Raw genomic sequence first — 257846 nt, forward strand, 5'->3', positions numbered from 1 at the left:
TAAAACTCTGTCGGAATATTCAAGTTCAAAGAGAGAAAATAGTTATTCGAAATTCTCTCTAATTTGGTATTTAATATTTTTTATTAAAAATAATTGAAAAAAATTATTTGGTATAATAATTTTATAGTACTTGACATTATTTTCAATTAAAATATTTGGTTTAATAATCTCGCGCATTGCACAGGCTGGCGTCTAGTTTATTACTAAAAAAGGCAAATTACTTGCATAATGATTTGTGAGCAAAAATATTTTTTACTTCTTTTTTGTGTAGGATCCACATTATTCTTATCATTCTATTTGTAATTTATAGTCCTATCCCAATGAACACATCACAAAAGATAATGATTTTTGTATATCAAACAAATAATTCACTAATAATATATATATATATATCTCCTAATTTTTAATAGTTATTATTTTAGGGTTTTAGGATTACATAGACTATTTTTTTTTATGCTTTAATTTGTAGACAAATATTCCCTCCCATAAAAGGTACTCCTCATTGCATAATAATAAAAGCAATAATGCCATATGTTTTTGGGTCTATTGATTGAATGTGAAGGTGACTTATCATAGTGTAACAGTTGCCTTATCAATCAAGAGCTCTTGTTGCTAACCATGAGATCCAATTGGCCACTACTACCACATCAAATCAAATCAAATCAAATCAAAAGGAATAATACAAAACATTGTTTTGGTGGTTGGTGATGAGTTGTTGTGTGTGTCTTAACCAATTTGAAAACCAAAAATTATAAAACGTAGAAGAAAAATATCAAGAAGAAACAACAAAACTGGAAAGCAAGCAATAATAGCATGCAACCAACAATGGAGGTGCATATATAAATTGACATCTCAACGGCCTCTATATATCATCCGACTTTCTTAATTTAAACTGGATTGTAAATTAATAGAGGTTGGTATGGTTGAGCCTTTTTTTTTTAATTTTATTAATTTTTTTTATGGAGTGGAGCCAATTATTTTTTCTTATGTCCGGTGGGACCTACATTCACTAAACATAACCGAGGAGGCTTTGAAGTAAATAAATGGGCTAAAAATATTTGATCGGAGTCATGCTAAGAAGCAATAAAATTTCTAGATGCAATGTCTGTATTTGACGTTGGGTGATTTTGAATTTCTCTTCTTCTTCTTCTTCTTATAGTTTTCAGTGGTGACCATTATCTCCTGTTTCCTTGGCACGATTTTGACATATTCTATCATGGTAAATCATGGGAAACCATCTTCTTAATTGTTACTTGAGTTGCTAAATCAAGACTCTTCATAACCGGAACATCTGCAGAGTAATGAAAATCATGGTGAAAGTCTCAAGTCATGTCTCTTCTTCAAGATGGATATGGGAGCACTAGGAACATGTAGCTTGCGCCACTCTCCTAGAAAACAGGTCTCATGCTGGCTGTTGAGGGAAAGATGTTGGTATTGCTGCTCGTGTTTGTTTGAACGTGGGAAGGTACCTTCTTGCTCAAAGTGCAGGATGAATGTGGTTATGATCTCTGCTTGTCTTACAATTGCTGGAAACATGTCTTAGACATTTTAAGAACGTGTAGGATGCAAACTCCAAAATCTCCTGAGCTTTCTCGACGCTTATACAGGTGAAATCTCGATTTTCGTCTAACAAATTGTTTTAAAATAGAATATAACAATTATGACAATAAATCCCTTGATTATAACCTTTCGAACATAACTCTTCCGACCGTCTTGATTTTCAACTCATATAACATCAATATATAATTAATTTCATCTCAAATAACATCATAACATCTGCAAATGAATAAACATTAATATAAAATCTCCTTACCCTTACCACGTGTGCGTTGATGATTGGATTTTCTTAGCTATTAATGGGCCTCACATTGATACGTGTCATCAGGTGATTGAAGATCATTTTTGATACAAACACATCGACACCCACATCAATTATTTTCTAATTATGAGCTGGGCAAAACTATGAGCTCGTGTAATATTCCACAAACTACAAGTGCGAGGCAAACAAATATAAATTTTATGTACGGATTCGGTAAAAGTTAAATTCACCACCTTCAAGAGAATTAACCGTTAGATTGCAAGATGAATCCGACTTGTCAAAATATTCAAAGAGATTAAAGCGATGCGACCATTATTTTGACTTATTGATAAGTTAAATATCATAATTACATTTTTATGAAAAAACTAGCAAGATATGGTGAGGATGTGGACGAATCATATATCCTATGAAATATGAATAGTTTTTTTTTATACACAGGGCGGACCCAATCTGTAAGTATATGGGGTCGGGTTTATTAAGAAAGTGGAAAAAATTATATAGCAAAAAATATTTGCGGAGTCTAGTGCCCTCGAAATTTTATTTTGGGTTAGGTTTTAAAAAGTATGAAAAATAATACTAAAAATCAAACTATTATAAGATAAATGTAAGTGATAATTGAAAATTTATTTACAAATGTTATCGACAATTTTTTATATTTTAAAAGTGAATTATCGGATTTTTTTTATAAGAACTCTATTATCAACTATCAATCTATGAATTGTAGATCAATATTCATCTTACATACCAAATGTAACTTTTGCTGCATGTCAGCATATATAATAGAAGAACCAGTTGGTGCACACACACACATACATATATACTAGAAGAACCAAATCTATTATATTATGTATATTAGTTCCTAATTATCCCTACCTAACAATTCTCTAATCACTCAATCCCTTCTGATAACCCAAGGTTAAACAAACTTAATTAAGACAACTTACCTATTTAATTAATCCCTCTTGGATTAAGATCCCAATAAATAAATAATCAGCTTTAGTTTTTATTCTTCTCTGCTTCTTTCCTCACCCATATAGACTAGCCCCTCTCTCTCTCTCTTGTCTCTCTCTCACAATTAAACACACAAGGGGTGACGGCGTGAAGGGTTTCTGTTGCCTCAAATGCAAGAAGCAGGAGGGTTGGGTATCATGGGTGGTGGTGGTGGTGGTGGTGGTGACGTGTCAGATGAGCAGAACCACCTACTGAAGGCGGAGATAGCCGCACACCCACTATATGAGCAGCTCCTCGCCGCACACGTCTCGTGTCTCCGAGTAGCGACTCCGATCGATCAGTTGCCGCTTGTTGACGACCAATTGGCGCAGTCTCACCACATACTTCGGTCTTATGCTTCTTCACACCATGACCACCCTCTCTCCCCACATGAGAGGCAAGACCTTGACAATTTCTTGGTATGTTTTTGTTTTTCCTTTGAATAACAATCAATTAATTAATTTGTTTATTTAAATTTAATTTTAATTTTAATTTGGGGTTTGTTTGTTTGTTGGGCAGTCACAGTACTATATGGTGCTGTGTAATTTCAAAGAAGAGCTGCAGCAACATGTGAGAGTCCATGCCCTTGAAGCTGTGATGGCCTGCAGGGAAATGGAGAACACTTTACATGCCCTCACAGGTTTTATTTCCATTTTCCCACTCTATATATAATTAGCTTAATTGTCTGGATATGAAATGCATTATGCATCCTTTTAACTATAATATATTGTTTGATGATTATTGTAAGTTGGTCTTTAGGAGTGGGTGGGTTTTGGTGTGGAGGGTATACCAAGCACAACCACCCATAATTATGAACAGCTAAATATCCTGGTTAAACCTTTGATTCTCATGATATTATTTAAGTTATTGGGAGAATCTATAGATATATGTGTATATATATATATTATCTCATAAATTTAGAGAGGAGTAGTCGTGTGTTAATTAACTCGTAGTCATTTGATAAGGTGAAAAATTCTAATTGAGAGAGAGTGGATTGGACACTTGATTAATTCGTTGTCTCTATCTTGAAAGTCTTGAAAATGACATTATATGGACAAAAAATTTACCTCCTATATTACAGGCTTACAGCTACGTAAATTTTTTTTCCTTATTGAAATATCGCTCAAAAATTTGTTTCTTATTGGGATCGAACTTTGAGCATATATATGTATAAATCAATCAATTGTCAACTGAGCCACCCCTCGTTGGTCCATAAAATTTATTCTTTAAACAAAGAGAGATATACTTTGTTATATATTTCCACCACTCGTTTGAAAAATTTAATTATAATTCAGGTTTTTTCCTTGAATTTTTGTCTGTATTATATCTCCTTTGTTTGGCTATTGTACTGAACCCTATTATGCAAGTGGAATTAAGACGGTTTCATTTCATTTTTTTGTATTTACCCTTCACATAGTATACATTAAAAGAAAAATAGGTTTTTTGCGACTGAATTTATTTTGTCACAAAATTAGTCAGTGACTGATTAATAGTTTTTTTCCTTAATCCCTTAATTACTACCTCTTAATTGACAATCGGTCTCCCTATCTTTTTCAATGCTTCATTCCTGGTTACACCGAAAATGTTTCTATCTCTAATCCCTGTTATTCCTAACATTTGGGTTCAAGAGACAAACACTCATTAAGATTTGTGGATTAACCGTAGCGATTGCATAGGTCATGCCCCTATATTCCTATGGTTCATGCAACCTATGATGTCTATGGTAAGAGGCAAATCCTAAATATCTCATTTCGGTCTCAATCTAGGCAACAAATTAATTAGATGATGGTCAAACACCCAAAAGCATTAAGTATACCCATAGGCAATCAATAAGAGATAGAAATCAAGAAATAAGGAAACCAAGTTTATTGAATCATCAAAGTTAGGTTACATTAAAACCCTAGCAAGAGAATCTAGCCACTCAAGGAGTCAAGATACATCATCAAGCGATGAAAATCGACCATAAAAGCAAAGATAAAGGAGGAGAGAAGAAACCTCCTTGTGACCCCTCTTCTTCTCCAAGTTCCAATGGTAGCCTCCAAGGTAGAGAATGAATCTTGGCTCCCTCCAAAACCCTATTTTATGCCCTTCTATACTTCGCGAAACTCTTATATCGTTTCCCTAATAAGTTGGGATCGTTTTGGCTCAAAGACGAGTGAATTCGAAAATTTTTTCACGAAACTACGCGTGCAGGTGAATAGTAATTAAGACGGTTTCATTTCATTTTTTTGTATTTACCCTTCACATAGTATACATTAAAAGAAAAATAGGTTTTTTGCGACTGAATTTATTTTGTCACAAAATTAGTCAGTGACTGATTAATAGTTTTTTCCTTAATCCCTTAATTACTACCTCTTAATTGACAATCGGTCTCCCTATCTTTTTCAATGCTCCATTCCTGGTTACACAGAAAGTGTCTCTATCTCTAACCCCTGTTATTCCTAACATTCGGATTCAAGAGACAAAGACCCATTAAGATTTGTGGATTAACCGTGTAACGATTGCATAGGTCATGCCCCTATATTCCTATGGTTCATGCAACCTATGATGTCTATGGTAAGAGGCAAATCCTAGATATTCCTTCCGGTCTCAATCTAGGCAACAAATCAATTAGATGATGGACAAACACCCAAAAGCATTAAGTATACCCATAGACAATCAATAAGAGATAGAAATCAAGAAATAAGGAAACCAAGTTTATTGAATCATCAAAGTTAGGTTACATTAAGACCCTAGCAAGAGAATCTAGCCACTCATGGAGTCAAGAAACATCATCAAGTAATGAAAATTGACCATAAAAGCAAAGATAAAGAGGAGAGAAGAAACCCCCTTGTGACCCCTTTTCTTCTCCAAACTCCAATGGTAGCCTCCAAGGCAGAGAATGAATCTCAGCTCCAAGAATACCTCCAAAACCCTATTTTATACATTTATATACTTTCCCAAACTCTTATGTCGTTTTCCTAACAAGTTGGGGTAGTTTTGGCTCAAAGACAAGTGAATAGTAATCCGATCTATCGGAAATCGATTGTGATCAATCGAAAAAGTCTTTGGAAGGACAAATGTCCATTTTTGCCTTTTTTTGGATCCCTTCTTTTCGGTTCATATCTTCACACCTGAAATGTGTAAATATCGAATACTTATGCAACATCAATCTCTAATTCACTCAAAAAAGCAAGAAAACACAAGTAAAAGAGTGCTCAATTGTATGTGTATAATGAGCACAACACATATCCAACCCTATATTCCATTTTGGGATACAATTTCTCTTATTTTAAAGAACAATCTATTTTAAATGATCCATATTCTAACACCACTCCAAGGGGTGGAACCATGCCCATCCAAGGATGAGCAGCCGCCCCCTTCTCCCCTCCCTTAAAATTTTTTTATAGTAAATTATGTATATATATATAATTAAATTAAGTGGATAACTCAATCCATGCCTCCTAGCCTAATAAAAGATTAGTTACATGATATGGGTCTAGGATAATACAATAATAAATTACAGGCCCAACTAAATAAGTTAGCACAAAAGATGAATGACCCAACTAATTAATGATAATGATACATGTCCCTCTTAGTTCAATAAACTATTAATCACAAAAAGAGGTAGTCATTTGATAAGGTGAAAAAGTGATAAATATAATCCAAAAAAATGTTAACAAGTGATATACATAGAACCTAAAAAAAATTTCAATGGCGCTGCCTCTATACCCCTGCATAAAATGATACGTCGTGGTTCTATGCCAGGTCTTGCTATAATTCATCGTGGTCGAACTGAAGGTCATGAAAAATTTTATAGTGACTATTTAGCTAAAAAGCCTATATATCTTCCCCACCTATTTCGAAAGAGGTTTCGAAAGAATCGTTCTTTATTTCTCCAAATTTTATCTTTCATCGAAGGGTTTGATCCATATTTTGTGCAAAAAAAAGAAACGTTCTCGTCGTGTCTGGTTTGTCTCCTCTCTAAAAGGTAATATATACACTTATGACGCCTTTTTATGGAGCATCAATAGATTCTTTAGATGATTACATACGAATTGGCAAAAGCATTGCCATTGAAAGCCTCAAAATTTTTGTTCGGACAATTATTGGTTAATTTCAAGAAGAGTATTTAAGATTGCCAAACAATGATAATATCATCAAGTTATTGGCTATGAATGAAAGACGTGGTTTTCTGAAACGTTGGGTAGTATTAATTGTATGCACAAAATTCTCGAGACATGTAGATGATTTCTCAGAAAAATTTGTCACAATAAGAGGACAGAAGATATAACACAAAATCAAATAGAAATTATCGAACTTTGTACATCATATGAATCACAAGTATTTGATCAAGGAATTGGCAGCTAAGCATGCAGCCCATAATTCATACACATTTCATAAATTTAAAACATTGATAAAAATCATTAAACAGACCAAATCCACAAATACAAAAATCCTAAACCAGTAAAAATTCGATTGACCTCTAGGTAAGACTATTGGTAAGGACTTGTCGGTGTGGAAAGGAACAGGGAGTGGAAGATGGTGTCGGTGAACTTATTTGATGGAGCAATCGGAGGAGACGAGAGGCGTGGAGATTTCGGTCGAAGTTAGCAAACAGCCGAAAATTAATAGTGGAGAAGCTTGCAATATTGGAGAAGAGTTTTGGTGTTGATCGGGTAATCGAGAGCAACTCTCGTAGGATGTGCGAGTTTAGCGAGGAGTTCGGAAGGAGAACCACAAGAATAATAAAAAACTTTATTTATGGTATTTAGGTTTATGAGCACTATATGCAACTCAAAAATAACTAAGTACACCTCAATTATACTACACCCCATGTAAAAACATAACATTCAGTAGTGCATCCCTTATTCTGTTTTTTTTAAGATAAACCAATTGCACCCCTCTTCTTCCTCCCCTCCCCTGCCTAGGGTTTCTTCTTGCCACATGAATCTCGGGAGCAGCAACACCAAAGATGGCATATCCACTCCTCAAATCACTTCATTCCTCACTCGAACATTTGCACTACAAACTCACCCACAAAGATGGTTGTCACCAAATCAAGTCTTGAAAATCCTAGATGGCATATCCACTCCTCCATTGTCAAGTCTATGCAGACGGTAGATCCACTCCTCCGTTGCTCCTGAGCCGAGAAAGACTAAACCCGGTGTTAGGGGAAGCCTCCAGAAGTGAACTTTTAAGACTGTATGGCTATAATCTTGTGTGCTTCTGGACATTTGAGTATCTTTTTTGTGTTTTTTTTTGGGTGGTTTTGGATTTTATTATTTGGTGGTGTTTTTGGTTTCGATTTTGGTGGATAATGATGAATTTATTGGAATATGATGATACGTATGAAGGTGGTCAGGGTTAGGGATTGGACTTGTGATTGTGAGGATGGAGGTTGAGAGAAAGACGAAGATGAACAATACATGATAATGGGGTGTGCTAAGATTGAACATTTTCACGAGAAATTAGGGTGTACTTAAGTAAACCGTGGAATGCAAATAGTCCTCATCATTTAGGTTACACCAGCCATACCCCAGAATTCGGGTATCAAAAATGAAATGCCTATAATAATGGGTAAGGGTTTAGAAGAAGTGAAGAACGATTAGGAGGGGTGAAAATGAAAACTGAAAAGGTGCAATCCAAAATGGGTTTTTACCTCACCTCTTAGACTTCACCGTGCCCTCTCACTGTGCGAGCAATGGCGAGAAAGCGTCTGTTGGAGAACCCTCCATCAGCGTCGTCTTCTTCTTCATCCGGAGAAGAAGACGAGGAGCTACCGCGAGAAAACAATACCGTCGATTCCGATTCCGAGACGGAATCTGACAACAACGTGTCTGGCTTCGAAGTCATGCCCATCATCCCCAAATCCGCCGTGCGTAGCGACCCTAAACCTGACAGATCCGGTGACGCCAAAGTGATCGCCGCTGCCGCCGATGAAACTCCAAAGAAGAAGAAGAAGAAATTGAAGGCGGAGAAGGGGAAACACCACCCAGTTCTTTCCAAGAAACCTGACCAGGAGTCCTCGGATCTGTCAAAGAACGTAAACAATGTTTTTGCTAATACTGATGTTGCAGATGTTGAAATGGCGGAACCCAACGACGACCCGCCTTTTCATATAACCTTAGCGTTACCGTGTAAGCGTGCTCTTCAGAAGAAGCCGAAAGTGAACAAATCGGGCAAAGAGAAGGGTAAAGTGGTGGAGGATGAGAAGGAGGATCCAGTGGGTGACAAAGTTGTGGCGGTAAGTGAAAGATTGAAGGGCAAAACGAAGGTTACAGCGAAGTGGGCCGAGAATGAGGAGTGTCCGGAGGGTGACAAAGTTGTGGCTATAAGTGAAAGAACGAAGGGCAAAAAGAAGGTTGCAGCGAAGGGGGCTGAGAAAAAGAATTTATTGGATAACAAAATTGAGTCTTTGAGTGAAGAATTGAAGGGTGAAGTGATGGGGGATGAGAATGAGGAGGATTATTTGTCATTGATTGGGGATGGAACGGGGGTTTGGTGGGAAGATTTGAGTAAGATTGAGAGTGACAAGGCTGAGGAATTGAAGAAGAAATGGAAGGAATTGAAGGTAGAGGAATTGGAACTCCTTATCCTGAAAAAGGAACTGCTGAAGGAAATTGCTATTGCTGTGACTGATGCCATGAAGGCCTCCCGTTCTTAGCAGTCTTTTGGTCTTTTGGATGGTTGTTTTGTAGGGATGAACTAGTTTTTGATGCCATGAAAGCCTCCCCTCCTTAGCAGTCTTTTGGTCTTTTGTAGGGATGAACTAGTTTTTGTTTATCACTTTGGGGAGGATATATCCATGTAAATGACTTTGCCACTGCCGTGATGGATCCCATTTCTTAGTAGTCTTAGTATTTTGATTGATTTGTTGGTTAGGGTTTTGTTGAATTAGATTGTCTGGTAATTGGGATTGCAGGGACAAGGGCTGGAGCCTAAAATTCAGGAACTGGTTGGTTAGTTGATTTAGGATTTTGTTGAGGGTGAATTAGCATCTGGTACTTTTTTTGTTGCTCCTCTGTTCACAAAATTTGTTCTTCTGGTGAGGAGGTTCTATACATGTTAATGATTTTGCTTAGTGAAACTACATCAATTGGACTATTTCCTTCTCCATATTATTAGTTCAGTGTACTTCACTCCTGATTGTATTAGTTTTGAATATATCTCTGATTTTGGATCACATCTAAGCAAACACCCTTCCAGATTGCCTTGCCAAAACTATTATTTTTCCTGCTCTGTCTAAAATGTGATAAAAAGGCTTTGTCATGTGTTATATGATCTGGTATGTCTACATATATATGTTAAGACGGCTAAACCAGTTGTCACTACATGTGTAACTTGATATAAGTCCAACTTAAAGCTTCATTGGCCATCTTTCTAAAATGTGATAGAAAAGCTTTGTCAATACAAAAATACATGAGTATGTTATGTGTTATATTATCTGGGATATATATATATATATATATATATAGTTTAAGATAGCTAAACCTTTTGTCAATACATGTGCTAGGGCCATTTAGCCTAATATTCTCCAATCTCATATTTGTTGGCCAAGTTTCTAACTTGATATAAGTCTAACTTATAGCTTCATTGGCCATCTTTCAAAGTTGTGAGCCTTCCACTAATTTCTCAATTAGTTAGCCGTTTAATTATGTTTCAGGGGCAACTCTAGGTGAAGGTAGTGGTGCAACAATGCCAGATGATGAGGATGACCTGCAAATGGACTTCTCTTTTGATCAATCTGCAGGTGTAGAAGGCCAAGACATGATGGGATCATTTGGTCCCCTCATACTGACTGAATCTGAAAGGTCTTTAATGGAGAGGGTTCGCCACGAACTCAAGATCGAACTCAAGCAGGTACATGATACATACATCATAATACATATATTAGCAGTTTCAGATTTTTGGTCTTGAATTTCATGGCTTAGTTACGTTGATTATCAGGGATTCAAATCAAGAATTGAAGATGTAAGGGAGGAGATAATGAGAAAAAGAAGGGCAGGTAAACTCCCTGGTGACACTACTACTGTCCTAAAAACTTGGTGGCAGCAGCACTCAAAGTGGCCATATCCAACTGTAAGCAAACTAACTATAAGTACTTGTCCATGATCTAAATTTCAATGAATGTTATGTTGTATAAAATTTAGAACATATTTTTCAGGAGGATGACAAGGCAAAGCTGGTGGAGGAGACAGGGTTGCAGCTAAAGCAAATCAACAACTGGTTCATTAACCAAAGGAAACGAAATTGGCACAGCACCTCTCAATCTGTCACATCTTTGAAGTCCAAGCGCAAAAGGTTGTAATTGTATATATGAATGAAGCCCTGTCATACATTAGGAGAGTATTTGGAGGTGAATTTCCATATGATTCTGTCACTCCTACTAGGGCATAAAATGTAGGCTGATATATGTTGTTTTAGATCATCCACTCAACATCACCTTTTTGTTTTTTTTTTTTTTAAGAATATCTATGAGAAATATGTTTTTCATTGGAATCAAATCTTGGACACACATATGCTTAACCTAGTTGATTGTCAATTGAGCCACCTCTCGTTGGTCACTATCACTTTTTATTTTTTTTGAAAGGTCCACAGATAACACGCACGTTAAGCGATGCCCGTGGGACAACATCACTATCAGTGGAATGTTGAGTTATCTACTATTTTCTTGTTCCACATGCCGGGATAACATATTATGTTTCATACATATCTAGAAATTAAAAAAAAAAAATAGTGTATAATAAGCATCCGATGTGATGTATTAATATTAGACCATCCAATATAAGATTTAAGCATAAATGCTTGATAAAGTATAATTTGGAAATAACCTTGCAAAGATTGCAAAATCATGAGGTGTAATGGACCAGAAAACCTCAGTTCTTCGAATGGACATATATGATTAAAAATAATGAAAAAATACATACCATAATAATATTATATCATCATCCAAACAAAATCTAAGAAATTAAAAAATGAAATTGACATGACATATTTAATAGAGAAAAATACACCCAATATATATAGAAATCAAGTTTCAATTCATAAATTAACAATATATAATAAATAAAATTCAAAATATATTTTGAAAAAAACAGCACGATTCAACGGCTTTTATGAAAATCCGTCCAGTTTGATCGATTTTTTCTAGGTCACTTGTATAACTGATATTTAAACAAAATCGTGTTGGCTTGGTGATCGATTCACCGATTTTACGGTCTAGCTAGCCGACACTGTCCGATTTTAATAACATTTCCCAGCCATTGATCGTTACATTCCCCGCCTCCAAGGTTTTCAGTCAGTTGAAGGGTTTGTGTTTACGCGAACTAAACGATCCATTTGAGCAGTGATGTTGGTCGGAATTCTGTCGAGATATATAATAACACCACATTTATCTTCTTCTCCATCCAAAAAAAACCCTAAAAACTATAAAAAAAAATCGAAACCCCAACACCTAAATCAAAATCTAGATTTCACCATCCTTATCGGATCCTAACAGCATCTTGGGCTTTGCCGGTTTGCCCAGGTATCCGTCTCCCATGCCGGACATCATTCCTCCGTTTTTTGTACTCAAAGAGCTAGTTAGTACAACTGAGAATCACGAGGAGACGAGGGTTGGAAACATCGTGCGATACGTCATACGGTGTTGTTTTGATAGAAAGTTCTTGGTGGATCTGGAGTCAAAAGGGAACCAGTGAGTAATTGAGGATTTCATCAACGCGGGTTTTACTCTGGATATGAGAGGCGAGTTGGATGACACTACTGCTTTCAAGAACTTCAAGAAGTATATTTCATTTCCTTAAGTGATTATTATATCCTGTTATGACTCGTTTAATGTACTTCATGCATGATTTTTTATTTGGTTTTTGAAGAAGAACCCTAACTTCACGAATTAGGGTTTTGTTTTTTTAGAGTTTTTTTTTTCTTGTAATGGGGATGAAGATAAAATGATTTGTCTTTATTTTTAATTTCGAAAAAAAAAAGAAATATACAATCACAAGTTTGTCAGCCCACATAATCTAAAATAACGCTTTTATATGCCACATCAATGAGTTGGCTGCCCAAAATATAAGAAATCTGTCGAGTGACCAATATGGAACAAATTTTTTTTTAGATTATTGACTTAAAACGTTTGATTTTTTGGTGTTCAAAGTGAAATTTTAGGTATCTTTAAATGATCAAAAATTTAATTAACCCTCGATAAAGTAGGGGATCAACTGTCGTACCTGGATCTGGACATGGGCCTCAATTTTTGGATAGTATTCCTGTAAATCGGGCCATGGGCCTCAATTTTTGGATAGTATTCCTGTAAATGAACATGACCATGGGTCTGCTTAGTCGAAACAAGTTGATGGGCTTTGGACGTACTTGAGATTGAGCCTATACGATTTTTGGCCACTACAACTACCATCTCACTTTGTAATTTTATTTTGCAATATGGCACCATTTTATCGTGCCGCGTTGAAAATCAAAGTGGATAGGGTCGGTGCTGAGTACAGGCTCGAACTGAATTAGGCTTAGGTTTAGGCTCTATTTAACAAATTCGAATCTTAGTAGCGAGCCCGAACTCGAGGAGAACATAGTTCAGTTCGAAAGTTCCCGAGCTTGAAGACCTTTGTAATGAAGAGAATCAAGACAACCAAGCCAAATCTGTTAGGCCCAAGTCCAAGATAGACAAGATTCAAATTAACTCTAAAGCCCAAGCCCAATAACATGTTACTATGTCTCTAACGGATACCTGTACACAATCGTGTCACTCTGCAAATCAGACCGTTGTACATCTTGTACTGTCAGTCTTAGCTTGTTCTATTTAGTTTGCAATTCAGGTTGTAATTATCACGGTCAATAATATTCATCATTTCTCTTTATGGTATCGAAGCCCAGAAAAACTCCGACGAGTTGATTCTGTTTCTCCAATGACTACTTCTTCCACTGCCGTGGTTCTCTCCGGTGCTGGTTCTTCTGCTGTTACCGTTTACGCTATCTCTCCTATTTCTTCCAAACTTCTTACAACAAATTTCACATCATGGCGTATGCAGTTTGTTTCGCTGCTACGAGCTTATGACTTGTTAGGTTATGTTGATGGCACTTTTTCTTGCCCATCAGAGGGTTCTATTGCCGCAGAACAGGATGTGGAAAAATTAGTCTCTGTTACTCCGCGTCAAAAATGGCTGAGGCAAGATCAGTTTATTCACCATGCTCTTGTGTCCTCTATTGATGGCACAGTTCTCCCTCTAGTTGGAGAAGTCAGCACAAGTGCTGCTATCTGGACCAAAGTCCATACTTTATTTGCAAATAGCTCTCGCTCTAGAGTTATTCAATTGAAATCTCTTCTCTCTCGCTGTCAGAAAGGAGATAAGAACATGTCTGACTATTTACAATCTGTTAGAGGCCTTGCTGATGAACTTGCCTTGATAGATCACCCTGTCTCATCAGATGATCTTACATTATACATACTTGATGGACTTACACAAGACTACACTGGGATTGTAGGCTCAATTCGTACTCGTGAGAACAGTTTTACTTTTGAGGAGCTCAAAGATGTTTTAGTAGCTCAAGAAGGCTTCATCAATAGACTCACTACAGCTAGCTCTACAGCTGTAGCTACTGCAAACTTTCACCAACGACAATCTGGTGGAAATGCTAACACTGTCGGGCACAAAACTACACAATCTTGGACTAACTCTAGATCCAATAACAACAATTCCTGGCGTGGTGGCAGAGGCAGAGGTCGTGGACAATCCAGAATCATTTGTCAACTTTGTGACAAACCAGGGCATCCAGCCCAAAGATGCTTTAAATTCAAGATATTTGCCAATAATGCTCATCCCCATTCGTCTGCACCTGCTGCCCATTATGCTTCTACCACTGTCTCAAACTCTACCTCCTACCACTACTGCCATTTCCAATGCTTTAGCTCCTTCCCCCTTACCTTCCTCTACCACTAGTGACACATCCATCTCTACTCCTCCTCCTCCTCCTCCTCCTCCTCTCACCTCCACATCCAGAATTACCACACGCTCAATGAATCAAATCTTTAAGCCTAAGCAACTTCATTTAAGCACCCTTCATCCATTACCACCTTCTCCTGAACCTAAGTCTGTAAAAACAGCTCTCTCCAATCCTCTCTGGAAGCAAGCCATGCAAACTGAGTTTAATGCCTTACTCTCTCACAACACCTGGACCTTAGTTCCCTTCTGTGACACTTATAAACCCATAGGATCTAAGTGGATTTTTCGCCTTAAGTATCACCCTGATGGCTCTATAGCACGCTACAAGGCTCGTCTTGTGGCTCAAGGCTATGCCCAGAGGCCCGGACTTGACTACAATCATACTTTTAGTCCTGTGGTTCGCCCTGCCACAGTTCGTGCCGTTCTAACCATTGCCGTCTCAAAATGTTGGCATATTCAACATTTAGATATTAACAATGCTTTTCTCAATGGCTCATTGCATGAAACTGTCTATATGAGGCAGCCTAAAGGTTTTGAAGACGTTGATAATCCTCATCATCTTTGTAAACTCAACAAGTCCATATATGGCCTTAAACAAGCACCTCGTGCTTGGTATATAGCTCTTAGCAGCTGTCTTATTCAGTTAGGATTTGTCAAATCTTTATCTGATCCATCTCTCTTTATTCTGCAGGCACATCAACATCTTATGTATATTCTTGTGTACGTTGATGATTTAGTGCTCACTAGCTCAAATACTGCTATTCTTCAACGAGTTACCGCTGCCTTGGCTTCCTCCTTTTCACTTAAAGATCTGGGAGACCTTTCCTATTTTCTAGGAGTTGAGGTTCTCCCAACTAAAGCTGGCCTGTTCCTGTCTCAACAAAAGTATCTTCGCGATCTTCTTGACCGTGCCGATATGTCAGGAGCTAAATCGGTTCATACTCCCCTGCCTTCTCATTTTTACACCAGTGCTATGCAAGGTGATCCTCTCACTGATCCTACACCATATCGTCAAATTCTGGGGGGTCTTCAATACCTCAGCCTCACTCGACCGGACATTAGTTTTGCAGTCAATCGCCTTGCTCAGTTCATGAGTCAACCCACTACAGCTCACTGGACTCTCCTCAAAAGGGTCCTTCGCTATCTCAAAGGTACAATTCATCAGGGTATCACTATCAATAAATCTACATCTCTTCAACTTCATGCCTACAGTGACTCTGACTGGGCTGGGGATCAAGATGACAGCTCTTCCACCTCTGCTTATATAGTCTTTCTTGGTCACACGCCCATTTCTTGGAAATCTCACAAGCAACGAGCTGTGGCTCGATCGTCTACAGAGGCTGAATATCGCTCTCTTGCCTCCACTGCGTCTGAAGTAGTTTGGCTCCATCACCTCCTTCAAGAATTACACCTACCTGTTTCCACATCTCCCATTGTCTATTGCGACAATCAAGGGGCTACAAATTTGAGCCTCAATCCAGTTCTACACTCTCGCATGAAGCATATCAAAATTGATTTACACTTTGTTCGTGACCTGGTCAATAAAGGTATCATACGAGTTCACAAGATATCTACTCATGATCAACTTGCGGATCTCTTAACTAAATCTCTGCTTCGGGATAGGTTTCTTGATCTCTGCTCCAAGATTGGCATGTCTTCTTCGACCTCCATCTTGCGGGTGGGTAATGAAGAGAATCAAGACAACCAAGCCAAATCTGTTAGGCCCAAGTCCAAGATAGACAAGATTCAAATTAACTCTAAAGCCCAAGCCCAATAACATGTTACTATGTCTCTAACGGATACCTGTACACAATCGTGTCACTCTGCAAATCAGACCGTTGTACATCTTGTACTGTCAGTCTTAGCTTGTTCTATTTAGTTTGCAATTCAGGTTGTAATTATCACGGTCAATAATATTCATCATTTCTCTTTACTTTGGTGACGAGCTGAACTCCAATTAGACATGTTTGTTCTAGTCTAGAATCGAGCTCGAACTTACTTATCAAGCTTGAATCGAGCTTGAAATTGAAGTCAAGCCATCTCCATGACAGCTCTACTCGACCAGACTAGAGAATAGAGGCTACAATGGTAAATGGTCGATTGCCTTCTAGAAAGAAAGACTTCAATTCAATGGCGGCGATGGCAAGGTAGCTGTTAGACAAAGGTATGGGCTCCACACACCCGTCTGGTGTCCGTGGGTCATCGGGGGTTCAGTTTTGTTCCTACTGGCGGCCTTAGTTCATTCGCTGCTTCCACGAAGATGGCAAATAAAAAATTATTGCAAAAGGAAACGCATTCACAACATAGTAAACAAATGATACTTCCGAGAAATGAAACAGGGAGTCTCCGTCGTCCGCCTGTAGACGGCTCTCGACATTATTTTAAAATAGAAAACTGCAATGCATCTTCTTCCATTGCATCCAGTCAACAATATTATTCAATTTGTTGGCGTACTGTATTCGCATCTACTTCTGATTTTCAAGCCATTCAGTCTCCATCATTTTACCTATTCAACTCTTACTATGCTTTGATGTTATCGTCTTGTATAATTGTATTTGCTCCCTCACAACACCCATTTTTCCACAACCCCATTTCTTTCTTGTTGTTTCTCTCAATCCTATAGGGCCAAATTTCGACCACCAGGTTACTGATTCATTGTCTAGCTGAACTGGGTCTTTGCCAAGAGTAAAGAATTTGTAGTACCACTTTTTCCTTTCTTGTGAATATCGCATGAATCTTCTTGGTTTCACCGTGTTCAAGTTTCCATCTTTGTAAACATTCAAATTTATTGGTTCTTATAATAGGCACCTAGGCAGGTTTTTCCGGTAGCCGCCGTGTTGGTCTGCAATTCCGTATATTAAGGTATCACAGATCCATCTGCTGATGAGATTGATCTCCTTGTACATTGGATTTCAGTAAGTATATAGAAGCACGTTATAAGGTTAACTGTATTCGTTTCTTAGTCCATTAGTCTCTTACCAGGCCCTCTTTTAGCTGCTGTGGTTGTACCTCTTTTTGGAGATCGACAAAATTTAATTCAGCGGACTAGCTGAGACTTGAGAGGAGTCTTATAAATGGCTAAGCCTGGATTTTTTCACTTGCACTCGTTTGAAGGCTCACATCATACTCAGAGCCAACAGATTGTGCCAATCCCTACCAATAAAGGGTCTTCGAAGGTTTTGCTGTTGCATGGGAATTTAGATGTTTGGGTAAAGGAGGCTAATAACCTCCCTAACATGGATATGTTTCATAAGTCTTTAGGGGACATGTTCTCAAAAATTTCTGTTAAGGTTAGCAACAAAATTGAAGGGCATTCCAGTACCAAGATAACCAGCGATCCATATGTCACGTTTTCAGTATCAGGTGCTGTCATTGGGAGGACTTTTGTGATACCTAATAGTGAGAACCCAATTTGGATGCAGCATTTCAATGTTCCTGTTGCTCATTATGCAGCAGAAGTGCAGTTTGTTGTTAAAGACAGTGATGTGGTAGGGTCACAGATAATAGGTGCTGTGGGGATCCCGGTAGAGCAATTATGCTCCGGCATTATAGTGGAGGGAAAGTTCCCCATCCTCAATACAGCGGGGAAGCCCTGTAAGGCTGGAGCTGTATTGAGTCTATCAATTCAGTACACCCCAATTGAGGCAATGACACTTTATCAACATGGTGTAGGAGCAGGTCCTGATTACCAAGGGGTTCCTGGTACATATTTCCCCCTTAGGAGAGGTGGTAAAGTGACTCTATATCAAGATGCCCATGTTCCTGATGGCTGCCTTCCCAGTATTAAGCTCAGTGGTGGTGTTCAGTATGAACATGGAAGTTGTTGGCAGGACATTTTTGATGCCATAAGTCAGGCTCGTCGTTTGATTTACATTACAGGGTGGTCGGTTTACCATACAGTTAGACTGGTTCGTGGACTTAAGGAAGGAAAGGATTCTACTTTAGGGGATCTTCTTAAAATCAAGTCACAGGAAGGTGTGAGAGTGCTGCTTCTTGTATGGGATGACCCAACCTCCAGGAGTCTTCTGGGATATAAAACGGTGAAGCTCCCTTCTTATATCTTGTTGCTTTTTGTTCCACAGCCGTACTTGACTTCATGTTGCTTCCCTTTTGCTGGTTCTGATTTTGGTTAAATTTGCAAAAATATGTGATGAGAGAATACAAGTCCTTCAAAAGGTTCATTTTCTCTTGTTGTGCTTGCCAAATAACCCTCATTGCTAGATCTTTGCAGCAGTCATGTCAATGTAGCTTGCTAAAGGTGCAATAGATATAGTCAATGTGAAAGTAAAATAGACTCGTTCAATTCCGGGAAATAGCCTTTCCACATATTATGTGTGGGGTAAGATTTATGTACATCTTGTATGTCCTGGATCTTGCATTCTCGCTTACAACGGGAGGCTTGTGCTTGAATTTTTTATTATCCAGTATGTATTGTCTGCATACTAAGTAGCATGTAGGTATGTCTGCATACTAAGTAGCATGTACTGATGCGCCTACTCAATTAGATATGATATGATTTTGTCGGATGATCTTTGTAATTTTTAACTACAGATATGAATAGTGTATTCCCCCAATTTTTGCCCATTTATTGAAATGTCATTCCAGTATTTTTAATTCAATAACACATCTTTACCCACTTAATATATTTTGAAGGCATTGAATGAGTTATTTTGCTCTGTAGAATGGGGTCATGAATACAAGTGATGAGGAGACTCGTCGTTTCTTCAAGCACTCTTCGGTACAAGTGCTTCTTTGCCCTCGATCAGCTGGAGAAGGACATAGCTGGGTCAAAAAGCAGGTTTGATATGATTATATTTGTATATGTTTGTTCATATAGAAATGCTATCTTTACCTAAGCCACAACTGAGATTCTGTATCTCATGCCCCTCACTTAGGCTGCTTTATTGTAAGAACTGATGGAGTCAAGTAGTGCAAAATCTGAATGGGAAGGCCGTCTCTTCTGTTAGTGTGGTTGTGGAATTCCTAAATTTCTCTATCATTTCATCCAAAACCAGGAACAAAATAAACGCTTGAAGTTAAAATAAATATCTGATGATAATTTGGTAGCCACACTCTGTATGTACCTCTTGGTCACTTATGTTGCATCTATATTATAGTATAGACTATATTTGAAATGAGGTATGGGAAATTTGAAAAACCAGCAAGAGACGAGTGGCTTCATTATGTTTTCACTGACAAAATCCATTATACCCTGGAATATTGTGGATAGGTAATTATATTTTGAAACACCTTGACTATTATCGGCTATGGCTTGTCACAATGTCTGTAAGCAGTGAACTGCGACACAGAGCTGCTGACTGTTCTTTAGTTAATGTCAACCTAGCATGTGTCTTGTTCTTCCCGGCCTTAATATCCCATTCTAGTTAAAACTTGACTGAGAATAATATTTAATATTTTCTTTTTCTTTTTCTCGAACTTAGAAGCTATGGGCAATTTAGTTGCCGGTTAATTGTAATCTTCGCTAGAGATGAAAAGGATTCGTGTTAAATGCTATATTACTTCATGCAATGCCAAGGTCACATTACGTGGCCTTTGAACCGTTAGAGAGGCTTTGGCTTCTCCCTTTTGTCGGAAGCCATTAAATTGTATCAATAATTCAATATCATTTTTGTTGTTGGAGGTCTTCACACATGTTATGTAATATTTCTATTTATGCATGTTTGTCATCAACTGATGCACTATTCTAAACAAATAATTGTTGAACTTCTTCATTTTTGATTCTTTGGGTTTCAGGAAGTTGGAACAATCTATACCCATCACCAGAAGACGGTAATAGTAGATGCTGATGCAGGGAACTACAAAAGAAAGATCATAGCATTTGTTGGAGGTCTTGATTTATGCTTGGGCCGATATGATACTCCAGAACATCCTATTTTTAGGACCTTGAACTCAGTTCACAAAGATGACTTCCACAATCCTAATTTCACAGTAAGTACTTATCTAGTGTTTTCCTGTTGTTGTCCAATTTAAAATATTTAGCTGCTTTAGACTGGGAACCTCCTCTTCTCCTTAAGTCACCGTGCCCATGATTTGACACTGCTTTTACTTTTACTTGCTGTGAATAAGTGCAAGGGGTGCAAATACCATAGTAATTGTAACTTTTAGAGTTTAGGTGGCTGCTTGATGTTTTCAACCATAGCACATAATATGTGTAATGAATAGCATAATGATTTTTCAATTGACCCGAGAGTAATTAAAATGAACCTATTCATATCATCAGGTGGTTTGCACTAACAGACACTAATTTGGGCAGTTTAAAGTAGTCTTCTTTCTTTAACAGAATTACCTCCAATGGATGCCTCCTTTTTTTTCCCTTCTCTTTTACCAGTTCTCTGCTTGGACTTTTTCTTGTTTTGGAAAGTACTGATGCTATCCTGTTTAATTCATGTGAAGTGTGGTTTTAGTAGCTCCCATGAAAATTAGAGATAAAGACTGTAAATTCGAATCAACTCATAAATTTATTGCAATCATAATAGCTCTTAATATTTTGTGTTGTAAACAAAAGGAGCCTATTATTGCTGGTGGCCCAAGAGAAGCATGGCATGATTTGCACTGCCAAATTGATGGCCCTGCAGCATATGACATCCTCACTAATTTCGAGGAGCGTTGGGAAAAGGCTTCAAAACCTCGTGGGCTTCAAAAATTAAAGACATCACGTGATGATGCATTGCTCAAGATTGATAGAATTCCTGAAATTCTTGGGATAGCAGAAGTTCCTAGTGCAAATGACAATCATCCTGAGTCTTGGCATATTCAGGTATACTGGAGGTCAATCAGCTGTTATTAATCTTTCTTTCAACACTTTTTTGACTTGGAAGATTTATAACTATTTTTCCCAAAAATTAAAGGTTTTCCGTTCCATTGATTCTGGTTCTGTCAAAGGTTTTCCAGATGACCCAAAAGATGCTACAAGCTGGGTGAGAATACAGAAACTTTTATGCTAGCTTCTTGTTTTATGAATGTCATTGAAGTTGTTTAACGTCAATTACAGTTTCTAACTCAATACGCCGATTACATTGAAACAGAACCTGGTATGTGGGAAGAACTTGCTCATTGACATGAGTATACATACAGCTTATGTGAAGGCAATCCGTGCTGCCCATCACTTCATCTATATTGAGAACCAGTACTTTTTGGGGTCGTCTTACAATTGGGAGTCTCACAAAGACTTAGGTGAGGAATTCTAAGCTCTAAGCTGAAAAGGGAATATATTAAGTTCTTACAATTCTAATAAACATCGCGCCCTTCTGATTTTAATGATTACTTCAAGTGTTACTTTTGGTACTAAAATGTCCGTCAATTACCATTTTCGGATTTATGGGAATATTGTAATTTTTTTGGAAAGTTGTTAGTTAGGGTGTTTGGTCTCACTTATATTCTGCACCAAACTCGCTCATTTAAGCAATATGAGATGTGCGTAACAAACCCCCGGGCTTCCGAGCTGATGCCCACGGCGACTACACTCTGCAGACACCATGCTAGGGTCCTCAACTCAACTACCCCTCCTGGATCCATAGGTAGCCCTGCCCAGCCAAGGTGTGAGAAGGGGTCACATAGGCCCACATATGCGAAGGTGGTTCGCTTCGATACCAAATGATAGGAAAGGCCACCCTTCTTCGCCAACAACACTTTATCCGTTTTGGGCCATAGACTCACACAAATTTGTCTTTCCCATACCCACACAAGAGCCAAGACCAAACTTGTTTGGCCCGGAAAACCGGTCCAACAACCGTCCCCTTCCAAGCCCAGACCTGGCCATTCTAGCTCATAGGCCAAGGTCCAGGAAAATCGGTTTTGTTAGTTAGGAGTTTGGCCTCACTTATATTATGCACCAAACTCCCATGTCTAAGCAAAATGGGATGTGCGTAACAGTGTCCCAAAGTTTTCTGTCTTACAGACTTCTCTCTTCAGAGGGACATTAGTAAATAAGTCATGATAAGCATGCTTTCTTATCTGCAGGTGCGAACAATTTAATACCAATGGAAATTGCTCTTAAAATTGCCAGTAAGATCAAAGCAAATGAGAGGTTTTCCGCATATATTGCTATTCCGATGTGGCCTGAAGGCGCTCCAACGGGTGCTCCAATTCAGAGGATTTTATTTTGGCAGGTATATGTCGATTCTATTTTTGCATACCTATTCCTTTCTCCCCCTACTTTTAATGTATGTGTTAAGTTACATAGCTATTTGCCAGATACCTTGTTACCCTCACACAATCTTTTATTTCATATTGCAACTAAATTGAATACTTAAGGTCAATAGCTTTGACTTTTGAGTCCATTGCTTTTTTTGCTGTGCTTACAAGGTCAGTTTGCCCTGCACACATCTCTTTGTTAGAAACTTACAAGAGATAATATGCTTTTAACAAAGCAGCACTATCTCTTTGGAAGAAAAATTAACACCTTATCTAGGCAATATCTTAGATATTATATAAATAATTTTAGACATTGTTACCTGAGAATTTCATGAACTCAACTATAAATAGTTCTTATCCGCTTCTTAACCAACTGAAGAACAATGGAAAAAGGAAATTTGAACTTGTGTGAATGGGGGAGATACAATGCCCAATTTTTTTTTTTAATTCATTAGTCATGTGGTGGTCTTATTAATTTTCTGAGGAAGGGGGGTATCGAACCTTGCACCTCATGCAAGTGATGAGGAGCAGCAGGACATTACTAGACCACAGGAGGTCCTGATCCCAAATTACTGAAATAATGCATGTCTATTGAGCACTGGCTCAAAGCTGCATTTTCTTACCATGGGTTGCATTATTTGCTGCAGCGAAAGACAATGCAAATGATGTATGATACTATATACAAGGCTTTGGTGGAGGTTGGACTTGAAAATGAATATGAGCCTCAAGATTTTTTGAATTTTTTCTGTCTTGGCAATCGTGAAGTAGAAGTAGATGGGGAAGAAAGGTTAAATTCTGCAGCACGAAATACCCCTCAGGTAGCCTCCCATCCTGTCACCATTTCAGCTTCTCTTTCATATATGTTGCACTAAACAACAATTATCTTTCTTCTGTTAATTGAAAGTATTGTAAATTGGCACTACAGGCACATGCTCAGAAAAGTCGGCGCTTCATGATTTATATCCATTCTAAAGGAATGATAGTGGATGATGAGTATGTGATACTGGGATCTGCAAATATCAATCAGCGCTCAATGGAAGGTACACGAGACACCGAAATAGCGATGGGTGCGTACCAGCCTGACCATACCTGGGCAAGAAAACGTTCTCGTCCACATGGACAGGTAATCAAAGATCAGATAAACTTTCATACTTAATCTTGCTGCAATACTGATGTATCTTTATGTCCAGTCTATATTAACACACACACACACACATTCTTTGTTGTGTCCCTTAGCTTTAAGGACACAATAATTGTAGTAAGGATATAAAATTGAGATCCTGCGAATTGCAGCAGCAGCAACAATAGTAAAGCCTGGGATCCTGATTCAAATGTGATCATAATTAAAGGTGATCAGGGAAACTATTCAAGCACGATGAAGCCATATAATTCTTGATCATTAAACTGCCAATTTGGTCTATTTACAACGCAAGTTCTTGGTAGTGTGTTGACATCAAAATAAAAAATTTATGTTTCTCGTGCAACTGAGTCATAAGATTTGATTATTTACTATTATGATTGGTTGCTAAATTTGTTTGCATGACTAGCTATAATTTGCTTGGAAATGCAGATTTTTGGATATCGGATGTCATTGTGGGCAGAGCACTTCGGAACCATTGAAAAATGTTTTGGAGAACCAGAGAGTCTCGAATGCGTGAGACGAGTGAGGTCCCTGAGTGAGAACAACTGGAAACAGTATGTGGCCGAAGAAGCAACCGAAATGAAGGGTCACCTACTAAAGTACCCAGTCCAAGTTGACAGAACTGGCAAGGTAAAGGCACTCCCAGGCCATGAAACATTTCCAGATATAGGTGGGAACATATTGGGATCTTTCATAGCCATTCAAGAAAATCTCACCATCTGAACTACTGGTCCTCGGCATCTTGTGTGTTGTGTTGTGCATACTTGTACTTCTTGTGTTCTCATTGAGAAATTATGCTTTTGATCTGTACTTGATGATGCCACTGTTAGGAATTATATATATATATATATATATCCCAGTTTGGGAATTTATGTTTGCTGAAAAAACCATGAGTCTATATTTTGTCTCACATCAAAAGGGGGGGGGACCTTTTTATCTTCTTGTAACACGTTTAGCGACCATTTTTTTGTTTTAATTTCTGCATTTGTGTTATGATTTATGACATTCAAGTGACACATGCCATAGCAACTTTTCAAATATAATACCTAAGATGACAATGTTGTATTGAAAGTCATCACCAAGGAGTTTTTAATATTTCAAATTCTTACTTTTATTGTTCACGACATGTGGTAGTACTGTGATAGACAGGAGATGTGCTTGTTCTGGCCGGGCTCGCGAGAGCAGGAGTTTTTCTTGAGATTTTTGGGACTTCATCTTTGCGAGTGAGGTTTTTATTCGTAGGATTATTACTCAAGCCGGACCAAAATGAGGGTACTGCAACCAGTTAAGAGTCTTGATATGCAAAGTTGACATAATTGTCATCTCGAATAATGACAACTTTTTCAGTGACTGTTGCGATGTAGATTTTCAGGTTTTAGCTTCCTATTTTCTGGATCATTCTGCTTTCAATTTTCAGCATTTAGGAATGAAGTGTCTAGGCTTGGCACAGTAGTGACATGTTAAGTTCCATCTTTGACCGTCCTCTTTGTTGGCTCTGGCCGCGGGGATTTAGATTGTGGCTTATGTCCCGAGAATCTTGCTTGTCTTGTCTTTTTGAAACAAGCGATTCAAACTCGGGAGTATCTCCCTTGTCTTTTCATCGAGACTCTTCATTCAGCATCCTGTCTTTTACCATATCTAAGGTGTTTGGAGTAGAGTTACTGTCTAACACAACTAATGTGTGAAGGACCTAGGCTACATAAGAGGGGGGTGAATTGTGTCCCCAAATTCCTGTTAGGAATCCTCTAATACAAAATCGTCACATAAAAACACAACACACACAAATACTTGGTCTTTAGTAGGATATCCTAAGTCAATTCAAGCAAATTTCAATGAGGCCTTTAATCAAGTCAACCAAATCACTTGTAATACAAGTGTGACAAAAACAACTTCCAACAATATATAAAACAAAGTCAAGACAATGTATATAATATTAGATTTAAGATAATGAGCAAATATTCAAGTTTTAATCAATGCATAATTTGTATGATAAGCGGAAGCAATTTCATCAATTAATAAAATAATTTTAAATCAATGCAAGCTTAACTTTCTCCAACTAGACCCGTATGTATCAATCAAACAAATATATTAGTTTCTAATCATATAAAACAATCACATATAATTACACAATATATATTAAACAGTGAACAATATAGAACATATAAAATCATATTAAAGCAATAAAACAAAACTATAAAAGAGTAGGGTTGAAAAGCCCTCAAAAGTCTCCTCACGATTTGACAACTTTTTCCTCTTGAATTTCACCAATTAAGCTTTGTAAATTGTAATATTGTCTCCATAAATTCAGCAATTTCGTCCCATAAACTTGACTCCATTTTAGTTTGCATAAGATGGAAAACAAATCAGCTTTGACTTTGATGTAGACTAGCTAGGGATTTCTCTTTCATGAATATGGAAAGTATCTTCAGATTGCCTTGAATTTAATCTTCATGAAATAGGAAATAAAATCATCTCCTTTTGACTTGATATGATCGGCTGAATTCAAATCCCTTTTTTTAGTTAATTGGCTTCTCTTTGATAGATATGGAATGTAGCTTTAAACTTCCTCACTTGTCGTGTACTCATTTGTCTCAATGTAGAAAAGGAAAGTCTCATGATTTGATTCATTGCTTGGCTGGTCCTGACTTGCATCATCTTATTTGTTTCCTTCTTAGCCGACTTCATTCTTGCATCATATGAGAAGATCCCCTTTAAATGCTTCAGTGATTTATGCTTTCTTGAATATTTGACTGAGCTCTCCATGAATTACTCTTCGAAATGGCTTCCTTGATTTCAGATTTTAAGTATGGAAAGTGGAACTTTCACTTAATCACAAAATATTCTCCACGTCAAGTACGCATAAGGATGGATATTGAATTTTCTTCATATGCTTGGTTCCCATACCTAGCATGAATAAGGAAGTAACCTTATTTCTTGCTCGTTTGTTTTCACATAAAATTTCCTTCTTCACTTTGTCTTCAAATGGCAACCTTGAACAATAATTTAAACGTGTCATGTCATCTACACAAATATAGCATGCTTCGCCACCTCACTTGCTAATATGGCATTTTCCAAATTTACTTCAATTTTCATCTAGTGGATTGCCAAGGGTACTTAGGAATTTCTTAGCAAGCCCTAGGTCTTCTGAGATCATTCTTGGACCGCCGAATAGCTCACATATTCATTGGAGTGCTTAGACTTAACCTGAAATATTCTCAAAAATGCTTGTAAGCTCGTTTGAGCTTCATGCTTGAAACATAGGTTAGTTATGATCAAATAATTAAACTTCTAGCATATATAGCATTATAAGCATAAACAAGATCACGTATTCAACATGTATTTTGGTGAACCATCAAAACATGTTTTTTCACATTTTAAGACATATTCAAGTCCATTATGCTCACACACATTTTGGCACATAATCATAAAAAACGCAATGTTGACCTAGACACTAAGTCTTAGTCCAACAATGTGTCCCAACTTATTGGCAAAGAACTAAGCATCAGCAACGCTTGCAATTCATCATCTATAGTTATTTGCGTAGAATTGAGTTGATCAATGTAACCTTGGAATTTACTCATGCGCTCTGAAATACTGCTCTCGTCTTTATACTTCAAATTTACTAGTCGTCGCATCAGAGTAGCTTTATTTTGTGTGGTTGATCTTGCATACATTTTCTCCCATTTTTTTCATAGGACATAAGTATCGTGTTCAATAGCAAAAAATCGGGTAAAATACGGATAGATCACTAAAAGATATCGGTGTTTGTAATTGGGTCACTAAAGGAAAAAACATTTCAAATTCGGTCACTCAATGTTCCCAATTTTAGAAATTGAATCACTCCAGTCGATTCCGATGAACACATGGCCCGTAGGTAGATCACGCACACAATACAACAATTGTATAACTTCAATTTGTAGATAAATCTCCCACAAAATTAGTTCTCACCTTTTCCTTCTCAGACTCACTCCTTTTGAAGTTTTCTTATGTTTTTATCTCAAGGTTCCCTCTCACTCCCTTGAGGTTTTCTTTTTATCTTTCTATCTCAAAGGTTAACTGCTTTGAGACTCTATATTTTCTTTCACAGGTACTAACTACTACATCTCTCTTACAACCACATAACTAACTAAGGAGATACTTTTCTTTCTTCGTACAACATGTAATAATCAATTTTCTTTCTTGTATGCGTGTGGACCCGTGAGGAATGCAATGAAATATATTGAATGCCTTGCGGACTATTCAAATGGAAAATTGAGGCATGAAGACTCTGTTGCCTCATCTCTTGTGGAATATTCATCTACAATTGGAGTGAAGATTGGAGGGAAGACCAATAAGAGAAGACCGAGACAAAGTTTCCATCTTTATAAACATTGCAATGTATTCGTTCTTCTAATAGGCAGGTATTTCCGGTAGCCGCTGTGTTAGTCTGCAATCCCGTAGATTAAGGTATCATAGATATATCTGCTGATGAGATTGATGTCTCTGTAATCAATGGACCTTGTACGTACATTTGATTGCTGAAGCAGTAAGTGTATAGAAGCACGTACGTCAGAGGAAGGTGTGAGAGTGCTGCTTCTTGTATGGGATGACCCAACCTCTATCAGTCTTCTGGGACATACAAGATATAAGGTTCCTTCTTATATCTTGTTGCTCTTTGTTCCATAGCCGTACTTGAACTCATGTTGCTTCCCCTTTCGCTGGTTCTGTTTTGGTTAAATTTGCAAAATATGTGACGAGAGAATGCAAGTCCTTCAAAAGGTTACTTTTCTCTTGTTGTGCTTGCTAAATAACACTCACTGCTAGATCTTTGCAGCAGTCATGTTGATCTAGCTTGCTAAAAATGCAATAGATATAGTCAATGTGAAAGTAAAATAGACTCACGTATATGATTCATGGCAGCTTGAACTTTAATTTTGCTTTGTCTGCATGTCCCCGACCCCGTCCCCTATGGGAGGCTTGAGCACGGAATTTTTTTTATCCATTATGTATTGTCTGCATTGTAAGTAACATGTACTGATGCACCTTCTAAAGTAGAAACAATATGATTTCACATACCAGCATTTTTAAATCAATAACACATCTTTACCCACTTAATGTATTCCCAAGGCATTGAATGAGTTATTTTGCTCTGTAGAATGGGGTCATGAAAACAAGTGATGAGGAGACTCGTCGTTTCTTCAAGCACTCTTCGGTACAAGTGATTCTTTGCCCTCGATCCGCTGGAGAAGGACATAACTGGTTCAAAAAGCAGGTTTGATGTGATTATATTTGTATATGTGTGTTCATATAGAAATGCTCTCTTTACGCAAGCGACAACTAAGATTCTGTATCTCATATGCCGCTCACTTCGGCTGCTTTATTGTATGAACTGATGGAGTCAAGTAGTGCAAAATCTGAATGGGAAGGTTGTCTATTCTGTTGGTGTGGATGTGGAATTCCTAAAGTTCTCTTATCATTTCATCCAAACCCAGGAACAAAATAAACGCTTCAAGTTAAAATAAATCGATTATACGCTGGAATATTGTGGATTTGGAATTATATTTTGAAACACCTTGATGGGTTTGTGAACTCCATAGATTATAGGCCACGGCTCGAGTAAACTCTGAACTGCGACACAGAGTTGCTGACTGTTGTTTAGTTAATATCTGCCAAGCGTGTATCTTGTTCTAGTTAAAACTTGGGAAATTTCTCCAAATGACTTCATCTACTAACAAAACTACAGAAATGACTTAGTTTGTTAAAATCAGCAAAAATGACCTCTTTTTAATTTTCAAAGTCAAAAATACCCTTGCCCTTATAAAACAAATACAGATATGAATATCATTCTCTCATCCTTCTCTCCCGAAGCACAAAATAACAATCTTTCTACCCTGCGACGCAGCTGCTCCACCTCAATCTGCACTTGAAAACATTAAAACTTTGATCGATCGAAAAGCACAGATCGGAAATACCCATTGTATCAACAATATTCGTTGTTATTTAGCACAACTCTCATTGCAAGTAAGTACATATATATACAATGATCGTCTTCAGTTTCATTACCTTGTCCTGCTATAGTTGAGCAAATTGCTCTAGCATTTTATATAGTCGATCAATATATTTTTAGTCGAGTATTCGGTCGAGCAACAGTGAACTTATTTGGTCGAGCAACGGTGAATTATCTGGTCGAGCATTATTTTGTTTGGTCGAGTATAGTGAACTTATTTGGTCAAGCAATATCTTTGGTCGAGCATCGGTGAATTTTCTGGTCGAGCAATATCTTTGGTCGAGCAACAGTGAATTATATGGTCGAGCATTATTTTTTTGGTCGAGTATAACGAAATTATTTTGTCGAGCAATATCTTTTATATGCTCTAGCATTATATTTATACTTGTTTGTGTATTTTTGTTGGTCGAGAAAATGTTTTTAGTGGTCGATCGATCAACCTTTTTTGTCTGGTCGTGAATCATTTATCATGTACCTTTTTTTTTTGCAGGGATGACATTAATTGATCTATGAGTTGTTTGGAGTTGATAGTAATACACATGTTTTGGAGTGGAAGTTTGCATATAATATACACTTTGACATGGAACCAATGATCTTAAGTAATGACCATGACCTCAAATTCTTCTTAATACAAAGATACATGTCAAAGCATGATCTACTAAAGGTCTCCAATTGATCCTCATTTAACTTATTTCTGATATTACAAATAACTGCATCTGGTTGGGAAAATTTTGACACTTTTACAGGAAAATGATGACCCTCTGGAATAATGTAAGCCATAGTAACCCTAAGATAAAAAAATAAGTGAAATAAATATAAGTTAACAATGCTCAACCAGTCAATATGAATGCTCGACCGTTAAATATGAATGTTCGACTAGTAAATATGAATGCTCAACCACATAATAGATATGCTCGACCAGTCAATATGAATGCTCGACCATTAAATATGAATGCTCGAGCACATAATAGATATGCTCGACCCCCATAATCAATCTAAGATAAAAAAAATAAGTGAAATAAATATAAGTTAACAATGCTCGACCAATCAATATGAATGTTCGACTAATAAATATGAATGCTCGACCATTAAATATGATTGCTCGACCACATAATAGATAAGCTTGACCCCCATAACAAATAAATCTCGACCAGAAAAACCCTAAACTCGACCACAGACCCTCAAAATGCCCGACGAAATCTCAAACACTTGACTACGTCGAAAACTTCGTTTTTAACTGTGCGAAATTGTTTTGAACAAAGTCATGCAGTAATATGGAACCCAGAAAAATGGGTGAAACCTCACGAAACTTGTAATGGCATGTAAACGTAAACAAATTAACCAGAATCATTTTTGAATAAATGGTAAACTTACCTTGGAGTATTCAGAATAGTTGATGGAATGCAAACCATTGTAGTTGATAGAACACAAACCATTGTAGTTGTTGTAGTTGAGAATGAGAATGAGAATGGAACTGTGTTTAAAGGAGAAACTAAAAGTGAAAGGGATTTCAAGAAACGAAAAGGAAGGAGTAATGTAATGAAAGAAAAGTTAAGGTTATTTTGGTCTTTATCAGTATAAATTAGGTCATTTTACCTCTTTTTTATAAACCAAGTCATTTCTACAGTTTTGTTAGTAAACTGAGTCATTTTTGACAATTTCCCTTAAAACTTTAACTTAGAAGTTTGGGGAATTTTAGTTGCAGATTAATTATTCAATTGTAATCTTCTCCCCATTTTATTGGTAGCCACTAAGTTGTATCAATATCATTTTTGTTACACGAGGTCTTCACACATGTTATGTTTGGCAGGGTGTTTATGCGAGCTTAAATGCTAGCGAGACCGCTAAGGTACAAGCTCTACCAAATGGGTTGGATAAGCTGGCGGTATCGCCCTACTACCGCCAGCTTTACCGCCCAAAAAAACCTCTTAATTGAAGCGGTTTATTACGGGTCAGAGCTTGGTTTGTTTCGTTACAAAGAGCTTCGTCGTTCAGATGGGTCTGAGTCCGAAGAGGGTCGCGATGATTTCCAAGAGCTAGATCTCTCATCAACCACCACCACACCAGTCAGGTACGTCTTCGATCTGGTTTTGCTCTCCATCAATGCTTGTTCGATTTTTTTTTTTGCTGATAATTGTTTTTTATTCACTATATCTCATATCACTCGCGGTGATTTTCTTTCCTTTGCAGTATATAAATCAGATTTGGTCATTCTGCCTCCTCCACAACATTCCATACGCACAGCAGTGCCCGAAGGCTCTCATCTCTCCAGGTATGATTTTCTTTTATTTTGTGTTTTTCTCAATCATATTTCTATTGCATTCATCGATTCGTTCCCTGGTTGCTTTTTTGTGATGTGTGTTCTTTGCTTTCGTTGAGAATTTTGATTGTGTCTTCGATCTGATACTGAATCTCTATTTTTTGATCGATATAAGATTATTTTCGGCCAGGTTTTGTTTTCTTGTATGAATATGATTACTGATTAGTCTTTGGATTCAGAGAACTTGATGGTTAAAGTCATAATAGCTGGTCTAGGTTGGATTGTGGTTAAGAGTTTTGTTTAAATAGATGGATTTGGAGGTTGTATATTGTAGTTATTTCTTATTAAGGTTGTAAGGAAGGCTTTTGGTTTTCCGGTAAGGATCCATCTCTTCCCTACTCAGTTTGAATTTTAGCAAATCGAATTTCTTTCTTCTGGGTTTTGAGTCATCTATGTTTACAATTAAAGTCAGTATGTTCACTTGGGTTTTGAACATTCATCTTGAATTAGGGATTAATCTTCCTACTCTATGTGAACTTCTTTGAAGAAAACAGTTGTTGCTGATATAACTGGCTGAAAACCATGCTTCGGCTTTAGGTAGAACCATTGTCACTATTATTGCTCTGTTTGGGTTCTGTAACCTCAGCTGCATTTGGGTTTGTGAAATTTTTTCTTTTGGTGATACATATATAGAAAAGCTATTGTTTATCATGAGCCTGCTATAACTTTGAATCATAAGTTTATAATTCTTGATTAAACTGCAATTGTCCTAAATCTGGTTAAGCCTTTTCATTTTGAGTCTTTCTGAAATATTCAATCATCGATCATTTGTACTTGGCTTTGAAATCTTGTTTAAAATCTTCAAGCATGCTCAGAGTTAAAGGATGTTCAAATATGCAGAAAGTTCCCACTAACTTCCATCTTTTGTTGCTGAAGGCAATCTAATATTGGTGTTCCTGTTTTTGCATTGCAAGGTTAAAATAATGTCTAAAAATGTTTGTGTTTTACATGTACATCTCATGTTTAGATATGTCATGGAAAGGGAAAGATAAAATGGCTACATATGAGGGTAGTCAGAATGAGAGAATCAAATGGGATGACACGACTACTCGTGTATTGGTGGAGATATGTGTTGCTGTTATGAAAGCTACTAAGCAAGTCCCTGGCACTAGTATCCCAAAACTAGAATGGGAAGAACTTGTTGTCCAATTCAATGCTAAAACGGGACTTAGCTACCCAAAGCAATCGTTAAAAAATAAATGGGATTTGCTTAGAAAGGACTGGACATTATGGACCAAAATGACTGCTAGGGACACAGGTATTGGGTGGAATGGGAGCAAGCAAACAATATATGCAAGCGATGAATGGTGGGAAGAGAAAATTAAGGTACATATTTATTCTTTTTGATAAGTACATTTGTCTACTACTATACTGGTAACAAAATACATGCATTTATAATTAAGTGCACATATTCTATACATTGCAGGAGAACAAAGAATATGCCAAGTTCCGCAAACATGCGTTCAAACATAAGGCAGACCTTGAATTCTGTTTTACAGGTACATATGCCACTGGATCAGCCCGATTAGCACCTTCTAGTGGATACATACCACCTCCAAAATACCCTGTGAGTGAAGGTACTCAGTATACCCAACATGAGAATGGTTTGGAGACTTGGTTTGGAGGAGGATATGTGCCAGAGCCACCTAACCCTTGCACTGATCCACCCAATGTTTTCAACCTTGGGGAATCTCCACAAAGAGTCATAGAAGATGATGATATTTCTTCTGCAAGTTCGCGTAATAAGGGTGTTCCAGTGACACTGTCGCACACATCCGAATCATTGGGAAAGAGATCATTTGAAGGATCAGTTAACAGGAGTTCAAGTAAGAAGCAATCGGTCACCAGAGCTGATGAACATGACACAATGCTGAGATTGGTAAAGGCTGTGGAGACCCATGTGTCTGTTAGTAATTCTGTGGCACCAACTAGGTCTGGGAATGTCAACAACACCACTGTGGCTATGGAAATACTTAGCCAGATGAGGAGGGAGCAACCAATTTCTAATGATATCATTCTCTTCGCAGCTGACTTATTCGCGGATAATCGTGCCAAAGCAGACATGTTCTGCAGCTTGGACCCCGACTTGAGACTGCCATATCTGGAGAAGAAATACCAACAGAGCACAAATATGGGTGGTGTGTGATGACACTAACTTTGGCAACAAACTACTCTTTTATTATGGCTTTTGGACTTTAGTTTAATGACAGTATGCATGTTTATAATTTTTTGGAACCTTAGTTTAATCTTAAACTGAAGCTATTTCTTTCTTTCCTGTTCGCAATATAGCTCTCTAATTTCAGTGCAAAAGTATTTCTTATTTCTTCAGTTTTGATCCTTTGTTGTTTGGAACATCTAGCCAGGTTGACCATTGAAGTGAAAAGCTTAGAGTAGTATTGAATTGGCCAAGACAATTTTTGGAACCTTAGTTTAATCTTATGCGATCGTATTTGACATGGATGCTATGTTTATAACTATTTCTTATGAAAATTTTCTTATTTTAGATATGAATTTGTTTATAAGACTCTGAGCAAGACTTATATGGATTTTCTTCTACTTCAGGCAATAGGAAAACTGATATGGTTGATGATGACTATGATGATGAATGGGATGATGACTATGATGATGAATGGGAAGTCAACCGTAAAAGGAATGATGATTTTATACTCATTACGTCTGTAACTGCAGCTGCAATTTGGTATCAAAATAGACGTGCGGCCTAGTTTGATAAGGTCCCGTGTAGGACATCTATTTTACAGGGTGCTGAATGGGTCGCCGAAATCTTACATGGACACCCAGATAGATGCTACCAGAATTTTAGGATGAAGAAAGAAATTTTCATGGGTCATGTGGTGCTATTATTAATTCTGAGGAAGGGGAAAATCGAACCTTGTACCTCGTGCAAGTGATGAGGAGCAGGCGACCACTAGACCACAAGAGGTCCTGATCCCAAATTACTGAAATAAGGCATTTCTATTGAGCACTAGCTCAAAGCTGCATTTTCTTACCATGGGTTGCATTATTTGCTGCAGCAAAAGACAATGCAAATGATGTATGATACTATATACAAGGCTTTGGTGGAGGTTGGACTTGAAAATGAATATGAGCCTCAAGAGTTTTTGAATTTTTTCTGTCTTGGCAATCGTGAAGTAGATGGGGAAGAAAGGTTAAATTCTGCAGCAGTAAATACCCCTCAGGTATCATCAGCTTCTCTTTCATTTATGTCACACTAAACAACAATTATTTTTCTTCTGTTAATTGAAAGTATTGTAAATTGGCACTGCAGGCACATGCTCAGAAAAGTTGGCGCTTGATGATTTATATCCATTCTAAAGGAATGATAGTGGATGATCAGTATGTGATACTGGGATCTGCAAATATCAATCGGTGCTCAATGGAAGATACACGAGACACCGAAATAGAGATGGGTGCGTATCAGCCTCACCATACCTGGGCAAGCAAACGTTCTCGTCCACATGGACAGGTAATCAAAGATCGGATAAACTTTCATACTTAATCTTGCTGCAATACTGGTGTATCTCTATGTCCAGTTTATATTAACACACACACACACATATTCTTTGTTGTGTCCCTTAGCTTTGAGGCCACAATAATTGTAGGAAGGATATAAAATTGAAATCCTGAGAATTGCAGCAGCAGCAACATAGTAAAGCCTGGGATCTTGATTCAAATGTGATCATAAATGAAGGTTATCAGGGAAACTATTCAAGCATGATGAAGCCATATAATTCTTGATCGTTAAACTTCCAATTTGGTCTATTACAATTTAAGTTCTTGGTAGTGTGTTGACATCAAAATAAAAAATTTATGTTTCTCATGCAACTGAGTCATAAGATTTGATTACTTACTATTATGATTGGTTGCTAAATTTGTTTGCATGACTAACTATAATTTGCTTGGAACTGCAGATTTTTGGATATCGGATGTCATTGTGGGCAGAGCACTTGGGAACCATTGAAAAATGTTTTGGAGAACCAGAGAGTCTCGAATGCGTGAGACGAGTGAGGTCCCTGAGTGAGAACAACTGGAAACAGTATGTAGCCGATGAAGTAGGACCCATTATTTTGGATTTCATATATTCCAAATCAATGGTTCAAAAATTGTACTTATCTTATGTCCTGAGATAATTTCCTATTGTGTATATATGTTTAAAATGACATGAATTTTAATTAAAATAAAATAAAATAAAAGGTCAAACCTAGGGATGAAAATGGGTCAGACTACCCACGGGCGGCTCTAGGGAGGCCCATTATAGGCCGGCTCAGGTTCGGCTCAATTCTTACGAAAAAGGAGTCGAGCTCGAGTCTATTTTGAAGGTCATTTTGTTAAATAAGCCGAGCTCGAATTTGAAGACGCCGGGCTCATAGGCCCTAAGGACTACATCATACATAAGTACATATATATGAAAAAATGTTCAATTAAAACACGAAAGACAGAATAAGGCCCAGACTATCACCTGCTGTCCTATTCAAGTATTCAGTATTCACAATTTACATTCCAAATAGCTCATTCTTTGGTGCGTGTGAAAATAAAACAGGTTTCGGGGTGATCTTTCGAAACGAAAGGGGATGTTCATGCTACAAGTTCTATGATGCGACCAACAACATTTGAGCCCACTTTGGCCGAGGCTTTGGCAACTCTGCATGCACTTGGGCTTGCAACAGAATTGGGGTTCACAAAGATCCTCTTAGAAGGTGATTCTGCGATCATTGTATCTGTCATAGACAGAAGGGAAGTGATTTTAGAGATTCATCGTTTGCTGCTTTTCTTCTCGTCTTGGTCTATGCAACATGTCCGCATAAACATCAATAAAGTTGCCTATAGTTTGGCGCAGTTAGCATTGCATGATCAGAAATATTGATTTTGGATTGAGGAAGCACCTCTACAAATAATGTTGCTAGTTGAATCTAATCGAGTGTTCCTCCAGAGCGAGCTCTGCTAGAGTCTTTGGATTTCTAGTTTTCAATTTGGTATTTTATTCGCTTCCTTTATCCTATTTTGGAGCTGTATTCCACCTTCATGGTGACCCAATGCCTTCTTTAGCCTCTTCTTGTCAAGCCCATTCTTTGGTGCTCGATTAATTTATCCAGGTCACTAACCTTTTTCAACAAAAAAAAATCAAGACGAGGATCTGTCACGGTTTAGCTCAACCTAACCCACTTTCATCCCTAGTCAAACCCAAATCAAATGCCTTCTAAAAAATTAGGTTCTTGCTAACCCAAATCAAATATCTTGCTCGATTCGCTATCCATTGTCTCGATCTCCTTGTCCAATACCATCATCAATGGTTATCTCTATGACATCATCGACAGAGGTGGATGCAGCCTCTCTCACTGGGGGGCTCTAGTGAAATAATGTATGTTTTGTTATATGTATAGGAAAAATGTACTAGGCTCCAAAAAAAATGTAACTGGCCCCCCCATGAAAAATCTGATGCCCCAATGAAAAATTTTATCAGGCCCCCAATGAAAAGTTTTATCAAGCTCAACAGCTTTACACGAAATTAAAGGTAAACCTGTCAGCCTAACTCACACGAAACCTTCCACTACCGAACCTACCGTGACTCAGGCATCAAAGGTCAGGACTGAGGACATGTCCATTGAGTATGATGCTCTTGTTCGGAATGGGACATGGACACTTGTTCTTCTACATCCGTCTCAAAATTTGGTTGGTTGCAAATGGATTTTCCGCATCAAATACTTACTATATGGCTCTATTGACGATACAAAGCATGATTAGTAGCTAAGGGTTCCACTAATGCCCGGACATTGATTATCATGATACCTTCAGTCCCGTAGTCAAGCCAACCACCATCCGCCTAGTTTTGAGCATTGCCGTCAGTCGTGGGTGGATTCTACGCCAACTTGACGTCAACAATGCATTCCTCTAAAGTACATTGTCTGAAAATGTGTTCATGGCTTAACCACCAGGTTTCATTGATCATGATCATCCCCAACATGTATGCAAACTCAACAAAGCTATTTATGAGCTTAAGCAAGCACCAAGAGCCTAGTATCATGAATTACGCCAGTTCGTTCTTCACTAGGGCTTCTCCAACTCTTATGCAGATCCCTCATTGTTTGTTCTCAGCACGGGTCAAATCATATTGTATCTGTTGGTCAACATAGATGACATTATTATTACAGGAGCTCATGATGCTACGGTCCAACCCTTCATCACTCTTCTTGCCAAACGGTTTTCCCTCAAGGATCTAGGACCCTTGACATATTTTATGAGCATCGAAGTGGTTTCACATCCTCAAGGACTTCTTCTGTCCCAACGTCGGTACATCTTTGACTTGCTGGCGTGAACTCATATGGCTACATCAAAGCTCGTGGCCACTGAACCTCTTCTCACACTGCACTCCAATACGACACTCTCGGATCCTACAAAACCCCTCCCCAGGACACGGTTTCAACTACTCAGAACCAAGATTGGACTCTCCTCCCAGAGCTCCATCTTGAGGGGGCATGCTAGAGATAAAGCTTAATTTCATAATTATCGTCATATCAATGGTCAACTAATTAGTTATTTTGTTACTCGATTCTCTCCTCAGTTTAAGGATTGTTTATTGCCTTAATTTAAGGATTGATCAACATACAATTAGGGTTGATATCTTGTAGACATACACTGTCAATATTTCTATCTCTTCTTCGCACTTACATTCGATACTCAACATTAACTCTTCTCGCCCACTTATCTTCTCCCGTCCCTTAATTTACTGGTTCTGTTTATGATATATTGATAGTAATGAATTAATATATGCGTAGAGCATTAATGCCTTATCTTTCTTAATTTTGTAGTGTTTTCCTAACTTTGCAATATAATAGAACAATCCAATTCTATTTCATCGAAATACGAATTTAGTGACAATGGATAACGTTGTCAAGATGATCATGAAAAAATTGGTCACTCATTTGAATGCCCAAATTCACTTGGGAAATCCATTAATATTATTAAGAAAGATTTTCAAGGTACATGCAAAAAGGGGGAGAAGGAAAAAACAAAGAAGGTAGGTACCATGAAACCTTCCATTGCCTTCATATCATGCTCAAGGTGTGTTCCTACTCACCACCCATTTTTAGGGAACGTGTCGAAGCCAACTATCACATATACTATGAAATCCAAAATCCAATGGAGTTTTTTTTTATTTTTTATTTTTAATACTACAACGGATTACGCTTGTGGTTGAAATCGAACCGACTATCATATATACTATGAAATCCAAAATCCAATAGAGTTACATCATTAACATTTGAACCAATTATAAACTTTATGAGGAATTGATTTTTTTTTCACAACATTATTATTATAGCACACATACTACGACCTACCACTTTAAGACGGTGCAATAAAAAAAACACTCCATTAAAACGAGTATCAATTAATTAATTAAAAATTATCATACCCCACTCCCTCTAATTAACAAGAATAATCTTTTTTTTTAAAGAAATGTCAAAAGACTTAAATGATTGCATTAGGTAAAAACCAATATAAAATAACACATGATGTGATTTTTTTCTCCACCACCTAATGAGTAGACGAAACACATCAAGACAATATCAATTAACAAACATAAATAAATTAAATTTTATCGGTATCAATGGATACCGAAGGAACTATATCAGGTAGAACACCCGATTCTAGACAAAAAAGACAACACAATCTCTTCCTTCTCCATACACATTTTATAGTATGTCAATTTAGTGTTTTTTTTCTCTAATTTGTTGTTGGTTTGTAGATCTAGTCTACAATCTATGTTCTGTTCAATGAGAAATACACAAGATTTTTTCACCACACCATTTTTCAAGAAGATGACATATGATTCTTCTCATTCATCTGTCGTTGATTCTTCACCACACCGATTCTACTGGTGTGTTATAAATTATTAGGGAGCTAACGTTAAGTGTAATGTTTCCTATGATTGAATGTTGGGTTTGAATCCTTTTAAAAAAAATTTACTTGCCGAGTCAAGCCACTAACGAATAATTCGCAGATCAGATCTAGGCTTCTAGCACAGTAAAAAAAAAAAGAATTTTAAATCTCAGACACAATCTGTACATTATATCTCCCATAAACACTCCTTCCGCCAGATCCAATTCAAACCAAACCTCCATTTCTCTCTCATTCTTCTCTGAAAAATGGGATTCCCAGCTAACGGAGCTGCATCCGACAAGCCACTCAAGTTCCTAATCTACGGTCGAACTGGCTGGATCGGGGGCTTGCTTGGTAAACTCTGCGACTCACAAGGCATTGAGTACGCCTACGGCTCCGGTCGCCTCGAGGACCGTTCCTCGCTTGAGGCCGACATCGCTGGTGTCAATCCCTCACACGTGTTCAATGCCGCCGGTGTCACTGGCCGTCCTAATGTCGACTGGTGCGAGTCTCACAAGGTCGAGACCATCCGTACAAATGTTGTCGGCACTCTTACCCTCGCTGACGTCTGCAGAGAGAAGGGCTTGGTCTTGATTAACTACGCCACTGGTTGTATCTTTGAGTATGATGCGGGTCACCCACTCGGGTCGGGTGTCGGGTTCAAGGAGGAGGATACACCGAATTTCACCGGATCTTTCTATTCAAAGACTAAAGCTATGGTAACTGTCTATTACTATTTTTTTTCCTTCATATTTTCCTGAGATCTGATAATGTTATGTGTTAGATTTTAGAATTTGTTTCTTTCGATCTGACTAGCCATTGAAACTGATTTACTTTACTCGAGCTTTCTTAGTTTTGAAATTTTGAATCAGTCAGGATGGTCCTGCTAGTTTTTGTAGAAGCTCTTGATTGGGGAAACTGCATTTGTTTAAATTGCCGTGGTGGGGAGGCTACTGTTTTATCTTGTTAGGCAGCATAGGATTCAGTTTTTTTTTTTTTTTTTTTTTCCTATCTGCATGATCAACTGCTGGGACCTTCTTGAATCGTAATTTCCACATGACAATGAACTTGATTTGAGACAAGGAATCTCTCGCATAATCCAAGTAGACGAATCCGAGAGCATCATCTTGATTCTTTTGGAATTTGATATGCATATATTTTGTGTTTGGTGGGTTTTTTTAATTTATTTGACATTAATTATATGAACAATTGCATTGATTAATGTTAGAATCTCTGATTCTATTATTAATATAAAGTAAGATTTTTTTGATTCAGTGCATCTGATAAAATTTTCTTTTTTGTTTTGGGGACTTGGAAGGTTGAGGAATTGTTGAAGAACTATGAGAATGTTTGCACATTGCGTGTGAGAATGCCCATCTCATCTGATTTATCTAACCCTCGCAACTTCATCACTAAGATTACTCGATACGAGAAGGTAGTCGACATTCCAAACTCAATGACTATCCTGGATGAACTCCTTCCCATTTCCATTGAGATGGCAAAGAGAAACCTCACTGGTATCTGGAACTTTACAAATCCTGGTGTGGTTAGTCACAATGAGATTCTAGAGATGTATCGAGACTATATCGACCCTAACTTCACATGGAAGAACTTCAACCTAGAAGAGCAGGCGAAGGTGATTGTTGCCCCAAGGAGCAACAATGAACTCGATTCTAGTAAGTTAAACCAGGAGTTCCCTGAAATGTTGCCTATCAAGGAGTCCCTCATCAAGAATGTGTTCAAGCCAAATCAAAAGACAGCCAAAACTTGACGTCACACAAATGAAGCAGGGATTCCTACAGAATGAAGTCTTCTCCATAAGTATTTATTCAATCCAAAATCATAAGTCCTCTGGGTTGAAGAAGTTCTTAGGTTTGAAGTTTTTATTTTTTTATTTATCTTCAATTTCTTTAGTTCTATTCTATCTATTAAATTTTGTTCGTATGGGTTGTTGTGGACTCTCTAGCGTGCTGTACGAGTTCCTCCTTCCATACAATTGCTGTTTCTATTTTTGTATTCGGGTGTTGTATTCATAACTTGATCACAAATAAATAGTTGGATGTGATTTATCAACGAATATACATAGAATTGTTAAAATTTCTTAATATTGCCTGCCTTGGGCTGCTTATTTCTTTCGAGCCTAGTTGGTTTTCTTGTCTTTGTAGTTTAAAAATTTTCTGCTAATTGTGAAAGATGGTATACTCACCAAGTGCAAGTTGCTGGTTTGCTGCTAGGGAGGAAAAATGTAGTGACAGAAAGTTATCGGGTGAGCTTTGCCTGATGCTCGTGCGCCATGGAATGTGTCGTAGCCTCGTAGATCATACACATAGGGCAATTAGTTTTGGATTGGATTAGTGGGGGATACCAGTTATTCAGTTAAGCATCCAGATGAATATTTGATGTATCTAACCATATGCATCAAGTTAGATTCGCAGAGTTCATTTTTTGCAAGGCCATGTCATTGGAATAGATCAATAGATGATTTGCAGCGCAAGAGGAATACCAAACAATGGCAAGTTATGGGATTGCGCTTGCAGGTTTGCTTAGGTTATGAAATGGCTGGAACTTAGTACTGGTGTTCATCTAACAATAACAATGGAGGTGCACGCAAACTGGTCCAGCCGGTTGGACCGGTACCCGAGAGCAAATATGTGATCGAATGTTCTAGAACTTGAATTTGCGGTCCATCCGTGTTGGACCATCATTCAGACCTGTCCGTTAAACCTGACGACTAGATCGGCTTGATAAAAAACAAACAAATATTATTTGGTAGATTTAATTAGATTAGTAAATAAATAGTATAATTATTCCTTAAATTTAGGTTTTTCATATATGGTATGGAATGTATAATTAAATCTCTATTACCACATTAGTTACGAAAATAAATTAAGAAAATTCACTTAAAATATGGACTACTTAATTGGAAAAGTTATTTATATGTTAGCTTAAAATTTGCCTTATATTCAAATCTCATATACAATATATTATTTTTAAAGTTTAGATTTGTTAAGACTCTCTATTACCACAATAGTTACAAAATCAAATTAAGAAAACTAGTCGTTAACCCGTGGGATGCAAGAGATGAAATTTAATGTTTTTGTTATCAAATATTATTATATTAAGATAATACTTTTGCAATTTAAATCTAAGTGTGAAGGTTATTTTCCTAGTATGATTTATTCTATTGAATTTGTATATTAACTCAAATAAAATTGTACTCGACATTAGACATTATCTAAATTTGTAGGTCATATTTCTCTCTCTCTCTCTTTCTTTTTACATCCATATCGAGTTAAATTTGTAGTTTCCATTTTTCTGCTTTTACTATTTTATTAAATATTTTTATAAATAACTAACAAATAAAACTCATGTATAAACGAATAAAGTTATAATTTTTACAATAAATGAACAAATTTTCTTCTAAAAAACGTATTTACATACTATTAATTTTATGGACAATGCTAGACTCCCAAAATATAACCCCCAAAAATTCTTCAAATCTATGTGACATTAAAATATTCATTGATTAAGCATTTTAGAACGTAAATCCTAACAGCTTAAGTATTTATTAAAAAGAGGAGAAAACAAGCACATCTGCTGACTCCTGGTACTAAAGGCAGAGCAACAAGGATGATTGGCGAACTATTTTATTGTTTCAGGCCCAATTTGAGGGCTTATAAAAAGAATGTGCCATTTACAAGGCCTCCAAAGACTCTGCCCTATCATTGTATAAATTATACCTTTAGGAACTTGCTGCTCTACAATCAAAATCTTAAATAACAGTATTACAGCCACAAAGCTGTGCGAGAACTTACTCCTAAGGCATTGGCGTTGCAGCAACTTGCTGCTCTTGCAGCGCAAGGGGAACAGCGGGTTTCCAACTTGTGCCATCTGGACTGTCCATAAGAGCAATACCTACAGCAGCTAAATCTTTCCTAATTGCATCTGACTTTTCATAATCCTTGTTCTTTCTTGCCGTTGTCCTTTCTTCGATTTTGCGCAAAATATCGTCTTCTGTTAATTTTGCACGCGTCAATGCCTTTTCCCTCAGTTGCTGCAGAACCTGCAGCACAGAGAAGGTAGCGGTAAGCTAAAAATAGGGGGAAAAAAATTTATAATGGTATATACAACACAGATTAGTGAATCCCAAGCAAAATATCCAGAGAGAACTGTGGATAGACAATCGGAAATGTTGCTAAAATCAACAGTTAACAAAACTACTGGGAGTAATTCGGGAAAACTACAAATGCATATTTGAGGGGCTAAAAAATGCACACTTTAAAAGCCAAGGCATATGCATTGCTTTCTCATGCTTCACGCAGTTAAGAATTTCATTGACCCTAGCTGTGATGTAATGAAAGTAAACCACAAAATTTAGGTAAATCATACTGTCTAACAGACAAATACAAAATCTAGTGAGATTCTTACATACAGCAATATTTCTGCATAATAAAAGGCACAACATTTCAGCAATAATTTTACCTCCGCATAACTTGTTGGCATTAATCCTAAGATTGTCAGGATGCTCCTGATGATATTTTCCATAGCTGCAAGTGCTTCTATCCGCTTGGTTTGCTTCTTTCCCTGCATTTAACAGATATCCAGTTATAATATAATAATAAGTATCAACCAGATCTTTGGTAAGAAATATTATGCAAAACCTAAGCATCAGAAGAATACCCTTCCGTTGATTGCATTCAATTCAATTATGTCAATATGCACTGACTTCTATTAATTTGAATTCTTGCGTAGCCAATAAAGCCATTGCACCCCCACATTCAAACAAAATTAAAATACAATTGCAAAAGACATACATTCATAGCCATAAAGCATGCAGTATCAAAAATCCTTTACCTTACGAGTATGCAGCATATCATTGATGGTTTTTAATGGGTCTGATAATGAAGCCAAAACAACTGATGTATGAAGATCATCTGACATTGAGGCGTTGAAATCATTATCAAACTTCTTGATGGCATCAAGAATGTCAGGAGGGATGAAATCCTCAGATGCCGGATCATGCCCGCGCAGAACATTTTCGCAATCATGTAATGTCTGCAATCAATTCAACCAATCAAGGAAAAATAAAAGGACTTCAACAGAATGAAAGCTAAAATAAAATAAGTAAAATATCTAAGCTGAGAAAAACGTAACACAAGTAATATCCGTGTATGAAAAAAAATTCGGATTTCTTGTATGTATTAATCAATTATCAAACAATTTTGTTTTGTTAAATTTATATTCAGGTTTCTTGTGTGTCTTAAAAGAATCTCAAATGTAAGCATCTATAAAGTGTAAACTTTTTCCATCAAGAACTCAATGTCAAAAGATTGCTCAGACCATTCACCCTGGTAAAGTGGCCCATGAGTGGAAGGATACAAAATGATCCACAACGGCTGGTTGGTTCACACAAATAAAAGGGAGAGTTTGAATGGCTGTGCTACCTGATAGATGTAGAAAATACGTTCAGAAGCACCTTCAAGCTGTACATCAGAATAGTTTATTGGAGATCGATAGTGTGTCCCCATCAAGAAAAGTCTTAAAGCTAGTGGATGGTAAAGGTCTATAACCTGAGGAAAGATACAAATCATACAATGGTTGTAGCATAAGGAATAAAGCAAAAAATTGTCATTGATGCAATATCTGCAAGGACCCAAAGTAAAGAAATAAACATATCATAAATAAATAACAGAAACAAAAAAGAAAGGCCAACGAAGTTTACAAAAAATAAATCTCACCTGCCTAATTGTGAAGAAGTTTCCAAGGGATTTAGACATTTTCTCTGAATCAACGGTGACAAAACCATTGTGCATCCAGTAACTTACATCGCTCTGTTTACATGCAGCACAACTCTGAGCAATTTCATTTTCATGATGGGGAAACACAAGATCCATTCCTCCACCATGAATGTCGAAAGTGTAGCCAAGATAAGCAGCACTCATGGCGCTGCACTCAATATGCCATCCAGGTCTTCCAGGCCCCCATGGACTCTCCCAAAAGGGTTCCCCCTCCTTGGCTGACTGAAAAGAGTACAAACTTAAATGACAAAAATAAATAAATAATAAACTAAAGAAGAAGAGTATGAAATTTGGACTCAGAGAATAGGCTGAAGCCAGTTTTGATATCACATATAGCAACCTTAGAAACTTGAATGCAAAAACCACTAATGCTATTATCATGAAAATGATTTATAGATGAAACTTAGCAGCTAAAAAAGAAGAAGCATGCAGCTCCCATAGATATACCAATGCCATACAGAGTAATGAAAATATCTTAGTGATATATCTAGCCTACCAAATTCAATCAATTACAAAAAAATAAATTAAATAGTTTTGGATGCATGATTTAGTCCCTTAATGACCTGCTATCTTCAACCTAAATGTCCAAGAAAGAAGTGAGACCAAACACCTTTTCACTGGGCAAAAAGTGAAACTAAGACCTTGACAGCCAGCCTCACTCCATCATTCCAAGAGAAAAAATAAGGGGCCAAAACCTACATACGGCATGCCAAATCCTACAAAAGCATCAAATTGAATGGACTAGATTCTATTTCAAATTAAATTTTCCTGTACTAAGAGAGAGACCGGTTGACCGATGAACATATATGGTCATAGCTTGCCAGAGGTAGTGATTTGAAGTCAGAATGCAACACAGGAGACAATGATAATTGCAAGATCACCTTACCTTCCATAAAGCAAAATCAGCAGGGTTTCTCTTTCTCGAGTCCACAGCAACTCGTTCACCAGCTCGGTTATCTTCTAATCTTCGCCCAGATAATCTTCCATAGTCTGGGAATTTATCTACAGAGAAGTACACATCTCCATCAACCCTATAGGCATACCCATTGTCAAGAATCTGCCAAGATAGCACATTTAAATTCAATACTTGTGAGTACAGTATCTTTCTAGTTGATCACCCTACCCCAAAGAAGCGAAAGAGAGAGATTTGGCAACCTAACAAGATAAAACCATGTACAGAACAGTCAATAATGAATACAGCATACATGAAAGGCAGGGAACTAATGTAGGATTCATAGGCAAACCAGCCCTGTATTTATTCATACCACATTCAATTTCAGTTTACAGAGCCACAACTCTGGTTAGCAGGCAAGAAAAACAAACTGGCATAGCAACTCTCAAGCCTACGTAAGTTCTAGGCTTCTCCATAATCTAAAATATAGCAAGCGTAATAAGCTTTATGATCAGAGACATAATTTATATGATAAATATGTGTTCCATACAAAACACTCATCAATTGCACTGCTTCGGTGCTTTAATAAATTCCTTTTTGAATAGAAAAAAACAAAACAGTTAACCGTATCAAAGACATTCTTCTTTCATGTCCTGCTGTGTTACATTCAATGTTCAAGAAAGTACCTGCTTGATCATATCAAAAATTTGGGGCATGTGATCAGAGACACGTGGTTCAAAAGAAGGGGACAGGCAATGAAGGTGCACCATATCTTGATGGAACTCTTCACAGTAACGCCTGCTCAAACTGATTGGATCTTCTCCGACTTCATTTGCTCGAGCGATTATCTACAGAATTGGAAAAGTTGAGACTCAGCAATCCTGCCATACCAATATGAAAGGCAGCTGGCATTCAACACTTGTACAAAATAATAACCAAAGAAAACCATATAGGCCAACTTAGGAGCTACAACACCAGAATCATAAGATTGATAATCAGGATCACAACAAACAAAGCTTATCAAATAAGTTACACGCAGAAACAGGTGATGATGTTCAATGTGAACAGATGAGTCGCAGATGCAATAAACACTGATGAAACTTAAAATCGTCAATCCCTCTTCTTTTTTTTACAAATCTCGACCATAGAAATTATATCGTGGTACAAAAGCATAGTGAAAGAACGTTTTTAACGAAAAAGAACAAAGTGAAAGAGGTTAAAACTACAAAAATAAAATTATCTAGCCACTTCACTTGTTAAGATTCCAAGTGTGCAAATAAAATTTATTCATATACAGTCAAACTTCCCTCAATATCAACCATGGTAGACTGAGCATCTAGTATTTCAAATTCTAAAGACCGGCATGCAATTTCTCAGACCCACATTGTACAATGATGTCATGGTATGCTTGCATTAACAAATACTGCAAAATTCACAAACCTTGTCATCAACATCAGTGAAGTTTCGAACATAGCATACTTCATATCCCAAATGCCTTAGATATCTGCCAATCAAACCAACAAAATTCAATCAACAACTAGGCATCAAGTAACCAAACATCCACAAATATACAATAGAGTAACAAAAAAAAGGAGGACCTGTAGAGGACGTCGAAAGTGACATAGACGCGAGCATGGCCAATATGACTAAGATCATACGCTGTGACGCCACACACATACATTCCGACCTTACTGTCCACTTTGGGCTTGAAAAGATCCTTCTTTCTGGTCATTGTGTTGTAGAGCCATAGCTCTGAAAACGGACTAGCAAACCCATCGCTGCTACTGGATTTTCTAAGATTCTCATTGTTGATTGACGGCAGAGATGATGAATTTAGAGAGCTGAAACAACGAAATACAGCAGGCCTCTTGTTCTTGTTCCTTCCACAGAAGGCGCGTGTGGCGCGGGGCTTGAGTTGAAGTGAACATAGTGAGCGAGTAAAAGGAGGGAAACGGATCGTGGCCAAAGGATTGTAACACTTGAGGAGAGTACCCATTCCCTGTACTCTGCTTCTCTTCGCACTTCTTTACACACAATAAAAGACTTCAGTCGGTCAATGTGGATTACAAAACTTTCCCTTTCTCTTATCTTGCTAGCCTCTGAAGCATCTAGCTGATGTGAAGTTGTGAACTTGCAATTGCCACATATGAAAAAGAAAATTAAAAATCAGACCTGCAAATCATAGCCAAAATCAAAGTTCATTAACCTAGAGCCTAATTTTTGCATTATCAACATTAATAAAAAAAATTCAGATATTTAAAATAATTAATTAATGACAAATTGGCACATAGAGATAGAGGTACCAGAGGGTGGCCTCCGAGGAGAGGCGATAGTGCGTGAACCGAAGTGCTTCGTCCAAGGGAGATGGTGAGATGCGGCGGTCGTGCTGCGTGCAAGGTCGTCCAAATGAGTTTTGAAATGAAATTCGTTCGCGAAGTGATCAAAAGTTCAATCAACTCCCTTCCACAGAATGCCTGACCGGCACACAAGTTTCCGGCACACAAGTTTCGATTCTAAAATAAGGTTATTCAACTTTTCAAAGAGACACAGAGGGATTGGGCATTGAAGGTTGAGAATGGGAGGAGTGAATTTGCTCAAAAATTAACTTTCAGCGGATTGAATCCGCAAGACCCATGGGTCCGAAAGTGCCAGGGTTGGAAACGTTGGGTAATGGGTTGAGTGATGCTCCTAAGAACAAAAGCCCATTAATTCCCAAGGTCCTCACACGACCCATCTTTTCTTAGAGCAATCGGGTTAATACAAATCATCGAAAAGTTATCAATGTTTCAATTTAATCACTAAATATTTAATTATTTTAAATTGATCACTGAAAATTCAATTTGTATTAATTAACAGAATTGGACAATTTTCATCAAAAAAACTTGCTGAGGTCTAGTCATCCAGACAATCCAGGCCTGGGCCATAACTCTATACCTCTCCACTTTCTACTTTTTTTTTTCTTGTCTTTTCAGTGACTGATTAGTGATTAGACACAAATTTCAAGCCAAGCTGAGCTGCCCCGGGCCCTGAAAATGCTTCAATTCAATTCTGAGAGCCATGACTAGATGAAAAGAGCCCAACTAAAGACTAATACTTGGGCTGGAAACCCAAGTCATGTCAATGTTTTTCACTGTTTTGATTTGATAAGAGGGTTTTTTTACGGGCATGCGTTTTCTTCGAATCGGGAGGAGTTACTTTTGATTTTAATCCAATTGGGACTCACAATGCATTGCTATCAATTCTCCAGTGTTTGATTTTTCTGCTTTCAGGTTGTTTTAGAGCCCGAAAATGTTGTACTACTGTGGAAGTGGAACCTTGAAAAGGATGAACAACCGGATCACCGTTCTTGGGTTATGGGTATGTCCAACTGTAATCTTGTTAGCTATGAATCCAAGTATCTTTGCTGCTGTGATTTTTTTTTCTGGGTTCCTTATCTTGAAGTGATTCCCACCATTGGGTATTTTTAATGTCTAGGCTGATCATGAATTGGCATTGCATTTTTTGAATTTTTTTTATATACGATTTGATTATCTTTCAGCTTAAAAGTTCATGGGGAGACTGTGTTTTGAGTCAAGGTCTTTAAGGGAGCACAGAGCACTGATGTCATTGGCTGTAAATTAGGTACACTTCCAATTATGAGCTCCTTATTTGGTTTCTTAAGAGAGTTTGTGGGGAAGAATTTAACTTATCTTGTACACTGCAAATTATTTTAGCCATTGAACTACCTTAATTTTTATGAATTGATGGGTGGTGTGATAGTTCATAGGCAAGATAAGAAAAGACAGACTTATGAAAGAATACATTCTTCTTTTGAGAAATTATGGACAGCATTGATAAGAAGCCAGATTGCATTGGTAAGACAGGTATGGCATTGTTCTTGTAGAGTGAGCTAAAAAGAAAGGGAATATTGAAAAATTATTGAAATTGTTGGAGAGATTCAAACCCATGACCATGGCCCTTGGCTTAGGAGATTATTACCATCCCAACTAGGGGCTGATTGATTGCTTTTCAGTGTTCATTCACCATTCAAATAGGCTTACTAAAGCGAGCACAGTTCCAACGGGAATCATTCAAGCCCTTGTCAACCAGATCCCACTTTCTTCACATGTTTCTGCATGTAGTTTTTTTCCTGCATAAAATCTGATATGCTGTGGTGCCATCTTTTCTTGGTTACTGTGATCACCTTAAGGCTTTGATCCTCGTATTCACGAGAATTCGATTCTTATGATGTGAAGGGAGGAAGCCATATGTTGAATAGTTAGATAGCACTGGCTGGCAAGTAAATAGATAAATAAGGGTCAGTTATATAATTTCAATTTTTGTACAGAGGGGCACCGCAAAGAATTCTTGCATTTCACTCTGCACAACTGTTTCATGTATGATTGTTCTACTATATAGTGATCGTTTTAAGTAATCTAATATAATTGCTTCTAAATTCATTGTTAATTGTAGTGGAGTTATATATTTTTATTATCTTTTTGTTTGCCTAAGAATGAAAGTGCTAGTAACTCATTAATTTCAGATGACTAAGCTAAATTTCTTGCCAATCTAGGGAGGAAATAAAATGATACAAGCTCCTTGAGCAAAACAAAAATGAAGAACTGTAAGTAACTGAATATCCAGTGAAAAGAATCTGATATTTTGACTGTCAGTGCTACACTTGATTATGTGTTAATGTGCTAGCAGGATATAATGATGCTAAAAGCATATGGGTACTCAAATTCTCAAAATGTGAATGAATGAAAGAATAGGTTTAGTTTAAACTTCAATTGTCTTCTGATTAAGAGCCGTGTATCTCCATCTCTCTTTTTCTACAAAGTCTGCATCCAAAAATCTGGAAACAAATTCCCAAAGCCTGTAAGTGTCTTCAAAATTTGTTAACAATCCCAGTGCAACTGTGACTACAGATATCCCGGAGCAGGATTTGTTTCTTTTCTTGTATGGAACTGCTTTGGCACTTTCAGTTGTTTTTTCTTCAAAAATCTGCTCTTTCTCTTCTAGATATTTGTCTGAGAACCAGATATGGCATAGAAACCCACAGCTTAAAGAAATGTTGTTTCGATCAGCAAGTTTCTGCACAAGTGCAGGATCAATTTTTTCTCCTTTCCAATCATATATGTTGAATGCTAGGGATGGTCCTCTGTCAAACTTTACCTTTGGTCCATATATCCTGACTGGAATGAGTCCATTCTCTGAATTTGGGTGCTGAAGATTCATCAACGCATTTATCAACCAGTTTATCAGGTACCTTGCTCTGCTACTGATAAGTATCAGCCCCAGTGAATCTGCATGATCCAATCCCCTGCATTCTAGTTCTGTATTCTCACCAGTGGTAGTTTCGATGGTCTTGGACTGGACAGATGCGAAGGGTGTATCATCTAATTCCTCAATTTCTGATGAAGTAACTGCCTTCTTTTTTGCATTTCTCTCGTCACTTTCAGGCACTTCAGGTTGAAACATGGTGTCCTTATCCAAATCTAATTTTTCAGAAGTGACCGACTCCTCAGGATATTGAGATGGCTTTGAGACTGGAAGAAGAGTGGCAAGTCCTACACTGGTAGCAACAGTTGAATCCATTAAAACTGAAGAACTTGATTTCTTGACAAACAGACACCCATGCCCACATGGATTATCACCAAAAACCTTATAAAACGAGCAAATGAGAAAGTCAGGCTGAAAAAGAGAGAGTCCCAAAGTGTCCATGTCCTTAGGTCCCAATGCACTTGCATCAAGCAAGACATGCCATCCCTTCTCTTGAGCCATGCTCAGCCACTGATAGGAGTACCGGGCTCCGGTCATCCTCGACTGAAGTGGGAAAACAAAGAGCCCTTTCTTCCTTTTCTTCGTCTTACTCTCTAGTTTCCTTCTTAGCTTTTCTGATTGGATTCCCAGATTAGGCCATGAGAACTCAGCTGACATAACTCGCACTCCTCTCTTCTTGGAGCTTTTGACCATCTCTTCCACTGCATCATTCTCATAGTCATAGACAGTCAGAAGATTACTATTAGATTCAAAAGGATAAAAATCAGCCAAAAGTTTAAAAGCAGATGAATGGTTGGCAGTGAAAACCATGGAGTAATCATCTCTGGAGATATTCATAAAAGCCATAATCCTTTTTTGGATCTTGGATTCTAGTTCTGTTTCGTGGCCACCATACTTTACTTGAGCATTCAGGTTCACAGACTTGTAGGATATATCAAAGAAAGGTGATTGTAATGTAATGGAATGCAATGATGGGGGAGAAATTGATGAGGAGGCAATATGAGCTGAATTACCATGACTTTGTAATTGGGAGTAGGAGAACAAACCATGGCCAATGTAGTCAAGACAGACATGTTTGGACAAGGAGAGATGGTAATACTCTTGGGCTCGAATTCTGTCAGTCTCATCGGTCTGGCAATACCGCGGAAAGGCTCTTCTGAAATTAGAAAATGATTCTTGTAGTGAAGGGAGGGATTCATGGTTGGTGAATCTGATGTGCGGATAGAGAGAAGAAGCTAAAGCAACAAGAAACTCATATTGAGAAGCCGTAGAACCTGCAGACTTTAGAGAATTGGAGTCTAGAAAATTAATAGCTGGACAACAACCATGAAAGCAGGCTTGTGAAGCCTCTCTTAGACAAGGTGAATGCATTCCCTCTCCTTTTCTCCCTCACCCTCATATATCTCTTCCTCTCTTATTGAATCTTGGTTGGATATTTTAAATTAATGCATAAATGTGAAAAGTCATACTTGATTGCTTGTGGCAGAGCTGGTGTTGACCCTTTCTCTCAAGATTTGAAAATTACAAAGCTGGTGTGGTTCTTGTTACTTGCTATGTTAGTACTAATAAAGAAATAATAAGACATCAAATTCCATTGCTTTTGTCCTACGTTTACTTGCTGCCTCAGAACTTTTTGGTTCTTTTATGACCCTTTTGAAGGGTTCATGTGTGGCTATCTGGACTCAATGACTAGCAATCTCAATGGTCTTTAACCTCTCATGCATTATTTGGTTTCACTTTCTTGACGTGGAAAACCAAGTCTTGTCCTGTCCTGTCCTTGCTGCGAAATGAAATGGTTGTGAAATTTCGTTAATTTTGTTGCAGATGCGAAGAATGGGAAAGAAACAAAAAGAAAAGTGCCAAGGGAAGGGATTGTAGTGGCCGGCATTGTCAATGCAGGCCAACAATGCCGGCCGGAAAAATTCTTTGGAAGGACCTTCACTTATCATTCCCTAATGTTGATGACAGCTCTTGAAGTTTCCACCACTGTATGTTGGGACGACAAGTCAATGTCAACTGCTTGTCTTAAGCCATCTCACGCGGTTACGTTGTAGACTCTGTAAAACAAGTCGTCTTCCAACATATTGGGACTAGTTATAAGTTCTAACTTATATGTGAGAAATCTCCATGACATTTGTCATAACATAAATCAGGCAGAAGCTGATTCCTTTCATATTTTTAGTTTTCAGAAATGAAAACTAATTTTATTTTTACGTGGAACCCGTCCAACTGTCCACTGAATAGGGGTATAAATGGATGGTTTTTTCAGTTTTTGACATGAATTTAACTGAACTGACAATTGATTATTGATGATTATTTCGATTATCGGTCGGTTCTATTAAAGAAATATGTAAAAAAAAAAAAATTTCAAATATCATATCAATCGACTCGATTATCGGTCGGTTACGATTATTCGATTGTTTTCTTATAGCTCTACCATCGGACAACTAGCTGCCCACTAGACAACTAGTAAGGATTATGACTTGATTGCTTTAATTGATGGTATTTTTTCCAATTTGGCAAGGCAAAGGAGATCACAAAAGAAGTGGATAAGGCAAGGTTTGTTTAAGAGATTCATAGATTTGGGGTAGGTGATGTTTTAAATATAGTTGCGTTGTATGAAGGGCACTTTTTTATTGGCTGATTAAGCATGAAAATGATTTGCAGTTGAAATTGAACAACTCGTGAATCAACCTCGTCTCACATGGTATGTCTTATTTGGATTTAAATCTATAACCAATTAACAGCTTCATTAAACAGAACGCAAATTTACATATACATGGAATAATTCCATATTTAATTAAATGTATTTTTTCTTTTCCTTTTTTTTTATATATTTTCACAAAATAAAATTTATCTAAAATAAAAATTTAATATCAATTCACTTTTGATAAAATGTATTTTTGTAAAAATATAAATAAAATAATAAAATTTTCAATTTTGATGTCGAAAATACGATCAATTGCATTGCTTCGGGAGTGGAATAAGCTCCCTGCAACTTCATCTACGCATTCACTATGATGCAGTGATACTGTAATGCATCACTTGGCCAAACACTTTTTTGTCCAAACATAGTGCGTGCAAATCAAAAATGGTGCATTTGACGAGTGCAAACACACGGCCAAACGCACCCTATATTTTTACTCGAGTTTGGTTTGCTAAGAAATATTAAAACCCGTTTAAGCTCATTTATATCATTTTTAAAAAAAAAACCCCAAAGTCTCTATTTCCGCCGCTACCTTGTGACATTTTATACCCTAAACATATGCACTACTTGGCCCTTGCAATTGAGAATAGGGTTTATATTTTGTATCATAAGCTATCAAAACATTTTGTTTACTTTTTCTCTTTTGAAATACCGATGAAAAAATATGTTTCTCATTAAAATCGAACCTTGAACACACATTTACCTAACCCAATCGATTGTCAATCGAGCCACCTCTCTATCGTAACATTTCATATACTAGAACAAGGCCGATTAATTATTTGGAGTATTCAAGGTACCCATATAATTTCTTCATTCAAACCTTCATAAATACAAACATGTTCAAACTTCAAACATAATTTTCAACACCCCAAATCATCAAACAAAATTACTCTGAGTCTTGATCCCTTGCTGCTAGTCTCTCCCTCAATATCTTAACTCCCATGTATCTGTAAAAAAGTAAATTCAGAACCCAGTTAGTCTTACTTACATAATTCCATCTATATAAAAAAGTCTCATGAAAATTATAACTAAAAAAACTAATTTACCTTCCAAGCATCATGACAGTTGCTTGAGGATTAGTACCAGGAGAGAAATTAAAAGTTGAACCATCAACAACCCTTAATCCATCAACACCAACAACCTTATAATCACCATCAACTACACTCCCAACTTGACAACCTCCATGATAATGCCAGATTGTCATGACAGTGTCCTTACAATATTGTTCCAAGGAGATCGACACGTTCCGATGTTTCGGTAACAAGTTTATTGGGGAATTTGCAGTCATGTTCATCAATGTTGATACTGATAAATTATTGTACCTGAATGTGGAGAATGCATTTGATTCAATTACTTTCTCCACTGTTGACATGCCCTGTACACATCTTTGTAAGTCTTCTGGTTCTTTGAAGTAATTGAATGTGACTGATGGGTTATGGTCCGGGTCGCGGGTTCGGAGCTCCAATTGGCCTGTTGAGATTGGGCCCATAATCTTTTCTAGTATAAATCCTCCCACGAATGCTGCTTGGTCCAGATTGTTCATCAGTTCAATAGCTTTGGATAGGGCCTCCGGGGTCCTCTGTTTTGGAGGCACTGTGGAGAGCTGCCCAATCTGCATATATGAACTGAACAATTAATCATACCCCCATGCACCCAAATTAAAGCCTCTGGGCACAAATGGGGTTCTGGGCCTGATATGACTAAACTTGGCCCAAAAGAACCCAAATTTTATGGTATTAGGGGTGTTAAAAAACTGTATAAACCAAACCCATCGTTAAACCGGCTGAATGGTCGGTTATTTTTTTAAAACAAATTTACTTAGAACTGATCGAAATAATCATCGATAATTGATTGATTGGACAATTAAATTCACGTCAAAAAGCCTATCGTTGACACCTCTATATAGTACCTTGGGGGAGAACATTCCGTAGTCTTTGACGGCTGAACTGCTGCCGAAGTTAGAGCCGCTGGCAGCTTCAATGTAGCTTCCGAATTCAGTGATTCCCACGACTTGAATGAGCGAGACTTCCGTTTGGGCCGGAGAAGGGACGAAGACAGCATTCATTGGGTTATCGGACATGCGTTGACCCACCATGGGCTGGTCCAACACAACTGTGATATTATGGGCTTGAAGGTGTTTTTCTGGGCCGACTCCGCTCAACATCAACAATTGTGGGCTTCCCAGAGCGCCAGCAGAGACAATGATTTCGTTGTTGGATCCTTGGTTGAGATAGGCTCTGTGTTGGGCCCCCGTTGCATCTACAAATATCACTCCATGGGCCCTGGGCCTTTGTTGTCCTGAGACGTATAAATAGGAATGTCAAAAATACCCAAATCCAACATATACCCTCATGATCCGCTACAAATTAGACAGATACATCCTGTTAATTAACGGGTCGAAAATGGGTATAGATATTTTTATAGACTATAACAGAGTATTATTGTATCTAATGGTACTAGAAAGAAAATGGAAAATCCATAGCGGTTACATACCTTCATCTGCAAACAAAATTTTAGGCACAGTAGCATGTAAGAAGACAGTAATACCACTGGGATTTGCGTACTCCAAGAGATCAGCAGCAGTGTGTCTATGGCCATTTTGGTCAAAAATGGTTCCACCAACCTTAGTTCCATTAATATGGTCATATGTAAATCCATTGAATGGCACCACACCTGCCTCTATCAGTCCATCCCTAAATGCGGACTGCCATGACTTCATACTGGGCTCAAACGCCACCTTGTTCTCAACCCACCTGTACGACTCGTTCACTAGCCGTCCATCCCATCCGGCCTCTCTAATCAACCCAAACAAAGAAGACATTTATTTATTTATTTTGGTAATGGAAACTCGGAAAGACCCCGGCCCAACGATCACTTTATGATCCCTAGGTTAGTTTTAAATCTGGGCTTAACTATCACAGCCCTTACCACGCAACATGTGCTTTAGACTGGCCGAAACCCGTGCGGGTAAATGAGCCGAAATTCAGAAGTGGGTCTCACGGAACCATTGTAGTCCCTGAAAACATTTAATGCTATTGGGCCGGACCGAAAAATCATTGGGCCTTAATTTGAGACCAATTAGTGATACGTACCTGACGTAATCTAGTGGCGCGCGCGTGTAGAAACCGGCGTTAAGGCAGGTTCCACCGCCCAACACGCGGGCTCGCGCGTTAATGACACCGTCTTCGGAGATGAAGCGTTGGGAGGGGGACGTGGGGGAGAGGTCGGAGAGTGAGGCGCCAAAGGAGGATAAGTTGGTGATGTTGGGGTTGCCATAGGGAGAGCAGCCGCGTTCGAGGAGCAAAACGGTTGCGTTCTGGGAGAGAGTGGCGGCCAATGGACAACCAGCAGTGCCTCCTCCAATGATGATGTAGTCGTAGGATGACACTGCAGGGGCTGACGTGGCGTTGTGCATGAAAGAGTAGTTTGGACCTAAGATGCAAAAAAGACAAAGACCGGTTACGTTCCCAGGTTGACTATTTAATGCAAATTAAAAGGTGGCAAGGAAAATGTTTTCTGCCAATATTTATTTATTTTTTTTGTATGTCTTTATTATGATTGTTCTAGTTAGGTTAATTTTCTATTTCACAACCACAAAAGCGGCATTAATTAGATAAAGAAAGCATGAAAAATTAGGTCGATGTTGTATTTTATGTCATATATCATATATCATATATCAAGGTAGTCCTAAAAGCATATAAAAAAAAAGTAGTCCAATTACTGGAATATTTATCATTTTCGTTATAAACCTAACAAACAATGAACAATATGTTACATTAAAAAAAGAGATGTTCATATATTCAAAAACAAAGAGGGAAACAAATAATGACATTCGCGGGTGAGTTTTTCAATTCAGTTCTAGTTTTAGTAGAGAAATGTGTAATTTTTATTATAAAAGATCGATCTTTGATTACGATCGGTTTCAATTTTGACGGTTTTTTTGAACAGCGCTAGAAAAAAAGGGGAAGAAAGAAACATATAGCAGTAGTGGAGAAAAGCATGTATGTTAGTGAATGATATATATACCTTTGTCAGAGTGGCAAAATCCATGAAAGAGAAGAAATCCGAGTAAAGCAGCACCAACAAATCTCCAACAGCCAAGATGACCCATTCCCATTTGTCCCAAAGTGACCAAAAATGAGCGAGCTAGCTAGAAAGGCCTGGCAAATAATAATGGGTTTGGCTTACAACCAAAGAATATATATATATATATATATATATATATATATATATATATATAAACATGCATGCAAGGTCACCCAACAATGTAGACGGCTATAATTGCTGTTGGCATAAAGAGTTCTTGCTGGTTTTCTCGGCGGAAAGTACAGAGCCTTACCAAGAGAGAGCTAATAATGGACGTTTATGCAAGAAGAGTAGAGGATGCATGTGCTACCTATAAAGCCCCCCCTGGATACACTCCAACCACAGAATAATTAAACCATCACCTTATCTTTTTCCTCTCCTACAAAAGAGTACTGTTTTTATAAATACACAGTGCAACCAACATTTTCGTCTGTTGCAAGAGAGAGAGAGAGAGAGAGAGAGAGAGAGAGAGAGAGAGAGAGAGAGAGAGAGATTAATTAGCTAGCTAGGTATACTTAAATGCTCTTAGGGGAGATGCAAACTGTCTTGATTTTGATAGTTCATGTAGTGTAACAAGTGTAAGCAAGAACCTTTACATATTTGTGGGGGGCACAAATTTATTTATTGGTTCAAACTTCAAATCACGAAGTGTATCACAGTATCAGGTTATAAAGATGTCCACGTACCTAAACATGTTAATTGATTCTTCCAGCCGATCAAGGGGTACAACTACCGATGTGAAGAAGTCGCTCGCATCACTTAATTCTCCTTGAAAACATCGAATGCTCAACATATTCCATTTTAAATTTAATTAATACTCCAATAGCACGTTTGTTACATTGCCCTTTCACCAAGGAATGGTAATGAGAGGGGCAGAACTAGCATCGGATATTAAGGATTAGAATTTTGTGCGAGGTCAGAAGATAATGTGATTGTAAGGTCCCAATATGTTTTTAATTAGGATGTTTGAACACTTAGTTAATGCATTTATGGATATTTTAATTGGTTTTACTCTTATGGACGTTTCTCATTAGTTTTGTAGAAAACGGGATTAATTCATCTAAGTTGGAGACTTTTGGAGCTAAAGAAAATGCACTTAGATGAATATTTGTCCGGACACCTTCTTTGGTTGTCCGGACAATTCATTTGAGGGGCAAAAATGTCAAAAATATTGAAACTGTAGCGCAAAACGCAAATTGATGAAAAGGTGTCCAGACACCTCATCTCGTCGTCCAGACAGTTGGTCGATAGAAGGAGTGAGATAGTCAGAGGCACATACGTCTGGACAGATGCGTATGGCGTTCGAACAGCTGCCCAAGATATGTAATCCGAGAACACTTTTAAAGTTGGATTTTTGAATATTTTCCAAATATAACCAATGGGGGACGACTTTATAAGAGTAGTTAATTAATTTTAGATATATGAAAGAGACTAAAACCCTAATTGAAGGGTTTTTCTCATAACTTTCATGATAATCTCTTTCTAGTTTTAGGTTTTCTCTCATTCTCTCTTGCTCTTTCTTATTTTCTCATTAATTTTGTGTAAACATTGATTTAGATGACAATAAATTTGATATTTATCACCGATATCATGAGTGACTAGTTCTATAATCTTATTTCTAATCCCAAAGAATCAACATGATTTTCGATTGCTGAGTTTGAGTGTTTCGGATATTAAAAAATGACATATCCAAAGAAATGCAAGTAACAAAAATGTGAATGATTTATTGAATGTCCGGTCACACAAAGAAAGATATGATAATAAATGAAATTATTAGATCTAAGAGTATCACCAATTGAAGATAAATTATGAGAAAACCATTTCCAATGGATGGACACATACAATATAGAGATACTAGTGCGACGGTGAGAAGAATCGAGATAATTTGAAAAAAATAATATCTAAAGAGACATGACTTGAAGTAGTAAAAAAAAATATAGATTCAACAATAATTGATGAAAGTATGATCCTAAATAAAATGAATGATGAAAAGGAATACACGTACTGGATTTTTGTTGATTTTCTCATAAATTCATGTAATTGAGTCCAAACGTTTGGGATAATGCTTGTATGATGAGAATGATGAATAAACTTTAATATTGTATTTCAAATATAACTTTCCGGGCAAGACCCGGACCCGGACCTGGACCCGGACCCATTTAGCTTTATTTAGAGACTGTGAAGACTCTCAGAGAGGACCTTTCATCTGACTAGGTTTAACGCTGTTCCCGCTCTCAACATTCGTCGCACAGGGAGAAACTCTAGAGATTAACAGCCATGGCTAGCACCAAAGTTCAGAGGATTATGACCCAACCCATTGTCAGTTTTCTCTCATGCGTTCCCCTTTTTTTTAATTTTTATTTTAAACCCTCATGTTCTATGCTCACTGATTTTTTCTGTGTTTGTTCACTGCCATTCGTGCGGCACAAGAACCTGATTTTCAGGTTTCTCCAAAGTGTAAGCCACTATTGTTCCTGTTTCTCTGCGCCTTTGCTTCAATTTGCGTGATATTTATTGGGTGTTTGAGGTTTCTTTTGGCTGATTTTGCTTTTATAATTGGTGTCAATTGTCTCAGAAAGCTCGAATCCAGATTTGGCTCTTTGAGCAGAAAGATTTGAGGATCGAAGGCCGAATCATCGTAAGTTTCTTACACTGTACATTTGTTTATTTAACTTTCTGCTTTATATTTCATGCTTGGTGTAAAAAAAATTCTTCTCTCTGATAATACTGGCTACGGAAGACATTTCATGGGTTTCAAGGATTTTATTATCTTCAAACCCTTCATGTATAGGCAGCAACCAATTTTCCTGTGCGTTTTACTTCTTTATTACAGAATTTGTTGTTGTTCTTCTTCTATGTGCAAAGAACCATAATGCTTATGAGCATCACAACCTAGAAAGTATATGATTTGTGCAGCTGAATAAGAAAAGCACTTGGCAGTCTCTGATCCTTAGGCTGCAGAACTAGTTGCTGTTGCATAGTGGTTATCACGTTAGTCTTACATACTAAAAAAATCCAATCCTTAGCCTGCCGTTGGATTGCTCAATTACGACGAGGAAAACCAAGCCTGAACTACTTGAGCTTTAAGCCTCTGATGGAAAGCCTGATGCTGTCAAGGGCAATCTTTTTCTCTTTCGTTAACCACTCCAAAATGTTGAGACTAAACTAAATTCTTAATTGCCAAGCTTGTATTTCTGCAGTTCTACTTGGTTTCAGCCTTGCCATGTTAAACTGTTTTACTGTCTTATCAACTGAGCTCCAAAATATGGAAACCTCAAGTATGATTGCATGTTTATCTTCAATTGCATGTCTTTCACTCAGCCTTTAGTTTGATTCCTGATTTTGAGGTTAGGATCCAGAGTGATTGCTGGTTTTTTTTTTAATTTTGTTTTATTTACGTTAAAGTCCTGTGTCAGTGTCGGTGTGATATGCATGTGTAAACTGCATACCCGTTCACTTCATGTAACCTTGAAAATATAGCCCTGAAATGGCATGTATCCTCCATCAAAATGTTGACACCATTTTTTGTTTAAGCAAATATGAAATTAATGAAATTCTTGATCTTCTTCATTTTAACAGACAGTTTTTTATTTGGGTGGCACCTCCCTGGTGCCTTTTAAATGTGTTTTTTTTTTCTTTCTTTCTGTTCTGTTTAAAAAAAATAGAGAAATTCTTTTGTCCAAGTTATCAATTCACTAATGATTAACATCACTACATTCTTCGCATTAGATCAAGACAACAAAATAAGTGAATGAGATGGTAGTTACTTTGTTAATGTCTTCTCAGTTTGCAATTTGGTTTACATGCAACTGCATGCCAAGTAGTTGGCATAGTTGGACAGTTTGTGTACACTGCAGCACTGCTCTTGTTAAAATGCTTGACAAGCTAAAACTCTGTATCATCCTTTATTTACATAATCATCAGATTTCTTGTATTCTGATTACAAAAGGAAATTTCGCCTAGACTGAGTTTTGACATTCGTACTACAATTCCATGCTGCCTTCCTTCTTTTGTGTTTTGCATGCTTTGTTTCTGTAGCAAATTGACTATTTAATTGTCAAGTACCGAGTTGAAATATGCGGCCATGTCTCGTTGTAAAGCGTGGGTGTGAAAGCATAAGCAATTCACTCCACTTTACATTGGAATAACTTGGACCTCATAGTTTGCATGTCAAATGTATTTTTGCTGTCATCAAGTGCAGATGGCCTATTGGCTTCTCTACTTTAATGATGGATGATAAAACATCAAAAAAAACTTTTCGTAAGATTTGTTAAACTCATTTTTTGGTTGATCAATATGATATATGTGCTTGAGGACGACTCTTGGTGTAATGCTAAAGTTGCTTCATTACAGCTTTGCCTGTCATAGGTTCAAACCACAGAATTAGTATATCCTCAATGTGAGAGTCAGGTTGTGCAACCTCACCATGCCTTATAGTGGCAGTGAAAGCCTTTCACATTGGCTTTGAAAATTTTCAGAAAAAAGAAAAAGAGGAGGAAGATGAAAATTGTGCTTAAGGTCATAACTATTGGTACCAAGATCCCATGTTATGAATATGAAGTTGTCCACATTACTCCGTCCTTTCATGCTATGATGCTGATTAATCCTTCTGAATTTGACATCACTTCCAAAATGTCTTTGTTTCCTCATATTTGCAATCTCGTGTTGCCATAGCAACCCCAACACATGCACTTGCTCTCAGTGATGCATACATACAGCAAAACACACATACACAGCAACGGGAACAAAATATAGAATAAGAAAACCTCTCCCTGTCTGCTTTCATGAAAATTGATTGCTTCAATATATTAGAATGATGCTAAGGTTGTATGTAAACGTGGAAAGGGGGATGAGCCTTGTACGAACAAATGTTGGCTATTGAATTCGCCATAAGGATTAGTGTCGAGATATATGGATCCCTCCCTTTTGATAGATACTCCTTTATCTAATTTACTCGTAATTAAGAGGCTTGTGATAGAAGGTCCTAATGGCAAATATTTTGGAATATCAAAATTTGTGGTGCTGAGGTGGTAAAGATGATAAAAAAAATATTTCACAGTTTGCATGACTTTGTAAATGATATGGATACATGATTAAGGACATATCTGCCCCTCTAAAAAGATTTCGACTCGTAATACCTGATTTTGGGGTTTATGCAGGGTTTTGACGAGTACATGAATATTGTCCTGGATGATGCTGAAGAAGTTAGCATTAAGAAGAAGAGCAGGAAGCCTTTAGGTGAAAAACTTTCTTTATCTCCATGACCTTTTTAAGGACCCAAAACCTTCTTTCTTCTCGTTTTATGCGTTCACTAATTTTTTATGTTCTTTCGTTCAGGAAGGATTCTTCTCAAAGGAGACAACATAACTCTGATGATGAACACGTAAGTGCACTAAAATGCTTCTCTCTCTCTTTCTTGTTCTCCGTCTTTTTTTCATCATTAATGGCATTCCCTTTCTTCATCACGCAGGGGAACATAAATTCTCATACTAGCAGTAGCTGTTTAGCAAAGCTGAGAATACTTTACCATTCCAATCACTTGGATGTTGATGAATGTTAAACTTGATTTACTTCCTGGATGCAATGTACTATTTTCCATTGAAGATTTTTTTTGTTCCATCTATTACATATCAGCTTCTGCTTTCTGATGTACTTAAAAGTGTTTCTGGCATCAGCTTCTCAAGAAAGTATCTTGTATTCCACATTAGCCGTGGTTTTGGCAGTTGAGTGCGTAAAATCATGAAAAATCTAAATCTAGCTTCATCTTCCCCTCTGTTACTTTGAAACATTTCCTTTATTATTGACTGACTAGGGACATTAATGCAGCAATTGCCAACAGACAGACCACTGATAATGTATCTATCCACTTTGCAAAAACAAGAAATGGATCCTCCCATCCCTTTGATATCTTCAATACTTAAAAAGTTTAGCATAATTCAGCGTAGTGGATCATTAAGTGAGATGACTTAGAAAAATAAAGTCGTGTGAGTCATTAACTCATGATATATTCAAAGTGAATTGGTAAATTTAAAACGAACAATATTATTGGTGTGTGCCCATACTAGTGGGGCTGTTTCAATGTGCCAGCTGATACTTTTAGTTCTTTTTGCCACATTAACCTGTAAATTTTAGCACCAAGAACCCACTTGCAATACCGGAAGTCAGCCCTAGAGACTCCTGCAGTCTAACCATGATAAAGCTATAATCAGCAACCAAACCATCAAACATGATGCTGCCTTGCCCTTATCACAATATGACCTATCAGACAGATGAACACCCTTTCTAAGACAAAAACTGACTGTAGAAGAATTTCACTATCATTTTCATATCATCAAATATATTGTTACCCCCAGACATAAAACATAGTATCGTATGACAATCATCATAAGCACATAGGGAAAGTTAGATTTATTGACACGAGTAACTCCGGATAATAATACATCACATATGATGCCCATTACAAGCTTTTCTTTGCTGCTTCCACTAGACCTTCTTTGCCTAACCTTAATAAGGCAAACGAAGTTAAAGTGGAAGGAGCAAAAAAAAGCTTTGGTATATAAACTGAGATGTAAAAAGTAAAGACTACATAAGTTTGTCCGCAGTCCAATTATAGAAGTCAAGACAACCGTCAACTAATGCAAAAATCAGAAGTCGTATCCTCCGGTCCACTGATATCTTCTGTGCAGGCTAGGACTTCTGGGTCTGGCTTATATTTGTCATCTTTTAGCCACATCGACTTGTAGCCTTTAGCCCTTTGAGGGGCAATAATCTCGTAAGCGCCAAGAACACACTTGCGATACGAGAAGTCTTCTAAGGTACCATCTGCTCTTTCTAGCAAAAAGCATCGTGAATTTTCATATTTTGGGTGATTACCAACCTGAAAAGAATGTTTAAGAAGAACAAAGATGGTTATAATAATCCCCTTCCGTCTAAGAAAATAAATAAGTCAAGGTACAAAAATAATAAAACAAGACTGCATGGTTTCAAAATAAGTAATCCCCATCCCCCGAGATCCCTACGAATATTTAATCTATCCAGTATCCTTCAGAGTTGTCTTAACAAGTTAACTAGCCAAAGTACGAACAAAGAAGTATCTTTCTACCATTAGTACCGTGTTAATTTATTCACCATTATACTACTCAAGACTGATATGTGAATTTGCTGAGCTTAAGGCACTATCCAAGGCCCTGTCAATGAGCTGCAACAAGCAATTTTTTTTTCCGGATATTTCACTCCTGCCTAAGAATAGGTAAGGTTTGATGAAACTGGGTATTTAATACAATCATGTGCAGGTGAGCGTGTCTGTGTGACTGTGGAGATGGATGAAATAGAGAAATGGGGAGAGACAGAGAGAGAGAGAGGCTGATTGAGGGCATCAAGACAGTCTTCTTACAATCTTTAGCCCCACTAAAATTGCACTTCTTTTTTTCCGATATGGACTTCATGCCCCACAAGATGGAACTAATATAATTTGCATTTTTAAGTCGTAAAAAGTAAAGCAAAAAGCATGGAAAAAATGAAGTTTAACTATACAATACTCTTCTACGACAAAAAGTTGATTTTTCGAGATACCTTACCTTTATCTCGTGAACTCCACTGCTGAACTTGTCTTCTTTCCGAGGATGAAAACTTAAAGCTTCCATTAGGACAGATTTGTCCCTTGCATTTATCCGATGATTGATCGGATAACTGCATCCATAAAAGCTTAAATAAATTCCAAAATCGCATGAAGGATAGCAAACTAGCGTCAAAAGGTGAAACATTAAAAAGAAACTAGTGACATGAATTTGGTGAAACCTTACAACATGTAGCAGCAGGGGTATGGAATGCCAACTTCTTTTAAAAGGATTAATGATGGAATAAAAATGATTCTATAGATAATATGGCCCAGAAGAAAAAGGAGGGATGCAGAAACAAGACTTCCCTTCAAGATCATAATACATATAGCTCCAATAAGAACACATTACATCAAGCACAAAAATGGCTCCCATAAAAGCAACATAAAAAAAAGGTGAACAACTTTCCGCAAAGGGCGGAGCCTGGGTCATGCAGAATTTACGCAGACCTGACCCCACATAATATGTGGAGAGGCTGTTCCAAGAATTAAACCTATGACCTCTAAGTTGTACCTCTGCAACTCTACCATGCCTGAATTGTAAAACCAACATAATTAACTAAATTAATGAGGCGGGCAAAGCTTGTAAGGTTCAACAGAGGATTAAGATACCTGTGTAAAATTTTACTCAATGTACGAGAGAGGTTTTGAATATCTTCTTGTGAATAATGACTTCTAAGCATAAGTTCATTGAAGCCTTTAACAGCAGAATGAGGCAGATTGAAAGACTTGACCCTACATTCAGCAGTGTATCTCCATGTATCAGGTTCTTGAAACTTCACATTAAGCTTGTCGGAACTGTTCAGGCTGCCCAGCAGATCATAGACATCTAAAGGCTCAGACAGCTCACAACCCTGACAAAATGATGATGAAATATTAAGTAGAAGAGATTTTCCAGGTTTATTAAAGAAAATCGCTCAATTCCACAGCTTTTACTAAGACAGCATAAAAAATATAAAAGCAGACCGTATGATCAAATATACTTCCAAGAAGCGCTAAGTAGGCCTGTAAAATCAAATATACTAATAGCAATCCACAGAAATGGATCGGCAATACTTTATATTTGTAAGCTAACAAAGCTTCAAATAAGTAGCGCTAAGTAGGCCTGTAAAATAAAATTGAGTACGTATGTATACATGAAGCAAAGAGAATAAAGACAGCATACCAACACTAGTGGAATAAGACAAACAGATTTATTTAGGTAAAACATCAAAGAGAACTCAATATTTTGACAAACTATAGAGCTTATAGATTTATTTGAACAAACAAAAATACAAGGCAGCAACAAGTTTAAAATACACAAACCAATAATCAAACTAGTATTACCACAATGAGGTTATCCCTATTCACATAATGGCACATATTTTTATGACTTCTATGGATAGGGGATTTCAGCTACATAGATTTCCCTACAATCCTAGATTCACTTCTAAAGTTCTAATCCTTCAACTCTCGAATTGAATTTCCCAAATCCTTAACTTCTTCAACTCAATATACACTTAATTTACTTGGATCCTCAAGTCAACATGTTATTGGCAAGGACAACTACCTTTCCAGAATACATGATATCAAACTGCCCTCCAGTACCAATGGGTGGAACTTTTCCCCACGCCAAAGCATCTAGGCTACCCTGAAGATTATCGACAACTCCTGCCTTAGCCGCTTTAATAAAACACTGACCAGGGGCCTGCAACAAATTTCCAGAAGTTAAGACAATGTATATTTGAGTTCACCACAAAAAATGAAGAATTATACTAAAGTTGAACATGTTAAGGGAACTAACAGAAAAGCAAGCCTTCACAAAGGGTGATGAGACAGATGCATGTTCTCTTTGCAGTGCCAAGCCTTTTGCATTTAAGCTGACGAACTCCCCCGTAGCAGATAGACAATTTGTGACAAGAACCAAATGTTCAGGGAGTATAGTCTTTCCAATATCAGCTATTGCGCACTCCAAATTCTGCATTTGAAACTCACATTAGTTGCAAAGAAGTGTAATAGTAGTCATGAATTCATATTTGCCACCAATAAGCACAAAGGCTGAGTGACAAGAACGCACAGTGAGAAAGAATTTCCACCCAGCATCTATCCCATTGGCCAAACAGAAATCATGAATGTTGTCCGGATGACTGCGTGTCCAGTCGATCATATCCATTATCTGGAGACAAGCATTCAATAGCACATTCCATAATCTTGTTTTGCTGCAATTTCCTTCCATTAAAACCCTCAAATATAATTCACCAGAGGAAGGTGAATTTGATTTGGGTACTTTCGGCTTATCATTCCATATAATATCGACCTTCTTGACCTCCAAAACCCCTAATCAGCAAGCAGAGAAAAATATAATTATAAATCATATTGTCCTTGTATACAAGCCACACTATCTATGTTGATGAACTTTAGCGATATAGTAACATCTTATTATGTGGAGGTAAGTTTTGCGTCCATCTTGCTTGTCCTGATCATGCACACTGTGGAAGTCTTGTGCACGAATTTTTTTTTAATAACATTAAGTTAAATAGAAAGTAATTAACATTTCTATTGCAAATTGCAGAACAAAATAGCAATAAAAACATAATCTAGTATTTCCACTTTTTAAAATCATTTACTGGATTTGGTAACAAAAGAAATAATTGTAATAACAGTTTCATATACAAGATACTCACTGAACTGCCAAATAGGAGAAGGATGAAATTCAGGAGTATCGGAACTGTCAAATGCGTATACTTCAAAAAACAGGGCAATTAGTTGTAGTCCAGAAAATATTTTCTAGCTTTACAGGGCAGGAGCAAATCGCTCGTAGTGAACAAAAGCTGGATAGATTCAGAACGAGTAACCATAGGTTTAGACAGATCTTTCAAAAGGCATTAAAAAAGATGAGCTGGCCGAAACGACCAATTCTCCTTATCTTAGATGATGACTATTTGCACCCCTTACTTAACTAAGCACACACCCCATTCTAAATAAATCCCAACCAAAAACATAACATTTATGAGTACACCCCAATTTGTGTTTTTTCACAAAAATACCATCTTCACCCCTTAAACCCTAATTCCCAATCCCTTTCCTACACCTGCATACTTCTTCTCCCTTATACTCCTGCATACTTCTTCTCCAAATTTCCCTTCGAATCTAAGCTCAATCAAAAAGCACCCATTCAATCTCTACACCTCCACCACTACCCAAAAACAGATCAAAATGAGAGAGTGCATTTCAATCCACATATGTCACGCCGGAATCCAAGTCGGCAATGCTTGTTGGGAGTTTTACTGCCTTGAACATGGAATCCAGGTGAGTACCTCCTGCTGCACAGAAACTCCTCTCAAGGGTAATGATAACAAGGTAGATGCATAACGCCATAACCTGCCACCGTGGGACAGGTACTGACACATTCCAACAAAAAGTACATAAAAAATATATTGATTATCACATATATGAAATCTCATAGTCAAATCACAATGAGAACAAGTATTTCTTACATACTAACCTTTTACAACTGTTCCAAGAAGGAAAGGGATCACCAAGTCTCGAATGGCATCCAATTGTATGGATGAATTTTTGGAATTTTCAACGACTGTGACAGTAATACAAAATGTATCATTATCTTCCTTCTCGTCATGAGCTACAGAACAGTCCCTGCCATTTATTCAACCAAGTTCGAAAAAGAATAGTAAAGCTCCAGAAAAGAACATTAGTGATCAGTTTTGTTGGAATGCTTCCTTGCTTGAGAAAAGATTCACACATAATACATGCTTTAACACTAGATTACCCACAGATTTTGTTGTTGCATTACATTTAGATATTTCAGGAAACTAGGATATTCTAAACTAAAACAATAAGTTATGTGGTTCTATGCCATGGTCAGTTCAATCACAAAAAAATCATAGAGCTACCATAGCAGCCACAGCGGATTCTCTATCACGACAATTTTGAAAACAAACTTTGTGGAGAAACTGAACAACCATCATTGCTGAAAGTGGAGAAGCTTACTTGCTCGCAATTTTCACAATCGGAAAATTGGGTACAGAATTGCACCGCTTGTGGAGCAAATCAATAACTGAATGCACTTTAAGTCTTCGACGCTTCACAATTTCCTGAAAGGACACAAGTTCATATAAGAAATTGAAATTACGCAGAGCATAAAAACATATGCACATATCAAGATTATACCTTGGATACATGAAAATGGCAGACCCAAGGACTGAAATGCATGTGGCCACAAGTCTGTGGTGAGAAGCTAATATCCAAAGAAAGTAAATGATATATGCAATGTCATAAACGGAAAAAAATTACTAGAGATATTAGAAATAACCAAAAACTTACATTATCATCGATATAGAAACAACATCCGAAAAGATAAGTTTCTCCAAATGGTTCTTAACTTCCAAGGCTCCGTACTCAAAACCATGCCTTTGTCTTCCAAGTTTCTCAGACAAAAACAGTGACATACTTTGATGTCTGTTACTTTTTTTGGAACCACACTCCAGAACATTCTACAAAAAGTGATTACAGCAGCCCCAGGTTGAAGCTCCCATGAAAATTATAAATGTATATCGAGAGACAAAGGGGGAGAGAGAGAGCGAGCAAGAGAGAGAGAGAGAGAGAGAGAGAGAGAGAGAGATCACCTTCAAATTTAGCAAAGGTGACGTTTCAAGAAGACTAACTGGTTGATCCAAAGCACTGTACGCTGCTTCAGAAATGGCACAGGCGGCCAATGAACCCACAGGTTCACCATCCATGACTTTGCAAGCATTAATTCTCCCACAGTCGTTGCTAATTAAACAAGACATATCCTCATCAGCATTATAAGAGAACTGAACTAGCTGATTCCCATATGCATTTCTCACTGTTCCATCATATGCAGCGTGCAAATCACGCAGAAAATACATGAGCCTTCTAGACAATGTGCCTGGGAGATCTGCATTGTCACTGAAAGAACTACCTCGACTTGTAACGGAATGAACGAAAGATTCAATTGGATTCAATCCCGAAAGAAAAGAATTTTCAACCACGGCGTATGGGATATAAGACTTGGGACATGCAGCAGATTTATCAGCCTTCTGAATTAAAGAGATACCCTTTTGCTTATTCCAACCAGCGCATGAGAGTCGATGGGGAAATTCAAACGACAACGGAACTGCAGAATATTGTAGGCCAAGACACAAGCTATTTTGGACCAATTTATGCAGATTACCCTTGCTCCCAGCCTTGCACATAGCCAGCATTGAATTATCCTTACTTGCATATCTATAGAACAAATTTTGTATATCCCGAAATACTTGCTTAAAGGCATTAACAGAAACTTGATTGAGGGAGGCTGATATTTGCCTCTCATAGCTCAAGTACTCTGCATCAAAGCCCATGACATACTCATCTTCTTCAAAACATTCAACAAGAAGACCTTGATTAGAATCCACCATCAACTGTTTGAAGTTGCATGTCTGCTCTGCTTCTTGTAGACCAGAAAAGATTTCATCCATCAAGTTTTTCCTCAAGTCAGAAGTTAGGTACAAATCTGACAGTGAAACACTCAAGCCCCTCGTCGACAACCATTCACAAAGTGTCTCCTGAGCATCATAGAGAAAGTCAAGCACATTACTAGGAAAACTTTTTATAAGACTTTGGAAAAAATTGCTGCCAGTCTCACGTAGCCAAGTGGATCCTTCAGAAGAAATAAGCTCCCCATTACAAATGCAGACACTATTGGAAGGAGAAGCATAATTAAATTCTCTAGGTAGAAGCATACTAAATAACTGCTTTCCGGTCCAACCAAAACCATTAAGTGAAGGAGCTTCAATAATTGCTGGAGGCACCAATTGATGAGGACAAAACATTTTTAGCTGCTGCATCTGAAAGAGGTCCAAGAGGGCCCCATGCTCCAACAACAAATGAGCAGCAGTCAAGCTATCATGGCCAAGTGAAAGAAGATTTCTACCACTCTGCCTGTTAATTAACTGTCTATCTAAAGCAACAAGCTCATTCAGCTCTACTCTTGTTTCAACGGATTGAGGGACATATCCATGAAGGCAATCTCCATCAAAATCCCCTCGTAGTGGGGAACAACATAATGGATTAATACAAAGAACATAAGTTACTGGAAGCACTTTAACGGAGAGAGCAATGATGGAGTGTTGATGAATAGAAGGAGGCCTATTTATTAACACAATGTCTCCATCACTTAGAGGCCTAGACACAACATCTCCGATTTGTAGATCCTTAACACTAGCACAACGAATCAGACTATCTTTTCGACGAACAAAAAACATACCCTTGTCATGACAACATAGTTCACAATAAGCACGCAACTTCTCCCAGTTCAAGGCATTCAGATGCTCAGGAATTTGCAACCTCTCTGCAATATGTCTGGGTATACCAATTTCATTGGTTTTGATATTTGGATCACCAATAACAACCATACGAAATGAATGGTCATTTCGCTTTGCAAGAACAACGTCTTTGACCCATCTCAGACCGTAAGGATCGGATGCTGGATCTTTGCTCTTTCTAAGTACCACTGTCACAGGATCATCATTTAAAGACTTGCCTGCATTTAACTGTGCATCATCAGAAGTACAAGTGTAAGAAAAAGAACAAGTCCAGAAAAATAAAATTAAACGAATAAAAAACAAAGCAATGAAACTTGCCTTGGAAATTTTCAGGCAGTCCATAAGGCGCAAACTCAACTCACTAGCCGTTCCTCTAAAATCAACCAGTTTCCTGTAAGCACTGGTCCTTTCATCCTAAAACCATGAACAAGGACACACACCAATGAGGAGAAGAAAGAAAAACCCATGCATTATGTGATTCAACATTATCAGCTAAGACAAGGAAAGCACTGAAGATTGGCCAATAACTGAAACCCTTTTGGTGTTTCATCTTTTATCCTTATTTTGCCATCGTATGGTTTAGTATATATTACTTTACCTCCCTGTGTACTTCTCATCCAAAGAATGTAGGGAATTGAATAGAAATTATATACCTCCGTCAATTTAAACAAAAAAGAGAAGCTGGTCCTATTTTCTAAGTTCTAACTTAGAATACTAATCAGACCTATATGAGTTCCATTTCATTGATCTCATGACAAAAATGTGAGATCTAATACATATAATGGCTTTAAAATAAAATACAAATAAAAGGAAAAATAATGAATTTGTAGTTAACATTACATCTCTTTCAATAAATGATTGTCGTGACATGAAAAATCAATAAATTGTAACTAAATAACCCACAAGATAGTTTCTGGAGCTCCTAACTGAGATTTCTAGCATTTAAATGTGTTAGTTACTTTGTTATTCAACCCAATAAGTTAACCTGTAGGTTTGGAGCGTTCCACACCTTTTATATATACACTCCCCTCACGTGTGGGCTGGACAACCCTAACGGTCCAAGTGCCCAACAAATGCACAACAAACGAGGCCTAACACTAAGGCAATAATAAATTGGGGTTTAAATTGCAGAAGCTAAGGTTTGAACTCAAGGCCTCCTACTTCGACACCATGTTAATATTAGTTACTTTGTCATTCAACGCAATAACTTAACTTGTTGGTTTGGTTTTATATATATTCTAACAAAATGTAATTTCCACTAAATTCTACGTTTTACACAAGGTTTTGTCAAGTTAAACTGATTTTTGAATAGATGTTACGTAACATGGTGGCGTACTACCCATGCTTGGAAAAATAAAATTCTTTCAAACAATACATGGACTTTAGGAAGCTGAGTAGTTGACCACAAAAATTACTTACATAAATTAATCTTTCCCCTTTAGAAAATCCATGCATAACTTGTGTCACACGATGGCAATTTGGTGTTATTGGGAAAGAGTTGAGAAAGATAGTCTCTATTCTTGAAACAAACTGCTTTATGAACTTTGGGTCAACATCATTCAGCAAGTGTCGAACCTGAAACAAAAAAGAGGCATTACCGAAAGCTGCAGAAAGAAACTATGTCCCAATAGTGAGAACCATGAAAGAAAAGTCAACATCAAAACTAGAAATATGTTTGTAACCTGAAGGAAAATGGCAGTTATTCAAAGGAACTTCTAAAACAGAAATATAAGACTTTGATTCCATAAACCTTACAGAAAATGTCAATGAACCACATCATGATCGATGGATTTAGCTTTCAGAGTGTAGATTCCTGACATGCACAAATCAGCTTTCATGGTAATCCAGAAGAGGCAAAAGCAAAGTTATACACCTTGTTTATTGTTAAGATTAGTTACTTGTCATTCGACCCAATAAGTTAACTTGTTGGGTCGGGGCATTTCATATCATTTAAATATATTCTGACATTTATTAATAAGAAATGTTGTGCTATTAAATATGTTTGCATGAGACTGCAATGGTACCTGTGCATGTGTCAAAACCCTTTTGTTTGGCTTCGAACAAATTTCTCCTTGCTGTGCATCTTCTGGGATAAAATCCCAATAATCAGCAGGCAATACTTTCTTCAATCCTTTCTTTGGAAACTTTTCATTGACTTCAACTATAATCGAAGTTCTTTTGAAAGGATCTTGTGCAGAGAATCTAAATTTCATTTTTGGATACCAATCTTTTGAATTTCCCTGTATCCAGAATAAGTAATTAGTTTGAAATCATAAAACCGCAAAAGCAAAAACATTAAAACATGAGATTTAAACACACCACACAATATCTGCAAAATGTCGGCCAATTTTCTTGAGAGGTTGAGTCAACTCCCTGCTACATATGTCCAACAAAAATAGAAGAAATATCACCGGCAAGAAGATAACTAAAACATGCATTTAGCTTAAAGAGAACCATTTAACATAATTATGATACTTATAGATATAAATGGAGCACGACAAAGAACAACTTATAAAATACAAACCAGTTAATCATGAACCATTAAATAAAAATTATGATGTATAACTGAAAAATCCAATTAATGCAATATGACTGTTGAATCAAAAACATGATTCTCTACAAGTTATTTATCAACCTAAATGTTTATTCATTCTAGAAGATTAAGGGCCCTAATTCATGGAAAGCTGTGTCAATATGTTCCCCTGGTTATTGTTACATTCTCAAGAATTTGGGATTATTTAACTGCCACCATCTCAAGGTTAAACCATTCCATACACAAGGCTCCTGATACGTGATCTGGGAAAGACAACCCATATGCAGTCTTCCCTCCTAATTAATTGCGGAGTTTCTATTTCCAGGATTTGAAACTATGACCCATAGGTTGGGCAGAGACAACTTTACAACAGGGCCACAGGTTCACCCCTTAAACTATTGCTATCTTACTTTCCTAAATTTTTTAAAAATCACTAATGCACAAGTATAGATGCACATACATGCATGCACATATAAATTTATCATTCCAATGTACTATACTCTCATAGGATCACAAGTAATTCCTTTACCTTGACATGTAATTTTTTCCGAACAGATTTACATACTGGACAAACTTTATTCAAAATTTGTGCGACTTCTGATAAATAGTATGGATGTAATATGGTGAATGGAAACTTAATAGCACCAAAATGACCTGGAAGAAAGAAAAAGAGGTCAACTTTTAGCACAGAAACAACAAAAGGAAGAAAAGTCTCATCCCATGAACACATAAATTTCCATCTACACCTTCACAGTGTTTTCGATCTGTGGCTCCACAGGTGGAGCATACTGAAGACCAATTTGGGAGCCCCAGCTTAGGATCAGTAACCTCACTTGCAGCATCAATTGGCACAGCAGAAATTCTTTCCTGTAACAGTATCACAATGTAAATATTGTATAATGAGACAAACACATAACGACATTTATTAACCTAAGCAACTTATCACCACCTCAAACTTTAGAAGAGACTGGTCACCATCATGAAGGAACACGAGGGAATATTAAGTGAACAGAGCTCGCAATGAACTACGATCACTCAACTCATGTAAAGTCTGATTGGCTTGTTTGCTATTGTTAAATTAGTTAATTTGTCATTCAATCCAATAAGTTAACTTGTTGGGTTGGGCCATTTCACGTCATATATACATATTCTAACACTCCCCTCACGTATGGGTTGGGCAATCCGACGGCCCAACACGTGCACAACAAACAGGCTCAATTCGTGCACAACAAACAAGGCCCAACACTAGAGCTACTCTCACAAAGGCCCACACTTGGGGCAACAACAAATAAATTGCGGAAGCTAAGGTTTGAACCCAAGACCTACTCCTCCGAAACCATGTTAAGATTAGTTACTTTGCCATTCAACCCAATAAGTTAACTTGTTGGGTTGGAGCATTTCACATCATTTATACATATACTAACGATTACTTTTAGTAAGAAAAAACTCTTTTTTTTTTCCAAACAAGGATAAACCCAGACTTGGTGGACTCGACTCATTTGATTTGTCACCTTTTAAGACTGTGAACATTCAAGTCCACAAAACTCCACCAAGATAAAAGCTTATACGCGAGTGGTCTTCTAAAATTTGGGCAAATGTTCTGAGGCTGCTGGGCATTTCTTGGGTCACTAATTCTTCAGTGGACAAGGAATTATTGGCTTGGAAGGGCGTAAGCAGGGACAAAAGGCTAGGAAGTTTTATCCAATTAATTCCAATTTCTGTGATGTGGATGCTATGGCTGGAAAGGAATAACAGAGTGTTCAAAAGCAAAGAATCCTCCATAGACACTTTCTTAGTCACCTGGTTTGATTGCCTTAGGTTCTGGGGCACTTCCTTTTCTGGGAACATTTTTGATCATATGTTTATCCCCCCCTTCTAATTTGTTTGGGTTGCACCCCCTTGGTGCTTGAATAAAACTTTTTTTCATTCAAAAAAAAAGATAAAAGCTTATACGCTGTTAGTCAAAGAACTTTTTTATGTGCATACGATTAAAGATGGAGATTTGAGATCAAACTCAAGCTTCAAAAAGTTTTATCATTCTGAACACAATCCTAGAGGAAGAAAAAGCCACAAAGATTAAAAATTTTGTAATTGAACCATTAACTTAAGATATGTGTTTTACCAGTAGGAAGACTAACAGTGTAAACTGTATATTGACAGCTGAAAGGGAGGAAACAAAGAAATGAATTTAATACCCTGTATATGCGTAGCAACACCTGAGAAAATGGAATACGTCAACCAATTATCAACTTCAGGGAAGCCATGACATAGACAAAGTACCAATACTCATTGAATACATCAACTGAGTATGTTGACTAACAAAACAGAGGCCTATGACATAACTGCCCATGCATAAAGGCAGGCGCTAACAAGGGGACCAAACCCAACAGATGCCCACTGCATGAGAATCTGATAGACTGCTACTAATTTCATGCCATACTACACTAATGAGTTCCATGCAAAATCACCTACCGAAAAAAAGAGTTCCATGCAAAATCCATTCACTGTAGCAAGAAGGAAATAATAACAACACACTACGAATTATAGAGTGGTACCAGACTGTCTACAGATCTCAATCTTTAGTCTTAATATTTTTTTATGATTTTAGAGCTATTTTATACATTATCATTCACTTGTAAACTGATTAAAAGATCTTAGACACAATATACTAACATTCACTGAAGCAGTTGGACTGAGGGAGTTTATAATAAAATCCGATTCCCACATTGCCGCCCCTGTGTCGGAGGTTTAACTGATTTCAATTTCGTCTAACAATTATTAGCAAGGAAATCAATTGTCAGTTTGTCACTACCCCATTGGCAGAAAGAAGATCTTGCCCTAACAAACAGTAGACACATCAATTTAACAGCAAGATGAAGTAACATAAAGGATTTTCAAAACTAATTTGACATAGTTAATTGGTTCCCAATTGTAACGTAATTAAAAACATATTTTTTATTTTGTAGAGGGGAGGGGGTCCATTTCTCATGTCAAGCCATTCTCATTGAGTTTTTTATTCATTGCAAAACTTTAGGATTGAGGTAATTCCTCTATAAACAGAAATCTTACACAAGAAGAATCACATTAAAGAGTGAATTAAAATACAGTTTCTTTACAAATTTGCAAACATCACGATGCAGATGTAAAGAAGAAAAATCAGAGCAGAGAGTTATTTAGAGTAATGGGTCATCCTAGAGTTTATAAACTATTTTCTAGTTAGGTTCACGTCTTATTTATCGTTTATTGGAGATAATCTTATTGTTGGACAACATTATAGGGTTTTTTCTAAGTTTTAGAAGCAAGACCATTTTCATAATTTCCAAGTTAGTTAGATTTTCAAAATTAATTATTTATTAGTAGTTTAGTATGTTATTATGGTATTTTAAGACGTCTATATCTTGTTAATTAATTAGTATTTTTTAGGAGTCAAGTATCTATTTTTATTAGGAAAGTTGCTGTTTAATTAGGGTGATCAAGGGGTCTGGAAATCTAATATGAATGGGTTGTCAAGACTCTTTGTTTGAGACAGCTTTTATTCAATCATAATGAGGCTTTTATTCAATCATAACGCAGAATTTCTGTGGGTTTAAGCAATAGAGACTCCATCGACTCGATTCTATCATCCATTCCTCTAATCAATGCGTTCAAATTCCTATTTCATTTTAAATTCTAAAATTAAGAATTTCAATGGCACCAACTGGAGTTCACCCTCGTCTGTGGAATGGGGAAGATCATGGACAGTCAAGACAGTCACAGGTGCCCACCATCTCTTAACAGTTCTAGAGTTCTAAGAATTTCAAAGGCACCAACGGGAGTCCACCTTCATCCGTGAAACAGGGAAGGTCACGGACAGTCACAACCTTGGTACTGCCACCTTTTTCAAATATGAAATATAAAATATAGCATGAACTCGCGATCCTCTGGTAGTTTTAGACGATGCCACTACCCTAATTTTTTTTTTTAAAACTTGATATGGACCAAAATAAAGAGGGGGAGCTAGCTTCATGTTCGCATGCCTAGCTATAGTGGTTTGGCGGTATGGCTGCAATTTCAAGAATCAAAATCACCTTCCTTAAAGACCCGCTCAGTTCGACGCCCATCTGCTAATTGTCTCATGCGGTTTTGTTCTTCAGTCAGATTTGCCTTCAATTGTATTAGGACCTCATCTCTAGTTCTCAGCTTCGTTTCTACAGCTGCAACCTTAGTGGTGCCCGTTTCGAAGCACAAAAGGTGGGGAGTGTTGTACATGTGTGACTCCTGGTTCCACTTGGTGGGCTTGAGCCCGACTCACAAGTGAGGGGATATTGTTGAGAAAAGTCTTACATCGCTAAAATAAAGATCTAATGGACAAGTTATAAGCCTAAAAGTTTTCTTCATCCCCTTAGTTTAGCTCCAAAATTACAATAAAACAAACAAGTGGATTTATCTAGCTTTAAGCTTACTCATTTATTTGAAGTTTAGCCACTTTTAAGTTTGTATAGTCCTATATCATAGGGATCTATATGCTTTTAGAATCAGAAGACATTCATACAGAAAAAGAGAGATTTGAATAGTGTCAAAAACTGGTATCTACTTACTCGATCGGTTTCATTCAAGACAGTGAAACCTATGCTGGTTAAGATAGCAGTTTTCACTTGTTGCTCCTCGTGCAAGTTACTGTCCATCAGTCTGCTGCATAAATCCACATGAGAAATTAGTGAGATCAACAAGTCTGAAAAAAATCCATTTAAAATCTGCAAAGTGCTCGAGACAAATTCAAATACGTTATCTAATAGATCTTTTCTAATTGTCATATTTCTTTCTTTTAGACAAGCTTATAGAAAACATGAAAAAATAGAAACTAAAGCACTTCTTATGGAAGGCAATTTAAAACAATAGATTCTACAAAAATATCTTGGATCATCTGATAAAACTAAGAATCAGCATATCAAGATGTCTAGAAGCTAACAAAGCTGACATGTATTCATAGAGGCATAAAAAAAGCATCTAACAGTCTTTTCTGAAAGAATTCAAGGTCACGAAGCAGGTTTCCTCAAACGACCTTGGAGTTTGATTGTTACTAAAGGTCAATCTACTGCATTGTCACAGAAATGAGTAGAGATTTAAGTCGCGAAAAAATTATTACCATTCCAAAACATAATATCTGAATGCATGACTCATAAAAATTATTACCATTCCAAAACATATATTTGTACAACGATGAATGCATGCTTACGTAACCATAATAAGGATCTCAAAACCCCAGAAATCCCTTCACAACCCCCCCCCCCCCCCAAAACCCCACCCTAAGTAGTGACTAACTTTGAATGACAGCTATACACTGCAGAAATATTTTAAGAACCTGTAAAAAAAACAAAGCCAAGAAAGGAAAAATTAAAAAGATAAGCTATCACAGGACAATTACCCATAAATTATGTCCAATGGAGATAACAATGCTTTTCAGGCACAATTGCCAGCTGCCAAAAGGGTATAAATACTTCATTTTTTGTGAGATATATACTGATGTGCGCTTCTAATATCTAGACCATATTCGATGAAAATTAAAGTCTAAAGAAAATAAAAACAACTGATTCTAGTATGGAAACTTGTTCAACGCATTAATAACATTACACGCAGTAGTCACTAATTGACATATGCAGTAGTATAAGATATACCTTTAATAAAATAAAGCATATGATAACCATGCCCATCATCCTTTCTTTTTTACTACTAAATATGCATTATATTACACGGGATTGCATTTTGTTCGCTACTTTGCCAACATCAATTTGGCAAATTCAAAAAGAGATGGCCATTTGCACGGGAGGAGGTAGGGGAAGTGCAAGAAGCATTTCCATTCAAGAGTTCTTATCTGTTTCCATGCCCCTTCGAGACCCCAAAAAATGGAAAAAGTTCCTTTTCATCTATAGAATTTCTGATCTAATTAGATGAATACATGTGGCATCTGCCAAACAATGGCGCATGAGGAATCAAAATTACGAGCTCAGCATACAAGTAATCAACAATAATTTATTGGCCGTTATACCATACCACTAACGAGATTCCTACATAACGAATTGAAACGTTAAATACAAATGGCATCGTCAATCATTGACAAGCCAGTAACAACAAACAGAGTTTTTCACCTTCATCAACGTAAAAATTTCATAAGGATGTACCTAAATTCTCCATAAATGAGGCATATCATACGACAACATTAAACGAAAAGAAAAATGTTTAACTTGAACACCATTGACACTTTGCGACCAATCGAGGATATCAAAGCCATAATTCTCCTGTTTAAATTGGCTCAGAATTTCATGTTTCAGTCAAAAGAATAAACCCTAAACCGTCATTGTTACTTGATGGTCAATCTCTTCCAACAGAAAACCAAATCTCCATGGTCTTATCAGCCAAAGAGTTGTGTACTGAAAGAAAACACCAATATAGGAACAGTAACAGCACCATTATTGAAATTCAACCGAAAAAACACAAAATCAACATGCACATTGTCCTAAAGATTCAACCTTTTTAAACCCTTCAGAAACTCTCAGCACAAAATAGAATCCCAAACAAACAGCACCTCTCATCTCCCATGCATCCATTGAAAACCCAAAAATCATAACCCACAAGCAAACAAACAGAACCATCAGAATCACCCAAAACAACAAGAAGCAAGGCCAATAAGGCCTAAGATAAGAAGAAGAAGAGTAACAGATACACACGGCGCACAAGCAAAAAAAAAGGGGAGACAAAAACGTGATCAAAAGTTCAAAGACACTAACATTGATAAAATAAAACCCAGAACGAGAACAAAAAATTGAAAAAGATATGTAATGATACTGTGATCGAGAAAAAGAATGTACCTTTAAAGAGTCTTTTGTCAGACAGCCCTCTAGAGTGTGGACTGTGAGGGGGGGGGGTGGTTCTGTTTTTTGTGGCTTTTGGGTTCAGGAAGATAAAAAAGCGGGGATATGGCAGCACCGTAAATAGAGATGGAATTGGTGGGCAAGACAGGGAGAGGAAATAGTACGGCACCTGGTTCAAGAGTTAGGTTGACGGAAACCGAGGAGACAGAGAAAAGGGTATACTTGTAAAAATATCTCTGTTTTGGACGCTGTCACAGAAATAGGTCTTCTTTTTTTTACTTAATTACGTCCGCGACCATCCCACAAAGCACGTATAAAGCGTGGCTTCTTTGTACTTTCTTTATGTTATTTTCAAAAGGCCTCTCCATTTTGTAGATTGATATCTACTTCCTATCTTTTTTTTTTTTGAAACATAGATTTGGAGAGGGGTAGAATTCAAATCCACGACCTAATGAATGGGTAATCCCTTACATGTAATGTGATTGTCGTTCAACTAACGGTTCTCTTGCATATCTACTTCCTATCTCTGTCTTAAAGCCTCTCCATTTTGTAGAGGGTATATAATATGTCAAGAAAATGTGGATAATTTTTTCATGTGTCTCTTAATAGTGCAACATTTAGAAGTCATATGGGGTAATGATAGAGATCCAAATAACTAGTATCTCATTTATCTCAGTTGTTGAGTTGTACGCGAAGAATTTCATGTCATATACATCATGTAAGACATGTGCAGTCCACAATAACTGGGATAACTGGATAACGAAGTGCTGAAATCTTTGTCATTTTCGAATCATATAGCGTTGTAGATCACATTCTTCATTTACTCATAAAGAGCATAAAATTTCAGATGCATTCATATATATTCATTAATATCTCTGTTATCTTAAAAACTCGAGATCAAACATTTTTTTAAAAAATTACTTTCTATATTCTTCTTGTGGCTTATAAAAAAGGGAAAAGTATGTTTGAAACCCCTGTGCTTTGTTTTGGCTCTTTCAAACCCTCCTACTTGGAATAATGGGCTAACCGAGCCCCTGAGATGAATTCTGTTATATCGATGTATGTGTGTCCATTAACTGTCCATGTGTAATTTTTTTTTTAATTCTGACATGGCAGACAAGTGTCTAAAGCCAATAATAAGGCGACATGTGTCATATCTTAAATTAAAATTTAAAAACCCTAATATTCTCTCTCCCCTCTTTCTTCTCCCTCCTCCTCCTCCTCTCACCGTCTCTTTTACTCAAACTAAATCGTGGATTCATGTTCACCATTGCTCCTATTGCAACTACTCCACCACACTCAGATGTGGAGAAATTATATAATTTTTTTGGTCTCAGGTTTGTGGGTTTTGCTTTTCATGATGAACGAAGGCGAATGTCGATAAACAAGGCGAAGTTTATGTCAACGACTGGGAACTCATTGTCGTCGAGCCAGCAGCCGGAGCGGAGCAAATCGTCTGGGTTTCTAATTCAACGTTAATTTTGTGATTTTTTAAAAATAATGATAAAAAATTTTAAGATATGTAAATTAATGTATAATATTAAAACATGTGTAGTAATTTAATTAGTGATTGCCACATGTTTATCAGAAAAGAATATTAAAAATTTCTGAAATTCCATGTCACACGTTTAATAGCCATTTCACCGGTGTTATGATGGAAGGGTTTGATTAGACCATTTCTCAAAATTGAAGGGTTTGTTTACACCAAAAAAATACAAAGACTTAATCAACCCAAAATACAAAGTACAGTGGCTTCATGCATGCTTTTCCTTATAAAAAAAAATATATCAAAACTAAGAATGCTTCTGAGTGAGAGAACAAAGAGGATGGCAGTTTAGTATTTAATGGGAAAAGTGAAGGGCATTTTAGTAGTGAACAGGGTCTTTTGTAAGGAAAACAAAATAAAAGAGCAGTCAAAGGTCAAATCTTGAAAATCAGCCGTAACGTAACGCCGGGTTTAGTGACGAGGCATCTCTCTGGGGGTCGTCAGGTGAGTGTAGGCCCCACAACCTTGTAACTGAACTCTGTTCCATTTTAAGATTCCTGAATCACTGAACCCTGCATATACCTATATATATATACATACACACATGCGTGTGTATATACATACATACATATATATATGTGTGTGTACTCGCATTCGTTGTTTCCACACCACACGTTAAAGCTCACTTGTTTGTTCATCACTTGTGTGGGTGTGTGGAAACAGAGAGAGATAGATATTTAGAAAGTGAACTGGAAAGTGGAACGAAAAGAAAGATAAACAAAATTAGAGACTTGGAAAAGCGTGAAGCCCGTGAAATCAAAAAGGATTTTGACAGGCAATCATGCAATGGACAAACCTTTCATGTCTCGTCTCGCGTTTTCAATCTTTCGCTCAATAATTAGCATTCTTTCCTTGACTTGGGGCAGCGGCTCAAAGCTAGGGCCCTAATTACTTCTTATACGCTTAACAATTGTTAATACGACTCAAAATAACTAAAAATTTACATACTTATTAACCTACTATCTAAGTTATCCCAAAAGAACTCTCAAGTTGTGCGCACTCATTCATAATTGTCAGGCCAGTAACTTGTCTTTCAATTTTTTTTTCCATCTTTCATTAACGATTACCAAAACAACAGGCATTTTCTTTACATTTATGATACGTAGCTTTAGTTGCTACACATAAGCTATCGTTACATGACAGGCATACCTAACAAGTAACATCTTCAAAGTTGGATAACAAATTTGACCATTATAACAAGTAACATCTTCTTTGCTCTTTTTCTCATCCACGGCTAGGCATCTTCTCTAGCTCCTTCTCTAGGTTTTTTCAAGAATTTTTCACATACGAACTTGACCGCGCGTGTATTCTTCTCTTAGCTTAAACTCCAAGGCAAAAGCTTCAAGGCGCTAACAACAACCATGTTCTATTGCTTCATTTTTGTTATTTTCTTGATTTATATTATTTTCCTATTATTTGCTATTTTCGTATTAGTTAATTTTCTATTTTAATTATGTCAATAAGAAAATATGAATATGGATATGAAAAACGTAAAAAGAAAATAAAATTAGAAGAATTAGTATCATCTCGAAATGAGAATCTTGATAAATTTATTATTAATACTAAAAAAAAGGAACATATTAATAATACAAACCACTTATAAAAATATTTATGATCCCGCATATTGACAAAATGTAGATACTAAATTACTAGATTCGTTAGTTGAAAGAGGTCCAATTAAAGATAATAATTTAAGTTTTTTCAAAAGATGAAAAAAAAAATTGTTAGAGAAACTTGAATATAAATTTTATTTGGTGATTTTACATATCAAAAAGTAAGAAAAGTAAATTCTAAATAAAAACATAAAAATTGCATTAAATTTCGAAGGGCCTTGGTTCAAATATTTGCCTACAACCACTAACTATGTTCGGTACATAGTTTGAGATATGACAAAGATATGCTTGTAAAAATTTTGGTCGTAAAATGATGTTCTAAATGTTAGTATATTGTTTACTATCTTCCATGTTTGACAGAAAATATCCAAATTTCGATTGTTGGGGATAGAAGTGTTGAGAACGCGAGACTACTAACTTAAGGTTTCGAATATTTTCAGCTCCACTTTAAGAGTGTGTTCGGATTGAGGGATTTGGAGGGAAGGGAAAGGAATGGAAATAGAGTTTCCTTCCAATTCCCTTGTTTGGATAGTTTATTAAAAATTAAGGGGAGGGATTTAGAGGGATTTGGGAGGAAGATTTCATTAAATTTTGTTAAAATTCTTTCTCTCCAAAATGGAGTCATTTGGAGGGAATGGATTACTAATTAAGTCATTTGTAAGTTAAATATCTATTTTACCCTTGTACATAATATTTCAACATAAAAATAAGGATAAATTAGTAAATTAAATAAATTTTTTTTTTTTTTATCTATCCAAACATAGGAGAGGGAAAAATAGTCCCCCTTCCCCTCCCCTCCCTTCTCTCCCCCTCCCCTCTCTTCTCTTCCCTTCTCCCAAAATCTCTCAATCCAAACACACTCTAAATGAGCTATCAAATCACTTTACAAAATAATTTGCGCAGTTGGTGCAATACCAGCCCATCTACAAGGGCTTTCACGGTGTCCTAATTACTAAATTTTATTATTGGGCTTACGAGGCCCCAGCTCAATTGGTTTTGGCCTTTAACTATAGAACATACACAAAGAAATGTATAAACATATGATATAAGTAATTAAGTATAAATAATTAAGCAGATTATATAATTGATTTTTTTTTTGTGGTTGGAAGAACTGAACTAACTAGAACTTTCAAAGACTGGGTGAGCAACCCCTACAAAATTAGCTCGAAGAAAAGGAATACAATCATGAGGTGTCTCGTGGAAGACATGAGTCCCTATGTTCAAATTAAAAGCATAATTGGTGAACCAATGCAGGTATTTACCTCCCTATAAATATGCTTTATAAGAACATATCAGTCACTTGCAAGCCATGCACGAATAATGAATATAAATTGATGACTCGGGTTCATTATAATTGATATATATATATATATAATCAGTCGATTTTTAGGAGTTGTTGAATATGAAATCAACACGGTCGTTTTTGTACAAACCATAACCAAAATCTACCAATGATACATACGATATTAGTAAAAAATCGATGAATCGATCGGTTTGGTTTTTGCGATTATTTTGAGCAAAATCGAATAAAAGTATTGGGCATGAGACCATGTTTTAAGGTTGGTGGGCTCACACGATTTTTCAATACAGTAGCCAAAATAATTTTGATAAGAATATTGTCATTTTGATTATTAAGGAAAATGATTCGATATCTATTCTAAGTTTTCATTTGGAGATCATGAATTGGATCATCTCTCTCAATGGGCAATCCACGCGAGTGCAACGCAAAGCGGACATAGTTAAACTAGTGGACGGAGGGTCCTATATATGTAGTCCATTTGGTAGAGTGATTGGATTGATTTTAAATTCTAGAGGAAAAATTGTAAAAAAAAACTGAGTTTAAAGCTGTGAAATATGTTGTGAGGTGTTTTGTGAACTAAAAGCTGACGCTAGCGAAAGTATTGTTGAATAAAAGTATTATTTAAAATTTATAATACTATATTTTATGGTTTTATAATTTTTTAATATATTTTGTTATTAAATTTAATTAATGTATTGTTACTATAATTATTTTGTACCTATGAATTTATTATAAATCTTATTATAAATATTTTACTTATTTTATTATAAATATTTTCGTAATATTTTATGAAATAAATTTTTTGTTTTTATAAATAAAAATTGAATATATATTATTTTATGATATGATATATGATTCACTTTGTTTTTTATAAAATAAATATTTTATTGAATATATATTATCAAAAACATGGGGTCCACTTAAGTTTTTTAGAAAAAAATAGACATAATCATTCACGTGGGACCCATATAAATGATTAAAAAAAAGTGTTGGCGGAAAAAGCAACCGGAGCTTCTGGGATAACAACATCAAACACCGTGTTTGGTGCGTTTGGTGCAGTGGAGCCGCAAACTAAACAGGCAGATGTACTATTGCTCTTGAATTGTTCTCACAATTAATATCCTTATGACCTTATTCCATATATATTATTAGTCAAGTTAATTTGACTTTCTATCTATAAATGGGAAGAAAGCAAAAGTACAGTACCCCACTATATATATATATATATATATATATATGAAAATTCTCAAGTGAGGGATACCTCACTTTATTTAAAATGAGGGATCCATCTAACACCATTCATTTGGTGTAAGTGTGGTCCCCATCTGTAATGGGGCCCGTGCATAAATGGTGTTAGATGGATCCCGCACGTTAAATAAAGTGCGGGATCCCTCACCTGAGAAGTCATCTATATATATATATATATGTTTCTTTGAACCTTGAAGTGGTTTATGTTCCTAAACTTGATGCCACTAAAGAAAAGTCAAACATGTCTTAAAAGGTCAATTCCATGATAAAAGGCTTCTAGGTGGTCAGTTGGGAATTTACCTTCCTTCATGCATGTCGTTGAGAGATTGAGGTCACTCGACATGTTGTGTTAAGAGTTTTTCTGTGTGCTGATATGCTTCCAGCAGAAAATCAAGATTAAAGCACGTTTCTTTTCATCGGATTTATAGTCCTTACTTATTTTTTTTTTAAATTCTGTTTGCACTTTGCTTGAATATTTTCTACGAAAGCAATGACACAACTAACTTCTATTATGTATCATTCTTTCTTGCCTAGAAGATGCTTATCATTCTTCATGAATAGTATACACTATTTAATTAGCTAATATTTCATAAGTCTTTTGCGTCAGTGAGGATTCACACACTTGCGTTGTTTAAAAAAAATAGAAACTAGTGATCTATCCCAGTTCGCATACACATATACATAAATTCTCTCATGTGAATTAAAAGTGTGAATCAACTTTGTAAACACGAAATCCAATGGTCATAATAAAACATAACAAAAGTGGGGGCCACACATTTGATGTGGGACCGGTTGCATCTATGGTTGAAAAATAAGTACACAAATTTGTTTCACATAGGAGAATTTCTGTCTATATATATATATAACAATCACTCGGTGATATAACAATCTATTGAATATTTATTTTGTTGATATAACAATCTATTGAATATATGTTTTGTTGATGTTTTTAGTATATTTAAAAGAAATTTTTATGTGTTCTATGTACAAAGATTGAAGGGTAGCAGAATGACAAAGGTTTTGGACTACCCTAAGGACCACTCAAGTTCAAGCCCTACTACTTACAATAAATCATACATAGGTCAAAGATGGGCCTTGAGTTCTTTGATATAGTCTCCTAACTTGTGTTAATTTTTTCCATATTTATTTTTTCTAATTTGATTTTGTCAATAACTGAAACATGTTTTTCCTTGATTTATTGAAAAATATCCCAACGTCATTTTTTTTGGATATATAATAATGGTGAAAGCTCTGGTTTATATAAATATATTTTTTTTGAGAAAGAAAATAGAGAGAAACATCGCAAAATTCGAACAGTGTTCTGAGTGTGTAAAAATCACTGATACAGAGATTCTAAGCTTGTTTTATCCTAGGGACGACGTAGCTGATTTACTGTTTGCACACAAGAGACAGAACCACAAATCGTCTTAAAGAGAATGACCTAGTTCGTGACTCAAGCCATTGGTTTCAATTTGCTGGTCAATCTCCTCATTTTACAGATTCTGAGGTAATATCTTTAACATGTTTTCGCTTAATACCGCAGAGAATCGTTGAAAAAGTAGTGGGTCTCGCCATTGAGTTGGAGCTTCACCTTAGACGAGAGCAAGAGCAGGCTGAGCTTGCAAAGAAGGTTGAGGAGGCAAAGAAGCATCAGGTCCAGACTGTCACCGAGGAGGAGTATGAGAGGATGGTGCTAGATTATTGTAGATCTAGTGGATTTCAAAAAGAAATCACAAGGAAGAACACAAAGAAAAGAGGAAGGTTTGCCTGGAGAAAAACAAAGCATCAGAGAAGATGAAATTAGAGTTTAAGGTCTTTTATAAAAGTTTAGGACATTTTAAATATAGAAGAAAATGAGGTGATATTTTTAATTTTAAAAAAATTTAAAAAATTATTTTTTACGTTGGCAACTTGCAGTTTGCACCAGCATAAAGTTGATTTTTTTGTATGTTGTAAGAGCCAAAAATCTTTTACCCGAAATACTTAAGCCCACGACGAAATGCCCACGAAGGTCTGGGTCAAGTAGGACTAGACATCCGTCCGAAGATAAGTTCAAGATGGGTGAACTCAAGGCCAAGTGGGGCAAAGGCCGATGATTGGGCTTAGGAATATGCACATAAGGCCCAGAGCCCATGATGCTAAATAAGTCTCATTTTAGGCCGGACGCCCAACCAAAGCCCAAGGGTCGAAGCCTGTCCTTACGGTTAGCACATGTTAGTCATGTGAGTTGGAAAACTATAAATAGAGGATGAATCCCTCCTCATTCGGCCCTCCAGAACTTGGTATCTCTCTCTTCCTATCTCTTAAAGCTATTCATTTCTCTCACTCTAATATTTCTCATCGTTGACTGACTTGACTGTCGAAGCTTCCCCGGCCGCACCAAACCTGTGCCCAAGCTTCATGGTCGACACTCTCTTTGATCTTGCAGGGTTGTCATAGCCTCGATCGACGATAACAAATTGATTGCAGATTTTTGGATCTACATATGCTATATATGTAAGCGGGTTCATTGTTTGAAAAATTAGAAAATCTGTCTGAATTTCCAGTTCGCACAAATTCAAACTTTTGATTACTAAGTTGTAATGTTTAAATTTCAGTGACTAAATTGGATTTTGGAAAATCTTTCAATGAAGAAAAAAATAATTAATTTGAAAATAGTAAGAAGGTAGGAGGTAAGAGAGAGTCAATAAGAATGAGTTATTTTGTCTTAAAGCTATTTCTTTAGGTGGAGATGAATTACTTTGTCCTGAAGATTGTCTAGAGATGAAATAGCTGTTGAGAGGAGAGTTTAGTGTTTCTAACAGGTAAAGAATCAAAAGGTGGTATTACTAGAATTGTCACTCGAAGGGAAGTTTGAGGTCATGGTGAGCCTTAAGTTGCCATTTGTTCAATCTTTCCTCATAGAGTTACATTTTCTGCTTCCATGTTCTCCATGCAATTGATTGTTTTTTTTTTAATTCTTCTCTCATGGCAGCAATTTGCGCTATAAGATTTGTTGGAGAAATTTCTTCTGATGTTGACACGGTGATGATGAATATGAAGTTTTTCGATCAATTGATTATAAAGATCCCCTATCTACGCACCAAATTGTAGGAGCTTGAATCTACAATTGTTGATAAGTCAAATTTGATGATGTAGGATTGTTTGCAACCTTGGAATCCTGCAACACTTTAGAGAACATAACTGTTAGAAACTCTTAGACCGGCTTGGGGGTGTCAATCGAAGAGGCTCTGATGGTCATGTAAGTAAAGGAGATGAGAAATAAGACTGTGGATGGAAATAAGCAAGAATAAGTGTTTGGCTGAGTGTTTATGCTAAGCGTATGAAATAAGGATAGGTGTATTGAGAAACAGAAATGAATTCTTAGTTGGTCATTCGATGCCCTTCTCCAAGATAAGAAAGAGCTATTTATAGAATGATATGCATCAAGTGGCATGCAAGTTACTAGTTTGATAATGGTGTTATATGAAAAGTAGTGAATCTCGGGTCTTGGGTCCATACGAGTTGAACAACTAGTTGATAAGAGAGGGTTCAAATAGCTAGGCGTCTAGAAAGAGAATAGGTCTATAAAGCATCGTGAGAAACTAGAAGAAATTTTCTTTATGAGAAAATGTGTCTGTATGTTTAACTGATAATTATAGTGGCCCCGTTTGGTAAGGGTCTTTTAGTCGCATTTATACTATTTTATAGTATAAATGCTACTTGCCATCCAAACGAGTTTTTTTGACATATGCTTCGAGACAATTTTTCCAGCATTTATACTACATTTGGAAATACTACAAAATGGAACAATTTCACTAGCATTTCAGGGGCCAAAGTCAATTTTGTTTTTATGACTTCACTTTATTCCGATTATAACCCTCACCCACTTCGTTTATGTTACTGAGAAATCACTTTAATTAATTAATAAATCACTTTAATACTTCTCATTTTATAAATTAATTAATAAATAAATTAACTGTTATTATAACTTTAATAAATTTATTAATTTATAATTGATTAAGTATCTTTAATTTATTTTAATTCATTTATATTAATTTATATGTTTGGATACAGCTATATTTAAAGTATGAACAAAAAAGATTAATTACACATGGTAACAACTGACAACTAACCCCAAAAGTGGGACTCATGATGCAGTTGTCATGCTGTTCATACTCAAAACCAATAACAACTAGCTAGTGCCATAGGTGGGGTTCAAGTGGCAAGTTGATATGACGTCTGGCGACTGTCAGCCTGCAAGTTGGCGTGACGTCTGACGGGCCGTGGGTCTCTATTCTTATGGATCACCAAAACCAAATAACAGTATTGGGCTTGAAACCATGTTTCAAGGACGGTGAGTGGGCTCGCACGATTTTTCATACAGTAGCCAAAATAATTTTGATAAGAATATTGTGATTTGATTATCAAGGACAATGATTTGATACCTATTGTAAGTTTCCATTTGGAGACCATGAATTGGATAATCTCTCTTTTGAAGTAACATCAACAGGACAATCCACGCGAGTGCAACACAGAGCAGACGCAAACTAGTGGATGGAGGGTCCTACATGTGCCCTTTTGCTCTTTGAATTGTTCTTCTCAATTAATATCCGTATTCCATATCTATTATTAGTCAAGTTTGATTTTTTTATCTAACACTAGTAGTCTACTATAAAAGTACGTACAGTACCCACTATATACCTGCTTCTTTGAACTTTGAAGTATTTCCTGTTCCCAAACTCGGCTCCGCTAAAGAGAAGTATGGAAGAGTGGACCTCCATTCTCGTGGTCAAACAGGTCTTAAAGGCCAATTTCATGTTAAAAGGCTTCTAAGTGGTCAATTGGGAATTTCATTACTTCATGCATGACGTAATTGACAGATTGAGCTCACTTGACAGGTTTCTTTTTCTTTTTTTTTTTTTCTCTTTTTTTTTCACTTTGCTTGAATATTGTCTACGAAAGCAATGACAAAACTAGCTTATATCAGAATTTCTCTTATCTGAATTAAAAGTGTGAACTAACTTTGTAAACATGAAATCTAATAGTTACATATATATATTATTATAATTTTCAGCCCAATACCTATCAACAATATTATCCATTTTACCCAAATGATATATCGGGCTTGCACAGATTTGTCTTCTTAGGAGGTGACCCATCCCAATAGTTTAGCATAAACACTCTTATCTTGTTGCCTATAATATGCTTATCTTGTTAAATAGCAGCTAATATTTCATGAGTGTTTAGCATGAGTTAGGATTCAACCCTTTGAACAGTTTGAAATTTTAAATAGTGGCGGAAAATATCCCACTTCACATGTATATAATCATCTCTTGGTGATATATATTACAATAAATCATGAATTGCATGCGTTCGTCATCAGTTGTTCTACTTGCTTTACTCATCTATATACAACTCTAAAATGTTCACATACTATATATGGACTTCAACGAAGCAAAATAAGAACTAATTAGACAGAAAACGTCCACAATGACACGCCAACATCTCCTTCTTCGTCCCATTCCATACTACCATCCCCTAGATTTCTAGGAGGAGATATTAGCAAACCTTGTGCCATATCCACAAGCAACCGAGGCATGTCCAAAATGTCCTCTTCATCTATATACATACCGTTTTCCTCACTTTTCTCCTCTCTAGATATTACATCACTGGAAACCTTCTCAACAACATCCGCATTTTCATCATCACTAGCATCAATCTCTTCGATTTCTTGAGGCCTAAACATCTCCGCGGCCTCAGTCGCAGCCCGTTTTATATCGTTGCCGTCCATGGTAGCCGGAACAGGCAATCTCCAAGCTGAGTCAGCAAAATTAAGGCAGGCACTCTTCCCTCTGAGCGCCAATGCAGCCACATCGTGCGCTCGAGCGGCCATTTCAGGGGACGGATAAGTTCCGAGCCATAAGCGGGACTTCTTGTTGGGCTCGCGCAGTTCGCACACCCACTTCTTGTTGTTCCTCCTCCGTACGCCTCGAAATGTCGGATGACGTGTCTCCTTGAACACTCTTCTTCCCGCTCGCTTCTTTGGACGGTTCGTCGCTAACAGAAACTCTTCGTTGGAGTGAGATGTTCGATGCGATGAGCTGGCGCAATCGGATGCTGACGAGGAAGATGACTCGGCCTTTTCGTTGGAAGTGAACGGACATGGATCAGAGAAGTGCTGGATTATGTTCATGTTCTTGAGTTTTGCTGGTGTTTCAGTAATAACAAGTCTCTGTTTACGAGAGCTGATATATACACACACATATAGACACGTGGAGTATTGTACACGGAGCGAACCATGAATGGCCCGGCTGTAGGCAGACGGGTTTTCACACCTCATGCCAAAAACAAAGCTAATATTTTATTATGCTTTTAGGCTGTTTGACACTTTGACCAGTGGCTTTTGTTTGTCTTAGAGAAGGAAGTAAGGAAGTGTTTACCACGTGTGGTTTTAATATGTTGCTAACTTATCCTTAAATGTAGAGTATAACACGTGGATTTTTCAATGTGATGTTTGTCGGGAGATTGGAGCACTTCAACTATTACTACATGCTTTCGGTTACGGTTAGAGCAACCACAATGGTGATTTTTTATTGGGAATAATAAAATGTATTGGGAGATGTGTTTTGTTGATGTGACTGAGTTGACAAAATATATTGATACAATGATGTAAATTTATTGGCTTTATTTTTAGTATAATGGAGGTGGAGTTCAATATTGATTTTGGGATAAATGTAAGTGTGTTTTATTATGAGATCCACTTGAAGAGTAAACATAGGGGCATGAGCTTTGCTATTCCCCAATGTTAATCCTAGCAAAATGGAGCCAACAAATTGGCCCTATTGTGAATTTTTTTTCTCCATGCCCAGCAAATTGGACAATAAAAACACTTCATACTCGCTTAAAATGTCTCTATTGTAATTGCCCTTATAGTATTGGTGAGAAAGGTCAAAGTTGACCAAGTATATAGTAGGACCCTCCAGTATGTGTGTCTGGATGATATGTTTTGCCCTTAAGTTAAACTTGGTCAGAGCTTGAAGAAATTTTATCTACACACTATTAATATACTATATTCGCACCACTTTTTAAATATTATAAGTTTACATCAAAAAATTCTAAGTTTACACACAAAACTTTGATGTATATACGAAAATACCCTTGTTTTATACAATACTAGGGATAAATTTGTTAAGTTTACACACAAATTAACCACAACTCAATATTCTCCTCCCTCACCACTTTTGTGATTCGTGGGCATTCCAATCATGCAAACACACCCATCTGACTAATCATTTGGATGGATTTCAAGAGGTGAATAAGGACCGAGAATGCGTCAGCCTTTTCGAGGATTTTGGCGACAATGGTTGGGCCATAAGGTGCCGGAGCAAGCGCTGGAGATTGAGCTAGGACTAATGTGGAGCAGTGGAGGAGGCAGAGGAAGATGTGCGAGGATGTGAAGAGAGCTTGCTTCAACATCCTTGTAGTTTGTGTTTTAGAGGACTAAATCAAAGCTGTGGTCTTTGGCACACAAAGTGTTTGATGAAATGTAGGCAATAGAGGGAGGGGTTTTATCATGGTTGAGGAGAAGAAACTCAAAATACACTTCCATGACTTTTTGTATGTCTTCTTTGCAACTAGAAAAGCCCTTGATAATGTCATTATAAACAGCGATATCCGACTGCCTGGAGGCACAATCGAGCTTTTGGGTTTGAAATTTTCAAACTTGTTTGATCTCCCACATGGATCTGCATTCCTGAACAAGGGAACAAAGTTCCTCTTGAGACTCGTAAGTAATACTAATGCATTGGTTAATCACTAAACTTGTCATTTTCAGTGTTTTAAGCATAACATTAGTAGCAAAAACTATAAACAGAAAATGAAAATACGTTGAAATCTCCAAAGACAATGAACAAATCCTCTCTCTCGAGTCTTTCACTCGATACAGATGTGAGAGTACAATTAGGGGTGACATCTTTCATATTCTACGATTTTTCAATGAAATCGATCTTGCTTTGGAACGTTTCTTGGAGTGAAAATTAAAATTTTTTTCTTTGAAAATTCTAGTATAAACTTAGTAGTCTTTAATAAATATGTAAATAAATTTTAATTTAGGGGTTAATATGTCATTGTATACAAGAATATTTATGTAAACTATCAAAAATTAAAAAATGATGTAAAAATAATGTTTTTGTGATGTGTAGATAAAATTTCTCCAAAGCTTGATATTAATCAAAATTAAAAACAACAAACCTATGGGCCATCCCAAGCAACCCAAACACATATTTTTACAATTTTGAAAAGGAGACATGGTGGTGTTAGACTTGGTCAAAGCTCGATATTGACAAAAAATTAAAAAATACTTGTTGCCCAACCCAAGCCCACCATAATCTTTTCCCAACGTGAAACTTGGGTGCCATGCTTCTGTAGGTTTTGGTTGGGGAAAGCCTAACTGGATTGATCGAACAAAGATCGCCAATGGTTGCGCTGGCGATGGAATTGAAGCTTGGGTAGCTTAGATAAGGAAGAAATGCTTCATTTTGAACAACATCCAGATATTAAAAACTTGACATCTTAAGGATACCAATAGAAAACATAATCCGTACAATTAGATGAAAAAAAATAATTTGCCAGAAGCTAGAATTTAATGCAATTCTTGCAAACAAAACAGATGACTGATACCAATTACGTCCAGGGAAAAATGTTTTTATTTTAGACGACTGCATTCTTCTCACTGATCTCAATAGTCTCTTCATATTTCCCAACAAACTTGCTCCAGTAAGGGTGTTTCTGCCACACAATAGCCATTTCTTCGATAGGCACTCCCTTGGTCTCCGGCAAAAACTTGTAGATAAACCAGCTCATGATCAACACCCAGCAAGCAAAGAAGATGAACAGACCAAACTTCATGTGACAAAGCATGGCAGTGGAGACTTGAGCAATCGCGAATGTCAGCAACATGTTCACTCCAACATTGATACTTTGCGCTGCTGATCTGATCTCAAGGGGGAAGATTTCACTAGGAACTAACCACCCCAATGGTCCCCATGACCACGCGAAGCCGGCAACGTAGATACAAATAATTGCAACCACACTGTAAGCATACCAATGGGGCAACACACCAGGGTTTCCATCGAGTCCGAATTTCCAAGAAATTGCTGCTGTGATGATACACTGCAAATGATAAGAACAACCAAGACATTAAATTCAGTAATGGTGATCAATGAAACAGTGCTTTTTTGATCAGTGAAATGACAAGCATACCTGGCAAAGGAACATTTGACCTCCTCCTTCAAGGAAAAGGGTTCTTCGTCCCCAACTATCGACACCTATGATTGAAACTACGGTGGCGAGGAAATTGACTCCATTAGTAATCACTGCAGACATGAGAGAAGCACTGCTTCCAAACCCCATAGTTTTGAACAAAACAGGTGCATAAAACACATAGACATTGTTGCCAGTAAGTTGTTGAAAGAGTGGAATACAGATTGCAAACGTGAGTTGAGGCCTGTACTTCCTCTGGAATATGTTCTTCCATGGGTGTTTAACTTTCTTTGATCTGTCGCTGGCTGCAACCAAATCGTCGAATTCCTCATCAACATTGTCAATACCTCTGATTTTTATAAGCATAGCTTTGGCATCGTCTCTCTTGCCGCGCTCAATCAATGAGTTTGGTGTGTCAGGAAGGAAAATGGAGCCTAGAGTGAGTATAATGGCAGGCACCATTGCGCCTCCTAAACCCAAACGCCATCCATAATCAGACATCTTAGCAAAGAAGTAGTTTAACACATTGGCAGCCAATATCCCTATTGTGATGCAGAGCTGGAACATAATGTTCAGTGATCCTCTGTACTTATATGGTGCCATCTCGGATACATAGATTGGCACAGACTGTTTTAACACCACAAAAACAAACCCAGAATCAGAAATTTAGACTCCAATACCATGTAAATCATAAATTTACATATGAATAATAAGAAAATCAATAAATTGCATGTTCAGAGAAACCCAAATCAGCCTATGATAATGAAAATCGAGACTATGCTACAACCTCGAAAGCATTATGAAACTGTGCAAAAAGAGTGAAACAAACTTTGCAATGTTACAAAAAACTTAAGGACATTACAGCTATGGTTGGTCAAAATCGCGTCAACTATGCTACAACCTCGAAATGTTGGTGAGGAGCATTATGAAAATGTCGCAAAGAGTGAAGCAAAGAGCTTTAGGACATTATAGCTATCCTAGGGTTGGACAAATTGTTCGAAGAAGACCCCTTAACCGTAGCAAGAGCACGAAAAGATAGAGCGTTTCTCATCACAACCCATTTTAGGTTTGGGAATATAGAATTATCATAAACTATCATATATTTTAAAAAGCTGAAACATAAACAAATTCAATTACCTGATTGGCACAACCGATACCGAAACCGAGGAAGACACGACCAATGTAAAGCATCCAGACGTTGAATGCAATGGCATTGATAAATCCACCGACGAAGAAAAGAATACCAGCAGAGACCATAGTGAAACGTCTCCCTAGCACTCTAGTGACAGTGGATGCTACCATGGACGAAAACAGAGCAGCCAAGTACAGAGAGGATGTGAACAATGTCAATTTCTGGCTATCAAACTTGCAATACTGATTGTCTGATGGAAGCATTGACGTCTCCTTCTTATAAATATCTGGAAAGAACTTCTTCAAGAATGAATCCATAGATGTCACACCACCTACACCCATCATAAAAATCATCAAATCATAAAAAAAAGAAAACAGAGTAAACTGACAGAAGGAATGATTATTAGATTTATTTAGTACCTGATATGCCGAGATCATAACCGAAAATGAGACCACCAAGAGCAGCAACAACACATGTTGTCAAGACTCTGCAAGTAACCTTTCCAGGGTAGGCTTTTCCACCTGAGTTTGGAGCAATTCCTCCTCCAGCCATTTTATTTTTTTTGTGTGATTTTGAATGCTTAGCAGAGGAGAGGAGAGGAGGAAACAGAACAAATATGTATGGAATTTATATTGAGGGTGTGATTGAGTTGGTAATGGATAAAATTTGTGTTTGAATTAAAACGAGAAAATCTCAATGTGGATTGATTTTTGTAAATAATATTTTATCAACATAATTTGTTTTTTTGTTTTTGAATTTTTAAATAGTTGCATGATGGAGTTTGACTTAATAATTTGTTATATGTACAAAATTCGAATTAAAGGAGATTAAAATTTAAAATTTTCAAAAAAATTATTTAATTAATTCACAAAAATATCTTAGAAAATAAATCTTGTGAAGAATATTTAATTTTGAAAGATATCTTAACCCATATTACGTTTTGTATGTAGGGTTTTTATAGAGAAAATTGAATATTTGAACTTATTATTATTATTATTATTATTTATTTTTCATATTAATTAAATTGTTGCTTGTTTGAACAAGACAACTAAAATAAGTCCACCACGAATGAAAAACTATCTATCTTTTTTGTTTTAATTTGAGTTCTAATTTAATACAAACTTGTGTGTTTTTCTTGTGAATACATTTTTTAGGGTTCTGTTACGCAAATCATGCTTAAAAATTAAACAATTTTTTTTTAATTAATGTGCAAACCATAATGTTCAAAGAAACCAATACAGTTAAATTAATTTTCAGTTAAAAACATTTGATAATTATAATTACGTTTTGGTTTAAAAAATGTCTTACTCTCTCTTTCAGTCTTTCTTGTAAATAAACATTAACTTGATGGTTTATCCAATAATGAAAAAAATAGACTTTCTACAGCGTCCGCAACTCCAGTGGGTCTTCTACAATCTGTGGAGAGTGCTGAACTGTATGCCATACGTGAAGGACTTAAATTGGCAGCTGCTTGTAGGTTGGATAGTGTTGTGATCCATGATATTAGAGCATTCGGGGTGACGATGTTGAATTTCAGAACCATGTTTAGCCCACGGAGTGCTAACAAGGTGGCTCATACTTATATATACATATAATATATTATATATATAAATAATGTATGATGTCTAGTCGGGTTTGGGTCAGGCTTCGGGCTCGGTCCGGGTTAAAATTGACCCGAGGTGTCGGGTTTCGGGTCGGGCCTCAAAAATAGAGTTCAAGCCCGCCCGAGACATTGGGCAGGGCTGCCAAGGCTCAATATAATTTCGGGCCGGGCTTGCCCTAGACTCGAGGGTCAACTCATATTCTTGCTAAATTTGCTCTAACTAGTCTGTCTCCATGTGATTGGAGATCCCCTCTGAGCCTAGTTGACTTAAGAAAGCTGTCATGTCACATATTCTTAGCTTTGTCCCTTAATAATATACAGACTTCCCCTTTAAGAAAAATAGACAAAAAAACTGTAAGTAGTCACAATAATAGGTGCATCATTGTGTCATGCAAAAAAATTGATGCATAATTGTTGATGTAGTAGAGGTTGGATATATTGGATAAAAATTGATGCATTGTTGTAAATCTAACACCCCATACAACTAATTATATATTATCCGTTTTAGGTTGTTTAGTTCCCGTGAATATATCGGATTCGCACGACTTTGTTTCTCCCTAACTAGAAGTAGATCAAGACCCAACTCACTTAATTAGAAAAAATACCTAATTGATGTCTAGTTAAAGGGTGGAATAACCCTTATTAAGGGGAATGTCCACACATAATTTAACGATGTGATACTTCCTACATAATTGTCACCTACTTTGTGTTTTGCAACAAGAAATATGTGTTATCTCTAATCAATTGAAATATTCCAAGGTTAAACTTAGGTGAATTTTGGAATTTATGACTTCGCAATTTGCGACACTGGCTAATTCTAATAAATTGAATCCAAGATAATTTTGACTTCCAAAAACATTCAATTAATACATATTGGATCTTAAAAGAGGAGCATGAACTTTCCCGTTGTATGAGCAAGAAAACACCTCTATATATATATATGACTTCATGTGATTCAAATTCATTTCATTTTATTTGAAAGTTTCAAAGACATTTGCTCATAAGATGGAATGTTGATTAAGAATGTGTTTGTATTGAGCGATTTGGGGGAAGGGAAGAGAAGGAAAATTGAGTTTCCTTTCAATTCCCTTCCTCCCAAATCTCTCAATCCAAACACACTCTAAATGTACAACATCTTAGGCCTTCTCGACAGCTGGATACATTTTACCAATTTCTCAAAATAAAGAGTTGAGAGGTGTTTGGCACTTGAAAACATGCACATGAGTCAGTAGTTTAGAGTTTAATCAGATGGTAATAATTGTGGATCCAAGGTCATAGGTTGAAGTTGGTACAAAAATAAAAGTCATCGGTTTAAGTTCCCACTCCCCTCTTGTTCAGTATGTTCGATAGGGCCTCAATATAGCCTGAGCTGAAGAGAGAACCCAAGACCAATTACAGAATTTGATTATGTTGGGCCAAACTGAGCCCAAATATTGAAGGTGTGAGCATAGATGACAAATGACATTAATACTATTTTCAAAATTGTTGGTCCACTCCAAAAAAATCTTTATTCCTTATAAGTTTATTTTTATTTTTACATTTTTAAAAACATTTAATTTTTTTATAATATCACGTTTACCCTTTTTCAAATAGATTTTACATATGATCTCTCTTTTGCATCTCTCTCATTACTCATCTTTCTCTCTCTCTACTGTATCTCTCTCACGAAATCGGGTCTCTCTTTTTCAGTGATCATTTTGGTCCTACTATCGCTGGCATTGTGCGCCTCTGTTAGGGAAGTCCAACGGTGGTAATAGTGTGGCAAACCGTCATCGAAATCTGTCGGATATGATGCTTTTCCTCGCAGTGGAAACAATTTTTCGAAACAATAACATTAGTTAACGTCACTTTTTAAAATAAAGGAATATGATGTTAATGTTAATTGTGTTAATGTTAATAATGTTTGATGATGAGTAAATTTGTCTTGAGTTACCGGATGTCTCAGATAGATCAAACTAGGCATAGCACGACTGACTGGATTGTTGAGAAGATGAACAAACATAAGCTATCAGATCAAACCCAAGGTGTTTTCCTTGGGAAAGACCTTTCGATGCCTAAGTCAGAAAGCAAGAAAGCAAATATTAAGAACTTGAGGAAGCAAAGCTCTTAGCACAAAAGTATGTAAAGTTGTGAATGAATGTTTACCTTATGAAAAATACCTTTTATAGTGTTGGAATGGTCTTTCTTCGATTAGGAGTCGGACTCTTGTTTCCTATATGATTCATGAGACGTACTCCATTTGTTCTCCTTGCTACAATAAAATTCTCATCCTTAATGACTTGTTACCTGAATACATTAGGGTAGAAAATATCTTGGTAATGAGATAATGCTCATCTTGGTATTAAGGTGAGCATGACCATCTTTATGCCAGGCACCAAATATGTTCAGATGGTAATTACGTTCAACCAAGATGATTATCTCAATCCGAGAATATCTTCTCGGTGACGAGATAATCCTTGTTTCTGACATGAACTTTGTAATATATTCTGGTTGGTTTTTAAGTATGAACGCCTTCAAGTTGTTTGCTTGTGCCATGTGTCACGTTCGGAATGGCTACTTGCATACAGTGTCATCAATGTTAATGTTAATATAATAGTGTTAATGTTAACATTGTAATGTTACTGTTTCAAAATTGTAACATTAGTTTTATTGTGTGAAATAGCATTCACAAGAACTTGTTGATAACTCTTACTATGTGAAATTGCATTCACGAGACAGTAACATTAGTTTTAAATCCTACTGTTAGTGTTAACATTTCACGATTAGCATTAATGTTCTTATTTCAAAACAATAACATTACGGGATCGAAACAGGTTAATTTTGGGTCTTGTTTTCAGGTGGCTGTTTTGGACTGAGAGTGATTAGGTATTGTGCATCTCAGGGAGTCCAACGGTGGTGAGGTGTGGCAAATCGTCGTCCGAATCGGCCGAATAAGATACTTTTTGATCGAGGTGGATGAGACTTTCCAATGGTTTTTCGGAGAAACAAACTGTCGTTGGTGGTAATGGAAGGTCAAAATATGTTCATGGTAATGTGGGCTTAAGTTTAGGTTGGATTCCAATGTGTAATAGCAAGGAGAGAGAAGGAGAGAGTAAGAGAGAGAGAGAGAGGTGTAGTTGTTGTGGAAAGAAGAATACATAGCAAGGATAATAAAGAAATTAGCATACTAATGGTACCTTAAAGAGATAAAGTAAGCTAAGAGGTTCCCCAAGGTGTGTTTATCAGGAAAGATGCTCTGATACTTAAGTTAGATCGGGAGGAAGCAAGAGATTGAGAACTCGAAGTTTGGATCTGTCAAGTAAATAGAAGAGGAAGTAAGTTGTGTCATACTTGTTTGAAGGTGCCTTCTACAGTAGTTGGATACATCATGTGATCTTTGTTTTGAGTCACTTCTAGTTTGGCAAGGAGACAATCTCTCTTGGTCTTCAAATTGGAGAAGGATTCTTCTAGGGAGTTCTATTCCGTTTTGGATTTTGAATTTTCCTCCTGATTCCTCCCGAAATAGCCACCTGAAGATGTTTCGAGATACATGATTCGAGGCATCAAGATTCTGCCAAGGTGTAAACGGTGAAGTGTACTATATCTCTAATTTTGATCGAGGTTGCCTTGTGATAAGTATACCTAGGTACTTTTTATTGTCAAGCTATATTGCCACGTGTCCATTGTTGACAAGGTGTTTTGATATTATCACATATTATTCTATATATTGAACATTTAAAAAAAACATAATTTTATATTTTAATTATTTCAACAGTTGGAAAAATTGGTGAAAAATGCAATTACTGGCAAACCATATTGCCCTTCCTCGAGGAAGGTCTGGTTTCTCGAGGAAGCAACGAGCCTCAAGCATGGTTTTTGAAAAACAGATTTATTTAGGATTTTTAGGGCTTCATTGAACTGAAACTCTTTGTATAATATAAATAGGTTATATATTGCAAACCCTAAATAGAGTTAAACAAAGTTAAACATATTTTCTTCTATGCGACAACCCTTTGACATCTTTGGGATTTTTATTGATCCGCTTTGGTTGGAAAGAGTGTGAGAGAACTGTTTATTATTCCAGCAAAGTTTTGGATAATTCTTGGCATGGAGAGCTTTTATCATTGGAATTATGTGTAACATTCATTCATATTAGTGAAACTTTCGTTATCTTCACCCAAAGAGTAGGCAGTTAGTCGAATCTCGTAAAACTTGTGTCTTCTATGTAATTGTCATTATTCTTTATTTTTTTTCCCACACTATTTGTGAAATCGAATTGAGTCGACATTATTCACAACATCAACAAAATACAATTTTGGGGACCAGAACTCAACTTGCATGTATGCTACAATACACTCCACACAAAATCTGATTTTGTACAATAACCAGGCTGCTTCAGATAAATGTCAGAAGCAACTCCTCTGTCCACATCGATATTATAAATGAAAATTCATTTCTGATTGCGCCAGAGCCAGACTAATAATAAGCTAACAGAACCCAACTCTTCCTTTTTGACCACAAATGGTAGTAAAAGACAGAGAGACATAATCAAACCAGCAAAGTTGAACAAGAGATAAGAGTCTTGTGGTCCAATCCTTTTAATGTTAATTTCTTCACTCTAAAGCTAATGCTGCCATATCTGATGAAAACTTGGAGCTCGATCGATCTGGATATCAGCAGCAGCTGCAGAGAAAGTGATCCTTCTCTTACTCTTTGTCAACTTTGTCAATCATCATTCCAACTATTTTCTTTACACCTGCACACACAATCCATCAACCACCAATCACCTTCTTCTATCCCCCTTTTTCTTCCATGCTTTGTTCACAGTACTTCTGTTTTGTTTTCTTATGGACACAACAATAATTTTGAACATAGTTGCTTTGTAATGATTGATCAATTAACACCGACAAAGCTGGGATTTTTAAATTAAAATATTAGTTTATTTCCCATTGATCAATGCATAAATGTTGATTGATTTAGAAGGTGAAGGGGTCCCATGCCAGAAAGGAAAAAATGTACTTAGTCGGCATGAGGTTGATTATTATTTTGGACCGTTTGGCTTCATTTTTGCCCTCAAACCATCACTCACACGGACACCTCTAACAAAAACCTTCAATGGAATCCCATAAGCATTTCAATGAATGTGGTAATGCTTCCTACTTGTTTTTAGTATTTTCTTCACCTAATAACTCTATTGAATATTGATTTTGCATTGACAATTGCTTAGTAGTGAGTGGCCCCAAAGAAATTAGTGTGCCAGTGATGTTTTTCAGAACAGAATAAAAACTTCAACAGACCCTTGTATGTACTTCTAAAGTACTTTTAACATACACATTGGAATAATTAAAAGCACTTGAGTGATAGTTTATTTGGTGAAATTTTCTAGGACCAAACCATCTCGACTCAGGAAATCCTAAGTTCGATTCTCATTAGGAGCAATATCCTTGTGGCCACGTGCTGAATTTTAACTCAACTTATCTCATATTTAGGTGAGAAACTTTTGTACATGATCGAGAAATTAAAGAAAAAGGAAAAAAAAAAAAAGAAAGAGAGGAAAAAACTTCTCACCCCGTTATCACTTCATATGCTTATTTGCTATACACAATTTGCAAGGAACCCAATTCTGTCAAAGGAAAATACATCTTTGAATCAAAATGACCAGAATTGAATTTCAGACACTGTGAAGTGATGAGAGTTTTGTAAACATGAAATACTGTATCGACCTTCACAAACAAATCTGCAAAAGAAAACACTCTTGACTCTACAGTTGCTTAAAGAATTCCCAGCTTCCACGATTTGTATTGAAAACCATGGTAGTGGATGCAGAAGTAGATACCATCATCACCACATTTTAATCAAAAGTTTCCCATTTTGTCGCGACCACGACAGACTCCAGCTGCCCAGATTGTTGCCTCTGCATCTGCATCTGCACTGGCATTTGCTGTGTCAAGTTCCTCTGCTTCAATTCCGCCTCTGGCTTTTGCATTGGTTTTGGCATCTGCATTTCCCCATTTGAATGGCCTTTTCCACTACTGTTAGGGATTGAATTCTTATGTAACTTCAACTTGTCAAGAGTCTCTACACACATTTGAACTCTCCTCTCCTTCCAGACATAAAAAAAAAAATGCAAATTATAGTCCAAATAAACATAGTAGGTTATTAATTGATGCTATATGACCAAAGGGTACCTGCATTTTCTTTTGCAAATTCAGATCTCCCTTAACAACAATACCATCCAATACAACATATTTACTCATCAACAGTTCAGTCAAATCAGTCACTTCCTTTTCATAAACTTTTCCATCTCTAGATGAAGCTGTTGCTTCTAAAGCTGTGACCTGCATAATTGCAATAACACTTGGTCATTCCCAAGATCTTACTGTTTTTTAAGAGTGAATTATGTACATGTTAGAGTTGTAAGGTTTTACCTGTTCAGAGAGTTTGTCAATCTCAAACCTGATTTGGGTTATGGATTTTGAAGCCTTGTTAATCTTGGCATTTCTAAGGGTCTCAAGGCACCGTCTTTCCCGGCTCGCTGTGTCCTCCATTAAAACAAGCTTTGATCCATTCTTGACTCCTGCAACATCTAAAAATTCCTTTGAATCTCTCTCTTTCTTCTTGTATATCAGTTTCTGATCCTCTTGATGCAATCCAGTATGTTCTGAGAGCATTTTCTTCAATTCCCCTGCAAACCCAAAAACCAATTAATCTCCAACAACAAAAAGAAATCAAAATCAAAAGATTAATAGTCTTGAGGAAATTGAAATTACCAAAACTTGCTGTTGAACTGATATAAATCTCTCGAAATGAAGAACCAAATTTGACTCTAACTTTGATGGTGGGGATTGAAATTGGGGTTTGATTGGAACCAGAATCTCTCTTTTGAACCAACATTCCTCCTGGTGTGATTTCCAAGTCTTCAACATTCATTTTTCCTCCACCACCGACACCGCTCTTCTTGGCTGGAGCAAACATTTCTTTAATCTTCGACTTCATTGGCTCCATCTGAACTAATTTTCTGCACTGTGAATTAAGTCTAAAAACAATGAAAAGCGAAGATCTTTTGGAAAATTGGTTTCAGTCAGAGGAAACCCAGAAAGGGAGAAACAAAATTTGATTTTCCAGAACTTCTATTCATTGATCAATGAAGTGAACTTTGGTATCCAAGAAACCCAGTTGGGAATCAATGGATTTTCGACCAAATACTATTCTGGAGGCTTTGATTTTGTGAATTAATGGTGAAAAGAATAACTAAATTTTAGTAACTGGAGAACATGTGAGAGAGAGGAAGAAAGAAGAGAGAACAGGAAGAAGAGATGGGGACCAATTAACAAGAAAAAAAAAATGAAAAGGAAAGAAAACGAAGGGCCAGCTAAGATAAGGAAGTGTATGAAGAGAAGAATCTATTAATATAAAAGAAACAACTCGAAACGAAGACTAGTGTGTTAATGGAATGGAAGTTTGTTTCAGTGAAAAGGAGACAAAAAGAAGCAAAATTGCCATGGATGACAATTGACAAGGTAACTTTTATTTACAATGGACGATAGAAACAAATTTCACAACAAATAAGTTTTGTTTGAAATGATGAACTTGATTATGATAACTCGATGGAATTGAGAAATTTTACAAGTTCAACTCCGAAGACTCAACGATTTTGATGTTCACAGGCTTTGTCCGGATCTTTCAAATTATCATCTTGATGACTTCAACTCTCTAAATATTAAACCAAACAACAACCACATCTTGCATTTTTTTTTTGCAAGTGTTACACTTATAATATTTGCTATCCCAATTTTGGTCATGAACTAATGAGTTTGAGTCACAAAAGTAAAAGTAAATTTAAAAATATCAAGAGCTCCACCCCCAAAGAAGAACATGATGCTGACCATATTGTGCATCTGTTTGTTTATTGTCAAGTCAATGCTCAAACAAATGGTTTAGAGAGAGAAGCAATTAAGAGTTGGGAATAGAGAGAGAATAAAAATGGGGTCAGTCTTTTTTCCCTCCAATCAGGAAATAGGGGGGTAAGGTGAGGTCAGACATTTCCACCAAAACAGATATGCAGCCAGTTGGCACTTATCTCTTTGATCTAGTGGACATTATAGGTCCACATAACATTTGGAAGCTGTTTCTTGAACCCCTTATGAGAGATTGATTTCAGAAATTGAATCACTAATCTTTAGTGCACTACTGTAAATCTATCATTGTACCACTGATCGAAAGATTATTTTCAGAAATTAAACTTGTAATCTTTAATACGCTATTATAATTCTACCATTGAACCACATATTCGCTCTGCCTCTACACTGTTGTCATTATATTCAAACAAAGAGTCAAGTGCCACCACATATATACTAATATAATTTCTGCTAAGTTTTATAAGATTTACTTTAAAAATACAGGAGAGATCTGTTTGTTCCTTCTTTCATTAGATTTGTCATTGTCTTAATGACACACAGGGTTTCCAAAAATTCTAATGCCTAGAAATGTCATAGACATTAAGTCTCAACCATTTTATCAGCAAAAAACCCTTTACAGTTTCCTCCCATTAAATGATCACAGAAACTGTTGACACTCATTAAGAGGCCAAATATGTCTATCACTACTGGTTTCTTCAAACCCTGCAGTTTTCATCTGTGCATGAAGAAACAAATGCAAATTCAGAATAATTGCAAAGTCATAATCATAAGTTTCATGTCAAAAAATAGGATTCAGATTTCTGGTATGGCAATCTCATCTTCATTAGGTTTCTAGCAAGTCAAGCATTTCAGATATTTCCTCTTCTATGTTCTTTTTCCCTTACAATTGAACAGATTGTGTAAATCCATAACAATTAAACATAACTAGAGGACAGAAAAGTGCAACTGCATCACACCAAACAGGCTTCTTAATTTAAACAATGGAAACCCAAAGCTAAGGACTCAATTAGATTTGCAAAGGAAGAAAGTTTTCTGAGATCAAAACAAAAGTCATGTATCAAGTTTACTTGTGACTAAACCACAAGAAGCATTCTCCGCCATTCTCCCAGTCCCATTAATTCCTGCTACTTCAAGGGGAGGAATGAAACGATCTTTTCCACCTCATTGTTCCTTCCGCACTTTAGATCTGGCAGGCTTAGCAGGTTTAATTATATTTCCGAGGATTATCAGTATTATAGGAACAATGGTTCCGACATAATATACACTTCTGTATGAAGCTAGAGTTTCATGAAAGCTCAACACCTGCAAGAAGATAAACATTAATGGCTCAAGTAGTGTTGCATGTCAGCTTCTAATAAAGTTTACTTCTGAGAGAGAGAGAGAGACTAACCATGAAACCGATGCAAGAATAGTTATTAACTAAATGTGTGTAAGCAAAATTCATAAACACCAATATTTTCTTAACCAGAGCCATATTGGGAGGTACAGCTTGCTGCCATCTATAAATCACTGGCATATAGGAAACACAAGATGAAATGGGTTAACATGCATTTAACTAAAAAGTATTTATGGGAACACGGAACTATAAGAACAGGGGGGCCTGATCCATACCTTTTGAACCCGCAATCATCAATGCTGACTGAACAAAGAACATCATGTACCCAGGATATAGTCCCTGCAGTTCAACCAAAAAGAAATGAGTTTAAACCAGAAACAAGAGAAAAAGATGCCAACACTCCCTAAGATAAACTAGTCCAATATAAAGTTAGCCATTCAAAGTAATAATTACAAGAGTAGGGTTTTTCCTCCTAATCATGTAGGACATATTGATCCATCCTTACGAACAAATTCTTGATACTAATAATCACCCAAAAATTACTAGTATAAGTTAAACCAAGGCGCAATAAGTTTACAGCTCACCAAAGTTCCCTTCCCTCTCTCCCTGGGCTATCCTTGTGGAGGTAATAAAAGTATATTCTATGTAGCAAAACATAGCAATTGCAGTTTATTCTGAAAGAAAGGGATACGTGATGTAGTATTGACTGTGTGCCAGGGGATTTAATATGAGATTGGGAAAGAAATTTAAGCATAAAAGTGTTTGTACTAGTAAAGCTTTGAAATATACTTTAAGTCAATAAGATTAGAATACGTACATCCTTTAAGGATTGTAAGGGGCATATTTCTGACATAAACAATAAGAATGCCACAGGCGAAATTGTGCTCCAAAGAAAAGGTTTTTTAACAGAAAACTTTTGAGTTGTATTCATATATAGTAGCATTTACTAAACAGGGGTTTCCAGAAAAGAGATGCAATCCAAATTTAAAACTAATAAGCAACACAATAATGATAAAAAAGAAAATAATTAACCTCATGGACAAGTCAGTATGATTATATGAAAGACAATAGCAGGCACTATGGGATATAAGATTCACAGCCAGACATAATGCAAATGGCTAGAAATGCAACTGAAACAGATAACTGAAGTGACATAAATTGTCTTCAGTTACCCTATATAAACAGCAGAAACGCAGAAGCGTGGAGATATACAAGAACATAAAAAGGTAAACAGCTTGCGTGCACAAGCTTCCTACAGTGGGCGGGGTCGGGGACAAGCAGAATGTACGCAGACCTTACCCACATAATTTGAGGAGAGAGTGGGTAATTCGAGGAGAGGTTGTTTCCAAGAATTGAACTTGTGACCTCTAGGTTGCACCATTGCAAACTCTACCACTAGGCCACATATTCACTTGCATACAAAATCATACTTGCTCAAACAAATGATAAAATGGAGAAAGAACAATGCAGTTACCATTTTGATTATTCTGTCAGTATGGTTATACGATAGACAATAGCAGGAATCATGGAATATATTATTGACAGCCAGCTATAATGCAATGGCTAGAAATGAAACCGAAACAGATAACTGAAGGGAGCGACATCAAATACCTATAACAACAGCAGAAATTCAGACAAAAGGAAACATATAAGAACATCAACCTATAAAATCATACTTGCTCAAACAAACGACATCAAGGTGGAGCAACAATACAATAACCATTTTGACATCCTATTACTCAGATAGGTCATCAAAAATGTCGATGAAAGCCACACTTTCATGGAGATGGAAACAACCATGTTCGTAAAATACACAGAAGCAAAGGTTCTATGCTTCTATCAATTCTATATTCAACAGCATTTTAAATGTTGGAAAATTATTTAATGAACTATTGATTAGGATCTAGAATTGGCAGTAGATAATAAAACCAAAGAGAGAATGAAGATGACATTATTGATTATACTCACATGCCAGACAGCACTAACAGTCTGTGTAGCCAGCAACTGAAAGAAACCAGGTTTTTTCCCCTTCTGTATAAGCCTCTCATAAACATCTACAGCAAGACAAACAGTAAATCAAATTCATGGAAACTAATTCCAACGAGTTATTCAATGGTATAAAATCCTGAGAAGATGGAGAAACTCACAGTGACGAAGCCAGGTGCTGACTTGTATATTCCAATAAACTGGCAACTCAGCTGCACTTGTTGCAAGCTCAACACCCAGAATGTCTACATTTTTTGCGCAATCCCATCGAGGCTTCGGTGGAGAAGATTCTGACCAACCACTAAAACCCAATCCGGAAAGAATCATAGAGGCCTCTGAAATTGACCAGATGAAATAATATTTCCAACGTGCTGTAAAACCAGACATATACTGGTATGCTAATCGTCTCCAGAAGCCCCATTCTTGGTATATGGGATCGTTGAATCGGGACAATGGAAAATGTGGGACCAGATAAAGATACAAGGCCATACAAAAAGCAGCTTGAAAAAGAGCTTTAATGAATGCCCCAAAAGGTGATCGGGAACGTCCTTTCTCTGACTCACTCCAAATCTGCAAAATATCAGTTAGCAAATATAATCAGAAAGCCAAGAATCAGTTATTACACAAGACAAAGAACAAGTATAAAAAGTAAACCTACCCCCTTCCGTTCAGTCCATTCAAGATAATCCTTCATTTCATAAACTGGACCAGCGAAATGAGTACCACAGCAGAGGCAGTAGCCAAAGTACTCAATCAGTGAAGGCAACTTAATCAGCCGATTTTTCTTTTGGGCTTCACGTAAACCTTCTTCTTTTAATAACCCATCATTGTAATTTATTGCACATGAAATGATTTTCAGTGTTAATACCATCAAGGCACCTGAAATCACAGAAGGCAACCGTTCATAATTAAATGACATGTAAAAACATCATAGATGATCTCCAAGACTCGGATACATAATAATGAACAAATAATTATTATTTCATACATGTGTCTGCACAAACACGAATACAGAGAAGGGCAATAGCAGCGATGTAAAATTAAAAGAAGAATATAACCCATCACTCGCTGATCAGACCATTTCTAGTACCTCCGTATTAAGTATTAAGTGAGTCTCGTTAGCGGACAGTCTAAGGAAGTGAAAATTATGAATGCTATTCTAAGAGAATGAAGTACCATGATATGTACTATGTTTGATAAATTATCTTTATTTTAATAATACCAGATGGGCAGATGGGGATTCAAACTTGTATTCACAAGGTGAATGGTGAATGGTAAGTGGTAACCACTAGACCACACTCCAAATGGTACCATGATATATAGTTGACCCATAGTTTATTGATTTTAGAATACAGGAGAAGATTGGGATTGATTATAACATAATGATTACAAAGATAGAAATTTCTTTCACCTTGGAAAGAAATGCAAGGCAAGTACACAAGGGCAAAACTTTTGCTTACCAGTGGCGTCAATACCTCCTTCCTTCCAAGCATCCCCACTCATGTAATATATATGACTACAAACATAAAGAAAAAATCAAGAATCCTGAGAATAGAGGGCATCATCATCATCATTCAAGTTTTTATCCCAAAAATTTGGGGTTGGCTAAAAAACAGAGGGCATACGGGCAAAAAAAAATCAGTATTTTTTTATCAAATAGCACTAATATATGACCATAATCTCCAATTTCAGTTGAAACATAAAGTAAGATAAAAAGCATATAGTGAAAGATAATCAAAATTCACCAGCCAAGAGTACGAGTAGAGTCGGACTTATAAATATTACAGTTTGAATACAATGGTGCTTCATCCATATATTTTGAAAATTTAATAAGACACAAAAAGAACAGCCATAAACCGGTGCAGCAGTAAAATATGTGAGATTATAATCACCCATGGGGTAAAAAAAATCCTAAAGGAAAAACCTTTGACTTCAAGGAGTAACTTTGCTAACTTAACCACGGTCATGCCTCTCATGATCCAAATCATGAATATGGTGCCTCATTCACACAAGTAAGTCCTTTTTCTTTCCAGAGATCTTCAGATCATAGAGTTTGATTATACTGGTAATTGTGCAGAAATAGTGCCTTCTTTAGCCAAATGTATTTACTATACTCTTTTCGTGCCTTTCAAAAGAGCATTTAGGAATCCTATCGAACTTCACAAAATTAAAAGAAAATTAAAGAATTGACATTCCCATTCCAAAACAGCTGATAAACGTTTACATGCTGATAAAAAGGGGGAGAATAGCATCATTACACATAAAAAGAATACCAGGAGCATTGAATTCTAAAGTATAAATCAAAACGGGGAGATTAAAAAACAATAAAAGGAAGAAGAATAAAGTGAACTGATCCACAGATGAAACAATCATAGAGTGCATTTTAAAACTGAAACTGAAATAAAATTTAAGACAGAAAAACACAGCAATTTTACCAGCCGATGAGATAACCGAATCCGATGATATAACTGATGATGCCGCAGTGCGAGCGAAACAAGACCATAGAAGCGTAAGCCAGCAACATGGGAACCAAGAAGTGAAGATTCGAAGAGAACCCAAACGAGAGATACGAGAGAATAGCCCCTGAAGCAGCAGAGTATACGTGTTTACCGAGTCGACCCGGTACAAATTGGTGCAGGAAACTCACCGGAATGGTGGCCACGAAGCAGAGAAGGAACCGTAGAACCGGCACCGAGACTCCGATCGTTGCCGCCATAGATTCCATGTCCAGGTCCATGGCTATGATTAACGAGCCAGACGGGCTATGAATTGGGCGGAGTAAACTCAGTGAGTCTCCCCTCTTCGATTCGTGTAGGTGTGGAATTTACAAAAATGCGGATATAAATTTGTAGTGTTGTTCATCGGCCGGAAACTACTATTACATTCTTTGTAATAATCGTCTCATCATGTGACTTCCAAATAATCCGAAATTTCTTTAGTTTCGCCACGTCAGCAGAACAATAATCTATAATTTTTCTAATCTTTATCCAAATTGTAATATGTGTTGCCTTTTTCTGTTCAATCTTTATTATCCGGCGAAGTACAAAATCATTCGACAATCGTCCAACGATGTCTGGTGTAATACGGTGTTGTTCGGGAGTATCCGATAATAATCGTCTTTGTGTTTGTGATTTTATGTTTTTTTGTCTTCATGATGTCTTAAACAGGTTTGTCCTATCAGACGAATCGGCCAAGTCAGACTGAGTTGGAATAACTGATTTCGTCTTTGCTGGTACATGATTTGTTCCTTCCTTTCTGCACAAGAAGCGAACGTAACTTCGGTAGGGCCCCGAGGGTTTACTCGGGGGACCTCTTTAACGCTCAAGTCAGTACAATAGAATGTAAGCTTTGGTAGGGCCCCGAGAGTGTACTCGAGGGACCTCTCTATCGCTCAATTGTTCCTTCCTTTCTGCACAAGAAGCGAACGTAACTTCGGTAGGGCCCCGAGGGTTTACTCGGGGGACCTCTTTAACGCTCAGGTCAGTACAATAGAATGTAAGCTTCGGTAGGGCCCCGAGAGTGTACTCGGGGGACCTCTCTATCGCTCAAGTCAGTACAGTACTAAACTTGGAAGGATGGCTTGTTGCTTTGAGCGTTGCCTCTTGCTTAGTAAGTAATTCAGAGTATAGGAGTAAGAATATTTACCTGAGGGCAGAGGTTCTCCTTTTATATGAGTTTGAAGTGTTTGAGTTGTAAGAGGGGTCAGACTCTCTCTCATTGGTTTTCCAGAGGGTTTTTCTGATGATAAATTTCATATGTATCCCTCTCCAAGGGGGAGTTGGACTCTATTGAGAGTTGGCGTCCTATTAGGACTCTTCATTATTGGATCTGGTTTATACCTACTTCGGTTATATAGGGACATTACCAAGGTTGTACCTCGGTATGGATTCCTAAGGGACCGAAGTAGGTACTTCGGTTCCTTCTTCACCCTGGCCTAGTTGGCACTTGTGTTGCCACGTGGCATTTTCCTATTAGCGGGGGTATTTTGGTAATATCATGTCCTCTTGGATGTACTTCATTTTTATGGTGGCACTAGTACTACGATTTCAATTACTTAATTTATTGGATAATTTAATACATATCTATGATCTTTTGTTTTTTTTTTAAAAAAAAATTGTCTATTAACATATGGTTCGCATATCATTCCTTGAAATTGGATATTTATGGTGTTTACATCTAAATTGAATTTATAATATTCAAATCTGTGTATTATTTTTTTTATCATACTTTGCTTTAGGTGATTTGAAAATACATTTGGTCTAGCGCTCTCGGCCATTTCATTACTTTGATTTTATTTTTTTTAAAAGGGTATTAACACTGATTTCCATTCGATGATAACATCAAATCACCCATCAATGTTGGACTTCTACACAAAAACCAGCCCAGAAAGATATAGAGGACTAGAAGGAAGAGCCTATACAAGGAAACAGACACAACACAGAAAAAGTATAAGACCAGCCCTCACAAGCATCGGACATTAGTGCAACCAAGTTGATCCTGAGCCAAACAATCATCCAAAAAAGGGGGAGGTTGTTGGATCTAATGGCAACACAAGACATCGGACATTAGTGCAACCAAGTTGATCCTGAGCCAAACAATCATCCAAAAAAGGAAGAGGTTGTTGGATTTAATGGCAACATAAGAAGGGGGTGAATTGTGTTTTTCTCTAATTTTAGTCTAAGTGTCCACTTTTTAGACTCTTCTTGAGAGTGTGATTGTATTATTGAGAGAGTTCCACACCAAATACCTTAGTGTAGTTTGTGAGAACCTTATTCTTCAAACTTTGCTAAAGTCCCTTATGTAGGGCAAAGTGCATTCTTGAGTTTGGGGGCGCGCTAATAACCCTTGTATAAAGAGTCTTGTGAGGCTCTTAAATCCATACCTTAGTGGAATTGGAAAATCCTATGTTGGTGAATTTAGGTAGTAGATGTAGGTTAAAGGTCTCCGAACTACTATAAATCGTTGTGTAGATCTTTGCTGACTTATTTGTTTTTACTTGCTACTTGTCTTAAATTGCAGGGATTTCAAAACCCTAATCTGTTCGTGATTAGCAGAATGAATTAAACTTTGAATTTTGATCTGAAATTTTGATAGAGTGCTTATCAAGGTGTTGTGACATTGCCTATAAAATTTCGTTGCATTTTGACATTATTTGATAAGTGAAATTTGTGTTGCAAAGCACAATATGTTTTTGCAATTCTTGATTTTTTTTTAGTACAAGTACAAATACAATATACGATCCACCACCAGATCAAACCTATGAAAGTATAGGTGTCAACAAGCCCCACGCAGAAGACACAAATCAAGCTCACACAGGGGCAGACTATCAAACTCACGCATCCCATGACCTGAAGTCAGGGACATGCAAAGTCATTACCACTCAACCAATAGCTCATTTGCGCAATTCTTGATTATTTGATATTTGATCATTCACCATATTATATCACATCTTGCATTAGATTGAATCTTGATTAGGATAATCATTAGAGTTCAAATTTGTGTCCTATTTGTTAATTGATATTGATTTTTTAAAAATTCATCCCCTCTTATGTTAAGCACGATCCCTCAATCTATTCAATTGATTGCAATTGCTTGCTTGACTTTCTGTCTACATTTGTGATTGAAAATGATTAATTGCTTCCGCTTAACTTTTTTTTTTTTGAGATACAACTAAAGTAGATATAAAGCTATACTACAACACACTACCCAGAGTATTACATCCAGGCAAAAAAGTGTGTTGTAGTGGAAACCTATATACTACTTCAGAGGAACTAATCTAACCGATGTGGGAGTACACAGGAGGTAGACAACAGTACTTCAACCACTATCGAACCAACACACACACTCCACTCACATTCTCACGTGAGCTACATTTGTTTTTTTGAGATACAACTAAAGTAGATATAACGCTATACTACAACACACTACCCAGAGTATTACATCCAGGCAAAAAAGTGTGTTGTAGTGGAAACTTATATACTACTTCAGAGGAACTAATCTAACCGATGTGGGAGTACACAGGAGGTAGACAACAGTACTTCAACCACTATCGAACCAACACACACACTCCACTCATATTCTCACGTGAGCTACATTTGTTTTTTTGAGATACAACTAAAGTAGATATAACGCTATACCACAACACACTACCCAGAGTATTACATCCAGGCAAAAAAGTGTGTTGTAGTGGAAACTTATATACTACTTCAGAGGAACTAATCTAACCGATGTGGGAGTACACAGGAGGTAGACAACAGTACTTCAACCACTATCGAACCAACACACACACTACACTCACATTCTCACGTGAGCTACATTTGTTTTTTTGAGATACAACTAAAGTAGATATAACGCTTAACTTGAAAATTGAAGTGTCAATGTGTCATAAAAAGTGATCACTTAGCTTAATTTTGTAAGAAAATACAATTCACACTCCTCTTCTATTGCCATTAAATCTATCGAAAAGTCATAAAAAGTGATTACTTAGCTTAATTTTGTAAAAAAAAAAATACAATTCACCCTCATCTTATATTGCCAACAGATCCAACACTTTTCTTGTTTTGCAGATATCTTGGTGTAGTAGGAAAGATCAATTGCCTGCTACCTCCCCCTCCACCCCCCCCCCCCCCCTTTTTCTCCTTTCTCCTGTCCTCTCTGCTTCACCTTCGGCTTCACTGTTCTTCAGCCTTTCTTCCACGTTTCTCCTTTCTACATGAGCCATAGATCACTAGCATTGGTTGCCTCTCGGCTCAAAGAAATATCCACTATAGTATTGGCTTTCATGACATGGCATATCTAATTCCATGGTATGCATCACCTTCACTGTTATTCAGCCTTTCACCACCCCCTTTTCCCCCTTCCACATGGGTCATGTATCACTAGCATTGGTTGCCATTACAACCAGTAACATGTACCAGATCATCGAAACCTTTTCTGTTCTGTTAAGAGTTGGGAACATCTAATTTATATTTTGAATTCATTGAGACCCTTTCAATTTGGTCATAGAGACACCATGCAGTCGTACCAGGAGGATAAGAAATATAGCAACACGGGAACATATCTTAGAGAATAATATCAAGTAAATGAAAGAGACAAAGACCCTTACTAAAAGCCGATAATGACATTCGAAATTCCCTTAATTCTTGCTCAAGACCTGGACGACAAGAGCCAGATTCCAAACCAAAAGATTTACATGAAAACGAGAAGCGCAAATACATACTTGATGCAACTGTAAAGGATAATTATACCCAGTGCTCGTATTCACAGGGCTCCAAGCCTAGAATGACCAAATAATACTCAAAGCCGCTCTTAGCACGCCCTCCTACCTCACTGCAGATACAAACTTGATGCAACTGTCAAGGGATAATTATACACAATGCTTGTTGTATTCACAAGGCTCCATGCCTAAAACGACCAAATAATACTCGAAGCCGCTCTTAGACCCTCTCCTCTCACTGCGATGTAAAATGTCCTATGTACAAGGTTAATAGCGATTTTAAAACTGCTTCAACCTTTCTCTACACATACTCGGATACACTACCACGGAGTCTAGACAAAGACCGCCTTTTGTGTGTGTGCAGTCGATCTGCATCATAGAGAACTTAATCTTTGTTGTCACATTGGCATTTGCAACGACAAAGTCCCCTACATGGTAGTGATTCCACTTTCCCGGGTCATCCAGGAAACATTGTGAGGCAGTATTTTGACCATCTGAAGTCGATAGCTGAAATCGAACAGGCTTTTTGTCCCAACCATGAACATGTTCGGTATTACATATCTGGCGACCAAACCTCTTCGAGGCACGCCCCAATTGCAGCCTAAAGAAAACGCTATATGTCCCCGGTGGGAATGGGAATTCAACCTCTCCATCAACTTCGAACCACCAGATCTGTTGAAGATATGCAACTCTGGAGAATCTGTAATCAAGGAAAGGGACCCAAAATCAATTGAGATGCCCATTTCATTGCTTGTGGAAAATGTGAAGAAAAACATTCGTCATGAGATTTAAACAATCATGTTTATAAGACAGCACATCACAGTGCTATAAAGAGCATGATTACGAAAAATATTGTATTAACAATTTTTTGAGTATCAGCAGGCATATGAGATTTAAAAAAAGATATTCGAGAACCATTCGCAGAACAGACCCCAGAAAAATACTTTGACAATAAAGCAATGGAAAAGAAAAGAGAAGAGAAGGAAGCATCCCCTGCAGAGAGCAGCCAGGGGAGAGTGTTGGAAATAACGAATACAACAATCAGTTGGGGAAAAAAATAGTAACATATGCAGCATACTAACAAAGCTTCGAAGTGACTGATTTTACAATACTACGCAAGTGGCAAGATATCTAGTATCTTTCTGGGCTTGGAATGCAATTATGTTGTTGGATCTCTAAAGACGCAAAATTGCAAATAGATCTGCATGCATGCTGATCAGTCCAAAGTTGAAAAAGTCAATAGAAATCTCTTCTTTGTTTGGAGATGGGGACACCTGCGAGATGAGAATCTTCAACAGAGGTAAAAAGCCACAGACACAGACATTGAAAGGCTGGAATGAACAGGCGGAGATTAGAAGGATCGCATATACGAGGCATGGGACTTGTTGACTTAAAAATCACTCTAGATAATGAATGGATTACCTTCCAGAGGTACTATGCCCTATTTTCAGGAGCAGTCTATGTATTATCTACTCTAAGCAAGTTACTTGTGAGAGTTAATTCAAGTAACTAGAACAGAACTGAGCTTGCAACCCAGCAATTAAGAATCAGAAAACTCTAATTCTGGATAGAGCAACAAACTTTTGTCTCATGCATTGACATCTTGATGATGAAGTGGATCTGCTTGTAGTCAAAAAAGTTTTGTCTCATGCTAGAATTTTTCCTAGGTGAGGGAAGCTATACATTAATGACATATGAAGCATAGGAATAACTGCTTGCAGATTAAACCATATCAAAACATACACCATATCTAGTGGACATAAAAGCAAATTTACTCATTAAAGGATAATTAAAGATTGGTATAATTTGTAGGAAATTTGACAAGAAAGACATAAAAAGAACCATACTTCTGAAAATTTCCAGATAAAAAAGGCTTCACAACTCATACTTAAGCAGCTAACCAGAAAGCCACAGAACAACGTGAAAAAAATAATAACCTACTCAATCATCTACTACAAGAATTCCAGCAAATCTCACCTAGATTCCTCAGATGGAATATGATTCCAGTATCTCCTATCATCGATCCCAGTTATAGCCAAACCCTTGGAAGAAATGGACAAACAAACATCCCCTGTACTCTTATCCAACCATGATTTCTGCACAAAAGCGAGAATCCAAATCAAAGGAGGCCCAAAACAACATACTTTGGCATGAAGTCTTCAAACAATTAAGCCTTTATTCCTCTACTCATTTCTCATGATAGATAATGATAAGCAAGAAGTAGTTACAAAGAAAATTGTGAAGAGAAATTTTTGGCAACTTCTAGATTGATCAGAGAAACCACAGAAATGAGTCTTCTAATGAATAAACCCATATATGTAAATTATCCATACTTCAAACTATCAAAACCCACAAAAAGAAGCCATCCTTGATCTTTTGTATTGACAAAACATAACAATTGAAACCCATCATTCGAATCCGATCAAAAACCCCGATTCTCCAGGTACACAAAAAAAAAATGAATGAAAATCAATAAAAGAAGAGAGCCATCTCCCGGGCATACCTTGGTGCCACCATCAAAAGTGTTAACCTTGCAAAGCCTCTCATAAATCTCTCTCCGACCCAACTTTCTAGGCAGATCACCAACCACTTTGTCAATTAGAATCGGATAATTGTGAGGCAATTTCGATTCCCAAACAAAATCAGCCCAAGAAGCACCGCGAAACGCCCTGTTCAGACTCGCCAATTTACATATCTCCGAAGGCCCTAAATATTCCAGAATCAAAGCCACACAATCCTCCGGTAAGTCACCGAGACTCGGCTTTGATTGCACAGAAACAGTCCCATCTCTCCGATCAGTACATGAAAAAGAAAAACTGGCACCCATTGAAGACAAACAAAACCCAATACGCAGATCGACTAGAAAGTTCTAAAGAAAGCAACTTTAATTCATTGAAGATGGATTTCGAGGGAGATAGAGAGAGGTGGCAAATGGGGATGAACAAAAGGTATTTGTACACGGACGGACGCGTGGTCCCATCGTTTGTTTTGTTGGTCGGTTGGTCTGTTTGGAGAGAGAGAAAAAGAAAAAGAAAAAGAAAAGAAATAGTGGATGAAAATACAACTAATATATACAACATATGTTAGTTGTATTTTTTAAGATTAGAAGATAAGTTAGAAAAAAACCGACATTCAATTTTCCTTGTTTTGGATCCAAGAGGACGGTTTTGGGAGTTGTTAATTGCATCCAATGTGTACCAGTACTACCAAATAATAACAGTGTTATCAGAACCGGATCTGCCCGTCGGGCGGAGCGGTTCAACCGCTGTTTTTGAACTTAACCGGGCCGATTCTTGTGTTGAACCGTATAAGCAATCAACCCGTTTAGATCCGCATAAACCCGCGGTTTTGGCAAGACCCGTTAACCGACATTAACCTGCGGTTATTTGTTGATGCATTTAAAACTAAAATAACTTTTCATCAATGAATCCAGACTTGCTTTACCGCTTTTATAGGTAACTTTTCATTGTAAATTAAACTTTTAGTGGGAAGCCCGGGGCCTGCTGTAATAAAATTACAGCAGGCCCCACAGTAATATACTTTTTTGACATTAAAAATTTTTATTTTTATTTTTAAAAATCATAAATATGTAGTATTCATCGCAATGAACACAACGATATATTTTTTGTTAGAAACAAAAATCAAATTCAACATGAAAAAGACACGACAATTCTAGACCATCGGATATAAACTCAAAATATTCAATGTTTTGATCCCGATGAATTTGATTTTTGTTTCAAACAAAAAATATATCGTTGGATTCGTTATGAAAAATACTACATATTTATGATTTTTAAAAATTAAAAAAAAAATTTACTACCTCTAAAGTGCATTACAGCGGGACAATTACAGCAGGTCCCGGGCACCCCTTTTAGTGGATGTGGGACTCAAGATAGAGTTGAGAGGAATGGAGAGAGATGACGTAATAGACAGAGAAAGATGGCCTTTTGTCATGTGACTCTGTCATGGGTGGGACCCACATCAGTTATGTAATGACTAAAGCTGTAAATTATTCTTTTTTAAAAAAAGAATTCTATAACTAGTTTTTATGGATATTTTTATAACTAATTTCATTTCAAGAATACAATTATATTATGAGATATATTATTAAATATTTTTCTTTTGTCTTAAATTAATTAACTATCTGTATTAATCTATTTGATATTTAGTATAAAAGTCACATAACCGTATGTGACTAAGTGAAAAATTTATTTATCATAATATTATTATTATTTACAAGTTAATTAAATTACTTTTAAAAAATAAGCGATTCAACCCTTTACCCTTCGAGTCAACCGGTTGAACCTTTAAAAATTATTATCACGGGTCGATGTACGGGTCGGGTCTAATAACATTGAATAATACAACAAGTATAACAACTCATTATAAGACATAAGCTCTTCTTTTTTAAGTGAGCCGTTGGTTCAACGACAATCACGTTATAGGTAAAGAATCAACTTATCTATTAAAGAGTGGGTTTGAATCCTACTCTCTTATCAAACCCCTAATTTCAAAAAAAAAAGGAAGACAATATTTTTTTCTCCGTAATCCAGTTTAATTGGGATTTTAGTACATTTCTTGAATTTGGTAATATTGTAAATATATAGTTTTTTTTTCTTAATAAAAAAATCCTACAGTTTTTTATGTAAATTATGAGTATTTGTATTGTTTCACTCTCCCTAAGAGTGTGTTTGGATTGAGGGATTTGGAAGGAAGGGAATGGAATGGAAGGGAAGGGAGGGGGAGAGAAGGGAAGGGAGGGGAAGGGGGACTATTTTTCCCTTTCCCATGTTTGGATAGATAAAAAAAAGAAGGAAAGAAAATTTGTTTAATTTACTAATTTATCCTTATTTTTATGTTAAAATATTATGTACAAGGGTAAAATAGATATTTAACGTACAAATGACTTAATTAGTAATCTCTTCCCTCCAAATGACTCCATTTTGGAGAGAAAGAATTTTAACAAAAATTTAATGAAATCTTCCTCCCAAATCCCCTCAAATCCATCCCCTTAATTTTTAATAAACTATCCAAACAAGTGAATTGGAAGGAAACTCTATTTCCCTTCCTCCAAATCCCTCAATCCAAACACACTCTAAGTATCTTAACAAGTTGAGGAGTATTAACGTGAAAACTTTAACATAAGATTTTCAATTTAAATGGTTTATCTTTAGCCAACTTTGTCACCATAAATAATTAAATTGTAAGAAATGTGAGATTGAAATTGTAACAAATGTTTAATATATTCTCTAAGCATATTTAAGTTTTCAATAAATACATTACATTATTTACCCGTCAATTATGGTTTGTTTTCTTATTCTTTCTAGAATAATTTCTCTTTTTTGGATCAATAAATTATCTTAAATTCTATGTCGTTTCAAATTTCAATTTTTTGCCTTGTTTGCTTGTTTTAATACAAATTTTTTTTTTGAAGGAAATCTATATGTTTATTAAGAATCAGTTGACAGAATATCTATCATTACAGCTTCCTTGAGTCAAATAGGCTCAAAAGATGACCTCCAAAAGACATGAGGTAGTACATGGAAGGACAAAATGCGCAATACAATGGGTTACTCTATTGGTAGAACGAGGGCAGTATATATATTTGAGGTTGACAGTATATGTATTGTTTTAATACAATATTAGTTTATGCGTACAAGTCAATTGCAATTGATTTACTAAATTTATTAAAAAGTATTTGTAAAATAAATTGAAGCTCCAATTATGGGATTTTGATTGATTATGATTTTTTTCTTTCAATAGAAGGTATGCATGCATACATTTAGATTATGTCAAGTTAATAAAAGGACTAGTCTAGTCTAGTCATAACCTAGGAATATTCATCAGGAAACCAATGCCAAAAGAATACCAGGGAAAAGTTTTCAGTTGACTTGAATGCCTTTTTCAAATTTAAAATCAAACAAGACTCATTTATTTATAGTACTTGCTTATTCTATGTAATCAAACAACACTAAAATCATAGTGTTGTCTGTTTGATGTTTTTTTTTATTCAGTCTATGTACCTTGATGTTGTCCAATAGAATACGGTATTATTGACGGTTGTCCAATATAATATTGTGTCGTCTCGGAGTGTCCGACGATAACCGTTGTTTATATTTTCTTTTTTTAAGTTCTTATAATCCATCTATATAATGATTCGAGTGCTTTAAGACCTCAAATTTTTGAGTAAATTACAATCTATAGGTGAATGATCTTTAAAAGGAAGTGACTCATTTTATATTTCTATAAAAAAAAAGACTTATTTATATTAATGCATATCTAAACATCTTTTGCAGTCTAACCATTAAAAAATAAAAAATAAAATAAAAGTATAAACTATGTTTTTTTTTTCTTTACTTTAATCACTTTTATTAATTTTTCTTTTAATTATTTTTGTATCGTGGGCTTGAAATTAAACAAGAAAAGATGCTACGCGGCTAGTATTAACTATTAATTCTTCGTTAAAACATAAGACCAATAATATAATTAATTAATGCAATTTTGTTTTTTAAAACTAATATTAATTAAAATAATATGTGGAAGCCATTTCTTAAGACAAAAAGTACAGCCACCTCGACGTGGGTCTTAGTCAGCATGCCATGTCAACCACATATGTACGTGTAGTCTTAACGGTTGGTATGGATAAGGAAGGAGAGGGAGCCAGCCAGCATTGCAATCATTAATTAGTTGATTACTTGTAAATCAAATCAAGATTAGCTTATTGTTCTTTTTTTCTTTTGAAATACCACGGATAAATATGTTTCTCATTGGAATCGAATCTTAAGCACACATATGCCTAACCCAGCCGATTGTCAACCGAGCAACATCTCGTTGGTAAGATTAGCTTATTGTTAAATATACAGTATATTGTACAAATAGAGATTTAGGCATAGGATATAATAAGATTAACTTAATATGTAAATACAATATTCTAATCAATAATTAGAATTGATATAAAATAATCTTTTAAAGATAATAATGTCGTTTAGGATTTGATTGGGGATGACTATCTTGATTCTAGCTAGAATGGGACACTTTGTTAGGGAAGCCAAATCTATTATGTTGCATATTGGTGTTCCTCATTGCTGTCATGTTCCTCAAGTAGGTAATGTTGTAGCTCATTCCCTTACTAGAATGGCTAAGCATAGGAATGGGATGTTTGTTTGGATGACGAACTTCTCGGTGAAAATTGGTTCTCTTATTAGACGGGACAAGATTCAGACTTTGTAATCATTCTGGTGGTTAATGAAGTTCCTTATAAATAGAAATTCTCTAAAAAAAAGATAATAATAGAAAGAAGGAAAATGTTTCCCAATTTCTTACCCTCATTTTAACTCTATCTAACTAGTATGTATGCGGGATGTTTAGGTGGCGTTACAGCTGTGTTCATAATCAAACAGTATCTCATGTACCACATGGATCGATGGTTACAATGAGGGACAATATTTGAGGTTCTTGGAAATAATACCTATATTAGATGAGGTTGTTATATTTATTTATATATTAACTATAATTAAAACATCTTGATTATATTATTTGAAATCATATATAATATGATTTTATTTATTCATGAGTCAATTTAAATACGTGGTTTGGAACCTTTTGGGTCTTGGATCCCTTGCATATTTTAATGATTTTTAAAAATGGAATAATATTATTTAATAACAGAAAAGACCAGAAAATATATTCACCAAAAAAAAGTAGAGCCAGCCAGCTAAGCTTCACGTCCGTCTGAGTCAGCATGCATGCCATGTCAACCACATAACTTTGAACACGTGTTGAAATGGATAAGCGATGACAGCGCAGCATTGCAATTGTGAGAAAGTTGATTATGCTAAGGCCTAAAGTTACAGGTATTATATAATATATATATATATATAGTTTATTTAAAAGTAATGCAATTCATTTGAATATTTAAAAATGTCAATTTATTTTAATTATGTTAATCATTCTGTCAATATCACTAGGCTGGTCATGAGAATATTCAATTAGGGTTAGCTGATTAATTAACAAAAAAAAGTACTCAAGACGTGTTGGCTCTACATTTGAAGCCATAAAAAAAAAAGAATTTCATCGTTAAATTAATCACATATTGAAGTTAATCCAACAATATTCTTTGTGTTAGACCATGAAAAAATCGTTTCACAATTTTAGCTTATGTTGTCGTTTGATCGGGAATGGCCGTCTAAATCATAATTAATTAATTAACAAGAAACTTAATTTGTATCACACCTTAATGTCTCCATCGAGTTAATTAATAATAAATCATTCATAGATGTTTTATGTTTCTAATTACTATACATCTCTGCAATCTAGAAATCAACTCCTTGTCTAATGATTAGGCTGAAGTCTACTCCTTTTCTATCGAACTAATACATTTTATTACCATGAGTTTACCCAACGCACATTCAAATGGTAGTGACTACAATTCCATACCATGAAAAAAAGTATCCCTCAATGTAAGGATGTACTTTTCGTATTTAAATATGAATCAAAATGTATATATATATCACGCGGTTGGGACTTGTTATTGATTGAAAATATTTTTAGTGGTCAAATACAATTCTATGGTCATCATATAAGTATAAATAGTAGAATATTCATTCCTTAATATGACATATATTGTGGTTGCATGAGCATTTGTGGTCAAATATGAGTGGCTCGGATTCTGTCTTTACATATTTTATATAAATTTTGTTTTGGCCAAAAAGTATATATATAGGCGTCTCCAAGGGGGGTCTGACTGAGTATACCATGTCAACCATCTATATTAATTGGACCACAAGCGGTCAATTAATAAAGTCATTAATTAATTTGATTAGGTCATGACTCGCAAAACAAATCCAAGCAAGTGTACATGTTAGTTGTGTAATGGATCGATATGTTTCAATAATAAAAAAAAATTGAAACGGAGAAGGAGGATTTGAACCCTAGTCAGCAGGATGTTACACACACCATTTTTACCACTCCAATTAATGATTTGGGTATTTCAATAGTCAACATGACAATATGTGAATTACTCTTACTTGCTTGGTCATGAAAATTTGGAATGATGTGTATGCCAAAACCCTAAATATTAATATTTATCGATTGGTAAATTATGATTAATTCTACTCGAGAAATTCAAGGAAATCATTGCCTTTCCCTGTAATTTTCACAAAATTGCAATAACGTACGCTATGCACATAGATTAATGTGTATATATATTACCACATATATACACTGGTGTCAAGATTAAAATCCCATATCGATATGACATAACTCATCTGAGTGGTTTATAAACAAAATCAAGTTCTTTTCACATTGAAGACGCATTTTCATGGGTGTCTATGTATCAAAAACGACAGTTTATGAGAAACAAATTCATACACGCCCGTAATCCAGAACTGACAATATTTTCAACGTGTTCATTCTTCTATCTATTGAAAAAAAAGGGCATCTATATTCTTCTTCAGTAAGTAAAATAATAAAAAAAGCTACATTATATATATAATTCTGCATGGATTCTGTCAACAACTTTCGGCTCCGAAACCAGTGGTATCAATCAAAAACTATGGGCCGCATGTGCATTGTGGAACGACACATAAAAGTATACGTGGCAACATATCAATGGTTCAAGGAAATGACGTGGCAAAACATTAATGGCTAGGCTGGAAATAAGTAGATGTGGCCATGGTAAATAGTAATGTATCTATTTGGGTAAAATTTTGGAAAGAAAAAAGAAACAATTTAGGTAAAGAAAAGAAGAAGAGAGTGGGGACAACACCGCATCACAACAATGTTTGTGGTGTTAACTAGTCAGGCGGAAAGTTGTCGTGATTACTGCTAATTAGTCACGTTTTGATTAGGTAATCAATGGGTTTGTGATTTGATTGATGGGTACAAGGGGATACAACATGAGAATAATGAACGAACTCATAAATCAAGAATAAAGAAAAGATCTGAAAATAATTAACATATGCCACAAATGGATTAACAAAGAGATAATACCATTTTTGAGAGACAAGTAGGGGCCTTAGAGCAGTCTTGTATAATGAGGAACTATCTTAAAACCTGGCCAAATAATGGAGTATGTATTGTAGCCTTGAGACATATCCTTCACAATCTTGATTAGAGTTACCATAAGACGGACGTCGCCGCCACTGAGAATCTCTAGATCTAACCGGAAAACTCTAAGATCTGTGGGCAAAACCATCAGGTCTGAAGGCAAAACAACCATATATGTGAGGTGATACACCAAAGCATTATTGAATAACATAGGAAGAAGCTTATAAAGAAATAAGAGAGTAAATGAGAAAGTGGAAACCGGAGAGGAGGGGAGATGGTGGTTGCATATAGAAAGGGGATACAAGTTACATTGAGATGAATTTGTGATTGAGTATACATGATTTGGAGATCAATGAAATTGTTGGATAATTGAAACAAATATAGGGTTTGGAGACTCAATTGGATTTGCAAGTGTAGAGAAGAAGATGAGTGAGTGTTTTTTTTCGTTTCCTTTTAGGTTTTATTTGGTACTCTGTATAGGATTGTATAAATCGATGTATAGTATGATTTTGATGATTATCTATAATATGCTATTTGATTATGTGATGAAATTGTCTTTGTGTTAAGTGAATATGAACATGCATATTATATTTTTTATACGCAAACGGGAAGGAGGAGAAGGGGAAATACTCAAATACACACAAGAAATACATATTGCTTTAATGTGACATGAGGAAGGCTTAGAGTACTGCAAAGCCGCATGTAATCCGCACCACTCACTACTTTCACTGAGCAATGTGGGACTATGGTAGGTAAGAGTACTTGAGTGGAAGGAATCTAATTGGTTTGAGTTCTCACCATTGTTTCCTCACTACTTAAATTGGATACCACTTTTGACAATATTGCAAAACTCCCCATCTCTGATTCAAGGGAAAAAAAAAAGAATCTCAGATTGTTGTAATTGAAAGCTCCAATCTTTTCTTTCCTCTCTCTCTTTAGTAATCATACCTCTCTTCATTCTCATTTTCATTCTCAAGCATTTCAATAGAAGTAAGGAACAACCTGAAATTATTATGAGCAATTACACAGATGAACCAATAGAAGCTAATTTTGACGAGTGAAGATGATAAGTTGTACAAACCACCATTCCCATTCAAAAGAAAATAGAGAAAGCAAGGGCAAAATATCAGTATCAGTCTGTATGTGAGAAGTCCGAGTAGCAGGTATTTCAGGATGACTGAAACCCTAGATATGTGACCGTTAGTTGAATAAACAGTAGAAGTAGAGTAGTTGACATACCAGGTTGGAAGAACAGGTATGGGCTTTCGTGAAGAGGAAAAACAAAGAGAAGGTAAATTTGGGGTTTTAATTAGGGATTTTGACTGTAGCCTTTCAGGTCAAACTGTTAGTGTCTAAGAGTATGGGCTTTTTCGTAGTTGAATGGGTTGTATCCCGAGTTTATTCTCCGAGGCTTTCTAGGTTAGTCTGGCCTTCTGGGTACCTGGCAAGAAGTGGCTGTGTCTGGAGAAAGCATTGGCTGATATGTATCACAATAAACAACAACAACAACAACAGTAACATGAGAGGTAGGATTACTTGCTTGAGCTGAGAGAGAAAATGGGTGCGAGAACAAAGTTGCAAGAAGGACAAGAGGAATGATTGATAGATCCATAAGCAGAGACGGGGAATAAGCTTTTACAGAAGTATCAATGGTTATAGTTGTAACCCTATGAAGAGAGCATAATTGGAGAGAATATCCATATAATGCAGCCCGTGAGTATTTGGTTTAGGGACCAACTGTAATCAAAGGACGAGCTAGAGGAAAAAGTTTTAATGTAAACTAACGTAGGATGCAACTCAAGTGTCGTTCATGTCAATTTCAGTGTGTTTTCAATCAATTTGTTTGATTAATTGTCAGGAAAACAAAGTGATGGCATGTTCAAATGCGGCTGGCTACCCTGAGACATTTCTCATTGTAAGGAATGAAAAGGATACAATTTCACAGTCTCAAGTGGACTATTCATCCAGGTAGTTCTACTTTATAAACATTTTTCTTAATGATAGTTTGATGTTTGGATGGAATCTATTGGGCATTGGAAAAACATAAATAGGCTTACAAGTCATATAAAAAAAACTGAGATTGCTTTTACAGACGACAGAGCTATTGTTTGCATCCGTATTCTGGGGGTGATAGACGTGATATTAAAATTTCGTAACATTAATTTCGTTTATGTTTTGTTCTCTTTGGCATATAGAAGACACGAGACAAAGATTTGCGAGGATAGATTGGAATTCAGGAAGGATTCATGTGGCGGATAAAGGAATTGGAGGGTGTTGGATGCTGCTGACAGGAAAGGCTGAGGCTTCGAGAGCACTTTGTTGTTTTGTCTGTGGTTTATCTATCATCTTGAAGGACAGTGCATTGAGTTGCGCCATCGGCGCAGCGAGATGCTAGTATTGCATAACTCCCCATCTCTGGTTCGAGGGGAAAATGTCTCAAAACTGCTGTAATTGAAAGCTCCAATCTTTTCTTTCCTTTCCTCTCACTGCAATAACACCATGAATAAACTCAAATCAAATGAATCATTTCATATATAATTTCTTAAGGACAAAGGTACAGTCAGACAGCAACAAATTGAAAAGACAGAGAATCAAAGAATAAATATGAACTGACTCCAAAACCTATGTGTTGTTGCCTGAAAAGAATTCGAATCTGTAATGAATGAAGGCTACTACAACTACTACTACTACTACTACTGTATTCATACATATTTAGACCGACCAATATTATCTGCAAGAAAAGAATGAAAGAATACTGACAATCTTCCTACCTACAAAGAATATAATAATATGTATGCATGAACAGAGCGATAATTGGAACGGAAACCAGAAGCAGATTAACTTGGCTGAGAAAAAGAGGACGAGCTGCCTGCTATGTCAATGGCTGCCCATGCTGAGACTGTGTAGAGAGGCTGATCTAGCCAACCTAGCGTGAGTGCTGCTCCGTCGTGCCCTTGTTTCTTAACTCTATATTCCTCAAAAGAGTACATTTTCAACAGCATTTGGCTCTGAAGCATTTCCCTCTCACTGATTCCCGCGCATCGGAACCCTCCTTGTTCCATCAACCTCCTCCACTTCTCGAACTTCTCATGCCTTTGAAACCTGTCACTTCCTTCGCAAGCAACTATATTCCTAATTTCCCGAGCAAACAACTCCTCTATCTTCATCCGCATAGGATTGTCTAATGGAAGGCTAGCATCAATGGAGTCAAATATGGCAGAATAATATTTCAATGAACTGCACACTCTAGTTTCCAAGTTAGGGGCATTGTGCTCAGCTTCTTGTTCCGCCATAACTACGATGCTGGGGTTTGTGCTTCGGATGAGTCCCAAAAAATCCCTGAGTACTCCTCCATTGACATCATAAAGTGTCTTGTGCAGCTGGAAAATACAATTCACAGCTACACTTTCTTTTTCCTTGACATGAAGCATCCACAGCCTAACATCTTCCATCCTATCCACAACCGGATGAAATTCAAAAGGCAGATTCAATGCCTCAGCAAATCCTGCAAGCCTATCTCCAGTTTCATTTAAATCCTGCTTGGACTCGCCTATGCCGGTGATTCTAACATGGCTAGGAGGATTAGTCCTAGAGGCCAAACTCTGAAAGAAACTAGGCCACTGAAGCCCCTGGTTAATATCAAAATCTATGATGTGAACTCTGTCCTTCCCCTCAAAAGCCCTCAACAATATCTCATTCGCAGTAAAATGAATGAACTTCGGAATTGGGCTGACCTGATTCAGAAACCTCAATGCTGTTCCAGATTCATCATCTAGCCGGTCAAGCTCTCTAGGAGGAGTGATATGAAAGATATGAGGCCAGAGCCTACTGACACGCAAAGCCAAAGCTTCGGTATAGTAGGCAGTTAGACGACTAGTAGGGCTTCCCTTAGGAGAAGCAAGATCTCCCAATTTAGCTATGAAATGCTTGATTACTCCAACATTCTTTGATCCTATTGCTTCCACACATCCTGCAAGCAAGCTGAGAAGCTCAAACCCCTGATGCTCCCCTTGATTATCCTCCTGACTGGCCTCTACACCAGTGCCTTCTTGTGGATAAGGCTTCCTAGAACCATTACCAACTTTAATCTCTGAGGTGCTCTCATTTAGCCCTAGGCCTAAACCATGGTCTTCGGATGAAGTGCTTGAACCCGAGCCTTCCTTCCCCGGCCTTTGGCTGGTACCTGCATCCTTCTCGCCAAGGTCAGCGATCTCAGTTATCACTGAATCAATCCAAGGATTGTTAGACAACGGAAAAGTGGGCGAAATCACTTCACCAGGAATAAAGCAGACCCTCTCTTCATCGCCACCTGAATATGTCACAGAGAAAGGAACTTGATGATGATCAAGGCCTGCAATGTTCGGCACTGACCGAGGCAAGTGAAAACTGGATTGCAACCAAAATTCCCCTCTACCCAATTGGCCTAAACTCAAGCAATCTCCCCCTTCTTGATTGTCAGAAAATTCGAAATTAGCACTATCCTTTTTTCTCTTGGCTCTCCTAATGCAGGACTCATCCACTGTGCCCTGTTCAGCAAACCTCTTCAAACTCTTCCCCTTCTCCCAAAACTCTTCTTTGACAATCTGTGCACTTGTAGCTAGTGGCGGCAGTCGAACATTGTGCTTCAGAGAACAGCTACTGGTCTTTGCTTCAATGGGATTCTCAATAGAGATGCCAACAGGCCTAATGGGCTGTGACCTTGAGGTTTCTTTTCGAGAGAAAGTACAAGGCAAGTCCAGTCTCTGTGTGCTCATTGAATGGAAATGACAAGCTTGAAACTGTGCAGATGCTTCGTTCCTCAATCTATGGCTAGGTGACAGCAATGTTGAACTAGAACACCCAGCCAACATCCTCTACGACCTATTTTTTCCTTGTTTTTTTCTGTCTGTGCGCAATCCACTCACCCTATTTTGCTTCTATTCAAATCTCTCTCTCTCTGTTTCTATAAACCCTTTTAAGCTGTGAAGATGTGTATGATTTTGTGTATAGACTGATCCTATATTTCTACAGAGTCGTATTTCTGCATGTATTCTTAAAATGAGAAATCAAGAGAGATATGCTATGTGAGTGTGTGAATTTTCAAACAAAAAACAACAAAGAATAGGAATCCGATGAATAAAACAAAAATCAAACAAGTGGGTTTCCTTTATAAACTTGAGTGTGTTCCTATATCGATATGTGAAGTATGCTAGAATTAGAAAAAGAATATGAAAATCTATAGCCCCCAACCCCCAAAAGAATGAAAGAATTTAAGAATAGTTAGAGAAGCCTACCAGAAAAGAATCATCGGATTCCAAAAAATTCAAAGATAGTTCATTGCGGGAAGCCCTGATTTCTCTTCACATCATGAATGGAAAAGCAGGGACATGCTTGCACAAATCTGAGGATGCAATGAAGGAAAACATTGAAAAAGATAACAGCATTTAAATCCAGAGACATGGCCATGGCAGCCAAAACAGAATTACAAGCGAAACCCAGAAATCCCAGCTCTACAAACTCCTTAAACATGCATCACAAGTTCACTAACCAAAGAAACCATACATCATTGAAAGGCTGTGTATTTATGTAGAAAGAACTCTGTAATTTTTCTTTCACTCTCTCTTTCTGTCTCACTCAGTATACTATTACTACACTCTACACCCAACAAGTCCACAACACAAGACTACTACAACTACTACTAAGTTACATGGGCGTCCCTCTCGTTGCTTTTTCTAAAGTCTGCGATTAATGTGATGTACGAGCAATTGAAAAAAGCCAAAAGGGTGGTCGAAAAGTCTTGGGAAGTAAAAGCGAGAGCCGTTGGATCTTGATCAGACGGTGGTAAATGAGAAGCAATATGACCGTTGTAGGATTTTGGTCCAATATGACCGTTGGAGAAGTTGTTGTACGGACGGTGATTTGGATTTTTGTATTAAATATTCTTATATTCATTAATTGTTTTGCTCTTTATAGTGCGTCTTTGTATTGGATTTGGGGCTTGTCAGTCCGTGGTCAGGTGCCATTCACGTGCATACCGGTTCACTTGACCGTTGGCTGACATCATCATTCTTTTGCCCTTTAATGCTGCAGGGTACAGAGTGAGATTCGTTCGCATCATTTCATCTTTTACACCAAGACACGTGGCGCCCAATAAGCCCAAATATTGACTAACAACTTCATCTTTCTTGGACTCTTCTAATCAGCAGGCCCATTGGGCCACACTCAAATTGTTTTTCTACCCACTTTGTGTTTTTTTTTTCTTCATCATTAAAAATGAACATTGGATACACAAAAGTCTAACTGAACCAATTGTCAAAATATACTTCTCATTGAAATTCAACATTGGACACATATATACCTAATCTAACCAATTGTCAACCGAGTCACTTCTCGTTAGTTGTAGAAGGCAATATGCTTGTTGGCAGACCTGCATTTTTTTTGTTCATTTAGTGTAATTTTCAGGTCATTCACGGCCTAAAGAGACCTATAAAAACTGAGAAACTACACTTTAACGAAAGTCAAAGCAATCATTTTTATAAACCTGGTCAAAGTTGAACAAGAATTCTGGACAAGTTTACTTCATAGGCAGTTTTTGTAAAAATTGACAAAATAAAGATGATGACAATGGTAATTCCTAAAATTGAGATGTTAATGAGGGTTGATATGCATATTTCAATCAGATAACTATAGAACAAGTAGACTGTAGACATAGTCCAGGTGGGCTTGACATTCCTACAAAATCTAGATGGTGAAGAAGTTAACAAGCTACCTTTTTCTTCTCTTCTTTCTTCATTTGAAGAATGGGGATGTTAAGCTGATCATCTCTATATCTAATCACACAAGCTTTGTGAAAAATGTCAAAAAGAATCTAGTAGACGAGGGTTATTTATTAAAAAAAGGACAGCGTTACGTATCCCTAACGAATTCAGTCATAATCAACCATAACATGTAATTAGACAACGTAATAACGAAAATCAATGTAATTAGACGACTCAATATAATTAAACAACGTAGTAACAAAAGTCAATGTAATTAAACGTAATAACGAAATCCAATGTTTTTAGAAAACGCAATACCACTGACCGATTTTGAAAAAAATTGTTAGGGCTTTATAGAGTTTTCATTCCAAAAAGCATGACCAATAAATTTTAAGTTCTACCAATATTTTCCTCCCAATCAGGAATAAATATGGATATACAGAAGCACTCCCTCCAGCAGCACCAAATTGTAACTGTTCCACCCTTTCATGCTAGTTTGAATGTGTTCATCTACTTAAAGTTTCATGCTCCTTGTCCAAACCTTAAACCCAAATGAAATCTCACATTTCCAGCATCACTTCATATCATAATAAACTAAAACGATAAATAAGTAATATTCTACGATTGTGAGGCCCATGGGCATCCCTAAATAAGTTCCAGAAACAAGGCTTCTTGTTTACTAGTCAGGCCAAGTTCGTTCAACGTCAAACCGCTCTCCCCATCACTGAAAGCACGCCTTGGATACGGCCTCACCTGTTCCAGGTAATGAAAAGGTTTTAGGCGCCACATATAAAAAAAAATTTCCAAAGTTCTTTTTAACCATCTTCAAGGATGGATACATCTGCAGGCTAGATTTCTCATACAACCAACTGATCACGCATACTTAAGACTAACTGACGTTATAGATAAGTTACCGAGGGGGAGGACAGCTAAGGAATTACCAGTCTGTAAGTGCCAGGCTTGACCCCTCTACCAATATCTATGAAGTCAAAGAGTGCCTGCCAAAGAAACAAGTAGATTGATTGATCGCAAAGCAAAAAACCAACAAGCTCCACTTTCAAGAAATATTACCTGTAGCTTGTCAGACTTCAGAAACCGCCTGCCATGTCTGCTGCCGTCAGGCATTCGTACCAAAAGGGTTACAGCATTCTCATCCTCCAGTAACGGTTCTGGAGGCAGCAAAGCTTCTTTTGCTGCTAATAGCCTTTCAAGTTCCTGCTAGCATACAGAAGGCAACAATGAACACCTTCGAAGCAGTATTTACTACATAGAATGGTTGCCTGTCCAATGGGAAACAAGCAACTACAGTATGAGTCAATGGGCAATGAATGAAACATGCAATTTCTTTCCAAATAGATGATTGGCAAGAGTTAACTGGCAATGGAGGTAATAAAAATCATCGGAAGATGTGGAGGGTTTGGGAGTGAATTGGAAAAAAAGATAGTAATACCAATGCACTTGCCAAGCAATGAACCTATTTCCATGATAGTCACTTCTCTTAGAACAGATATACTAATACACTACTGATCCGCTTCATCTATAGCTGACACCAGATAAAGCAGTATCTTAGTTGCCCCATTCATGCCAAAACACAATTCAATGCTTCCAGCAGTAACTAAACCCAATCCCAAAATATTTATCTTATAACAAAGAACCCATAAATGATGTTTTCATCCAACAAACCAAGAGGCAACTAATAAGTTTAACTTTAAAACTTGTTGCCTTGTTTCCATCAAATAGGATTGACTAGAGAAAAGAGGAGCATACCAACTCTTAGAAGAAATTAAGAACTGAAAGGTTGTTATCAATACTATTTCACTGTACTTCTCATTCATTTTAAGATTCTTCAATTTAGCCATTCAAAGAGCATGGGACAAAATTTAAGGCAATTAAGTTATATAATCATAAACATATAAAATATATGACGATGAATATTATATAAATATTTTATCATCTTTATGAAAAACTTTCATGTGGTAGCAATGTAGCATTAATGTTTCAGAATAGCCATTTTTCAGATTGTGCGTTGTCTATCTTCTAAGCATGTATTTCAGATGTGTTGTATCATCGTCTTTACCAAGAAAGTATTATAATCAGCAGCAACAAATATTGTCTGGATTTATATCTTACAAGCTTTAGATAAAAAAAAAAAATGTAATATTCATGGACATTTTACTTCTCACAGGAATGACAAGATAGTTATTTAAACCATATAAGTAGATAAAATTCATTGATAGAATATAAATTAAAGCATTTCAAATATGTAGGGCCACATTTCTAGACATGCATCTAAGAAATGCTTATCCAGTGAAAATTTGACAGGAAAAGAAACATCTACAAAAACAATATCAGACCCTCACTGCACCACAAAAATACAAAGGTAAACAACACCCCATTGCATAATGATTCAGCTTTGCAAAAAGTTCAACATAGTCTTGCATGAGCAACGATATATAATATAAGTAGTACCTGCTCCTCCTCCAACTTCCGACGAGATTCTACCTCTTTTTGTTTCTCTTCCTCAAGAGCTGCCTCTCTCGCCACTTTTTCTTGTAGATGACGTGCTTCAGCTTCTTCCATGGCCTTCAACTCTTTCTCTCGGTCAGCTTGCAATGATGCTAAATACTCATCATCCTGCGAGTGTTGAAAAATCAGACAATTATTCAAGGACAGGATTTCAGCCAACAAATTTCCATGTGGAGTGTGGAAATCAACCTGTTGTTCTCGTATCAAACGCTGAGCTTCCAAAGAGGGTGACAGAGGACGAGGAACTGGCCGAGGATAAGGGTGAGATGCTTGCATGAAATGATGTGGTGCATATGGAAAATTATACCCAGTCCCTTCAGGTATTCCGCCAAACATTGCTGCCTCAAGCATGACTGCTTCATCATGCTCCACAGAAGAGATACCTCCCCACTTCAATTCACCAGAAGGAAAATATACCCAGTATTAGCTCACCGAAGGAAAAATAAATTTATCAATTAAGAAAGAAGAGTTTTGAAATGCTAACGTGGCCTCACATACCTCATTTGAAGGGAAGGCATCTCCATTGTGTGGTGAACGGTCGTCAGTATCACGCAGTCCATGGCTTGATGGTGGACTAGCTTCAACAACTGCTGCTTCTGTAGAAGATTCCACAAGGCCAGAAGGCATTCTCCGATATCTGTTCCTAACAAGAGGCTGCTTCTCTACATCTTCCACTTCATCTGGGACAAATGAACTCCCTGCCTCGATCCTACATAATTACATGCATCCTTTCATATTAACCAGTAATAAAGAAGAACATATACATGCATGCTTACACCCTTACAGGACCAAACCTATGTTGTTCATGTAGTTCATATGCAAAAATAGGAATAAGGAGATGGCTACCTTCCATTTGACACAGCTATTTTGTCAAGTTCCACCTCAGAGGTTCCAACTTCTGCAGCTCCAGCTTTTCCTCCCAGCTCACGTAATGATTGCTCCTGCTCTGCTGTCTACATTCACTTCACACTGAGCTCAACGAAATAGACACAGCCAAATAATTGTAAGAATCAAAAATAAAAAGGAACAAACCGTCAAAGACAATGAGACTGCATGTTCAAGGTCTGAATCTAAATGAGGCCCTTGTGGTGGCCCAAAATCATCCAAATCCTGCACATAGTAAAGCATGTGGTTGTACAACACAGAGATAGCCATACACATCGCATTTGTACCCAAGCTGTAAAGGGTAGCCTACCTGAACCTCATGTTTTGAAGCCTCAATAGCCGCTCGAATCATTTCTTCTTCAATGTCATTGCCATAATCTGGATACCTATCAAACTCAGGAGCACTTGGCCTAATACGTGTATCATGAGAACTATCACCTTGTGGTCCATTCTGCGCAGCCACCAGGGGATTTGGCACAGCTGGAGCATTCTTGTCATTGTCATCGGCAATGATGACAGTCCCATGGACATCTTGGCCATGTGCATGATCAGTGTCAGTTACATCTTCAATGATAGGGGCTTGGCCTGTGCTTCTTGATGACTCGCTACCATCCTTAACCTCTATGGGAATCTCCCTTACCTCCCTTGGATGTGTAACAAATGGCTCACTGTTCATAAAATCAGAACCAGGATCAAATAAAATTCTACCGAAGCTTGGATCCAGAAGTGAAAATGGATTCACAGCTCCAGCCCCAGATAGAAGTGACAAAGGGGGTCTTGCAGGTCCAGTTGCAATTGGATCATCTATTTCCATGAGATCATCTCCAGGAGCAGCAATAGATGGTCCATGCCCACTGAACATTGAACAGAAAAAAAGGTAAGATAGAATGAACAAAGCATAAGGAATGGTATGCATTAAGAACCGCAGAACGCATGGTCAACAAGAAAATAATATTAATCCAAGCACTTATGTGAAAATAATTCACCAACATGTTTGTATCTCCTTCACTGAAATGTGCATTAACAGCAGCATTGAGATCACCACCATGACCCTGATCGAAAGAAAAATAATATAAATTAAAAACAAAAAAGCCAAATTAACTTTCAGGATACATCTCAGAAGACAGACAATAACGATAAGTAACTGGAAGTCAACCTAAGAGAGAGAGAGAGAGACCTGAACCTTAAACTGCCTATATGCATCACCATAAAAATACTTTCTATTCAACAGAAACTCCTCAAATGCAAATACATTCATATAAAGCATCAGAAGTAGTGGGCAGGCTATGAGGGCTCATGGTTATTATTGAGCCTCCCATGAAAGAGATATCTCAACCACCCTAGAACAACAGGGGAAATCATTTTTGGATATGATAGGGCGAAACTAGCTCTGTAAAAAAGTAGCATCCAAAATTTCAATGATGATAGGAGTCACCCGTAGTACAGTCAAAGCAACACAGAGAATCTACAGTTAGAAATATATTCAAGCTGCTGAGAAACAAAATAACATCACTCTTTTGTAGGCCAAATGAATATAATCAACTAGGACGCTATTTCCATCCTAAAACAGAAAGAATTGTCTAACTGTCTATTCCGCATGAACATTAACCCAAAATGCCTGAAATAGAAAAGAAAAACTGAAGTACAAATTCAAGCCAACATACTTGCACAAGCAGTATTTAGGGAAAAAAAAATTAAGAACAAGCATGTGCTATCCTGACTTCGTAACTCTAGATATCCAATTTTTACTCTACCATCATCAGCCATTTTAAAGGGGGCATGATCTGTGGAAGCTAGTTGATACCTAAATCATGTAGTATACTAGTATCACACAACTGTAATCTAAATATCCATTCTCGATAAGCACAATGCCTACCGCTGCCATTAGAATTTAAAACTATTTTGCCATCATCCTGCATACGCTGACCAAAACCTACCATCAGGAACTTCTAAAGGACTATACTTCCATCACTAAGAAGTGAATCACATATAAAAAAATTATTCCACCTAATTGCACAATAACAAAACCTATCAACCAAAGAAAAGTGGAGTTAAAATTACAACTTATAATGCATCCAAAAAAAGTTAAATCTTATAACAATCCAATTCCAACAGAAAAAAAGGGGAAAAAAAACCAAGACCTCCATAGATATACTCTCATCATATTGTAACTCAGTTCTCAGAAAACTGAAGTTTGAGTATCTACAAGAACGAAAATTCAATCTCTAACTTTTAAAAGACATAAAGGTCTAATTACTATCCCGATTGTTGATTGCCAATCGATTAACTTTAGTCAATAAACCAATATAAAAAGAAGAGGAGAATAAACCAACAATGTGCCCAATTGAAACCCTAACTACAAGCCGATTACACTATCCAATAGTTGCAAAAACACTTGTAGAACCGATCAGAACAGATTAATTTCATGATTGCAAACAAAACTCCTCAGTAAAGGCAATCAATCAAAACTCCAAATTAGCGAGGACACACAGGACTGATTACCTCAAGCTTTTCTACAGCGACCGGTTCAGGTACACCAGTGATGCTCATGAACGTCTCGATTGCTTCTTGATTAGGTCGAGCCATTCTGTAATTCAGAGAATTTTGAGCTAGAGAGATAGAGAGGACGCTATTGCTATTCTTTTCTTTGCTTTGGTATGAAGCCACTACATCTCTCTCCAAGGTTCCACGTTTCCTCTACTACTCTAGTCGTGTTTGGTTGGAGAAGGTGTTTTTGGTCATTTAATACTTCAAGGCTGCGTTTGTTTACGTCTCTAAATGTCAAAAGTTAAAACATGTGAGTCCATAATTATTTTTAACTTCTTTAATTTTAATTTGGTAGTCTGGATTTAATTTTAATTTGTTATACTACGTCATCGTTTAGACGCTTAACCAAAAAGAAAAAGACAAAAGTAAAAGATAAGTAGATGTAATGAATTTTCAGTTTGATTCGTGTAATCCAACTTTTTAGGAATATGATTTTTTTTTTGTTAATGATTCTTTTTGTTTGTTTGGTGGAATTTGTAATTTTAAATTTCAAGAAAAATTAGATTCTCCGAAATGAGGAATTCTCATTTTCTCTCAAAAAGAGAGGAATCTTCCTTGAGAAATGATAATCCTCACTTATTTTTAATTAAATACATATAATATATTTTAAAAGCACATAATTTCTACAATATCTTTTTTTCCTCTTTTTAATTTGAATATTCAAATTAAAGTATTATTTTTTAATTTAAATTGTCCATACAATGTGAAATAATTATTTAATATATCATTTTTAATTATATATGAAAATAAGGGCTTTTAGTAATCTAAGCATTATTCCGTTGTCATTTTTATTCTAATTAAATATGGCCAAGAAAATCAACGATACTAGGAAAGTAGTATGAAAGTATGATCCAAACATTGTCATTGAATGAGGATGCCAACAAAATAGCTTTCCCACCACTGTGAATCCATTGTATTGGAAGGTGATTCCTTGTTAGTTATTGAGGCCCTAAAGAGCAATGACATTTCTTTATCTAAAACTACTTTATGTATAAGCAATGCTAAGGCTAGATTTGCCCATTTCTCTTTGGTGAACTATTGTCATGTCAAAAGAGCAGCTATCATCTAGGAGATGATGATTATTTATATGATAAATTTAATTAAAATGATTAGGGTTATAAAGTTTTATTCAATTTAATTGTATTTAGAAAAAATGTGGGTGCAAAAAGCAAACATGTTTTTAGGTAATATCATATAAGGTTAATTTAATAAATTTAATTTTTTTTAAAAAATTGTGTGTGCATTGAGTCCAAATGTTTGCAAATATCGGCTCCCTTCATGAAAATTAATAGACTTAAACCAATGTAATATAAACGAGGCCCATACAAATATTCAATCAAGATATCTAAAAGCCCAATAACATAATGACAAGAAGAGCCCAAGACCAAGTTGATCAAGAGCCCGCAAGATGGAAGCCTGCAAAGCTATGTGCTTATTTTATTTGCATTTCCTTTCATGCAAGTAACTAAAAAAAAAAAATCCTATTCATAAAAAAAAACCTGAAAAATAAGAGAGAAATATGGACTTCCAAATGTATGGGCTCTGAAATCATCTTTTAACATATTTGAAATTGGACTCAATGATTTCAATTTTCAAAGGCTTTAGTTTCTCAAATAAATCCAGCGACGGAAAAATCCTACATGGTATCCTATTGTTCGTCAGATCAGATTTCTCGGACATGCCACATAGGTGCCATGCAAGCATTTTCCTACCCCAATATCACTTGAACGACGAAAATGATACTTTCCAATAGTTGAGGGATGAAAATGGGAGGGGAAAAAAACTTAGGGACAAAAATGAAACTCGCCCCATAATTGAGGGACGAAAAGTACCTTTTTGCCTAATATAAACAAGGCGTATACATATATTCAAATAGTGTGTTTCATGCAAACTAATGGACTTCGCAATGATCTATTTAGTAGAATTAAAATTAAGACGTGTTACTTGTTACTGATGAAACAGTGCCCATGTGTTGTCCTTCAGTTGTATTTCCTGTGTGGTCGACTTCAGCTTGTAGAAAGACAATTATTTGTTGGCACTGATATTTGTAAGATCTACAGTAGATCCTTGTTCAGCTTCACCTTCTTGAATGCTACTTCCCGGCCACTAGATTGTTTGCATAGGACTTTCCATTCTAGTATTCCCTTGGGCTTTTATTTGAGTGATTTAGAGGTCCATGTAATATGTAGCATTTATCAATAGTATGATTGTTTTTTTTTTTTTTTTGCAATAATTACAAAATGTACAATGAGATATTTGTAAACATATCTGGCATTGTTGTGCCATTTTAAGGTAGTGTTGACACACTCTTCATATAGTTTACGGCTTTTGTGAGTGCTATAATAATGTTTGATGTGTTGAATCTTGAATCTCTCGAGGATTCATAATTGATCAAGTGCTCGATTTTTGCACTATAGGGCATCAACCCGCAAGATGGGCCCAAACTAAGCTCAGCCCATTACTTTTGGAGTATAGTCTATCGTCATGAGCAATTTCCGCACTCAAATGCTCACAAAAAGAGTAATAATACAGACTCACAATTTATAACCCACATTTATTCCCAATCCCATATGACATGTGTGATAGTCATTTATTATAAATGGGGGGGGGGTAAAAATGAAAGTCATAAATTAGAATCTCAAATCATTTTTTTTCTCACAAAAATTAGTGCATAAATGGAGAATGATGATACTTGAGACATCCAAAAAGTGACTCAAATTTCGCCCATTTAATGTGGAGTGTTTGATGTAAAATGGGCCCTCTAAGTGGGTCCTATTCAATATTCAATGTCTATCTCACGTGTCACGTGTATTGGGATAAATGAGGTTCATAAATTGAGAGTCTGTAACGTTACTCATCAAATATTGATACTATTCAATATTCAATGTCTATCTCACGTGTCACGTGTATTGGGGTAAATGAGGTTCATAAATTGAGAGTGTAGCGTTACTCATCAAAAAAATGGGTCAATGTGTTAGATATATGCTTGGATCGACTCACTCGCTTTTAAGTTCAAAAAGTACAAATATTGATACTGATAAGATGGTCATGTTAGCTTTGATGCGATCGGTTGAAGCCATAAAAAAGAATGCTTGAGACCCTCAAATTATAATTCCTATTTTATCCTTAATTCATGTGGAGAGTTAAATGTTAAGTGAGCTCTACATGTATACTTAATAAACATGAACATTTCACATAGGATAAAGGGTAAAATGAGAGTCATAAATTGAGATTGTGTAACATTGTGCAATCGATGTGAAGTAATTGGATGTTAAGGAGATTCTACATGTGTGCTTATAATCAACAACTATCCACATGTATTGGGGTAAAATGGGGGTCGTAAATTAAGTTTCTATAGCATTGCATAAATAAAAAAGAGGGTCAATGTGTCGGATATATACTTGCTCACTCTTTTAAGTACAAAGATTCACCGCAGGCAACTCAGTCATATACATACCCGTATACAATACTTGGTATCAAAGTTGACAATTAGGATAATAATACCCCACAAAAAAAAAAAAGGGTAATTAAGAATTCCGTCCATCATAAGTAGCTTCCAAATCAAGTGAAGTTGGGAGATAATCTAATTCATCCCTCGTGTTTACACTTAAAAAGATGCCTAATCAGACAATCAATGCTTTGAATGATAATTGTGATGTTTTATTCTTAATTTAGTACTGTAATTGAATTGGAAGTGTCTTGATTAATCAGCATGAAGTCAAAATGATAGGTGTTTTTTTTTTTTTTTTTTAATGTGTTGCCTTCTTGTTGTATTTATTATTATTGTAAGGCAGTAAGCTCATGACTGGTTGACCTTACAAGCTGATGAAGGAAAGCTAATATTTTAATAGGCGGCAATGCATTCATGTGGTTAAAAACTCACAAGGGAAAAAATTGGTATTATTATATAATTGAAGGTTAATCTGGTGCCACGTAGATTAAGCGAATATAGAAGATGTTATCATCCATGACATCAAGACTTTGGTGTATAATATAATAGACTGACTAAGCTCATATGTTGGTAACTTAAGTAAATATATGTATTGAGACTTGTAAAACGATCAACTCCATTCAATATCATTTTTGTACTTTCTAATATTTTAATTTCTTATGTTTGACACTAACCATATGCAATTCTCCACTTTAAAAAAAAAAAAAAATTCTCAATGCCATAACTAAGTAAGACATAATCCATATAAAAGCCAGGACGCAGGAAGTCATGGAGACAGCAGTTTTTGCTCCTTTTCAATGTCTACAAATCATTCCCATTCAAATAACCTATTGTAATTTTTAGAGTGTATGGTTATACAAGTAAATGTTTACATATCTGTCAAGCAGTTGCACATAGTTTCTCTAATCCCACTGTATTTCTTTAATTTCTTCCAACTTGGTCCAAGTACCTCCTATCACTCAACAATTTTATTTTAATAGGGACTCATACTGGCCTTAAGCCACAGACAAGAAGAACAACTTTCTCCTTAATTCTCTCATCCTCGTGCAACTCAACACCTGCATTATTATCATCAACTGAAAAATAAATGTTCTTATCACTTGCTTCTAAGTCAAAAAGACATCAACTATTAAATAATCAACAACTCTAAGGTTATGCCTCAGCAGGAGGGTTCGTGAGAGTTAAAGGAGGGGAGAGTTTGGACAGGTTCGCTCTAATGCTCAGAATAAAATTATTCTATTGGAATCCTCCCAAACCTTCCCCTCCCCAACCCTCGCGAACCATCTTGCTAAACACATCCTAAATAACCATTTTCAAGCTCAAGATACTGCACTCCATGCTTTCATATGAACTGCAGTCATCTTCTTCATTTGATTAATATAACAAAACAGCTGGATAGGGAGGCTGTCCTGCCGTCCTTTCACACGTCCAAACAAGTCGCAACTAATCTACCAATCAACTTCTCCTAAAAGATAACACTAAGTCAACTAGATCATCGATCTAGGATCGTCCGATCATAATGAAAAAAAAAATTAAGGGCTGAAGTCATAAAATCAGACGAACTATAATATAAGAGATATCCTGATGTGGACCCTTTCACATATGGTTCCCATTATAAGATTGCACATTTGTGCAATGGAAACATGTAGGACCCCTTAATTTAAACTCTTCTGCTCTAATTTAAAAAATTATTAGGGAGAGGAAAAAAAGAGTATCTTAGGGACCAGAGCTAAGAACAGAACAGAAAATTTGACTTAAAAAACACAAAGCATATTGTATAATTGTATATTAATAGATTTTATATTTCCAATATAAAAGGCTAATTGAGCTGTCACCTTTGTGCACCCCTCAGGGAGACCTTTCCAAGCCCATGCTTAAGAAGTTAAGCAATCTGTGTCATCACACCAAGGATCCCATTCAAAGCTTTGAACTTTTCTGCAATAAAGAAAATAAAACTAATCACCGCATTAACTTTAGACACATCAGATATGAATATTGCTATATATTAAATCCAAGCATCAGTTGTAGTGACAAGTGTTCAGTCTAATCTGCTAGTTTTGTATGTGTACTTGGTACCGACAACTTAGGAAACTCTTCTTTCCTTATACCATCCCAAATACAAACAAAAAGAAAGCATTATTAATATACAACTAAGTTAAATAAAAAGGTGAAAAAAGGTGCAATTAAAGTAGCATTTACTCTGTAGAAACAACACAAATGGGGACTAACTTTACAGCTCTGAAACCCCAGATAGTGTAACTCCAATTTTTCATACTTGCATAGTATTATATATATATCAACACCACTCAAAAGCTAATCATTAGATAGTTTTTCCAGTGTTCTCTAAGGTCCACACCTGAAAGCTTCATCCAACATTATTAGGACACGGAGAAACAATATTAAAATTTTAGTTTGCATATAATGGAGGGTCACTAAGATCACAGTGACCTACCTACATATGTAGAACTTGTTGAATGGGTTTGAATCCATGGCTCAACGGGACGGTGGCGTGGTGCTCTATGTCTTGAAATTGATTTAACCTGATTTAATAAAATAGCTTACCTACTCTAAAATGCTCTTGGCAAGAAGTGGAAAGAAACAAAGGCATATACAGTAGTTGTATGAGTATCTAGAACACTTAGTTTGAGATCTATAATGATGTAAGCGTTAAGATTTGAGAGTTGTGTTAAGATTTTTGAAAAATTAGTTTATAAAGGAGATCTAGGAATAGATCTAAAAACTACTAAAAGAATGAAGGAAAAAAAACAAGAACAATAACATGTGTAGCATGGCTTCAATGTCACAAAGATACTGAAGTTCTTCGCTAGATATCAGGAATATTTTGGAAGGCAGGTAAAACCTATCAGTTTAAACTAATCTCCAGAGAATTCGCTTGGTCAGACGTGATCCTTTGAACATCTACAATCTCAAATCTAGGAACCTTTCTGCTCCTACAAAACTCTCCTAAAAAAAGGCAATAATTCTGCCTCGTGCTTCCTCAGTTTTGTGTTAAATGTAACCCCACTCTACAATGCTAAAACGCAAAGGAGGGAGGGAGAGAGAGAGAGAGGAAACATCCAGTAAGCTTCATAGTCATGCTAGCTAAGAAAAAAATTTATAGCTAGAATCCATTAACGAAAGATGGATAATATGAAATACGTTTGGTCTCTAGACAGCATAATTCTATATTCTTATATTTTATCTTCAACTACCTTTTGAGTAGCATCATCAAAAAGCTATGTACAAAAATAAAATAGTATTTCCTAAACAGTTGTACTTCTGGCATGCCTATTTAAGATGATCTCTTCATGGCTGCTGAGATACATGCCAGCACTTCCTTCTCCTTCCCTGTCTATTCTACCCACATTTCCCAACTCACTTTCATTTTTATTTAATAACCATAACGAGTCCATTTCCTTTTCCTGTTAAACCCCATTAGCATTGTATTGTCCTTTCTTCAATCAAAGATAATCTCTCTTGCCTTCCATTTATATTGGTCTAAGATGTTGCATTTGTGTGTCATAGCTTTTATTATTATAAGCTTAACGTATTGGGTCCATCGATGGAGAAATCTCACGTATGATGGGAAACTCCCTCCAGGTTCAATGGGATTGCCACTTCTCGGTGAGACCCTTCAATTCTTCTATCCCAATACTTCCTCAGATATCCCTCCCTTCATCAAAGAGAGGATGCAAAGGTAATTCTGATCACTCCAAATTCACATCTCCATCCTCACCACCACATTCCTTATTATCTTTTCTTTAAACTGTCATTGTTTTTCAGATACGGTTCAGTATTCAAGACTAGCTTGGTTGGACGACCAGTAGTAGTATCAACAGACCCAGATCTCAATTACTTCATCTTCCAACAAGAGGGAAACTTGTTTCAGAGCTGGTATCCGGACACCTTCACAGAAATCTTTGGACAACAAAATGTGGGTACACTACATGGATTCATGTATAAGTACCTTAAGAACATGGTGCTAAATCTCTTTGGTCCTGAGAGTCTTAAGAAAATGCTCTCTGAAGTCGAACAGGCTGCATGCAAGAAATTACAAGTATGGTCATTGCAAGAAACAATTGAATTGAAAGAAGCAACTGCAAGTGTAAATTCAGACTAAACATTCTTCTCTTCCACAATTTTTTTAAATAAAATGCTCGAGCCTAACGATTCTTCTATCTTTACAGATGATATTTGATCTGACAGGAAAGAAACTAATAAGCTATGATCCAGACTGTTGCTCAGAGAATCTAAGCGAGAACTTTGTCGCGTTCATGCAGGGATTAATATCCTTCCCTTTGGATATTCCTGGAACGGCGTATCACAAATGTTTACAGGTAATCCCAACTCTACCATACCTTTTTTTTTTATGAGTGAAATCTACCAAATTTTAAACGACAATTTTTTTCAAGTCTTGGGAATCACCAAATGGAAAAGTACAACAAGAAACAGATTTTTCTAATTGTTCGGCAAACAGGAAATGACCGCAACTTCTTGCTTTAAAACACAGAATTCATTTTCCCTAATGCAAAAGCTAAATTCCAGGACATAGTTGTTTGCAAGCCCTTAACTATTCTGAGTTTCTCAGGGTAGGAAAAGGGCGATGGAAATGCTTAAGAACTTGCTACACAAAAGACGAGCAACACCCAGGAAGTGCCCCATCGATTTTTTTGATTACGTCCTTGAAGAACTTCAGAAAGAGGGAACATTACTAACAGAGGCAATCGCTCTGGATTTAATGTTTGTACTACTGTTTGCCAGCTATGAAACAACTTCACTCGCTCTAACTATGGCCATCAAGTTTCTCACTGAGAACCCATTAGCCTTGAAGCAATTAACAGTATGTACAAGTACTTAACTCTAAAAACAATCCATTTCATTACCTTTCTTTTTCTGCTTTCCCAACTAACATACTCGAACACTTCCATCTCTTAGGAAGAACATGAGACTATCCTAGACAATCGAGATTATATCGACTTGGGTCTTACATGGAAAGAGTACAAAAGTATGACATTTACATTTCAGGTAGATTATGTGTTTTTGGTTGGTGCAAATTTTTCAGAGACCATTTCAGGAACTCTGGTTTACATATTAAGAAATTCAACTTGCAGGTCATCAATGAAACAGTTAGACTTGCAAACATCGTTCCTGGAATCTTCAGAAAATCACTGAGAGATATCCAATTTAAGGGTACATGGCAATAACACTCTAATGCATTTGCAATTGTAACATATCAAGTTTGTTCACAAAAGAATCTCAATAAATCAGAGATACTTAATAGATTGGTATTTTTGCAGAATATACCATTCCAGCAGGCTGGGCAGTTATGGTGTGTCCGCCAGCCGTACATTTGAACCCCGAAAAATATGAGGACCCGCTTGCCTTCAACCCCTGGAGATGGGAGGTGGATACATTTGAAATTCTCGATTCTTGCTTTCCTGCAAACAGTTATCTAGTAGGATAAATTGATTCAAATTCCAGTTCAGGTATTTAATATTCTAATCATGTCTTCATTGTGCTGAAACACAGGGAGTGGAATTAAAGGGTGCAACTAAAAATTTCATGGCATTTGGTGGTGGCATGAGATTCTGTGTTGGAACAGAGTTTACCAAGGTACAGATGGCTGTATTTCTCCACTCCCTGGTAACAAAGTACAGGTACAGGCATCCTACCATCCAACTGCACGAGAGCATATATATATATATGTTTTTGTGTGTGCATGTTCGTGTGTAAGACAAACAGACTAACCTAGTTTACATGAACTTCTAGGTGGCAAGCTATCAAAGGAGGAAATATCGTCCGAACTCCTGGATTACAGTTTCCAAATGGTTATGACATTCAGATTGTGCCGAAAAATACAACGCACATGTCTAAATCATCTGAGCAAAAGGATATATGTTCAAGGCATTCCTGTGGCTAAAGGCAGACACATGACATTCTGACTTGGCACCTTCCTAATCAGTACTTTACCATTTTCCAGCTGCGAAAAAAAGTAATCGATATTGTGCTTGAGGATTTCAGAAGAATAAGCAGTCATAATAGTTACTCCTCAGCCATCAAGCTATATTTTTGGCAGACAAAAAGTTTTTGGTTTTACTCGCAGTTCACGTCATCATAAAAGGAGTAAAAAAAGGTCATAGGCAATTATAAGGTTCAATATACATACACTCATTGTAACATAGTGCATTTCTTGCACATTCATTTAAACTAGTTGAGAGCCCGTGCACGCAGAAAGCTCGTGTATAAGATCTACTAATATTAATGTTGTACTATATTAAGTGTTGCGCATTTAGGTCATCAAACATAAAAAGAAGTAATTATAGATTTGTACTTTGAAATTGAAATTTGGTATTCTTAATTTAAAATTTTAACCTTAACATCAAATAAGTAAACCCAATACCCTAATGCAAACAATTAATTTAATATCCCTAATGAATTAGAATTTTGTGTCGGCCTTTACTCTTTTTGTAGGCTCAATCCTTAGCAGGTCTTTCGCGTGTGATCATTTTTATAGGTTGTCATCAACTGATGAAGCTTTCTATTCCAACTAATTTTCCTTCGAAATCGTATCTTTTGATCTGTTTGATTCCAAAGCATTTGCATGGTTGCACCAAACTGTATACCTAATATCATCCATGCAGCAGACTAACACCATATATTTCTGCTAGAAATGTGAATTTTTTTTCCCTAAAAGATAATATTATCAACAAATTTTCATGAAATATGTATAATCATAAAAAGAAATTGCATGTATTGGTAACATGGTATATGTATAATAATTTAAGCAGAAAAGATCCAAATAGATATTCTTCATTAGTCATTACTCGTGAGGTAACTTTTATTATATACTGTTATCTCATATATTGTCCTTTGATTTGTGTTGGCTTTTTCTCCATGTGTTGTTTGTTCTTTCTGTTTCACCATAATTTGCCCAATGGTGTTTTGTTCTCTGGTAAAAAAATCCAGAACATATGAAACTATTTATATATTATGACATATGGTTTTATATCTTAACTATCTATAATTATGATTAAAAAAACCACATTCATGATTCGATTCCGCTTTAAAGTTAAGAAAAAATAATTGAAAGACGCCTGTCAGACCATTGTATTGATTGTAACCAATGAAGGCCAAACTGTATTATTTTTCACATAGTAAAGTAATATATATAGATAAGTAATTCTCACTTTGACAGAAAGGTTGCAATTTCTGCAATTTTCATGTCCATGTAGATCTTGCTAGCAGTCGTAGATGATAAACGAAGGTCCCTGCATTTTAAAAAGTACAGAGCATGAGTGAAATATATAGTATGATAAAATTTTGTTTATATATGATTTGGAATACATATATATAGTTATATATTTTCTATTTTTCTCACCTTCATGCATGCAAGCAGAAGTCGAAGTTATAAAAAAGACATTCGTATTTGAACCATTGTTTAAGAACTCGTCGTTTATCTGATTTGCTAGATCTCCCCACAAGCTGGTTCTCATCGTAACATCTCTAACAAAGAAGAATATGTCAAACAGGTGACTATTCATAGAATTTATAGTACAAAGAATTTTAGGCTCAAAAGTATTTATCGCATAAAGAAAATAAACATGTGTTTCAATCTTACCCCAAAGAAGATGACATCAATTTCTCTTAATGTTATTTCGGCACCATTCATAATGGACAGACCAAGTATGTTTGAAAGACGAACGAAGCAATCCTATGGGAGTCTCTTGGGAGAATCTCCTCTACGATTGACTTGGGTTTCCTACAGTGATAGATAACTTAGTAATAAATCATAATTAGTACGTGCGCAAGATATATAATTCACAGAACAGTATATACCAAATAGATAATATATTTTATTAGTTAGATAAACACACATAAAATTCCACATCAGTACTAACACAGGATTACAGGGAAATTCAAAATTAACAAAGAACTCAATAATCCAGTTGCTCAAGAATATTAACAACTTTCTTCACATGCCCTGCAACTAGAGTAGCCAAAAAAATAGAATATGTACACTACAGAAAAGACAATGGAGATCATCAAACCAAATGGAATACATATAATTGACACTTCTTTGCTTTTTCAGTAAATCATCTACGAGAGAGAGCTATAAAATCAACGTCAGGCAGACACACCGAGAAAATCACAATTCAAATTAAGGCGATAAATTATATAGCTATAACTAATGTTAGATATAAAGGAATCTATCAGCAAGACAAGAATAATAAAGGAATTTTAGGGATCGTTGACCCAGACACCTAACACTTACTCTTCGCTGCTGTCCTCGAATTATAGTTGTTCCCTTCCGGCCAAAACCCGCTGTTGTAACTCATCATTTCTCTTTGCCCCTTACAGCCCCAACTTATTGTTCTTGCTTGATGGCATTTGAACGAAGGAGGAGATTTTAGGTTTAGGTTCCTTCCGGCCAAAGCCTGCTGCTGCAAGCCTGCAACACCTTCTTTCTCTTTACCATTCATTATTAGCTTTTTAAGTATTTAAAAGCTATTGTATATAGATAGTACAGTCTCATCCTGTTCAAAAGCTAGCCACTGCTGTGTTGCAATTTTACATCAAAAATTTGTCGAAAGCTTTAAGAAAAATGGAAAATGTTTAAGTTGGTTTAATGAGACTTTCAAGAGTTGCTCTGAGAAGAATACAGTATAACAATCTACATAGACAGTAGTATCAGTTCAAGTCCCACAATGTGCACAAAAGGAATGACAGAAAATGTGAGCCATCCAATAGCTAAATTTATCTTATTCTTCTTCACTGTGTCTGATTCAATTTTGGTTGTGCTTTCAAAATCTTTCTTTGCTTCTTGTGTCTCTGTCTCCCAATATTTCTGTTCTCCCTTCCATCCAAGTAGATTTGCCGCTCAATACTTGAATTCTTACCATGCCAATTCTTGCCGTTGTCCTTGTGCACATGATGAAGGTAGTAATAGTAATCATTCTCCCCTCCTGAATGGTTATGTCTATGCTCATTATGAACGCTTCTTTGTTTATAAGTACCATGCTTATGGTGCCTTAACTTCTGCTCATGATGCTTATTCAGATGAGTGTGAGGGTGTCCAGCATAAACATTCTGTCTCGGATTACCCCCGTCTCTCTCCTTGTCAGACACAAAATGATCTTCCCACCAGTCATAAAGAGGATCAAAGAGTCCTTTTTGATGTAGAAGCCAGAGTAGTACAAGCACTACAACTCACAGCACAAAAATTATGTATCCACTTTTTTCCACTGCTATGTTTTGACCATACATTAAGTAAATAAGTCTTACCTGTTGGAAAGATGGCCAAAAGTAATCCAAACATCACCATCCAACTCATACATATATACTGTATGTGGCAGCTGAAGTCAAGAAAACCAGTGCATTTACTTCTGCTCACAAAAGGAAACATATTATAAGATAACTGCCGCAGTCACATATTGACAATCATTTTTTTCAAATTCTTTGTGCCAAACAATTTGGTGTCAGGTGTCTTGGCTGGATAAATTGATAAGAGAAATTAATTGGAATCGATTATGTTACCTGCAAGTTTTTCCAGAGAAAAAATCTAACAGACCATGCCACAATTTGTTCCAAATGCTTTCAATAGAATCAAAGAAACCACTCATACTTGTCTCAGGCTCTTCAAAGGGCATCTGTGACAAAGTCAAGTAACTATTAGTTTCATCACTTATGTCAACAGCACAGATACATGATAAATCATAAGCATCACTAATCACTTGTTACTAATTGTAGCAAGTGAAATTTATAGGATTGAAAATGATCACATTTCAATCTAAGGAAAGAACAAGAACATCAATGTTCGCGCTCGATGTTAGCTTACAATCTGAAAAGTTTTAAGCGATCTCATCTTCATCTAAATAGAAACTTTATCCATCTCACGACTCCACATACATAACCTTCAAGCATTTATCTTTTTTCCCCACTTAAAGGTGGTTTGAACCCAAAAGGTAATTCATAGTCTCTCACAATTTAGAAAAACATAGGGAAATTCAGAAACATTCTTGTATACATTAGAATAGAACGTAGAGGTAACTTATAGCGATTGTTTAAGATTTCTCTCAACACAATCTGTTTTCCTGTACTAATTTTCAAACATGAAGAATATCTCCACGAAGGGACCAGTGAAAGTGCTGCCAGAGCCATGCAGTGTTAGGTTAACTATTGTTCACAAAAGTTTAAGGATTAAAGGAAAAACACATCCATGTTAGTTTTTTGGGGACTTCAAATACACTGTTTTTTTCCTTTCATTGCTATTCACACTTGTACTTTAATTCTAGATGTCAAGGATTGTTTTCCAGCGCATACTCTTCACAATTCTGTAGCAGTGAACAAATTTAAGTTTTTTTGCACTTTTGAGCCTTTTAATTGGCATTTTCATTGGAGGTTGTGATCTCGTATTTTTAATGGTTAGGACTTGATTTGCTTTAGGGATTTGTCTGCAGCAGTATGAAATTTTATTTTTTAGTATGCATGAGAAAACTGTTTAAGATGGTTTGTGCATGTACAACGTAGAAATAGCGGTGCGGCGATGAGGAGAATTGAGAAATATGGTATAGGGCAGAGTAAAACGCGAAGAGGAAGACCTAAAAAGACATGGCTTGAAATGGTCCTTTCAAAGACATGGCTTGAATAGTACGAAAAGATATGGATTCAATAAGTGTTGTTGAGAGCATGATCCTAGATAGAAATGAATGGCGGAAAAGAATTCAAGTAGCGGATTCTCATTGATTTTCTCATAGACTCACGTAGCCAACCCTAAAACTTTTGGGATAAAGGCTTGGGTGATGATGATAATGATGATGACGAGTTTGTGCGAAATGATAAATTAATGACAATATAACTGAATTTTGTAAGAGGCATTAACCTATGTTTCCCTCTCTCTCATCATTCCTCTTCTACATTCCTCATCTATTTAATTCTTGTTCCCTGATTTCTAATCAAGTTTGCAATCATTCTCAAGTCTCCACATTAGAATCCCATCACCTCTTATAAATAAATTCCCAATGGAATCTATATAAATCGTCCATATCAAGCACAAACCCCAATCCCAGTTCTATAGCCTAAGTTGTAGCTAGCATAAAAGCTGCTTGAATCAGATTTCATATTGGAGCCAAAATGATCCAAGTACAAACTCTGGCCTAAATGCTCGATTAAAATTGCTCTTGATCATGATGATGGCAAAAACTGAGTTCAGGTTTCCCATACAGATATCGCAAGACTTGCAAAAGGTGGGTATTATGGCCTCTACTTTAGATGAGATCGAGAAAATGGAAGATGTTAAGAGAGAAAGAATTAGGAACCAATCCCTCAGTCTCCAGATTCATTAACAGTACAAACAGCAAACCATGAAGTAGTCATTCCCTCAACTTCTCAGGGAACAGGCACCAAGTTTTCTCATATATTCACTGCCTCACTCTGCCACTGAAAAATGTGTCAATTAACTACACATAAAGGTTACTTTCGGCACTTTTGTAAGGAGCAACAAGCTTATCGTAAGGATATATAAGCCAAGATGATTTTATTTTATTTTTCATTTTCTTTTCTTTTTGGTGAGGGTATTATGTTAGACTGTAATTTCCCAGGTGGTGTTTGGTTTGCAATGGCAATGAGAATGGGAAGGAATTTGAGAAAGAATGGGGCTTGACTTGCAATGGCATTTGCTTTTTTTCTCTTTCTTCTTAAAGTAGGACTACAAATTCTCACGTGCAATTAACTGCTAAGAACTTACAGTTTATAATAATATTAGATATATATCAAGTAGAATAGACCTTTCACATCTATAACTCTGGTGAGAATGGAATGCTATAGAAACGATTACTTGTAACAAAGAGGGAATTAGAGGGCAGAATGGCAATGAGGACTCTACTTTCTTAAATTTCACATGAGAAATGGAATATATGTTAGAATAGTCATTAACATTCCACCCTACCAAACATGTAGTGAATGTCCCTAGGTTGGCTACACAATCTAGAAAGTTATTTCTGTTGCTACAAGACTAATCACATTTAAAGTTGTAGTCTGTTGATGCCAAGCATGATCCAATGGTTCGAGCAACAAAAGCTTCGACAATGAGTCAATGTATGCCATGACTGAACATGAATGCTCATTAAATACCATGAGTGACGAGAAGTAGATTGTCTATCAAAGTTGAGTAATATATGTAAGGAAAGTGTTCCTCGAACTTCACTTGGATAACCACAAACTTTCAAAATAAATCTAGATTTTCTACCATGAAACTACCGGCTCTTCTATTTCAAAAAGTTAAGATGAACTACAATGTTACAATCGAAGGGTAGAACAAATCAATGCTTCAGTCATAGGGGTTTTGACTGTTACTCAATCTAACACCCTAAAATGCTTGAGTTTGATTGATAGAAAGATCATGGTCGAAGGTACAATTGTTGACTAACGCAAAGAGGAAATTATATGTGGGGAAGAGAAAGATGGGTGACACCTGACAACCCAGATTTGGATCGCGAGTTGTCAACCTTAGGTCTTCGGCCTTAATTGCGATATTACATTTCATTAAGGAAAAAGACTGGTGGTGTTCTAGCAAACTCATTCTCCAATTTATCACAAAGAAAAAGTTGTGCAAGATGGTGATAAATTCTGGATGCTTTGTGCTAATATTGTGTCTAAAGACGATGTAAAGAAATTGGCTTCATAGTGGAATGTCAAAAAGACAGATGGAGGTGATAAGAAAGGATATGGTCTCTACAGCATTAGCCAAGATCATAAATTTGAATAGGAACGAGTGGTAAAGGAGAATTCAAGTAACAGATTCTCACTAAAATCTCATATGGATTCCTGTAGCCAAACCCAACATTGTTTGGGATAGTCTTTGATCATGTGAAGGATCAGATTTAACTTTAGCTTCTACCAAATTCAAGTCTAACCCGACACAGATTATCCCGCTAGACTTTCAGTTTCCTTAAGCGATACATCCTCAAATTAAACTTTTACCTGACTTTGTCAATTTGTTTCCATGTTATGGATAAAAAAATCTGCTAGAAAAACGCTAGGTATTCCTCACCTGTGACCCATTATCATAAACAGTGGCTGTGGTAGAAAATTGGCACTCAGCTCTGTCAACTTCACTAAATTCAGCATCCTTTAGTATAGCTGCATTTAAGAACGAGAAACGTGACCGAAAGTTAAGCTTCCATGAAAACTAATTTTTTACTCACTCAAAAGTCCAAAGACGCCTAAAATTCCAACTAATCCACCTTACCAGCGCACATATATTTCGCTGCCTGATGAGTTGAAGGGTAAAGTTTGAATGAGCGACTTGCAATTTCTTTTGGTTTCATAATGAAGAACTGTTCCTGCAACCATCAAAGCTTTCTGAAAAGTATCCTTCAAGGAAAATTATATCATGATGCCAAGACAATGCTACTCACATATGCAATTGATGTAAAGTATTCAAAAGAACGAAGAATACCTCCATCAAGCCGATGCCCTTTGAGCAATCAAACTGCAAACAGAGAACTTCGTTATAGCTGAGACTCAAACATACTGTCAGTTATATAGAATTAGCGGCCGATACAATCCTTGTGATATAAGCTTAATTACATCTATTTTCTGATCTGGGATTGTACTTATCCATCAAGTCTACTCCTCTAGAAATCTCATAGATAGAAATGCATGCCAGCCTTCATGCATGGAAAACCCCATAACTGGCAGGAAATGCATCTATCCTTCCAATATGGGATGACAAAAAAAAGCTGAATCCCCTTTTCCTTGCATATTCTGGACTGAAGCATTATGACAGAATATTAATTGGAAAATTTAACAGGAATACCGTTAAGCTATATGATGCTTCCACATCACCAGTATTCTTAGTTGTGATTGTAGCAACTCCAAGTTGTGTAAGGGCTTCAAAAGTTGGGATAGTTACACTTAAGATTTTTCCAGAACTCCTGCAAAAGAAGGAAGCCTTACATGCTTAAAAGCACAATAAGTTGCACAAGAACACAGGAATAGTCCTACGGAGATATCAAAAAGAGGAGTAATCCTTAAAACAATTATCAATTCCATTTGATTTTGAAGAAAATAAATGACCATATATTCATAGACAAAGAAGCATATAAGATCAATGAGACACTGAAATTGCAAGAAATGAAAAAATAAAAATTTAATTGAATCTACTCTACGGAGAACCTACTTTTTTTATCTAAATTACCCAGCAGACATTCATTAACATTGTTATAGTAGGAAATACTTTTTATTTGAAATAACATCATCATCAAAGACCCAATTTGTCAAAAAAAATAATTGACGACAGCAATAAGAGGCCAGTGCATTTTCAAATAGCTATGGAAGTTATGAATTTGAAACCAGCCTAGCCACAAAATTAAGGGGATGAATGAAAATTTACAGAAGTATATAAAGCTTGATAACAATAATTTCTATGGAAAAGTGAAAATACTTAGATTGGTATTAGATTTTCATATCAGCTTCTTAGTAACAGCAGAACTACGAAATTCTTAATCATTGTACTATGTGATACGTGCCAAATTGTAATTATAATACCATTTTCATGGATATCATATATATTGTATTAACCTTACAATGACTATGAGGATGAAAACAACTACAGGCATCAGGTTAGCAATAGTAAGATTAATTTTCAGTGAAAAAAAAAATGTACACACACAAAAAGAATGACAAGTAACAAACTTAAAATAAGTGAACATAGCAGATAGATGCCCCACTGAGAGCTTATCACCACTTATTTATAAGTAGGTAATCTAATAATATAAACAATTACAAAACCATTTGCAATTTGCTGCAGTACTTGTATTCACCTCTGGTAAACATATTCTATATCATCAGCAGTTAGTTCTATCAAGACATTAGTATTAAGGACTTCAGTCACTCCTATCGAAAAAGAATGAGTCCCCGCATCCTGCGCCCAAATCAACACGATTATGTGATCCACACAGAAGTTAACATCATCAATATGAATCTACAATTGCTGAAACATAACTGGATGTTGGTTAATTCTTTCAAACCTTCCTTCCAAACCATATAGCGGCAACTGATTCCTACTTATGCGGTTCTGGTCAGCCTGTTATAAATTAGATATCATTCACCTCAGGTATGATTTGAACCATATGAAAACTACACAGCATGTTTATAAGTTGAAGATCAAGCAATGACATCAAATTAAATTTTCTTTCCCTTTGCATTTTCTTTGTACTAAGAAGTGCTTCATTTTGAAATAAACAAAAGAATTTACCATGTCAAGTAAACAAGACAATGAGCTCTCAACATATTTTATAAAGGCCAAAGCAAAAAACAAGGAAGTGTTCCACGCAAGTAAGTAGAGATCCATACATTTGTAGAATGACAATGAAGAAGAGATGCTAGCCATAATTAGATGGATTAAGTTGCACCATATGTCAACAAAAACAAAAGCATTTAATGTAATTTTCAAACCAGTACACCTCAAATGAATATGCATGACAACCAAAACGAGGCAAGAAAATCACATAAAGTACTATATTTCAGTTGATGTACTAACATCTTGGAAATTCCACAACTGATTATGCAAGCAGCTCCAAAATGGCGAAGAACAGAAGTTTGGTTGCCCGTTGAAAGCTTCGTAGCTAACTCCAATTTTGTTGCATTCAATACCATCTAAGGTAAATCTTACTCTCTCAAGCAGCATCCACGTAGAAATATTAGTTCCCAAATTCTGTGGTTGGCCAGGCCCACCCTTGAACAATAGAAAAATAAACTCAGAAGAACTGTACATAAAAGCCAATCAGAGATAGACAAGTCCAAACAAGGTTTAAAAAAAAGGTAAACAACTCCCTAGCACAAGGCTCCCGCAATGGATGTGTCAGGACAGACAAGATATACACAGACCTTATCCCCACATAATATGTGGAGAGTTTGTTTCCAGGAATTGAACATGTGACCTCTAGGTTGAACCACAGTAATTCTACCACTGGGCCACATGTTCTCTGACAAGTCCAAACAAACCAGGAAAAATTTCCTTGAGATGAAATAGAGAAGTAGAAAAGTGACATGTTTCCAACTGATAACAACATAAATAATAACATTTTGTGGAAAACTCAAACGAATAATAACACTGGAAGACTCAAGCACATAACAACATTGTGGAAGACTCAAGCACATAACATGATGCCCTTTATCCAATCAAAGAATGTAACAATGTATATGTATCTTGAATAAAAGGCTACTTTCTACCAACAACTACAATGAAAATGTTATTTTGTACACGATTACTTGACGAACTAGATTAAAATAAAATTCAATGTATTTCTGGTATAAAACAATGACCTTATCATAAATACTAATAGTAACAATAACAACAACAACAACAATAATAATAATAATATGATAATTATCATTATTATTATTAAAATAAAAGTTCACATCACTCATCCAATTCAAGCTCTTGGGATAAACCATTCTTCAAAAAATAATGTACTTATTAGCCAGCAGCCTAGCAGTAGAACCAGAGTTTGACACTCAATACCCACATTAAAAACTAAGGTTAAGGGATCAGGGTGCTTCACAATTATCACTATTCTCACTACTGACAAAAAAAATGTAGATTTTTTGTTGTAGTTCCATTTTGTCTGAATCAAATAACTTAAAAGAAAGACATTATCCCTATGACTGGATGTATCATACAGAAACATAATACGAATGCTTTTCAACATTCTACCTCTATCGTTATCCTATTTTTATAAATTTGCAGCTCAATAATATTAATTACAGAAATACGCATGTAGATTCAAAATATAAGCAATCTAGTATTTCAAACATTCATTGTATTTATTCGCAAAGAGAACATAAACTCCACAATTCAGCTATTTTCAATGGTTAAAAGAAAGAGTTCCTAAAACACTAAAAATAAGAAACTTTGTGGTGAACGAATTTCATGAAACTGAATGTGAGTAAATATTGTTTATCAAGCAAATGTAGCCGGTTCTTCCCACTAGCATGCAGTAGGTAAACAAAAAGCATGATGTTACTGTAAACCTATGGTCTACTAAATGCAAGTTTGCTCGGGGGAAAAAAAAACTACTAAGTGCAAGAAGCAAGGGGAAAATGCAAAGCTTGAAAAACCGAGAATAGGAGCTCCTAGTAGGGTAAAATATTGAAACATTTTAGCCCCAAAGTTGATGAAGACTTCAACCCTATAGAACATTGTTAACTAGCTTTCCTTTTTTTTCATAGTTCCTAGCGCAAAAACAAAGCATGATAAACTTTCAGCATTTAAAATAATCAAATTTTCTCATAAGACTCATTTCAGAGAATCTTAAAACACAGCGACAATTCTACTCTCCCCGATGTCGCGTAGGGACCTAACTCCTAAGACATTTTTGATATAGTGTTCCCGAGTGTTTTCTTCCTTGGAAGTGACTATGTTTGCACAGCCCTCAACTTGTATCAATTGCCAAAATCTTGGTAGACAAGCACACACTAATTCAAACACCTATCAACTTAATACACTGCTTCAGCAAGAAAGCATAATTAAATGTGAGCAAAGAACCTTTATGTACTGATCTCTACATCTCCTACGGTTATTTTCCACTCTTAAACAGTTTCAACAAGAATGAGAGGGAACATAGTAGGAAAAATCACCCCTATTTTACTTTTCACATTTAATAAGAATCTACAAATAAAAAGATACTTATAATCCTACAATTATACCCTAGAGAATCAGAAGGATTTTCTGAGCTATAGATGTGACCTGATGAAAACTAATACAGGGGTATCACCAAAATTAGAGATTCATTTAATGCATTAATCAAGATATCCACTGATGAAATAACAAAATCGAAGGTAATGAAAGACCCAATATGCTTTTCAGGTTCCATGGTCACTAATCCCACTTTTTCAACCTTCTGAAATAAACAACGTTTAGTGTATCAATGGGAAATCAGTCAATTGAAGTGATTCACCAACAAGTTTAATCAGTACATAAATACATATGACAGTGGTACTCAACATATAGAATGAAAAAAAATCTTGGAATTTTGATCATGCACAAGAAGCCTAAATAGTAAGTACACTACAGAGCCAAAAGCATATGTTTTAGAAAGTAATTTTGTAAAAACCAACAATACCAGACATATCAGTTAAGTTTCAGCTGAGCTTGATTCATCTCAACTCAATAAAACAATTTACAGAAGAACAAATGTTGGACCTTGTGACAGAAGCACGTCGGCGAACAAAAATATAGATTTGATAGAAAATATTCTTCTCACGTTTGTAAGTATTCGTAATTGTTTCAAGTGAACATACCTGCCTTGGAATGACTAGATAGAAATCCTCAAATGATGGTATGCTTGTGTATCCAACGAAATCTCCAATAAGATTCACCCTCAGTAATCGATCCTTAGATATTGCTGTTCTATTTTCAGGGCCCACAATCACTTCCTGCTGGCAAAAAGGCACCCAAATTTTCCTTAGAGAATATGACTGCTTTAAAACTGATAAAACTCCACTCAAGAGTAAAACATTAGTGGATGGTGATAGATTACTGGTACAAAACAAGATCTTAATGTCATATGGGAACATCATCCAAGCCTTTATCCTAAAAGTTTGGGAACATAATAGTAAAAAAAACAGCATGATTCCATGGAAATGAATAATTGAAGAAGTTACAACTAACGAAAAACTAACTATCAAATAATATTTAGAAACAAAATATAATTAACACAAGTATAAAAATGTCAGCATCACGTGGAAGTAAACAGATTCAAAAAGATCACTGTTACACAAAAAAAAAAAAAAAAAAACCTACTCAGCTTTTAAAAAACATTATGTTGCATCCCTTCATTGATTTTGCAGATAACTATATTCGCTTTCAATATGTGATATCTTATGGCCGAAGGCCCAAAGACAACATTCTTCTAACATGGTTTCCATCTTTGGAACCAAAAATGTATTATAGACCAGAAAGAAATAATTGAAGCACTACTACATAAGCACAAGAATAAGGCTAGCACTAACTCTCTCATGAAATATCCAGGCCAAGCACAACGAATTTATTTCAGTAAATGACTAGCTCTGTCTAGCATAAAATTAAAGGAACTTAGCAGTTAGCATCTAAAAAGTTAAGAAAATATAGACAAAACAACAGCAGCTGGTTCTCTAGGAAATTTCAAAACCTCTGATCCCAAGAGATAAGTGCCAATAAAACTGAATCAGAAATTGTGCGTATTTGAAATACAGAAATAATCTCAAAGACAAATAATATACCGAAACCATAGATCCCACTTTTATCTCAATCCGAACTGTAAATCCTATTGATCGTTGTCCGATACCATAAACATGAAACCTACACGGATCAGAAAAATTATTAGCACAGCAGTCATGACAATTTAAGGGGCCAAAGCTGCACATCAAAAGACATAACTTCCATCAAAATGGCACTAAAAGTCGCTTCTATAACCATATAAGCTAATAAAATTGATTTAACCATCAAAAAAGATTTCTATACAGGATAACCTCACACAACATATTATATATTCAATTTGCCACAAGGAAAATAGAAAAGCGTAGTAACCAAAAGGCTATACCAATCACCAGGAAATCGAAGACAATGAGCGGTATTGGCCTTGCCTTTCATCAACTTATCAACTAGCCAATCAAATCAAAATACAGAAATCAATAGCCAAGAAAATTTTAGCGGCAACCGCAATGGAAAACTTGAAACTGCTGTACAACACCAAAAGCTACTCACAAAAGTTTCCACATGACGAAGGTACTCGTCGCTGGGGCCCGCAAGGACAACATACTGGCTAAACAAGAAAGATGGAAAGAAGAAAATCACCAATTGATAGACAGATGAATATATAAATGTGTGTGTGTGTGTGCATACAAATACACATACATATATATATGCATATATATATGTATTGGAGAATAATGTAATCTCAAAAGACATTTTATAAATAATTGCTTGGTGGTCAATTTAGGTGTGAAATTTAGGACCTTATAGGAAAGAAGGCAAATAACAAAAATAAGGTCATGTAGGGGCTAGGAGAGTTTGCTCAAGATTGGCGAATTTGGCAATCAATTGAATGGCTATGTGATTATGGTCATGATGTCCAAGCTTAAGTCCACAGAAACTACTCAAGAACTTGAGTCATGAGACATTTAATGATGTCGAGAAGAAGATATATGATTTTCTGGGAATGCGCAATCTCTATGATAAAAAAGATATGAAAGATCCTGGGCAACAAATTGAATAAATAGAGGAACTCTCGTGGCCCTATTTTAAAAGGGGAATGGGATACAAGATTTTTCTATACAACAGAAAATGCTTGTTGCATACCCAACTGCTTTTCAAGCAAAGGGAGATGGACACTTATCAAGGGCAGTTTGTCAAACCTATCCATCTACTTTGGCTAACTTTTTCTTGTTCTCACTTCAATCTAATACAAGAGAACATTAAGCTGTTCATAAGGCAAGAGTTTGTGGTTAAATTTTCATGGTTTGCATAAAGTGACGTAACACTGCAATCTCAAATAAAATTTTGTAGATATATGAAATTATGAAGCACTACAATAAGCAATAACAGACTCCAAAATAAAAAATGGCAACCAGGAAAGGTTGTATAGTGAGCTTAGAAAAGCCACCTGAGTGTGCTCAATAATGTCACCATTTTCGTCTCGCAACCTATAAAAAAGTTCCCGGAAATCCAACAATCAATTTGATGTTAAGAATGAACTCCTGTTGCATTGTTTTGTTACTTGACAAACTTCCCTATATGGTAAATGTGAAGTTGATAGGTGAACCTTACCAACCAAAAAGTTAACATAAGCGAAAGGAAGAATTAAAAAGGTAAAAACGACAGAGAGATAGTCAAACAAATTGTGGCACAGACTAATAATTTATCACATAAAAAACTCCCAAAAGTATCGCTTACCAAATAACCCTATTGGTAAGGAAAAATACGAGGATGCCAGTAACAATCAAACCTCATTACCAACTTGCTATTGAAATTTAATTGACTCATAAAAAGACAGGGAAATAGAATAAATAAAAATAAAAAGTTGTTCGCACCTAGAACACTAACTGGCAGAGATATTAGCAGATTTGATGCTTTTGCTGGATGAAATTCAGTACCCTCCTTATCGTTACACAACGAGCTCATTATATACCAAAAACTTTTGTACCAATTACCCCAGAGAATATAAAAACTTCTCCATGTTCAATTAGCAAAACCGACAGAAAATTAAAAAACTGAAAGAGATGTCAAGTGTTCCAATCACTAAATTGGTTTAATTAGTTAATAGTTATTCACACCGGATAAATTTTCAGAACCAGCGAAATATAAATCCAAAAACATATATACAGCAAACATTAATAAATAAAAGTTCAATGAGAAGAGTACTTGCCTCTCACATGTCTTCACCACATCTGCACCAGCATCGGGCTCACATTTGCGTGTATTAACATAATATTCTTGAGGCTTATATGGAACATCCTATAAAACATTCATTCACACAATAAAATAGAGCTCCAATAGCAAACCAATAATGTAACACACATAAAACAGAATCAAATTATATGATGCACAAAAGTAGATGTAAAAGGGAAATGAGAAAAAATTTCTGCTTACTAATGTTATTGCAATAGTAAAGCATCATCTAACATCTTCCTAAGCTGTCATTGCTAAGACAAAACATTCCCACCGCATAATCTGGATATATTAGCCCGTAATTAACTGATTTTTATGGAGCATGGGCAAACTCTTCTAGCACAAGGAAGAAAGACACCAGCCAATGCTAGCAAGCAACTACAAACAATGAGGACAATAACTAATGAACAAAGATTGAGACCAAAAGAAAAGGCTTACTCGGATATACATGAGCTCATAGAGGGCATACGAGGCAGATTTGTTCACTGTTATCACAGGTGGAACTCGCAGCGTTTGCATCTTGCTGGTTGAATTCTCCTCCACCTCCACTAGTTCTGCAACTATGGAGGCCTCTCCCCCACTCTATATAAATAATTAAAAAAAATGCAATAAAGGCATACCAAGAAAATTCACACTCATTAGGAAAATAAAAATGCAGAAAATAACTTCTGAACAAAGTTGAAACATGCTGTTGCAGTTAGGTACTTCCTCCATCATCATCACAACAATGCAACCACCATTACTCCATCAATACTGGAAAGAAAACATGCATCACGTGAACAAGATTTTTTTCTACTTTCTTTTCTGATTCAAATAACATAAAAAATCATTAATTAATTCCAGCATACCCCTACATTGTGAAATTTCTCTTCAAATTAAGTATCCACAGAAGACAATGTTTAAACTGCCCTATAATAGCATGACTGGTCTCCAAATCAATATCAAACTATACAAAAATCACACTGCGGACGCAAATGAACAACATTGTTAAACCCCTAACCCCTTTAAAAAAAGAAGAAGAAAAAGGGGAGAGGCTTACAGAACCACTAGGAACCGCCATGTTCAAGACGACTTTCCGAGTGCAATTGAGGCTATCAGAATCTGATACCTTCTCGCACTTCTCAAGCTTCGATTTCGATAAAATCTGAACTGCAACGACACTACTCTGCAAGATGAAAACGCAAGTCAAAATAGCAACCAAATGTGCCATTTCTAGGGTTTTGGTTCTCATTTCTTGCGGGCGGTCGATTCTTGCGCTCCGTATGTGTTAATGCTTTGTGTCTCCGTCGGTTTCATGTATGACCCCTCGCAAAAAATAGCGGTTTTTTCGCCCTTTTCTCCTCGAACGGCCATAAGCGGTTATTTCTACAGTTCGAAGTTTGAAACCGTAGCGTAGGCCTGGGCCCAAGACATGTAAGGCCCAGTTATCAGCCCTTTTTATCATAAATTTTCAGTGAACTTTATTGGCACCCTCATTGTTATCAAATACACCCCTCATTAATAGTAACCTATGAAAACTCTAAACTTTTATAAATACACCCAAACTACATAAATTTGAGACATTTTACAAACACGCCTCGTAATCAGATCTGTCATTGTTGGTCCTATTATCGTCTATTGAGGTTATTCTCAAGTTGAAGCTTGTCGAAAACGTGAAATTCCAGCTCGTAATTATCCTAGAGTCGGTATTTGATACCAAAATCGTCCAAAAATGCCTTGTTTGGGATCAAACTCGGGTCATCAATTTCCAACAGCGTCTTGATCGAAAAATCAATGGAATGGAAGCGCCTTGCCATAAGTAGTCCAAAGGTGGTGTCGATTTCCTCCAACAGAGGCCAGATTGTTCGGATCGGATGACTTTTCTCGTGGTGGACATGGACTTTCGAACGTGATTTCGACTCCAACGATGGATGAAACTCATCGGGGTTGGTTAGGTTTAGTTCGTGGTGGCTTGGGCTTCAATTTGGTGGTAATGGTTACCGGATTGGTGCTCGATGGCGACGACACCATAGTTGGTCGTGGGTGCTCGTGAGGAAGAAGAAATAGATGGTGAGAGGGTGGGGTGTAAAGAGCATGTGTCTTAAAAAAGGCAAAGTCAAAGCAAAGTCAATAAAATCAAGATACACTTAGTAAAAATCGGGTTGTGACTAAAGCACCCCTAAATTTTCAGTACACAAACTCATTGGTTGGCAGGGTCCCGAGTTATTGGCCCAAGTCGGGCCCGACCCGATGTTTTTAATAACTGCATGGACCCAATTGATAACTTTGTTATGGATTTTTTCGGAAATCCTACCTATTTTAATCCTTAGACACTTCCTCCGACCCTTCGATTTTAAATCACTTGCAAGTTGCAGTAGTTAAAACATGAAGTTCTCCATTGGCGACAGACTTGTTGATGTTAATAAGCCCACCATCGGCATCGACATATCCTTTAATGAAGACTCGCATCACTATCCAGAGACGACTAAGAAATTATTTCCCAATCCAACTAATACAAAAAAAGAAATGGTCCAACTAAGAGAATGAATAATCAAGACCAATAGAGTTGAATATATTCAACTAAGAACACCTCCAACGGGAGATACAAAGCCTCTAACCGAGTAACAAAAGGGGTAACCAAAAATGGTTATCCCCTTTTTTGGATGCAAAAAATGTCCTAGAGGAGAGAGAAACCAGGAGATGCAAATGGAGGTTGTAAAGTCCCAACGGTCACGGCAGCACTGCAAGAGTGATTTTGCCTCCTTCAATCGATTTGATATGCAAAGCTCACCTGAGCTCCATAGGAAAGCTGGCTCACATTCAGCCCCAATTGTCCCACGTTTTTGTCCTGTCTTTTTTGCTTTCTCGCTCTACTCAACTCCAATGAACTTGTCCTTGATTGTTGATAGTGGGAGAATAGAAGGTTGGGAGTTATGTGCTTGATTTCATCATAAAGAATAATTTAGAAATAGACTTACGACAGAAATCGTGTGCTTGATTTCATTAAAGAAGTATGTAGAAAGTAAGGCTCATATTAAATTTAATATAGAGGAAAAAATCAAAAGTATTTTGATTTAATATAGATAAAATCGACACTTAATAAAGTTAACTTAAATATAAAAAATCAAGAGTACACTTTAGATAAAATTCTAACACTTCATTTAGTTAAAATGACACACTTGAGAATAACATTAAAACAACATTAACCTAGTACATTAAAACAAGATGCATATATTTTTTCAAAAAAGTCGAGACATATCCATAGGTCTTGAGAGACAACTGCTTATAGTATGATAGTTGGCTCATGAATATGACCTGTGTACATTCCATGCCATGCGGTTGGATAATTTTTTCACTTTCAATGCATGCAATCAATGCTTTCAAGCATCCCAAGAAGTTCACTTTGCTCACCTATTTCTTATAATCGAATTAGATCGTTCAGATTTGGAGGCCTTAGGTACTACTTGCTAGAGACAACAATAACAACTTTCACAAATGCACACAAATTTTCAATTATAATGCTTTCACCTATACGTATATGGTCATCTAGTAAATCTGTTGGTACTCCATACTCTAGTATCCTGAAATCAACAATAACATTCTGAAGAGGGGATAGTTTCAGGAATCCCTAAAGCATCATTCTTTTGGATGAAGTCATGATCATATGTCTCTACTCCGTTGACAATTTGACAAAAAATCAAGGATGTAATATGGATGGAGTTGAAAATGTGATGGTCAAGACTACATCAAAGTGAGATATCATATTTAAAGACAATTTTAGGAGGCCAAAATTTAAATTTAGAACTTTGAATTGGTTTCATTTAGGCGAAAAATTTTGAAAACCTGTTTTTGGTGAGAATACTTTTGAATTTCAAAATTTATCCGCCATCTAATTTTTAGGGATTTAAATTAATGACATAGACGGGTTTTACTATAGTGTGTCAATTTTAATAGGAATTTTAAAATGGGTTTGAAAAATGATTACTCATCTAGTTACTTGGATTGGAGTTGACTACTTTTTAGGAAATCTAATGACGTATCAAAGTACTGTAACAGTAATGAAATGAGTATTTTGGTTACTCTCATTAGAGATGCTCTAAGAGAATGAATAAAATAATAAGCATTGAGTGCCTTTATTGGAGCTTTGCTCTCTGCCTCTAAACCTCAACATCTCCCGTCTGTTTTTTCCATCAAACATGTCTCGTATGATCTTCAGGTTGAAGGATGGGCCTTGAGGTTATTGAAGTCTCTTGGGCTTTATATTAGTTATATTTATTTTACTTGTTAAGACAACATAGCTTTGTAAAGAGAGGTTGAGTACAGAACAATCAAGATATTTATTTAAGATTGCATATCCCTACCCCACATCGTAAAAATGTTAAGAGCAACACATGAAAATAGGCTTTAAAAGCATAAAAGCCACTAATAACTCATGTTTTATATCCCTACCCCACATCGACGAGTTATCGAGTCACATGATAACCCTAAAAGTATAAAAAAAAAATTAATCCTGACCTGATCCTACTATAAATTTATCGGGTCAGGTTTTGCCTAGACCGACAAGAAGAGTTTCGCGTATGCCCAATAAGTCCCAAGTCATCGGGTCAAATCAGGTTCAGTTACCTGATGTACACCCTTAGTTGGCAAAGTGGGATAACATTTCTAACATTCCTCTATTTGTAGGAGGCCGTGCCGTTTGGACTTTAGCATGTCCCCTAATTTCTTCATATAGATCGAGGTTGTTGAGGAGCACCTCTTTTTTTCCTCTTCGCTATACTGGTGATCAACTATATGGGGATCCTAATTTCGATGAGAATGAGAGCCTTTGTCAGAAGGCGAGAGTGAATGGAGTATCTCCAGTTGATGTTCTTGGAGTAGTGCAATAAGACCATAGCATGCTCGAGAGCTCTTTTACATATTTGGTGAAGGGCATGAGTTATGGATAGTTATCGTCTCACTTGGTGGGTGACACGAAATGGTGGAGTTCCTCTGGCATTTGTTACACCTCTTGACAAGCTGCTTAGCATTCTATTTCATGGTTGCCCTCTAGTATCCATATTTTAGCAACTTAGAGCATCCACATCAGTGCCCTAAAATACAGATAAAATGTCACTTTCCCTTATTTTACAGATTCCTTATTCAACCAACACTGTATCAGATTACCTATCATTTTCTCAACATCATTAAAATAATAATTTGTTTCACTTCCTTTTTTATTCTATTAATATAGTTTAATTTATTAAAAATTCTACAACAACTATAGGAAAGCTTCTGTCTCTCTCCTTTTGCATCAGATCAAGATTTTTACAAGAGAAATCCTAAACTCGTGATCCACCCAACACGTGGTCGCCACCAACATTTTTTGCTGAGGAAGAAACACGTCCGGTGAGATCACCTCAATGAGAGCTGAATTTAATTGAAAAAAATTTAATTATTTTTTGCATTATGATTTCTTTTTGGGAGCGAAGCGAAGTCGGAGGTGGAGAGGGATTTTGGCGGAGATAAAAAACAGAGGGATTTTGGTGGGCAAATTCATGGCATTCGATCAACTACGAGGAGTTCTGGAGGCTTTCGCCAACCAAGGGAAAGAAAGAACAATGGAGGAGAGAGGAGAGAGATGAAGGGATGAGATAGAGGGGAGAGATGCACAGAAGAGAAAGAGGGGAGAGGAGAAATGTCAAAGGAGGGAGGAGAGAGGTGAAGAAAAAATTAGTTCTCTATTTTAGAGAAGTGAACAGTGGTTCCCTAGATGTAGGGAACCACTGTAGCAATTCTCTAAAATAGAAACCTCTAGATAATCTGATTCAGAACTATTTTTTGACAAGTTCTCTATAATTATTCTATATTTTACAGAGAGACTCATATTTAGGTAATCTGATGTGGATGCTCTTATAAGCCGGTGTGCATGCCCCCGAATGGGCACCAAAAATTCCTTTGTGGACTTCTCGAATGGTGTATTCAGCTTTTTGGGGTACAAGGCAACTCAGGTAAAGTAAGGTGAAAGATCTTCGGTACCGAACCTCTTGTTCGAGAGAGCATTTGGATGTTCTCATTTGGATGCTCTTCGTCATTTTCTTGACCATCCTGGTTGGCTCTATGTTGATCTTGGCCACATTGAGCTCTTGTTCTATGCTTGGTCGGGCAACACATCCACCTGGATTGAGGATGATTTTTTGACTGAGCATGTTGATGCTAGGCGAGAGAGAACATTTGCTTTTGTGTTCTCTTCACGTAGAATTTTGTTGAACTTCACCTTAGGGATCTTCTCCAGGCTCGCTTCTATTTCTCTTCTTCATAGTGAGGATTTTGATGCTCATGCTCTTGTTGTTGTCTTGTTGAGGTGGAGGTTGATGAGCATTTTTTTATCTCAATGAGAGTGTTCATCCGTTGCATGATCTGGATGAATTGTCTTTGAGCAACCGGAGCATTGAGATGCTCGAGTTTATGAACATGAGCATTTTGAAGAGCTTCTTGGAGTGCATTATGATGCTCAAGCCATTTTGATGCTCTGGAGCACTCTGATGCTCGAGGGAACTCTTATGCTCAAGAGCACCCTGATGCTCGAGATGCTTGGGCTCAATAGCTAGAGGGTTATTTCTATCAATTCGGTTTTTAGGATTAGTCATTGACTTCTTGCCCTGACCATTGTTGAGTTAGAGAAATCTTTCGTTTACCACAGACGATGTCAAACTGATGACGTCCAAAACTGCCTTCAGTTTTGAGAGCGTCATCGATGGTAAGGTCGAAGTCAGGAGATGCTATGCTACGCTATGTTGAGCAATGTTATGTTATGCCAAGCCGAGCTATGCTATGCCCAACTGAGCAATGTTATGCCATGATATGCTATGCTGAAGCTAGTCATGGTCGCTCCGAAGGATGATCTGCACAAGCAAGTATGTAAGCTATGGGGCCCCCAAGGGTGTGATCGGGGGTCCTCTCCTACGGTCAAGTCAGTAAACAATAAAAAATGAAGAGTGCTCTCTGTTGGAGCTCTCATCTCTCAATCATATACATAGTATGATTACTGAATAAGAGAATGATTTTGATGCAGCCACATCAACTTTTAGGAAAACTCTATGATTGCCATGTAGATTAATGAAAAAGTTTAATTTTTATTTATTCAAGTTATACACAAACACACCAATAACATGTATTAATTATTGATTTAATTAGAACAAATTAAATCATGCATAACCATTACAGAATGATTCCAATTTAACGTTTTCTTTCCTATTTCAATTTATCAATTGATTTATGTCATTAAAGTATCATGCATAACCTTTAGAGAATGATTCAAATTTAACAATTTCTTTCCTATTTCAATTTATCAATTGATTTGTGTCATTAAAGTTGATTTTGTTTTCCTTTCACACTTAATTGCTAAACGGCTACCATATAATTTAATCCATTAATTGGGTCATTATTCCATACACAACCTCACTCATTTCATTAATGTTGATTTTATTTTCCTTTAACACTTAATTGCTAAATGGTTATCATATAATTAAATCCATTAATTGGGCCATTATTCCATTCACATTCTCACTCATGTCTTCCATGTTTTCATAAAATACGTTTATCAAAACATAAACCCGTTTGTATCATGTCTTCTATTTTTGATAGACCAACCACATTTGTAACTGTTAATTCTCAAAAGTAGTGCAGCTAGGAAGAAATGCAAGAGAAGGTCCCCAATAAATTCTCAGAGGTTGGTTATTTTTATTTATTTCAATTTATGATGTTTAATACAAAATATTTATTAATTGTGATGATTGTTTAACCTATATAAATTAATAAATCTTTGTGTTCTTTTCAACTTTCAAGACACCTGAATTTATCCTTGATGGTTCAAGGATGAATTGGGAGGTGATTGCTCGCATCAACGGACTATGAAATTCTAAGAATGTCTGAAATAACAATGACCTCCTGAGTGTGGATATGCTTCTTTTGGATGTAGAAGTGATGTTAGACTATTCTATTTTTTTTTACTATTTGGTTTGCATGTTTCGTATTGTTTATATGGTTTAAATCAATTAATTTTGTCGTAGGTATATTTTCAATTAATATTATATAATTAACATTGATATAATTAATATTTTTTTCATATCACATAACCCAGCACATTTGCACCACTTGTGTTAACAAGAAGTTCCAGTAGGTATTGTTTAACATCTTAATCACAACGCTCTTTCTTTCATTGTGCTCTACAGAACCATGATTTAGAATATGTTTAAGGAGGAAAAGATTGTCTCTTCAGAGGTAACTCAAAGTTTCTCCAATAACCAATGTAAGAAAATAGCAGTAGAAAATTCCTTATTAACGGTGTATCCCGTAATGAGGAGAATCGTGCTGCGTATAAAGCTGTTGTAACTCTTAAGCCTTCTATGCTAACCCAATTTTATTTACTGTATGAAATTTAATCAACCTTCATTCAATTTTCAAGATAAAGCTCCTTATGTAGGGAACACAGAGAAGGGGAAAAAGTGATTACAATAAAAATATGGAAGGTTACAATGAGAAACAGGTACCTACTGCAATTGAAAGCAATCTTTGCAAGCATAGATGTTTACTGTGAATTTCTTTTTGGATTACAACTTTAAATTCTTTTAATAATAGTAGGGAATCCATGTGGAAGAGGAAGAATAATCTAATGAGAAGTCCAGTTTTGAAGTGAATCATGATAAGGAAGATGAAAGGAAAACTGGAGAGCTTTGTTTATTCAATAACTTTCAATGATTTTTCTTTTCATCACCCATGCCTCTCTTTTTAATAATACGAAATTAAATCATAAACTGAACATGTTTTCCCCTCATCTGTTTCATATAATCCAAAATGATACCCATAAATTGATTATGTTTGCAGAGTTGCATTGCGTTTCATTTCTTGATTTATTTATTAATTTTTTTCCCTCCTTTTCATTTGGTTGTAGGTATATTTTGTGGTGGTGTTGTGAGGAAGAGTTGCTGGTAGTTGGTTTAACTCAGTTGTGGCAAAGACGGAAAAATAAAGTCGTAGTTCTTCAGCTTTGACACAAGAAAAAGATTTGTATTTGCTATGTAGTATTCATTTTGTAAACGTAAAAGTGTTCCAGAGTTGGAAAAAGAGATGATGCGTAAAATGTCCAAATTTAAAGCTCAAACAAAAAACAAGAAATTGATACCCCTTGCCTTTTAGCTCTTCGATTTGCTCTACAAGGCTCTCTGTATTTTTTCCTTTATAGTGCTTGGGTCTTTGTTCTTACTGTTTACAAGTGTTCTATTCAGTGCATTAAATATCAATTTAAAAGAAAAAGAAAATGATCTTTTGTAATTCCAATTGTCGTATTCAATGCATTAAATATCAATTTTAAAAAAAAAGAAAAATGATCTTTTATAATTTTGCAATTTGAAACGGTGATTTCAAATCTATGGATTAAATATCAATCAAAAAGATAACAGAAGAAAAAAAAAAGAGAGAGAGAAAGAAATGACCCTTATCATCCTACAATTCGAAATGGTGTTTTTAAATCTATGGTTAAATATCAATTAAAAAGAAAAATTTATTCACGATGAGGACCGGAGCTGGAAGACCGCCACCAAAATTTTAAACCAAAACAATCAGTAGAACGATATTTCCTTGTGTGAAAAATGAAATTTGAAATTTCTAACAAAGTAATCTAATTGCAATTTTGATGTTTCTCATGGTTACAATTACTAAAAAATGAAACAATTTGTAAGAAAAAAAAATAATCATGATTGCTTATGCTTCCATCCACAATCTAAAAATGTCCAAATAAAAAGAAGGAAATTAAAAATAAACACTATATTTATGCAACAATATAATTACAAAAAAAAAACTCACTTCCATCAATAACCTAAATTTGATAAAATTTACAATCAGATATTGAAAAACAAACACAACAATTATGCTACATTATAATTAAAAAATAAAATTACATGCCGCGCAAAGCGCGGGTATACCACCTAGTTTGTTATTAAGTGAGTTGGAATCGTTTACCTGGGTGGAGGGACCCTTTTTATAGTAGCTAGGAATTGATGGTTATGGGAGATCGTGAGTCTCTCATTAACTCCACGTGAGAATGTGGGTGAGGACATGGATCCATCATTTACTCCTCTAGTAGCCGTTTCTCCTATGGGAGCATATCACTGCTGTAGAACACCTTATTAGACCGAGCATGTGTGCTTGGTGGGGTATCCAGGGTGGTTCCTCGATGATTCCTAGGAACTCTTCTCCTCACCCTCTTCGATGTTCACCTTCTTGCATGCTCACTATTTCATATGCTCTCTATTTGGTATGCTCTTCTCTTCTCCCTTTGTATGCTCTTAGGGACTCTTGGTCCTCTTGTAAAGCATGTGTGCTCTTTGGGTTAATAGGCATATATGCTCTTTGGGATAATGGGCATGCGTGCTCTTATGATGGTCATCTCTCAGTGCCATGTGTCAAAACAAGTGTCATGCTCTCATTGGAGATTATTTTTGGTATCATTAGGTATGTATATATGAGATTGAATTGGTGGAATTGTTAATCAACATGGTTAAATTTCAATAAGAGGTGGTGGAAGAGGTATTATTGGTTTAGTTTTTATAATGTTGGAACAAAAGTGCACTTACAATGACTCATTTGAAACACCTATATGTTCAATATAATTGAAACTATAGGTGTATGACAATCATTTGTTCATTTATAATTTTTTTAAAATTATTTCCACGTGAAAATAACATTTAACGATCAACCTGTCACTACGCGACTTGACTGACCGAAACAGAAAAATACTACCTGAGTTACTAAATTGGAACAACTTTTAATTTTAGGTTACTGACTTGGAATGTTTAAACTGAGTTATCTTTTGATGATGACATATTATATTAACCTGATTTTTCTCAGACTCTTGTACCATATCCTAAAATTTTGAGATAAAGACTCCGATTGATGATAATGATATAAACGGAACTACGGAAGTCTCATCTCATATTCTTCTTCATAAAAAGATAAAAATCCCATTTTTGTTTTTCAAACCAAAGGCGGTTCATGTTCATATTCCTCCTCGTAAATTGAAGTCTCATATTCTTCCTCAAGAAGAAGACAAAAAAACCATTTTTATTTTTAATTTCAAACAAAGGCAAAGGCAGTAAAAACAATCACAATGGTAGAATTTTATTAGAGACAACAAAATATATTAAGATATGTGTTTTGTTGATGTGGCTTAGCCAAAATATATTGGTACAATGATGTAAATTTATTAGCTTTATTTTTTGTATAATAGAGATGGGGCTAATGTTGATTTAGTTGTAAAATGTGAGTGTGTGTTATGAAACCCATAAATAGAGCTAGCATGTGAGCGAACCAAAATCCCTTCTTCTCCATGTCATAACAAAAAAATACCATCAAAATATCATTGTTATACCCACCTATTCCTCCATGTCCCATTGAATATTATTTTTTGAGCGTTCATGCTCCCCTAAAATACTACCATTGCAGTTACTCAGATCATCAGATACGGACGGAATCACAAACTCAAGGTGCATTTGGGGAAATAAAAGGCCTCCGTTCTCGGAATTGGCAATTCGGCCGGACAATATGAAGCCAACTTCTTTCTCGCATTTCATTGAAACTCGGATCTGACAGCCCACTCGCATTTCATTTCCAAGAACGTTAAACCTGGCCACACCTGATATGTCCTCTTGCGTCTAATGCCACGTCGCCCCAAAATCCCGAGTCACTGACTCACTTCGACTTCTAAAAAAAGAAGCAGACAATAAAATAACAAGAATAATAAAGAATAGCAGCGACCTCGACAGTCGACAATGAACAAATGGGGCTCTATAAAGCAGGACTCTGCGCATTGCGGACTCGGTGTTCGATCGGTCACCGGAGAGAGCGATGGCCACCGAAGAGTGTTCTCCGAGCCTGTACCGATTTCTTGCGGATCGATGCGAGACTTTGGAGGCGAGTCACGCGAGACTTGGCGACCAAATCAACGAGCTTATGGAGTACAATAAGAAGAAGAGCGAAGTGGCCGTGGTGTCAAAATCTGGTTGGGGATGCGTTCCGGGATTCTTCTCTGACGGAAATCCGTTCAGGAGTATTTTAGACTCCATGGGAAACGCAGTTCATGTGTGCAGTGCTTCCTCTGGGGAGATCATATATTGGTATGTATGTTTGTCTCCACATGATCAGAAACACACACGAATAGAAATACAATAATTTCTTTATTCATTTTTTTCATGTGTAACGTTTTATTTTTAATGTTTTGTTTGTGTTGGGAGTGAATTTGAGCTTATAATTTGCCTCGTAATGGAATAGTTGCATAAAAGTTGACTGTTAATTTGACTTCTGTTAAAAGGATTGAGTATAGTAGGGACTTTTATTGGTTTGATTTGGTATGAATTTGTAATTGAATTTGATTAAGTTATTCCCAGAATAGCTAGATTTGAAAGTCTTTTTTCTAAGGTGATTTGTATGCTTACATAAGGAAATGCTGAAAACTTAATTAGATTCTACCTTCATTAGTCCGCAAATAAGATGAAGAAAGAATAATTCTTCAAGACCTGTACTTTTGTTGCATGTTAGTAATAGTATCAATGTATCATCATGAAACTTTTAGCTCAAAGTTATATATTGCTTGTATAGGAATCGCTCGGCAGAAAGCCTCTTCGGATGGAGGGATTATGAAGTGCTTGGAGAAAATGTATTTATCCTTGTTGATGAAGAGTACTATGCACCTCTGAGGAAAATTATGGAAAGGTTGAGCTCTGGACAAGTATGGTCGGGTCAGTTCCCTTTTAAGAAGAGGTCCGGTGAAAATTTCATGGCAATGGTGACAAAGAGCCCACTGCATGAAGGCAATGAGCTTGTTGGCTTCATCACTGTTTCAAGTGATGCAAAAGTATTTAATAGTTCAAATTCAGAAAAGACTAGACCATATCAAGATCGCAGCCGATTGCAAAGCTTTAACTTGAAAAATATTCAGTCGCACCCACATCCTCAGATTGCACCAGCACCACATATTGCTTCGTCTGTCTCCAATCTGGTGCTTAATTGTTAACGTATCTTCTTTTTGCTTTTGGAAATTGTTTTCCCTTTTTATTTTTTTTTCCTGAATGTGCGCTTCATGTTTCTAATGCTGAATGATCAGGCTTCAAAACTTCTTTCTCGGAGACATGGAGAAAATGATACTGCGGCGTCCGCGATTACCAGGGATAGCGAGGGCGCTACTACTGAATGTCGATATTTTAAGTTAGAGAGGCCTGGAACAATTGTAAGCTCACTTTTGTTTACTCATTTCTCAATATGTTTATTAAATTTTTTGGAAGGAGTCATCTATGTGATTTTCATTGACAATTGGAAGAAAATACTAATTTTAACACTGGGAATAGCAAACAGAAGCAGTATCTTCGAAAAGATATTTCTTTAGATTTGTTGAAACTTTTATAACTGTATTCTTTTTCAAATTTGTCTCTCAAAGTTACTTCCAAATATCCACTACAATGACATACTGGCTTTTTCAAGGTTGCATAACTGCCAGTCAAATGACAGTTACTTGTCAACTCAACAAGCTGTAACTCTTGGCTATTTGGGGTCGGAAACAAGATTTTGATTAGTCCACTAAAGATGATATTCACAACACTCTAAATTTACATTACGTATGAAGCCTCTGTTTGGTTAATCTTGCCAAAATTTTCTGCTGGAATTATTCTAGGCAGCAAAGGTTTTAGCAAAGCTGCACATCTGGAAAGAAGAAGACAAAAATGTTCGACAAGGTGATGCGAATGGTGCTTCAGTTAACAATGAAGAGGTAACTCGGGCTCATTCTCCTGAAGGTTCACAGGCATCCATTTTTTGCTGTCTCAATGCAGAAGCTAAGGGAGAATGCCCAGAGAAAATAGTTTCCCCCTTTGGCGCTAAAAGTGCCCATTCAAAACTAGAAGATCCATTGCCAATACTAAGTTTTCAAGAAGTTGGGAATGAGTTGGAACCAGGAGCACTGAACTTAGAAGCTTTGCCTGTGGAAAATGAAGCACAAAGACAGTCTGACAGTAAAAGGCTTTCAAGTTTAGAAGATAGTATTGGCAGCCATGGAAGTTCTTCAAGCAGAGGAGATGATGAGTCAAACTCAATGATAGATTGTGAGATCCAATGGGAAGACCTACAAGTTGGTGAGGAGATTGGCCAAGGTAATCTTTAGGGGTTTCATATTTTTGTAAATTTGGAGAAGTGCTACCGCCATCATGGTGGGAGAACATTCAAGAAAATAAAGTAATAGCAAAGAATTTTCGTTCGTTGGAAAAAGGCCTTGTTAATATTAGATGAAGCTTATGTTATGAATTCCACCAGAGTGGAATATGAGTTCCCCTAATCATATCTTCATCGGACATAACAAATCAATTTGTAAGTACAGGATCCAATTGTACGAGCTCAGTCAAGATAACAACGAGAACGAACTGCTCTCTTCTGGAATTATTTTGTTAATATATTAATGAAGCTCATGTATGTGTTTTGTCCTTTTTCTTTTGGGGTAAGTTGGGCTGGCCTAGTTTACATGTTCGTCTGATATAACCTACTAATTCAGAACTGTACATAGATCCGTAATCATAAATATGTATACAATGCATATCTAACAATTGCTTGTTTTCCTTGAAGGTTCATATGCTGTTGTTTATCGTGGGATTTGGAACGCATCGGTGAGTCCCTAGACTCATAAATTTTTCATGTTCTTGTTCCATGACTCCATGAGGATGAAATCTATTGATTTACCAAAAGCTTTGTTTATTCTCACCAGGATGTTTCTATTAAGGTGTTTTTTCACCATGAACATGGCAATGGAACCTTTCAAGACTACAAAAAAGAGGTACTTCAAATTCTAAGTTTAAATTGTTTGTAATTAGTTGTTCAAAGCAGTCATAATCATGGAAGCTCATTGGCATATCCTTTAGATTGAGATAATGAGGAGTCTGAGACATCCAAATGTATTGCTGTTCATGGGAGCGGTGTGTTCAGAACAACGGCTAGCCATTGTCACAGAGTTCTTACCCAGGTAATAAAAATCCTCCCTTTCTAAGGATTAGTTAATTTATCATGCAAGGAGATGGTTTTTAGATATCCAATCTCTTTTTCCGACGCACTGGAATACTTGATGCTAGTTGGTCTCATTCTTTATGGCTGATGCCTTTGAGCATATTAATAACCCATCCAGTTTAGTCTCGTCAAGTGTATATTCCTGTTTGTGCTTTTTCTTTTTATTAGGCCATAAATTTTTGTCTTTATCTGGGTACTTATATCATTTTCTCATGGTTAGGGGAAGCCTTTTTAGAACACTTCATAAGAACAATCAGGCATTGGACATGAGGAGGCGATTGAGGATGGCCCTTGATGTTGTGCGTTTCTTTACTTTCATGTGTCTATCTTTGAATTTGGTTGTGGAGATTTTTAGCTATCAAACCAGATCTTACATTAATTGCTTTGCATCAGGCTAGAGGCATGAATTATCTGCATCACAGGAATCCACCAATTATACATAGAGATCTAAAGTCTTCTAACCTGCTCGTTGATAAGAACTGGAATGTTAAGGTAAGGTTCACTGGTTGATGCTGTTAATATATCTAGCGAATTGACCATTAACAAATTACTGTCTTGTGAATTCTCTGCAGGTTGGAGACTTTGGCCTTTCAAAATGGATGGATGCAACTTTCTTAACAACAAAATCTGGGAACGGAACAGTGAGGATCTATCTCCTTAATGATGTTTGCATTTTCCAAAGATAAAGAACTTTTATCTTTGGATGGTGTATACATTATCCGGCTTCACTATTTCAGATTTGTCAACTAATCCTTGTTTACATGATAAATCTATTATGTTCACAGAGTTACATGATTTCTTTGTTATGCTTGATGCAGCCTCAGTGGATGGCTCCTGAAGTCCTTCAAAATGAACCTTCAAATGAAAAGTAAGTTCTACAAACTAAGATTTAAAATTTCTGTAAAAATTTTCTTCACTATCTATCTTTCTGCAGCTGCTTACTTATGTAAAAGGGGCGTTGTTGCATCCTAAGTTTTATTAATAGAACGAACGTGTACATTCTTAGTTTATTGAATATTTAATATTCTTGGTTCATGCCATATGCATGGATCACAGTTTGATCAATAATTCACATGGTTGTTTAAGATAAAGTACATGCGGCGTCAATCTTATATGTTGTTTTATATTGACAACGTGAACAGGTCTGATGTTTTCAGTTTTGGGGTTATTTTATGGGAGCTGATGACAAATAAGATTCCATGGAGCGGCCTAAATGCCTTACAGGTCTCTCTCTCCCTCTCCCTCTCTCACTTATCAGCCACCCACCCACATCCACTTGCACACAAAGTAACCGCATGCATGTTCCACTGGTGGACTCTTTTGTGTCCTAGAACTTAACTCTAAACCCTTTTTCTTTCATTTGAAAGGTAGTAGGAATTGTTGGCTTCATGAACAGAAGATTAGAGATACCAGAAGACATTGACACCCAAGTAGCATCTATCATCCATGCCTGTTGGAAAAGGTACTTCTACACTTAACACTAATTTGTTTCTGCGAATTTTGTGGCACTAAAAGAGCAGTGATCTAAATTAAACCTATTTTTGTCAAAACAAGCAGTGATCTAAAAGAGCGACCGTCATTTGAAGAAATAATCCAGGAAATGACAGGCCTGATACAAAAATTCCCAGCAGCATCAGCTCGAAGGAGCTCAGAATCTTAAGAGTTCCGCATCAGTTAAAATACACAGTTTTGTTTTTGTCATGCATAGCAATTAGGGAGTTAACTAGCTAGGCGATAAATCTAGTGGTAATATAATTCTCATAGTTTGAAGATGAATTAGGGGGTGTGCTGTGTATTCCCTTGAAGTCATATAGAAAGAAATAGCATAAAGTCCTTAAAAGATCAATGTACGCTCATCTCTTAGATGTGTGGACGCATTTCCTTCCAAAATAAACCAGTTGATGTTTCCTATATCCACTCTTCGTTCCAGCACATGGAATAGAATATCATTTTTTTTTTCCATATTTAGGGCTATTTGATTTTGTTTCCTTTTGCTGAATTCTCCTGTTTGTGCTTTGATTGTCTTCTCTTCTCGTCGTCGTTTGTATTTTTCTCTGTCAGGCCATCTATTCCGATGACCTGCTGTTTTTTCTCCCCTTTGTTGATATATATGTGTGTGTGGCTTAAAAAAAATTGATGTTTTTCTAGATGTAGTCAATTGTCCGAATCTGCAAGCATTTTATTCATGCAATTGACAGCGAATGGTGATCGTAGATATGTACATGCCATAATCGTTTGCTCTTAACAAATGTTGTACACTTCCCTTAGTTGGGGAAGGTATGTTGCTTTGAATTATGCATTTGGACCTAGGGCTCGGCATCGGGTTGGGCTGGGCCGGGCCTATCCGGAAATGTGAGGCCCAGGCCTGATTTTGAGAATCGGGATTCAGGCTGGGCTCGGGCCAGGCTTGGCTCTCAAAATGAGACCCAAGCCCTTAAGGCTCGAGCCTCGGGTTTTGGGCCCGATTTTTTGACTATATAATATTTATATATGTATTTTTTTAGGGAAATGTATTATATATATATGTATGTATATATTACATACATATATGTATATATTACATATATATATATACAGAAATTCTCCTATGTGGATCAAAAATGTGGACCAAGTTTGTGGACTTGTTTTTCAACCATAGATGTGGTGGGTCCCATAATAAATGTGTGGCCCTCACTTATGTTGTGGTTTATTACAACCGTTGGATTTTGGTCCACAAACTTGGTCCACATAGGAGAATTCCTATATATATATATATATATATATATGTATATATATGTAGAACTTTCTGCATATATATATATATATAATGTATGTTATAGTCGGGCTTGGACCGGGCCAAAATTGGCCCGAGGTGTCGGGCTTCGGGCCGGGTCCGACCCCAAAAATGGAGCCCAAGCCCACCCAAGGTGTCGGGCCAGGCCATCCAAATTCAGTCTAATTTCGGGTCAGGTCGGGTTTTGACCCGCGGGCCAAATGGTGATCCCTACCTGGACTGGACCGTCAAATAGGTCAAAGAATCATCAAATATATCAACTTGCATGACATAGTTTTTTATTACAAAGAAAAAGTAAAAAAAAATGCAATCAATTCTCATAAAATTAAAAGTACTTCAGATTTTTTTTTTTTATTTTCTCGTGTTGACTAGTGATATTTTTGTTTATATTCTATTTGAGTACATGTGCTCATGGTTGTCAAAATCGCGATGTAGATCGATTCAGAATAGCAAATTATCTTAACCTACCAATCTTACTCTTAATGAGTTGGGTCCTCCTTCTGATGCGCTTCACTCTGCTTGCCTCTTACTGCTTTGGAATCCTCGACTTGCCTCACCAATTGTAGTCCTCGACTCACCTCAATTGTGGGATCCATAGCTCGTCAAGCCGGGGTTCTCATCAGCTTCATGGTGGATTCCAGGTTTTCAGGAGTTTAACATAGTTTTGATTCTTCACACTTGCGTCGTTAATATCGGAGGAAGAATTCACCTCTCAATGACTAACAACAAAGGAGGAAGAAACCCTAAACTCGTTGAACAAGAGGTTAATGATTTTTGGTAGGCATTGGAGGAGATCCAATGAATGCTTAATCAACTCAATGTCAACAAGAACCAATCAATCAAGATGTTGTACGAAACCAAATGGCTGATCCAGCTTAAAAAAAAAACAAAAACAAAAACAAGACTACACCTTTCAGAAAATTTATGATACTTCACCTCTCAGAAAATTTATGATACTGACATAATCGAGAAATAAATCAAACACATGAAACTACTAACATATTTAACCCAATCTGCTTTCCTTTAGTTCACATCAGGCTTAGTTCCATTTCACATTCTGGAAAAAAACAATTCCATCGGGACAAAAAAGAAGCAGCAGAACCACATTATTGCTTCATAAGTAGAACATAACCAATACGAATATATCCGAATCAAACACTTTACTGTCACCAAGCAGTAGTTTAAAAGTTTGACATAAAATACAGAGAAATGAGAGATCCACATAATTCCTTCATCAGACTTGATCAAGATCCTAATTCTTCACGGTTGTCACGTGCCTCAGAAGCATGCGTACAACATCTTGGGATATTCTTGCTGCCTCCGTCTTCAGGAGATTGATCTTCTCCTCTGTTTCATGCTCCAACCGCTTGACGTTAGCACCAGAATCACCACTGCTCTGTTTGATAATACATGGGCAAATTTAAGTCAGCATTTCGTGTTTTCAGAAAGAAAAAAAAAATGCAGCTCAGGTAGGGTAACTAAATGATCTAGATCTCACATGCACGACAAAAATAAGAACCACAGCACCAAGACTAGGAAGCCATTAACTTAAATCTTATTTGTTATTATTGCAGGGGAAAGTATGGTCATGACAGAGTGAAAAATCTTTGGTACCAGAATAATAACTAAAAGTGGAACATGGGAACTAAAAGAAATATATGTACGGGAAGAATCTTAATCCATGTGAATGCAAAGTGAATTCCTAGAGAATTGCTAAGAGCTGCACAGAATCTTCAGCGGTAAGGATCAAACTCATATAGAAAGTAAACAAACTTATAATGAAAAAATCATAGAAAAAATTCAGCTAAATTCAAAGCAGCTATAGCTAATCTAACCTGCCCATGAAAAAGAAGACAAATGTTCCTTTCATGTCCATGATCTTACCTCTGCAAGCTTCCTCTGAAACTCAGCTTCCATATGAGCACGGAATTCAGCGATCTCCTTATCAGCCTCTTCCTTTGCCTGTTTCAACCTGGCCATTTTTGCTGGAAAAACAATAATAAAAAATACAGTCAGCATCTACACCAACACGAACATCAAGTGTCCATCAACATGATAAACGCTTCAACATTTACATGACATGGTAGTGGCTTTCCATTAACCAAAAAGTAGAAATGCGAGAAAACATCTATTCTTCAATGTATCATAATGAGTATCCTTCCATTCAAAGGCTCCTCTGTTCCTCTGTACGACAGTCCACAAGATAGCTACGGGAACTGAGCTTACTAGCCTACCTCTCCTTCCTGCTACTTTGTAATAACTCCAAGCTTTTGAGTTCTTTTATCGTGTTTGCTACCACCAAATTCAATCACATTAATAAAGGCTGTGTTGTGCAAGATGGTTGCCAAGCTACAACAAATATTTGGTCATTTCAGGCCAACTTGTACAAGATTGGTAGAGCATCCTTTAGTGAGGATGAGTGTCAATTCTATTCCCTTCCAACACAATAGAGGTGCACGGAAGCTAACATTGCACTAAACCATAACTTGCTGATTTTTTCCAGAGTCGGAAAAATAGGCAAATCAGTCTAGAGTATGCAATGTTGTTGGAAGCAATATAAGGTCACACTAATGAAGCATCCCTAGCAGAGACTGCAGAAGGGCAACCCCAAACAAAAAGAAGAAATAAAAATCCCCGAAAAATTAGGGAACTCAATAATGCAGGAAAACCTTTATAATGCATCTTCCCAATGTTGCACATCAAAACCAGTTAATAATTATCATTCTGTGAAAGAATCTTTGTTCATGAAATAGCATGAAGCAAATAACACGACGAAAGAAGAGACGTTAAAAATTTATGTAAATTCATCCTGAGCTAGGCAGACAAAAATAACCAGTCCATATATTTCTCAACACAATTCTCAGAGGGCATAAACAAAGATGTGTTTGTGAATGAGAAATACAAGTCTCCACCAAATCGAGGTACCTAGCCTTGATCACGGGTCATTTTTTTGCATGTGTAACAGTCTACACGCGACTGCAGAGTACATAAAGCAGCAATATAATAGAAACAAAACCCAAAAGGCCTGCCCTTGTGAGTCCTTTGAGGAAAACCAACTGCCAGCAGCAACAACAATTCCCTTTCAGTTCAGTTGCCAGATTTACATGCAGGAGCGAAATGAGGTTAAGAGTTCTCCGACTCCAATTCTAATTTCTAAAATATGCCCATTTCATGCTCACAATAGTTATGCGGCCAGCTCAACTTACGAGGTTCTTATGATTGGGAGTTCTTTTTTTGTCTCTTTTTTAAAATTTTTTATTTTCCCCTTTTGGGAGATAGGGACAGCTTTTCTGAAATCTGATTATCTGAATAGTTATTCATCCATTAAACCCCAAGAAAAGGAAGGTTAGGCTTACAAGTGAACAAATATGGATATAGCTAACAAGTAACAACATTAGAAATTTAGAGCAATAGACGTCAAAAAAAAAGGCATTAATAATGACAGTAAATGGGTGAAGTAATAAAAAATGTAAGAAAAGTTGCAACTCTTATGATTCTTGGAGCTTTCACATAATAGTTATTCCACCCAAATATGAGAAAGAAAACCAACACAAGAACAAGAAGAAAAAAGAAGAGCTTACCATTTCGGGCAGCATTGACAATGTGCTGAGCTTCTTGTTCCGCAGCTAGCAGGAGCTGAATACCATTCTGTCCTCTGTTGGCCTCCATAGCTATTATATTCCAATGCAGCTACACCAGATATTGATATTTATCAGTAAAAAAATAAAATTTCGCCATTGAGGATACTAAAAAGATATTATACCTGCTGTAGTATAACAGCTAGTTGTAGGTGGATCAACGAAAGGCTAAGATTTAACATTCAACATCAAAACTCTCAAATCTCCATCCCAGGACTGGCACGTAGATGCATTAAGATTTAACACCAAAAAAGGTAGATCGGAATTGTTGTCAACAAAAAGAATTCTTGAACTCAATAGTCAAGTCCGCATCAAAAGAAATTCATTGCAATTGACAATCATCAAAAGTTCATGGCATTGAGGATCACACAACTAAGAAGAGCGCAATCGAAATGAAACCATACATAGAGTTCCGAATTTTCAATTTCAGTTCCCCCAATACACAAATAAAATTCGAAGATCTAATCACAAAATGAAGAACCAGTTCGTTTATCCTAAATCTTGGAATGAATCCAGTAGTACGAAGGAGTACCAAACGATTTTATTCAACCAAATACTCATAAAATCTTGCAAAGTTAAAAGTGACAAGGCAAAGACCGAGCGTACCGAAAGAAACGGAGTGTTGGTCAAGATTTTTTCTTCCAAGTTCCAAGGTTTTCCGATCCCGGTATCTGTTTGGAAGAAGAACCATATAATTGCAGAAATAAGCCGACGAGTTGACGAATATACCCTCCTCTTTATCTCGGTCTTACGTTTATGACCCCGACGCTGTTTTCATCCCCTTTACATGGGCAAAGGCAAATAGAGAAATTGTTCACACCCTTATTTTTTTTTTTTTTTGTAGTGTTTTGCATTGGTTGATAAATCATGCTATCGCTAATGTTATCAACTGAAGCCCCGTTTGGTTCATTATGTGCCCATTTGGTTTTTGGTAGAGCGGTTGTATTGATTTTTAATGTTAGTAATTAAGTTGTGGAAAAAAATATGAGCTTAAAACTGTGAAATAAATTGTGACGTGTTTGATAGAGCTATTAACTGTTGTTAGCGATTAAGTTGGGTAAATATATTTTGTTTGTCTTGTTTCATTTTAATTTTTTTATTTCAATAAAAAATTAATTATAAATTTAATAAATAAATAATGATTATTAATTTATAAATATACTTTATTAAGTAAAAATAATAATTACTTTAGTTTAATAGTTAAATAAATTTGTAATATAATATACTGCATATATAAATGAAAGAAAATGTCAAATTAAAAATACATATTATTATAATTATTAATATATATATATATATTTATTTATAATTATAAATCTAATTTATTAAGTCTAAATATATGTTAGGTAGGGTTTATTAGTAATGTTTATTATTCAAGTGGGTCCCATCATGTTTTTTTATTAAAAAATGGAAAGTTTGACTTTAAAATATGTGGGGTTCACATAAAAAATTTAAAAAACAAAAAGAGATGGCGGTTAATATCCTCACGAGCTCCATTTTGGAGCTTGTGATTTGAGAGTGGTACCTCCCCGTTTTGTGGTCGGTACCACCCTCAAATTTCACATGTTTGGTGAAGCGGTACCACTCTGCAGACCGCTTCACTAAACACGGCTTATATTACTATGCTCCATTAAAAGTAATAAAAATTATGTGGTATTTTCAAATAGAGGCGTTTTTGTGGTAGGATGACTTGGGACGTCGTCCAGACTTCCAAATCTCTAGAGTCCAAATTTTTTGTGTTATAGTAATCCAACGAACCCAAAATTTTGAAAATTTTTTGTGTTATAGTAACCCAATTAAAAAAAATCAATCCAAATTCCCCGTCCATTTCAACTTTAAAACCCATAAAGAAAAACAAAAGGTAAATTTCAAAAAGAACAAAGAAAACATAAATAAAATAAAAAAAATCAATCAAATATTCGGGTCTTCGTATTCACTAGTTCCATCTCCCCTTTCTCATTTGATATTGTTAACAAGTTGGGCCCTTGGCCCTCCCCCTAAAAGGCCTATTAAGGGGAGGAAGGCTTGCCTCATTTATACAGGACACCAAGGCCCTTCCCAGCCGATGTGGGATATTTCAACACGCCCCCTCACACATGGGCTGGGCTCTCCAGTCCCCCATTTTTTTTTGGGCTTTTTCCATGTGCGGGATGATACGTGCCGGCTTCGATACCATGTTAACAAGTTGGGCCCTTGGCCCTCCCCCTAAAAGGCCTATTAAGGGGAGGAAGGCTTGCCTCATTTATACAGGACACCAAGGCCCTTCCCAGCCGATGTGGGATATTTCAACAGATATAGTGATACTCTAATTTCTTCATCTCCCTCCTTCTCGTCTAGAAGTCTAACCTATTTTAGTCAGTCTTTCTCGCACCGCCTTAAGCCTTCCACTTTATTTGTTGAATTTGGGAATTGGAAGGAGGAGAGGCGCCTTGAGGTTGCAGAAATCCTTTCTCATTTGTTTTGAATTTCTAGGATTTTTTTTTTCCAATTTTCGTAGCAAATGATCATTTGCAATCTCTACTAAGAGGGGAATCTGATATTTTCAGGAATGTCATTATCTAATGCTTAATCAATGCTCCTTAATATCTTAGCTATTTTTATGTTAGAATGTTAAACTATCTGGTGATTGAGTTTATTTTTTTGTCTGGCACAAACAAATCAAGACCATCAGCAATCAATCTAACTATTATTGTCAAGTTCAATGGGTTTGGATCTTTCTAATGTATTTATTATTATTTTTTCACATATGCGAGCAATTAAACAACTATATTATGATAAAGAGGACCACCATTTTAAGTGAGAGACTTGTTGCCTAATCTTAAAGGATACTGCAAAATCGTATAAGCATACAAATGAACAACATGAGAGAAAAAACATAAAAGATTGCTCAAAGAAAGAGGATTGAAATCAATTTGGAAGACCATGAAATTGGAGATACATTGAACCCCCTACACTCCTTAACCAATATGCCTGCCTGCCCCGGGGACGCCTCCTAGCTCGGCTAGCCTTAACAATGAAGATCCGACAACATTCAATGAAGGGTCTAATGGTTCACAACGCCCTCCCAACCACCATTTAAGTGTTGTGTTTTACTTAAGCTTTTATTTCATTCAATTAAAATGTTATTTATTATTTGTTCGTCAACTCAATACATCCCTTAAATGGCCAATAATTGTATATCATCTGATCTTGGCTTCATAACCGTTGTACAATTTGAACATATGAAATAACATATTTTGTATCTTCTTCTCTTCTCTCTGCCTCCTACTTCTTCTCCCTCTAATATCTTGATGCACTATCATTAAAATCTAGAACCTACAACTTATCTCATGTGCAATCGGAGCCTGTAGATCCTCCAGTAGTGCATAATTGCACATGCCTGATGGATCGAAGTGGTGCCCTACATTTACAGCTCTTATCCTCCTCCTACGATGCTCTTCATCATTTCTCAGTCCTTGTTTTGTGGTGTGATGTGCCCTTGAATGCTGATTGTTGATATTGAGCCCCTGGTGTGCTTAGGAGTTATTGGGTCTTGTTTCTCTTTTGGGATTCTTAATTTGGTATCCAAGTCCGTTTCCTTAGTTTGTTTTTCCTTCATTATTTATTATTTGTTGCCAACTCAATACATCCCTTGAGTACAACAATTGTGTATCTATCTCTTGCCTTCATACCCTTATACAATTTTGAACAGATAAAATAACGTACTACTTATTTTATTCTCTCTCCGTTTCTTACTTCTTTTCCCTCTAATCTCTTGATGCTCTATTAATAAATCTGGAATCTGCAACTTATCTCATGTGTGACTCCCAATTTAGAGAAAGATTTGAAGAGCACCATTGAGATGCTCTTATGTACAAAAACTTACAAGGCATTTGATTGGTGTTTTGAGGGGAATGAGAGTGAGATTAAATATTCTCTTGTTTGGTTGAGTTTTGAAGAGTCAAATCCCAAACTCATTTTACCTTCTATTCTCCGCAAGGGAGAATGTGTTCTTTTACACTTCTTACAAAATATTGTTTTATTTTAAAAAAATGTAATATAAAAATCGTATTATTAATATTCTTACGCTTATGCTCACTCTTTATTTTATATCAAATATGACTATACTCACCTCATACTTATCTCACACTTATATCCTCCTCATCTCATACTCACCTTACACAATTATAAACCAAAAGCCCCATTAACCCCTCATCTAGTGAGATAATACTACTTCCTACGGTCCTACCATGAAGGGCATCTTGCTTTATTTTTTTTATGGTTTGTTAAAGCTGCCATCCTCTAACAACCAGTGAATCTGCTTATACCATTTGCAGATATTATGGAATCCCAAGAAAAAAGGGTCAGATTCCCATCACTAAAAAAAAAAAAGGGTCAGATCTATACCATCCACTCTAATCCACTTGGCTCCACAAGGCCAACACTACACACTTGGCTTCACAACCCGTTTAAGTTAGTCATGAATATGATCCACTTGGACAGCTAAGAAACCAACCAATTTCTTCAAAGATTGCTTGATCCATGTCAATAATGAAACAAGTTGCTAACTGTTGGGGCAATCTTTGCTTTGGCTCTAAAATTATACAAAGCAAAAAGCGCGCCAACGAAGCAGCCTATTTATGAACTAAAACAGGATTGAAAGATACCAACAAGATATATTTATTAGCTTAACATTTTTATATTTGATTTTTTGTCGTTCTTATCCGCTCCAAATCAATCTCCTTGATTTGCTCAAACACGTCTTATTATTATATAAACTTTCTCCATAAGTCGTTTTCTCTTCATTTCATCTCTTCATTGCCTCCTCTGAATAAGAAATTCCTTTTCTTTGTACTCTGTCTCGTTCAAAGATTCAATCTTTTTTCTTGATCTTTCAACAATGACTTCCTTTGAAAAAGCCATTCTTGTGACTGGAGGGGCTGGGTTCATTGGTTCCCACACTGTGGTTCAGCTTCTCAATGAGGGTTTTAGGGTCTCTATCATTGACAATCTTGACAATTCGGTCATGGAAGTTGTTGATCGGGTGAAGGAGTTGGTGGGTCCTGAACGTGCCCAGAAGCTTGAATTCCATCTGGTATGAAAAACCCCACTTCTTTGATTTCCATCTGGTATTTACCTGAATTGGGTTTCGGGATTTGACGCTCTGATTTTCATTTGATTGTAGGGAGATCTTAGAAATAAAGAGGACATAGAAAAGCTGTTTAATCAAACCAAGTAAGTGAAATGTATTTATTTTTAGAAATAAAATAAGCGAATATTTATGCTTCTTGTGGTTCCCAATCATGCCAAGAAATATGAAATTGCACATTTATGCTTGGCTTAATCTGGGCAGTTACTATCTGTAGAATGAAAAGGAAGAAATTTGGGGGAAATTTCACGCCCAAGATTTATAAGAAAGAAAGCCACTTTAAGGTTGAATGGGGTTTAGGAAACAGAAGGGATTGATTTCTTTTTCTTTCCCTTTCACTTTTGTTACTAGAAGAAAAGAACAGAAATTGCAATTTTATGATTTTCTTTAAATGAGATATTTTGACTCGTGTTTGATTGTGATATAGATTTGATGCTGTAATCCATTTTGCTGGCCTCAAGGCTGTTGGGGAGAGCGTCGCAAATCCACGGCGTTATTTCGACTTCAATTTGGTTGGTGCCATCAATCTTTATGAGGTCATGGCAAAATATGACTGTAGAAAGGTGTGCACTGAAGCTTTAGTTTCTTCTTCTGATTTCTTTCTGAGGTAGTGTACTTGCAGCTAGCTCATGTGAGAAAGGATCATCAAAATTTTCCAATATACGTTGTCTAAATATGTGATTACAAAACGTTGATCAGTTATGAGAAATTTTAGTAATCAGAAGACTTAGCCGGTGTTCTTCTCAAAATAGTTGTGTAGAAATGTTGTCTGATCGTCCAGTTTCTATAATGGAGATTATACCCTTCAGCAACTTTTTTGCTACTTCTTTCTTCTAAAATAAAAATTTCAATGATGCGTTATTCTATGAAGCTTATGTGGATTCTTCTTCAAAATGTCATTTTCCCTCTTTTTCCTGTAAATGCTGATATCAATTTTGTGTTGTAGTACCGTTCTTCATGATTTCATCTTCTGTTGATGAATTTTATCACATAATAATGTTTTGACACCAAAATATCTTTTGCTTGCATAGATGGTTTTTTCATCTTCCGCAACGGTGTATGGTCAACCTGAAAAAATACCATGTGTTGAAGATTTTGAGATGAAAGCTATGAATCCTTATGGACGGACCAAGGTCTGGATGGTTTCCCTTCTCTATTTCATATTCTAATTGAACCATCAAGATGTAGTAGAGTTAAAATGACTGACTCAGACTACGGAGGATTGTTTATGTATTTTATCAGGTCTTTATTGAAGCAATTTCTCGAGACATTCAAAAGGCAGAACCAGATTGGAGAATTATATTACTGCGGTACTTCAATCCCGTTGGGGCACACGAGAGTGGCAGAATCGGTGAAGATCCTAAGGGCATCCCAAACAATCTCATGCCGTACATACAACAAGTTGCTGTTGGAAGATTGCCCGAACTGAATGTATATGGCCATGATTATCTCACAAAGGATGGTAGTGCGGTATGTGCTTCTATAATTATTCCTTTTGCAAATGAAATTTGGTTAGAATAAGAATTTCTTAGCTGAAGCTGTTCCAATGTTCCATTGATTAATCTTTTTTGTTGCAGACCATGGTGCTTGTATATTTTCTCATACTTACAGCATGAAGTCATTAGTCTGCTTCTAAGAACTGCTTTCTGTTTTACAGGTTCGGGATTACATCCATGTTATGGACCTAGCAGATGGTCACATTGCAGCGCTCCAGAAGCTTATGACAACAGAGGATATAGGTGATCATTTAACCTAAAGAAATTCCGTGCTTTATTTCAATATATTGGATGAAAATGTGAAAGGTTTAAACTGAATGAAAAATGAAGAGATGAAAGATCAACAAAGATCGAACTTTTCTATGTACTGTTTGGAATGACAGTTGAAATTGATAAAGAAAACCATAATTATGATTATTTTACTCCGAGTGCAAGGTTTTTTTTTTCCCGCTCCCCTTCATCCTCAATTTTCTGCTGCTAATCGATTGGAAAATGCTGTTCATTTCATCCAACTCAAATTCTGTATCTATGTTAGGTTGTACTGCATACAACTTGGGAACCGGGTGTGGCACATCTGTGCTTGAGATGGTTTCAGCGTTTGAGCGAGCTTCCGGGAAGGTAACTGTTTGTTCATTATCTGTCACACCCACCATCCATGCACGCAAACATGCATTTAACTATTACATATCACATATATGTTCAGCATTACTCACATTGAAGTATGTCCTCTGGAAATTGTTCAGAAAATCCCTATCAAACTATGTCCAAGAAGGCCTGGAGATGCTACAGCTGTTTATGCATCTACAGAGAAAGCTGATAAAGAACTTGGTTGGAAGTACGTTCTTAATTCTTTCCTGGGTCGTCGTTAACTTGATCCTAACACATTTTCATGTCCATATATGTCTGAGCTTTTGTTAATTGTCACTGCTATCCTAATACTTCATTTCAGGGCCAAATATGGTATCGAAGAGATGTGCCGGGACCAATGGAACTGGGCAAGCAAAAATCCGTGGGGATACCAGTCGAAGAAGCCGGAGTGATCAGTGATCAGTGATCCACAATGATCATAAGATTGCCCGTAAAATGCAGAATACGTGAAGTGTTGTGGGATTAGTCACAGGAACCCAGAATCTGAACCAATTAGTTCCTGTCATTGAATTAAAGTGAGAATGTAAAGCAATTTTTATGAGTAGTGACATGCACTATTCTATTTTGCTGGGCTGGGCTAGGCTAGCTCCTTTTGTGGTATCTAGGGTTTGGGTCCTAATTGGGCCGAGGCTAACGGGCTCTTTCATCATCTAAAAGCACGTCTACTCGTCTAGTACATCCTTTGATCAATGAATGATAGCGACTAGGGCTGCGCAAATGGGACTGCACATAGGACTGAAATTGCAAACCGAACCGGTCGGTCCGGTTTGGTTTGGTTAGTTGACTGTATTTTGATCAAATGGTTTGAATAACGGAACCAAACTGTAGTTATTGGACCGGTTCTTGGTTACATATTTTTGAAAACCACGGTTAACCAGACCAAGTCGTATATATATAAATAATAGTTAAATATATATATAATTGTAATATTGTATATTCATAATTCATCTTATATAATTATTTAAACAGTTATATATTAACTAATTAATAATGTTTCTATGTCTAAAACTCTAAATTGAATGAAATTTGAAAACCTAAAAAGTAAAAACAAAACAGAGGAGCCAAAATTGTGGTTCATGTCGTAGTCCTAAACAACATATCACTCCCCAGTTCTCGTTGTCTCATCGCAGCACCCAGCTCTAGAGAGTTCTGTCGTCGCCATGTCAATTCTTCGTGGCATCGCCTCTTCCTCTCTATCGAATAGGTAGACTGCTTATTGCTTCATTTTCGCGAATCACTACTTCACTTTCGTGAATCACTACTTCACTTTCGTGAATCATTACTATACTCTTTACTTTTGCGAATCGCAAATCCAGCACTATTATATGTCTTGACTATTGAGGATTTCGTCAAGGATTCTCTTGCTTTCTGTAGTTATTCTCTTGCTTTCTATAATTATTGTCTTTGACTCTTTGTTGTTGAGATCTCTTTCTTGGTTTTCGTCAAGGATTTCTTGAGGATTTCATCGACACTATTATGTGTTCCTAGTTTTTCCATTTGCTTTATGTAGTTATTCTCTTTGTTTTCTGTAATTATTCTATTTGCTTTCTTTAATTCCCAAGTCACATGTTGATATTTCGATGTTTTATGCATTGTAATATGACCATTATAGGGGAAAGTAATACCGAAACCCCATCCACTCGAACACCTATGTCCAATGAAAGCGTGAATACGAGTTTAGTTGATAGTACAATAGACTTGGTTGAAGAAATGGAAGTTGTAGAAACGCAAGTAGAAGCTGGAGAAACGAGGGCAGAAGTTGCAACATTGAGGCCCATAACCTATAAAACCATAACCGGACCAAAATCGAACTGGCTATACCAGTTAACCGTATCACCGGTTTGGATGGTTTAAGGTTTGGTTTTGATTTCATAATATGCATAACCATTATTACCGGTCCGGTTAATGGTTTGACCCTAATGGTCTGATTAACCAGACCGTGCACAACCCTAATAGTGACCATTACATCAGTTTATTATCAATATAATATTTGGTTGATTTCAGGAGCAAAGTAATAGAAATGATCATTCTCGTGAGAAGGCTCAACTATTGACTATTGACTTTTTACTTTTATATATCTTTTATAAATATTGTTTTAAGATCTTCTATTGTATCCAAATATTTTTTAAAAGTGTCCTAAAAAATAAATATTATAATAAAATATATAATAATTCCAAAATATATTATTTGATTTTATTTGACAAATTATTATGACTTGTTTATGAATGGATGAAAACAAAAACAAATAAGGGTATTTTGATCAATAAATACTTCATTCTCATCCCATTCCAAAAAATATTTTGCATTCCAAATATTATAATCCATCGTTACTATGACTATTCCTAATGCAACCAAACGTATCATTATAATGAACATTGTCATTATCGTTCCCATTCCAACTCCCATGACGATTTCCTATAATAACTAATCGTAATCTAAGGGTATTTGATAAATGGAGTGGCTTGGGTCTGTAATGCCATTAAAAAAACAGGGAGAGTTGGTATGCAATTATCATTTTCTGAGGTGCCTACCTCATTTTCCACACGCAAAGGTAAAAGAGTTGATCAATAGTCTTCATTACTTAACCCATGCTGATTATTTAAAGCGTGTCATACAAGTGTGTTTGTAATAAATGGTTCTTAAATTTGTCACATAAATTTTGAGTAAAATGAGCGTCATATTTTTGGGGTTTGTAACATTACTTTAAGATAAATGCAGTGGCTTGGGTATGTAATGTCATTAAACAATAAATAATGCTTGAGATTCTCAAAATATGATCCTCATTTTACATGTTATTTATAATCATTGGATATTTTGAGATAAAATAAAATAAAAGTCATAGTTTGAGGTTTTGTAGCATTAAAAGACAGGGAGAATTGGTCTGCCATAATCATATATTTTCCGAGGTGCCGACCTTATTTTCCACATCGCAAAGGCCAAAGGGAATCAATTTAATATCCAAGTCAATTTTGGAAGAAGACTTAACCTTATGGTCTTCCAGTTCCACGACAAATAAGCTCATGCCAAGCATATTCCTGATGCGAGTAATGACTCTTTCCTATGTCAATTCTCTCTCTCTCATTATGTCGGTTCACCTAGCTATACATACAGAAAAGGGAAAAATGTGACCATATATCCGATAGATGTGCCTCTAATTGTATATGACCTCCCCCTTATTTCCACATCTCCATAGAGAAATCAATTGATAACAACTTCGCCTGGTGGGTCTCTCCCAAAAATGTGACTTTAGAGTTGAATAGTCTTCAATCTTGATTACCCAAACTCCATTCTTCCACAGCAAGCAAGCTAAACTCCAATCTTCTGTTGAATGGCCCACCTCGACCTGCCTAACATTTACAACTTCATCTCTTCACTTCTCTCTACATGTTAAGCCAAACCTTAACACATCAACAATGCAATATACAAAATCAACCACGTAACATCTCTATGCGGATATTAGAATCCAACAATTCAACCACTTGGTGATAGCATAATTGGTCATCTCTCCAGACTTAGGAGTGAGGTACCTGAGGTCGGAAGTTTGAACTAACGAGCTGTGATATTTATTTGTGTAATCCTAGTTCCGTGGGTTTATCCTCTTGTTTACCTTAGCCCATGGAGCCACCTTTGATGTCACCAACAACTGCGGCTACCCCGTCTGGGCCGCTGGCGTGCTCGGTGGTGGAAAACTTCTAAACACTGGTGAAAAATGGACCATCACAGCCAACCCCGATCAGACCCAAGCCCGAATTTGGGGTCGAACCGTTTAATTAAAAAAGTGAATTATATTAATAACATTATAAATTATCTATATAAAGGTATATTATTAGGATGCTAAATTTTAACATGATCAAGCATATTAATCAAAATAACATAATAGAATTATAGATTATACATTCAAACTATAACAACATGAAAAGTCAGATTATTTTATAAGAAATTGACTTATACATTTATAGAAAAATAAAAATTTTTAAAAGTTTAATGGTAAACGGGTACCCGATAGTAAACGGTTATGGAACGGTTCCGGTTTTGGAAATTTAAATGATTTTTAAAACGATTTTGGTATTGGATACCTTAAATGGAAATGGTTTTGGTATTTTCAGGTTGCCCATGCCCGATGTCTTTTCATGCATTGGCGGGCTATTTGGTGACCCTTACTCATATTTGAATCAAGCTTAGCACTAACTATTTCTATGAATCAAGAGCAGAGCTTCACAACATCTCGCATGACGATCTTAAATCATATTTATGTTTTAGATACGTAACCGAACAAGTTGTCAAATTTATGTTTTAATTTTATATTTTGTATTTTTGTATTTTATTTTTCTTTTCATAATTTTTGAAAATGATACAAAACAACACCTAAGTATTTGACAATCAATTACAATAAATAAGTAACAGTCAGCTAGTAGATTTCTATAAATGAAATACAATTATTAGAATTATTCCAATCAATTCACCTCATGAGACGCTCCCTCTCATGTTGGAGCATAGATGTCGACAATGCTCACTTTATTAATTTTATTAATTGAGGCGTTAAAAATCCTTCTTGATACGGCTTTCGGATACTTTGACTGAACAAAAGCAAATTGTATTTTTTCCTATCAAGATTATACTTGATGAAATGACGGTTAACTTTCACATGCTTGATTATAATAATGTTGTATGGGATTATGGACAATATCAATAGCAGCTTCATTGTCACAATACAAACTCAAGGATTTCGAATATTCGAGTCTTAAATCCTTCAATCGAAACACATTTATTATTTTTTCTAAGAAAAAAATATATAGCATACCCCGCTCATGCCTTTTGATTTTTCTATTATCTTGGACCACATCTTAAATGCTTCAATATTAAAGATGGCTGTTGCAAATGCGTGACATGGTAAGTCCCATGGCCAAGAATAATTACAGCAAAAGCCAGCAGTGAAGTTGGTGCATCAATTGGTGCTTTTGATGTTGACGGTAGAAATGACAACGGATGTGGATAGGATACCATTCCATCGGTATCCATATACATTACGCTAATTAAATCTATCCTAATATTCACCCTTTACTTAAAAATATCCAAGTCCCCCGTATTAGCGTCAATCGGCATGTCCACTAAACATCTTAAAAATTTAATTAGAACAATATTTGAACTGATGACCCATATTCAAGAGTTCTCTGATATCAACATCAAACTAAATCACCATTTGTATGGTGAAGAATATAAAATAATATCGTTCACAGTGTAACACTTTGATAGCTATTCCCTTTTTGGAATTTTCATTGGGGAGTCGGGGTATATTGAAAAATTTAAATATTCAATATCTTTCTTTTTATGAGTTTAATTTTTGTTGGGACAAAAAATTTATCGTTGGATTTGTAATTTCGATTAAAAAAATTATATTTTTTGTACAAAAATAAAAAATTTATAATTTGCCCGAAGTCATTTACAGTGGGGTTTGCTCTAAAAATTTTACAGCAAATCCCAGCATTATTTCGTCGGTAGTGATAGAGAATTTTGTAGTCTCTGGGCTAGACCACATCTTTAAAGCTCCAATATGACGAGTGAGAGAAGGGATTGTGTCAAATCGTTATAGACTTTAGAACAGGAAATAATTACATGCACAGTAGAATTGGCATTTGTGGACATAGACTTTTCTAGTCGGAAACCAATACAATGGTGGTCATGTGTTCATACTTTAAAGCCAGAGGACATAGACTTTTCTAGTATCTTGGAACACATCTTCAATGCTCCAACAATAAAGTCATAAAGATGGTTGTTGCAAATTCCTTAGTCTCACCATGTAATGCAGGCATATCAACAAAGAAAAAAGAAAAAAGAAAACACAAATCAAACAACGTTTGATCGAAAAAATATAAGAATCTATCCGAAACTTGAGAAAAACTCTCTAGGGTTTTAGGGTTTTCTGATATATTGATAGAATGAAAGATAAAATGACCTCTAGGGTCAGCTACAACCTTAATATGATAAAAACATGAAAATGTAAAAATTGCAATTACACCCCTAAAACAGAAAACAATCAATTTGAGGCCCTAAACGATGGAATTTCGTGAAAGTGGGGTGGGACCAGGGGGCACTGCTTCGGTTCAAAACACCTTTTCGCTTTAGCGAGTCAAATTTCATCAAAAACGGACAACGTTTGTAAATTTTTCAGTTGAGCAGCTACACCCTTAAAAATGATTTCTACTAGCAGGTAAAAGTCGTAATTACTTGCAACTTTCTGTTTCTATGAAATTAGCTCAAAAACACTCCAAATTTTGTTTAAACCAACCCAAAATCAGCTCCTATTTTAGTCCCTTCCACCTCAAAAGAGTTCGACCTGAGCGAACTTCAATGCATTGATCTTCTTCAAAACCTTGGAACGACCATACTTCTTAGGCTTCAATTTGTTGTAGGTCCCAACTGGGAAACGCTCCTTACGCAAGAAAACCATAACCAAATCTCCCTCCTTAAAAAGCTTAACACGCCTATGCTTAGTTGCAGCAACCTTATACTTTGCATTAGTGGCCTCCAGCTTCTTCTTGACTTCAGCTTGGATCGACTGAGATTCTTCATAAAAGCTGCCTGCAACAATACTAACCCCAGGGGCAACTGGCAGCCTCACCAAAGTCCACAACATGCCTAGGAACCTGAGTGTAAACCAACGCAAAAGGAGACTTGCCAATAGCACTATGGACAATGCTGTTATAAGCAAATTATGCCTGAGCAAATGCATGAAACTCTCTAAGGTTTTCTGACATATTGATAGAATGAAAGATAAAATGATCTTTAGGGCTGGCTACAACCCTAATATGATAACAACACGAAAATGTAAGAATTACAAAAACACCCCTAAAATAAAAAACAATCAATTTGAGGCCATAAACGATGGAATTTCGTGAAACTGGGGTGGGGCCAAGGTGCCTGGTTCAGTTCAAAACGTCATTTCGCTTTAGCCGATCAAATTTCATCGAAAACGGACAACGTTTATAAATTTTCCAGATAAGCAGCCACACCCTTAAAAATGATTTTTACTAGCTAGTAAAAGTCGTAATTACTTGCAATTTTCTGTTTCTATAAAATTAGCTCCAAAACATTTCAAATTTGGTTTAAACCAACTCAAAATCAGCTCCTATATCACCATGTGAGATAGATGTGTAAGACATAGTTATGGGGTGTTTAAACAAGTTTTTAGCTAACCTATATTTAATACTAATTGAAGGACTTATGCGCACATAAGAGGGAGAGTGAATTGTATCCCAAATTCAAATGTGGATTCTCTTAATGCAAACTGTTGGTGCAAGAGTACAAAATAATAGAAAAATAGAAAAATACAACTTCGACCGTAGTGGACTGAGACATGTGTATCTCGGTCTCTTTAAGAAGATTCAAGCCCTCTGTAGTTCACGTGTATCTCGCTCTCTTCAAGGAGATTCGAGCCCTCTGTAGTTCTTTGGTTTAGAACAGGTGCACAAGGATTTTCAATTCGAGCCCTCTACAGTCCTTTGGTTTAGAACAGGTGCACCTCTCTAATACTAATTGAAGGACTTATGCGCACATTAGAGGGGGAGTGAATTGTCTTTCCTCACTCCCTTGCACCCGTGGGTTGGATCCATATCCAAGCCCATCTCATTTACCCAGTAACTTGCTCCCTATTATTAATTGGTGTTTACTCCCATATTTTTTCAATGCGAGATTTATTGTTCAAACAATAAATGTTGACAAGAAACAATAAAAAAATAAAAAATAGTATAAAAAAAGTGGAGTCGTTTTAATTAGGATGGGGTTTCAAGTGCACTAACAACCTTCAACACGCACTACACAATATGACTTTCATTACCAAATTTTTCGCTCTCTTCTGTCTCTAAAAAACACTCTCACTTCTCATACTCTTGACAGAAATAGTTGGTGTCTTTATGTGATTTGCGACGCACTAACAACCTTCAACGTGCACTACCCAATATGACCCCTATTACCAAATTCTCTACATTAAACTGTAAAAAAATAGCGGAAGATGAATTTTTAGCATTTTAATCCAAGCATATTAGTGTGGGGAAAAATTAAAATTTAGGGTGGGCAAAAATGGACACAAGTCTAATGAAGTAACCTATGGTCAAAATTATTTTTTTTAGGGTGGGCAATTGCCAAATATAGGTCCGCCCCTGGTACCAAGTAACAACTTTCAATACACAACTCCATATGACCTCCTCTATCTATATACCAATTCTCCATGATAAATAGTCAAAAGATAATGTTCAAGCAAAATGTGTTGACAAGAAACAGTAGAAAAATAAAAATTGGCTTGGCTGCTTATGCTATCTATTCTACTATGATCGGCTTAGAGACGTCGGAGGAAGACCATCATCTCTTTCGAGAGGCTTTAACCCTGAATACTAAACTAGCCCCGTTAGAGACCTCGGAGGAAGACCATCATCTCTTTCGAGAGGCTTTATCCCTGAATACTAAACCACCCTCATTCCCTACTTATGGTAAAAATTAGATTCCTTAAGCCTATGATGGGGGCAAGATGGCAAGAGCTATTGCGCGGGCCCACAGATTATCCAATGCACACGGGGTTATGATGTCAATAAAAAAAATAGTAGTGAAGATTTGAGAATCAAATTAGGCTTATTCCCTTTTCAGGAGAGGGAGTAAATGTTACTTTTATCCATTGGCAGATAAATCATGTTACAAGTCCATATATGGGCCACTTATATATATTCCATATAACTAATTAATCTTTCATTTTAAACCAACACATAACCTTTTACCAATTTTGCTTTATTTACGGTAAGAATTTTGATGAAGCAACAGGAAGTTACCCGCATATATCCACCCTTAATTAAAGCAAAACATAGATCACCCTATCATATGCATGCATCGAAGTCATTAAACCCCCTCTCCCAACCCCAACACTAAAAAAACACAACAATTCCTAGTAACCTTCAACACATATAACACAAGCTATCAATATGACCTCCATTACCAAATTCTCCATCTCCATACTCATCCTCACCCTCCTCCTCCTCACCACCGCCAACGCTGCCAACATCGAAATCCGCAATGAATGCCCTTACACTGTCTGGGCGACCGCCTCGCGGGGGCCTAAACACTAACCAAGTGTGGAACCTAAACGTGCCCGCAGGGACCAAAATGGCGCGCGTTTGGGGCAGAACAAATTGCAATTTTGATGGTAGCGGTAGAGGGAGATGCCAAATAGGCGATTGTGGAGGAGTACTAAATTGCCAAGGATGGGGTCAACCTCCAAACACACTAGCAGAATATGCACTAAACCAATTTGCCAACCAAGATTTCTATGACATGTCACTTGTTGATGGGTTCAACATTCCAATGGAATTTAGTGCAGTTAATGGTGGGTGTAAGAGGATTAGATGCACTGCTGACATAAATGGACAGTGCCCTGCCCAATTGAGAGCTCCTGGTGGATGTAATAATCCCTGCACATTGTTCAAGACTAATGAATATTGTTGCACTGGTCCAGGGAGTTGTGGACCCACAAATTTCTCAAGGTTTTTCAAGGAGAGGTGTGTTGATGCTTATAGTTATCCCAAAGATGATGCTTCAAGCACATTTACTTGCCCTAGTGGGACTAATTATAGGGTCATTTTCTGCCCTAGAGGAGGCTGAAGATGATGCTTATAGTCCTGATACTTATAGTTATCCTAAATATGATCATGTAATAAAGCAAGCATGGATATAGAGTGTGATGCATGCTTGTAAAAAAAAAGGAGTGTAAGTGGAACATGAAGATCGATGGGTGTTCCTACTTGTGTGTGATCTATGTGGTGTTATTACAACTCCCCTGTGATGTAGCAGGGAGTATATTAAAATAAAAGACTCTCAATTATCTGTATAAGATAATTGAATAAATCTACATAAGAATTTTGTGTTAATTGTATTACTGTTCTTCATGATTTCGTCTTCTGTTTATGAATTTTATCACATAATAATGTTTTGACACCAAAATATCTTTTGCTTGCATAGATGGTCTTTTCATCTTCTGCAACGGCGTATGGTCAACCTGAAAAAAATACCATGTGTTGAAGATTTTGAGATGAAAGCTATGAATCCTTATGGACGGACCAAGGTCTTTGATTTTTCCTCTCTGAAAATTTTCTTTCTATGAACTTCAGGATAAAATAAGTAAAATGTGTGATTTCTGCAGTTTCCATAAGCGACTAAAAATATTCTTATTTCCTGCTAAAAAAATAAAATTTCCTATTTCCTGAAAAAAAAAATGGAGGTTAGGCAATAAATCACTCAAATCAGATTTCAAATTTTTAATTTTTATTCCAATACTTCCACTTAATTTTTTTTGCCAGTAGTGTTGGGTTACCCATATAATATTAGTCTGAGAACCCAAGTCTATTAAACGAAATTTTAAAATGTTTTAACTCTCAAAATACATGTTAGATTTTAAAAAAAATTATATATTCGGAATCCGCACATCAAACTCTTTCTAACAAGATTCATTGTCGATGAGTTTTATCGGATGAATCTTAATTCCATTGTTTTTTCTAATGGAATTTCAAAAATAATGAATTCCGAACTAAAACAATGAATTTTAGGGTCAGTTTGGTATGTCTTTTTCAATGTAACAGATATGTCAACAGAAATGGTGCTAGCAGAAATGTTGGACAATTTTAGTAGCATATATACTGCTTGAATGCTATGTAGTGTTTGATTGAACTTTTGTTGGTAACATTTTTTCTGTGTAACATATTGTGATAAATTACGTGTAGGGGTATTATGCATATTAATTGTAATAGACAAATATAGTTGTATCCAAACATACAAATTAATTTATAAAATTAATATAATGAATTAAAATAAATTAAAGATACTAATAAATTAATTAATTTTTTAATAACAGTCAATTTATTTATAAATTTATTTATTAAATGAGAAGTATTTTAATAAAACTATTCCTTAATATGAGGGGTAAAATTGGAATAACGACCCATTATTAAGGACAAAAAAGAGAATGAAAATCAAATGCTACACAAATGTTTGTTAGGGGTACCAATTACAAAGTAGTATAAAATGCTCCATCAAAAGTTCTCAGATTATGTGCCCACAAATTGTTGTTTGGCAAACAACCAGCATTTATACTACAAATTTTGGACAAATTGTTGGGTACATGTCATTTTCTTTTTTTACAACAGGTCATAAATAATTTTAAAATATTTTTTTATTGACCAAAGTACTCTCATTGATGTTTTAATTGTTTATAAAAAGCTAAAATAAAGAAATATCAATATCAAGCACAGGCAACAATTGACAACAACCTTGCAAAGCGAATTTACTTTCTTTTTTCAAAAATTTTATTTAATGAATACATGTCATATTTTTTCACATCAATTTTTCCTACCTTTTTCTGGTTCCAGGACAATCAAAAGGCAGAACCAGATTGGAGAATTATGTTACTGCGGTACTTCAATTCCGTTGGGGCACACGAGAGTGGCAGAATCGGTGAAGATCCTAAGGGCATCCCAAACTATCTCATGCCGTACATACATCAAGTGGCTGTTGGAAGATTGCCCGAATTGATGAAAACATAAACACACATTAAATACTTCATTCTCAATCCATTCCAACAAATATTTTGCATACTGAACATCATAATCCATCATTACTATCATTATTTCTGATGCAAGCAAACGTATCATTATAATGAACAATCTCATTACCGTTGCCATTCCAACTCCCATCACGATTTCCTATAATAATCAAACGTAATCTAAGGGTATTTGATAAATGGAGTGGCTTGGGTATGTAATGCCATTAAACAACAAATAATGCTTGAGACCTCTAAAATATGACCCTCATTTTACATATATGTTTATAACCAATGGATATTTTACATGCCACATAAATATGGAGATAAAATAAAAGTCGTATTTTGAGGTTTTGTAGCATTAAAAGACAGGGAGAATTGGTCTGCCATAATCATATATTTTCCACATCGCAAAGGCCAAAGGGGATATTCAATTTAATGTCTAAGTCAAGATTGGAAGAAGACTTAATCTTATGGTCTCTCCCAGAATAGTCTCCCAGTTCCACAACAAATAAGCTGATGCCAAGCATATTCCTGATGCGAGTAATGGCTCTTTCCTATATCAATTTTCTCTCTAATTTTGTCGGTTCACTTAGCTATACTATACATATGATATAGGACCAGTTAACATTTGTAGAATAAAAGTAAAAAATGTGACCATATATCCGATAGATGTGCCTCTAATTGTCTATGACCTCCCCCTTATTTCCACATCTCCATAGAGAAATCAATTGATAACAACTTCAACTGATGGGTCTCTCCCAAAAATGTTAATATAGAGTTGAATAGTCTTCAGTCTTGATTACCTAAACTCCAGTCTTCCACAGCAAGCAAGGTAAACTCCAATCTTCTGTTGAATGGACCACCTCGACCTGCCTAACATTTACAACTTCATCTCTTCACTTCTCTCCACATGTTAAGCCAAACCTTAACACATCAACAATTAGGGGTGTCCACAACCGATCCGCAACCGAGAAACCGATCGGTAACCGTGGTTATTCGATTTTCGGATATGGTTATTCGGTTATGGTTATGATTTTAGTAAATGTTTGGATATTTTTGCGGTTATGATTTTTTCGGTTACGGTTATGGCTATAACTGAAAAAACCGAATAATATAATATATATTATATAAATATATATTAAATTAGATTATATATATATATATATATATATATATATATATAAGTTACATATTGAAATATGAGACGATGGGAGGTAAAGTAGTATTTGTAAAACTCTAATTATATCTTAATAACAAATTATAAATTAGATACCAATTAAACTAATCATTACACAAATTATAAATTAAGATTGATTAGTTGAAACTCATTGTGGCTTTATCATTTTAAAATTCATATAAATTAAGAATGGTTATTGTTAAAGCGAAAGTGAAGAGACATCTTTATGTATGTTCTTTTTTTTTTCTTGATCATATTATTTCTCTCGCCTCTTGATATTATAAATTTATTTTTCTTTCATTGTGATGAGATAATACATTTATTATCATTATCATGAATTTTTATTAAACTTTGTTAGATGGAGTTGGAGTCGATCATGGGCTATTTTCTCACTCTATTTGAGATTTATTTATACTTTTCCCATTTCTTCAAAAACCGAAAACCGAATGGACACCCCTATCAACAATGCAGTATACAAAATCAACCACATAACATCTCTATGCGGATATTAGAATCCAACAATTCAACCACTTGGTGATAGCATAATTGGTTATCTCTCCAGACTTAGGAGTAAGGTACCTGAGGTCGGAAGTTTGAATCAACGAGCTGTGATATTTCTTTGTGTAATCCTAGTTCCGTGGGTTTATCCCACTTTTGAGCCCTACCCGCATAGGTTTCTGCCCAGTCTTATCTGTCGGCAACACCGTGCGAGTTGTTTTGGTGGCCTGAAGTTTACGTCCACTGGGATGTCCAAAGAATATGCTGAGATGGGTGATTCCTCGTTTTGTCAAAAAACAAAATCCAACAATTCGATTGGTTATATTGACAACCCAATAATATTTTGAAATATCTAGTCCTTAGAGAGAATTTGTGGATCTAAATGTTAAGAAATTCACTTGAAACCCTAAACAGGTCATTTCTATTAGATTGGAAAGGTAGTTTAATACGTCATAAACACTCTCCCAAAGCCGCCCCCAGCCCCTATATAAGCCCATGCCCACCTCCTCAAACACACACCATCACAAATAGCATAAACACACACCAAAATGACTTTCCTAAAAGCCCTTCCAATCTTCACGTTCCTCTTGTTTACCTTAGCCCATGGAGCCACCTTTGATGTAACCAACAACTGCGGCTACCCCGTCTGGGCCGCTGGCGTGCCCGGCGGTGGAAAACTTCTGAACACTGGCGAAAAATGGACCATCACAGCCAACCGTGGCCAGACCGGAGCCCGAATTTGGGGTCGAACCAATTGCCAATTCGACGCATCCGGAAGAGGCAGTTGTGAGACTGGTGACTGCAATGGGATGCTTGAATGCCAAGGCTATGGTAAAGCCCCCAACACCCTCGTTGAATATTCACTCACAGACCAGGACTTCATTGATATGTCAGTAATTGATGGGTTCAATATTCCTATGGAGTTCAGTGCGGTTGCTGGCGGTTCATGTACTCGTGTGATTAAATGTAATGCGGACATTATTGGACAATGTCCTAATGAATTGAAGGTTCCCGGAGGCTGTAACGGGCCGTGTCCGGTGTTTGGGACAGAGGAGTATTGTTGCAATAATTCAGGCAATTCATGTGCTCCTACAGCTTTGTCTAGGTTCTTCAAGGAGAGGTGCCCTGATGTATATAGTTTTCCTAAAGATGATCCAACTAGTTTGTTCACTTGTGCTTCTGGGACCAACTACAATGTCATTTTCTGTCCAGCTTGAAGCCACTTTGCACCGTTGATGATATATATATATATATATATATATATATATAGTTGTTGTATGCACTAAGAGCCTTATTATAAGGCGGGGTCCCTGCATATGTAGAAATCTCATTTTCTGCCCAGCTTGAAGTATAACTGTTGTACGCATAAGAGACTTATAAGGCGTGGTTCCTGCACATGTAGAAATGTGCGGGCATAATGTTTAAGTGCAATAAGAATTCAAATAAAAATTATACACTACTATGCTGCACATTTTTCAGACCTCATTAACTTGTTTACAAAGACAAGCCAATAGGTTTATATATTTAACGTCTGTAGAGCAACGGTAAAAGCATCCACAGTGGGCACAAGGACAAGCCAATAGGTTTATATATTAACCTCTGTACAACAACGGTAACAGAAAAACAGAACGTTTGAAAAGAGAAAACGACATGTCAAGCCATCAACAGGCAAAAGGAAGAAGAAAGAAAGACAAACGACGTCGCATAGAGAGGATGCAACTACAGGGGTATAACGACGTTGTATGGTCTGAGTTTGAATTACAGACGAAACGATGTCGTCCTCATGAGAAAAAATAAAGAGACAGACGACAACATCGTTGAATCTTAACAGACGCAAACAAGAGTCTAGTGTACAACTCAGATACCAACAGACACCAAGTTGTAATCATGGGCATAGGGCTCCAATGTGGACAAAGAGGCCTTAACGTCTCTCAAAAGAAGCTATTGGACTATCTTGGTACAGTAACGTACGTAATAAACAAAACCATTGTCACAAATCCAGACGATTCTGGTGATGGTTTGCTACATCACCATCACTGTTAAGACTTCTATTATTGAGATACGCAATGTCCAACCATATTCTTTCCAACATGGCCATCGAAAAGGGAGACCTGAAGTTGTAACACATACGATCTCAGATCTGTAATAATATTGAAACAGTAACATACGATCTCAGGTTTATATGATATCAGATCTAAACTCAGATTATGATCTTAGATCTCATATTACGATCTCAGATATCATATTACATTTCAAAACTAACAAGATGAAGACGAAGACTAATAACAATAAGAATAAGATAATAAAAAAAAAAAGAAAAAGATGATTGTGGAGGTGCGAAGGTGGTGGAGCGACGGTGGTGGTGGTGGAGATGGAGGCGAATAGTGACCATAGTGGAGATGGAGATGGAGGCGGAGGCAAACATGACAATGGTGGAGATGTAGAGTAGGTGTCTTAGATCTAGGTATTTTTAGATTCATGTCTATTGAAGAAAGAAGGGTAAATGTAGGATTATGTAATTATTAATTTTTAAAAGAGGTACTTATGTGGAAAAAAGGTATTTATATGGAAAATATAATTTTTATTTGACTTATGTGTTGAGTGAGAATTAAAATGACATTTTTCGTTTAGTGTTACCATATAACATGGCTCAACGAGAAGTATTCACTATTCGGAAAATGACTAATTAGTGCTCATTTTATCGAAGTTGGACAATTAGGTCAAAGGAAAAAAATACTTTGTCATATAAGTACCTTTTTTTCACATAAATACATGTTTTAAAAATTAAAAATACATAATCTCACATTTGCCTTTCTTCTTCAATAGGCATGGATCTAAAAAGTACTTGGATCTAAGACACCTATTCACCATCTTCACCATTGCCACGTTTGTCTCCATCTGCACCACTGCCACTGTTCGCCTCCATCTCCACCACCGCCACCGTCCACCACCATCGCACTTCCACTATCATCTTCTTCATTTTCTTATTCTTATTATTCTTATTATTTTTATTAGTGTTTGTCTTCATCTTGTTAGATCTGAGATGTAATATGAGATCTGAGATCGTAATCTGAGTTCAGATTTGAGATTATACATATATGAGATCGTATGTTATTGTTTCAATGTTACTGCAAATATGAGATCATATGTTACTGTTTCATTATGCGAGCAAAATGGGCCAACTTCAGGTCTCCCTTTCTGATGGCCATTTTGGATGAAATCTGGTTGGACATTGTGCTTCTCAGGGAGGGGAGTCTAACGGCAGTGGTGATGTAGCAAATCGTTGTCGAAATCGTCTGGATTTGAGTTTTTTTCTTTCATGTTACCGTTTGAAACAGTAACATGAACTGATATATAGCGGGATAGTGATGTAATTGGCATTTCATAGATACTTATGTGTCTCTGTATTTTTTGAGTTGACCTAGATGCCAAAAGTTTCCTTAAAGATACCGACCTAAAATTTTCCCTAGATTATTCTATTACACTGAATTGGGCTAGGTCCTTTCATGGCATGTAGTGGTCTTGGGCCATTATGGTCCAAGGCCAACGGGCTCTCCCAAGTCCCATTGCTCAATATTACTTGGGGCGAATTATGTTTTTTTTTTATTTGGCAAAATAAGCATTTTCTTCCTCATCGAAGGCTATTTGATGAATAATGCATGAGACCTCGAAAATATGACCTCCAGTTTTATCTATAAATAATGTAAAGTGTTAAATGTTAAGTGGGTCACACATGTGTGTCTATAATAAATGGTTATTTCATTTTGCCAAATAGATTTGGAGTAAAATAGGGATCATATTTTTTAGGTTTGTAGCATTACTCTTTGATAAATGCAGTGGCTTGGGTTTGTAATATTGCCATTAAACTACGAATAATGCTTGAGACCCCTAAAATGTGACATTCATTTTACATGTGTGTTTATAATAAATGGATATTTCACATGCCACATAAATTTCGGGGTAAAATGAAAGTCATATTTTGAGGGTTTGCAGCATTAAAAAAGAGGGAGAATTCGTCTGCCACAATCATTTATTTTCCGAGATGCCGACCTTATAAATTTCCAAATCGCAAAGGCCAAAGGGGATCAATTTAATGTCTAAGTCAAGATTGGAAGAAGACTTAACCTTATGGTCTCTCCCAAAAATGTAAGTTAAAAGAGTTGAATATTCTTCATTACCCAGACTAGATAAGCTCATGCCCCACCTCCTCACACACACCAACAGTGCAGCAAAATGAGGTTCTTAATTGCCCTTCCCATCTTCCCATTCCTCTTCTTCAGGATAGCCGAATTGTTAGAATTTAATATTGTGAATTTTATTTCCCCAAAAGATAACAATCTCTTGACAACCAAACCAAATTAGCAAAGTGAACTTGGAAATGTGTTCCAACACCGTGATTTGTGGGCAAAATTCAATACAACGTTTTGACTGGGAAGCCACATTATTACTTCTAGATTGCTATCCACAATATATAAATAATATTCAATGGTACACCTATGTCCATATAATATTCAAATCATATATTAAGTTAACCATCATTTCCTCTCGTGAGATTGTGGACTTCGATCCCTACCGAGTTGGTACTGGAATTTTCATTTTCATTATTTTTTTTTGTGAAAAGAGAGTATTATTAAATTCGGTATAACCTAAGGAATAATAACAGCAGGAGGATTAGAAAATAAATGAACACCCTAAGACATCCAAAGCCGAGATTGACAAAACTATCCGCACAATAATTTTCATTTGTTCGAAGCAAAGGGGGAGGAAGGGGGCCTATACTAGGTTGTAGCCCCCATAATTTTTTTAAAAAAAATATACTATTCATATATTTTATGTATATATCTTCTATTTATATTTTTAGTTTGTGTATATATAGGTTTTTATATTTCGACTACGATTTTGAACAATTTCCTTTTTCTTAGGACCTAATAGTAATGAAAAATACATCACCATAGAAATCTTAAATTATTTATTCTATTATTATTAATATCAAACAATAATCATATTTCTCCGTGGTATTTAAAAAAAAATGTTAAACAATAATACATAACAATACCTATGTGTTCTAAATATATATTTATATACTTTTTAAGTTTACATGGTCTTTATTTATTTTTCATACATTTTAATATGTATTTATATTAATATTTTGGGTTACTTTATCAAACCAAGCATCAAGATGAATGTTCATAGATAAATTCCTTTAATGAGTTGTATTATTCTAAAATAGCCCAAAAAAAATATTTCAGGATCGTTGCCTCCGAACCCCCGCTACTTTTTTTTTTCCAAACAAATCAATATGCAGTAGACCACCCCATGATCAATTCTTGGCTTCGTTTCTGGTTCAAAGGGAAATGACTACAAATTCTCATATTAAAAAAATTCATATAGAGTTCAAAAGGGTTTGTTCTCAATGCTCGTTTGCAAGTTCTTATACTGTTTGAGGGTGTTCACGAAGGATTTGGGGGCTCTGCAATTTTCTAGAGTCTACAATTCACATTTAATGAAGAAAAAATCAACAAATTTTAAAAATACAAAACTAAAAATGTGGTGTGAAGTGACACACTTTCCAAATCATTATATTCAAATTATAAATTAACTCTACAATTTTAAACGAATTGCGGAACCTCAAGATCGTTCACGAACACCTCTACACTAAAAAAGAAGAAGAAGCTATATAATTTCAGGAAACTCTTACAAGGAAAGATTTTTATATTTGTGCATATAGAATTCAACTATGAAAACCACACCCAATATAGCTATCAACAGTCCCGATCTCATTTGCCAAGCATATTCCTGATGCGAGTAATGACTCTTTCCTATATCAATTCTCTCTCTAATTTTGTCGGTGCACTTAGCTATACACATATAAGACTAAATTGTTGTAAAACGGGTCCCCTCACAAGCAATCACAGATTATAGAACAATAAGAGAAGCAATCGAAAAGAGAGAGAAGAATAATACAGGATTTACGCGGTTCGGCAATATGTCAATGTTCTTGGGCCGGGTTTGTGACTGTTTTCAATATAGGAAATTTCTTATTACATTCGGTTAGGGTTTTAACCCTTATATACCAGCTACAGAGGTACCTGAAAATATAATTTTACCTCCCATATAAAAATAACTAACCCACATCAATACTATCGTATCCCTTCTCGCACAACTTTCTATTTCCTCAAAGCTTTTAGGTACTAGATAAAACTTCTAAGATGAGTCATTATTTAACAGAATTAACATTTGTAGAAGAAAAGTAAAAAATGTGACCATCCGATGTGCCTTGAATTGTATATATATGACTTTATTTCCACATCTCCATATAGAAATCCATTAATGTGTAGTCAACATTTGAAAACAGCTTCACCTGATGGGTCTCTCCCAAAAATGTGACTTTGGAGTTGAATAGTCTTCAATCTTGATTACCTAAACTCCAGTCTTCCACAGCAAGCAAGCTAAACTCCAATCTTCTGTTGAATGGGCCACCTCGACCTGCCTAACATTTACAACTTCATCTATTGACTTCTCTCTACATGTTAAGCCAAACCTTAACACATCAAAAATGCAATATACAAAATCAACCACGTAACATCTCGATGCAGATATTAGAATCCAACAATTCAACCACTTGGCGATATCATAATTGGTCATCTCTCTAGACTTACGAATAAGGTACCAGAGGTCGGGACTTCGAACCAATCAGCTAAGACATTTCTTTGTGGAATCCTGGTTCTATCATCAATGGTCTTGTCCCACTTCCAGGCCTTTACCTATATGAGTTTCGGTCTAGTCTGAACCGTCATACACGTGGTGTGGGTTTTTCTGACGATCCGAGGTTTACAAAATCATCGTAAATGCAATATAAAAAATCAACCACGTAACCCCGCTGTGCGTAATACATTGTGCTTAATGTATAATTTTGTGGTCACCCAATAAGTTAATCTTTTGGGTTGAAATTCAGTAGTCAGGGATGATCGTGTTGGTTGAAAAATAAGTCATTCCAAATAGAGAATCCTACAATTCGACTCGTTATATTGACAACACAATAATATTATGACTTATCGAATGCTTAGAGAAAATGTGTCAATCTAAATGTTGAGAAATTCACTTGAAGCCAGAAACACGTCATTTTTTTTTAGGTTGGAAATGTTGTTTAACACGTCATAAACACTCTCCCAAAGCCGCCCCCAGCCCCTATATAAGCCCATGCCCACCTCCTCAAACACACACCATCACAAATAGCATAAACACACACCAAAATGACTTTCCTAAAAGCCCTTCCAATCTTCACATTCCTCTTGTTTACCTTAGCCCATGGAGCCACCTTTGATGTCACCAACAACTGCGGCTACCCCGTCTGGGCAGCTGGCGTGCCCGGTGGTGGAAAACTTCTAAACACTGGCGAAAAATGGACCATCACAGCCAACCCCGGTCAGACCCAAGCCCGAATTTGGGGTCGAACCAAATGCCAATTCGACGCGTCCGGAAGAGGCAGTTGTGAGACTGGTGACTGCAATGGGATGCTTGAATGCCAAGGCTATGGTAAAGCCCCCAACACCCTAGCTGAATATTCACTCAAACAATATGCAGACCAGGACTTCATTGATATGTCAGTAATTGATGGGTTCAATATTCCTATGGAGTTCAGTGCTGTCGCTGGCGGACCGTGTACTCGTGTGATTAAATGTAATGCGGACATTATTGGACAATGTCCTAATGAATTGAGGGTTCCCGGAGGCTGTAACGGGCCGTGTCCAATGCTTGGGACAGAGGAGCATTGTTGCAATAATTCAGGCAATTCATGTGCTCCTACAGATTTGTCTAGGTTCTTCAAGGAGAGGTGCCCTGATGTATATAGTTTCCCTAAAGATGATCCAACTAGTTTGTTCACTTGTGCTTCTGGGACCAACTACAATGTCATTTTCTGCCCAGCTTGAAGCCACTTTGCACTGTTGATGATATATATATATATAGTTGTTGTATGCAATAAGAGCCTTATTATAAGGCCTGGTTCCTGCACATGTAGAAATGTGCAGGCATACTGTTATGTGCAATGAGAATGAAAATAAAAATTATACACTACTGTTCTGCACATTTTTCATTCCTATTGTTTGCGTTTCTCATTCCTGCTGAAATTGTTTAAGAATGATAAGACTGAACGTTGAAATTCAGAAGCTCATTTCATTGATACAAAAAACCATTAGTTTACAAGGACAAGCCAAGAGGTTTATATATATTAATCTCTGTAAAACAACGGTAACAAAAAACAGAGGGTTTGAAAAGAGTAAAGGACATGTCATGTCATCAACCGGCAAAAGGTAGAAGAAAGAAAGATAAACGACGTCGCATAGAGACGATGCAACTACTACAGGGGTATAACGACGTCGCATAGAGACATCGCAAAGTGGCCTTAACGCAACTCAAGAGCAGTTACTGGACTATCTTAGTTATATTAATCCTCACAAATTGTAGAGTTTGTGTTGGGAAATTAATATTAATCCTTACAATTGTAGAGTTTGTGTTGGGAAATTAATATTAATCCTCACAAATTGTAGTGTTTGTGTTAGGAAATTATCGGAAATAGATGGCTTTGAGGCATGAAGTATCACTTCTTTTAGGTGATATTTGCCCCCCACTTGAATAGTTTTTTGCTTGGCCTGTTAGAAGTTGGATCGGAGGTGGCCCACGTTAGGCCTAACACATGTGAGTTTATTTGGAATGGAGGAAATCTCATATTTACTCAAAAGCTTAAGCCAATGAGTTAGGTCTCCTCATGCCTTACAAATCACACACTTACTTTCTATTCTTCCAATGTGAGACTTTTGTGTGGGTTTCAACACTCCCCTCACATACAAGTCCCTTAAATCTCATCCCCTGAAAGATTTTTTTGATACAATTTGAACACTCGGGCAAATTTGATGAATTCTGGGCAGTCAAGGGTCCTGCATGACACTAGAACTGTTAAGGTAGCAACAAATTATCCATTGGTATACCGTTATCAATATACTGGTTATCGAAAATCACAGAATATCGGTATACTATTACCAATACTATGGTATGGTAAATTTACCATTGAATTTGGTATAGGTAACGGTAATCAAAGTTCAAAATCGAGAAATTTATCGATTACCGACATATATATAAATTAATAACTTAATATTATTTTATTTCTAATTTTTTTAAGGTTGACCTTTAGATGACATAGATCTACTAGTAATAAGATCTACACCACTGATTTTAGGGTTATTTTCTTCACCCTCTCTCCCCTCTCATCTGAATCTCTGCGCAGCTCAGGTCCTTAGTCTAACAAGTAACATTGAGGGGGCTCCTGAAGCCAAGTTCCTTCAATTGGCCACCTAGCTCAGCCCTCTGCGACGGGGAGGCTATATCTAATACTTTTCCGATATGCGTGGCACTGGGATGTCTAGTGGGCTACTGAAGCCTAGTTCCTTCAATTGGGTTAAGCCTAAATGGCCCGTTCTCTTCCTTTCCACCACCATGCTTGGTATAGGCATGACCCTCACTTTTGAGTCTCGACGATCTTAATGTTGCTGTTGCTATGCCCAATGAAGTCCTCTCCGGTGTTTGCCTCCAGTACTCGGTTTGTTCTCTTCTTACACGCACACACACTGGCATTGCTATAAGGATGTGATAGATCTTACGGTTTTTCCTTCTCTGTTGAGGTTTCAAGGTGGTGTTGAGATTATTGGAATTACCTGAACCTGACAATTGTATTTGTGGTTTTTAAACTGAGAAATTTATATGGATTTTGCTACTGCTTGTCAAGACATTGTTAATTATCACTAATTGATTCAATTGGTTGACTTGTGGTATATTTACCAATTAACGATTCATCATTACCGATTGATTGGTATACCGACTCTACCAGTAATGGTAGCGGTAACATTTTTTGAGTTATCGAAGGGATCGGTATGGTAATGGTATTCCGTGTTTGGTAACAGTAACCGTTACAATAATAGCCCTACGTGACACCTGTTGACCGTCAACTCCAACTGTTTTATTTGCTTATGTAACATTAAATATAATAAATAAAAATATAATAAATTTTTTACCACATGGCACATCCACATAGATAAACCTGTTGTAACGTTTACATTCATCTCAGAAGTATTAAAAATGTTCTAAAAATGACACTGTAAAAACCATTATGTTCCCAATATGACACTGTTTTAACCATAATGTTCCAACTTGTCATAATATAACATAATTATCACAAGCAGCTTGTGTCCAAACATACACTATGATGTTGAATGCTACCCAAGAGTCTGCTAACATTGCAAGGAAAAGTGCTTCGGGTTTGTTCCTTAGGGCTTTGTTTATGTTTTGCTTCTGTTTGAATATGTCTTGGATATGTTGTTGCAGAAGTTATATTTTGCTTTATTTTGGATGGCATCTTACTAGCCTTTGTGATGTGGGCACAAGCTAATTTTGATAATTATGTTATATTATGACTAGTTGAAACGTTATGGTTAAAACAGTGTCATATTGGGAACATAATTGTTCTTACAGTGTCCTTTTTGATGGTCAACGTGCAATGTAGGACCCTTGACTGCCCAGAATTTACCAAATTTGTTCGAGTGTCCAAATTGTATCAAAAAAATATTTGAGTAACCAACTTAGAAAGTTTGATCTTTGGGTGACCAAAGTGAAACTTTGAGAATCTTTCAGTGGTTAAAAGTTGACTTAACCCCCAATGAGTTGGGTGTCCTCCTTGCCTTATAAACCACACACTTTCTTTCTATTTTTCCAATGTAGGACTTTTGTGTGGGTTCCAATAGTTTTTGAATAAAGATGGGCTTTCTTCCATTCCAAGTAAACCCACACGTGTTAGAGCAATTGCAATAGTAGAAATCTATTGGCTCATGGATGGTAAAAGTGATTAATTTGTTGGGTCATCCGTTTTATTTTGGCTACAACAATACAAGTTTGTTGACCCTTTTTAATGGACCAAGCAATGGGGCATGGTCTTTGGCTTGTCCCCTTATTGGCTTCATATAGGGCCCACTCAACTAACACACTCACAATTACACAAAAATCAATGCTAGGTCCCACCCTATCACATCAAAAATCAAGTCAACAAATCTACATCATTGTACTAATACATTTTGTTAGTCCAACCACATCATCAAAATATCCTGCCACATAAGCAAAACACATCTCCTAATACATTTTGTTGACCCCAACAAAATCACACCATTGTGGTTGCTTTTAGGTCTATGTAACGTGGGCTCACCCCCCGTCCAAATTCTAACATGGTATCGGAGCACGGTTGGGGATGTGTATTTAAGGCCCTAAAAAGTGGCATATAAAATAATAATAAAAAGATTTGAGGCCTTCCACCTTTGAGTACACGATCATGACATGTGTGTCACCACCTCTGAGAACGCAAAGACGTGACTAGTGGATGAGCACCTCTGAGCATGAGTTCGATGTAACAAGTGAGATGAGATTTAAGGGACTTCTGTGTGGGGGGGAGTGTTGGAATCCACACAAAGTCTCACATTGGAAAAATAGAAAGAAAGTGTGTGGTTTATAAGGCATGGGGAGGACCAACTCATTGGCTTAAGCTTTTGAGTTAGATGGGTTTTCCTCCCTTGTCAAGTAAACCCACATGTGTTAGGCCCTTGTAACGTGGGCTCACCCTCAATCCAAATTTCTAACAGGGTTAAAGGAAAATCACCCTCAAGATACAGCAAAGCTTGAAAAACTTACAGTCAGCAAAATTGAAAGTTTTCCAAAGGAACTTCTTATTGATGCTGTAGAGAATTTGAGAGTTTTCCAAAGGAACTTCTTATTGATATTGCAGAGAAACAAAGATCGAAGGGTAAGAAGCTTTTCTAAATACCAATTTATATATATTCCCAATAGACATGTTTGTTCATTCAAAACTGTTAGCAGTTATTTGTCTAAACAATAACTGTTAAACTACAAAGAGTTATATTCAACAGATATGACTTTTCATGTTTCAAAAAATATATATTCGAGTGGTTTTCCCTAGATCGTAATTGTTTATGTGCCGAATTGAAAAAATTGACTAAAAACAAATGGGCCAGGACAAAACCACAAGATCTTGCAAGGAAATGACCTAGGGTATTTTAGGAGGTATAAAAGGAATTTATTAGATGACTTGGTGAGATCTCCTTGGGAGGAGGGCAAGCTACCTACCAAGACCATTGAAGAGGAAGAAGAATGATGCAAGCAGTATAAGGGATTCACAATGACACATAACAAGAGATCAAAAGAGAATATATATCTAAATATAAGTTAACAATCCAAGAAAACCATAACACAGGTACCTCCAATACAGTCCAAGGACACTGAGATTCACCCCCAGTTAATAGAGACTCACTCTCAAGGAAGATAACTGTTGTGCTAATTATATACATATAATAACACACCCTTTACATTGTATTTCATGGTTCTTTGAGTAAATTGAGGATCGATATTACCTAAGAATTGTATATTTGCACATTGCATGTGCCTATGAGCATATCGGACAAAAAGGAGTCAAATCAGATCAAAGATTGAAGAAATGAGAGAATAATAGCAAAGGCCAATCCCGATCGATCGAAATTGGATCCCGATCGATCGGGCCATGTAAAGTTCAAAAATTTTAGATTGTATTTCCTATCGATCAGAAATAGTTTTCGATCGATCGGAGTTACTATTCACAGCACAATAAATTTCGTGAAAAAATTTTGAATTCAAGTGGGTCTGAACCAAAACGACCCCAACTTGTATGAGAAACGACATAGGAGTTTAGGGAGGTATAAATGGATAGCTTTTAGGGTTTTAGAGGGGACTCTCACACATTCTACCACCATTGGAGAGCTTGGAGCCACCATTGGAGCTTGGAGAAGAAGAGGTACTACAAGGGGGTTTTCTCTCTCCTTTTCTATCCTAGTCTTTATGGTTGATTTCCTTTGTTTAATGATGTATTTTGCTTCCATGAGTGGCGAGATTTCTTTACTACGGTCTTAATGTGACCAAACCTTGAAGATTCAATAAACTTGGTTTCCTTATTTCTTGATTTCTCTCTCTTGATTGATAGTCTATGGGTATGATTAATGCTTTTGAATGTTTGACCATCATTCAATTGATTTGTTGCCTAGATTGAGACCGGAAGGAGATATCTAGGGTTTGCCTCAAGCCATAGATGACATAGGGTGCATGAACCATAGGAATATAGGTTTGTGACTTATGCAATCGCTAAATGATTTTCATAGTTCTTAATGAGTTTTTGATATATTAGTCCGATTGTTAGGAATAACAGGGATTTATATTGAAAATATGTTTGATGTATCTAGGAACATTGAATAGGTCAGGAAATCTATTGTCATTATAGAGAAAGGAATTAGGGATTAAGGGACCAAGAGAATTGAATTGGATAGGTGAGGTGACGTTAAGCACCCTAGTGCTTTCCATGTTTGATTACATACTTGTGTTTGATTTGTTTTTGTTCTTTTGCTTTAGTTTAGTTTAAAAACAAAACCAATCTCTAATCCTTTTCCCCAATTTGTATAGTTGTTACTAGTTTGACATTGATCTTGATTGCCAATATATCCTCGTTGGGAATGATAATTTACTATTCTCTTTATTACTTGTGCGATCCATATCAATAACTGATGCGTTAATTATATACATATAATTATAAATCCTTTTACATGCATTCTTATATCATTTAGAGTCTATTTAGGCTTGATATTGCATAAGAAGTCGTTATTTACACATTTCAGGTGTCGAGGCATGCATTGGAGAAAAGGAACTAGATCGGATCAAAATAAGACGAATTTGAAGACATAGCTAAAAACCGATCGATTGGTGATTAGTTCCGATCGATCAAAGGACAAGAGCCAAGCTGCAATTTTTGGACTCGAGAGGAATTCCGATCGATCGGACACCACTTCCGATCGATCGAAAGTTATCTAGATTCGTGATTTGTAACTTCCAACTTTTCGAAACTACCCCAAACTCAAGTGGGTCCAGCCCAAAAATAACAGAAGTTCGTCTTATAAATGACATATGGGTTTGGGGAGGTATAAATGGATAGATTTTTAGGGTTTTAGACATTCTTGAACAATTCTTGAGAAGTAAGGATTTTGAGAGCTTGGAAGGCAGCATAGGAGGAAGGAGAAGAGCTGAGATTCAGGGAGTTTCTTGTATCTCTCTCTATTTCTTCTGATTATGATTGCTACTTTGGATATTATTTTGTATTTGGATGATATGAGGAACTAATCCTCTTGCTAGGGCTCTAATGGAGCCCCCCTTTGAATATTGAATGAACTTGGTTTATTGTTCTTGATTTCCTCTTTGTTGTTGATTATCTATGATTGCTCTTAATGCTTTTGAATGCTTGATCATCATTCGAATGATATTTTGCCTAGGTTGAGATTGGAAGGAGATGCCTAGGGTTGCACTAACCATAGATGGCATAGGTTGCATGAACCATAATAATATAGGTGAATGACCTATGCAATCGCTACACGATTATCCACTTTGCTTAATGAGTTTTTGATATTTAATTCTATTGTTAGGAATAACAGGGATTGGTATTGAAAATACTTTCGGTATAACCAGGAACAGAGCATTGGATAGGAAAGGAAATCGATTGTCAACATTGAATTGGAAATTAGGAATTATTGAACCCAGGTAATTTGATAGGATGGGTGGTGGTGACATTGGATGCCTTAGTGTTTGCGTATTTGGTTGGTTTGTTGAATTGCTTGACTCCATTAGTTAATCTCTTAGTTAATCATTTAATTTCCTGCATTAGTGTTAATTGAACAACAAAACCACCTTTCGATTCTCCATTTAGTATAATCTTAGCTTAAATTCATTTGCATTTGAATTGTCAATATATCATCGTGGGAACGATACTTCACTCATCCTTTTATTATTGGTGCGATTTATGCGCTTGTAATTATTTCACAACAATAACCGAGAATCGCTCTCAGAGGAAACTAGACTATAAGAACAGTACTACAACAAAATATCATAACATCCAAAAGTAACTTTACTTTCTCACAGGCTACAGATATAAACCAAGATACTACTTGGGCCAAAAGAGGCCTTCAGCCTGAGGCTTCAAGAAGCTAGGGCCCAGTGAGCTGAGATGCTGGGCTTTGGGTTGCGCCAAAGAAGGAGATTCTCCTGATTTTTTAGTGTTTTCTTCTCCCTTTCTATATGTTTATGAGTTTCTTTTTTTTTTTTAAAGAAAAAAGGTGGGTGGGGTGTAACATGGGGACTTCCCAAGAGGTCACCCATCCTAGTACTACTCTTGTCCAAGGACGTTTAACTTCGGAGTTTCTATTCTTTGATAGTTTGTATTCGATTATCATGAGTGGCTAAACACTCTTATTTAGGATTCTCATGTAGCCCTAACTGATTCTATTCAATATCTTTGTTGTGGCTTGTTTCTTCTCATCATTGTAGGCAACTTCACACAAGTCTTCGTCCTCCAATAACTCCTTTTGTAGTAAGTCAAGAGCTAGACCATATAGATATTGGTAACAAAAATACGTTGAAATGTTTGTCTTTTGCAACTTAAATTTCAATCCTTTTTCCACACTTTTTTTTCCTGCATCTGCCTGTCTTTAATGGAGGCACAAGTCCTCTTTATTGCTCGACTTGTGTAACCATTCACCTTAGAATTATGTAACCAATTTCCTTGACATATGCCTCCACAACTCAATTTTCTATCTCCAAGAACTTATGAGTTCAAGTGGGGTAGGCAGACTAATTTCCTGAAATAAAACACTCAGTATCTTATTTTGATCATCATCCCTATTTGACGCCAACAAGACCCAACTCATGAATAAAAATACCCCTATAAATCAAATGAGAAACTCAATAGTTTTCTTTTTTGGGTGTACTAATAAGTATCCTAAAAGCATTGGTTAATTATCCAATACTCTCGCTTCACTACTAAATATGACCTTCATTACCAAATTCTCCACCATAAACAATAAGAAATAATATTTAAGCATAAGGTATTGACAAGAAATAGTAAAGGAAAAAAAAAAGTAGTCAAAGATAAAGTGGATGTCGTTTTAATTATGATGGGCTTCGGGTGCACTAACAATTTTCAACACATACTATCCACTATGATCTCGTTACGAAATTCACTTTATCTTTGGAGAGTTTTGAACGTACTACCAATCTCAACACACACTACCCAATATGAGTTCCACTACCAAATTCTACACCATAAACAGTAAAAAAAATGACAATTTAATGTTCAAGCAATAAATGTTGACAAGAAACAATAAAAAAAAAAAAAAAAAGTGGAGTCGTTTTAATTACGTTGGGACTTTGGGCGCACTAACAACCTTCAACACACACTACACAATACGACTTCTATTACCAAATTCTCCACTCTCTTCTCTCTCTAAAAACACTCTCACTCCTCGTACTCTTGACAAAAATAATTGGTGCTTTATGGGATTTCCGAGGCTCTAATAACCTTGCACTACCCAATATGACCCCTATTAAAAAAACTCTATACATTAAACCGTAAAAAAATAAAAAATAGTGGAAGATGATTTTTTTGGCATTTTAATCCAAGCATATTAGTGTGGACAAAAATTAAAATTTAGGGTGGGTAAAAATGGACCACAAGTTTAAAGAAGTAACCTATGGTCAAATTTTTTTTTTAGGGTGGGCCATTCCAACAATAAGTTCGCCCCCGCTATGAAGCAACAACTTTCAATACACAACTCAATATGACCTCCACTATATATACCACATCCTCCTTGATAAATAGTCAAAATTGAAAATAGTCAAAAGATAATGTTCAAGCAAAAGGTGTTGACAAGAAACAGTAGAAAAATAAAATAGTAAAAGTTAAAAATGCGTTATGGCTTGGCTGCTTATCCTATCTATTTTACTATGCCCGGCTTATAGACATCGGAGGAAGACCATCATCTCTTTCGAGAGGCTTTAACCCTGAATACTAAACTAGTCCTGCTAGAGACCATCATCTCTTTCGAGAGGCTCTATCCCTGAATGCTAAACTATCATCATTCCCTACTTGTAGTAAAAATTAGATTCCTTAAGCCTATGGTGGGGCAAGATGGCAAGAGCTATTGCGCGGGCCCACAGATTATCCAATGCACACGACTTCTGATGTCAATAAAAAAAAATAATAGTGAAGATTTGAGAATCAAATTAGGCTTATTCCCTTTTTAGGAGAGGGAGTAAATGTTACTTTTATCCATGGACAGATAAGTCATGTTACAAGTCCATATATGGGCCACTTATATATATATATGTATGTATATGTTACCATATAACTAATTAATCTTTCATTTTAAACCAACACATAATCTTTACCAATTTTTCTTTATCTACGGTAAGAATTTTGATGAAGCAACAGGAAGTTACCCGCATCCACCTTCAATTAAAGCAAAACGTAGATTATCATATGCATGCATCAAAGTCATTAAACCCCCTCTCCCAACCCCAACACTATAAAATCACATCAATTCCTAGTAACCTTCAACACATATAACACAAGCTATCAATATGACCTCCATTACCAAATTCTCCATCTCCATATTCCTCGTCACCCTCCTCCTCCTCACCACCGCCAACGCTGCCAACATCGAAATCCGCAATGAATGCCCTTACACTGTCTGGGCGGCCGCCTCGCCGGGTGGAGGCCGGGGCTTAAACACCAACCAAGTGTGGAACCTAAACGTGCCGGCAGGGACCAAAATGGCGCGCGTTTGGGGCAGAACAAATTGCAATTTTGATGGCAGCGGTAGAGGGAGATGCCAAACAGGCGATTGTGGAGGAGTACTAAATTGCCAAGGATGGGGTCAGCCTCCAAACACACTAGCAGAATATGCACTAAACCAATATGCCAACCAAGATTTCTATGACATATCACTTGTTGATGGGTTCAACATTCCAATGGAATTTAGTGCAGTTAATGGTGGGTGTAAGAGGATTAGATGCACTGCTGACATAAATGGACAGTGCCCTGCCCAATTGAGAGCTCCTGGTGGGTGTAATAATCCCTGCACAGTGTTTAAGACTAATGAATATTGTTGCACTCAAGGTCAAGGAAGTTGTGGACCCACAAATTTCTCAAGGTTTTTCAAGCAGAGGTGTGTTGATTCTTATAGTTATCCTCAAGATGATGCTTCAAGCACATTTACTTGCCCTAGTGGAACTAATTATAGGGTCATTTTCTGCCCTAGAGGAGGCTGAAGATGATGCTTATAGTTATCCTTAATATGATCATGTAATAAAGCAAGCATGGATATAGAGTGTGATGCTTGGAAAATAAAAGTGTAAGTGGAACATGAAGATCGATGGGTGTTCCTACTTGTGTGTGATCTATGTGGTGTTATTACAACTCCCCTATGATGTAACAGGGAGTATATTAAAATAAAAGACTCTCAATTATGTGTATTGTTTTTGGTTTCTTGTCAATTCAATCAATTAGAATAGTAGAAATTACATGCATACACACATGAATAAAATCTACGTAAGATTTTTCTTTTGGTTTAAAAAAACTAAACAAGTCTAGCAATCTTTGATTTGCGAGTGGAGAGAAAACAGAATTTGCTTTATCCACGTGAAACCTTTCCAGAATCTTTTCGATATACCGTTCTTAAGACAGAAACAAGTTTTTTACTTTGCCGATCTATGGAGATTTTCATCCCAAGTATTTGCTTTGCTGGCCCCAAACCTTTCATTGCAGAAGACTTGCTAAGTTCCTTCTTCAGTTGATCAATCTTTGTTGTAGTATCCTGGCCAACAATCAATATGTCATCAACATATAGCAAGAGGATAATGAAATTACCGTCAGAGAATAGGCAGATGTGTGGTTCTACCATTTTCATGATCCATCATAAATGAATCAAACCTCTTGTACCATTGTCGCAGTGCTTGCTTTAGTCCGTACAAGCTCCTTTTTGACTGACATACCAAGTACTCCTTTCTTTTAGTTTTGAAACCTACAGGCTGCTCCATGTGTATCTCCTCCAAATCACCGTGAAAGAAAATGTATTGTCTAGTTTTATTGTCAAGCTTAAACATTTCATCCTTGGGGATACGTACAAAGGTTCTATAGCCGAACACCTTCAAATGACTGTAGGAGACATCCTTTGTGGTCCAATTTCTCTCTGTGATATCACCATCCAAAGGAACTAGTTCTGATAAAAGCAGTGTCTTTTATAAAGGAGGAAGAAGAAACTCGTTTGTGGAAGACAGACATTTTGGGCCGACAACCTCAGAGGCCAAGGCCCACCAGAGTCCAATTCCGGAGACCAAAAGGTTGATTCAAAACAATCTCTTTTTGTCACTTTGTGCGATCTCTCCCTTTCTGTCCGTGTCTCTGAAGATGACTGGGGGTACGCTTGAGGTTCTCCTCGTGAGTGCTAAGGGTCTTGAGGACACCGATTTTCTCAGTAAGTTTTCCAAAAACTCAATTGTCCTTCCTCAGATTCTCAATGGCCAACATCTGTATTCGAAGCGATCTGGGTTTTGTGTCATAATATAAGAACTGGAGTAACAGACGTCAAGGAACAGTCATGGATGATTGGCTATGTATTTCTATGATCCAAAATGCTGTGCAATTTCATTTGAATCTGACAATACAACCTGAAACTTTCCTGATCCTACTGTAGAAATCATAGATAAATTCTTTCTGAGATACGGATCATGATTTTTAGGTTTCATTGGCCCTGAATCTATGATCCAATTGAATATGTTTATTGAGAAAAAAAATTTATACAATTTCATCTGAAAATGAAAATTGAGAAACATGATACCATTATGAAGATGATGAGGTGAAATGAGGGTAAAAATGGTAGTGTAGAGAACTATTGTTTTCATTTCATTGAAGATAGTGGACTGTTGAAATAAGTTGGGATTTAATCAAATTTTGTGAAATCAACAAGAATCTTTGTTCTTATTTGGCTGCAGTCTGTATTTTTTTTGAGTGAATAGACAAAAAGTTGGACCTTTTCTATACTTTTGAAAAAAAAAAAACAGAAGGAAAGCTACATAACATGATGGAAATCATCACAAATCTAGTGTAGGATTACTGCATAGAATTGTTAAAAAACTGTTAAAAGTGCACTGTTTGTTGCTTCAGGTTTAACATAATTATATTTCATATATGCACTCTGCAGACAACATGGATCCTTATGTCATCCTCACTTGCCGCACCCAGGAGCAGAGAAGCAGTACTGCTTCAGGTTAAACTCTCTGGACTGATCTCAATGGTATATGTTTCTGGACTTTTGGGTTATCAAACAAGTATACTACAGAGCATCAGTTGAATAGATTGTGAAAAGCTATCCAAATTCCTTGACATTGGCATTGGTTTAGTTTCAATGACATTGTGTGTTTAGCAATCAACAATAGGCAAACAATAGGTGTTTTAGATTTTGAGAACTTATCAATGAAATGATGTGTGCAGGACAAGGGTCTGAACCAGAATGGAACGAGAATTTTGTGTTTACCTTATCTGACAACATTTCAGAGCTCAGATTGAAGATAATGGACAGTGACACTTTTACTAGTGATGATATCGTTGGGGAGGCAACGTGAGTGTGTCATTATTGCATAATATATTGATAATTAGCATGGCTTTTCCTGATCTTACCTCTTTGAAAATCAGATTTCTCTTGTCCTGTTATTAAAGCAATAGTGAGAGTGGGAACATTAGTGTCTATAGCCAAATGCAGACAAATAGGCTATGCTTAGAAATTTACCTGCCATAGACTGAAAATTTTGATTTCATTACTTGTCGTTTAATCCTTGCAGCATTCCACTAGATGCCTTGTTCACTGAAGGACGAATCCCAGTGACAGCGTACAACGTAGTTAAGGACCAAGAATATCGGGGAGAGATTAGAGTTGGCCTCACTTTCACCCGGGAGGTACTTTTCTATGTTTTCTTACTAGCAATAATGTGTCTTATCAAATAAATTAGAGCTTAATTTATTGTTATTCCTCATTCTAGGAGCATCGAAGCAGAGGGTATAATGCAGAAGGGGAAAGAGGGTATAATGCAGAAGAGGAAAATTTTGGAGGATGGAAGGAGTCTTCATTCATAGACTGAACCCTATGGCAGCTTGTTTGTGTCTATTTGCATTTGTGACCAGATAATTGGAATAAATTGAGGCTTTATTTGGACTGGATATGTTTTGTGTGTTTTTCATAGCAATATCATCTTCTTAGAAAATTGTCGAAACTCCTATGATGTTGTCTGACTTCAGATTAGATGTTTGGTGAATGTTTATGTGGTACTCAACTTTGACACTACAGAAACTTGGTTGGAAACTAAATGAGAGTACTAAGTAGATTTGTCCAAGCAAAGCCATACAAATTCTTCCACATATTACTGAAACATACCTCCATCTAGTTGAGTGTACTGCTGCTCTTATTTTGAGAGAGGATCCTATCATCATCTTTTGCAGTCCTGTTTTGCTTTGATAATTGATCCTCCATTCTCTCAATGAAAAAATCTTGACACAGAAAAATCTATGGTCAATGGTGCAGGTGCAAAAAACAAGGAAAACAATAAGGATGGAAGCGCCGTGTTAGGGGTTTTCCATCTTTGATGAGATTATGATATTTCTGATTAGGAGCAGGCTAACTTGTCTTCATTTTGGAAGGCTGGGTCGACAAGGCATCCTAGGAATGAAAATTCTTAATGTGAATGGGATGGATGATATAATTTCTTTATTGCTGCATGTAATACTGTTTGCTCTCTTCTACGCTAGACATGAGATATGCCGCTTCTGGCTGTTGGGGATAGAAGTGTGTTAGGACTTGTTGTTAGTCCAAAGATTTCGATATGGGGTTGCACCAAATCTAACCGGTTCACCAAACGAGCTATGTGTAGTCTGAGAGCACAAGACTAACACTGGAATGGAAGAACTCCTATCGAAATGAAATGAAAAACAACACATTGTTGGAATGTATCAAGAATTTCATTAACTGGGAATACATCTTGTAATGTATTGGGGCTTTCTTACAAGATAAAACATAAATATATATAGCCGTGAAGGCTACCCGCCACGGAGGCTTGAAAGTAAAGGTTCAATATAAGAACTAGTTGGCCTAAATCACGCTAATTGTAAAGATACGTGACCGAAGTCATTGCCTAATAAAGTAGTAAAATTTATAGACGCGGAGTCCATATTTGACGCGGGGTCTTTGAAGATTCCTCTTATTCTTCCTTTTATTGTCTTCACGGTGATCATGGTGATCTTCATCTCCTGTTTCCCTGGCACTTCCTTAACATGTTATATCATGGGAGATCGTGGGAAACAACCTTCTTGTTTGTTGCTTGAGTTGTTGGGTCAAAACTCTTTATAATCGCAAATCCTTCACGATAATGGGCATCATGGTGGAAATCTCTGGTCGTGCTCCTTCTTCAAGGTGAATGTGGGAGTGCTGGGAACCTACATCTTGTTCCAATCTCTTGGATTGTAGATCTTGTGCTTGCGATTGAGGAAAAATGGCTAACGGTCGTCATAATGTCAGTGCTTCTGTATGCTTGAATGTGGGAAGACTTCTTCTTCAAAGTGCATAATGATAGTGACTCTGGTCTCTGGTTGACATGCAGTTGTTGGAGATGTGTTTTCGACATTTTAGGAATGTATATGCTTCAAACTTCGATTTGTCCTAAACCTTTTTTGTACTTATCCAGTTGAAATCTCGGTTTACGATTAACAAACTATTTTAAATCATGGTTAAAACAATTATGCAACGAATCCCTTATTTGAAGCATTTTTTAACACAGTGCGGAAAAACGGATCGATTAGTTAGTTCACAACTAAGCCAACATAACTTGGAATCTACCAAGAAAGTTGAGAGAAAACTCAAACAAAAATGTAGACTTATTTTATTTCAATGATTACTTGGCATGATGGCTGACAAACCTATTTAAATAAAAACAAAGAAACTCTAATAAAATTAAAAATACTAATTTGACTAGAATTCTGATTGACTACTAAAACTCCTAATAATTCTATAAGAAATACACTTCTAAAAAGAAAAATAATTAAACTCACTCCTAATTACGAAAGAATACTACTAAATCTTGTCCTACATCAATTTCCTCCACTTGAAAATAACTCACCCTCGAGTTATAATTTGGATGAAAATAATTGTCTCGAAAGAGAAACTTATGCAGAACCAATACTTCGAAATGCCTAAGAACATAGGTTGAAATTGTAGTCGTCCACTCCAAATAAAAATATATTTTGAATAAGATATATGTCAATTTGACATGCTCCCAAGATATCTCTCCATGGATTGCAAAGTCTCAAATTTTTTTCTTTCCCGATATCAACTCATTGATAATTTCTAATATTGAATAACTAATGTTGATATTAGAATACTCAATCCCAATAAAATCAACATGTTGTATGTCACACTTTGCTAGAAAAATTATAAAACTTTGAGACTGGAGAACAATATGATCTTCAATTGAATCTGCATCTTCAATCACAACGATTTTGTCGTAGTGGTTGATAAATTTTTCTCTAACTTCTTCTTGAACTAGAACTTGACATGTGAATTCTTCTTTACTTTTCACAATCCCAACCTGCGATACGTCCTTTGAACAGTTTTCAAACTCTTTCTTTATAAAATCATAAGAACATGTATCCTCCTCTGGCTCTTCTAAGATTTGATCAATCTCAATTTCTTCGGCTACTTGAGAATTTTATGAATTCTCTTGATACAATATCCCACCTTCATCAACCTTTGCGCAATATATTGACAACATATTATAATATCCAAAACAAGAACTTTGAACATAGTAATCCATACGTTGATTTAATTCAAATAAAATATCTTGCCAATCATAAGGAAAAAAATTAACTATAAGCATCCTTTTCATCCTAAGCCAAGAGAAAATTTTATCCTTACGCTATCATTTTTGGTTAAATTGTATTTTGCCCCACCAATACGCTACATATTCACTAAGTTTATTTGATGCAAAATTTACTTTATTGTCCAATTCAAATAATCTCGAATTTTGAGACTTTTCAAGTAAGGAACATCATTATAAATACGAACATGAATCTTGTACCTTTTTTGCTTCAAAATATATGGATCAACAGGTTTGTTTCGTGCAACAACGCGAACATCGTACCCGTTGATGGGTTGATTCTGGTTGACTTTGAGTTCGTTAGGCATACCTTGAATATCCTCTGACGCCTCCCGAAAATCATTCACCCATCGTCTAACGACTATAGGATTCATTCCTCCTTCGTTGTTAGTCATGTTGATAGGCGAAATCCGGATCCGATACCAACCAACGCAGTGCAGAAGTACATATCGATTGGTTAGTTCCTAATTACGCCAACATAACTTGCAATGCACCAAGAAAGTTGGGAGAAAACTAAACAAAAAATGTACTTAATTTAAGGATTAGTTAGCCCGATGACTGACAGTCTTATTTAAATAAAAAACAAGGATACCCTAAGAAAATTTTTTTTAAAAAAATTTAATTAGAATTCTTATTGACTACTAAAACTCCTAATAATTCTATAAAAAAAATACACTTCTAATAAGAAAACAAGGAAAAACTGTCTTCAGACATCCCGATTTCCAACAACTGCCTCCTGGATTACAGCTTAATCAATACATAATACATAATTTACTTGCAAAATGAAAAAAAAAAACATTAATCTAAAATCTCTTTGCCCTCAATGTCACGTGTCATCATGTGATTGGAGATCATTTTTTTGATACAAAAAAATATGCACCTTCATTTTGTTTGTCCTACGTAAGTGTGCAAATTTTTTTGTTGCTTTTCTACCTAAGCACTACAATAGTATCAAACTATAATACATATCCTAAGTGAAGGAGAATTAGAAGAAAGAGACGATTAGCAAAAAGAAGTAATCCAGTTATCAAGATTGTAATTGATTGTGGATGGAAAAATCCTACGATGAGTCAGCAGGACACGTGGAAAGGCATGAATTGCGGAAGAGATTTCATACATGAGAATAGCTACAGAGAAACTTCCTCACGTCAATTCATGAAGATTAGAATTCAAAGTCAAACCATGAGATCAATAGGTATCGTTGAACTCAACATTCAAACAAAAGTTCAAATCATATTCGGGATAAGAAAATCCCAGCGGACGCACTCCATGACAACTATAAAAGGAGCTCAAACCCTGTAAAGGATGTACGCACTAGAAATTCTATACTGAAACTCTTTGATTTCTCTCTATGAAAAGATCTCTGACTTGAGCGTCAGAGTCTCTCGGATCACGAAGGGCCGTCAGTTTTTGTTTTGTAAGTACAGAGGTTCACCATCCATGTCATTCCTCGGGATTGAGAGTCAACGTGCCAGTCATGCAAAAAATCGCATCGACAATAACTATAATCCCCACAAATTGGATGGATAATCCTATTCCTTTCTTTGCCTAAAGTTGCACATTGTGGTAAGCAATGTTTCTCGATATGAGAGAATATGACCTGAACCTAGACGGGATTGCATGCCACCTGAAAGATAAGAGAGTACTAGTAAACTGATGAGTTTCATTTTATGCCATTCCACTTTTCTTTTACCAAGATACTCCATACAATCTTTTGTGTGCTGCCATTGTTTTCTCCTTCAAAGCAAAAAAAAGAAAAAGAAAAGAAGAACTTAATCAAGAGACCACTTGAATATCGTACATGCTGAAAGAATAATGTTCCAGTAAACATGTGAAAAAATCTGGAAAAAAAAACGCAAAGAAAACATATTATCAGAACCTTGGAAAGCTGGCAAAGATTTGAGACCACTTGCCTTAGGATCACTCTCAACGTTCATTTGATCCACAACTCTGTCCTGGTTCAACATACTCTTGGAATCTAGATTCTTTTAACACCAAGTCCACCTTGAATTCGGTAAATGAATCATGAAACTACACTATAAATAGAGTTGTGAGTTGCATTGAGTAACCCAACAAATTAAGTAAAGAGAAAGAAAGCGTTAGTTGTTCCCTGGAGTTCCTCTAACCACTTCTGTGGGATCTTTTCAAAAGTGTTTGACACTCTACTGAAGTGTTTGGGGGAACTCTGGGTGACACCTAACATTGTAGGTAGCTAGCAAGACAATCTAACTTTCCAGTTTTGAAGAGCAAAATCAGTATTGCACATATCATCGAAAGCGTTAGATGTTCCCTGGAGTTCCCCTAACCACTTCTGTGGGAGTGTTTGACACCCTACTGAAGTGTTTGGGGGAACTCTGGGTGGCGCCTAACAATGTAGGTAGCTAACAAGACGAATAGGATCTCTACAATGCATGCTCCACTTATGCCTTAAATTATTTTAGTATGTGAAAGTTAAGATACATAACTTACGAGTTTTGAAGTGGCAAAACCAGTATTGTACATCATTGAAAGCGTTAGTTGTTCCCTGGAGTTCCTCTAACCACTTCTGTGGGGATCTTCTGAGAATTCTACTGAAGTGTTTGGGGGAACTTTGGGTAGCGCCTGACAATATAGGTAGCTAGCAAGACATTTTGTTTCTGTCTATCAGCTCGTCATTTCATTGGAGTAGGTCTTTAAACTAGTATTGTACATCATTAAAAAAAATTTCACTGTGCCCTTACTACATTTGTAATTGAAATTTCAGGTGGCAACTAAATTTCTATATGATCAACAATCCGACAGCAGCACCAGATTCTCAAAAACCATCTGACTTTCAAGTGTAGATCACCTGGCACAAGCTTTTGGAACAGTTCATTTTCCATTTCCCTCGAAGAATTGTGGGTGCGGGTCAAGTGTAATCTTCTCGAATGCAACTGCATTCTTTGAGGTGATCATGGAGCAACTAGGAAATATTCTATGTTTTCTTAGCATAAAAGCTCTCTCAATGCAAGAAGATGTGGTTAATATAATTTTTGGCCACTGAAAGATTTTGAATTTTCCATTTTAATCACTCAATGTTTCAATATTTCAACATGATCATTATTACAATGTTTATCTGTTTCAACATGGTCACCAAAATGGGAGACATATCATCCACTATTTCAATCAAAAATTTTATTTTAGGAGATTTCTATTTTAACACCATTCTCACCACATCTCCATTTCGAGATCACAACTAATACTTTAATGTTTTGCAATATAATTACTTTTAACTATTTTCAACTTTAACTGTATTATTACAAGTGTAAATAATATTTCTTTAATAATAATAATAATGTCATTATTTAACATTAATATAAATATATATATATATATATATATATATATATTCTAAAGGATGTTTTTCTAATATTATGAATTTTTTTTTAAAAAAAAAATTTAGTCCTTTACTTCCAATTACTTTCTATTGTAGTAGTTAACTATTTTTAATCAAATAATCAAATTTAACTACTTGATAAATACAAATTTAAAGGTCATATAAAAATAGTGATTATATTGCCATGTTCATATAAAAATAATGGTACTATTTTAACGGTCATATTTCCAACACACTTGAAAGACACTAACAATTAAAAGCTGCATACCTCCACGTAATAGCTGTTGCTTAACAACAAAGTCTGAAAGCCGGTGAAGCTCAGCAGCAAACCATGACAGAGGCCAAACTGTACTCTCTCAGAGTTTCCAATGAACAATGGGAATGAATAAAGAGTTTTTAGATATGATAAACTCTACCCTACGATCGTCCCACTCTTGCACATGATTAACCAATTTCAAATCGACCCACGTTAAGATAAAAGGGTAGTAATATTGGCAATATTAAACTTCCCCAATCCTACCTAGGATCTCAAACGGACCAATAAATCAAGGAGTTAATATGCCTTTAAGAAATATTTTATCGATACATTTGAACGCAACAAGTCTTCTCCTCTTGTCAACATAACTCTTTTGATGATCTTGATTCGCCTTCAACCTTAATTATCGGATTAACCTAATCTTTTTGGTAGTCTCTTTCATGAGTTCTGGACCTAAAAATCTACTCTCACCGATTTTGACAACACAATATAGATTCAAGATCCATGAAAAGAAATGAGGATCTCTTACCTTAGATTAGACATTGAGAACTTGGATTGAGGGTTTGGGGCACTTAGGGCCCAGGAGAGTTGGTGGAGAAGGAAATGGATTCGACAAAAGTATGAAAAGAGGGGTTTTGGCCCAACTTTTATTGTCCGTATGCGATTTCCACTCGAGCGGCTCATATCTGGTCAACTTGAGAAAGTTTACCAGAGCCAAAAATCTCACTTCTGCTTGAGCGGCTACGGGTAGCCCTCGAGCGGCTCGACTCTGGTTGACTTCAAAAGTCAACCATGGTAAAAAAATTACACGTTCCGTTTGAGCGGCAAGGGAAGGCGCTTGAGCTGCTCGAATGTGGTCAACTTCAAATGTCGTTCAAAGCCAAAATTTTCACTTTTCGCTCGAGTGGCAAGAAGGATGCCCTAGCGGAAGCACCTCTGACAGACCCTTAACATATCCTAATATCTTCTCAAAAAGTTTGGAACATTACTCTGCCCACTCCTATCATCATCGTCTGCAATCCTGTTTTGCTTTGGTAATTGATCTTTCACGACCTTCTCTCAATGACATAAAAAATCAATGGATGTAGGATTTTTAATCCTAGTAATTATGATAATTGCGTGGTCAATCAAATTTTTATCCAACTCTGTTGTTTGACTACATGGAAGTAACCTTGAAGTAGTTTACTCTGGTTGGATTGAATTTGACCTTTTTTCTCTGTTACTGATGCAGCGCGGAGTGATGGAAGGAACACGTACTTGGACCTGTTGATTCGACACACGAATACCAGGAACAAGTCTACTTAAATCTGTTGATTCGACACACGAATACCAGATTTAAGGCTTCAAAACTTTGTTTATTCTAGCGAATACCAAAGAATTGGAAAAGACTAGCCGTCTCCTAATTTTATTCAATCAAAAACTCCAAAACTGAAATTCCTCAATGAGGGTTACAACCTTAAATAATAAACTAAACGAAACCCTAGACACTTTTAATAGGAAACAAATACTTAAAAAGATACTAGACTCCTAGAAAATAATACTAATTGATTTACAAACAATTGATTTCCTAAAGTACCAAAATAAAATATTTATCAGAAATATTTTCATCTGCATCATTCTCCCTTTGTTGGAGAAAACTCGACCTCGAGTTTTGAAGACTTGTAATAGAAAATCGTTTGATTTCTTGATCACCATCCTTGTACCCAATATACGAAACCACTTTGAACTCTTGAATAAGTTTGGAAACAACATCAACAAAAAGTTCTCTCCATGTGGTTTTTCAAGTATTTCTGGAATAACAAAATCAACGAATTCAACAGGCACCAAAAGATTATCGAGATTTAATACTTGAATGATGTCCGATTTATCCTCCATTAATTCTTCTTTAATATCTTCATGTACCAAAAAATCTGATTCATCTGGATAAACATCAAAAATTGGCTCACCTTGTTCATCCGCGAACTCCAAAAAGGGCTTGGATAAACCTATCACTTCTTGTTCCTCTTCATTAAAGATTGGCGTTGATGGTGCATCCAATCCTTCCTCGATCTCCAAATAATTGTCATAGACTGGTAATCCTATATCCCACCGTCTTGGATCAGGATTTTTGATTTGTCTCCTTTCTCTTGCACCATCGTCCCCAAAAAGGGTTAGCGAAGATTTCGTCAGATTCTGCCTCGTCTGCCTTCTGCAGGTTCGGTGATGAGTTTGTTGGTGTAGATGCAATGCGGCCTCTAATTGTTGTACAAATAACTCCAACTTTCTCATAAATCGACCTTTCAACTGTTCAAATTGTTGAACTAAATATGTATCATCCCTTGCATACACCTTCTCCAAAGTTGCTTGATTTGCGGCAACTTTTCTCCTTGGCGGCATGACTAGGAACGTGCAAAGCTCCAATACCAACTGATGCAGCGCGGAGTGATGGAAGGAACACGTACTTGGACCTGTTGATTCGACACACGAATACCAGGAACAAGTCTACTTAAATCTGTTGATTCGACACACGAATACCAGATTTAAGGCTTCAAAACTTTGTTTATTCTAGCGAATACCAAAGAATTGGAAAAGACTAGCCGTCTCCTAATTTTATTCAATCAAAAACTCCAAAACTGAAATTCCTCAATGAGGGTTACAACCTTAAATAATAAACTAAACGAAACCCTAGACACTTTTAATAGGAAACAAATACTTAAAAAGATACTAGACTCCTAGAAAATAATACTAATTGATTTACAAACAATTGATTTCCTAAAGTACCAAAATAAAATATTTATCAGAAATATTTTCATCTGCATCATTCTCCCTTTGTTGGAGAAAACTCGACCTCGAGTTTTGAAGACTTGTAATAGAAAATCGTTTGATTTCTTGATCACCATCCTTGTACCCAATATACGAAACCACTTTGAACTCTTGAATAAGTTTGGAAACAACATCAACAAAAAGTTCTCTCCATGTGGTTTTTCAAGTATTTCTGGAATAACAAAATCAACGAATTCAACAGGCACCAAAAGATTATCGAGATTTAATACTTGAATGATGTCCGATTTATCCTCCATTAATTCTTCTTTAATATCTTCATGTACCAAAAAATCTGATTCATCTGGATAAACATCAAAAATTGGCTCACCTTGTTCATCCGCGAACTCCAAAAAGGGCTTGGATAAACCTATCACTTCTTGTTCCTCTTCATTAAAGATTGGCGTTGATGGTGCATCCAATCCTTCCTCGATCTCCAAATAATTGTCATAGACTGGTAATCCTATATCCCACCGTCTTGGATCAGGATTTTTGATTTGTCTCCTTTCTCTTGCACCATCGTCCCCAAAAAGGGTTAGCGAAGATTTCGTCAGATTCTGCCTCGTCTGCCTTCTGCAGATTCGGTGATGAGTTTGTTGGTGTAGATGCAATGTGGCCTCTAATTGTTGTACAAATAACTCCAACTTTCTCATAAATCGACCTTTCAACTGTTCAAATTGTTGAACTAAATATGTATCATCCCTTGCATACACCTTCTCCAAAGTTGCTTGATTTGCGGCAACTTTTCTCCTTGGCGGCATGACTAGGAACGTGCAAAGCTCCAATACCATCTGATGCAGCGCGGAGTGATGGAAGGAACACGTACTTGGACCTGTTGATTCGACACACGAATACCAGGAACAAGTCTACTTAAATCTGTTGATTCGACACACGAATACCAGATTTAAGGCTTCAAAACTTTGTTTATTCTAGCGAATACCAAAGAATTGGAAAAGACTAGCCGTCTCCTAATTTTATTCAATCAAAAACTCCAAAACTGAAATTCCTCAATGAGGGTTACAACCTTAAATAATAAACTAAACGAAACCCTAGACACTTTTAATAGGAAACAAATACTTAAAAAGATACTAGACTCCTAGAAAATAATACTAATTGATTTACAAACAATTGATTTCCTAAAGTACCAAAATAAAATATTTATCAGAAATATTTTCATCTGCATCATTCTCCCTTTGTTGGAGAAAACTCGACCTCGAGTTTTGAAGACTTGTAATAGAAAATCGTTTGATTTCTTGATCACCATCCTTGTACCCAATATACGAAACCACTTTGAACTCTTGAATAAGTTTGGAAACAACATCAACAAAAAGTTCTCTCCATGTGGTTTTTCAAGTATTTCTGGAATAACAAAATCAACGAATTCAACAGGCACCAAAAGATTATCGAGATTTAATACTTGAATGATGTCCGATTTATCCTCCATTAATTCTTCTTTAATATCTTCATGTACCAAAAAATCTGATTCATCTGGATAAACATCAAAAATTGGCTCACCTTGTTCATCCGCGAACTCCAAAAAGGGCTTGGATAAACCTATCACTTCTTGTTCCTCTTCATTAAAGATTGGCGTTGATGGTGCATCCAATCCTTCCTCGATCTCCAAATAATTGTCATAGACTGGTAATCCTATATCCCACCGTCTTGGATCAGGATTTTTGATTTGTCTCCTTTCTCTTGCACCATCGTCCCCAAAAAGGGTTAGCGAAGATTTCGTCAGATTCTGCCTCGTCTGCCTTCTGCAGATTCGGTGATGAGTTTGTTGGTGTAGATGCAATGCGGCCTCTAATTGTTGTACAAATAACTCCAACTTTCTCATAAATCGACCTTTCAACTGTTCAAATTGTTGAACTAAATATGTATCATCCCTTGCATACACCTTCTCCAAAGTTGCTTGATTTGCGGCAACTTTTCTCCTTGGCGGCATGACTAGGAACGTGCAAAGCTCCAATACCAACTGATGCAGCGCGGAGTGATGGAAGGAACACGTACTTGGACCTGTTGATTCGACACACGAATACCAGGAACAAGTCTACTTAAATCTGTTGATTCGACACACGAATACCAGATTTAAGGCTTCAAAACTTTGTTTATTCTAGCGAATACCAAAGAATTGGAAAAGACTAGCCGTCTCCTAATTTTATTCAATCAAAAACTCCAAAACTGAAATTCCTCAATGAGGGTTACAACCTTAAATAATAAACTAAACGAAACCCTAGACACTTTTAATAGGAAACAAATACTTAAAAAGATACTAGACTCCTAGAAAATAATACTAATTGATTTACAAACAATTGATTTCCTAAAGTACCAAAATAAAATATTTATCAGAAATATTTTCATCTGCATCAGTTACGTATGTGATTATTTAGACAGATGGATTGGATTATGTTTACACGTATATGTTGTCTAATTTATCATGTGTGAATAAAACAAATGAACTTTATCTTAGACATTTGGATAAATCATGATATATTTATTTGTTGAGATAATTGGTCATCTATTTGTTAGTTCTTAAATTCTCTCCAAGTGATAATGGGATTTTTAGTTCATTTATCTCATCGTAACTAAAAAAAATGAATAATCATTATTTAAGAGATATTTTACAAAGAATTCGTTGAGACGATATTAATCATATTGTTATAATCAACTGATACTAGGTCACGATTTCAATAAAGTCACGACAATGCATCTTAAGTGATTGATCGAAGTACTTGAAGCTATTTCTGAGATTATCACAACGTGGTGACTTTGTTTTGGTTTCATACTCTCTTGTATTTGAGTGATAGATCAAATGTATAAGTGATTAAGACAGAGTTCATTGTGAGAGAAAAATATCAAAAACAATTGTGAGATTCTCTGGTGAATTCTAGATTTAAAGATGCTTGGTGGAATTTATGGTTGGTTCGAATTTGATGGATTCCGGGCAAGATCATCTCAACACAGATCCTTGGTGAATTCTAAGATGAACTACAACTATGATGGACTTCAGCTATATTGAAAAATACTCTTAGATTAGGGTGGTTTATGATTCAAAGGATTAGAGTGAGAGAGTGAGTGAGTTCATCTTCTATCATTTATAACCTTTATCATACATAGTGAATTATTTCAAATGTTGATCACTATATAGACTCCAGGTTTTCACCTATTTGGGTTTCCTCATAAATTTGTGGTGTTCATATATCTTTACTTCTTCCGCATGTTTCCATATTATTGACTAACGATATTTGTAAGCACACAAAGTCCCACATTGCTTGGTGATAGGCAAGTAATGTGGTTTATAAGATGAAGCGCAATCTCAAACACTTGGGGCCCCTTTTAAAGGATAAAATTGTGAGTGCCTTAGGCCTAGAGCATACAATATCTTACATAGATTGGATTGGGTCAAACCTCTCTCACCTCCTTCTTCTAGTTCTCACCTCTTTTTTCTCATCTCTTTCAATTTCTTCAAATTATAAACCATCCACAAGGTGAGGGGTATCACAAGAATCTCATATAGAACACTTGTTAGGCCTCGCATAACTGAACCCACAAGTGTAGGATTTCGTCAATTTCTTCAAATTATAGACCACACATAATGTGAGAGCTATCATAAGGACCCTATTCCGTATAGTCCACTGGTTGCACCTCTTACAACCAAATCCACAAGCGCAGGGAAGTGTTGAAATTTAAAAATCCCACATTTTTTCAGCCACCCACAAGGTGAGTGGAACTAAAACGACCTTAACTCGTATAGTCCACTTGTTGTGCATCGATAACCAAACCCAAAAGTACATGATAGTGCTAAGACTAAAAAGTCTAGCATCGATTGTTGAAAGCCAAGTGATGTGATTTATAAAATGAAGCTCAAACTCAAACACTTGAGTGTCCTTTTAAGTGAAAAAATCGTGCTGGTATTGAACCCAGAGCATATAATACCACTAGTAGATTGGATTTTGTCAAACCTCTCTCATCTTCTTCTTTTCATCCTTCTCAATTTAGTCAAACTATAGCATGGTATTGGAGCGTAGGCTCAATCCTCAAAAAATCTCTACTCATTTGGGTCCATCTCAATTTCCTCAATTATTACGTGGAACATATAATAATTCCTTAAAAAACTTCTACCCATTTGGGTCACTTTTTGAACCTTTTGGATATCCTTTTGGATATACCACCCACAAGGTGAGAGATACAACAAGTACCTTAAGTCACTAACCCATATAGTTCACTTGTTGGACCCCGTATAACCAAGTCCATATGTGCAGGGGAATGTTAAGATGAAAAAGTCCCGCATCGTTTGGTGAAAGCCAAATTGTTGTTGTTTATAAGATGAAACTCAATCACAAACACTTGAAAGACTTTTTAAAAGACAAAATCGTGTGGACCTTGGGCCTGGAGTGAATAATACCTCAAAGTGGATTTGATTGACTAAACCTCTCGTACCTCATTCTTCTACTTCTCATCTCTCTCAATTTCTTCAAATTATAACATTAATGGTGCTGGTGTAAATAACAAATAAAACAATAAGGATGAAGCTCTACGTCAGGGGTTTTGATGATATTATGATTCTACAGATTAGGAGTAGACTAACTAGTCTTCATGCATGTTGGCAGGCTGAGTTAACAAGGCGGCCTAGAAGTTATTACTTTAGACCTGTATTGGTATTCATTTACACAAATTAGATGGATAATCCTATTCCTTTCTTTGCCTAAAGTTGGCACATTTTGGTACGCAATGTTTCTCAGTACGAGAGAATTTATATGAAGTGGTAGCAGCTGAACCTAGACGGGATTGCATGCAACATGAAAGATAAAGAGTACTAGTAAACTGATGAGGGGTAGTATATACGTGACTACCTTTCTTTCTACCTTAAAATTTTACGTCCAATAGTTGAGTTTTATTTTCTGCCATTCCACTTTTCTTGTATGTGTGCTGCCATTGTTTTCTCCTTCAAAGCAAGAAATAGAACCTAATTCTGATATCACTTGAATATCATAGATGCTGAATAACTGAATGTTCCAGTAAACGTGGGGAAAATCTGGGGAAAATAAAAAGAAGCAAAGAAAAGATATTATAAGCACCTTGGAAAGCTGGCAGAGATGTGAGACCACATGCCTTGTGTCACTGTCAACGTTCATTTGATCCACAACTATGTCCAGGTTCAACATACTTTTGGAATCTCTAATCTACTATCGTTCTTTAACACCAAGTTCACCATGAATTCGGTGAATGAATCATGAAACTACACTATAAATAGAGTTGTGAGTTGCATTGAGTAACCCAACAAATTAAGTAGAGAGAAAGAAAGCGTTAGTTGTTACCTGGAGTTCTCCTAACCACTTCTGTGGGGATCTTCTGAGAGTGTTTTGACACCCTACTGAAGTGTTTGGGGGAACTTTGGGTGGCACCTGACAATGTAAGTATCTAGCAAGACAAATACGATATGTACAATACATGCTCCACGTATGCCTTAAATTATTTTAGTATGTGAAGGTTAAGAGACCTAACTTACTAGCTTTGAAGTGGCAAAACCAGTATTGTACATCATTGAAAGCGTTAGCTGTTCCCTGGAGTTCCCCTAACCACTTCTGTGGGTTTGACACCCTACTGAAGTGTTTGGGGGAACTTTGGGTAGCGCCTGACAGTGTAGGTAGCTAGCTAGCAAGACAATGTATATGTCTATCACAATGCATGCTCGTCATTTCATTGGACTAAGCCTTAAATTAATTTACAAGGTGAAAGTTAGGTATCTTAACTTTCTAGTTTTGAAATGGCAAAACTAGTATTGTTCGTTGTTGAAAGCGATAGTTGTTCCCTAGAGTTCCTCTAACCACTTTTGTTGGAGATCTTCTAAGAGTGTTTGACATCCTACTTAAATGTGTGGGGGAACTCTAGATGGCACCTGAACGTGTAGGTAGCTAAGCGATGCTACTTTAGCACTAACATCAACCGCAATGCCTTCTTTGGCCGCGTCTTTAACATGCTCGACGAATTGCTTGATCTCCTCCCATCTCATGGACTTGAAGGCATTGAATTGAGGTTGCTAAGTAACTCTAGAGTGCACATTTTAAGCCTTTGATACATCATAACATTAGAAGCCTAAGAAGCCTTTCAATAAGTGCCCATACTACATTTGTAATTGAAATTTCAGATGGCAACTGAATTTATATAACATCAACAGTTCGACAGCAGCACCAGCTTCTCCAACAAGATGCTCAAAAACCACCCTTTGCCTTCCAATCGTAGACCACTTGGCATAAGCTTCCATTTCCCTCGTAGAATTGTGGTTGAGGGCCAAGTGTAATCATGTCAAGTGCAACTGCATTCTTTGATGAGATGATGGAGCAACTCGGAAGCCGGAATATTTCTTGTGATTCTTCCACAAAGTTGGATTCCTTGCACCTTGCTCCTCCCCATGAGTTCGTTTGAACTGCTATTGTACACAAGATTTCATATTTCTTTTTTGGCTTGGGGTGCTGGCCTTCTTCTGACTGGTTGGAGTCCTCCGATTTAATTTCTTGTGTTGCAAGGTCTATGGAAGTGGGCTCTCTCAGTTGCAAGGTCTATGAATCTGGACTTTTTTATTGTCACTTGGTCTAAAGCTTGGGATATGCCCCTGATACTTTGTAAATATTTTATATTAATGCATTACTGACTTATAAGAAAAAATAAAAAAGATCGACAATAAAAAGGATTTGACTCATGTGCGTTAAAAATGTTATATAACTTTTTTTCTAGAATTATAACGAAGGCTAGAGTTAAAGCTGAACAGTTTATTTGTTGGGTGTCACCTGATATAAAATCGACAGAGTTTCACTTACAGAATACAAAACATTTGTTTAATTACTTATTTCAGCTTAATCAATAGTCGTTGATCGAGCACAATATCATTACATTATTCAAACATGTTTGTGTGTGTGTCTATATATACAGGAATTCTCCTATGTGGACCAAAAAGTATGGACCAAAAAGTGGACCAAAATCCAATGGTTGTAATAAACCACAACATAAGTGCGGGCCACACATTTATTATGGGACCCACCACATCTATGGTTGAAAAACAAGTTCACAAACTTGGTCCACACTTTTGGTTCACATAGGATAATTTCTGTATATATATATATATAGTTTGGCCATTAGCCATTAGCCATTAGCCATTGTACACATGAAGACAATCTAAATGAGTCTTCTTCTTCACTTCTCTTTTTCAACTTCTAGTATTCATCAATCTAGACAAATAATCAACCACTTTAATTGATATCGGGCCAATACAGAATTTTGAAAACTCTACACATGCCAAGTCTTCAGCAGTCAATTGTATAATTGTAAATACTAAAAAATCTACCACACAGATGACACACATGGACCTGATAAATGAACAATGCCAACAACTCAGCTTTTTATTGAAAGCTATAACATGAATTATGAAGATAAAGCTGGAGGTAGATAATATCTTGTGGGTATTGGTACAGTGACATACATTTGTAGAAGGTAAGAATTTACCAAACCTAAGCAACATCTAAGTAAATGGTTAATAGATAGTGGTGTCATTGATCACATTATATGCCATCCCTCGCTATTTGATTCATATCAAATCATGCATTATTCACATGTTTGCCTACCTAATTGTCATAAACATGAACTCACTCATAGAGACAGCTAAAATCACACCAGACATAAATGTCCTGTGTGTAGCTACTTACAGAAGCTAAATGTGAAATGCATGACATAGGCACTAACGGGGCATTTCGTTCATAATTGCGTGAGGTGAGTATCAGGTGAGTGTGTGGTGAGCATTGATATGTTTGGTATAAAATAAAGAATGAGTATGAGTAAAAGAATTTTAATAGTACAATTTTCATATTATAAATTTTTTTCTTTTTAGAAAATAAAACAATATTTTATAACAAATGCAAAAAAGTCTTTGATACATTATAACTCATTCTCCATTGTGGAGGATATTCATTCTCACCATTTTGGTGAGCGTAACTATTGTCCACAAGAGAAAATAAATGGTGGAATGAGTTTGAGATCCACCTTCAAAAATCAATCAAACGAGGGAATATGTTAATCCCACCCTTATTCCCCCTCTAAATATCAACCAAATACCCGGTAAAAAGATGACTAACGTAGGAATGAGATGTCAAGACTTATATATTTTTAACAAAGAACAAAATAGAGAATTAGAGAATTTTACTTTTGTGAAGTATGCGATCAGTTATGACATTTGGCGTAGGAGGCTTGGTCACTCTTCTGACAATGTTTCTACATTAAATTGGACATGTTTCCTAGTAGTAATACTCATGTATCTAAAGATTGTGCCACGGGAAGAATGAAAAAGAAAATATTTTTGTTTAAGCTCTACGATATCAACTAGTTGTTATGATTTCATGCAATTTCACCTTTAGACGGATTCAAATATTAATTTCTTAACTGTTATAGATGTTATTCGGGAATGAAATGAGTATACATGATGCATGATAAAGGAGAAACTAAAACATACATCAGATAATTGAATGGAATTCCAGATGTAAGAACTATTTGTAAATGAAGGCACTCAACACCAAAAGACATGTTCATGAAAGACCTAGGCCACACGTACAAGAGAGGGAGTGAATTGTGTCCACAAAAATTCTTATTAGGAATTTTGTTTCACAAAATCTTCATACATAGCACAACACATACATGGTTTGGTCTCTAATAGTATATCTTAATACAATTCAAACAGATGTCAAAATTGAATTCAACTATATAAAGAATCAGTAGAACAATATATATATCTCACATGAATCAATTTCCAAACGCCCTAGAATATATACAAGACCGAATACCAAAACTAGGCACTTGCATACACTTAAGAGCAACTCCAATGGGAGTGCTATTTCGGGTGCTATATGGCTTTAACTATCAAAATAGCACCCCAAAACTATTTTGAAGCACTCCAATGGGGGTGCCATTCAAGGTGCTAAAATAACACCTTTCATGTTGAGGTTCTAAACTTAGCACCTCTAGAAGAGAGAATATGGAGTTGCATTTTTGGAGCAAAAAAATGATTGTTTTAAATAACAAAATAGCACTCCCCAATAGCATTTCGAGGCATTCCAATTGAGGTGCTATCAATGAAGTTTCTCTTTTAAATGGGCTTGGCCCAAAAAAAATTTGGCATCCCATTTTAGCACCTACCATTGGAACCAATGAATTTTAGCACTCTCCTAGTACGCTATTTGACCTTCCATTAGAGTTGCTCCTATGAACCAGATTTGAGTATGTATATTTCACTACAGGAATCACAACGTATGAAGTATAGATGTGTTAATCAGGTACAACTTTGTCACAAGATCATATAAGTATATTAAGAACACAAGTGTATATATATATATATATATGAACAAAGATCAAGATGCTAAGTAATAATATCAATTGGGTCATTTAGAAAATAATATTCAACAATCAAACCCTAGAATAGCATAAAAGACTGAAAATATAATTTTACATGTTAGCATGCACTCTTGAATTAGAAACAATAAAATCAGCTCACAAATATAATCCTAACAATCGTATATGCTAGAAAATTGAGTTGCTTTGGTTTGAAATCAATGATCTTGAAAATCAAAATTATGAGTATGAAACAATAAAAAACATGCAAGCAATATATAATATGCCAGCATAAAATTTTAAACAACTCAATCGATTTTTATAGTAGTTTAGAGCACGCTCATACGTCCACTCCCTAAGCACCCTTTCTTATAGCTAGGCTTTTAATTCATTTGGGAATACGATGGTTTTTCCGGAGTAAACCACCAAACTCAAAGGTTTTTCAACAAGTCACCTCCTAACTTTTCGTGTCATTTGTTTCTTGTTTCATTCTCTCTTGCATTTGAGTGATAGATCAAATGTATAAGTGATCAAGAGAGAGTTTCATTGTGAGAGAAACACACCATAAACACTTGAAAGATTTTCTAGTGGATTCCAAATTAGAAGACGGTTACCGGAAGATCCTTGGTGGACTCCAAGGTTGGTTTGAGCTAGGTGGATTCCTGGCAAGATTGTCACGTGAAAATCATTGGTGGATTTTGAGGTACAACTTAGGTGGCCTCCTGCTATGTCGAAGCATACGCAGGTTCTAGGATGTACAAAAGTGTTATGTGAGGTTGAGTAAATCTTTTGTAATTTTCGTTCATTATAATGGATTGTTTCAAATGTTAGTCGCTACATAGACTCGGTTTTTCCCGTTTCGGTTTTCCTCTTAAAAATTGTGGTGCTTGGTCTTTGTTTATTTTTCTGCAATTTTTCCTAAACTGTTGATTAACTAGTGTGTGAGTACATGCGTTCTCATAATATTATCAAGATTGTAATTGACAGTAGAATGTATTGATCAATATAATCTATTCTGTGCGGTACATTCCTTTCTTTGCCTAAAGTTGCAGATTTTTGTAAGCAATGTTTCTCAATATGAAAGAATATCAAGTGGTAGTGGCTGAACCCAGACGGGATTGCATGCCACATTGCCACATGAAAGATGGAGAGTACTGGTAAACTGATAAGAGGTGGTACCTGACTACTTTCTTTCTACCTTTAAATTTTACATCGAATAGTTGAGTTTCATTTTCTGCCATTCCACTTTTCTTGTGCGTGCTGCCATTGTTTTCTTCCTCAAAAGCAAAAAATAGAACTTAATTCAGATATCATAGATGCTGAATAACTGAATGTTCCAGTAAACGTCGGGAAAATCTGGAAAAGGAAAAAAAAATAAAAAAAAAAAGCAAAGAAAAGATATTATAAGCACCTGGGAAAGCTGGCAGAGATTTGAGACCACTTGCCTTAGTGTCACTGTCAACGTTCATTTGATCCACAACTCTGTCCAGGTTCAACATACTCTTCGAATCTCTAATCTACTATCGTTCTTTAACACCTAGCCCGCCATGAATTCGGTGAATGAATCATGAAACTCCACTATAAATAGAGTTGTGAGTTGCATTGAGTAACCCAACAAATTAAGTAAAGAGAAAGAAAGCGTTAGCTGTTCCCTGGAGTTCCTCTAACCACTTCTGTGGGATCTTTCTGAAAGTGTTTGACATCCTACTGAAGTGTTTGGGGGAACTCTGGGTGGCGCCTGACAATGTAGGTAGCTAGCAAGACAATTTGGATCTAGATATTACAAAGCATGCTCCACATTTCATTTGATTAGGCCCTAAATTACTTTAGTATGTGAAAGTTAAGATACCTAACTTTCCAGTTTTGAAGAGCAAAATCAATGTTGCTCATCATCGAAAGCGTTAGATGTTCCCTGGAGTTCCCCTAACCACTTCTGTGGGATTTTCTGAAAGTGTTTGACACCCTACTGAAGTGTTTGGGGGAACTTTAGGTGGCGCCTAACAATGTAGGTAGCTAACAATATGAATAGGATCTCAACAATGCATGCTCCACTTATGCCTTAAATTATTTTAGTCTGTGAAAGTAAAGATACCTAACTTACTAGTTTTGAAGTGGTAAAACCAGTATTGTACATCATTGAAAGCGTTAGTTGTTCCCTGGAGTTCCTCTAACCACTTCTGTGGAGATCTTTTGAGAATTCTACTGAAGTGTTTGGGGGAACTCTGGGTGGCGCCTAACAATGTAGGTAGCTAACAAGACAAATAGAATCTGTACAATGCATGCTTCACTTATGCCTTAAATCATTTTAGTATGTGAAAGTTGAGATACCTAACTTACCAGTTTTGAAGTGGCAAAACCAGTATTGTGCATCATTGAAAGCGTTAGTTGTTCCCTGGAGTTCCTCTAACCACTTCTGTGGGGATCTTCTGAGAATTCTACTGAAGTGTTTGGGGGAACTTTGGGTAGCGCCTGACAGTATAGATACTAGCAAGACATTGTATCTGTTTATCACAATGCATGCTCATGATTAGGCCTAAGTTTCTAATTTTGAAGTGGCAAACATAGTATTGTACGTCATTAAAAAAATTTCAATGTGCCCTTACTACATTTGTAATTGAAATTTCAGGTGGCGACCAGATTCTCCAACAAGATGCTCAAAAACCCTCTGACTTCCAATTGTAGACCACTTGGGACGAGCTTTTGTAACAGTCCATCTTCCATTTCCCTTGTAGAATTGTGGGTGCGGGTCAAGTATTGTAATCTTCTCAAGTGTAACTGCATTCTTTGAGGTGATCATGGAGCATTAACTAGGAAATATTCTATGTTTTCCTAGCATAAAACAATACTACATTGCAGTGCATATAATTTTTGTAGAAGGAAGAAGAAATATGCTATCTTTTCCTAGAATAAAAGCTCTCTCAATGCAAGAAGAGTGGGTTAATACAATTATTCGTCACTGAAAGATTTTGGATTTTTCATTTTGGTCCCTCAATGATTAAATGTTTCGACATGGTTCCAAAAGTTATAATATGTTTCAACATGATCATTAATGCAATGTTTAACTATTTCAAAATGGCCGGTCATCAAAATGGGAGACATCTCATAGACTATTTGAACCAAAAATTTATTTTAGGGGATCTTTATTCTAACACCACTCTAATCACATCTCCATTTCAATATCACAACTAATACTTTAATGTTTTGCAATATAACTATCTTCAACTTTGACATGCAATGTAAATAATCTTGCTTTAATAATAATAGTGTCATTGTTTGACATTAATATAAATATACATATTCTAAAAGAATGTTTTTCTAATATTATTTTGAATTTTTTAAACAAATAAAAAATTAATTAGTCCGTTTACTTCCAATTACTTTCTATTATAGTAGTTAACTTTTTAATCAAATAATCAAATTTCACTACTTAATAAATATATTTTTTTTAATACAAGGAAAGGGGATGGGGAAAACTCGAACTCGAGACTCCATGAGATATCACACACATGAGTGTCATTTGAGCTATTCATGGTTCTTTTGATAAATACAAATTTAACGGTCATATAAAAATAGTGGTTATATTGCAATGTTCATATTATAACAGTCATATTTATAATGGTACTCTTTTAAGGGTCATTTTATCAATGCACTTGAAAGGCACCAACAATTAAAATCTGCAAACCTCCTCATAATAGCTGTAGCTTAACAAGGAAGTCTGAAGCTGGTGAAGCTCAGCAGCAAACCTCGACAGAGGCCAAACGCACTCTCTCAGAGTTTCCAATGAACAATGGAAATGAATAGAGAGTTTTTAGATATGACAAACTTATGTTTATATTAATAAAAAAAGAGTTAAGTGATAGCAGAATGAAAAAAAAAATAACAAAAAAATTATGTGCACTTTGTTTTATAAAATTGTTTGTACCATAAATGACCCTCACATGTCTACTGACACGTGACAATTTGGGCCCCACACCTTCCAAGGAACAACCAATCGCCACCTAACACATGGCAATGGCAGAACATTGTTATTTCTAATATTTGTTCATCTTGCAGGTTTTTTTGGTGGATACTAATCTGAAATCCCCATTCCTACCTAGGATCTCAAACGGACAAATAAATCGAGGAGTTAATTTACCCTTTTTACTAAACTATTTGATTCCTTGCCTTGGAGACATTTTAAGAAGTACTTTATCACCACATTTGAACTCAAGGTCTTCTCCTTTTGTCGGGTAACTCTTTTGACAATTTTGAGCCGCCTTCAACCTTTCTCGGGCTAACCTAATCTTTTCGGTAGTCTCCTTCACGAGTTTCATACCTAAAAGTCTACTCTAACCAATTTTGGCCCAACGTAACGAAGATCTACGTGTTAGTATTGCCATAGATTAGGATATTTGGGTCGAAACAAGAACAATAATGAGTCAAAATAGACAATCCTATTAATTTCAAATAGGATAACAAGACTCATTATAGGATTCCCTACAAGACTCATTCACAAAGCAAAAATCATAGTCTATGTCCCAATGATTCTTTTTTCAGCACCCACAGTACTGGTTGGACTGCCACCTTACAATACTGGTTGGACTTGGTGGCATACACGTCCCACAATTTTTCTTCTTCCAGCACCCTTATGGTGCTGATTGGACATGGTGGCATAGCTCTAAACCTGATTGAACATCCCTATACCTATGGCTATACTCTTGAGAAACCACTATCGCCCCACTGAGTCCGAAGAATGTGATAACCATTGGAGGGAGAACACGAGATCTTTATTGGCACAACATAGCTAGAGCTTGTTTCTTCAGTAAGTGCGGGGGGAGTGTTAAAATTACAAAGTCCTACATTTTCTCATCCCTCTCAATTTCTTTAAATTATGTACCACTCACAAGGTGAATAGTATCAAAATGACCCTAACCCGTATAGTCCACTTGGTGTGCCTTGCATAATCGAATATATCTACAAATACGTGAGAGTGTTAAGACTAAAATGTCCGGCATCACTTGTCGAAAGTCAAGTGATGTGATTGATAAGATGAAGCCCAAACTCAAACCCTTGAGTGTCTTTTTAAGTGACAAAATCGCTCAAGTATTGAACCCAGAGGGAATAATACCTCTAGTGGATTGGATTTTATCAAACCTCTCTTGCTTCCTTCTCGTCACACTCAACTTATTCAAATTATAATATGGTATTGGAGCGTAAACTCAATCCTTAAAAAATCTCTACTCATTTGGGCCCATTTCAATTTCTTCAATTACAATAACATGGAGCACACTTTTTGAACCTTTCAGATGTCCTTTTAGATAGACCACCCACAAGGTGAGAGGTACAACAAGGATCCTAAGTTACTAACCCATATAGTTCACTTTTTGCACCTCGTATAACCATGTCCAAATGTGTAGGGGAGTGTTAAGACTAAAAAGTCCTGCATCGCTTGGTGAAAGCTAAATTATTGCGGTTTATAAGATGAAACTCAATCTCAAACACTTGAAAGACATTTTAAAAAATCAAAATCGTGCGGACTTTGAGCTTGGAGCGAACAATACCTCAAGTGGATTGGATTGGCTAAACCTCTCGCACCTCATTCTTCTACTTCTCACCTCCTTTCTTCTTTCTTCAAATTATAAACAATAAGAATGAAGCTCTATGTCAGGGGTTTTGATGAGATTAGGAGTAGACTAGCTAGTCTTCATGTTGGAAGGCTGAGTTAACAAGGCATCCTAGAAGTTATTAAAATTCATATTATTAATGAGATGGATAATTTCTTTATTGCCGAATGTAATACATATACTGCAAAGGTTTTTGTTGCTTTTCTACCAAAGTACTACATGCAACAGTGTTGTGCGGAATTATTTATATGCAATTACGCACCCTTTCACTTGTATTTCATGTTACTTTGAGCAAATTTAGGGTCGATGCTACTTAAATTTGTATATTTGCACATTTCAAGTGTCGGGGCATGCATTGAAGAGAAGAAGCCAAATCGAAACAAAATCAGGACAACTTGAAGACAGAGCTGAAATCTGATCGATCGGACCACAATATAAGCAGGAATGACAGAGAGCCAGTCCAATCGATCGGCTAGTTCCAGTTCGAGATTTTGAAGATTTTTTAATGCCCGAAAATACCCCAAACTCACGTGGGTCCAGTTCTAAATGACACAGACTTGCTAGAAAAACGCCTATGGGTTTTTGGGAGTATAAAATGGTAGATATTTAGGGTTTTAAGGATTCTACAACTTTTGAAAAGAAACAAGGGTTTTGGGAGTCTCTCTACAACAGCCATTGGAGCTTGAGTAAGGAGATTCAGGGGTTTCTCTTTATTTCTCTCTTGTTCTTGTTTTAATGACTGCTATTTTGGATCTTGTTTTGTATTCTTTGGTTATGAGGAACTAATCCTCTAACTAGAAGTCCTAATGGAACCCCTCTTTGAAGATTGAATGAAATTAATCTATTGTTCTTGAATCTCTCTCTATTGTTGATTTTCTATGGATGTGCTTATTGCTTTCAAATGCTTGATCACCATTTGGATGATTTTATGCCTATGTTGAGACCGGAAGGAGATACCTAGGGTTGCAAGGATCCATAGAGAACATAGGTTGCATGGACTATATGAATATAGGTTTATGATCTATGCAATCGCTAAATGATTTTCACAACTCTTAATGGGTTTTTGATATATTAATCTGATTGTTAGGAATAACAGGGATTTGTATTGAAAATACTTTCGATGTAACTATGAATAGAACATTGAATAGGTTGGGAGATCGATTGTCAACAATTGGATTGAGAATTGGGGATTAATGGATTAATTGAGTTCAATTGGATAAGAGGAGGTGAAATTAGGAACCCTAGTGTTAGACTCTCTTAAAAACTCACTTTCGTGTTTCCTTGCTTGGTTGAATAAATCAAGTGCTAAATTGCTAATTAGTTGTTAATCTCTTTAATACTTGCTTTAGGGTTAGATAAAGCAAACCCAAACAATTCGTTTTCCCATTTTAGTGTGATAATTGCTTAGTTTGATACTTGATTGAATTTGTCAATACATCCTCGTAGGAACGATACTTTATTCACTCTTTATTATTTGTGCGATTGTAAATATTTCACATCAAATAATATCAAACAATAATACATATCGTAAGTGAAGAATAATGAGAAGAAAGAGACGATTAGCAAAAAGAAGCAATCCAATTATCAAGATTGTAATTTCAGAAAAAGGAGCTAAAGAACATTTCCTATCTTGATAGCTAATTACTAAGGCAGATGTAATTTAGGATGCAAAGTATCTAATTCATCAATCTGATTGAAAGCCTCTAAAATTATATGGATAATCCTATATATTCTCTGCGGTACATTCCTTTCTTTGCTTAAAGTTGCACATTTTGGTAAGCAATGTTTCTCAGTATGAGAGAATATGAAGTGGTAGCAGCTGAACCTAGACGGGATTGCATGCCACATGAAAGATAGAGAGTACTAGTAAACTGATGAGAGGTAGTACCTGACTAACTTTCTTTCTACCTTTAAATTTTACATCGAATAGTTGAGTTTCATTTTCTGTCATTCCACTTTTCTTGTGCGTGCTGCCATTGTTTTCTTCTTCAAAAGCAAAAAATAGAACTTAATTCAGATATCATAGATGCTGAATAACTAAATGTTCCAGTAAACATGGGGAAATCTGGAAAAAAAAAAGAAGAAGAAAAGAAGCAAAGAAAAATAGAACTTGATTCAGATATCACTTGAATATCGTAGATGTTGAATAACTAAATGTTCCAGCAAACAAGAGAAAAATCTAAAGGAAAAAAAAAAAAGCAAAGAAAGGAAAAGAAAAGATATTATAAGCCCCTTGGAAAGCTGGCAAAGATTTGAGACCACTTGCCTTAGTGTCATTGTCAAGGTTCATTTGATCCACAACTCTGTCCAGGTTCAACATACTCTTGGAATCTCTAATCTACTATCGTTCTTTAACACCAAGTCCACCATGAATTCGGTGAATGAATCATGAAACTACACCATAAATAGAGTTGTGAGTTGCATTGGGTAACCAACAAATTAAGTAAAGAGAAAGAAAATGTTAGTTGTTCCCAGGAGTTCCTCTAACCACTTCTGTGGGATCTTTCTGAAAGTGTTTGACATCCTACTGAAGTGTTTGGGGGAACTCTAGGTGGCACCTGACAATGTAGCTAGCTAGCAAGACAAATAGAATATGTACAATGCATGCTCCACTTATGCCTTAAAATATTTTAGTATGTGAAAGTTAGGATGCCTAACTTATCAGTTTTGAAGTGGCAAAACCAATATTGTACATCTTTGAAAGCGTTAGTTGTTCTCCGGAGTTCCTCTAACCACTTCTGTGGGGATCTTCTGAGAGTATTTGACACCCTGCTGAAGTGTTTGGGGGAACTCTGGGTGGCACCTGACAATGTAGGTAGCTAGCAAGACAAATGGGATCTGTTTATTGCAATGCTAGCTCAACATTTCATTGGATTAGGCCGTAAGTTACGTTAGGATGTGAAAGTTAAGATATCTAACTTTCTAGTTTTGAAGTGACAAACCCAATATTTTACATCATTGAAAGCGTTAGTTGTTCCCTGGAGTTCCTCTAACCACTTCTGTGGGAATTTTCTTAGAGTGTTTGACACCCTACTGAAGTGTTTGGGGGAACTTTGGGTAGCACCTGACAGTATAGGTAGCTAACAGGATAGTGTAATATGTCTATTACAATGCATGCTCATCATTTCACTGGATTAGGCCTTAAATTACTTTACAATGTGAAAGTTAAGATACCTAACTTTCTAGTTTTGAAGTGGCAAATCGATATTGTACATCATTGAAAGTGTTAGCCGATCGCTGGAGTTCCTCTAACCACTTCTATGGCAATCTTTTGAGAGTGTTTGATACCGTATTGAATTGTTTGGGGATCTCTTTTTTATCCTTAATTATATCATAATTTATATAAACGATCGCCCTAAATTTTTAATTTAGACCCCCTCATTGTAAAAAATCATGCTCGTGGTTGGAATAATAAAATATGCGATAAATATTACTTATCATATTTTATGAATTTTAAGTTTTTAGTGTTATTTTTTATGCTTTCGAATGTATAATTAATAGATAACCTAAAAAAAATTTCAGGGACAACCTACTTAGCTTTGCCTATGATGACATAAAATTATCTATTTGTCCGTCACTATGACCCACCCACCTAATGTTAAGTCCTGGCTTGGCCCATGAACTCTGGGTGGCGCCTGACAATATATGTAGCTAGCAAGACAAATAGGATCATTTGGAAGTGGCAAAACTAGCTAGTATTTACATCATTAAAAGTATTTCAATAAGTCCGCTTACTACAATTGTAATTGAAATTTCAGGTGGCAACTAAATTTCCATATGATCAACAGTTTCTCCAACAGCACCAGTTTCTCCAACAAGATGCTCAAAGACCCTCTGTCTTCCAATTGTAAGCCACATGGCACAAGCTTGTAGAACCGTCTGTATTCCATTTCTCTCGTCGAATCGTGGGTGTGGGTCAAGTGCAACTGCACTATTTGAGGTGATCATGGAGCAACTAGGATTGTCGCGCTCTTCCACACCAGTGCTTCGTCTTCGTGATCTCCGTAAAAGCGTTGTGCTGTGACTTGTATTGTGTGTTTTGTTCTGTGCCCTACTCTGATGAAGCCAAAGCTCATTCTCCCTTTGGATGAAAGCTGGCCTTGTTCATGTGCCATCTCTGTGGGTCAAGTTTATTAGCAACGCTAGCTAGTCAGCATATCAAAACAACAGATATTATATTATTCAAACATTTTTGTACGTATATATATAGTTTGGAGATTCGTAGTTGTACAAAGACGCAAAATCTAAATGAGTGACGAGTCTTCTTTTTCCATCTTATTCTTCTTTACTTCTCTCTCACTTCTGGTATTCATCAATCTAAGCAAATATTCAATCACTTTCACTTTAGAACAAGGTATTGGAGCCTCCAATGGATCCACTAACACCTTCGAACATCATTATTGAAGCTCTCAACATGGCCTCAGATCATTTGGCTGGAGTGTTTCATTTACTCAGAAGTGCACAAACACTATCTTCAAGCATTCCTGCATCTGCAGCAAAATTTTCCCACACAACAATGTCAGCTACACCTGCTGAGGCTTCAAAGATGC

At 36.4% G+C, this 257846-nt stretch overlaps 25 protein-coding genes, 1 long non-coding RNA gene and 2 pseudogenes across 39 annotated transcripts; 15 read left to right on the forward strand and 13 right to left on the reverse strand.

Annotated features, from left to right (window-relative positions):
• Positions 1-2837: 2837 nt before the first annotated feature.
• On the forward strand, positions 2838-11214 carry LOC119980356 (homeobox protein knotted-1-like 7). Its single transcript, XM_038823027.1, has 5 exons — positions 2838-3228; positions 3329-3449; positions 10455-10651; positions 10739-10870; positions 10956-11214. The coding sequence occupies exons 1-5, from the start codon at positions 2941-2943 to the stop codon at positions 11097-11099; spliced, it is 882 nt and encodes a 293-aa protein (XP_038678955.1). The 5' UTR covers positions 2838-2940; the 3' UTR covers positions 11100-11214.
• Positions 11215-17067: 5853 nt separating this feature from the next.
• Positions 17068-25052, forward strand: LOC119980407 (phospholipase D gamma 1-like). 2 transcript variants are annotated; one of them, XM_038823091.1, is made up of 11 exons: positions 17068-17604; positions 17725-18782; positions 19424-19540; positions 20497-20691; positions 21269-21520; positions 21612-21680; positions 21789-21936; positions 22723-22871; positions 23544-23714; positions 23822-24019; positions 24467-24840. In XM_038823091.1, the coding sequence occupies exons 2-11, from the start codon at positions 17817-17819 to the stop codon at positions 24758-24760; spliced, it is 2559 nt and encodes an 852-aa protein (XP_038679019.1). In that variant the 5' UTR covers positions 17068-17604; positions 17725-17816; the 3' UTR covers positions 24761-24840. The 2 variants fall into 2 exon arrangements, with proteins under 2 accessions (XP_038679019.1, XP_038679020.1); XM_038823092.1 differs by having other exon boundaries at positions 17068-18782; positions 24467-25052.
• A 6834-nt stretch (positions 25053-31886) lies between these two features.
• Positions 31887-35090, forward strand: LOC119980408. The gene is made up of 5 exons (XM_038823093.1): positions 31887-32094; positions 32214-32295; positions 33311-33669; positions 33770-34481; positions 34906-35090. Exons 3-5 carry the CDS (start codon positions 33313-33315, stop codon positions 35064-35066), a joined length of 1230 nt encoding a protein of 409 aa, XP_038679021.1. The 5' UTR covers positions 31887-32094; positions 32214-32295; positions 33311-33312; the 3' UTR covers positions 35067-35090.
• Positions 35091-35141: 51 nt separating this feature from the next.
• Positions 35142-36491, forward strand: LOC119980782 (phospholipase D gamma 1-like). The gene is made up of 4 exons (XM_038823575.1): positions 35142-35283; positions 35376-35540; positions 35630-35827; positions 36273-36491. The coding sequence occupies exons 2-4, from the start codon at positions 35385-35387 to the stop codon at positions 36489-36491; spliced, it is 573 nt and encodes a 190-aa protein (XP_038679503.1). The 5' UTR covers positions 35142-35283; positions 35376-35384.
• Positions 36492-40175: 3684 nt separating this feature from the next.
• On the forward strand, positions 40176-42344 carry LOC119980371 (bifunctional dTDP-4-dehydrorhamnose 3,5-epimerase/dTDP-4-dehydrorhamnose reductase). Its single transcript, XM_038823043.1, has 2 exons — positions 40176-40958; positions 41558-42344. The coding sequence occupies exons 1-2, from the start codon at positions 40506-40508 to the stop codon at positions 42008-42010; spliced, it is 906 nt and encodes a 301-aa protein (XP_038678971.1). The 5' UTR covers positions 40176-40505; the 3' UTR covers positions 42011-42344.
• Positions 42345-43851: 1507 nt separating this feature from the next.
• On the reverse strand, positions 43852-49608 carry LOC119980432 (cysteine--tRNA ligase, chloroplastic/mitochondrial). 3 transcript variants are annotated; one of them, XM_038823127.1, is made up of 10 exons: positions 49233-49608; positions 48528-49059; positions 48370-48433; positions 47616-47777; positions 46924-47094; positions 45978-46259; positions 45684-45809; positions 45094-45294; positions 44722-44823; positions 43852-44302 (listed from the first exon to the last, which is right to left on the reverse strand). In XM_038823127.1, exons 2-10 carry the CDS (start codon positions 48923-48925, stop codon positions 44057-44059), a joined length of 1752 nt encoding a protein of 583 aa, XP_038679055.1. In that variant the 5' UTR covers positions 48926-49059; positions 49233-49608; the 3' UTR covers positions 43852-44056. The 3 variants fall into 3 exon arrangements, with proteins under 3 accessions (XP_038679055.1, XP_038679054.1, XP_038679056.1); XM_038823126.1 differs by having other exon boundaries at positions 48528-49101; XM_038823128.1 differs by lacking the exon at positions 49233-49608 and having other exon boundaries at positions 47616-47810; positions 48528-48598.
• An 864-nt stretch (positions 49609-50472) lies between these two features.
• LOC119980504 (molybdenum cofactor sulfurase-like) lies at positions 50473-53562 on the reverse strand. Its single transcript, XM_038823219.1, has one exon. The coding sequence runs from the start codon at positions 53560-53562 to the stop codon at positions 51688-51690; it is 1875 nt and encodes a 624-aa protein (XP_038679147.1). The 3' UTR covers positions 50473-51687.
• A 2031-nt stretch (positions 53563-55593) lies between these two features.
• On the reverse strand, positions 55594-59346 carry LOC119981369 (protein HOTHEAD). 2 transcript variants are annotated; one of them, XM_038824462.1, is made up of 7 exons: positions 59238-59346; positions 58925-59058; positions 57991-58330; positions 57392-57693; positions 56808-57196; positions 55945-56510; positions 55594-55845 (listed from the first exon to the last, which is right to left on the reverse strand). In XM_038824462.1, exons 2-7 carry the CDS (start codon positions 59013-59015, stop codon positions 55785-55787), a joined length of 1749 nt encoding a protein of 582 aa, XP_038680390.1. In that variant the 5' UTR covers positions 59016-59058; positions 59238-59346; the 3' UTR covers positions 55594-55784. The 2 variants fall into 2 exon arrangements, with proteins under 2 accessions (XP_038680390.1, XP_038680389.1); XM_038824461.1 differs by having other exon boundaries at positions 58925-59107; positions 59138-59345.
• Positions 59347-61173: 1827 nt separating this feature from the next.
• On the forward strand, positions 61174-64750 carry LOC119981262 (small nuclear ribonucleoprotein E-like). Its single transcript, XM_038824316.1, has 6 exons — positions 61174-61303; positions 61415-61441; positions 61560-61622; positions 64144-64222; positions 64322-64367; positions 64455-64750. The coding sequence occupies exons 1-6, from the start codon at positions 61262-61264 to the stop codon at positions 64462-64464; spliced, it is 267 nt and encodes an 88-aa protein (XP_038680244.1). The 5' UTR covers positions 61174-61261; the 3' UTR covers positions 64465-64750.
• A 544-nt stretch (positions 64751-65294) lies between these two features.
• Positions 65295-80122, reverse strand: LOC119980623 (DNA-directed RNA polymerase IV subunit 1-like). The gene is made up of 18 exons (XM_038823403.1): positions 80033-80122; positions 76202-76322; positions 75985-76109; positions 75242-75295; positions 74947-75162; positions 74342-74497; positions 73241-73336; positions 71222-73150; positions 70920-71089; positions 70767-70833; positions 70587-70690; positions 70084-70232; positions 68656-68915; positions 68383-68556; positions 68149-68286; positions 67212-67453; positions 66562-66673; positions 65295-65861 (listed from the first exon to the last, which is right to left on the reverse strand). Exons 1-18 carry the CDS (start codon positions 80117-80119, stop codon positions 65613-65615), a joined length of 4449 nt encoding a protein of 1482 aa, XP_038679331.1. The 5' UTR covers positions 80120-80122; the 3' UTR covers positions 65295-65612.
• Positions 80123-93268: 13146 nt separating this feature from the next.
• LOC119980798 (dehydration-responsive element-binding protein 1E-like) lies at positions 93269-94446 on the reverse strand. The gene has a single exon (XM_038823591.1). The coding sequence runs from the start codon at positions 94330-94332 to the stop codon at positions 93463-93465; it is 870 nt and encodes a 289-aa protein (XP_038679519.1). The 5' UTR covers positions 94333-94446; the 3' UTR covers positions 93269-93462.
• Positions 94447-96612: 2166 nt separating this feature from the next.
• On the reverse strand, positions 96613-99008 carry LOC119981375 (sugar carrier protein C-like). The gene is made up of 4 exons (XM_038824466.1): positions 98805-99008; positions 98391-98716; positions 97254-97880; positions 96613-97163 (listed from the first exon to the last, which is right to left on the reverse strand). The coding sequence occupies exons 1-4, from the start codon at positions 98935-98937 to the stop codon at positions 96702-96704; spliced, it is 1548 nt and encodes a 515-aa protein (XP_038680394.1). The 5' UTR covers positions 98938-99008; the 3' UTR covers positions 96613-96701.
• Positions 99009-105507: 6499 nt separating this feature from the next.
• LOC119980532 (BAG family molecular chaperone regulator 1-like) lies at positions 105508-107393 on the reverse strand. Its single transcript, XM_038823262.1, has 4 exons — positions 106738-107393; positions 106396-106652; positions 106156-106305; positions 105508-106070 (listed from the first exon to the last, which is right to left on the reverse strand). The coding sequence occupies exons 1-4, from the start codon at positions 106970-106972 to the stop codon at positions 105819-105821; spliced, it is 894 nt and encodes a 297-aa protein (XP_038679190.1). The 5' UTR covers positions 106973-107393; the 3' UTR covers positions 105508-105818.
• Positions 107394-108661: 1268 nt separating this feature from the next.
• LOC119980286 (lysophospholipid acyltransferase 1-like) lies at positions 108662-114081 on the reverse strand. The gene is made up of 8 exons (XM_038822924.1): positions 113644-114081; positions 112669-112724; positions 111867-112087; positions 111370-111778; positions 111191-111276; positions 109498-109561; positions 109277-109395; positions 108662-109188 (listed from the first exon to the last, which is right to left on the reverse strand). Exons 1-8 carry the CDS (start codon positions 113943-113945, stop codon positions 109048-109050), a joined length of 1398 nt encoding a protein of 465 aa, XP_038678852.1. The 5' UTR covers positions 113946-114081; the 3' UTR covers positions 108662-109047.
• Positions 114082-118287: 4206 nt separating this feature from the next.
• LOC119980323 (F-box protein PP2-A12-like) lies at positions 118288-121366 on the reverse strand. The gene is made up of 3 exons (XM_038822986.1): positions 120928-121366; positions 120402-120520; positions 118288-119124 (listed from the first exon to the last, which is right to left on the reverse strand). Exons 1-3 carry the CDS (start codon positions 121249-121251, stop codon positions 118704-118706), a joined length of 864 nt encoding a protein of 287 aa, XP_038678914.1. The 5' UTR covers positions 121252-121366; the 3' UTR covers positions 118288-118703.
• A 9609-nt stretch (positions 121367-130975) lies between these two features.
• On the reverse strand, positions 130976-134106 carry LOC119980612 (scarecrow-like protein 28). The gene has a single exon (XM_038823382.1). It carries the CDS (start codon positions 133319-133321, stop codon positions 131309-131311), a length of 2013 nt encoding a protein of 670 aa, XP_038679310.1. The 5' UTR covers positions 133322-134106; the 3' UTR covers positions 130976-131308.
• Positions 134107-135536: 1430 nt separating this feature from the next.
• On the reverse strand, positions 135537-141310 carry LOC119981474 (plant UBX domain-containing protein 8-like). Of its 2 annotated transcripts, none has more exons than XR_005464129.1 (11): positions 141122-141310; positions 139610-139671; positions 138930-139473; positions 138767-138844; positions 138581-138687; positions 138233-138443; positions 137924-138124; positions 137678-137842; positions 136280-136488; positions 136150-136206; positions 135537-135961 (listed from the first exon to the last, which is right to left on the reverse strand). XR_005464129.1 is itself a non-coding variant. In XM_038824606.1 (11 exons), the coding sequence occupies exons 1-11, from the start codon at positions 141203-141205 to the stop codon at positions 135854-135856; spliced, it is 1761 nt and encodes a 586-aa protein (XP_038680534.1). In that variant the 5' UTR covers positions 141206-141310; the 3' UTR covers positions 135537-135853. The 2 variants fall into 2 exon arrangements, 1 of the variants encoding a protein (XP_038680534.1); XM_038824606.1 differs by having other exon boundaries at positions 136280-136423.
• Positions 141311-147961: 6651 nt separating this feature from the next.
• Positions 147962-151009, forward strand: LOC119980783 (annotated as a pseudogene).
• Positions 151010-153259: 2250 nt separating this feature from the next.
• LOC119980590 (protein HAPLESS 2) lies at positions 153260-167357 on the reverse strand. 6 transcript variants are annotated; one of them, XM_038823355.1, is made up of 19 exons: positions 167087-167357; positions 166896-167009; positions 166486-166800; positions 166025-166113; positions 165263-165302; positions 164365-164422; positions 164201-164261; positions 163881-163959; positions 162921-163058; positions 160159-160353; positions 159622-159702; positions 159440-159540; positions 158434-158551; positions 158074-158106; positions 157864-157957; positions 157666-157754; positions 154152-154264; positions 153900-154000; positions 153260-153817 (listed from the first exon to the last, which is right to left on the reverse strand). In XM_038823355.1, exons 3-19 carry the CDS (start codon positions 166564-166566, stop codon positions 153387-153389), a joined length of 1902 nt encoding a protein of 633 aa, XP_038679283.1. In that variant the 5' UTR covers positions 166567-166800; positions 166896-167009; positions 167087-167357; the 3' UTR covers positions 153260-153386. The 6 variants fall into 6 exon arrangements, with proteins under 6 accessions (XP_038679283.1, XP_038679280.1, XP_038679279.1 ...); XM_038823352.1 differs by lacking the exon at positions 166896-167009 and having other exon boundaries at positions 162921-163055; positions 166486-166629; XM_038823351.1 differs by lacking the exon at positions 166896-167009 and having other exon boundaries at positions 166486-166629.
• Positions 167358-174221: 6864 nt separating this feature from the next.
• On the forward strand, positions 174222-175266 carry LOC119980291. The gene is made up of 2 exons (XR_005463840.1): positions 174222-174550; positions 174956-175266. It is a non-coding gene; the product is annotated as an uncharacterized LOC119980291 (long non-coding RNA).
• Positions 175267-177758: 2492 nt separating this feature from the next.
• Positions 177759-183137, forward strand: LOC119980467 (dual specificity protein kinase splB). Of its 2 annotated transcripts, XM_038823170.1 has the most exons (15): positions 177759-178175; positions 178657-179056; positions 179162-179284; positions 179726-179786; positions 179883-180200; positions 180667-180707; positions 180806-180874; positions 180960-181060; positions 181322-181400; positions 181495-181593; positions 181674-181742; positions 181920-181969; positions 182244-182325; positions 182469-182563; positions 182659-183137. In XM_038823170.1, exons 1-15 carry the CDS (start codon positions 177907-177909, stop codon positions 182759-182761), a joined length of 1959 nt encoding a protein of 652 aa, XP_038679098.1. In that variant the 5' UTR covers positions 177759-177906; the 3' UTR covers positions 182762-183137. The 2 variants fall into 2 exon arrangements, with proteins under 2 accessions (XP_038679098.1, XP_038679097.1); XM_038823169.1 differs by having other exon boundaries at positions 177760-178175; positions 179726-180200; positions 182659-183135.
• Positions 183138-184869: 1732 nt separating this feature from the next.
• LOC119980483 (V-type proton ATPase subunit G 1-like) lies at positions 184870-188274 on the reverse strand. Of its 2 annotated transcripts, XM_038823188.1 has the most exons (5): positions 188119-188189; positions 187638-187728; positions 187456-187564; positions 185759-185859; positions 184870-185270 (listed from the first exon to the last, which is right to left on the reverse strand). In XM_038823188.1, the coding sequence occupies exons 2-5, from the start codon at positions 187692-187694 to the stop codon at positions 185127-185129; spliced, it is 411 nt and encodes a 136-aa protein (XP_038679116.1). In that variant the 5' UTR covers positions 187695-187728; positions 188119-188189; the 3' UTR covers positions 184870-185126. The 2 variants fall into 2 exon arrangements, with proteins under 2 accessions (XP_038679116.1, XP_038679117.1); XM_038823189.1 differs by lacking the exon at positions 187638-187728 and having other exon boundaries at positions 188119-188274.
• A 3995-nt stretch (positions 188275-192269) lies between these two features.
• Positions 192270-195648, forward strand: LOC119980904 (bifunctional UDP-glucose 4-epimerase and UDP-xylose 4-epimerase 1-like). Of its 2 annotated transcripts, none has more exons than XM_038823740.1 (9): positions 192270-192586; positions 192677-192726; positions 193068-193203; positions 193672-193773; positions 193859-194110; positions 194298-194379; positions 194672-194754; positions 194880-194971; positions 195086-195648. In XM_038823740.1, exons 1-9 carry the CDS (start codon positions 192392-192394, stop codon positions 195174-195176), a joined length of 1083 nt encoding a protein of 360 aa, XP_038679668.1. In that variant the 5' UTR covers positions 192270-192391; the 3' UTR covers positions 195177-195648. The 2 variants fall into 2 exon arrangements, with proteins under 2 accessions (XP_038679668.1, XP_038679669.1); XM_038823741.1 differs by having other exon boundaries at positions 192274-192586; positions 193883-194110.
• An 8102-nt stretch (positions 195649-203750) lies between these two features.
• On the forward strand, positions 203751-226247 carry LOC119980907 (annotated as a pseudogene).
• LOC119980908 (pathogenesis-related protein R major form-like) lies at positions 208553-216135 on the forward strand. Its single transcript, XM_038823744.1, has 2 exons — positions 208553-209290; positions 215995-216135. Exon 1 carries the CDS (start codon positions 208583-208585, stop codon positions 209249-209251), a length of 669 nt encoding a protein of 222 aa, XP_038679672.1. The 5' UTR covers positions 208553-208582; the 3' UTR covers positions 209252-209290; positions 215995-216135.
• On the forward strand, positions 215259-216120 carry LOC119980906 (pathogenesis-related protein R major form-like). Its single transcript, XM_038823743.1, has one exon. It carries the CDS (start codon positions 215288-215290, stop codon positions 215963-215965), a length of 678 nt encoding a protein of 225 aa, XP_038679671.1. The 5' UTR covers positions 215259-215287; the 3' UTR covers positions 215966-216120.
• LOC119980905 (osmotin-like protein OSM34) lies at positions 225544-226466 on the forward strand. The gene has a single exon (XM_038823742.1). The coding sequence runs from the start codon at positions 225573-225575 to the stop codon at positions 226260-226262; it is 690 nt and encodes a 229-aa protein (XP_038679670.1). The 5' UTR covers positions 225544-225572; the 3' UTR covers positions 226263-226466.
• A 906-nt stretch (positions 226467-227372) lies between these two features.
• Positions 227373-229353, forward strand: LOC119981271 (elicitor-responsive protein 3-like). The gene is made up of 5 exons (XM_038824328.1): positions 227373-227467; positions 228194-228259; positions 228484-228610; positions 228831-228945; positions 229029-229353. Exons 1-5 carry the CDS (start codon positions 227401-227403, stop codon positions 229125-229127), a joined length of 474 nt encoding a protein of 157 aa, XP_038680256.1. The 5' UTR covers positions 227373-227400; the 3' UTR covers positions 229128-229353.
• The last annotated feature ends 28493 nt before the right edge of the window (positions 229354-257846 follow it).

This window comes from Tripterygium wilfordii, chromosome 16, assembly GCF_013401445.1.
Source record: "Tripterygium wilfordii isolate XIE 37 chromosome 16, ASM1340144v1, whole genome shotgun sequence".
Lineage (NCBI taxonomy): Eukaryota > Viridiplantae > Streptophyta > Magnoliopsida > Celastrales > Celastraceae > Tripterygium > Tripterygium wilfordii.

Coding starts and splice junctions, on each gene's coding strand:
- LOC119980356 (XM_038823027.1), top strand. CDS start 2,941: ATGCAAGAAGCAGGAGGGTTGGGTATCATGGGTGGTGGTGGTGGTGGT. Junction 3,450..10,454: donor CACTTTACATGCCCTCACAG/GTTTTATTTCCA, acceptor ATTATGTTTCAG/GGGCAACTCTAGGTGAAGGT. Junction 10,652..10,738: donor TCAAGATCGAACTCAAGCAG/GTACATGATACA, acceptor GTTGATTATCAG/GGATTCAAATCAAGAATTGA.
- LOC119980407 (XM_038823092.1), top strand. CDS start 17,817: ATGGCTAAGCCTGGATTTTTTCACTTGCACTCGTTTGAAGGCTCACAT. Junction 18,783..19,423: donor GTCTTCTGGGATATAAAACG/GTGAAGCTCCCT, acceptor TTTGCTCTGTAG/AATGGGGTCATGAATACAAG. Junction 20,692..21,268: donor TCCACAATCCTAATTTCACA/GTAAGTACTTAT, acceptor TGTAAACAAAAG/GAGCCTATTATTGCTGGTGG.
- LOC119980408 (XM_038823093.1), top strand. CDS start 33,313: ATGTCATGGAAAGGGAAAGATAAAATGGCTACATATGAGGGTAGTCAG. Junction 33,670..33,769: donor GGTGGGAAGAGAAAATTAAG/GTACATATTTAT, acceptor TATACATTGCAG/GAGAACAAAGAATATGCCAA. Junction 34,482..34,905: donor ACAGAGCACAAATATGGGTG/GTGTGTGATGAC, acceptor CTTCTACTTCAG/GCAATAGGAAAACTGATATG.
- LOC119980782 (XM_038823575.1), top strand. CDS start 35,385: ATGCAAATGATGTATGATACTATATACAAGGCTTTGGTGGAGGTTGGA. Junction 35,541..35,629: donor CAGCAGTAAATACCCCTCAG/GTATCATCAGCT, acceptor TTGGCACTGCAG/GCACATGCTCAGAAAAGTTG. Junction 35,828..36,272: donor GTTCTCGTCCACATGGACAG/GTAATCAAAGAT, acceptor TTGGAACTGCAG/ATTTTTGGATATCGGATGTC.
- LOC119980371 (XM_038823043.1), top strand. CDS start 40,506: ATGGGATTCCCAGCTAACGGAGCTGCATCCGACAAGCCACTCAAGTTC. Junction 40,959..41,557: donor ATTCAAAGACTAAAGCTATG/GTAACTGTCTAT, acceptor GGGACTTGGAAG/GTTGAGGAATTGTTGAAGAA.
- LOC119980432 (XM_038823127.1), bottom strand. CDS start 48,925: ATGGGTACTCTCCTCAAGTGTTACAATCCTTTGGCCACGATCCGTTTC. Junction 47,778..48,369: donor TCACTGATGTTGATGACAAG/GTTTGTGAATTT, acceptor CCAATTCTGTAG/ATAATCGCTCGAGCAAATGA. Junction 46,260..46,923: donor CTGATTTTGCTTTATGGAAG/GTAAGGTGATCT, acceptor TACTCTTTTCAG/TCAGCCAAGGAGGGGGAACC.
- LOC119980504 (XM_038823219.1), bottom strand. CDS start 53,562: ATGCATTCACCTTGTCTAAGAGAGGCTTCACAAGCCTGCTTTCATGGT.
- LOC119981369 (XM_038824462.1), bottom strand. CDS start 59,015: ATGGGAATGGGTCATCTTGGCTGTTGGAGATTTGTTGGTGCTGCTTTA. Junction 58,331..58,924: donor ATTTTGCCACTCTGACAAAG/GTATATATATCA, acceptor TTTGCATCTTAG/GTCCAAACTACTCTTTCATG. Junction 57,694..57,990: donor GCGCCACTAGATTACGTCAG/GTACGTATCACT, acceptor TGGGTTGATTAG/AGAGGCCGGATGGGATGGAC.
- LOC119981262 (XM_038824316.1), top strand. CDS start 61,262: ATGGCTAGCACCAAAGTTCAGAGGATTATGACCCAACCCATT. Junction 61,442..61,559: donor TTTTCAGGTTTCTCCAAAGT/GTAAGCCACTAT, acceptor CAATTGTCTCAG/AAAGCTCGAATCCAGATTTG. Junction 64,223..64,321: donor GAAGAGCAGGAAGCCTTTAG/GTGAAAAACTTT, acceptor TCTTTCGTTCAG/GAAGGATTCTTCTCAAAGGA.
- LOC119980623 (XM_038823403.1), bottom strand. CDS start 80,119: ATGGACAGTAACTTGCACGAGGAGCAACAAGTGAAAACTGCTATCTTA. Junction 75,296..75,984: donor GGAAAAAATTACATGTCAAG/GTAAAGGAATTA, acceptor CATATGTAGCAG/GGAGTTGACTCAACCTCTCA. Junction 70,834..70,919: donor GTTTCTATATCGATGATAAT/GTAAGTTTTTGG, acceptor TTTGGATATTAG/CTTCTCACCACAGACTTGTG.
- LOC119980798 (XM_038823591.1), bottom strand. CDS start 94,332: ATGAGGTGTGAAAACCCGTCTGCCTACAGCCGGGCCATTCATGGTTCG.
- LOC119981375 (XM_038824466.1), bottom strand. CDS start 98,937: ATGGCTGGAGGAGGAATTGCTCCAAACTCAGGTGGAAAAGCCTACCCT. Junction 98,717..98,804: donor TTATGATCTCGGCATATCAG/GTACTAAATAAA, acceptor TGATGGGTGTAG/GTGGTGTGACATCTATGGAT. Junction 97,881..98,390: donor GTATCGGTTGTGCCAATCAG/GTAATTGAATTT, acceptor GTGTTAAAACAG/TCTGTGCCAATCTATGTATC.
- LOC119980532 (XM_038823262.1), bottom strand. CDS start 106,972: ATGGAGCCAATGAAGTCGAAGATTAAAGAAATGTTTGCTCCAGCCAAG. Junction 106,653..106,737: donor CAGTTCAACAGCAAGTTTTG/GTAATTTCAATT, acceptor TTGGGTTTGCAG/GGGAATTGAAGAAAATGCTC. Junction 106,071..106,155: donor ATTTGCAAAAGAAAATGCAG/GTACCCTTTGGT, acceptor TATGTCTGGAAG/GAGAGGAGAGTTCAAATGTG.
- LOC119980286 (XM_038822924.1), bottom strand. CDS start 113,945: ATGGACCTGGACATGGAATCTATGGCGGCAACGATCGGAGTCTCGGTG. Junction 111,779..111,866: donor AATGGACTGAACGGAAGGGG/GTAGGTTTACTT, acceptor GATATTTTGCAG/ATTTGGAGTGAGTCAGAGAA. Junction 109,562..111,190: donor CTGTTAGTGCTGTCTGGCAT/GTGAGTATAATC, acceptor GTTGAACTGCAG/GGACTATATCCTGGGTACAT.
- LOC119980323 (XM_038822986.1), bottom strand. CDS start 121,251: ATGGGTGCCAGTTTTTCTTTTTCATGTACTGATCGGAGAGATGGGACT. Junction 120,521..120,927: donor CTTTTGATGGTGGCACCAAG/GTATGCCCGGGA, acceptor GCTTTTGTGCAG/AAATCATGGTTGGATAAGAG. Junction 119,125..120,401: donor ATTCCATCTGAGGAATCTAG/GTGAGATTTGCT, acceptor CCTTGATTACAG/ATTCTCCAGAGTTGCATATC.
- LOC119980612 (XM_038823382.1), bottom strand. CDS start 133,321: ATGTTGGCTGGGTGTTCTAGTTCAACATTGCTGTCACCTAGCCATAGA.
- LOC119981474 (XM_038824606.1), bottom strand. CDS start 141,205: ATGGCTCGACCTAATCAAGAAGCAATCGAGACGTTCATGAGCATCACT. Junction 139,672..141,121: donor TCGCTGTAGAAAAGCTTGAG/GTAATCAGTCCT, acceptor TCTTTCGATCAG/GGTCATGGTGGTGATCTCAA. Junction 138,125..138,232: donor ATGCCTTCCCTTCAAATGAG/GTATGTGAGGCC, acceptor GGTGAATTGAAG/TGGGGAGGTATCTCTTCTGT.
- LOC119980590 (XM_038823351.1), bottom strand. CDS start 167,278: ATGAGAACCAAAACCCTAGAAATGGCACATTTGGTTGCTATTTTGACT. Junction 160,354..162,920: donor ATCTAGTCATTCCAAGGCAG/GTATGTTCACTT, acceptor CTATTGTTCAAG/GGTGGGCCTGGCCAACCACA. Junction 158,552..159,439: donor ATAGAATATGTTTACCAGAG/GTGAATACAAGT, acceptor CTTCTTTTGCAG/GAGTTCTGGAAAAATCTTAA.
- LOC119980467 (XM_038823169.1), top strand. CDS start 177,907: ATGGCCACCGAAGAGTGTTCTCCGAGCCTGTACCGATTTCTTGCGGAT. Junction 180,708..180,805: donor GTGGGATTTGGAACGCATCG/GTGAGTCCCTAG, acceptor TATTCTCACCAG/GATGTTTCTATTAAGGTGTT. Junction 181,061..181,321: donor GTCACAGAGTTCTTACCCAG/GTAATAAAAATC, acceptor TCTCATGGTTAG/GGGAAGCCTTTTTAGAACAC.
- LOC119980483 (XM_038823188.1), bottom strand. CDS start 187,694: ATGTTAAATCTTAGCCTTTCGTTGATCCACCTACAACTAGCTGTTATA. Junction 185,860..187,455: donor TGTCAATGCTGCCCGAAATG/GTAAGCTCTTCT, acceptor TTGTTTTTCCAG/CAAAAATGGCCAGGTTGAAA. Junction 185,271..185,758: donor TTCAGAGGAAGCTTGCAGAG/GTAAGATCATGG, acceptor ATTATCAAACAG/AGCAGTGGTGATTCTGGTGC.
- LOC119980904 (XM_038823740.1), top strand. CDS start 192,392: ATGACTTCCTTTGAAAAAGCCATTCTTGTGACTGGAGGGGCTGGGTTC. Junction 192,727..193,067: donor AAGCTGTTTAATCAAACCAA/GTAAGTGAAATG, acceptor ATTGTGATATAG/ATTTGATGCTGTAATCCATT. Junction 194,972..195,085: donor GATAAAGAACTTGGTTGGAA/GTACGTTCTTAA, acceptor ACTTCATTTCAG/GGCCAAATATGGTATCGAAG.
- LOC119980908 (XM_038823744.1), top strand. CDS start 208,583: ATGACTTTCCTAAAAGCCCTTCCAATCTTCACGTTCCTCTTGTTTACC.
- LOC119980906 (XM_038823743.1), top strand. CDS start 215,288: ATGACTTTCCTAAAAGCCCTTCCAATCTTCACATTCCTCTTGTTTACC.
- LOC119980905 (XM_038823742.1), top strand. CDS start 225,573: ATGACCTCCATTACCAAATTCTCCATCTCCATATTCCTCGTCACCCTC.
- LOC119981271 (XM_038824328.1), top strand. CDS start 227,401: ATGACTGGGGGTACGCTTGAGGTTCTCCTCGTGAGTGCTAAGGGTCTT. Junction 228,260..228,483: donor GAGAAGCAGTACTGCTTCAG/GTTAAACTCTCT, acceptor TGATGTGTGCAG/GACAAGGGTCTGAACCAGAA. Junction 228,946..229,028: donor GCCTCACTTTCACCCGGGAG/GTACTTTTCTAT, acceptor TCCTCATTCTAG/GAGCATCGAAGCAGAGGGTA.